General features: G+C 46.6%; 1 protein-coding gene across 1 annotated transcript; it reads right to left on the bottom strand.

Annotated features, from left to right (window-relative positions):
* Positions 1–83,863: 83,863 nt before the first annotated feature.
* Positions 83,864–276,398, bottom strand: CHRNB2 (cholinergic receptor nicotinic beta 2 subunit). Its single transcript, XM_086947599.1, has 6 exons — positions 274,786–276,398; positions 160,402–160,547; positions 102,911–102,955; positions 102,148–102,257; positions 98,556–99,531; positions 83,864–92,242 (listed from the first exon to the last, which is right to left on the bottom strand). Exons 1-6 carry the CDS (start codon positions 274,826–274,828, stop codon positions 92,072–92,074), a joined length of 1,491 nt encoding a protein of 496 aa, XP_086803725.1. The 5' UTR covers positions 274,829–276,398; the 3' UTR covers positions 83,864–92,071.
* Positions 276,399–288,358: the final 11,960 nt, after the last annotated feature.

Raw genomic sequence — 288,358 nt, 5'->3', positions numbered from 1 at the left:
AGCGGCCGTAACTCACTGGAGAGTTACGGCGGACCGCGTGAGTGCCTTTTGCCTCCTTTATCCCTACTCACTAGGAGTTCGTGTTAAAGTCCCTGTATATAAACCCTCTCTGCATAGTCTCACTACCCTTGCACTGTATTATAAGCATATAGCACCTCACTGTATAAAGCCCTTCCGTTACTCGCACACCCCACCCCTGCACCCTCTCTATTACCCAAACCTGTGTTCCTTATTCCCGGTACCTTCCTTTCCCCACTGTCCGTTTCTGACCCCGTTCTTGCACTACCTGGGTGAAGGTGTACAGTTGAGTCTCTCTGTCGACTCGATCAGACTAACGGTCCTTTGTTTCTTTCCTCTCTTCCGGTCCTCCTGGGAGTCTCCCCGTCATCGAAATCTACCCGGACCATCTGCGGACATCACGAAGAGGAAGAAGCGACGCCTCTGTGTTCATCGCCTGGTGCCACACCCTCGACCTGTTGGGACTATCTATACTGTAAATCTAGAATAAAGACCAAATATTGCCCACTACATACGGCCTCCTCGCCTGCTTTTCCGGCCCGCTACACTCACTCCACGACATTTGGTGTCAGAAGTGGGATCTGCTGGAGGTATGGAGGCCGTAATAAAGAAGATGGCAGAGTCCCAAGAACAATTCGGGAAACTTATGGAGCAGTTCATGAAGACTGCCGAAGACGACAGAGGTCAGCTCCACGATGTTCTGAAAGGCCAGGGGGCGACCCATGAAGATACCATGACAAAGCTAGCAGACGCCCTGGGCCAACAAAGACCGATGACCTCTCTTCCCTCTGTCGTTCTTCAGAAATATGTCCCTGGAGAAGATCCGGACTATTTTTTCACAAACTTTGAGAGGATAGCTCAAGCCGCCAACTGGCCTGCTGATCGGTGGGGACAGTATTTGGGTCCACTCCTCACCGGTGACCTCCAAGCGGCCTACCAACAGGCCAATATCCAGGGCAACACTCCCTATGCTGACATTAAAAGGTGCATCCTAGAACGCCTTGGCATTGATGATGATACTTACAGGGTGAAACTTCGTCAGGCCAGGGAAAAGCCCCAAGAGAATCCGAGAGCACTCTCCTTTCGGATCCGCGATCTCGCCAACCGATGGTTGAGACCCGAAACCTCTACCAAGGAGAATATTCTGGAGAAGATCTATCTGGAACAGTTCCTTAATTCCTTGCACCCGGCTACCCAACGCTGGGTGAGGCAGCACTCCCGACTCACCCTTGAGACCGCTATAGAGATAGCGTCTGCATATAGCAGGGCACAAGAACTTCAGCGGGGCAATGACGACCACCCCCACAGGCCCCTGCCTGCTACGTCCACTCGCCCAACCCGGCCTCCCCAAGGCCGTCGACCTGAACCACCACCGCTGTTTCCCTCCCCCGTAGTGTTCCGAACCCCGACTCCCGGACCCCAGTGTTATTCCTGTGGTGGGTTCGGACACATTGCACGGATGTGTCCCCAGAAGGAGGAACCGATGGAGGTCGGTTTCGTCAGGAACTACCTGTGTAACCCTGCCGGTTACACGCCACCGCCGTTCTATTGTCCAGTGTCCATAAATGGTCAGCCACTGAGGGCTCTCGCCGATACTGGATGTCGACAGAGTGTTCTACGACCCCAAGACCTTGTCCAGCCTCTAAGCAAACCTACTGGGGTGGTAGCCATACAATGTGTGCATGGAGACACTAAACAATATCCCACCACTCAGGTACGAGTCCAACATTCCCAAGTTCCCGGGACCTCTCTCACCGTGGGCCTTGTGCCCGCATTACCGGAACAAGCTATTTTAGGGAGTGATTATCCGGGACTTCCAATGCTCTTACAAAAGACTTCCGACTCCCTAACTCAGTGGTGGAAAGAGGCGCCCTATCCCGAGTGTCCCGATCAAGTACCCGAACCCAAACCCCACAAACCGAGGAGTCAAAAGAGAAGAGAAAAGAAAGAACACCTCAGCGCTTATCCTGCCATTATTGACGAACACCCCTGGCAGACTGACCAAGAGTTCAGGGCCGCCCAACGAGAAGATCCTCTGCTACAGGAGGCGTGGGGAAAAGCACTTGATCACGAGGACCCCTTACAAGTAGGTCCTTACTTCATTAAGAAAAACGGGTTGTTATATCGAAAAGGGGGGCCCCAACAGAATGCTCAGTTGCTTGTTCCCGGCCCCTTTCAAGACAAAGTCCTTTTTCTGGCACATAGTCACCTTTTGGGGGGTCATTTCGGGGACGAGAAAACCAGCCAAGCCATCTTGGAGAAGTTCTATTGGCCGGGGGTGTATCAAAGGATCAAGACTTACTGCCGCGAATGCATCATATGCCAAAAGAACAGTCGACACAGACCACCCCGTGTCCCGTTACAACCCCTCCCTGTCATAGATGTTCCCTTCAGTCGCATTGGGATGGACATAATCGGTCCCCTCTTGCCCTCCCGTAGCGGGTGTCGCTATGCCTTGGTCATAGTAGACTACGCCACCCGCTTCCCGGAGGCCATACCCCTCCGCCAACCTACCACACAGGCAATAGCGAAAGCCCTGATCTCCTTGTTTTCGCGGGTTGGCTTCCCGCGGGAAATCCTCACCGACCAGGGCACCCCATTCGTTTCAGCCCTTATGAAACGGGTATGTGCGGAGTTAGGAATCAAGCAAATCCGGACCTCTGCGTATCACCCGCAAACAGACGGGCTCGTAGAACGATACAACGCCACGTTGAAACAAACATTAAAAAAACTCTTGGGCCTCGAAGCGAAGAGATGGGAAGACATGCTTCCGTTGGCCTTGTTTGCGATCCGTTGTAAACCTCAGAGCAGCACGGGGTACTCCCCATATGAATTGCTGTACGGACGAGCCCCCCGTACCCTCCTAGATATGGCCCAGGAAGCATGGGAAGCTGAACCGGACCGGACTCGTCCACTCCCAGAATATATGCAAAACCTCAAGACACATCTGTCTATGATTCGCGATATTGTCAGACAAAACTTGGTGACCGCTCAGGACAACCAAAAGAGACAATATGACAAGGGCACTCGCAGTCGGGTCTTTGCTGTCAACGACCTAGTACTCCTTATGATGCCCTCGTCCGACCAAAAATTATTGGGACAATGGCAAGGACCCTACCCCATCCTTCGGCAGGTGACACCCGTCACGTACGAGATAGAACTGGACCCTACCCGAGGCACCACTCAAATCTTTCATGTTAACCTGCTAAAAAAGTGGGAAGGACCCCGTCCGGTGCTGTCGGGAACCAAGAAGAACCTCATCTTCCCTTTCGACCCTTGTCTAGATTCCGACCTTAACCCAGTACAAATTCAGGAACTTCGCCACACCTTGGAACCCCTGAAAAGCGTCTTCTCGACTTCCCCTGGTCGAACCACAGTCACCGAACATAGGATTGAAACCGAACCAGGGAAAGTGGTCCGCCTGAGGCCGTATCGAGTGCCAGAGGCCCGTAGAGATGTCATCCGTCAGGAAGTGGAAGTCATGCAACAAATGGGAATAATTGAACCCTCAGTCAGCGAGTGGAACTCCCCTATCGTATTGGTACCGAAACCTGACGGCTCGGTTCGTTTCTGCATCGACTTCCGGGAGGTCAACAAGGTCTCCAAGTTCGACACCTACCCCTTACCCAGGGTGGACGAAATGATCGAAAGAATAGGGCAAGCAAAATTCATTTCCACACTCGATCTCTGCAAGGGGTACTGGCAGATACCCCTCCGGGAACAAGATAGAAGAAAGACTGCCTTTTCCACCCCGGATGGATTATATCAATTCCTGGTCATGCCCTTTGGACTTCATGGCGCCCCCGCCACCTTTCAAAGGGCCATGAACCAAGTCCTGAGACCCCATACAGCTTACGCAGGTGCGTATCTGGATGACATCGTCATCTTTAGCGACAGCTGGCCCCAACATCTGCAGCACCTTTCCAGTGTTATCAGCTCCTTAGGCTCATACGGATTTGCCATCAACCCGGCCAAAACCACGTTGGCCGCGAAAACAGTGAAATACTTGGGGTTTCTTCTGGGGGACGGCCTGATCAGACCCCAAGAGAGCAAAACGGCAGCCATCCGATCCCTCCCGTTTCCACATACAAAGAAAGACCTCCGAGCCTTCCTAGGACTCCTGGGGTATTATCGGCGCTTTGTGCCCAACTTTTCTCAAAGAGCGGCAGCCCTCACGGACCTGTTGAAAAAAACAAACCGCTCAGATGAACAACTCAGGAATCCCTCCTCGGAAGCCTGGCATGCCTTTACAGACCTCAAAGAAGCCTTGACCTCGGGTCCTGTGTTGGTTCCCCCCAATTACTCAGTCCCTTTCATCCTACAGACAGATGCATCGGACTACGGCTTAGGAGCCGTATTGTCCCAGAAGGATGCCCTGGGAAACGAACGACCCATTCTGTTTGTGAGCCGCAAACTCTTCCCCCGGGAAAAACAATATGCGGTGGTTGAAAAAGAAGCTTTAGCCATCAAGTGGGCGGTGGAAAGCCTTCGGTATTACCTTGAGGGTAGAGACTTCATACTTTATACAGATCACGCCCCTTTGGAGTGGATGGCTAGAAACAAAGGGCAGAATGACCGGGTCCTACGGTGGTTTTTGTCTCTCCAACCCTTCCATTTTCAAACCAAACATAGAAAGGGTTCCGATCAAGGTAATGCGGATTTTCTGTCCCGGTATCCGCATTCTCCTCCCATTACAAGAAGGACAGCTAGGGGAAGGGGATGTGATGGAACGGCCCGTAAAACCCTATCTGAGGACCCAATCCCCCCTATCATGCCTTGTCCGACACCCCCGGGACTGAGTTTACCTCACCGAAACGCCAGCACCGAGACAGGATGCCGAGCAACCTCCATCACCAACGAAACCCCGCCCTTCTCTCTCCCACAGGAGCCAACCCGAGCAACAGGAAGGGAGGAACCATATCCAGCTGACCCCGGAAGTCCCGCCCCCCTGGCAGAGTCAGCACAGGATAAAAGCCCGGATTCAGCACAACAAGGTGTCGGAGTTTCGTGGCAGGACCCTCTGGCTGGAGACGGAGAAGGTGACCAGACGTGCGAGGAAGAAGTGTGGACAGAGGAGTGGTGGAGTCCCTTGGAGGTGGCTGGAGAGCGGCCGTAACTCACTGGAGAGTTACGGCGGACCGCGTGAGTGCCTTTTGCCTCCTTTATCCGTACTCACTAGGAGTTCGTGTTAAAGTCCCTGTATATAAACCCTCTCTGCATAGTCTCACTACCCTTGCACTGTATTATAAGCATATAGCACCTCACTGTATAAAGCCCTTCCGTTACTCGCACACCCCACCCCTGCACCCTCTCTATTACCCAAACCTGTGTTCCTTATTCCCGGTACCTTCCTTTCCCCACTGTCCGTTTCTGACCCCATTCTTGCACTACCTGGGTGAAGGTGTACAGTTGAGTCTCTCTGTCGACTCGATCAGACTAACGGTCCTTTGTTTCTTTCCTCTCTTCCGGTCCTCCTGGGAGTCTCCCCGTCATCGAAATCTACCCGGACCATCTGCGGACATCACGAAGAGGAAGAAGCGACGCCTCTGTGTTCATCGCCTGGTGCCACACCCTCGACCTGTTGGGACTATCTATACTGTAAATCTAGAATAAAGACCAAATATTGCCCACTACATACGGCCTCCTCGCCTGCTTTTCCGGCCCGCTACACTCACTCCACGACAGCGCATCAAAGAATTTAGAAGTGGATCTAAGCTGACGCAGAGTCCCGAAACACATGGCAGCAACCTTTTTAGTGTGAGTGGAGAAGCTGAGTTTGGAATCGAACCAAACCCCTAGGTTTTTAACCTCAGTGACAGAGATAGGAGTAGGACCGAGCTCAGATGGCCACCAATTGTCGCCCCATAGATGAGTCTGTTTCCCAACAATGAGCACCTCGGTTTTCTTGGCGTTCAATTGAAGGAAATTGTCAGTCATCCAGCGAGCCACAGAGATAAGCCCCTCGCGGAACTTAGCAGCCTCAAGATCGGAGGCCCCACTTATAGCAACATAAATTATTCTCTAACCTCCTCTTGACCATCCACCTCAACAGGAAGGGGTTTCACAGGGAGTCTCATGCTGGGAGGACAAGGGACTAGGAGGGAAACATGGAATACAGGATGAATCCGCCACCCCTCAGGGAGCGAGAGTCGAACAGCAACAGGGTTAATAACCTCCACTATACTGTAAGGACCCACGTATTTGGGCTTAAGTTTGGAAACCCCTTTGATGTGGAGATTCTTAGTGGAGAGCCAAACCTTGTCTCCCACCCCGTAGATCGGCTCTGCCGCCCTCCTCTTATCAGCGAAGCGTTTCTGCGCGGACTGAGCATCGGCCAGACTACGTCTTGCATCTATCAACACTGCTCTAAGATGCGCATGATGTTCATGGATACTAGGGACAGGGGAGCGAACAGGCCAGTCAAATGGAAGGATGTTCGGGTGATGACCATGAAGACAAAAAAAAGGAGGACAACCCAGTGTTGTGTGCACAGCGTTGTTATAGGCAAACTCAGCCATCCAGAGCAACATAGTCCAGTCCATATTGTTTTGCAGTGTAAAACATTGGAGATATTGTTCCAACGTCTGGTTCAGACGTTCTGTTTTTCCATCCGTCTGGGGGTGATAACTGGAGGAAAGTCGGGCATCGATGTTCAAAGTGGTGCACAGAGCCTTCCAAAACCGAGACGTGAACTGAGTTCCCCTGTCGGTTATCAACACACAAGGGAGACCGTGGGCTCGTACAATATGTTGGAGAAACACTTTTGCTAATTCCGCAGACGTAGGTAATTCAGCCAATGGTCCGAAATGGCCCATCTTCGTCAGATGATCCACGACAACCAATATCACTGTCATCCCGTCACAAGGTGGTATCTCAACAATGAAGTCCATGGAGAGAGTATGCCATGGTCGGGGAGGTATAGGCAAAGGCCTCAGAAGTCCCACAGGTCGAGTATGTACGGCCTTTCCTTGTGCACATATTGCACAATTCCTGATGTAAAATCGAACGTCCTCCCGTAATTGGGGCCACCAGAAGGAACGTTCTACACTCGCGATGGTTTTATACATCCCCATATGTCCTCCCAATACAGAATCATGGGACCAAGCCAACACTTGCTGTCGCAGGGCTTCCGTAGGAATAAACAAGGCGGTGTCATGATAGGCAAGGTCATCCTTTTCTGTGCGATGTTCCGGATTTTCCTGGATCCATTCCTGCAAGTTCATATACGCAAGGGCAACCTTCACGTCCTCGAGAAAGTCGTTTGAAGAAAGTAGGGCTACCGACGCGGTGGACATTTCCACTTCCTTGAGAATCAAGGGGGTTTCCATCTCCTCGGCTCCTTCCTGTTCTCCACCTTCTAGACGTGAAAGTGCATCTGCTTTTCCATTTTGTGGTCCTGGTTTATACTTGATGATAAAATCAAAGTCAGAAAAGAACAGGGACCACCTTAACTGTCTAGGAGTAAGGGCCTTGGCGGTCTTCAAGAATAGCAAATTCCTATGATCCGTATAGATCTCTACTGTATGCACCTCACCAAGGAGATAGTGACGCCATTCCTCACAGGCTCTTTTTATAGCTAAAAGCTCCTTGTCTGTGATAGTATAGTTAATCTCACAGGGCGTGAGCTTTTTGGAGAAGAAGGCAACAGGATGTATTTGGCCAGTAACTGGATGTCTTTGGGATAACACACCTCCCACCGCATATTGAGAGGCATCAGTCTCCAAAATATAAGGTATTTGCGGATCAGGATGACGCAGGATGTAAGCCAGGGTGAACTGCTTTTTTAGAAACTGAAAGGACGCAGCAGCATCCGAACTCCATACAAAAGGAGTATTTTTTCTCAACAAACTGGAAATCGGCTGTATGATTTTGGAGAAATCCTTTATAAACCTTCTATAGTAGTTTGCAAAACCGAGAAAGCCTTGCACTGCCTTCACTGTCCGCGGGGTGCTCCAATTTATGATTGCTTCCACTTTACTCAAATCCATTTGAAAGCCCTGGGCGTTTATCACATATCCAAGGAAGGAAACTTCCTGTACGTGGAACAGACATTTCTCCAGTTTTCCATACAGAGAATTCTGTTGTAGTTTGCCAAGGACGGATTTCACATGAGTGACATGTTCCGAGAGGGTAGAGGAGTACACCAAAATATCGTCGATATAGACGATGCAATAGGTTTCCAGACATCCGCGTAATACTTCATCCATAAAAAACTGAAACGCAGCAGGGGCGTTGCATAGCCCGAAGGGCATCACCCTGTATTCGAACAAACCAAACTTTGTTTGAAACGCTGTTTTCCACTCATCCCCTTTTTGGACAGGAACCAGATGATATGCCCCACGAAGGTCGAGTTTGGTGAAGTATCGGGCACCTTTTAGTTGGTCCATTAACACTGGTATCAAGGGGAGAGGATATCGATTTTTGATGGTAACCCGATTAATAGCTCGATAATCGATACAGGGTCTTAATTACGCGCAATCCTTCTTAGGGATGAAAAACATAGGGGATGAAGCAGGTGATGTCGAGTGTCTGATAAATCCCGACGCTAGGTTCTCCTCGATGTACGTCTTCAGATATAGTGTTTCTTTCTCGGTCATGGCATAGACCCGACTGCATGGAATGTCTGCTCCTGCTATTAATTCAATTCGGCAGTCGTACACCCTATGTGGTGGCAAATGGGTAGCCTGTTGCTTATCGAACACAGGAAGGTATGCTTGATATTCCACGGGAAGTACAGTAGCACAACAATATCGTTCTTGGGAACATGCGGTTGCCAAACACACAGATGGTGATATTTCAGGAATATAGGTGGTAGAGGAATCCTGAGTACGATGTTCCTGACAATGATCGGATGACAGTGTAATGGTGCGTGCAGCCCAACTGACTTTCGGATCATGGAGAGTCACCCATGGCATTCCCAAAATGAGACGAAATTGTGGGGCGTCTATTAGATCGAACTGGATATGTTCCTGATGATTTGGGGTGGTCTGCATTAACATTGGACAAGTGTGGTAAGCCACTGGACCAGATGACAAAACGGTTCCATCAACGGCTTTCACCAATTCAGGTTTTTCTTTCTTTTCGCAGGCAATAACGATTTTCACAGCAAACTCTTGATCGATATAATTTCCGGTGGCTCCAGAATCTACCAGAGCCTCGATGTTCAATGCATTTTGATGCGTGACCCATAAGGTGACTCGAAGATTCATGTGCGCCACAGCCGGATGTAATGTATTAGCAAGGGAAGGGGAGATCGTTAACGGCATACAACCCAAGGCAGAGACCTCCTCCTGATTTGGGTTCTTCAGTTTTCCGTCGGCTTATCAGACTGCACTAGGGCTTGAGCCTGTGGAACGAAGGGTCTTCCTGATACTGCATTTCTTGCTCTGCATTCTTTAATAAAACGTCCTCCTTTTCCACAGTACAAACATTGTTTTAGACGGCGTCTTTTCTCTTTCTCCTCCTGTGACAGGGGACCACGAATTCCACCTATCTGCATAGGTTCAGGGCTTTCCGCTGTTTTGGCACGTTCTTCCGTAGGACCTTTAAAGCGAGGGTAGAATGGACGATTTTCCCCTCTCGTTCTGTCCCCTCTTCTCTCAAGGAGCCGATGGTCCAACTGAACCGTTAGGTCTATAAAGTCTTCGCAAGTGTCGGGAAGTTGTACCACTTGTGCCAGAACATCTTTAAGTTCCCCTCTAAGTCCTTGATAAAACAATGAGATCTGCTTAGCAGGAGGCCAGTCAGTTTCGACCACAAGCCTATTAAACATAGTAATGTATGATAACAAGTCCTGAGAACCTTGACATATTGTGAGCAGTTCCCTGTCAAGGGTCAACATATGGGACTTTCTATCAAAAAGCTTACGTAATTCCAAACAAAAAGCAGGAAAACTGTGCAACACTGGGTCGTTTTTTTCCAACAAAGAGATGGTCCAACTTGCGGCATTGCCGCCCATATAGGACATCATAAATGCGGTCTTAGCAGGGTCGTCTTGAAACACCCCAGGTTTCCAAAGGAAATGTAACCTACATTGATTCAGAAAGGTCTCAAACTTCCTAGGCTCCCCATAAAAGCGTTCACGTGGGGCTAACGGAATACCCACATTTTGCACAACATGAACTGTATGGGCTGGATCAGTCTGAGGTGTCGTAGAAGGGGGGGGTGACTGAAGGGGGAACAAAAAACCCACCCCCTTCTGCTCCCAAAGGTGTAGGTGTCGTGGTAACAGGAGGAGGTAATGTAGCGGGTTTTAAGTAAGGACTCCCCCCTGTCCCTTTCCGTGATAGTCCTGCTACCTCTCTCCTTAGTGTGCCTACTTCCTTATATAGTGTCTGATTTTCTGATCTAGACGTATTCACTTCCTGCTGCAAGGCAGCTAGGCCTTCCACCACGGAAGCCAAAACAGCCTCGATATTCATCGTCTGGGCCGGCGTATATACTTGGGCTTGTCAATCTGTCGTGGATTGACCGCAGCGCAAGCATACAATACGCCACTAACCTTTTCTCAAGATGTCCAGCAGAAACGATGTCTGAAGCTAAGTTCCCCAATCCCTACCAGCTACGAATCCCACAGCGAAAGGAACACTCACTGTGTGAAAGCTTACCCAGTCGGGAAAGGGTAAGTGGATAAAATAAAAAACAGGCAGTGATGATTCTCTGGGGTCCCTCTGGGTCTGGTCGATATGTTACGTAGGAGAGGAAAGAGCGTCCCACCTGGGTTGGGGAAGAGTAAAGAATATGGTTACAACCACCCTTTCACAGATGAACATAAATATTCCGAAACCCCTATTCTACCACTCACCAGAATCACTCACCACCCAGGCCGGTAAGGAACAGGCAAAGGAACTCTTGCAAACCAGACAGCACTATAAATGAACACAATATATGGAAGCTGGAGAATGGCTGAAATCCACTCGATACAAGAGTTCCTGGCCGTAGAGCACAGCGGTAACAAAACATAAACTTTGGTGGCTGTTAATCCACAAGCCGAACACTACCACTGTTCGAGTCATCCTGGGTTTGGATCAAACAAGGAAGTGGAAATAAATGAGTCACTGTCTCTTTCAGGTTCGCAATCCAGTCAGGGATCACAACAAAAAACAACGTATCCCAGAACGCCTCTCTCCTTAGATGCGTACAGAGTATCTGCAAACACACGTCTTAAACAGCAGACGCGTTCTCTCACAGGTACCTTCTTTGACAAGACAAAGTCCAAAGAATGTCAATAGTATTAGTACCAATAAATCCCTATCTAACTATGGTACGAACAAGGAACACACAGCTTTCGCAACGGAGGCGAGCCCGCTCTCCAATTACCACAGTACTTATCAGAAGTCGTCAGGATTCAGGAGACAGGATTCAAAACGAGTTCCACTCTTCGGCAAGCTTCTTTCTTCCAGCTGAAATCCGGCGGGGATCACCATCCGCCATTCCAACAACCTCCGGATTGATTGACAAGCACCTTCCTAGTGGGAGGGAGGTGCTTATATGAGATACGCCCTGTGACTCCGCTAGGCAGTCCCTTGGCCTGCTGGTTAATGTAGTTCTTTCTGCCTGCCCTGCATATACTCCCAGGCACACACAATCGACGGGGCACTCTAAGATGACACAGTTCTCGCCTTCAGATCCATGAAATCGCTACACACAGTTGCTGTGACTTTATTCTCTGAGATGTAACAGGAGAAGCAGACTTGTCTCTGCTGTTACAAAACCCTCTATGCTGCAGTCATTTCAAGCTTGCTTTTCTGTGAAAACACCCATTATATACACAAAATTAAAGATTTTAAAAACCTGTTCTAACTTCCTGGAATGAAAATATGGGGGTTAGACATGCAGTTCTTCGTCCATGTTCAAACCTAGTGGCTCTTTACAATCCATTTCTAGAATATACCTTGATTCAAGCCTTCTAATCTTTCTCTTGGTCAACCCCCCCCCCCGTGGTTTCTTCAGCATGCATTCCATAACACTTTAACACTATGGCTGCTAAGGCAATTCCCCTCCTGTGCTGGAAATTGCTATTTGGCTTTATTCATGACGAGCTCAGCTCGTCATGAGCACAGCTCCAGTGTACCTCATGACTAGCTGAGCTCGTCATGAGCATGGAAGGGGTTAAGAGACCACCTCCTTGCTCTTTTTTCTGAAAGTTAGTGCTACAGGATAAGGGTCAGTATTCTTTATAGCACGTAGGTTTTGGAGGATGTGATTGTGCACCTGTAGAATAGTCCTTCCTATATGCCATTTAGAACATGGACAGAATAATGTATACACTGAGTAATCGGTTTTGCATGTCAGACTCTTTCTTACTCTTATCTTATTGAAAGGTGTCAAGTTCAGTTATGTTTTTGCCGTTAGTGCAGACCTTGCATACCATTTTTTAAAACCTGGGCTAGGTTTCAACAAGATGTTTTTTGTGGTGGAAACTTCACTTCTTACCAAAAAGACCTTCACTGACCTCTCCTGAAAGTCATCTGGTCTGGGGTCTTCTAGTGACACTACTGAAACCAGGAGTCATGTGTGGCTGTAGATACACTTCCTTAGCATATGTCCGCATTCTAGTGTTGGGATCGGAAGTGTAAAAGTTGTTTTTCTTGGAAGAAGTCATGAGGCATAGTAACTCCTCCTCTTGTACTGTGTACATGGTCCTCTACGCCATTGTTAGATTGTTTTTCCTTCCACCATCGGGGTCAGACGTGTGTTGCTCTGCTTCATCTCAGTACCATCGTCTGTACTTAGAGGTCTCAATCGTCTGTATTGATCAATGTTTATTTAACATCCCTATGAGTCACTCGTTGACACTGTTCCGGATGAGTGAGTCCCAGAGGGCCTTCACCCATCAAGGCAAAAGATTTCTTTTTGACATCCCGTCCACGACATATGCAGCTGGTAATGGAATGGACCCCATTTCGATTCTGCCCACAATGCCACGTTAAGTTCCCACATACTGACCAACATCTGGTGTGTAACATTCGCCTTTCACCAGACTGATCCGTGTGGCAGTCATTTTGATCCACAAAGATACTACACAATCTGCACGCAAGAAGAGCCAAGATGTCTCAATGCAACATCGTAAAGACTCCAGACATCTGTGGGACCGAAGGGTCTCAACAGCAGGCACAAGTCCATGGGTCGACAGTGGATGAGGGGAACTTCTCTCAGGAAGACAGCTCTGGATCTGAGCTCGAGATACTAGACTGCAGGGCAAACTGTGAGTACTGCGTCCCAAAGTGAACACACTCACAACTAAACATTCTAAAAGGTTGACCTTACACCTCAGACTGAACAAAGTCTTTCCACAGGCCTCAGTCTGCACTGAACTGCTAAATCATACATGCCCAGACCCTGCTTGGCGTTGAAAGAACAGAGAAAGGCTACTGGCCACCATTCCTCAAGCTGAGACTCTCAATCAAACTCTGGTGGCAAAGCGCCACCCATCTTTGGTTTCTTGATCAAGCTCTTCCGCATCGAACATTATTGCACCAAAACCTTCCACATTGTGAGCAGTTTTGCAGCTCGAAAAAAACATGGCAGCGCAAAACACAGACTACACCCAAACTGTTGAATTTGTGCTCCAGCACTTGCAGCATAGTTTCGAGACAAAAGCAACTCCTCACCCATCAATGGCACTGGCTGCATTTGAACACCACCTCAAACTATAGACAAGCCTGCCCAAAGACATTTGAGCTTTGAGGAGACAATACTGCCTCCATGCCCCCCAAAGCACACCAAAAGAGTGGACAAGGCTACTAGCCTTCCACCTGCTACTCCATCACTACCACCACCAATAGTTCCACAACCATTTTCACCACCACCCTCTCCTCCTGCAGAGACGCATTACTCAACTCGGGGGTCAATACATTTCTTCCATGGACAAGGAGATGATCATGATGATAACTGGGACGATGGGGATCAGTATTTCTTTCCAACCCAAGATAGCTGTGATACAGATCCTCATAGACACTGACCCTGATCTGTACCCAGCTAAGCCCTCTCCTCCTGATGATACAACTATGTATCACAATATTATAGACTGGGCTACTAACTACAACAAGGTTCCACTACATACTGAACCTTTGGAAGACAACTTCCGTATTGAGACATTATCATCCTCACGAAGATCAGTCCAATATTTACCCATGATAAAGGGCATGCTTAGACATACCGTAGAACTTTTTGAAGATCCAGTCATGGTAAGGGTAATGACGCCAAAGGTTGACAAGCAATACAAGGCTTCTTACAGTCCCTACATCCATACATACGGACTCCTTGGTAGTTGCCACTGCAAGAGAGCGAAAAAAATTCCTAACAATCTGGGGAGGCTTCCCCTACCGCGCCTCCCCAAACAAGGAAAGCGGGAAAAGGTGAAGCAGTGCAACCTGCAAACCATTGGAGAATTGCTAACTGCTTTGGGCTCCTCTTCTGCTACGATAGGGCACATTGGGTCAAGATAGAGGGGTTTCTCCAACACCTCCTGGTCCACTATTAAAAGAGGGCCTTTGAAATTGCGTCAGAAGACAAATGAATTGACAACATTTCAATCCGATGCATCCTGGAAGTAGCTGACACCACTGGCATGGGAATTCACACTAGTGTGTTAATTAGACGCCATGCCTGGCTTAAAGTTTCAGGGTTCAAGCCGGAGGTGCAACTAAACATACTTCCACTCCTATTTGATGGAGAAAAGCTTTTTGGTCCACAAGTAGAGTCCCTACTTCAAAAGGTCAAGGACAACAAAATAGCGAAGGGCATGGGGGTGTTACAAACCTCAACACAAAGGGGTACTTTTCATCGCTCACCATACAGTGGAGCAGCAATACCCTCCTCCACAGATTCCTACATCTGTCCAACGCCCACAATCCCAAACATCTTCACTTAGGGTATTTTATAGAGGATCCTACATGTTTTCCAAGCTCCCTACCACCACCACAAAGCCATGACCTGTCCACCATTCCCTCCGATCACACAACACCTTTGGGGGGCGACTTCAGCATTTTCTTCCCGATTGGCGGACCATCACCTCCAACCAGTGGGTGTTGGATATTATCCAGCATGGTTATTGCCTGGTGCTCACGTCAACACCTCCAAATATTCCACCTCACAATCACAAACTACCCACAGATCATCATCTGCTCAAACAGGATATACAGGCTCTCCTACAAAGAGGAGCAATATAAACTGTACCTACAAAACAGCAAGGCACAAGGGTATTGTGAAAGGTTGGGCCCCGCTACCACTACACTACAGAGTCCAGAAGCCTTCAGGATCAAGAATGGAAATATTAGGAATACACACCGGCCAATTGCCAAGAAAGGAGAATTTCCACCCACCTCTCGTCTTTCTTCGCAGAGCAATACGGAAGTAAGTGAGGGAGGAGCTAACCCCGGAAGCAGTAACACAAACGCTTTGAAAGACGGGATAATTCAAGACGGAGGGGTGTTGTCCTGCGGAAGCGGAACCCGAAGGGATGAGTCGAACCCTGAAGTGCCTGATGACCTGGAGAGATGGGAACGCGAGGGCGACAGTGAGAGCGAAGACGGAGAAGACGACCACTGGACCGAAGATTGGTGGCTTGGAGGCTAAGGAGAGGCCGCAACTCTGGAGAGTTGCGGCGGGGCCGGTGAGTCATACTGCTTCGGGGGAAGTGGGGGAGGGTTGTGACGAGGGCTGAGGGAGGGTGTCGGGTGAGGGAGCGTTACCGGCCATATAAAAGCCTATCCCGTTTATTTAACCCCGTAAATATAAGCCCGTTTTTGCACGTAGCCTTCCATCACCTCATGTAGCCTGCCACATTTTTCATACTTGACCCTATCACTCTGACTAGTGAGAATCCACGAGTCAAACTCTTTTAAAGCACCGGGTGTTAGTGACGGTACCATAACAAAGTCATAAGACAGAATCCACTGACGGCCCTCATATCTTCTTTCTCCGTTACGAGGCTCCGGTACCTGACACCACCATGGAAGAAACTGAGTCAGTCAAGTCAAAAAAGTCTTTATTTCGATATTTCATCATAAAAGACATACTACAAAATCTACCTTATAAAAGAGTCCCACCCCCTAAAAACAATCAAGTGGAGTGGGTTCATTACCCTTCTGTACAAGTCGCAATTATGAATATGATTGTAAGATATGATTAAAACAATAAATAGTGTGCTTTAAGAACAAGATAAAATAGCATTAAATCACAAAATACAAGACTTCATTTACAATAAAAGTTCATAAAAGAATAACATTTAGGGTGTGGAGTAACATTCCTCAATACATCGATACATCAACCCAATACCCAATCTGTTGACTTATGAGACAGTTAATACAGAATTTATTAACCTTGACCGTAGGATCCAGGCCCAGCTAGTAAATTTAGCCACCCCAATTACCACCACTAATGAGGTGTCGGTCTTCAAAATTCTGCTAGCTGTCTGCACCGAGCGTGTACCCATTGCCCTACAGACTGGACGTAACCACTTATGTCTGGGGGCATGGTACAGGAGGCAGGGGAAGAGAAAGTGGTCAACTGTTTCTTCCGACTCTGTACACAGTGGGCAGTATCCATTCCCACTATTAGCCCAAGACTTCGTTAGACCCCGTAGTGGTAGTGTCCCTACCCTAAGCTGGTGAAATAACTTGCGATCAAGAGGCCTAGTAATAACATTCCAGTAGTCTTCAAGGCGACAGACATCCTTCACTGATACAAATGACGTCGTCAGTGAGCCATCAGTCAGTGATGCATGTCTTTTGGAGACTGCCCATCCCCAGTACAATTCTCTCAACCACTTTTTCGGGGGGAAATTAGCTGTATCCGGATTAAACCAGAGTTCCCCCAGCCCCATGTCAGACAATGTGGTTCTAAGATCGTTCAACCAGCCTATCCTATGTGAACCCTGGAGATTTCTAACTTCTAACAGGGCTTTGGCATAGAGCGATAGTTCCGGCGTAGTCCACAGGCGCCGCCAAAACGCCAGTGGTCTGTAGCGCACAACATCCTCTACCGGTTGGCACCCTAGATCATATAGGAGAGGGATACGAGGTGTGGACTGCGGAAGGCCAATAGCTGCCCTAAGAAATTTGTTTTCGGCTACTTTAAGGGAATCCAAGTTACTATAACCCCAGAGCTCAGCGCCATACAGTACACCTGGCAAAATTTTTGATCCATAGATCTTCATAAGGGGGGACATGGGTTTTGTTAGGGAGCATCTGTGTTCTTTAAGAAGAGCTCCACCTAATTGTGCATGCTTTAAAGTGAGGAGGTCAGTCTGGGGTTTCCAGCTTAGATAATCACTAAAAGTGACACCAAGATCAGTAAAAACAATTGTCTTTTCAAGGGTATCCCCGCCCATTGTGACCCTGGCAGTAATTGGGCTCTTCCCTACAGTAATTGGGCTCTTCCCCGCAGTAATTGGGCTCTTCCCTAACTGAGTCACAAACCCCGGCCGCTGGCCCTAAACTGGGAGACCCAAAGGCAAGTCCATTGTCGCTTTCAGAGGACTTCGAAGTAGAGGAAGATCCCTTACCTACAACACTACCATCACAAATTGTACCATCTGACAATAAAATAACCACTGCCAGACAATACATAAAGCCTCCGCGTCTATATATCCGGCCTGCCCTCCCACAGGTATATTCACAATTTTTTCTAATATCCAAAAAAGACAAGTCTCTAAGGTCAATCCTGCACTTAAGACCCCTAAACAGGTACATCTTGTCTGAACATTTCCATACGGTCACTCTGCAAGATGGCATCCCACTACTTCAACAGGGCGACTTTATGGCAGCACTAGACTTGAAGGATGCCCATTTTCACATACCAATTCATCCAGCACATGGCAAATACCTTTGGTTTACATTTTAGGATCAACAATTTCAATTGAAAGTGCTTCAATTTTGGGTAACTACAGCTCCAAGGGTATTCTCAAGATTTGTAGCAGTAGTAGCATCTCACCTAAGAAGGCAAAACATACATGTTTTCCCGTATCTACATGAATGACTGGTATAAAACAAAGACTATTGCAGTTGTTTTTGACACACTGAAACAGTAATCGACCTTCACAAACTAGGTTTCACAGTCAACACAATCCAATCTCACCAGCAACCTTTACAAATACAGCCTTACTTTGGTGCTATTCTCAATTCACAAACAGGAATAACGTACGCAAATGCAGCAAATAATTCAATCCTTCAAAACAGTCATCCCGCTGTTAGTCAAACAAACAGCTACCAGTCAGAACTGCTATTAGTCTACTAGGAAATGTGGCATCATGCATAGCAATCGTACTACATGCCAGACTCAATATGTGACCATTATAATAATGCCTTGCCAATCAATGTTCTCAAGCAGGGGGTGGTCAGCTAGAGGATCTAGTGCTGATCAGCCGTTGAGCTTGCCACTCTGCAGTGTTGGATATAGGAAGCTGGCTCTTTATGTAATATACCAAAAAGAGGTGTATTGTGTAGAGAGTACATGTATCCCTTATGAGTGTACAGGGCTTGCTTTCATAATCCCAAGGTACTATTTTTGTGGTAGTGCGGTCGAGCAGCCTTAGGCTTATCAAGGAGGAATGTTAGACATTTGTTGCATACACACAGTCAATAAATAACACTCCAATTTAGAAAAATAGCACGTATTTTTATATATGAAAGCACAAAAATGGAAAGGAACGTCTTGTAGTAATGCCCATATCAACAATGTATTATTGTATTTCTTCAGCTAACAGCAGGCCAAGTTCCAATAAAATATTCCAATTTTGTTTCCAAAATTGTTGCAGATGAATCAATATGTCACATATTCATGAAGTCCAGCAGGAATGATCGGACCGGCTGTTCATGGAGGAGGCTAATCACGGCCTTAGCTGATAATGCAAAACATAGGAACGAATAGATACCGTGGGAAACTACTTGCGAAGACAGAATATTTATGTGTATATATTAAGGGTCTTTGGACCTGCGCGGAAATATTGGGCTTCCCCGTTAAGGATCAAACGGGATACTCTCTCACAGGTATGGTCTGATACAGGCCACCGGGGGCAGCTAACACACAACAACAGCAGGAATTGATTGAGGTAATTAATAACATGGCCCTTACCCACACCAGGCTTTTAGTCTTGGGAGACTTCAATCTGTGGGCTAATGGAAAAATGGACACAGCATTTAACAACCTCATTCAGTCCTGTGCAAACCTGAGTCTGATACAATGGGGGACAGAACCAATGCACATAGAAGGCCATACCCTCGATATGATATTTGCTGAGGTAGGCCTTATTACTATGGGGAAAATCTGCCTATCGGGTGGTTGGACCACTATCTGGACAACTTCAGCGTATCACTTATACGTAAGATGAGGCCCCTGAACAGGGAAGAAAGGGCCTATCGTGGTAGGGACTGGAAAGGAATATTAAGAAAGGCAAAAACGGGCCCTCTATTTCAGGCAGGGACCCTGTTTAATCCTGAGAAACCGGTAACCGAGAACTACGCAGCCCTCCGCGAGCACTTAACTAAGAAGATTGACCAGCTTGCCCCTTTAAAAGATCTTAGGAAAGAGGTAGACCCTCAGCTCCATGGTACACTGAGACATTGAGGAATCTTAAGTTGGTCTGCAAAATGGCAGAAAGACAGTGGAGAAAGGACTAATCGGAAAACGAAAAAGTCAGTTGGAGGCTTACCCTAATAAAATACAAAGGAGAAATAGCAATCGCTAAAACTGAATATTTCGCCTCCACCATCCTTAAATCATCCAATAAATCCAGTGACATCTTCAGGATAGTAAGAGGCATGACCAACCCTGACTGTATAAACAGTAAAATCCCACCCACTCAGGAGCTGTGCGATGGGTTGGCTTTCTTCTTCCAGGAAAAAATTAATAAGATCGTGAAAGACATGAAAGATGTGACCCTATCTGGTCCTCTAGATCAGGAAAAGGGTGAGACATCCAAGAAAAACCTCAACTGGGATAACAATTTTAACTCCGCTATCCCCAAGCTCACTATGGATGAATTCAAGATGCCCTCGGAAGAGGAGTTTGCCCGAGTGGCCCTAGGAATCTCCTCAGGGTCGCCCTTAGATCCTATCCCCCACAAGATAGTGAAAGAACTTGGATCAGAAATCTTTCCCATCCTACGTCAGCTCTGCTGCCAGTCCCTCAATAGTGGAGTGGTGCCACCCAGCTGGAAGCAGGCTATTATTACTCCGCTCCTGAAAAAACCCACACTGGACCTAGGTTGCCATAAGAACTACAGGCCATTTCCCTTCTTACCATACCCAGTTAAGATCTTGGAATGTTTGGTAAGTAGGGCATTGTACCTCTTCCTGGAGACAAAAAATGAACTGGAAGATGAGCAATTTGGGTTCAGGCCTGGTCACGGAGCAGAGACAGCCTTGGTGACCGTCTTAGATAACCTCCGAATGCGGGCGGACAGGGGGACAATCGGCAACCTTAATATTGCATAGACCTGTCCGCCGCATTAGATACGGTCAATCACGCTATTCTCCTCTTGAGGCTGGAAACTTTGGGAGTGACTGGTGTAGCACTGAGATGGATGCGCTCTTACCTATCTGATAGATGGCAAGCGGTAGCACTCCCCCCGTATCAATCTGAGCTTGTCAAAAATGAACACTGGGTACCTCTGGGGTCCTCAATCAGCCCCATTCTGTTCAATGCATACATGCGACCACTGTTGGAGATTGTGAAAACCCACAACATTAGCGTGGTCAACTATGCCGATGACACCCAGCTTATGGTACCCCTGGACGGCGACCATACGGATTCCCAGGAAAGCTTTCATGTATGTATGCTTGAAATGGTGAACTGGCTGAGGGACAACTCGCTTCAATTCAACAGCTGGAAAACAGAGATTCTACACTGTAAGGTGGGTGGGATCCGTCGAGGACTACCAGCTGATTTTTGGCCAAAAACCACAGATGGCCCTCTGACACCAGTGAGCACAGTACGCAATCTGGGGGTCAGTTTTAATGAAAAGTTGAACCTGGAGTCCCACGTCAACAAAATGGTGAGAGGTTGTTATCCTCTCATCCGAGGACTCCGGAAAGTGCAACCATTACTGCCAGTCCAGGCAAGAACCTCAGTAGTAAGGAGCATTTACTGTGCCGCCTGGATTACTGTAATGCCCTGCTTTTGGAGTCTCCGGGATACCTGATTGCTAGACTCCAGGGTATCCAGGCCTCCAGAGTATCCAGGCGGCAGCAGCAAAGCTTGCTCTGAACCGAGCATGCTGCTTCTCTACAACACAAGCGCTGGCGGGGCTGCACTGGCTTCCAGTGTCTCAAAGGATTCTGTTCAAATCCTTATGTATAGTGTTCAAGGCACTTCATGCTCCAAGACAGATTCCAATGGTATGAACCTACGCGCAACCTTCGCTCATCCTCTGCCAGGATTCCCAGGATAAAGAAAGCTACCCTGGGGGTGTAGAGCTTTCGGCGTGGCAGCTGCCCGCCTTTGGAACCGTCTTCCACTGGAAATTAGGAGTATACTGAACCATAGGCTGTTCCGTAAGAGAGTCCAGACGTGGATCTTCCCCAAAGTATGGCCCTCTGACCTAGCCATGTAATCCTCCCCATCAGCCTCCTCTCCCTATGTCTCAGCACCAGGTTGCCCGTAGGGGTGCAGTGCGCTCTACAAATGCTAAAAATAAATAGGTTTTTAGGGGGCATCTCTAAGATTCCCCCCTGATGAATGTACTCCTAAATCCACCACTGGAATCCATCATGTAGCTAGGGAACTCATTTTGCCAGTATCCAACACGTGCTTAAAATGGCTTCCCTGTTCACTTGTGATATCTAAGAATTGACTTGGATATCACAAGGACATATTTGCTCAAATATGCCCACACATGTAGTATAGTGCACCCTGTCTTAAGAGCTGTTAGGCTTTCTGTAGGGGTGGCTTTCCTGCACTGCATGCATGGCATGCAGGGATGTGTGCTATATCATGTTTTCACTTGTATCTCCACCAAGACATGCAGCCTGAAATGGCAATCTGGTATGTGTTAGGTGAGGTGTCCCTTAGGGTGGCAAAATCATGCTGGAGCCCTTGGGGACCCACTCGAGTACCCATGCCCTGGGAACTCGAGGTACAATTTATTAGGGACTTACATGGGTGCTAAAGGTATGGCCATTTATTGGGGGAACAATTGTACAGTGTTTAGGGAAAGAGATCTGGCACGGGCCCTGAATAGCAGGAACCATGTGCACTTTCTGTCAAAATTGCATTGAATACCAGGCAAAACGTGGGGGTGACTATGTCAAAAGGGGCACTTTTCTACAGTGTAATTCCCACAATCTCCTAAAGTGACAGCCTTTTCTAGACCCAGTTTGACAGAGGACCTTAACAACGACACATCACTTACTGGCTGGGGAGTAGTTCCGGAATTGACTGTCCAGGCACACTGGACACCCAATCAAACTATTCTGCACATCAGTCATATAGAGCTGCTAGCTGTTCATCTAGCTTTGAAAGCATTCCTCTCTCACCGTGTGGGGAAGGTGATTTTATTCAAAACAGACAACATGACTAGCCTCCATGTATTATCTGAAAAAACAGGGTGGCACCAAATCACTTCAACTATCTCATCTAGCTCAAAACATTTGGACATGCGCTGTCCAGCACAACATTTCCCTTGTAGTGGATACATACCGGGAGTGGACAATCAGCTTGTAGGTCTCCTCAGTAGGAGACAAGTTTACGAGTGGGGGATCAATCCATGTGTGCTGTTCTTCCAACAATTGGGTCACTCACACATAGACCTGTTCAGAACCGCAGAAAACACGAAATACCTAAACTTTTACCTCCAGATTCCGAAACCCTCAATTCAAGAGCAATGCACTATGTATGAGTTGGTCAGGGATATTTGCATACGCTTTTCCACCCCTCCCTTCAGTTTGTGGTTCGCAAACTTCGACAGATATCTCTAACCTTCATCCTGGTTGCTCCCACATTGGCCGAACAACCATAGTTCACTACCCTACTAGAGCTATCAGTAGTCCCACATCAGGTACTTCCCAATCGGCAGGACCTTCTAGCACAGAACCAGAGAATGGTGAGACATCCAAATCCCAAGTCGCCATGTGTGGATATTCTAAAATAATCCAGAAGAGCTACAACTAGAGCCTGCTACGCAGCAAATCGGAAATGTTTTGTCCACTATTGCCATTCAAAGAATATTGACCCATTAACAGTACAACCTCAAGATATTATTTGTTACCTGTTTAACCTATTACCTGTTACATTTACAAACATCAAGGTTAGATTTCCCTTCCATACAAATGCATCTCACTGTAGTTGATGTATATCTACAAAATAGAGGGTGCACACCTATATTCAGGATTCAAGCAATCAAAGCTTTTCTACAGGGTCTCAAACGAGTCATACTGCCTAGATCTCACCAACTCCAGCTCGAAATCTCAACATTGTTTTAACTAGGTTAAAGGGTCCCCCCATTTGAACCTCTACATAAATGCTCCCTCCAATACCTCTCATGGAAGGTTACATTCATCATTGCAAACTCTTCACTCAGGCACGTTATTGAGCTTCAGGCGTTAAATTTAGAAGAAGCATTCTTTCAGCTTCACAAGGACAAAGATGTACTATGTACCAACCCAAAACTCCCAAAGGTGGTATCCCAGTTCCATCTAAACTATTCTATTGAGTTGCCTGTATTCTTCCCTCAACCAGATTCAGTTGCTTAAAGGGCGTTACATACACTAGATGTAACAAGTATTGGCATAGCCAATAGGTCTCGCCTTTGGGACCTTATACGTGTTTAGTTATCCAGCACAATATCCTTGGTGCAACAACCTCACCTGTTGCATGGCTAAACACTTATAGGGTCCCAAAGGCGAGACCTATTGGCTATGCCAATGCTTTTTCTTTTCATGAAGTAGAGCGAATGAATATTGCTAGAAACTAAGAGAAGGATTATATTGAACACTTTGTGAATGATTGTTTTAGGGTAGATGGTTGAAGTGGAAAAAAGAAAAGGGAGAGAAGGGAAGAGGAAGCAAGCAGTAAGATGAAGAGGGAGGTTATGCCTGTAAGGAAAAATGCAGGGGGAAATAAGAAACAAAGAGAGGCAAAAAGCAGGGGATGCATGGAAAATACCACATTGAGTATTAAACATGCACCATTTAGAAGAGAAAAAAGTTGAAGAGAAATTAAGTAAAATGAAAAGTAGTAAAAATTGCAGATTTTAACAAATTCGAAGTATATAATTTTAATTTTATGAGGTACAGTCAGTCAGAGAACTGACCTTGACCAGGCAGCTCTCTGAGCATCTCACACCCAGACTCTATCTCCTCTGCATGCCGAACTGAGAAGGGCCACCCAAGGCTGTGCTGGTACAGTGTAGCCAGCAGTCTTTACTGCCGCAGGTGGAAAGAGGGTTTTTGCAGAACAAATGTTAAGGTTGCATTTGTTACCTAAGTAACCAAGGCCGGACTGACCATACCGGGCATTGGTGTTTCTCCTGGGAGGCTGGAAGGGCGAGGGGTCGGTTTTGTAGCATGGCAGCAGTTTTAAAACCACTGCAAAGTTCTTGTATATCCAGCAGTTCTCTGGCAACAATAAATGTGTCAAAATAACTCTGGTGACTAATGCACCTTTGGACAGAGATGAGAGTTTTTGCTAGTGGCAGTTTTTACTCATCTAAGGTAGCGCATAGGGTTAATATGCCTGTTGCAAGAACGTCTAACATGCATGTCAAAGAAAAGTATTATAGGTGCGTAGCATGGTGGGTTGCTGCTTTTGTCACAGAGATTTTTCGCTATTGTGCAGTTCATAAGTTACAATCATAATCTAGCCAAGTTAACTGTGAACTGCCATCAAAGAGCTGCATGCAAACTGCATGGTACAGGTAAAGTTTTGTTTTTTCCCCAGTCTTTCATTATCCGTATGTTGCTAAAAAAAGGTTTGTTTGGATAGAAATCAATTCTTATTAATACAGTCAACACTAACCACTGTGTACTCTCTGAATCCTGAGTTTCTGCATCTGCAGACCATGCACTCAAAAATGCCTACCAGTATGGATGATGTGAATCCTACACAATGTAGTCCCCTTTGCCTTATGTAACATTTTCTAGACACTGATTTACGTGTGTGTGTGTTAGCGTATGTGTGTTGTAAAGTGCTCTGACACCCTACACTGGTATAAGAGGTGCTATAAAACAAATGAAGTACATGTGAGAAAGGGACTATAGAGAGATGAGAGGCACTTCTGGAGGTGGACAGCAAGGGAATCATTGAAGAGCCCCAACAAAGATGGTCGTATCCTGGTGCACAGTAAGGTTATCATTTACTATGCTTTAAAAGCCAATACAATATACAATGACAAATGTGTTGTGGAATACACAATTTCCCCCCAAAATTTTCTTGGGTGGTAAAGCCCCCAAACCCCCTTGTAGTGGTCAGGCTCACTCGCTATGCCCCATATGGGGGCTGGTCAGACAAAATTTGCCAGGGCTGCTTTGGAATCCCAGCCTGGCCCTGTAAGCACCTTCCAGGGAGTGAAAAACAGGCCTTCCAGAGACAACACATAGAATCAGTAAACTGCCTTCAACAGAGGGTGAACATTCAGAAAATGTAAAGAGTTTAAGATGCAGACAGCATAATGTTGTCAAGGTGAGAAGTTGGTGGACATTACCTCAGCAAATAGGTAGGTCAACAGAAGGAAGCTTCCTTCACGAGTGATAGCAGGAAGTGCTGTTGCTAATTAACTTTCTCTCACCCCAGTGACAGCATGTAAATAGCGCCATCCAGAGAGTCATCTGTTTAATGCACCTCCCTGTATGCTAATAGAGTCCAGCAGCATTCCTCACTTTAGATGAGGAACAAGAGCAAAAGCCTCTTGACCCACATGCGTGGATGTATGATGGTGCATCCGTGGTTACACACCAGACTTGATTTACTTTCATTTTGTTTGCTAACGGTGTACAGCATTTGCACACAAGCATTAGCCAGATCAAAAGGCGAGACCTATTGGCTTTGCCAAAGCTTGGTCCTTGATGCAGCAGGCTAGCACCCAGACTCTATACAAGGGAGATGTTTAACTTCCAAGTCTAAGCTTACTTCTTCAGGACTGCAGACGCCTGTTAAAAAGACTGTGGGAACTCGCACCCTACAAAGGGAATCACCTCTCTCTCCAGGGTTTGTGCCTCACAGTTTGGAGACCTCTAGTTCAGAAATGTTAATGTTGATATTTCCTGGTGACATTTGACGCCAGTAATTTGAGCTCCCACCATTCATGATCACACTGTTTACCTTTTCGTAAATAGAGATCAAATTAAAAAAGGCACAACTGACATCTAATCATGTAGGTTAGCCTTTCAAACAGGATATGGAACCCAAACAAATCTAACAAACCTCAAAGAGCAGAAACAGATAAGGATTCTAAACAGGTAATTGCAGAAAACTACAGTTTAAAACATTAATGTAGCAAGTGTTGTGAACCACGGCAGAAATGAACGAAAGCATACAATTCTGCAGGAAGGTTGCAAAATGATAGAGGTGAAACCAGGCTGATAATCTCCTAGACGTGGGTCCCTTGCTGACTTTGCCACTGGATTTAAGCTAGCCTGGCTGATGAGGATATGAACCCGAAACCTGTCCCAGGATGCTTGTTTCCGGTCCAGAGAAGACATGGCTTGGCAGTTCGGGCTGGACTGTTCCCATGAGGCACAGGGTCAGACTGATTTGCATATGGCCATGTCTGAATGGGGGGATGGAGTGAGCTAAAGAATGGTGATGGATTAAACCCAGATCAGTTGACTGGGGGTGAGTGTTTGATTTGCTCAAACGCTCCGTCCATCATCCCCTTTGGTATTATTTTTTTATAATCTCCTATAGCACAATATTATCGAGGACTTCTGTATTCAGTGTTCCAACAGTACCCATATAGCACCGGGGTGCTCATAGATGGTGGTCTTACAAGGAGGTTTCAGAAGATATTTAAATGGGGTGAGAATCAACATTTTAAGAAGCCACTGGTGGAAATACAGGATAAGCACCACAAAGGTGTTCCCCATCATTCATTACTAGAAGGGAAAACGTGACTGGATAACAAGGGATAATGTAGGTAGAACGCACCTCTCCCTTGAAAAGGACTGCATTCAGGGCCCAGGCTGCATATTACATTAGTTTGTACAGAAGACGTTGGCCACTGCGCTTCACCTGTAACTTCCCCAGTGAAGCTGATCTGCAGTACTCAGACAGACTTTTATTAGCATGCAGACAGTGCAAAATGTATAATTAGAGGAAAAACGTGCCCCTGTTCTGAGGACCCTCACCCCACTGCAGCCTAACATCCACCACTCCTGGTTGCTAGGATGGAAATTACCAGTTTGATAATATAGCATCACGTGGAATTGTCCAGAAGTGAACTGCTGCACAGGGATGCGACACCCAGATACTAGTGATAGCCGGTGGTACAGTGAAGTCCACCCGCGCTACAGGGGGTGGCTCTTTGTCTCCTGGGGATCAAGGGATGGCAGGGCAGATCTCTCTAGGCTCACTGTATGCCTGCAAGGGGATGGTGCTTTTCAACACACTGGTGGTCCCTTGGAATTAAAGCAAGGCTTTGCCAATTCCAAGGAAGGCAGCTGAGCCGGGGCCCATGCCAACACTACCAATGGAACACAAACTGGTTTTAAAAAGAAGCCGCTACCGGACAAAAGCTACTCACCATTCAGTTACCCAACAAGCCAAAAGTCCTTCTCAACACAGCTCTATAAAGACAGCAGTGTTTGTTTCAAAACAAGAAGTGTAAACACAGTGCTGGGTTGCGACTGGCATGGGGGGCCGCACAGTATGCGTGCACTCCTGGGGACCTGGCTGTTTGATACACACAAGCACAACTGTTGCTGCAGCCAGTCGATAACAGCAGTGCAATTTATACCACAAACATAAAAAACTGTGTCCAACCTTGCGAATCAATGGGCGCCTTGTGGGAACACCTGCCTGCGCTTGGCAGCCTCCCTGGGCTGAAAAACACCTCATTTGAAAGGCAGCAATGGGCGCTAAGTGGTTTAAGGACGGCGAGGGAGCTGAAGCAAACAAACAAGCCCGTGCGTGCGAGGACCAGGCCATATGTTTTGAATTATCGCGCCTGTGTCTGGGCACGATAATTCAAAACATATGGCAACCATGCAGTGTGAAGAAGAGAGACGAGAGATTCTCCCTTGACATCCAAATAATATCGCTGGCGTAGTACATGGAAGACACAGGTAGATAAAGTGATCTGCCCAGAATCACAGAAAGTTGAGCAGACGCCGAGACGGAGAGGGCGGAGCCAGTGAGTCGCCGGGACGGACGTGTGGGAGAGGAAAGGGGGTGCGCCACTTGGGAGAGCAGTCTGCTCTTTTTGGAAGCACCCTGCTCGCTCCCGCAAGGTGGATGCCACCCCAAGCACAAGTGCGTGCTTCCAAAAAGAGCAGAACGACGGCTAAAGGTCCTCCTATGCAGCGCATGCACGCTGCTTAGGCGAGACCTAAGAAGGGCACTGATGTACTATATTCTTAGAACTCAACCATTCAGAAAAACACAACAACTTTTTCTGACATTCAACAAACAACACAAAGGGAGAGTAATTTCTAAATCTGGCAACTCACAATGGTTTTTAAAATTCATTCAGACATGTTATGCAAAAGCTAAAAGAACTCTTCCTATTCCTCCAAAAGCTCATTCTACCCACAAAAAAGGAGCTACTATGGCTTTCTTAGGAAACATACCCATGGCTGACATCTGTAATCCAGCTACATTGACTGCACCTCCATTTACTAAACATTACTATATGTGGGGAGAACTGTTTTACAGTCTATGCCAAGCATGTGTATCTACACCCACACTTGACATTAAACAGTGAATGTTACTTACCCTGTACGCATCTGTTTGTGGCATGTAGTGTTGTAGCTTCACATGCGCACACCCTCCTCCATGGAAATCTGTAAGGGTTGCAATCAAATACATTACACTGTACTTACATGATTATCTCACTAGGATACATCATCCTTTACACCCCATCTTCACCTGCCAAACGGAAAAACAATCTAACACTGTAAGCAAGAGGAGGAGACGCTATACCTTGTTACTTGAAAGACTTCTTTGAATAAAACCAACTTGCACACTTCCGATCCCAACATTAGATGGTGGGCTAATGCTAAGTATGTGCATCTACTGAACTATATGCCACAAACAGATGCTTACAGGGTGAGTAACATTCACTATATATATATATATATGTGTGTGTGTTTAAGTAAATGAGTCTGTGTCATTTGTTGCTGTAGATACTCACATTGTAGATACTGCTGTACATACTCCTGCCATCTAGTGTTGGGTTTGGACGTGTGCAAATTATTGTTCTTGACTACACCTATTGCTGGTAATATGCATGAGCATTGGCTCCATCGTTAGATTTTTTTGTTCTCCGCTGTTGGGTTCAGATCTGTCTCAGCAAGCTCCAGGTAAACGTATTGTTCTGGTGTTGCTTGGTATTTTCAGATCCTCATGACACATCGGTATGGAACAATCATTCCATCTCTTCTTCATCTCGAGGCGTTGCACATCCATTGTGCGAATCCGGGACAATGCTGTTAGTCGCCCTGCTTGGGGTTTCGCCCCTCTTGGCCTCCGTCTACAATGCGATGCCCAAAAAGTGGTGTGCCAAGGATCCAAAGAAAGACCTCAATCAGATGTGCAACCTTTGTCACTGGAGCATGACGAGGACTCCTGCTCCGCGTGCCTCGCCTTCTGGAGTAAATAAAAGACTGCTGGATCGATAATTCAGTTGCGCTGCACATCAGCAGGGTGCCAATACTCCGGGGGATGAATATTTCCTGCTGGCGACCCTCTCCTCCCAGCGATCCATGCATTACCTGCCCATGCTTAAGGGGATGCTTAAGCCTGCTCTCGACATCTTTAAGGAGGTGGTAAAGGCTAGAGTTATCACCCCAAGGGGCAATTAAAGAAATAACAAAAAATATCTATCTATCGTTCCCTTTTGACCCTGTGTACATCAGAGACCATCTACTACCTGAATCCCTCATAGTTCACACCGCCCCTTATCATGCCAACACCTGGGGAATGGAGGATGCACTGCCTCCGGACAGGGAAAGTAAAAAAGATAGCCACAGCAGGAAGCACGTTGCTGCCCAGCCTGCTGTGCATTTGCTGTAAGGAAATGCTTCAGTTTGTATAGTCACTTCAAAGTATTTTGAGTCAGAGCACACAGAGGCCAGCTAACCAGACCTCTGTGCCAGTGCCCTGACCCCAAAACATGTATGTTACATTAGATATACCCAATTGGCATAGGCTAACTTACCTGTAAGTCCCTATTATATGGTACAGAGGGCATGTAAGCTAGTCACCCCAGGGATTGCAGCACTGGTTGTGCCACAGTTGAACCATGTCTCCCTGTCGCCCATTGCAGGTGGGTAAAGCAGTTTCAGACTGCTAGCCCAACTTTGCCATTTAAACCAATTGCATTGGCAAAACCTCCCTCTGCAGTATGTGTATGTCACCCCTATGGCAGGCCTAAGGCAGGGTGCAGCATATTTCACAGGCAGAACATGTATTTTACATGTTCTGGCATTAAAAACTTGTAACTGGCGTTTATTTTGTGGAGAGACTTTGTCGCCCTTTTTGCACTACCTGCTGACACCTCAGCGTGTGGGTTTTCAGCGCGGGAACACTCCTTGGAGAATCCAGGCACTCTACAAATCCTTTAACATAACATAACAAATGCTTTGATTTACTATAGCTTGTCATTTGTGTATCTCTGGAACTCTCTATTGGATCTTTTTTATTGTGATGCCTAAAAATGCAGCCTACTTTTATAAATTGGTGGTGGATTTCTTGAGTGTCTTGTCGATTTCTTCTTCAATTGTTTTGGTGATGTGTAAATGCTTTACACTGGTTTCCTTTGTATAAGATTTGCAGCGTAGAGCCACAGCTATCCAAGGCTGAGTTGAAGGTTTGACAAACGAAACCTACTGGTCCTAAAGGAGTTGGTTAAGTGTATTACACAGTGAGGTTGCCCAAACACACCTTATACACCCCAGAGTTGTAGCATGCGTTGGCTGGCGATACACATGCTATGCATACGCCTGCAATCTAGTGTTGGGCTCAGAATCTATCACTTGTTTTTTCTCAAAAAAGTCTTTTTTTTATTGCTAATGTGGCGGTGGGTCTCCTCTTTGAGAGAATGCACATGTTCAATGGATCCATTGTTAAATTGATTTTTTTCTGCCATCAAGTTCGGCCAGACTATGTCGGAGCTCTGTGCAACTTCCAAGCCTGTCTGCTGATGAACACTGCTGACACTCTGACCTCCGCTGTGCTGTGCGAGGAGGAAGAGCCCTTGTTGTGGAAAAAGGACAGCGCTTGGTTTTTGAAGGCGCTACGGAGCTGAGCTTGCAGTATCTGTGACATCCTTGTGTACTGCTCGCGTTTCCCGCTTCGCGGGAAACACTCGCTGTTCTCTGCTGGTCGGCGGACTTACAAGCGGACTTCAGGACCCATAATTCTACTAGTCCTGCAGCACCGCCCTGACACGCCCCCCTCACCTGGCGATAATTGTCCAGCAGGAACGCTGAAGCGAGGCGTCTGCTGATGAACACTGCTGACACTCTGACCTCCGCTGTGCTGTGCGAGGAGGAAGAGCCCTTGTTGTGGAAAAAGGACAGCGCTTGGTTTTTGAAGGCGCTACGGAGCTGAGCTTGCAGTATCTGTGACATCCTTGTGTACTGCTCGCGTTTCCCGCTTCGCGGGAAACACTCGCTGTTCTCTGCTGGTCGGCGGACTTACAAGCGGACTTCAGGACCCATAATTCTACTAGTCCTGCAGCACCGCCCTGACACGCCCCCCTCACCTGGCGATAATTGTCCAGCAGGAACGCTGAAGCGAGGCGTCTGCTGATGAACACTGCTGACACTCTGACCTCCGCTGTGCTGTGCGAGGAGGAAGAGCCCTTGTTGTGGAAAAAGGACAGCGCTTGGTTTTTGAAGGCGCTACGGAGCTGAGCTTGCAGTATCTGTGACATCCTTGTGTACTGCTCGCGTTTCCCGCTTCGCGGGAAACACTCGCTGTTCTCTGCTGGTCGGCGGACTTATAAGCGGCCTTCAGGACCCATAATTCTACTAGTCCTGCAGCACCGCCCTGACACGCCCCCCTCACCTGGCGATAATTGTCCAGCAGGAACGCTGAAGCGAGGCGTCTGCTGATGAACACTGCTGACACTCTGACCTCCGCTGTGCTGTGCGAGGAGGAAGAGCCCTTGTTGTGGAAAAAGGACAGCGCTTGGTTTTTGAAGGCGCTACGGAGCTGAGCTTGCAGTATCTGTGACATCCTTGTGTACTGCTCGCGTTTCCCGCTTCGCGGGAAACACTCGCTGTTCTCTGCTGGTCGGCGGACTTACAAGCGGACTTCAGGACCCATAATTCTACTAGTCCTGCAGCACCGCCCTGACACGCCCCCCTCACCTGGCGATAATTGTCCAGCAGGAACGCGCATCGCGGGACGCGCGCGGGCGACGCCGGGCTAAGCCCGGGCAAAGGGCGGGCCCTCTGTGGCCCTCAGTGACCGAGGTAGGCCGGGCTGGGCCCGGTCCCTTATATTTCTTCACTGTTATTACCTGTTTGCATTTGTGCCCACTTGAGTAGGAGGGTAAATTGATGCAAGTACTGTGATAGCTATACTGCACCCTGGTCCTACCTGGTCCGACAGGGACTGACGTTATTCCAGACTCTTATACGTTTTATATTTCTACATTTCTTTTTAAACTTATTACTGTGGAAAATGTCTAAAACTTTACGATCAGGAAGGGTAGTGGGAGAAAAACCTGCCCGAAAATTAACTACCATCCGCACAAGAAACAAGTCAGTAAACAACCTACCATTGAAAGGACAATGTCAGTTATCTGAACTCTGGGATCTATCTGGTATAAAAAAAACTAAATGTGCGACTCTAGATAAACCAGATACTAAAGCCCTGGAAGTACACTTACCAACTACCACAGACCCCCGATCTCCCCAGGTTCAGCAGGGGGCCCCCCAAACTACGGTAGGGGGGTCTCCCTTTCGGGACCCCACAGACGGGAAGCTGATGATTGTAAGTGAGCCAGTGCACATACCATCGATTCCTCAGTTACCCATGAATGACAGGCCGGGGGATGACCTGTCTGCACTATCCATTGATCTGGAACTATGGGGACGCTACGTAAGCCCTGCTAAAGTGGAATCTCTGGAGCAATTTAAAGTTCCGGGGGGAGCCACCCCTTCAGGGTTAATGCTGTATAGTAGCACCCCGTCGCTAAATAGACATGAAATATCTGACTTGCTAAACTCCTCCAAGAGCCCCGACCTTAATCTCCTGGATAATATTTGCACTGCGGAAGCGCGAGAAAAGCCGATCTCTGAGTCCATGATCGCGCTGGAACAACTTCTTGCTTCAATTTTGCTGCTTCTAGGGAAATTTGTAGGCAGCTCGGACTGTATTCTTGAATCAGTTACCCAAATCCTAAAGTTATTGCTGCAGAAAGCGCCGGATATGAGTAAGGCCTCTCCCCCTAAGCCTGAACAATTTATATCTGAGGGGAAATACACAGACATTAGAAGCGAACTAGATAGGAAAAATGAAGTGCCTTCTATGGTCCCTCATAAGGAGGTGCCTCATACTGCAGCATCTAACTGTATCAAAAATATAGTCCTGGAGATAGAGGAGGAGGATAAAGCCTTGCCTGGCCCCAAAACGGTCCAGGAGTTATTTCCTATTTTTGTCCCGGAATGCGGAAAAGATCTCCTGGCCGACAAACCTGAGGTCAATGAAGAAAAGAGAAAATATGGCAAACAAAAAAGTACCAAAGCCAGTAAGAGGAAACCAATTCGAAAATATAGAAAGAAGAAGCAACGGAGGATCATTTTCCAAAATTGCACAGAGGCAAGGGAGAATGAAATAAGGAATGGGGAATCCTTATCTACTTCCTTAAAAGTGGACTTGGATGTGAACTTAACCGCTTCTACCTCAGTGGAGGAGGAAAATGAACAATGTAGCCTGCTTACCCAGGAAGATTTACCACAAATTGGGGGCTCTCTCCCAGGCTCTCCTTCACGGAGTGCACTAGGAGGACCAATTTCTTATCCATCCGGGACTTTAAACCCTTTGGCCCCCCCCTTTGTGGTAAAAATTGATTCTGAAAATTCTTGCCCTCTGGCCCGGCCTGTAAATATGTCAAAGGCCCCTGTGGATGTGCGTGTACTAGATTTTGTTCCATTATTCGATACTGACCTTTTGTTAAATAGAGCCTGGCTTCTCAAGCGTTTCAGTGAGGTTGAAAGGCTCTATCACATTCAGTCTAGAGACATAGAACTGGTGTCTCTATTGGGTGGAAGTCGGGTTTTGAGTATTCGGGTGAAATTTTATTCCCCTATCATAACAAATTTGATACTAGAACAGGCTGAAAATTTTCAACGTTTAGGTATTGATATTCTCCCTATCTCTACCCCAGGCAAGCCAAACTCTTTCGGTAAGCAGGGGTTAAGGGGTGGTGAGCAAAACGGGGTAACCTCTCCTCTGAGAGACCTGAAAATTTGGGTTTCCAGGGGAAAACGCTCAGTATCGCACGTGAAGCCTCTTCCACTAATTGAGAATTCCACACTCAATGATGATAATAACCGGTGGAATTGGCTCCATAGTGCATTATCAACAAAAACTAAGGATAACCCCAAATTGTTCCACCATCTTTAACCCAGTATTAAACATAATCTCCTGGAACGCGGCCGGATTCCACAGCAGCCCGGAGAAAATGGCCTTTCTATCCACTCTGGAGGCTGATATATTGTGCATTCAGGAAACATGGTGCATAGATAGGTTAACGCCTTTAAAAGATTTTTATGTTTTGGAAGTTCCGGCTGCGCCCTCTAAGAAAGGGCATGCTAGGGGGGGGCTCGTCTGTTTACTGTCAAATAAGTTTCAATGGAGATTTTCCCATTATATTGATTCCAGTAGACTTTTCCACACAATAACATTAGAAAATTTGTTCCATGATAATGTAAAATACTCCATGGTAATTTTTAATGTGTATATTCCGCCTGAGGAATGTTTTAATGATAAATTGCAGCGGGTTCTCCAGTATATGGAAAAGATAAAAAATTCCCCTCCTTTTCCTGTAATTTTGCTTATAGGTGATTTGAATTGTAAAATTTCAAACGCTAGTCTAAAACTCTTCAGGGATAAAGTTAAGGAGGAAGTACATTGCATCCCCCAGACGCTTTTCCCGGAAAACTTAAGGACAAATAAAAGGGGGAAGATCTTGCTAAAAGAACTAGCGATCGGGGATGGTATTATCTTAAATGGAAGACTTCCATCTGATGTCCCCGCAAATTATACCCACAAATCCCCCTTTGGGTCATCAATTTTGGACTATGCTATCGCCAGCTATGGTCTGTTTCCCCAGATTCTTGACTTAAAGATCATACCCAGGACTCTGAGCGACCATAGTATATTGTTACTATCAGTTTTTTTAAACTCTCTGAATACGGCGTCCTGGTCGCTAAATGGCAAGGAGGCTACCTTCCACTCTACATCTGGAAGATGCTTCTGGAATAACGCTGCCATCAATGGGGTGCAGGATTTACTGACCGATACCCTTAGGGAAATAGAAGAGTGGAACGGAAATGAAATAGTTTGTTTTGAGGAATTTATGTTAAAGATTTTATTGAATGCTAAAAAAACTGTCCCCCCTAGGAAAAAAGGAGAGGTAGTTCCTCTGACACTGCGTAATCTGAATAGGGAATTAAATAAACTAATCCGTGAACAGTACGTTGAAAGGGTACTGGAACGTGGGAAAGTTATTGCTAGGTTAAAAAGAAAGAGAAGCAGACTCAAGCTAAAAATTAAAAGGGACAGGGAGGATGAAGTATGGATTAAATTAAGGGAATCTGCTGCACATGGCAACATTAAAGACTTTTGGGCAATAATCGGGAAAGGATGTGGTACACGCCACTCCCCTATTCCCATATCTATACCAGAAGATCTATGGTCCTCTCATATCCGAGAACTATATGCAGGGAACGGGACCACAGGTGTGGATAACTTCATGTATGCTGCCCCTGATGACCTGGTTTTCTTTCCCTCTGAGAAAGAAATCGAGACGGCTATAAAAAATATGCGATCCTCTGGGGCCATGGGACCGGATGAGCTTCCGATGACGGTCCTAAAACAAGACCCCTTAAGCTGGAGCAAAATCTTGTACCCCCTGTTTAGGGCATGCCATCTTTCCAAATGTGTTCCTGCTTCTTGGAGAGGAAGCATTCTGGTCCCTATCTTCAAAAAGGGGGCAAGGGACAGCCCCAGTAATTATCGCTTGATTGCGCTCCTCGACTCCATCGGAAAGGTCTTTGCGAAATGTCTCCTCAGTTCTCTTTCTGATTGGGTCGAGGAGCGCAACATTTTGCCGTTGGAACAGACTGGTTTCCGAAGGGAGCATGGCACTCTGGATAACCTGACTGCCCTTCAGGTGATTACTGATAAATATGTCCAGGTGAGGGGGGGTGTTGTATACGCCGCCTTCATTGATTTCTCCACAGCGTTCGATAAAGTAGATCGTGGAACGCTGTGGAGAAAATTGGCGACGCTGGGTGTCCCTACTCCCCTGTTGGAATTGGTGCGGGCTCTGCACACTGAGACCTGGTGCAGGGTCTTAATGGGGGGCGAAAGGGGGCTTTCGGCCAAAATACCATCTCAGAATGGCCTTAAACAAGGCTTCTTATTGGCACCCCTTTTGTTTTCCCTATATACAACTGACCTCCCTGCTGCTGTGTCTCACAGTGAGGGGATCGCGCCGTTGATAGGAGGGGCGCCAATATCCTGTCTGATGTATGCCGACGATGTGTTGTTGCTCGACTTAACTCCCACGGGTCTGGCAAACCGGCTTCAGGCCCTTCAGGACTTTGCCGGGGAGCATCATATGAAGATCAATATTAACAAAAGTAAAGTGATGTGTATTGCTGGTAGGAAGAAATGCCGCTCGACAAATTTTGGTTGGGCTATTGGAGGGCATAGATTGGAGGTCGTAACTTGTTATACCTTTTTAGGGAAAATATTCTCGGCCAATATGAGCGAGAATCTCCATATAGAGCACTGCTCTCGCAAAGCTCTTGCCCATGGCAATGGGTTAAAGTCCCTATACCTGGCAACGGGGAAAAGACATTTTTCTAGCCTTCTAGAAGTATTTAGAGCTAAAATCCCCGCAACCATCTTGTACGGTATAGAAATAATAGAGATAAAATATTGGGATTTTTGCCACAAGACTGAGGGAAAACTCCTAAGATCCCTCTCGACTCTTAACAATGCCTGTCCACTGGCCGCCTGCAGGCTGGACTTTGGACTCAGGAGTGCCTGGGTTCAGGGGCTGTGCGCCCTAATAAGGTGGGTAGCCAGTTTGGCCAGAGCGAGAGAAGGAACCCTGCGAGTTTTACTCAAAAATGAACTTTTGGGCAATTTTAAGGAGTTCTCTAAACTCGTTAGTAATTTCAGAGGGACTGTGAAAATCCTTAAACTGGATGAAAGCGCACTTTTCTCCTACTCTCCCACGCAGTTAAAGCAGGTCCTTAAGGAGGCTTCGTGGGAGTATTGTTTTCTATCCGACAAAAAAACAGTTGGAGATAAAAGGAATGTGGAGCCGCTCATCTCCTCCTATAGGTTGAAACAGCCTCAACCTTATACCCTATGGAACTTACCACATGGGATACGTAGGTTTTGGTTTTTATTACGTTATGACTTAATCCCTCTTAACGTGTTGTTGTCCAAATGGCATGGCACTTCACCTTTGTGCAATTTATGTAAATTGAATAACCAAGACTGTATGCATGTACTTTTGATTTGTCCTATGTTACGTAACTTGCGCAATCGATGGCTTAAAGTAATCTGTCTCCGCCTCAGCATTGTCACTTTACAAGATTTTCTTCATGCACTTTATTGCCCACCAAATGAAATGTTTTGTGCTTATGTTTTTAACTTTTTTAAAGGATTTTTAGCTATTTATTAATTTCTCTGGAAAACTGTGTCTGCCCGGCCTTGTTGGACTGATGGCTTGCAGTGTAGCTATTACGGTTCGAATATTATGTTTTTATAATTCTTGTACTTTTGGTGATTGTATTGCTTTGCTTGTATATGTTTATGTGGCCCTCTTCGAGAGCCAAAACATAATAAATAAATTTGAATTTGAATTCCAAGCCTTTGCAGCCAGAGGAATTGCAACCGACTCCGCATTTTGTACTGAATCAAACCTTGCCTCATCATCTATTGGATTCAAGTTTTCAACAACCATCCTGTTCGAGTCGACTTCAACCGAGGCCCTCTTCCAAGTTCCGTCGAGAATGTTAGGATCCAGAAAATGAGATAAAAAAAGATTTTTTAGGAAGTCATCTCGATGCCGGACAAAATATCCATGCTTTGACCAGCATGATGTCTGCAACCTGTGCTTGATGCCAGAGCACAATGAGCAGGACTGCGCCTTCTGTTCAAGAATAAGAAAACCTTAAGTTCCAGACACAACCAACCCCTAACTCATGCTATGTAGATGGCAGCAGAGGCTGGATACTCTGCAGATGAGGAGCTGCAGCTAGAAATCCGCGACAAAGAGGACGTTCCCGTAGAGGGGTGCGCCATCTTGTGCAGTGTGCACTCTCGTCTCCGATGACTCCAGCCAACATGAAGAGATAGGCCGCGATGAGTCGATGATGTCAGCCGTGGACCTTCTGGAAGGCCAGACAACATTGGGATCAGGGCCCAGGATGAAGACAACGCCAAGGGCCGTGAGTACCCTAGGGCCCCCACACATACCAAACATTACCCCTACATCCCTCCCACTAACGCTTTGGTGCGTCACAGTCTTCGGGTTCTAGCTGACATCGAGAACATGCCTTGGAGCCGAGTGAGGGCGAGACTGCGCTCGATCCTGATCGGGCTCAGGTCACAGGGACAGACTTGAAGGGGACCCACAGCCCTTGCAGCTGCAGCAGCATTAGGTGCTGACAAAGCCATCAATTCTTGCGGAGCCTGTGGTGCCGACAAAACCTCTGATTCCTCGCACTCCAATGGGGTCAACAAAGCCGTCGGCGCCAACCAAATGGTACGGCATCAACGCAGCATACATCGTCTGAGCCGAGCTATTAGTCGACTCTGAAGAAACCATTGAAGCAGAGACAAACATCGACTCCGAGATCCATCGGCATCAACAGCATCGAGCACAGGAAAAAAAGACTGATAAGAACATGGTGACCAAGAGAAGTACAAGCACCACCACCACTGCGGAAATAGAGAGGAATATTTTTGAAAAACATTCAAGAACTAATGGTTAAAAAACGTTCTCTGGTGAAGGAACATGTGCCTGAGAGGGCCTACAAGAGGAAAGGGCTTGACATTGAACTTCCACAACCTCTTCCAAACAAGAAGTGTATGGAGCATAAGCCCACTACTCCTCTGCCACTGGACACTACACCACCTCCACAACCTATTTCACCATCACTCACACATTCAGACGATGCAGAGACAGGGAGCCCTAGCCATTGTACTCACTACACAGGACTCACAAGGCCTCCACAAAGTCCTGGCCGTTGGGACGCCTAGGACACAGTACTGCCAGACCCAGACTTTGATGTGCCAGTCCCAGCCAAAGCATCCCCACCTGACGTTGCTTCCTTCTGCCATAGTGTAATTCAGTGTGAGGTTGACTTTTCGAGGGACTTTGTTTTGCCGCAAAGCCCTGTCTGCACGTTAGTACGGACTTTTGTCAAAAACCCCGCGTTATAGCCTGGGAAGTGGGAACACCAATATACCAGCCTCTGCTCCCCACCTGACAGTAACACAAAGCGACATATAGTGCTACTATGCTTTACTTTCAGGTAAATTTCCAACACTAATACGGTTCTGCGCAGGAAAGTAAATATCAAATCAACATTTTACGTCAGTCTGCGTCACTTTCGGGGACTTTGCACGGGTGCTGTATGACTCGAGTGGCAGATTTACAAAGCCTGTAGTTCTCACAAATCACGCTAGGTGGCAGTGTGGTTTCACAGTACCAAATCGCGGAGCTGTAAATATACAACCAAGTTTTGCCGCGGATATTTAATCGAAGTCGTCGTTGCCCACAAGAAGGCGGGCCTCTTGATTCAAAAGATATGTGGGATAAGTTCTGAAATGCAAACTCAAAGAAGCACTCTTTAAAAAACAAAAAAGGATTCTTTCTCTGCCGCTTGCTACAAAAAGAGAGAGTCTACATTCCATGCCACAACACACCTGGGTACCGTGAGCCCAGTAATAGCTGAAAATGCGGGTTCTGGTGCAAGCAGTCCGTCTTCTCTTGCTATACTCGCGTACCACCCAGAACTAGTTACCGGTTAGGCCCAACCCAACAGCAAGCGCGAGGCTGTCTCTGCTCTGTCTGGCATTGTGGCAAGGGCTGAACGAATTGTAAAATAAGGAGCTGTGTTCGCGGGGGCCTGTGCGAGCTGTAAGGGTGTGTGGGTTCCTGTCGACCCCCTATGTTGTCTGTCTGCATGACCCCCCCCCCCCCTCCCCCCAGTATTTCACTGAGCCTGCTTGCGACGAGACAGGTTTCTTCCACTTGTTGGTGTCACCTGACTGTCTTTTTAGGGCTCGCCTGCTGATGCGCTTCTGCGCATCGCTGGCGAAGCTCTATTACGGCTTATCCAGTGTTGATCCACCACTGGCGATTCCAGTGGCGATTTCTTCAAGTGCATGTGCTTTTTAGGTCATTGCGCAAGCGCAAGCCCTAAAAAGCGCGTGCACAATGCCACCAGCCGCCTGCCTGCCTGCCTCGCATTACCACATCAAAGGCAGCTTCTCAGCGTGCGCTCATCCCCTAATTATTCACGGCCGGCCGGCCGTACTTTCAGTTTCACGGCCACCGGCCGTGTCTCCTTTTATGCGAACTCCCTCTGTACCTCTCCTTGCATCCTCCTCTTTACTCTGCTATTATTTAATTGAAATGACTCACTGACTGACTTCTAACCATTTGTTTCACTTCGATAACGATCTGCAACCTTTATTAAACCTTCACTTTTCCGTTTTAAATTCTTGTCTCGTTTTCATTGTAAAGCATAATGTGCTTTTACCATTTACATTGTGGTTTGCATTGAAATGTGTTTGACAAGTTCCAGCTGAGGTGCAACACAAGCCTTAGTGCATTAACACCACATCCGGTCCATCAAAAGCGCTTTAAATTTGACATGAGCAGAAAAAGCGTTATCAGGGTCACACCGCCGCTCTAGCGCCTCGACTCCCCCACACCTGGAGACGCTCTGCCTGCTTACTGACTTCTAACCATTTGTTTCACTTCGATAACGATCTGCAACCTTTATTAAACCTTCACTTTTCCGTTTTAAATTCTTGTCTCGTTTTCATTGTAAAGCATAATGTGCTTTTACCATTTACATTGTGGTTTGCATTGAAATGTGTTTGACAAGTTCCAGCTGAGGTGCAACACAAGCCTTAGTGCATTAACACCACATCCGGCCCATCAAAAGCGCTTTAAATTTGACATGAGCAGAAAAAGCGTTATCAGGGTCTCACCGCCGCTCTAGCGCCTCGACTCCCCCACACCTGGAGACGCTCTGCCTGCTTAGTTACTGCGGCACCCACCACACCGCTGCACCGAGGCACCCACCACACAGCTCCACCGAGGCACCCACCACACAGCTCCACCGAGGCACCCACCACACAGCTCCACCATGCCCCCACCACACAGCTCCACCGATGCACCCACCACACAGCTCCACCGAGGCACCCACCACACAGCTCCACCGAGGCACCCACCACACAGCTCCACCGAGGCACCCACCACACCGCTCCACCGATGCACCCACCACCCAGCTCCACCGATGCAGCCACCACACAGCTCCACCGATGCAGCCACCACACAGCTCCACCACACAGCTCCACCGAGGCACCCACCACACAGCTCCACCGAGGCACCCACCACACAGCTCCACCGAGGCACCCACCACACAGCTCTACCATGCCCCCACCACACAGCTCCACCGATGCACCCACCACCCAGCTCCACCGATGCAGCCACCACACAGCTCCACCGATGCAGCCACCACACAGCTCCACCGATGCAGCCACCACACAGCTCCACCGATGCAGCCACCACACAGCTCCACCGATGCACCCACCACACAGCTCCACCGACACAGCTCCACCGATGCACCCACCACCCAGCTCCACCGATGCACCCACCACACAGCTCCACCGACACAGCTCCACCGATGCACCCACCACCCAGCTCCACCGATGCACCCACCACACAGCTCCACCGACACAGCTCCACCGATGCACCCACCACCCAGCTCCACCGATGCACCCACCACCCAGCTCCACCGATGCAGCCACCACACAGCTCCACCGATGCAGCCACCACACAGCTCCACCGACACAGCTCCACCGATGCACCCACCACACAGCTCCACCGATGCACCCACCACACAGCTCCACCGACACAGCTTCACCGATGCACCCACCACACAGCTCCACCGATGCACCCACCACACAGCTCCACCGATGCAGCTACCACACAGCTCCACCGACACAGCTCCACCAATGCACCCACCACCCAGCTCCACCGATACACACACCACACAGCTCCACTGACACAGCTCCACTGATGCACCCACCACACAGCTCCACCGATGCGCCCACCACACAGCTTCACCGAGGTACCCACCATACAGCTCCACCAAGGCACCCACCATACAGCTCCACCAAGGCACCCACCACACAGCTCCTCCAAGGCACCCACCACACAGCTCCACCGATGCTCCCACCACACAGCTCCACCGATGCACCGACCACACAGCTCCACCGATGCACCGACCACACAGCTCCACCGATGCACCCACCACACAGCTTCACCGAGGCACCCACCATACAGCTCCACCGAGGCACCCACCATACAGCTCCACCAAGGCACCCACCACACAGCTCCACAGATGCACCCACCACACAGCTCCTCCGAGGCACCCACCACACAGCTCCACTGATGCACCCACCACACAGCTCCACCGACACAGCTCCACCGATGCACCCATCACACAGCTCCACTGAGGCACCCACCACACAGCTCCACTGAGGCACCCACCACACAGCTCCACCGAGGCACCCACCACACAGCTCCACCGAGGCACCCACCACACAGCTCCACCGAGGCACCCACCACACAGCTCCACCGAGGCACCCACCACACACCTCCACCGAGGCACCCACCACACAGCTCTACCATGCCCCCACCACACAGCTCTACCATGCCCCCACCACACAGCTCCACCAATGCACCCACCACACAGCTCCACCGATGCACTCACCACACAGCTCTACCGATGCAGCCACCACACAGCTCCACCGATGCAGCCACCACACAGCTCCACCTATGCAGCCACCACACAGCTCCACCGATGCACCCACCACACAGCTCCACCGACACAGCTCCACCGATGCACCCACCACCCAGCGCCACCGATGCACCCACCACACAGCTCCACCGACACGGCTCCACCGATGCACCCACCACCGATGCACCCACCACACAGCTCCACCGACACAGCTCCACCGATGCACCCACCACACAGCTCCACCGATGCACCCACCACACAGCTCCACCGATGCACCCACCACACAGCTCCACCGACACAGCTCCACCGATGCACCCACCACACAGCTCCACTGAGGCACCCACCACACAGCTCCACCGAGGCACCCACCACACAGCTCCACCGAGGCACCCACCACACAGCCCTACCGAGGCACCCACCACACAGCTCCACCGATGCACCCAACACACAGCTCCACCGATGCAGCCACCACACAGCTCCACCGATGCAGCCACCACACCGCTCCACCGACACAGCTCCACCGACACAGCTCCACCGACACAGCTCCACCGACACAGCTCCACCGATGCACCCACCACCCAGCTCCACCGATGCACCCACTACACAGCTCCACCGACACAGCACCACCAATGCACCCACCACACAGCTCAACAGATGCACCCACCACACAGCTCCACCGATGCAGCCACCACACAGCTCCACCGACACAGCTCCACTGATGCACACACCACACAGCTTCACCGACACAGCTCCACCGATGCACCCACCACACAGCTTCACCGAGGCACCCACCATACAGCTCCACCGAGGCACCCACCATACAGCTCCACCAAGGCACCCACCACACAGCTCCACAGATGCACCCACCACACAGCTCCTCCGAGGCACCCACCACACAGCTCCACTGATGCACCCACCACACAGCTCCACCGACACAGCTCCACCGATGCACCCACCACACAGCTCCACCGAGGCACCCACCACACAGCTCCACCGAGGCACCCACCACACAGCTCCACCGAGGCACCGACCACACAGCTCCTCCGAGGCACCCACCACACAGCTCCACTGATGCACCCACCACACAGCTCCACCGACACAGCTCCACCGATGCACCCACCACACAGCTCCACCGAGGCACCCACCACACAGCTCCACCGACACAGCTCCACCGATGCACCCACCACCCAGCTCCACCGATGCACTCACCACACAGCTCTACCGATGCAGCCACCACACAGCTCCACCGATGCAGCCACCACACAGCTCCACCTATGCAGCCACCACACAGCTCCACCGATGCACCCACCACACAGCTCCACCGACACAGCTCCACCGATGCACCCACCACCCAGCGCCACCGATGCACCCACCACACAGCTCCACCGACACGGCTCCACCGATGCACCCACCACCACCGATGCACCCACCACACAGCTCCACCGACACAGCTCCACCGATGCACCCACCACACAGCTCCACCGATGCACCCACCACACAGCTCCACCGATGCACCCACCACACAGCTCCACCGACACAGCTCCACCGATGCACCCACCACACAGCTCCACTGAGGCACCCACCACACAGCTCCACCGAGGCACCCACCACACAGCTCCACCGAGGCACCCACCACACAGCCCTACCGAGGCACCCACCACACAGCTCCACCGATGCACCCACCACACAGCTCCACCGATGCACCCACCACACAGCTCCACCGATGCAGCCACCACACAGCTCCACCGACACAGCTCCACCGACACAGCTCCACCGACACAGCTCCACCGATGCACCCACCACCCAGCTCCACCGATGCACCCACCACCCAGCTCCACCGATGCACCCACTACACAGCTCCACCGACACAGTTCCACCAATGCACCCACCACACAGCTCAACAGATGCACCCACCACACAGCTCCACCGATGCAGCCACCACACAGCTCCACCGACACAGCTCCACTGATGCACACACCCTCAACCCCTCACCCTCAACACCTCACTCACCCTCACGCTCACCCTCACGCTCACCCACCCTCACCCTCAACACCTCACCCTCACTCACCCTCAACCCCTCACCCTCACTCACCCTCAACCCCTCACCCTCAACCCCTCACTCACCCTCACTCTCACTCATCCTCTATCACCCTCAACCCCTCACTCACCCTCAACCTCTCACCCTCACTCACCCTCAACCCCTCACCCTCACTCACCCTCAACCCCTCACCCTCACTCACCCTCAACCCCTCACCCTCACTCACCCTCAGCCCCTCACCCTCAACCCCTCACCCTCACCCTCACTCACCCTCAACCCCTCACCCTCACCCTCACTCACCCTCACCCACCCTCACTCACCCTCAACACCTCACCCTCACCCTCACTCACCCTCACTCACCCTCACTCACCCTCAACCCCTCACCCTCACCCTCACCCTCACCCTCACTCACCCTCACTCACCCTCAACCCCTCACCCTCAACCCCTCACCCTCACTCACCCTCAACCCCTCACCCTCACTCACCCTCAACCCCTCACCCTCAACACCTCACCCTCACTCACCCTCAAACTCAACATACATACATACATACCCTCACTCACCCTCACTCACCCTCAACCACTCACCCTCACTCACCCTCAACCCCTCACCCTCCCTCACCCTCAACCCCTCACCCTCCACCCCTCACCCTCCCTCACCCTCAACCCCTCACCCTCAACCCCTCACCCTCAACCCCTCACCCTCAACCCCTCCCCCTCGACCCCTCCCCCTCAACCCCTCACCCTCACTCAGCCTCACTCACCCTCAACACCTCACCCTCACTCACCCTCAACACCTCACCCTCACTCACCCTCAACACCTCACCCTCAACCCCTCACCCTCACTCACCCTCACAACACATATTGTGTTACAATAGGTGTCACATTTGCAAAAGATAAAACTATTGGCATTGTAAATAACAAAGCTATTAATTCGATATTTTCAAAACAAGCACATAAATAAAAAATGTGTCCTTTACAATACCAATAGCTCAAACTTTCCTAATGCAAGACCTATTGCATTGCTGTGCTTCTCTCCCCTGCTGCACTCTCCTGCTCTCTAGAGATGTGGCCTAACGACAAGAGCTGCCATCTAAGTCACGTAAATACAAAATATGTTGCATTCCAAATGCTATAGGTGTCACATTCGCAAAAGTTATAACTATTGGCATTGTAAATGACAAAGCCATCAATTTAGCAATTTCAAAAACCAACAAATAAATAACATATGTCATTTACAATACCAATAACTCCAACTTTTCTAATGCGAGACCTATTGCATTTCCAATGCTTGTTACCTGTTCTAGCCGGAAACACCACGTTTAGGGAAGTTGTCACGTGCTTTGAGAGAGGGACTTGACCTCCATTATTGTTTGTTTATGTAAATTAGGGGCCATATGTAGGGGTGGTAATACCGGTGGGAAATGGTGAAATTCGGTATATTTCACCGTTACCGACCGGTATTTAGAGATTTGAGATGTAGGAGGCTGCAAATAAGGAATCAGTAATTTACCGATTCGTTATTTTAAGGATTCGGTAAAATACCAATTTCTAAAGCCTATGTAGGTAGCTCTCAAGTGAGTGCATTTTAGCCGTAAGGATTCGTTATTTACCACCAACTATAAGTTGGGGGTAAATACCGAATTCCTTTGAAAAAGCAATTTTTTGCTTTTTTCTCAGTGCCATGTGGCACATGTATGTGCACCACATGTGCACACATGCACGATTTAGGGGTGCAACAGGGTGTCAATGTGACTCCCTGCCACCCTTGAATATGTTCCCCCTATTACCAATTCAGTATTTACCGAATCAGTAATTGCGAATGGCTTCCCATTCATTCTTATGGGCCTCCAGGCCTATAGGAATGAATGGAAATTACCGAATCGGCAATACCGGATATTACAGAATCAGTAACATTTACCGAATTATTTCCTACATACTATTTACTGATTCTAAAATACCGAATCGGTAAAATTCGGTATTTTAGAATCGGTAAATAGGGAATACCTACATATGGCCCCTTATGCCCACCCTTTATGACTTCTCGCTGTTCTTTTCACATGCTTGATTGGGCATCACAAGAATTGACATCAAAGAAAGTGGTATCACAAGTCACAACTTTACAGGAAGTGGCATCAGAAGAAGTGACATCAGATCTAAAGCCCTCATATATATGTTTAGCAGGTCTATCATGTGTATATTTGAGTGCATTGCAAGGATAATAGCACAGTGAGCTATGGAAGATGATATGTGACTTCTACACATTGCAATCCCCAGTTTTATGTAACACATCCTGTACATTCATTTACAAACATATAATTTATTGGTCATGTAATATGCACATGTTGATGTAAAGCGCTTTGACACCCTTCATTGGAATGAGTAGGGCTATACAAGAACAATTGGCGGTACTTAAATTATTTCAACGCCTCCTCAGGGGAAGTAAGCACGATATAAATACAATTTGCTTCGTGTAAATACTGGGAAAGACCAACACATCTGATATTCTACTGTGCATGCATATCTCCTAAACAGGGACTGAAAAAAGTGACAAGCTACCTCTTAATTATGTGTGAAGTGTTAACAAGGTGTGAGCTTTTGTTTCTCCTCCACTTTATTTGCATCAGGTGTGAGGCTTCTGACTGCTCCCAGCCAAGAGACTCGAACAAAAGGAGGCCGGATAACCCCTCAAATTCGGCCTTTGTTATGGGGCCAGCAGGAGTCTTAACCCCTTGCGTGCTGATGACAGAACGGTTCCGTCATCAGCATCGGTTGAGCTGTGCTGATGACGGAACCATTCCGTCATGACTCCGCCCGCGCAAGGCGGAGTCAGCACAGGCGGAAAATACGCCCCGCACGCAAGGGGTTAAATAAGAAAGCCTCGTCCCTGCCTGCACGTTGTTGCTTGTTGAATAAGGAAAACAGACAGCGTGCAGACGCTGCTGAAAGTGTCCCGGTGTTTGGAAATTACACCAGAGTTCAGCACATTATTCAGTGGGGCCCAAATTCTTGGCAGGGTGGACACCCTGTGAAGAAAGTGGGTGGACAGTCCACCTGTGTGTACTCCCGATTCGTGCTCTGCACATATAACCTGCCTGTCGCATTACAAGTTTCTTCCTGCAGAGCACTGCCCTGTTCAGCATTCAAAGTCATCCTGACTGGACCCACTCAGGGGGACCACTCCAGTCAGGTAATTACAGACCCGGTTTCCAATATCGCAATTTTGTGTGATAGCCAGATGCATTCTGGGTGTTGTAGGTTTGTTGGCTTCCATTGAACTAAATAGAAGAACACACCTGAAATCAATGGTTTTACAGGAGAAGGTTTCAGGGCTGGAGGATGTCTAAAATGGTGGTTACCCTAATCCCTGTCACATCCCTTCCTTTCACTATAAGTAGGTTGCTGACTGCAGAGTTTCTGTCATATCACACAAGCATATGGTCCTGGCTGATACCCCAACCTCAGTATTCTCACGTACAGTGATCAGCGTGCTCAGTAGAACCTCTGATTTAAAATTTTTATGTGGGTGAAAACGCCAAATTTGTGTGTTGTGGGTGCACACACCCAGATATGAATTACACCCACAAATTGCAGGTGTTACATAATGTATCCTGGGAGATGTAGTCCTCGTTCGCTTCAGTTGACCAAAGTGAGCTATCACCCTGTCAACAATTATTTTTGAGAAAAGGCCATGACTTGAGCATTACATCCTTGATCATCCGGTGACCTAAGGATTAATAGTTGACATTTAAACACACCCACAATTTTTGAGAAAATGCAAAATTTAAATCACTGTCCATAGACTCTACCATGGTGTCTGTGCTTTGCCGAGAGAGAGAGCTGTCTTAGTACAAATTTGTGATAAGAGTTGGTTGAAACCTGGATTCCTGAATATGGGAACCTTCAGGTCCAGCCATGGAGGATGGCGATGGGAGGGCCATGGTTTAGAGGTGTGGAGTGCCTTATGCTCTTTATAAAAGGATGAAAATCTCAAAATATTAAATCGTTGCTTTGCTAAAGACCAGCATGCCCAAAAAATCGTATGCCCAGGATTCATATAGGAATCTAATATATTTCATGAACATGAACTTTTGGGATATTGGGCAGTATGTTAAGAATGTTAAACTCTAGGCTAGGATTGTGGTGATAATCCTCAAATTATGGTGAATTTGTTTCTCGGAGGGACACCGATTTAAACAAACTGTTGTATCCAGTCCTTCGTACATGATGATAGGCCGCAGGCTACCAGATTTTGTAGAAATGGATACATTGGAAAAAGGGAAGAGATTTTAAAAGACCAGGCGGATAATCTAAGAACTCTAGACTTAGTTAAGCAAATTTGAGAAACTGATTGAAGACATATTTGGATTATGGAGTGGGAAGTCTCCTGAAAGGGGAAGGCCAATATATATGACATAAGCCCCTTAAAACGTTGGTTTAATTTGAAGAGCAAGTTTAAACGACAAAAAGTGAGGTGGGCATTGTGAGAAGTTGGCCTGATATATAGTGCTCACTATTCTAGTGATCACTGTGTATCATACCAAACGACCCTTATTGATGATTGGTTGTAAGTTAACCTTATAGACCAGCTATCCTAGTAGCGTGGACAAAAGCAGTCTTTAGGCTAAACTCTAGAGGGCGTGTTAAGCCAGCTGTTTTACCATCACATATACCCCTTGAACACCAAGTGAAAGGACACCACATAAGTTGTTATAAAAATAAAGGATATTTATTAATAACAAGTCTACTCTGAACTCTTTATGAGTCAGGGAGCTAAGCACAATACAAAACTCTTACGAAAATACTTCAAGTTGCACAATTTACACAAATGCCCGAGGGGCACGAAAAACCATATACACTAAAAGTGGAATGCGAAATACTAGCAGGTAAGTAACACGATCCAGAGGCTTCAGGATCGCTAGGACTACACTACTGAACTCTAAGGTTAGGAGCAGGAGGCCTAGGGAGATCGGGTGCAGAGTGTGAAATCTTACGCGGGATGCGGGACAAAGTCTATGGAGGCTAGTATTTCTAAAGTTACTGTTTCCGGACGAATCCGACTAGGTAGACTTAAAACGAAAAAGGATCTGGACACTTGGATGGTGAGCCTGCGTTGGAGCACCGAAATGCTCGGGTTACCTAGCCCAGGGGCTGCGGCTGCATAGGGTTCAAAAGACGTCGGGAATCCTCGTTGTAGTCTATGCAGCCTGAAAGAAGATGTTGCTGGCAGGCGACCAGTGAAGATGTTCGTGGTGATCCAAGGCTGGATCGATGATTGAGACGACCTGAAGGCAGAGGGGACTCAGTTCTTAATCTCTAGCCAGTGATTGTGTGGGCACCAGGATGGCACCGGATGAGGTCACCGCGATCAGGTGAGTGGGCGACGCTGGACTCTGCAGTCACACGGGCCAGGAGGCGTTGTCGGCGACCAGGCTGGAGGTGTGAGCTGTCCCACGAGGGTGTCTGCTGTCGGCGATGCTGGATCCAAGATTGGAGCAACAAACCTTGGCAAAGGCAAACCCACGCGGTGGAGTCAAGATGGCGTCTGGAGTGGACCAGGAGGGTCCGGGGTGCTCCTCTTTTGGAAGGGAGCAAGGGCCAGTCTGGAGCAACCAGACCAGCGGTGAAAACGTCGTGGTACGTCGTCAAGAGGGTCACTGGCCAACGGGCAAGTGACCGGACAACATGGCAAGCAGCGAAAGATCAGAAGGGCCCCACGCAGATCTCGTGGATGCTGGGGGGCTGGACTTCGGTGTTGGAGCTGCTCTGGGTTGGGGCTTCTCAAACCCCAGTGCACTCACTCGAGGATCCCTCGGCGGTCGTGCTGGTTAAGCGTCGTGCAGGTTTTGAAGATGGCCGGTCCCTCAGGTCTCGTCACACCCACGATTCTCAGCTGGGCTGATGATGCAGGTAGAGGTCAGAGATGCCAGGGAATCCGGGTCTCGTCGAGCTGGTCAGTCCTGATCTGGAGGATGGACGTGCAGCAAACCGCGATGCTTAGGTGGTGCCTGCGGGTGCAGGGTGGCTACTCCTTAGCCACAAGGGAGAGTCTTCAGAGAATGTCAAGAGTTCCTTTCGTGGAAATTAGTTCAAGATTCAAGATTATCTAATTTGGGAAGGGGGCCCGCTCCTACCTTTATCCTAAGAAAAGGGGCTGGCACGTGACTAGGTCCTGCCCATGGGTGGGACCAGGAGGGGGGTGGTTACACCCCTCTCCTTTGTCCGGACTCTCCCCAGCTCAGGGGCTGGGGTGCCCCTGGAACTGGTTTGAGCCGGCATATGCACAGTGAGCTTGCCACTTGCAGTCACCTTCCTCTCAGCCCTGCCTACCTGGGATACACAAAACCCTGTCTGGGATGGTGCTAGCACCGCCCCTGACAGGAAACCCTATGACACCTTACTCGACATGTTTTGATAAAGCGATACCAAAGTTAGCAAATAACCGAGAGGATTATAATGCACTTAAGAGTATATGGTACGCGTTATCATGGAACAGCTATTAGGACTTGGTTCCGCAAGCTGCAAAAGGGCTCAGCTCATGCCAGAGCACCATCTCACATAATTGCAAGCACTCTGCCTTCAGGATTGATAAGGCCTGCCATAGGAGTGACTGATAGGAACATATGTGTCCATTTTAGGGTTAGATATAGGAATACTATATCTAAAGCAAAGGGTGATTACACCACCTTGCCCCAGCTGTCGTGCAGCCAGTTGTGTCAGATTTGGATGGCCAGCCAGGGGTGGCATAATACATGCTGCAGCCCCTGGTAGGCCCTGGGTACACCTATGCCCGGGGTACCTAAGGTACACTGTACAGGGACTGATAAGGTGACTCAGTATCCAATTAGATATGTACCTAAGGTACATGGAATCCATGTTACAGAGAGAGCAGTGGGCCTGGGGCCCTGAATAGCAGGGTCCCAGGTCAACTAAGTCGAAAAACCGGCAAAACACCAGGCAAAAAGTTGGGGGCAACCATAGTCAGATATCCACCTTCCTACAGGCATTAAGGGACTTTTTTGAATAGGTTTAGTTGCCTGGACATGGTGGATTGACATGAACTACCACCATGTCTCTCAAACAGGGGGAACATGATCCCTATAGCCGCGACCAACTGTGCGACTGGGAGCGTGGACCCTATAGCTCCCCATTTCTGTGATATCTCCGGGGCTGCTGCCACCCCACAAACAAAGATCTTGAGGGGCATTGGTGATATCAATTTACCCCTGGAACCAGTTAGTCCATTACAAGACACTAGTGAGCCTAAGTCCTGGGAGCAGGGAGGGAAAAATGGAATCACCTCGGACTTGTCTGTTGCAGACGACAGGGTACTCCATTTGCTATCCTGGAACGTGGCTGGGTTGCAAAAAAAGTTGCTTTTGCCAGAGTGGAATGTGTTCATCGAGAAGTTCGATGTATGCATGTTCCAAGAAACCTGGAGCTTGCTCCCAGTGCACAAATCCGGCTATGCAACCTTCTTCGTGCCCGCATCAAGTTGTGGCAAGGGTAGACCGGCGGGTGGACTCCACATATGGGTAAAAGTTGGTTTGAACTGGGACATTACCATCCACGAAACAGGGACCAGGGATATCTTACATATCTCTTTCCCAGGTCACAGCAAGGGGAAGAGGATAGACCTTCTTAACATCTACTCTAGAGGGACTCCGGGGGTTACAGCCTCAGATACACTCACAATCCTAGAACAGATATTAGCCAAATGTCCCACACCCTCTAAAATCTTAGTGGGAGGCGATTTCGACTGTACATTCGAACCCCTATCTAGGGACGACCCCCTGGGTATAGAGGAGGAGGACTCTAGGTGGTCTATCCCAGCTCTCTCATTAGCTCCACTTAGAAAATGGTCAGCCAGGGCAATTCAGATCAATGCCCTGACCATAAAAATTAATCTAAGAGCAGTAAATGGTAGGACAATCTCTGACCGTGATGGAGCAATGACCTTTAATAGGCTTAACGGCCCTTCCAGAATCGACTACATCCTACTGGATGTTACACTGTGGTGCGACCTAGTAGATATGGAGGTCATACCCTCGCAGGGTAGTGACCATAACCCCCTATGTATGAAGATAAGGTGGGGCAAATTAAAGGGAAGTGGGAACAAAGCCCCCTTGAAGACAACTAGCGAGGTTGTCCCTTGCAATGGCAACCGCAGGTTAAAATGGGACAAAGTCCAACTTCAGGAAGGGAATCTTGAAAGGATTAGAGCGCATGTAGTAGCACTGACAGCAGAGCTGGGGGACCTCGACCAGAGAAATGGTTGTGACCAAGGGCCGCCTTTCTCCTTGGCTTACAAGAACACGATAGAGGAGGTAGGACAATACTTCCTAGCCCAGGGCAAAACGGGTAGAGGGAACACTAAATCTGCCACCACCAGTAACCCATGGTATTCAGCCCAGTGCAAGGCGAAACGGAAGGAGTTAACTGTCGCCTTGCTTAAAAAGAATCCCTCACTAGTTAGAGTGGCTAGGAAGGATTATGCAAGGGCGATAGCGCAGGCTAAACGTGAGTGGGAGGAACAACGTTGGCAGGATCTTAAATCCGCTGCCAACATGAAGAATGCCAAGCTGTTCTGGGATTTGATTAACAAGGCTAGGCAGCAAAGTGTACCATCTATCACAAACCATATAACGGAACAACAATGGCATTGCCACTTCTCTGCGTTGTATGATGGGAGGGAAGTATTAGACTCACCTCTCGCAGACTCAGATCTCAGGATCCAAACCCTGACGGAGCTCGAAGAACCATTTCTGCCCTCCGAAGTAAGTGTGGCCATTAGACACCTGACCCCGAGGAAGGCAGCTGGCCCGGACGGGATACCAGGGGACCTTCTTCTGAATGACCCTGATGCCTGGGGCAAATTAATCGCCCTAATAATGAATTTGATCTCTAAGGGATATCCAGTGCCAGAATCATGGAAGGGAGCAGAGGTGGTAACAGTGTACAAAAAGGGCGCAAGAGACGACCCTGCCAATTACAGACCGATCACTCTGATTGACGTGATCCAGAAGATGGTTGGCAGGGTCATCACTTCCAGGGTGGGTGTCTGGATGGAAGAGAAACATGTTCTCTCTCACTTCCAAGCTGGGTTTCGCCAGAAGGTGGGCACGATGGACCAGGTCTTCCGTTTCTTTGCGATCTATTGGAAAGCTGTGACCATTAACAAGGGTAGTCTCTATCTGGCATTCATAGATCTTAAGACAGCGTTCGACCTGGTCCCTCGTGCAAGGTTGTGGGATATCTTGGGGAAGATGGGCTCCCAGGGCCACTTTTGGGACTTATTGTGAAGCTACATGAGGGGAATTATGCGAGGATCAGATGGGGCACCCAGGGTCAACTGACAGAAAGGGTGCCCGTGAAGAGTGGAGACCGCCAGGGATGTGTTATGGCACCGACCCTATTCTCCCTCTTTGTGAATGGAGTGGTGGATCATCTGAGGGAGGAAGTGGCGGACGCGCCATCCCTGGCGGGGGAAAAAACACCCATTCTACTCTTCGCGGATGACACCATCTTGATCTCAAAAACACCCACAGGTCTTCAAAAACTCCTGGACCGCTTTAGTGTGTTTTGCAATGATAGGGGCCTCACTATAAATACCTCTAAAACAAAGCTTATGGCCATCTCACCTTTCAAGAGATTCAGGAATAATGTCTCGCTCAACGGCGTTCCCTTGGAGCTGGTCGATTCCTTTGACTATCTGGGTGTAAGGGTAAACAGCCGGATGAAATGGAAAGACCATTTGGCCAAAATGTTATTAAACCACAAAAGAGTCTCGGGGGTGGTCTTAAGGGAAAAGCGAGAGTTGATTAGTAAACCTGTGGCACCGACTCTTGCAATCTATGATGGTCAAGTATTGCCGGCAGCATTATATGGTTCTGAGCTGTGGGGGTTTTAGAATATAACAGCTAGCCACGTCTGAAAATAAGTTCATGAGAGATCTGGTGGCCCTCCCAGTCTCCACCCCAATAATTCCATTACGGTTAGACCTAGGCAGGCGCCCCATAAAAGATATAGTGCGTCTGCGCCCACTTCTCTTTTGGGTGCGTCTGAGAAGGACACAGGAGCTCCATAACTATGCTGCAGTTCTAGACGAACTTATTCTCCTCAACACAGGCAATAAGATTAAGTGGTTGTGTAACCTTAGACAGCTGGTTGTGCAACTGGGCCTAAGTGAAGCATGGTTCAGCCAAACACCGCCGCCCAAGGTAGTGATCAAGAAGATCTATTGGGAGTGGGTACAGGAGATGGCCATACGCAGAAGTGAAGGGGGCCCTCTCTCCCAGCGTTTTCTGGAGATCAAATGGACAAGAAAACTCGAACCCTTCCTTGATTACATAGAGAAACCACTGGACAGATCACTTTACCTAAAACTGAGGCTTGGGACCCTACCGGTGAATGACTTTTCTTCTGGGTGGAAAGATCCGGGTGTTCTACAAAAAGCTTGCCCCGGTTGTGCAGCCCCCAACGAGTCTGTGGCTCATTTTTTCTTTGCCCGCCCGGCATATAGGGTTGCCAGGAAGATATGGTTAAAACCACTTTGTAAGGGGCTGGGTCTTAGATGTCACAAAATGGCCCTTCGGGTCCTCTGCACTGATACGTCCTCCATTGCTATGGTGTGTGGGGTAGCTAAATATCTGGGAAGTGCGTGGCAGACACGTATAAGGCGGTCCATGCTCACCCCTCACCCCACCCAACCACCAGCTGGCCCCATGGCAGGATATGTCTTTAATGGCTCTCTTGACAACGATTCATTGTACAATTTAGCAATTGAATAAATCGAGTTGTATGCGATGTTGTATGTTTACATAGGATTGGCGCGTCCTTGCATTTTTTAGCTTTTTTAGCTTTTTTAGCTTTTTTTTTTTAATTTTATTTTTGTTGTTGCTATCACATGGTACAGAGTAACGGTGAGTCGTTCATCAGAGCAGCGTCAACATTCAGCTGCCTATAATCAATAGAGCAACTTTTTATATTTTACCCCCCCAACTTTGAACTTGCTACTTCAAGGGTCAAGGTTCACGATCCGGAACAGTATTCTATTGCAACATTGGTGTGTCTAGAGGCATCCAGCAGCCTTTGAAGCAGTCACTGATAATAACACTCACGCCTGTACTTACAGTTCCCAGGGCCTCATGACGTGTGCCGCTTCTGATTCCCACTCCTCCCTCCCTCCCACTACTCCATATCCTCATCATCCCCTGAGCTGTCCCCATCGTCCTCTTCAGACAGAGGCTCGCAAATGTCCCCTCTATAGGTGTTCCAGGGTGTCCAAATTCTGTTCCATTTACGTGGATTATGTCTCTGTTGGTATACTGCCCTCTCTGTCACCATAAGCACGTCCATGTTTCTGCACCATTGCGCCAGTGTCGGTGTCTCCAGTGCCCCCCAGTTCTTCGCGATATCTCGCTTTGCCAGCATCACGCCAATGACCACCCATCTTTTCGCATGCAGTGACAAGTCTGTTGGGCCCCACACATTTAAGAGACAAACTCCAGGGTCAGGCGTGAACGGGTTCTGGAGGGTCTGGCTGATCGTGCGTGTGACACTCCTCCAGTAGTCCTGTATATTTGGACAGGTCCATACAGTGTGGAACAGTGTACCTTCCTCCCCACAATTCCTCAGGCAATACGGGTGTTCTGCTCTGTGTATTTTATATAGTGTCGTGCGGGTGTAGTAAACCCTGTGCAATATTTTGAATTGGACCAGCCTGAATCGGGTGGAAATACCTGCCTCCCTGGGCGATGCCAGAGCTGCGTTCCAGTCTGCCTCATCCAGGTCCCCTATCTCGTCTTCCCAATATTCCTTCAGCTTCCCTAGTGGATCCGTCAGGTTGTTCAGTAGTTTGCGGTAGGTGAGGGAGGTTGCACTCGACTCCATGTAGTCCGTAAGCAATCGGTCCTCTAACGGAGCCGATTCCGGAAGTGTCACTCCTGGCTCCAATACCGACATGAGTGCGTGCCTAATTTGTATGTATCTGTATGTTTCAGTCACCTCAAGGTCGTATTGCTCCCTCAGGGTCGCAAAGGAGAGCACGCCCTCTTTTGTCCATAGGTCACCCACCGTGGAGATCCCAATGTTATCCCATTGATCAAACCCTTTAGAACTGCGCAGGTTACCGAGGGCCTTGGTGTCCCATAGTGGCGTGAGTCTAGTGATCACTCCCTCCCATGCCAGCCGTCTCTGAGCTTTGTGCCATATAGCTACAGTGTGTTTGGTAGGCCCTTCCAACTTCCTTACCATTCCTTTGTTGTAAAGTGGGGCCAGAAGGGTGGTTATGCCCAGTTGGTGTCTATCTGCCATGTAAGCCGGGTCGTCGTGTGCTGCGTGGACCCACTGGTTGATCACCTTAAGGTGAGCGGCCCAATAGTACAGTTCAAGGTTGGGGAGGGCTATCCCCCCACTATACCAGTCCCTAGTTAATTTCAACTGCGCAACCCTGGCCGGTTTGTCTCCCCACAGGAGGCCGGACAATTGCGCCGACACGTGGCGAAAGAATGATACGATTTTTTAGCTTTTTAATTGTGCTGGACATTTACATCTTAGCAATTTTAAACAAAATCGAGTAGTAAGGGATGATGTATGTTTATATAAGATTTGGTGGGCCCCTGCTCTTTTACTCTTTTATTTTTTATTTTTAATGTACTGTATAAATTGTACACTTTTATGATGACATTTTTATCGAATAAAGTAACAAACAAACACTATAAGTAGGTAGCTGACTGCAGAGTTTCTGTCATATCACACAAGCATATGGTCCTGGCTGATAGCCCACCCTCAGTCTTCTCACGTACAGTGATCAGCGTGCTCAGTAGAAACTCTGATTTAAAATTTTTATGTGGGTGAAAACGCTGAATTTGTGTGTTGTGGGTGCACACACCCAAATATGAATTACACCCACAAATTGCAGGTGTTACATAATGTATCCTGGGAGATGTAGTCCTCGTTTGCTTCAGTTGACCAAAGTGAGCTATCACCCTGTCAGCACTTATTTTTGAGAAAAGGCCATTGAGCATTACGTCCTTGATCATCCGGTGACCTAAGGATCAATAGTTGACATTTAAACACACCCACAATTTTGAGAAAATGCAAAATTTAAATAACTGTCCATAGACTCTACCATGGTGTCCGTGCTTTGCCGGGAGAGAGCTGTTTTAGTACAAATTTGTGATAAGAGTTGGTTGAAACCTAGATTCCTGAATATGGGAACCTTCAGGTCCAGCCATAGAGGATGGCGATGGGAGGGCCATGGTTTAGGGGTGTGGAGTGCCTTATGCTCTTTATAAAAGGATGAAAATCTCAAAATATAAAATCGTTGCTTTGCTAAAGACCAGCATGCCAAAAAAATCGTATGCCCAGGATTCATATAGGAATCTAATATATTTCATGAACATGAACTTTTGGGATATTGGGCAGTATGTTAAGAATGTTAAACTCTAGGCTAGGATTGTGGTGATAATCCTCAAACTATGGTGAATTTGTTTCTCGGAGGGACACCGATTTAAACAAACTGTCGTATCCAGTTCTTCGTACATGTTGATAGGCCGCAGGTTACCAGATTTTGTAGAAATGGTTAAATTGGAAAAAGGGAAGAGATTTTAAAAGACCAGGCGGATAATCTAAAACTCTAGATTTAGTTAAGCATATTTGAGAAACTGATTGAAGACATATTTGGATTATTGGAGTGGGAAGTCTCCTGAAAGGGGAAGGCCAATGTATGACATAAGCACCTTAAAACTTTGGTTTAATTTGAAGAGCAAGTTTAAACTACAAACAGTGAGGTGGGCAATAAGGGACTTTCTATTAGATTCCAAAGGGGAGCAGAGGGGCTGTTGAGCTCATTAGAAAATAATAACGTAGTAAGTTCAAAACCCTGATGAAGAGGAAGAAAATATAGGATATTATTATTAAGGGATGTATGACGTTACAACGCATGCTTTTACCACGCATGCTGTTACAACGCAAACCTTTACAACGCATTACACTTGGGGGTGCTGGATAGTGAAACGTTTAATTTACTATTCCAACTCCAGTCCCCGTGGACACTAGGGAAGGTGTTGGATAGTAAATTAAAACTATTCCCTATCCTAGAGCGCCCCCCAGTGTAATGCGTTGTAAAGGTTTTCGTTGTAATACTTGCGTTGTAACAGCAGTGCGTGGTAAAGTTTCGTTGTAAAGGTTGTTTCCCATTATTAAGGCTTGTGCTGGCATGACATGGCTAGTTAGCCAAGGGATTCTAAGATATCTTGGAGAAACGTTGACAATGTTTTTTTTTATTTTAGAAACACAAGCGACGTCAACAGTACCAATAGGAAAATAACAGTGGGAGGATCATCTCGAAAAATTGTTTGTCGGTCCATTAGAAGATGAGAAGTCTTTCAAACCTATGGTTGGGGAAGGCGGTCCTGCCCTAAGGATCATTTACCCCGATTGTTGGAAGAAGTTAGGATCCTAAACACAAGTAGCGCGGCTGATCCTGATGTGGTTGTTAATGTTATCTACGAACGAGATCCCAAGCACTGGGCTTATTTTTTATTTTTTTTGGAGGGGGTGGATTTTTTGCCGATTTTATAATAAAATGGTTCCTTCAGGGACCATTCTGTATAATTGGATGGGTTCACTGATTGAGCGTATTTTAAAGAAAGACAAACTAGAAGACCCTATTGTTTATAGACATATTTTGTTGATTGATGCGACATGTACATTTTTTAGCTCGAGTCATATTAAGGGAAATGGACTTTACTGCCCTAATTCCCATAGAACAAGCAGTGTTTCGACCTGGCCGGTTAATCGTCCATCATATTTGTGCACTTGATTATCTCTTGAGTAAAATAACAATCATGGAAACACATTGTCTGCTTTGTAGACTTTAAGTCAACATCTGAGCTGGTTTATCAAGTACCTTTGTGGTCCAAAAAGTTTGTAAAGATGGACTGGTGTTCGAAATTGGAGGAACCAATATACGCACCAAGGGGTTTCCCACAGAAGCGTAATAAAATTGGGGGAAATGGTGGGCCTACTATGAACTCCATGTATTGTGATTATTTCACGGCTTCTTTGGTATCGCATCAAGTAGATATCCTATTAAAACGTAACAGTGTGTGTATCATGTTTTTACTCTTAGTTGTTATGAACATCTCATAATATCAACAAAATCTTGGTTATTGAAAAAAATGGGTAAATGGGTAAAATTCCAATGGTCTGTTGTATTCTTTATGGTACGCCATACTGACACATGGGCCCTGAGGGTACGTTGCCTCAGGGGGGAAGGGTACAATTCAGGTTGCCATTGACATGGTTGTATACTTGACCGCTTACCATGAGATGTGACATGTAACCCTCCCAGAATTAATGGGATGAAGGTTAATATGGTTCTGTATGTGGATGAATGTGTTGTGGTAGACTGAACCATGACTGGGCTATAAAGACAGCTGGTCACTTGTAGTCAGTATTCGAAATCTAATAGGCTGGCCATCAATATCTTCAGGGGTCATATCTGCAGTTGGTTCACAATACGTGTAACGTTGTCTTTTCGATGAAGTAAAGATTGCAAGAGTGTCCTCATATCAATATCTCTTGGTCTTTTTTAATGAGAAACTTGCTTCCAGAGCGCGCATGCAGCAAGTGGCTACAAGGGCTGTGGTTGAGATTTCAGGCCTGTGCAGGTTTAATAGACCATTTGTTGGACACCCAGTAATGCCACTGCTGAAGCCATATTCACATGGCTCCTCCGACAGACAATTTTGACTCGCAGCCCATCTGCCACAGGGTTGTCGGTTAGTCTACTTTTGATTGTCCTCTTTAGTTTGAGCAGTCATGCCAACGTTCATTTTTTCCATTCAGTACCAACAAGGAAAGACAGATGGTCTTAAAAAGGATACAATAAATATGCGTCCAGCCATATGATTCTTTGCTTGTTAATAACAATCTCCTTTTTAGGTCTCGCTAGACCTATTGTTACCGAGTTCCTTGTGAAGCGACCTAGATCTGGTTACGAGCGCCGATTACACCTCGTGGACGCGCCCCCAGGCCCCGCCCCCCCAGCCGTGCACATCTCCTGTCCCGCTGGCAAACCAGCATTCAGACAAGAGATGGCCACGCGCAGCACACTGTGCGCAGCACACTGTTCACAACACACACAGACACCTGCATGCACGCACACACACACATACATATGCCCTCCCTCTCTGCCCCCCCTCTCTCGCTCCCCACCCCCCACTCACCGGGCTCTTTCAGTGGTTCGTTTCAAAGAAGGCGTGCACGCAAGCCCTACCGGCCGAGCGCCGGCAGCTTCCCTGCCTGCTGCGAGACAACCACGGCGCTAGGGCCTCGCCTACACCCTCCCTGCCCGCTCCTCCAAGCTCTTAGGGTATGTTCTACTTGGCTCCTGCCCTGAGGTCCATCCGTCGTCTTGCCCTCGTGGAATACGGACCAGGGACTAGGAAGCGGGAGACGAGTCCGTGGAATAGTATTTCAACAGGGAATCGGCTTGTGACGTCAGTGTGCCGGCGTCCGCTTCAAACCACGTAGTTCTGTTCCTGGGTCACTTTTTGCATTTCACTGCATCTCGTCAGTGGCGTTGTTTTTAAATATGCTGTGCAGTCCTTCGTTTACTACTTCCTTTATTGTGTGGGAGGTCAGCTGTGAATGTTCGCTACAAAAGCAACATGCCCACATTGCCGCGTTTTATTTTGAGTTTGTAGCTTTGAATTGCGCATGCCCACTGTTACGTGCCGTTTTGATAATGGAACGGAGCAATTCGCTTTCGGGTCAACGAGGCCGAGAGTCACGGGGAGGCTGTACAATGGAGGGGAAACCGGTGCATTATTGGTACCAGCAGTACTTGTGGGGAAGCGAGAGTTACCGGAGCAGGAGCATCTGCACTTCTAAACAGGACTGCGCCACTTTCTGACAGGACAGTGTCAGGGGGCAGTACCGGCACTTCTCGGAGGGGTTTTAATGGGGCAGTCCCAACCGCGTTTGGGGGCGGGGGAGAGTAGCGCCCTGTATTTCACACCCCAAGCCTAAACTGTCATGAGTAGGTTATGTTATTGTTGACACTTTTAGTCAATCCATCCAGAGTGTCCCGCGCTAAGTCAATTGCTTTCAAAAGTGAATTCACACTCACGCATAGATCGTTCTTGCTATAGTTACCGCCCCAACACCAATTCATAAGTAATATAGCTCAAACGAGTGTTCCACGTGCAATGAAAGATGGCTGCACAGCACATACATGTATTTCATTGGTCAGTACTAGGGTCAATTTGTTTTGCCTCATTCCAGTCATGTAGTGCAGGTGAGTTCATATTGTTTGTTAACATTTCGACACGTATATATATCTCTTTACGACATTCAATCATCTAGTCAGCGGCCTCTTTATGTGAGCATCTACAATTAATCAAACCGAGGTGCTCAGCGGGAGCTTCTTTTAGGATTTCAGAGCGACCACCCGGAGCCCCGATAAGACTCCCTTTGACTTTGTCATTTTACACTCCCAAACAATAGGGCGTCTCCTTAATGCTGTCTTGAGGACGACATGACTAGATGACTGAATATCACATCTCCTGTACTGCACGACTATATTGGGCCAAAGCACTGTGCACTGTGTAACCAGGGAGTTAAGATTATGCTTTAATTTTTATCATATTATTTCACACTGCATGAGCACCTCTTCCCCTGCGCACAGACCGCCTTGTTTGAGCTATATTCCTTATGAAGTGTTGTTAACTTACCTAGGACAATATATATATATTCCTTCTCTGAAAATGCAATCGATACTAGCGTAAACCCCCTCCCGCACCCCACACAACTTACCCATCTGCCGTCGCAGATGTCCTGGCCCCGGGAAATTCCCCAGGAGGGCCCGTAGCCCCTCCTATCCAGGAAGGGGCCTTGACCACCTTTCCTTTCCTTCCGGCGGCCTATCCTTAGACGGGACCGCCTCCCCGTTGAGGGGCCAATGGCCACCTCCCCCGAGCGCTCCCATCCGTAATGGGTGACGCCCCCCCATAGGGATCTTCCAATTACTGCTCACCGATCATGACCTTACCGCCCGACAATAAATACGACAAATCTACCTAAATTACTAAATTACAAAAACAATTATAACTTATTACAAGCATGATTACTGATCAACACTAGTGCAAAATACTTTATTTGAAAAAACATACTGAAAGTGACCATCTTTATTGCATATTCAAAATATCACGACAATCATCACAACCTGCAAGAAATAGGGTTACCACATCAAAACTTTATTCAAAAACAACTAGCTGTCCTCAGGGGCTGGTGGGTGGGTCAAAATTGGCTCTTCGTTCCGTCTCGAGCTCACGTGCAGCGGGGAGGTGCAGCTTCAGAGCACAGGAACAAGAGGAAGCTTTCTTGGCTTGTTGCTCCTTTTATCCGTCTTCAGGGCGGGCGTAAACCCGCCCCCGCCTGCCTCCGAGGGCGTGGCCGGTCGCGTCAGTGTCTAGGACAACCCACTCCAGGGCGGGAAAAGGCGCGCCCCGGCTACGTCGCTTCGGGCATACCAGCCGAGACTCGCCCCCCACCCAAGATGGCTTCCCGGGGGGATCGTGGTACTCCACCATACGTTCGGGGGGACCGAATGGTCGCCCCTTTCCATATGGCTGAGATACCCGCCACCCCCTCTCAACACAATCCCCAAGAATTGGGAAACCGGAAACAGTTCTTGAACTTTTGGAAGGCGGGAAGGGAGTTACCCTTCCCGGCCGTATTTATTAAAATATGAAACAAAAATGAAAACATTAAAATAACAGTTTCATATAATGTACAATTTCATTTCCATATTACGATGTTTGGCTAACCTTAACAGATCTCTAATACAAAGGTTCTCCTAGCCGAACTAACATCCTACAAAACATTTGACTTGAAATTGTACATCCTAACGTTAAGGGCCAACGGCAAGGTCGTAACCGGTGTCAGATCCCTAAACCAGAAATACCACCCTCACTTGTGAGGGGAGCGACCGCACAGAGGCGTACCTCAAGTGCATCTACCAATTTCCCTTGGACTTGACGGGGGCCCCAATGAACTCGACGCCATTTAACGGTCGTCCGAGGACTCGTGTGAGGTGTCTAAAAGGTAGCGTAAACCCCCTCCCGCACCCCACACAACTTACCCATCTGCCGTCGCAGATGTCCTGGCCCCGGGAAATTCCCCAGGAGGGCCCGTAGCCCCTCCTATCCAGGAAGGGGCCTTGACCACCTTTCCTTTCCTTCCGGCGGCCTATCCTTAGACGGGACCGCCTCCCCGTTGAGGGGCCAATGGCCACCTCCCCCGAGCGCTCCCATCCGTAATGGGTGACGCCCCCCCATAGGGATCTTCCAATTACTGCTCACCGATCATGACCTTACCGCCACAGGCCGGATAGTTGACCGGCTATCCGGACCCCCCACTCCTGCCTAAAGGTCATGTTTTAAACCCTTCAACCAAGCTATGAGGTCTCCTATGAGTAACTCATTCCCCACCCGGGACAAATGAACCCCGTCCCCCAAATACATACTGTCCCCTTTGATACAACCATGCGAAACAGAATGCAGTGTACTTGAACGAAACAATCTACTCACTTTGTTATTTATTTTCCTTACTGAATGATTCAGAGCAGAAACCGAAATAGCCCCCCGCCACACTTTCCGTGGGATCATATGGGACCATGCAATTGTGCACCCTGGAACTCTTCTTGCCAACCAACTTACTGTGGAAAGCATTGCCTCAAGAAGAAGTCGTCTACCAGTGGCCACCAAATCGTTGCCCCCAAGATGGACTATGATTATAGACGGCGGTGACCTTGTCCGCCCTAACAAACCCTCGAAAAAGGATTGAAACTGGTCAATACAGAGCCCGCCCTTCCCGTAGAAGGACACCCTGTACCCGTATTCCCCAGCCATGTGAATCATATCACCTGCTTTGAATACGTCCGCGGCACGCCTCACGTATGAGTGGCCCACGACCCACACCTCCTTTTTCGCAGTCGGTGATTTCTGACCGCTGGTCCCCAGGTGTCGGGTCGACTGCACAGTCCGCCCCGCCTCGTAAGCTTGCGCAACTGAAAATCAAACAAAAACAAGAAGCGTGAGTATATCATTACAGCTTCACAACATGTGCAACCGCACATACCTTTTATAACAGTTCGAGGACCAACGCCCCACACGTTTTACTTCCTCTACACTCAGACCCTTGGCTGTAGCCTCAGTAGCAGCCCCTATCCGAAAGGAATGGGTCCCGAACTCGCCGGGGTTCAAGCCCGCGGCCGAAATCGACATTGCAAGCACCCTCTGGAACTGAAACCTCGTCAGTGGGGTGGCGTCAGCGTGTCGCAACAAGGTCCCCCCCCATGCTGCCACCCTCTGCGCTAAGTATTCCTCTACGCACACCACAGGGCACATGGAAGAACCGGGGATCCTCCGAATGATTACGCAGTCCCCGATTGCACCCTGATCGGATTTGGACCTAACAAACGAGACCGTCATCGTCTCCCCCCTGACCTGAATGTGCTCCCGGCACAGTCCCCCCATCGTATCCCGCTTGTTCTTCGCCACTAATTCGCTTACCCGCATAGCCCCATGGAATGCTAGTGCAAATGCGGCTCAGAACAACACTGCTTCGTACTGGGATGAACACGTTGCCGGGAGTACGGACCATAACAGGGTCAGCCTATCCAGACCTATCGGGTGCCTCTCATCTACTCTGCGACCCTCAAGGCGTTGCCACCCACGTAGCGCTTTCTGCACAACGAGAGACGCCGTCGGGTCCTGGATCCCATGAGCCTTTGCCATAAAGGAAATGGCGGCCCGATGCCTCTGGGCCGTAGCTACTGATTTGCCTGCCTGACGTAAGGAGAGCAGAAATTTCACTACAAACTCTTCCTGACCCCAAAGTTCCCCCCTAGCAGTACCCAAAAAGGCCCAATAGGAACGGAACGCCCCTTCATATGCCTTCCTCGTCCTGGGTGCTAAACTCTCTCCCACGAGGTTTTGTAGTTCGGGGCACCGAGAGACCAGAGAGCTTCGGGAAAGGGTGCCGCCACCGGGTCCGCTGTGGGCAGAAAACCCCAGAAGGCCTGCATACGGAAACGAGAAAGCGCATCAGCCGCTTGGTTCATCACCCCCGGCACATGTCTTGCCCTAAACAGTACATTCAGTTGCATGCATAACAACACAATTTCCTTGAGCAGTCTCAGAATCAATTTGCATCGTGCTGCCTGACTATTGATACACTCAACCACGGTCATGTTATCCGACCAGAACACCACAGAGTGATCACGGAACCCCTCGGGCCAAGTTTTTAGTGCCACCAAAATAGGGAAAAGTTCGAGAAAAGCAATGTTACTTGTCAACCCGCACTCGTGCCACCATGACGGCCATTTTTGAGCCGACCATTGTGCGCCAAATATGGCACCAAAACCTATACTCCCCGCCAAATCTGTCCACAGCCCCAGCTCCTCGGAGGACATCGCCGGCCTGTTCCAGACAACTCGACCATTGAAATCCGCCAGGAATGCCAACCAAATGCGCATGTCCTGGCGAACCTCTGCCGAGAGCCTCGTGCGATGATGACCTTCCTTCAGGCCGACCATGGCTTGTGCAATCGAGCGGGAAAAGGGGCGCGCCATTGGCATCACTCTCAGGGGAAAATTCAACTGACCCACCACCTGTTGCAATTGATGCAGGTTTACTTTTGTTGCACGAATACATATCTCAAGGGATAACCTGAATTTTAACACTTTTTCCTTGGGTAATCGAAAACAACCTTCTACCGAGTCGAGCTCGATCCCCAGAAACTCGAGCAAGGTCGAGGGACCCACAGTCTTACCTGGTGCCAATGGCACACCGAATTGATTCATTAAGACACGAAATTCATGTAAAGCCTGTCCACACTCAGGATCCCCGGCTGCCCCCAAAAACAGAAAGTCATCGAGATAGTGCATAACATGTTGAAAACCTGTCTTCCTTGTGAATACCCATTGCAGAAAACAACTGAACTTCTCGAAATAGGCACAGGAAATCAAGCACCCCATTGGCATACATCTATCCATGTAATAGCGACCCTGAAACTGAAAACCAAGGAGACGCTGATCATCTGGGTGTACCGGGAGCAACCGGAACGCTGACTCGATGTCCGATTTTGCCATCAGCGTCCCGGGCCCCAGGCGATTCAACATGGCAACGGCCTCATCGAAAGATGCGTACCGCACCGAACACACTTCCGGGTCTATCGCGTCATTCACGGAAAGACCACGTGGGGCTGACAAGTTATGTATCAGCCGAAACTCACCCGGGTCCTTCTTGGGGACCACCCCTAGAGGGGAACAAACAAAGTTAGCAACCGGTGGTAAATCGAATGGACCGGCGACGCGACCTCGAGTCACCTCTTTCCCAATCTTTACCTGTACCACCGCCGTGCGCTGCAAGACCGACAGTTGATTCTTACAATTTGCTACACCTTGAAAATCCCCCACTGGGATGCGGAAACCATATGAAAACCCGTTTCGTAACACCCCAGCGGAAGCATGATCCGGGTATTCGTTGAGCCAAGGAATCATTGCCATGGTATCAATCGGGGTAGGTAAAGGCGCCCCTCGGACTATATCAGACCTGTTTGGCGCCTCCCTTACCACCGTTATCACCCGTTTTGGCTCTGCACATGGACTCAGGATGGGATGGCTGCCCACACCCCCCACACTCATGTCTGAATTTGCATGACCCCTGGGGCCTCGTACATTTCCCTCTGTTAAAATTCCAACAGATCCCCCTTTTACCTGTGTTGCCACTCGGCTTCGAGTGGTACTCGTTACCTGTACCCGTCTGAAAGGGTGTCCCAGAGTCTTGGCGGGAAGATTCCCCCCCGTTACTCCCTAACAATGGTACCTTCAACATTCCTGTACTCTCCATTTTTTGCCATGACACGGAGTCGTAACAATCCCAAGTCAAAAATGGGTCGTGTTCCTTAGCTTTTCTAAAAAGATTGTCATAGCAGAACCACTGATTACCCCCATATGCTACGGAATACTCCATGATACGTGATTGATAAATTGGCAACTCGGTCAACAACTCGGGCCTGCGCTCGCCCATGATGGAGGTAAAAATGCCCCATGCTCTGCCCCAAGTACCAATGTTTTCGTCAACCTTAAAGGCGGCCATTTTTGCGCGCCAAACACTCGGATGCATGAGCTCCTTTTGGCTCTTTACATGCTCCATCTCGTAATGATCGGTAAGCAAAGAAAAAATGTTCACATACTTATTCGCCCAAATCTTTTCCTTAACTTCCAGTGGAACATGCTGAGCCACCTTTTCCCTTCGTGAAGGTACAGACCCCTCCCCCGCAATCGGCAATGGCCGCTTACCTGAACCAGACGCTGCATCTGCCACCGAACCTGGGCCTGATGCGTTAACAGAAGATGGTGCCTTCGCAGCCTCCCTAGATTCCCGCAGTTGCCTCATTACTGCGCGGGCGTCGTCAGCATTGGTGCCCTCGCTATCTTTTCCCAACCACGCTGCCAATTGTGCCGCTAACTCGGGAGGCATATCCTCCCCGTTCACGGGGGTGACCACCACGGGGATCGGATTCCCTTCTTTCGGCATCGGGGTTGGCTCCTCAAGTGGGGTATCGGGAACCGGGGTTTCCCCCCCGAGTGCCCCCCTTCTGGACCTCTTGCCTCTCCCACCGGGGACTGCTCCCGGCAAAAGCCGTTTCGGTCCTCCCTCCCCGTCCTTAGCCGCCATCTGCTTCTTCAAATCGGCTACCTCCTTCATGAGCATGCGGAGCATCTGATCGGTACTGACCCGCTTCCCGACTTTCTTGGGCATTCTCAGACGGAATATCTGTAAGACAAAAAGAAAGATTACAACGCTCAAAATTGGCTCTTCGTTCCGTCTCGAGCTCACGTGCAGCGGGGAGGTGCAGCTTCAGAGCACAGGAACAAGAGGAAGCTTTCTTGGCTTGTTGCTCCTTTTATCCGTCTTCAGGGCGGGCGTAAACCCGCCCCCGCCTGCCTCCGAGGGCGTGGCCGGTCGCGTCAGTGTCTAGGACAACCCACTCCAGGGCGGGAAAAGGCGCGCTCCGGCTACGCCGCTTCGGGCATACGAGCCGAGACTCGCCCCCCGCCCAAGATGGCTTCCCGGGGGGATCGTGGTACTCCACCATACGTTCGGGGGGACCGAATGGTCGCCCCTTTCCATTCGCAGCGCTTTACCTCTTCCAACGGAGTGCTCTCTCCCTCCTCGAGTGCATTGACCCCTCCGGCTGCCACGGCGCCAGCCGCTACACAGCGCTAGGAAGTGGACACTGCTCACTCCCCACAGCCCCAGAGCCTGGTGCAGACACCAGCGGCCTTCAAATAGGGCTCCGAGGGGCGGGGCACAGGCTGGGGGCTGAGGGGGGAGTGGGGGCGCACCGTGTGCGAGCACACAGATAAGGGACGGGTGGAAATTATGCACAACACTCCAAACAGTATTACGTATGCGGTTCTCTTTATGTCGACCCTGCAAGGATAAAGGGCTGAGTTAAGTAGCATCAAAACTTTCGCCTGCATGTTTTGCCCTTTCGCCTGCATGTTTTGCCCATCTCTGCACGGACAAAGGACCCATGCAGCTGCCTTACCATCGAGAAGGGGGTCCGCGGAGACCCGCGGCTCCTGTCCCGTTAGCCCCTGTCCTCCTGCCCGATTCTACTGCGATCACTTTAAAGGTTGCTGCCTGCTCTGCAGATCTCCTCCACTCGGGCCTTTTATGAGCATTGCCCTCCAGGAAAGGCGTGCCCTGATGGTCACAGCAAGTAACAATCGACAGGGTTAGTTACCCTGTGTCCATCAGAACCTCGGCGTATTACACTATACAAATACATCTGCTTCTGTTGGATCGGGTAGTAATGTTGCGCAATCTCAGATGGAACCGGTCGAGCAAACTGTCATGAGTAGGTTATGTTATTGTTGACACTTTTAGTCAATCCATCCGGAGTGTCCCGCGCTAAGTCAATTGCTTTCAAAAGTGAATTCACACTCACGCATAGATCGTTCTTGCTATAGTTACCGCCCCAACACCAATTCATAAGTAATATAGCTCAAACGAGTGTTCCACGTGCAATGAAAGATGGCTGCACAGCACATACATGTATTTCATTGGTCAGTACTAGGGTCAATTTGTTTTGCCTCATTCCAGTCATGTAGTGCAGGTGAGTTCATATTGTTTGTTAACATTTCGACACGTATATATATCTCTTTACGACATTCAATCATCTAGTCAGCGGCCTCTTTATGTGAGCATCTACAATTAATCAAACCGAGGTGCTCAGCGGGAGCTTCTTTTAGGATTTCAGAGCGACCACCCGGAGCCCCGATAAGACTCCCTTTGACTTTGTCATTTTACACTCCCAAACAATAGGGCGTCTCCTTAATGCTGTCTTGAGGACGACATGACTAGATGACTGAATATCACATCTCCTGTACTGCACGACTATATTGGGCCAAAGCACTGTGCACTGTGTAACCAGGGAGTTAAGATTATGCTTTAATTTTTATCATATTATTTCACACTGCATGAGCACCTCTTCCCCTGCGCACAGACCGCCTTGTTTGAGCTATATTCCTTATGAAGTGTTGTTAACTTACCTAGGACAATATATATATATTCCTTCTCTGAAAATGCAATCGATGCTTGTGTGTGAATTAACTTCTGAATGTCATTGATTTACTTTATGATAAATTGCTATTAATCCACATTTGAGTGTGTAAAGCATTACTACTCGACTCAACATGACCTCACGGCCTCACAGTGCCCGCAGAAACACACAGCTACTCTTTCCACATGTAACCTTGCAGCTGAAGCACCGGCAGCTTTAACAAGCACTGGCAAAGTGAGTAGCTCTGGCTTGTATTTTCTCTCTTAAACCAAAAAGAAACGTTGCCAATGTTTGTTTTATCACTGCACACAGTGGTGGTGGTGGAATTGGGGTTGGTGTTAAAGGTGGTGAATGGAATGGTAGTGGTGGTAATGATGGTAGTCCTAGTGGTGCTGGTAATGGTGGTGGTGGTGGTAATGGGGGAGGTGTGTGTCTACATATCCGCCTACCAACAAATGCTAGTGCACACTTTTCCATCAGGCAAACACACCACCAGCCTTCAGTGCACGCTTCCAGACACAAACACCATCAGCTGTCAGGGCACGCTTTGCCACCAGGCACACACACCACCAGCCGTCAGTGCGCAGGCACACAAACAGCACCAGCCGTTAGTGCACGCTTTCACCAGGAATACACACCACCGGCCGTCAGTGCACACTCGCCAGGCACAGACACCATCAGTCATCAGTGCACGCTTTCACCGGGCACAAACCCCACCAGCCGTCAGTGCACGCTTCCACCACACACACATCTCCAGACGTCAGTGCACGCTTTCACCAGGCGCGCACACACCACCAGCCGTCAGTGCACGCTTTCACCAGGCACACACCACCAGCCGTCAGTGCACTCTTTCAGCAGGCACACAAACAGCACCAGCCGTCAGTGCACGCTTTCACCAGGCATACACACCACCAGCCGTCAGTGCACACTCACCTGGCACAGACACCATTAGTCATCAGTGCACGCTTTCACCGGGCACAAACCCCACCAGCCGTCAGTGCACGCTTTCACCAGGCACAAACGCCACAAGCAGTCAGTGCATGCTTCCACCACACACGCACCACCAGACATCAGTGCACGCTTTCACCAGGTGCACACACACACCACCAGCCGTCAGTGCATGCTTTCACCAGGCACACACCAGCCGTCAGTGCAGGCTTTCACCAGGCACACACACCACCAGCCGCACGCTTTCACCACGCATACACCCCATTGGCCGTCAGTGTACACTCACCAGGCACATACACCATCAGCCGTCAGTGCATGCTTTCACCGGGCACAAACATCACCAGCCGTCAGTGCACGCTTTCACCGGGCACAAACACCACCAGCCGTAAGTGCACGCTTTCACCAGGCACACACACACTCCACCAGCCATCAGTGCACGCTTTCACCAGGCACACTCCACCAGCGCACGCTTTCACCAGGCACACACACTACCAGCCGCCAGTGCACGCTTTCACCAGGCATATCCACCACTAGCCGTCAGTGCACACTCACCAGGCACAGACACCATTAGTCATCAGTGCACGCTTTCACCAGGCACAGACACCATTAGTCATCAGTGCACGCTTTCACCAGGCACAAACACCACCAGCCGTCGGTGCACGCTTTCACCGGGCACAAACACCACCAGCCGTCGGTGCACGCTTTCACTGGGCACAAACACCACCAGCCGGCAGTGCACGCTTCCACCAGGCACACACCACCAGCTGTCAGTGCACGCTTTCACCAGGCACACACACCACCAGCCGTCAGTGCACGCTTCCATCAGGCACGCACACCACCAGTCATCCGTGCACGCGTCAATTGTTAAGGCATCCACAATTAACTATTGTAGCAATCCCAGTATGGTGCACTTTACTTTTAAACATGTCAGTGCACTATTTTCCACCAGGCGCACACACCACCAGCCTTTAGTGTAAGCTTCCAGACACACACACCACCAGACGTCGGTGCATGCTTTGCCACCAGGCACACACAACTCCAGCCATCAGTGCACGCTTTCAACATGCACACACACAACACCAGCCGTTAGTGCACGCTTTCAGCAGGTACACACCACCAGCCGTCAGTGCACGCTTTCCCCAGGCACACACACCACCAGCCGCCAGTTCACGCTTCCACCAGGCACACACACCACCAGCTATCAGTGCACACTTCCACCAGGCACACACACCACCAGCCATCAGTGCACAATTTCTGCAGGCACACACACCACCAGCCATGAGTGCACACATCAATTGTTAACGCATCCACAATTAACTATTGTAGCAATCGCAGTATGGCACACTTTACTTTTAAAAAACATATTCATCTAAAGCGCAGCATGCCACCATTGCTACAAAAATAAATATAATTTTTTTTGCCTTACAATTTATAGACTTTTGTTGCAATTGGTGTAGCAATATTTCGCAATGCCAATAGCTCAAACTTAATTAATGCGATACCTATTGCATTGCAAATGCTTGGGGTGTGTGTGTGGGTGCAAATGCAATAGGTGTCGCATTTGCGAGAGATTAGGCTATTGGCATTGTAAATGACACTGCCATTTATTTATCTGTTTTCAAAGCCAACACATAAATAAAAATGTTGTCATTTAAAATGCCAATAGCTCTAACTTTTGCAAAGGCGAGACCGTTGCATTGTAAATGCTTGTTTGTGAGTTAGTTATTGAAAAAACAAAAAAACTTTATTGAATGGGTGCATCAAGGCATGTTTCATACTTGGCAAAAGATCAGGGCTTCAATGGAGCCACCACTGAAGACATGGAGAACCCTGCCAGGTAGACCAGGATCACTAAATCTGGCAGCTGGTTCTCTCTCCTACAGGTCAGAAGAGGCCAGGTCTCCACTGATATAGCAGGTTATGGTTACCTCGCCAGCAGTGCCGGCCTGCGATTTTTAAAAGTGCAGGGCGTCATGCTTGCCATTAGTTAACTCATTTTCTCAAAACTTTACTTTAAGAGTTGTCTGCATGTTAAGAATTACCCTTATTGTGCCAATGCCAGATTTGTGTTGTGAGTACCCCCCAGACGGGCAACTAGAGACAAATTTCGGGGGGGGGGGGGCTGAAAAATATTTCGGGGAGGGAGGGGGGGGCTAATTCTTCCAACTACAGACAGAGTGGCTGTAAGAAGGCGTGAACACACAACAAAAGCCTCATTTACAAGTAAATGGTCTTTTAAAGATCTGTTAAGTACTCGGGTGCGGCTGCAATTAGATGCTCGCCAGTCCACGAAGCTGTCTCCGACCGGGCTGACATACACGGCGGGGAGGGCTGAAGCCCCGTGAGCCCAATGGGTGTTGCGCGCCTGGTACCCCCTATGCCAATAATTACAAACAATATTCCAGTACGAGAATTTTGCCACTGATGTCCATATTTCATGGAAGGCCTCTATTCCAAAAATGTCCTCCAGTATTTCAGAGGCAGTATCTTATCATGGTTTGCTTTCCCCCAACCCACCCCCTCTGCCCCAATATGCAATGGCTGCCATCTCCAAGGCAAAGAATTGCATCACGGTGCCAGCACCAGCATTTTGCGATAGATGTCCCTTAATGTCAAGTATTTCATCTATTATTTCAGGGTCTGCATTTTTTGCCTTGGTGCCCTTTCTAATGCCAAATAATTAGCTCCAGTGCACCAGTGAAAGCTTTTCCTCGGGTGCCCCCATGCCAAGATTTTCCTCAAGCATGAAAATGTCAGCATTTTCCACAGGGCCCATGCCAAGAATTGCTTCTAGTATGTCAGAGCCTGTATTTTGACATGCGTGCCATTAGTTATGGCAAGAATTATCTCTAATATGTGAGTGTAGCATGTTACCTTGGACCACAAGCCTATAATTGTATGGAGTCGGACATGGCCAGTGGCAGGCTCCCAATCAAACACTCAAACGTACACACTCTTGCTCACTCCCACTGGCTCACTCATACTTACACTCACAGTTACACACAACCGTGCTCATACCTACTGTTTCTCACTCTTGCTTACAAACGCACACCATCACCCTTTCACACTCACTGACTCTGGGCCTTGGTGCAACTGCACTTGCTGCACAATTGATAGCTACACACGTAACACCCTTCCATGTACTCTCACACCCTCCAATCACTATTTATAAAGCACTCACACACAGACTTGCACAGAGAAACATTTTTTTTTTAAACTTGCCTTGCTTTGTTGGATGGCAACTCCGAGGCTCCATGGCAGCAGCCGAGCAGGAATCCGGCACTGGACATTAGGACCAGCAAGCCATGATTCCCAACGAGGAACCAGACCAAGCTGCAAGGCCAGTATTGAACAGGAGAAGACCCACCTCAGTCCCACTCCTAGCTTCTTGTTTGTACTGGCAGCACAACCCTATAATAACCTGTGTCGCGAGGTTACATTGGCCCGGGGACAAACACCTCCAAGTTACATGTTCACATTTAAGGTTGACATCTTTTTGAATGACTTTTAACACACGTTTGCTTGCGCGTCCGCATTAGATAGATAGATAAATAGATAGATAGTGTTCTCAGAAATGGTTTGTTTACAGTTACTCTTCTTCACAGGCACATTATCATCTCTTATAACAATCTGTACAAGGATTAAGTGCACTGCAAAACATGTTGTTGTCTGTTCAGGGACAGCTCTGGGTGGGTAGAATAAACACGGATGTCCGGACCAGAGCTCAGGCACAGAACAAATGGGTTCAGTTTATTATATAAACTGCACCAAGCCTTAGTTTAGACAGAGGAGCATTTGATGGGTTGTCGAGGTCGCGCCATGACGGAATGCTAGCCCAGTTGAATCCCGTCACTATCCTGAGAAGTACAGATGGCAGCCTGTTCTACACTAAGTCTGGCTACCAGATGACCCACACCCTCAGGTAAATGGGGAGTTAGATCAATCTAAGGCACATTGGCACACCTTCACCCCCTACGCTTTATAGGATAGGCAGTGATAGGTAAGAGTACAATTATATGTATTCGTATAATCAACATAAATGCACAATGGTTAAATTGCTCATCTTTTTTGTTTTACCTTTCTTGTAATGCTGGTTACAAAGTTGCTTTTCTTTGTATTAATCACTGCAGCACACATATTTTACAAGAATCCTGTTGCTTCAGTAAATCTTTGAAATGCCAATTTGTATGCTTGTGTCTCCCTTTGGGCATGCCTGGGTTAACAGCGAAAGGGTAGATCTGTTTCCACAATTTCCTTGAGGAATCAGGGTTGTCATGTTCTGATGTTGCATACACCAGCCCATACCTTGTAAGGTTTAGAGGTCCAGGTGGCTAGCCCTGGAATTAGATCAACATATTCTGTTGGTATGTGCAGACTCAGTCCCACATAGTTTTGACGCTTATGTTGCCGAAGTGCACAATCTTACTCAAATAGTAGGAACCATACGACATGGTGCCACCTACTTTCTAGGTCAGGTAGTTATTAAATGGGTCTCCTGAGTAGTTTTCTTTTGTGTGCCCAAAGACCCTACTCACCATTTTACCGGAGACGTCTGTGTCGTTAAGGAAAAATCCTCCTCAGCCAAAAAGCGAGCCCCTATTTCAGTCTGTAGGTTGTTCAAGCTTGAGTGCCCCACTATAGTTACTTTCTCTGAATTCCACATATTCAAAGGGCTGATCCAGCACCAGTGGCCATACCATTAAACTGCAGACATGTAGTAACACAGATCTTGCTACAACTTGGACCTCCTGACGCAGGAGGGGATGCTACCTTCAAGGTAGAAACCTGCGATACGTCAGCGCTGGGGACCCTATCCCTGCTGCTCTGTGTGGCTCCTCGTTGTCTTCACGGACACACTGATGTGCGCCCTGACAGCTACATTTTAGGAGATGTACTGTGCTTTCTGAGGCGTGTGCACGAAGTCTGCTAAATAAAATGGATGTTGCCTGTGTGAGAGGATCGTAGTGGAACTACACTCCTGACTAGCGCAATCCAGACATTCAGCCACAAAGTGCTACATTTTGAAACAACACTGTGTAGATGGGATGTACGTCAGCCCCCACTCCTTCTCCTGTCATCAGAAACTTGGAGAGGAGGCAAAAATGGCTGAGCTGTGCACTGGCAGTGTTCATGAAGTCACCAAACTCAAATTTTCAAAAAACATTTTCCCAGAAGAAGCATGGGGCAGAAAGTGTGGCCTCACATTAGGCAAGGGTCCTCCCCTTGATCACTGCTAAGGAGCTGCTGATGCTCGTTGCACCGCCCCCCCCCCTCCCAGCAGCCGGCCCCAGGTACCTGTTGCGTAACGTAAAAGGATGGAGCCGCTATGCAGAATGGGAAGAGGTGCCCCCAAGTCTACAATATCTCAAGATATTCATTGGCTGTGGCCTGAATGCGCGCCCATTGAAAGGTTGAGAGCCACCCTGCACTGCAGAGGCCTGCGCTACGCCCTTTCCGTATATTCTGGCCTAGCTGGCTGACAGACCCCCCCACAGACTCTAAAGGACTTAAAGTTGGTGTTATAGGAATGTTGTCTGGCTAGGGAGGGCTGTTGTGGTTCTATTTTGTACTAAGGCAACAGTTACCTAAGAGCAAGCCCGATCACCTCCCATACACACGCGTACACAAATGCGACACTGCATGGCTCAAAAGACCAAAAAAAGGCAATGTACCTGCCTTCGAGCTGACGTGCCAAATATGTGAGCCCATTTTCTGTGCAACAAGGGCTTTTCCTGTCTTGGCCAAAGGAATAGCCAAGTCAGACCCACTCCAAAGACTGGTACTATGGCAAGCACACCCCAATAGCTTCTTCCAAATAAGGCCCACCGCAGAACCCTTCTACTGTCCCAGTGCAGTTCTGTCACGTGTTCGACTGCCTTTAGAAATTGTACAGCTCCCCTGGCAGCAGTCCATCCAGAAAACAAACACATTAAATGCTGGCACCATTCCAGTCAGTTGTACAGACAGTTCTGTCAAGATGTCTCTTCAAGTGTGGACAGTGCAAGAGATTGTTTCCCAGCCATACAAAGTAGAATTAGAACACATACATCAAAAATGAAAAGCGTGGTTTTCCTCATTTTGAGCACAGCTGGTGGTTGGACAGAAATGACGCCATAAAGAGCAATATTATGAAAATTGCTGTAAAAAATGTGATTTACCTGCAGAAGACGGAGTTCTTGATCTCGTTTTCAGTAGACGGTCTTTCACAGATTCATTGATTATTTGTTATTATAGTGTAAGGTGTAGATGTTGCAGCTAAACCTCACGAATTGGGGTGTTTCCATAAAACATCTACCCCCGCTTTCACCTCATCTTATCAATTTGACCATTTAAAGCAATGCCCAGAACACCGTAAGAAGAGCATCTATCGATCAGTACTTTCATTCTCAAAGAATCCTCCAAGTTCTCATCTAAACAATTTTCTCCTCTAACGCAGACAAAAAAAAACCACACTCAAAAAATATGATATGCCCTCAAGTCGGCAATTTCAGAAACTGAACGAAGATCCATGGTAATAGAAGCCACAATAAAACCAAGAGCAAACTAAAAAGTGGTCCAAAATAAATTGATTTCGAGGATCCTCATGCAAGTTACGGCAGACCTGTGGTTTACATCTAACTAACTATCAACATCTTCTACATTCCATCACTTACAATCTTGTAATATTGCACACAATATGTCGTGGGTGGTTAAATTTGAGCAAGTGATGGTGTTTTGATCTAAAAGAGGTACGCTTGCTGGGGATGATGCATGCGTTAGTGCATAATCTAGAAATCTTCTTAACTTGATGAATTCTCTAATTTGTCTTAAGCGAGCTATCTTTCTAAATGCAATGGACATGTTCTCTCAAGAGTGGTAAGAGGTGTATTTGTGTGCTAGAGGTTCTGCTTTTGAGACGTGCCCTTAACTCACCGATGTGGATCCGGCAATGTATCTCCACTGTAAGATCTGAGATTTAGACCTATGTCAAGATTTCCAAGCCACACCAGTCCTCTTCAGGCTCCACTGCTACTTTTGAATAAAATATATTCAGTATAGGAGATGCAGGTCTATGTGAAATGGAGGGAATGTTGATCTTGCCCTTGGTTGCGGTGGAGTCTTTATCTTGATTCTCATTGTGGCCTCTTTCGACCCAGGTGTGCCCGTCTGGAAGCGCATCCCATCCATGTGGTGGAAGTCTAGGTGAACTTATGAAAATTGGCGATCCTCTGCTTATTATGGAGAAGGCGCAGTGGTGATCTGGTCTCATCACTGTGCTTACCATCACTGCAGCACGCACTAGCTATGGAAGGCGAAAGACCTGCAGAGCTGGAATGCCAATAACATCACTTTGCAGAAGGCTTTCAAGTATTTTTAAGGAAATACCTCTGCCATCTTAAAATGTAAAAAATATACTGAAAGAAGAATGGACCAATGGGTATTCTAATCAGTCCATTAATTGCATCAACAGTATAGATGTCCCAATGTGTCAAGTTAAGAATTCCTCTGGCATGTAGATCACAGTTGTGTTAGTTCCATGATCTTACCAGTTCTGAAACAGAGCTCACCTGTATTCTACTACATTTATCCTTCAAAGTCAACCCATTTCTATCCGCCGTCGACTCGGGTTTACATGTAGCTCCGTCTACGGGGTTCATGCATATGCACTCCTCATTTCCTTATAAGGCAGGGTTTTACCCCCTTCATCTAAGTAAGTGACTAGACTATTCCAAATGTAGGAGGCCAGTTTGATTAGTTGGAGAGGCTCTGAGAAACTAATTTCGATCATGGTAGCACAGAAGCCACATCACCACTGTGGTGGAAGAAGCAGCTTTTTAATTCCAGTGGTGGCTGGCCAGCTGGATCTAAAGACGTCTGCCATTTTACGGACCTAGTTCACTCGCAAAGCCTTGAAGGTTCATCGTCAGCAACACTTTATAAAAATTTGATTCATGACAACATGTCTTGCGTGCATGCTGGCACGCCGAATGGCTGCTAAGCACTGAGAGGTTTCTCTCAGGGTATGGGGGACATTTCATGAATTATTCTGTCCAGGGATCCCATGATCTTATTTGGTGGTCCCAGCCGAAGAGGACGTCTGTGGTGTTGCCTTGTTGTCTTTTCATCAATGTCAGGTCCTCATCAAGGGCTTGTTAGTAGCAGAAGCAGAGGTGTCTTTGCCTTTGGGAAGCCTCCCTCCTGACTCGGAATGAGGATGGGAAATGAAGATAGGGGCTGGTGAACCTTCCGCCATTTTCTGCTTGATGTCTTGTTATCACTCTCCTCTAATCGAGACCCTTATTCATCGCTTGACTTTGACTTTAAAACAGATAGGGAGGCTGATATCGTGAGAATCCAGGATACTGGCACGTAGTGCTGCCTAAACGTTGAACAGGATTTGAGACTGAGACGAGCTTCGAAGTTCTCCACACACATGATGTTGGCAGCTCTGGCTAGAAATTCACCTGCTGGATGTTGTGTACCAGAAAGGAAGGAAACCTTGAGATAGGTGTTTCACAGAAGCACAAAGAGTGAGACAATATATGGAAGTGCATCTTGTGTCCAGTGAGGTCAATGGTATCTGACAAGCCCTCTATAACCAATGTTCTGGGTATGCCTTGATCCTGGGTGTTGAGGAGACATTACTTGATATTAAATAGGAGTCTGAAACCCTACTTGAAGTCACGAGGAGGCCAGAGCTACAATGCTTCTTGTGGCATTGCGGCACAGATAGGCCAGTTGTAGGAGAGAGCGTCATGGCCTGACAAATGTACCTTCCGTGTTGGAGTGATTATGGTATGTTAGAGGGCTAGCTTCACTGGAGAGGGGCAATTAATCAGCCCTGTGATGAAGAGAGGGCAGAATTAGCCACAATAGGAGTCTGACACTCTGGCCGCTGCGCCACACCTCTTCTTGGTGTGCACATATTCTGTGACTTTGGAAATTATTGTTAGAAACAGCTCCCTTTAACTTGTAAAAATTACATTGAAATTTGAATCATTAAGGTTCCAATCTTGCAGACATTTATAGCATGTAGGGTGTTGTGTGTTTACAGTGGTGAAATTCAATAGCCAATTCTCTTTTAAGTATGGATATAGATAAAGTGGGTGGTAGGCAAATGTTTAATGTATTTTTCCAGACTCAGGAGTCCGCATTATTGAGAAGGGGGAGAGTTAGGATGTCATTGTATCCGTGAATTTTCCGGTGTAACAAGATCCTGAACTAACATAGTTATAGGTAACAAGGGCTCTCAGCTACTATTCGATGTGAGCGAGTCCTTCGTTTACGCATGAAATCCTAAATAAAGCAGTCTTGTTATTGTCCTTCTTTTTTGTCTTTGTTAAATCTTATGGTGCTTCTGATATCTCTCTGGAGGACTATATCCCCATAAGTCTTATGTTTGTTGGCAGTGAGCCTTTGGGCCTGATATAGAGTTTAAGAAACTAGGGGCCAGATGTAGGTAAATGGCATTTACCGATTCTTAAATACCGAATTTTACTGATTCGGTATTTACAAATCGGTATATGCCATGTAGGTAAATATTCGGTAACATTTACCGAATCGTTAAGATTCGGTAATTACCGAATCGGTATTTACCAAATCGGTAATTGCCATTGATTCCTATGGGCCTCAAGGCCCATAGGAATGAATGGCAATTACCGAATCGGTAAATACCGATTCGGTAAAATTACCGAATTGTCAAGGGGACAGGGTGTCACTTTGACTCCCTGTTGCACCCCTGATTCTGGCTTGTATGCCATGTGACACACATACATGCCCTTAGGGCATGTAAGTGTGCCACATGGCACAGGTGTACATGCACAGATGTGCATGTTCACTGGAATTCGTGATTTACCACAAAATATTATTTTGTGGTAAATAACAACTTCTTAAGGGCCTGTTGCACTGTTTTCAGTGCCACCTACATCTAGATTTACCGATTCGGTAAATTTACCGAATCAGTATTTTACTGAATCGGTAAATTTACCGAATCGGTAATATTTAGGCCTCCTACATCTCAAACTCCAAATACCGGTCGGTAACGGCCGAAATCGGCCGTTACCGACTGGTATTTGGCCACCTACATCTGGCCCTAGGTACTCTGTCATAAATGTTAGAGTACATGGTTCCACAATCCCTCGGCCTGGCCTCTCTAGTCTGAGTCCGGTAGACTGCAAGTGTTATGACGACAGTGCCGCCCCCTCCGCTGTCAGAGAACATACTCCTATGGGCCGATGGAATAGTGGCCATCAGAGTAAGGGCATCAAACCACCTGCCCTATTTAAAGCAGATGTTTTCTTTCCTGTCCATGACTGCCAGGAAAACCATGACAATCACAGACAGAAAACAAAATGCCTAACAAACCCTGGGAGAAACTCAATGGATGTGGGTGTCATTAGTTTAGTTTCTATTCTTTCAATAACATAACTCCTGCTTTGATAGTTTGTTTCTGAAAAACAAAAAAGTTTGAACAGCTGCCTAACTGATAGAGTGAACCCCTGTTCTTTTAGTTCCTTCAGAAGAACCAGCGGGTTTCTCTGAAGACACATCGATTGCAGGCGGTGATCTCCAAATTTGGCCGGTGGTAATAAATCAGTAGTGGTGGATGTAATGTCCTTCACTACCCTGACGGACAGCGGCCTGCCTAAACAATACATCAGGCCCTATGTTTTTCACCATCAGAGAAATTGTCTTCTGCTACTGGTCTCCAAGGAGCCATAGGTTGAACTTACCAAAGAGAATTTCTCTTAAAACAAGTAGATCAACCCTCGTAGTTCCCACCTCTGACACTACTCATTAAGGACACTGATGGGGACCATCTAATGTCCAAACTGTATAAATTAACTATAGCCCACAGGCGATGCAGGTGTGTGGGCTGTGTGGGAGCGAGACTTGGGTCATCCCTTTCCGACCTCCAATGGTTCTACTGCTGTAGACAAACATGTAAGGTTTCATTAAATCATACACATAAGCTGTTACATTTTAAATTCCTTTGGCGGGTGTACATTATCCCTATTAGGTTGCATTGCGTGGAACTGCCCCTCTCGCACGCATGCCCCAAGTGTCGCTGTCCGTCAGCAGATTTTGCACATATGAAATGGATGTGTGACCAATTGGCTAAGTACTGGGGGGCAATCTTTGTAGAACCGTAACATATAACACACCTTGAACTTACGCCTGCTCCATTGTTGGCATTCGCGGGGTTTGTTCACGAAAGTTTGGAACTGGCCATCAAATGGGGCATTAAACACCTGCCAACAATAAAGGCATGGCTTCACAGTTTGGCGCATGTAACACAAACAGGGACTTATATGCACAGTTGCAGCCACTGACATCTCGACCACACGATATATAGCAACCACTTGGTGCATATTTGCAGGAACTTCAAGACATAGCAGATTCGCAGACTGGTCACAACACTCCCTCACAAACTACTGGGGTAGGCATTAGCACAGCTTCCACCGCATAATAGGATCCATAGCAGGCAGGAAATGTAAGGCCTGGTATCACACACCACAGTGGAATACCAGACGCAGATGTTGGGATGATGTTGCATTGAAGTTAGCAGCATGTGCTGTATACGATGTACTATTCATATAATGTGCTTGTACGGTACTTCACTGGTTTTAAATTATAAATAAAAAATAAAAAACAAGTAGATCAGATACTTCATTAAGGCCCATAGAAAGTGCAGGAGATTTGGAAGAGCATGTATGCAAGCAAAGTGGATAGAATAAATTTACCTTGTACCAAATCCCTGGTGCCCATGTGCAAAATAAGGCTGAAAAACATATATATATATACTGGGTTTACAAAACTGAACAATAATACCTTGAGGTCCAATAGCAACTTTATTAGCGTTTTAACAAGTACAATACAAGATGCAACAGTCCTGTCTGCAAATATCGGTGCATCGTGTTTGCACGGGACAGGCCAGAGCCGGGAAAACAATGTGTTAATCGTGACAGAGGGATGTGATGCCTGTTTAGGTATGGTGAAGGACATAGTGAAGGGTTTATATTCTGTGAGGGGAACACTAGACACTGCTACTGCTGTGAGGAAGACGGACACGTGTGGCCAAGAAAAGAGTATGGACGAACTTGGCGTATATAGTGCCACGCCAATCGGTAAGGCTTTTCTATGCGTCAACTGCTCAGGTGGGCCAGGGCTGTTGTTGGTGCTGTCGCCCCTCTAAGGCATTTCTATTGCTTGCTATGCATTTAAAGGAATTTTACTGAACACTGGTATGCTGATCTAAGGCGATAAGGAATGTGAATCATAAAATGGCGGTATGCGCAACAGGGTAATTCTCATATGCCCTCAGGGATGTGTATTAAGTAAAATATGATAGAACTTGTATATATCAATGCTTATTTATCTAACTCGCCCTCCTCCACACTAAGAGGACGTCTTCTCCGTAAGAGGGAGGACAGAAGAACTATGCACAGCACAAAATAGAGCCATGATTTGGAAGCTGGGTATCGTGCCTGGTCCCGCCCGAGCGCTAGGCCTCACTCCTCACTCACCTGTGTTCTTCCACGGTCCTTGCACCCTTGCTCTTTGTTTCCACTCGGGGGATATGAAATAAAATTGGTTCAGCTCATGTAGTTCTTGCTCACGCACTCTTTTCTTCTTCAGGTCCTAGGAGCTTCCACCTGCATGACCACCTCACTGCTTTCTCATAACTGTTTCTGGCGCCTGCCTGAGGCACAGCCTTGCTGGCCTTGAGCTGCATGCACCCTGTCCGGACCTTTCTCAGCAGCCGATACGCACACATTACGTTTGATGGGCCTTGGAGTACTCTGCCTCCATTTGCTTGATGTGTTTTTCTGCAGTTCTCTCCCAGCTGGGGCCTGCAGGGTTCTTTGCACCAATAAATGAAACATTGTCGCAATGTGCATGTCCCAGGGTTATGGTGCGAATGTCTCAGGGCAATGGCCCATTCGCACCCTCTTTACTTTCAGTTACAGAGAGTGCCTACCTTTAGCCTCAGACCTGCAAGCCTAACTAGGAGGTCTTGGGACAATATTTAGATCCATTAGGCAAAGGGGAAAAGGATGGCAGTATAAATTAGACTGACTTAGATTTGGTATAGTTGGAGCCGCGGAATAGATGAAGGGAAGAATCAGCTGATTTTTAAAGCAGAAACATCTGCCCCAAAGGACATCCCTGTGCCAGCCAGATAGCCAGAGGCACCGTTGAAGCATGCAGTAACAGCCAAGTCTTCAGGAACTGTTTCAAGCGATTCTCTGGTTTGATGGAACGACTGTCGAGGGAGTTCATTCCAAGCTTTAGCTGCTAAGAAGGTGAGTGACCTTCCTCCTGTTCTTTGCTCTTTAAATTTGCAATTTTAATTAATACAGCTTTGCTTAAACTAAGAAGACTGCTTGGAGGACAAGGAAGAAACCTGTCCTGGAGGTATTTTGTTCCAATGCCGTTATATGCTCTGCGAGCCAACTGCAAAGCTTTTGACCACATGCATTTAATGATTGGTAGCTAGTGCTGAGAGGGTGTGACACTGAACAGCACCGCGGCAGTCCAAGGACCAGACACCCTGCAGCATTTCGAGTCACCTGTAGTCGTCTTAACAAGACTTTAGGGAGATTCAAGTTTAGGCTGATGACTCATTGTGGAAGCTGGTCGGAAACATACCAAACTCTACAGATCTTTGTATCGGTAAGAAGCAACTCCAACCAGTTGGCAAAATTAATAGATACAAAAGCCCATTCTGCAACTGATCTACATATCCAATTTTGGGCCTTGTTTTTGCCACTGCTTCAGAATTACACATTGGTTGTGAGTCCCTTCTCCAGCTCGCGCTGGCACTCAGTTTTTGCCAGGTATAGCCTAGCAAAACCTGGAAGGCATATAGCGTAGAGTGCCAGTTTGTGCAGCTTTAATGGGCCAGAAGCATACACATGAAGCATACACATTTGGCATGCTGTCATCCGGTCTGACAAAACCAGTGGTCGGGACTTAGTGCGTGCCCAATTTGCCTCTGTGATTGTGCCCGACCTGTAATAGAGCCCACAGAGGGATTTAGGAAGAAGGACTAATCGTCAGCATGTTAAAGTCGGCTTTTATGGATAAGTTGCCAAGTGGAGGGCAGTGGCAAGAAAGCCTCTGCACTTGAATTTGTGCTATTTAGGATTATAGTGTATCAACTATTGGCAGGCAACTCGACACACAGTCGACCTGTGACAGGCCTCTTCAAAAGACATGCATTGGAAAAGCCAATAGGCTGGCATTGGCTGGCAATCCTTTAATGTTGTCAGTGATTGTTGCTTTTTGTGAAACTTTTTTTCAGGAGCTGTCGGGCCCTCATCAATGTAAATTAATGTAAAGCATAGGCTTAAGGCAACAATATCTTTTGACCTTATAAAGCACATTAGCCATAGTTTCCCTGCACTAAAAGGAACTACTTTGTATGGTGGTGATATCTTCTTTGTGAAAGAGCAGAATGCCATCAATCACAGTGAAATTAGCCAATGGCTGAAGTGGTCTGACCCTTTGCCCCATACTGTATGCTGCAGTGGGCAGAAGAAAAATGAGAGTGGCACAACACCAAAGCAAAAGCTGATGAGGGCTGACTGAGAGCCCCTATTAGAAAGTATTAAAATATAATTTTAGTAAAATCTAAAGGTCTTGGCTAACGCCAGACATTGCTATGTTTTTTCTTTTGTTTCTCATATAGCTGAGTCGGACATTTAGTTGGAGGCCTGCTATGAGCAAGCTTCCCAGCAATACACGCAGACCTATATTATGCATGTTTGCTGTGGGTTGACTCTGCTCTAAAATGCCTTGAGACATTAACTGTATTTAAAATGGAAGACATTGGGCCTTTCAGAAAAGACCTGGAAACAAGAGAAGTCTTTTGTGGTTTCCCAGGCCAGCGGCCCAAGTGGCGGGCACTGAACTATATCAAATGCTTATAATTGGGATACTATTAGTGAACACAGGCAAGTGTCTTGGATATTAAGGTATCAGTTTTAGATTGGTGATATGAGACAGGTTTTTTTTCTCTCAGGACAATGTAAATAATTAGGATTCTGTGTGGCTACAGCTGGATTCTTCATAGATTTGAGCTGCAAACATTTCTCTTAAAATTGTAAACTAGCGATATGTGTGCAGGGTTATTCTTTCCGTGCCGGAGGCAGCGGTTGGAACTCGGCCCCTGTCAAATTTATTGTTGCACATAAAGTCCACTTTTATAATTGCATACCTGTTAACTTTTACAGTCAAGAATGCTTGTAGAATTTTGAATTGCTGTATTTCAGTTTTTATAGTATAGTAGTTTTAGTAAATTCATATCTGTCTGCGAATACGCCTAGTTCTAAAGGTTCGGGTTGCCATTTGGCTCCACCAGGACAGATTAATTTTATTTATCAACCTGTCAAAAGAAAAATTAGATTGCTCTGTAAGTGTGTACATTTACTTTAAATGCTGGGTGCTTCTCCTGCTTTCTCTGTTCATACAAGATTCCTTGGAGACTTATCATGGACTTCTTAAATACTCTTGTAAACAGACCTGATCTAAGTAGCCTTTCCTTAGCCTTAGTGGACTTGTGCACAGACACCTTTGGGAGTTTCCATGCCTGAAAGCATACTCTCAAGAAAGGAAACACGTCATTCTGAGTTGAGGTAGGGTGGGCTGGTATCCAAAGTTTTGGGGTATTTGCAAAGTATTTTACAACCATTATTTAGTTTGTCACCCTTCTAGGACACCTTGCCTGAGAACCACAGTGGAATATGGAAGAAACCTTAGCCAAACAACCGATTCTCAGGGTTATAACCTGAAAGCTTCCTTTTGTTCACCAAGTGTTGAATACAAGCATGCTCGAACATGTGATATGCTATGGGTATCCACTGCCTATAAGTCATATCTGACATTTTTAGCACAAGACCAAACCATAGATCTTGCTTGTCCTGTAACACTTCTTTCCTTCTCACCTGAGAGCCTTGCAGACTGTGCCTTGTGCAGGGGACCCAGAAACTCCTGATAAATTGGTCAGTGCGTATGACATATGGAGATTTGTGACAAGACAATGTTCTAATATCCTTGAATTATTTTGATAAGCTTGAACCATCTTCAGGACACAGGGGATTCAGACCTCATCTATTTATGGTGTGCCTCAAAAGCCACATGTGTAGTTCAATTCACCTGCCTATTTCAATATCTCAAGCATTACTACACTATGATCCAGTATGTAACATCTCAATTTCTTCTGTGACTCATTCAACCCAAAATTTGGCATAATGTACCCACTTTTTACGCACCATGGATTTGTATCTTCAGCTGCTGGTGCAAGCTAATTATAACTACCAGTCGGAGTGTTGAACATTGATTTTGTAGAATACCCAGTTTTTTTATCAGTTACTCTTTTTTACTATTTTGATAATGCTTGTCTGACCCTTTCATTACCTCCAGGGACAACCTTTGAAGCTTAATAGCTCTTGACTCGTAGGTCCAATTTTAATTGATTTTTCTTTTGAGAAACTAATGAATATTTGTTTATCATCTTAACATTAGTAATATCTTTTAACTTGAATATTGTTTGATTGTGATGCATACACTTTCCTATAGAATATTGCCTTGCTGCCCAAGCCGTTCCACAGAAGGTGAATCAAGGACGCCCAATTGGAAGTGAAGATTTACTTACAGGATTGTAGTGTGTAGGCCAACTGGTCAATTCCTGATTTTTACAGATTCTTTTTGCCAGTGGTTAGTGCCTGTATAAAATATGACATTACATGTGCCTTAGAACACAGTTGTTAAACTGCATTCTGATCAGCTCCCTTGTGCCCTTCCCACCACTTTACAGGCTGCATCTTTTTTTCAGTTTAGATTATTGCTTTTTATTTTTGGCCTTTATTTGTAAAAGCATATGGCATCACATTTTAACTAATTGATGATGTGAAGACCTGCATTACTCATTGTAATTACATAAGATTACAATATAAAGAAGCTGCAATCAGTTTCCTGAAGATTGTGAATAGTGTTCATAGATTCAATGTGGCTCTTAGAACCTAACCTTTCAGTTTGCTTTGCATCCTATTGGAATTTTGAAGAGATCTTACCTTCCACCTTTCTTTCTAAAGGAAATTCAGCTAAATTAAGCTAGATTGCTAGCCAGGGTGATGTCCCCTGTGTTCGCTGGAGGCAGCGTATACGTCTCAGTTTCCAAGTTGTTCTATTTTGTGCTGTGAAAATAAAGTTTTCTTGTCACTTCCGGTAATGAGAGGAGGCAAGATCAATCTGGTGAAAGATTGTCTATTGACTTTTTTCTTTTTTCTTGTCAGTCTCATGAAACAGAAGAGTAGACTAATTTCAGGTCTTTACGACTTCAAAGATTTATTAAACCCTTTGCCAGGCTGTTATTGAAGGAAGGTTTTCCAAGCAAATATTCTAGGCTTATATGGCATTTAAAAGTTTCTGCTCAGAAGGAGACACAGGGGATCCTTCCAGGGTCTGAAGTGGGTATGATTTTAGACCTAAATACGTACATTTTGAGCATGTCCTTTTAAGTGTGGACATTTACTACAACCCCCTGTGCTCCATGGGGGTTAATGCTCAACCAATATTGAAAAGTAGAAAGCCAGAGATCGTCGAGAACTACAAGGGAAAATTGTCTCCGTCGCCAGTCTAATGTCTCACTATTTGAGGAGCGAATTATGCTCAATATGAAATATAGGGTCTTACCACTCCCCGCCCAAGAAGTGGTAAAAATTAAAAAGTCAGAGCCTGATGATGAGGCACATCGATTCCCCCGGTGGCGCTCTGCATTCCTTGAAAACATTGCTCAGTGTTAAATAGGTCTTCCTGGCTAATTCAAACATCTCATAAACTTTGTGGGTGGAGCCACCTTCAGGAACTGAGTGCCAATTCTGCCCTTGCTACCTTCAAGAGCAGGTGCGGAGGTCACTCCTTCTCCTACCTAGCAGCAAAGACATGGAATGAGCTGCATCTTTCTTCTAAGGGCTGCCCATCCCTTCCAGCGTTCTGAAAGACCCTGAAGACCTGGCTATTCAGCTAATCAACTGGAGCCTGCCAGCACCTGGATACCCTCACGGGTGACAAGCTGCGCTCCACAAATCTACTGATTGGTTGAATTACAAACTGATTTAAAGCCCCTCTTGAAGGCTTGATGCCACCCATCCAGATGTTGAAGTAGCCTCAGTCGGAATTCCTAGATTCCAATTTTGAAGTGCCGGATCCCAATACCCAGCCATTAGGAGGGATCAACCTTGAAGACTAAGATCACAATAAAACACGCATAAAGAAGTCTCAACTTGAAGGTTAAGATTCCCATAAACTATTTGTTGATAGGAACTCTTTTTGAAGTCCAGTATCCCAATATACTGCTTATTAAAGAAGTCCCAGTTTGATGAGAATGATCCCAATAAATCACAAGTTAATGGGGCTAATATTGGCTAATGTTAAAGACCCATCTGGAAGCCTGGGATCCTGAATTGCACACATTAGAGAGTGTTTAAAGTTAAGACCCAATAAATCACAAGTTAAAGTGGATTAATATTAAATGCCTATCTTGAACACAAGGATCCCAATTTGCACACATTGAAAAGTGTTTAATGTTAAGACCAAGAGTCCAATAAACCACCATATAACATCCCGCTTTGAAGACCAGGAGCCATATAGGACACATGTTGATACTTGTCACTTTGATCATCAGGATTTCAATAATCCTCACTTTAGAAATATAACTGCTTTAGGACTAATATCCCTATTAAAGACATTAACAGCTTCTAAGCTTAAGGACGCAATTCCCAAAACAGTATCCTGACAACCATGATGCTAAATAGCTACACTTTGAGCATCTCCTTTCCAGTGTAACAACTCCTACAGCCCTGCAGCCCACTGAACTCCATGGGGTCTAATGCTCACCCAGTGAAGATAAACACAAAGCCAGTGATCACTGAGAACCACGATAGCAGGGTACCAATTACTTGGTTCGAATGCCAGGGTCCCCATTGCCCGCATGTTAATAAACTCAGCTTAAGCGTGAGGATATTAATAAACCATATTTTAAACATAATCCGGTGTGAAGCTCTTTCATCCTCGTAAAGTACACAATGAAAGAGGCTCAGCTTGCATTTAAAAAATGGCCAAATAATAAAATAAGCCTCATGGAAGCCGAAAACGAGAATTCTGAATAAAACATTAAAGGGGGGTTCGGCTTTAAGACCAAGATCCCACTTGGCCCTATTTTGAAAAGAACACAGCGTAAACTTTAAGATTCTCAACACAAACACATGTCAGTGGTGGCTCTACTTGGAGGCTATGGTTTGACTACCACACGTGGACGATTGTGGACCTTGAGCCTGGTGTTTCAACAAACCACATGTTGTGTCACTGGCTTGAACCTCAAGATCTCAATGATTGACTTATAGGAAGGTGTTCGGTGACAACTCTAGGGACCCCACTATATGCTCTTTTGAAGGTTGCACTTTAGAAAGCCACTGGTGATGGTGACCCACATGTTGAGGGGCACAAGAAGCCCAGAATCGCATGAACCACACGTTGAACTGAGTCCTGCAGAAAGGGAGAGTACGTTAATGATTTGGCACCTCCTAATATATTGAGGTGCTGTTGTCCATTCCCTCACAACACCCTATCTTCTACCCATTGCATGAACTCCTGGAGGGAGGCTCGTCGGAGGGTCATGGCTTGTACCATTTCTGAAGCATGGTCTTCTTCGGTGGAAACAGTAAGAAGGTTACTGAAGAACTTTCATGAACTCTCCTGAGACTTCACATGCAGAGAGCTTCCAAGATGCTTGGAGATATATTTCGAACAGACCAGAGAACCCATCCTGTGTGGGCAATGCGGGCACCTCATGCCTATCCAAATGAAAGAGATAGACCCCCAGCGCATGATAGGCCTTCGAAACAAGGCCAACTTTAATCATGTCCCATCATGTCCTTTGAAGTAGTTTGTCTTCTCAAAATATTCTCTGGGGCCTTCTCTTTTCACTTGCATCTCAAATAAAGTTCCCATCTCTACCCTTCAAACAAAGTACCAGTTATTTGGCGCTTGGTGCAGAATTATGGAGTTGCATTAGAGTATTAGCCGTGTAGTTCTGGAAGAGTGGCTGCAGAAACATCCCGACTGTGCCAAAAACGCAAACAAAGATAAAAATCCACAGGAAGAGGCGGTCAATCACCATGGCAACGTACTTCCAGTCCTCGCTTACCTGCAAAGGGGGTTGGTGTAGAGAAACATACAAAGTAAGTGAATGGAGCAGCATTTACAACATCTCATGAGTAAAAGAACAATCACTTAATATAAGGAGAACATGGGCCATCTTACACTAAGACTCAAGGAGCTCCGTAGATGTGTAAGCGGACCAGTAATTTTTGTGGTTATAGGAAGGACTGCTAATGCAAACCTACCTAATACCAACTATATTATTAACTTCCAAAATGTTTAGTTATTTTTAACACTCACATAACAACCATCACTTTTAGAGAATTTAAATAAACACAACTCCCACTTCAGGATTTATATTGATATACTTTCCCTTGATCATTTTATTTATCAATGTGTGGTGAACCATATTTCATAGTGGAGGTGAGCCTTGGTTTGGACCTTGATATTTTGTGCTTAAACTTTTAACTATTTATTGTTATTGTCCTTTTCTTTTAAGCAGCTAATGTTTCGCCACTTTGGTATGTTCCCTCTTTCTCTGTTTTTTTTCCGCTGAGGACTAGCTCAGAGTATTCAAACAATGGCTTTTTCTATTCCTCCTCTTTAGCAGCTGTGAGCAGTGGCAGCCCTCTGTCATCATTATCGACTGTACACACTGACAGCAGCCCTCATCCCTTCATGACTGTAAACGTTGTTCTTCCTTCCTAGCCGCTCAGCAAGTGTAAACCTTGCTGCCCACCCAGTCTTCCTTTGCGAACATAAACACTCACAGCTCCTCGCCCTCCTTAGTGACTGTAAACAGCGACAGCACTCTCCAACTTCACTAATTATTGTAAACAATGACCGCACTACACATCATCTCCAGTGACAACCAATAACACAACGACAGCACTTCCCATCATTGCCAGTGACTGTAAACATTGACTGCAATCTTCAACATCTCTAACCAGTGTAAGCAGTGACACTACTCCACACAATCCAAGTGACTGACTATCATGTCTAGTGACTGTAAACAACAACAGCATCCACAACATCTTCAATTAATGTAAACAATGACAGTAAACAATGACTGCATCCACAACATCTTCAATTAATGTAACCAATGACAGTAAACAATGACTGCATCCACAACATCTCCAATTAACCCCTTAAGTGCTGCTGACGGCCAATGGTCGTCAGCAGCACTACCTCCCCAGTGCTGCGCACGACCATTGAACGTCCATTCAGCACTAGTTCTAATGGACAGCGCAGCACTGGGGAGAAATGTTTACACACAGCTAAGGTGTTAATGTAAACAATGAGAGTAAACAATGACTGCATCCACATCTCCAATTAATGTAAACAATTACAGTAAACAATGACTGCATCCACATCTCCAATTAATGTAAACAATGACAGTAAACAATGACTGCTTCCACATCTCCAATTAATGTAAACAATGACAGTAAACGATGACTGCATCCACATCTCCAATTAATGTAAACAATTACAGCTCTGCCCATCATACATAGTGACTGTAAACACTGATAGCATCCACATCTCCAATCAATGTAAACAATGACAGCTCTGCCCATCATTCCTAGTGACTATAAACAATAAAAGTGCTCCACATCTCCAATTAATGTAAACAATGAAAGCTCTGCCCATCATGCCTAGTTACTGTAAACAATGCAAGCGCTCCCCATCTCCAATTAATGTAAACAATGACAGCTCTGCCCATCATGCCTAGTGACTGTAAACAATGACTGCAATCTCCAACCAGTGTAAGCAGTGACACCACTCCACACAATCTCAAGTGTCTGATCAGCATGTCTAGTGACTGTAAACAACAACAGCATCCACAACATCTTCAATTAATGTAAACAATGACAGTAAACAATGACTGCATCCACAACATCTCCAATTAATGTAAACAATGATAGCTCTGCCCATCATGCCTAGTGACTGTAAACAATGAAAGCACTCTCCATCTCCAATTAATGTAAACAATGACAGCTCTGCCCATCATGCCTAGTGACTGTAAACAATGAACGCAGTCCCCATCTCCAATTAATGTAAACAATGACAGCTCTGCCCATCATGTCTAGTGACTGTAACCAATGACAGCATCCACAGCATATTCAATTAATGTAAACAATGACAGTAAACAATGACTGCACCCCCAACATCTCCAATTAATGTAAACAATGACAGCTCTGCCCATCATGCCAATGACTGTAAACAATGACAGCATCCACAACATGTCCAATTAATGTAAACAATAACTGCTCTGCCCATCATACCTACTGACTGTAAACAATGAAAGCATGCACATCTTCAATTAATGTAAACAATAACTGCTCTGCCCATCATACCTAGGGACTGTAAACAATGACGGCACTCACCATCTTCTAGACTCCCCATCTTCTAGACTCCCCATCTTCTCCAATGACCATAAATAATGACTGTGCTCCCCTTCCTCTTAGTAGATTTGAACACTGATTTTCCTCATTCAGTAGGAGACAGTGGGCCGAAGGTCCTTATGCCACAAGACCTTATGTGCATGGTTTGATTTGATTTAATTAATTTATAAAGTGCCTGAATCACCCCAGAAGGGGTATCCAGAGGTGGGGAGGTAATTGATTCCAGTAGTTGGGAGCAGGGTAGGAAAAGGCTTTACCCCTAGTACGAGTTTTCCTAAAATGGGGAATGGCAAGAAGGTATTTCTCTCCCGATCGTAAAGATCTGCCCAGCTGATCTATTTTTCTATTCAATAACTGGGTCCTCTAACATTCAGAGCTTTATGTACTGTACAGGAGATCTTGAACTTAATTCTCTTACGTACGGGGAGCCAGTGCAGTTGGCGCAATAGGGGGAGAGAAGCCGATCTGGCTGGCATGTTCTGGACTAGTTGGGCGGCTGTGTTCTGCACCACCTGGAGTCTGTTTAATTAGTAATTGTTTGCCACTGCCAGGAGAGCATTACAGTAGTCCAGGCGACTGGTCACCAGTACCCGAACAAGAGTTTTTTGCACAGAGAGTATGAGGAGATGAAATACACTACGCAAAAGGCTCATCATATGAAAGCAGGTGCCAGTGGTGGCCACTACCTGATCTTTCATAGTGAGAGTCTGGTCTAATCGGACACCCAGATTCTTAACCACTGTCTTAGGAACAGGAGCTGTACCCAACTCAAGAGGCCACCACTCTGGAGACCAGAGCGATTGGCATTGCCAAATAGCTTAATCTCCGTTTTACCAGCATTCAGCTGGAGAAAGTTCTTCGTCATCCAATATGAGATAGCTTTCATGCCTTGCGAGAAGCGGGGATAAGTGGTCATAATACTCTTATCAAATGATAAGACAAGCTGCGTATCATCTGCGTATGAGATCGGAGTAATAATTTTCGCACGGTGTGCTACAGAAAAATTGAACAATGTGGGGCTAAGACAAAAACCCTGTGGCACTCCCTTATTAGGCTCAAAGGTGCGCGAGCGGTAAGGCCCGAGATTAATGGTCTGCGTGAGTTGAGCTAAAAACCTCGAAAACCATAGTAGAGCTCGATCACAGATCCCAATCTCCTCCAACAAAACTGCCTGGTTGCTGTGAAGAGAATGTCTGATGTAATCTGTTACTGCTATCAATGCAGATTCAGTACTGTACATAGGTCTAAAACCAGACTGTGAAGGATTCAGGCAGCCAATAGACTCTATGTATTCTGGTTGTCTGCATAATGATGATAGGTGCCTCGGTTCATTGTCAGGTCTCTATTGGAGTATTGACCTTACGCGTAAGACTCTCGTGAAGGTCACAGATTTACTTTGTTGTGACTAAAACTAATTCCCCTCTCCGCAGAATAAAACATGTTATGTTTTACAGTGAACAGAACTTTCTATACCCTGTTTGTGCCAAGCCCAGGAAAGGTTATACAGTGAAAAACACCTGCTGGCAGGGCTATAAAAGAGGCCTTCATGCGTTGCCAGGCCAGGAAGGATTAAGAGAAATGTAAGTTTTTGATGACTTCAGATCTCCTAAGTCTACATTTTCTCCTGTTTCTTACATCCTCCCACCAGAACCTCTTCCTCTTCCGCTTGCTTGTTGTAAGGTGTGGTTATATTTTATGGTATTGAAGACATTGAAACTACACATCGAAGTTACGTATGGGCTTGGCCAGGTACCAGTTGCCTTCAGCAAGGTTGCAATGAGATTTGGTTTAGAACTTTAAGAATCAGATTGCAGGCCCACCAGAGGTGACCGGTATGAGAGTAGGGGCTAATAGGTGTGTGCCTAGGGCCTTAGTATCACAGTTGTTATTAATTAACATGTGATTCTATTCGTGTTCTAGGCACTCTGGGCCACGCAGCTGTTACTTCTGCCTTAAAGACGAGCTTTCACCTACTAGCTTTCTGTGTCATATACTTAGAGAGGGAACATATCTTGTAGGCTTTTTCTTCATTAATTATGCTATAGCTGGCTTTTATTAAGAACTCTGGGGCAGATTTATGACGACTGGCGCATCCCTGCAAATCAGCAGAGATGCGGTACGCAAGTTTACTCTTGCGCCACCACAGGGCGCATCATGGCGCAAGGATAAACAGATACGTGACGCATCTCCAGTCGGAAGGGTGGCGCATTGTTCGATTTGTGTCGCAAGCGTGACGCAACTCCAGCAATGCTCGTGGCCTACCCATACACAATGTGGTGTTTCAAGCCTTCCGCCTGCTTCAAGGTTTTGACACAGCAGTGTCAGAAAAGTGACTGAGTGAAATCTTGTAGATTTCACTCATGCACTTTTTACGAGGCATTCCTGCGACATAACGCCCACCCTGCACTGGAACGCCCACATGAAACCTGACGCAGGTTTCATGCGGGACAGGGCTTTACAACGCGATGCATCTCCCTGGATGCATCACATTGTAAATCCGTCGCAGCATGGTGCTAGCTTTACGCCGCAACGGCTGCGCAAAAGTGGCGCACGGGCTTGTAAATCTGCCCCTCAGTGTTTTATCATTGAATAGCCTGCCCGTGTCTGGCTTTAGATAAAAGTGCCAAAACAGCTAGTGTCTTTACAGCTCTGTAGCTTTCTCAATAAGCGTTATATGGCTGTGCCCCGTTGAAAGGATGCCCTGTCCCAGAGCACTCTTCCCCCCACCCAAAAGAGATTTGAGAATCTCTTTCCTCCCTAGAAATTATTTATTTTAATGAAAGTGCTGATCATTTTCAAAGCAAAAACTCTTTTGGGGCACTCAATTTAATTTATAACACTTCTAGAGAGACTGTGATGTTTTCGATAGACTTTGGGCCTGATATAAGTCCTGGAGCACAGCTTGTTGTTCTGCGATGGAGTATACATACTGCCAAGATATACATCAGGCCCTTTGTTCTCACACCATGGCCAGAGTCTCCACCACTAGCCTCATCTCCTTCCTCTGATTCAACAAGAAAGTTAACCTTGCAGTGACATAGTTTAGGTACCGAAACTCCTGCTCTAGACGGCAGTCTATGGTCCCACCTGACAGGAAAGCAAGCAACTCCTCTTTACATGGGTTTCACGGAAGTCCACTGTTTATGCAGTGGCAGCCGATGCATATTGACAGTGGTGGGGGGAGGAGGGGGGCGCAGGGAGGTGCACGAGGGGGGAACAAAAGAAAAAGAAAACTTTGCTAATGCTTCTTCTGCCGCCTCGCACCTCGGAGCTCCTCTGCTTCCTGGTCCCAGAAGGCACTGGGACAGCAGCAGACGGCATGCACGAGAGCAGCATGGGATTGGCCTGAGCGGGCTGTTTAGACGTTCCACTCAGGATAGGGAGTCTGTGCTGTTTCTCCAACCCGCCTGTACAATACAACCAGGTTGGAGAAACTTAATTGCACATGTCTGTTTGGCTGGCCTAAGACGGCTGGCCAAACAGACATGCACAGTTAGTAGCGCACATCACTCAACCCCCCCCCCCCCCCCCCCCTTCCCCTCCCATGGCCCGCCCCACACACGCTGGCTCACCCAGCAGCCAAAAAATAAAATGATATTGTTTTATTTTTCGGCTGCTGGCTGAGCCAGTGGAGTGACGCTCCTCCGCCACTGTGGAGGAGCTGCCGCTGTTTTTATGTATGTGATTTATTACTGGTAAATTAGCCTGTATCGAAACTCCTAAATTTCACTTGAAAGAGAATTGAGGCATAAGGAGATGGAGTGATTTTTTTACTGGCTCACACTGTTCATATAGGGGAGCTGTAATTGCAAATGCCATCTCTTGGTTCTATACAATGCAATTTTTGCCACTAGGCTACCTTTGTTCTCTGGATTATGTAGGTAAGGTTCTCTCCCTCACCCTTCTCTGATATAATGGCTGCCAATCTGCCACCCTCAACCCCTCTCTCCGACTTACACTTTGGTCATCGTCTTCACTCTTCATGTGGTCAGCGATGAAGCGGACCCCTTCTACTGCTTCCTGCAGTCCACAAAAGCACTGTCGTCCTTGTCGAGCTTCTCTTTCCCGGAAGCCATTTACACTTTCCAGCACATCTGCAAACTTGCCGCCATACTTCTTCATGGTGGCTGGGTTGACGAAGCAGGTGCAGGACTTGGCGCCGTCACGGGCGAAGAAGCTGCCACTCGCCCTTTCCTGGGTGTGCCGGCGTTGACGCAGCCGCTGTCGGGCGCAGTTCTGCCTTGGCTGCTTCATGAACAGCAAAGTTGGCAGCTTATCCAGGAAGACCACTTTGACCCATGGCGGCATAGTGTGCGTGGTGGGTGAGCGGTGGTGCACATTGAGGACACAAACACTGGTGACAATGGAGAAGGTTACAAGGACCATGGTGAACATAAGGTATTTACCAACCAGTGGAACATCTAGGGATGTAGGCGGCACGATCTTGGAGATCAGCAGAAGGAAGACAGTCAGGGCTAGAAGGACAGAGATGCAGAGAGTCATTTTTTCCCCACAATCTGATGGCAGATAGAAGACCAGTATAGCTAGTGAGGTGATGAGGATGCAGGGAATAATGAGGTTTATTGTGTAAAAGAGGGGCTTCCGTCGGATGATGAAGTCGTAGGTGATGTCCACGTAAGTTGAGTCGTCTGGGTTCTCATTGCGCCTGCCGGGCAGGGCAATGATGTCCCACTCACCACTGGGAGTGAAATCATCCAGACTAGCGACATCACTCTTCAACACCAGGTCAATCTCGGTGCGGTCATAAGTCCATGAGCGGAATTTCATGGTGCAGTTTTGTTGGTCGAAAGGAAAATGCTTAACCTCGATTTTGCAGGCACTCTTGTAGATAGCGGGCGGAAGCCAAAAGATGCTGCCATCGTATGATATAACTGCGTTGGAGAAGAAGGAGACTTCATACATCCCATCAGCGCTGGAGAAAGACAAAAAAGGTGTCATAAATACATTTAAAAAAAATGGCAAGCACATATTAGCCGGTCATTTACTTTCTGTTCTGAAGGCTCTATGGCATTAAAAAAGTCTGTCCCTGTCAGCAATGAGATTAGTAACTGTGCACCACCCCTGAGGGCCACAAGCACAGTGCAGCTTGCGAGGAAAGGTCCCACTCCTTTGTATAAGTCCTGTTCGTACTTCAAGTTTCAAAGTTAATGGGCTGGTTGTTTTGGTACCTGAAATCCAAAATCTGAATCCCATCCCACATCATGCACTAGGTTCAGTTTTTGTTAATAATTCTTCCACAAACCTGGAAAAATAATTCATTTTGGCAAGTAGAATCCCTGTCGGGGAGGCAGAAGAAACCTACTGTGATCAAGGCTATGGTGTTCGCAATTTAATAATGAATTCCAATGTGCTCAATGGAGTATAATCTCCTCAGACAGGGAGAAGACAAACGTGAGTCCTTCTTGGGGAATAACCTACTGAGACTCGAAGGTGAACGGGCTCATCTAACAGTGTAGGACAGGGACATGCAGACCAGGCCTCCATCAGAAGTACTCCTGTTGTTTACCCGCATAAATTGTGCGGATTAACCTCTTCATACCAATTTTCAATCTTTGCAAGTCAATGGCTGCTGGTATGTGTAACACATTGCAGCCCTGGAAAGATGCAGGGGCTTATTTACAAGCTCCTTGCTCCACTTTTGCATCAATTTAAACATGGGAAAAGTGACGCAAAAGTGGCGCAAGGGGCTTGTAAATCTTATGCAGTATTTAGATAAAGGCAATGGCCGACAGAGGTCTGGTTGTAAATTACTCTGGTTCCCTGCTCCGGTAAGTTTTGTTAGGTCCATGGAAGGTTTTACTTTAATAGCCTGTCACCTCTTCCCCATCTTCCTTTCTGACCCTCCACCCTGTCTTCTGCTTTACCTACTGGACTTCTAACTCCTTCTTATCCTGACCATCAGAAGTTCTACCAGTGGGATCAAAAGGCGTATCGCCTTCTAAGTCCAAGGTTGGAGCAAAACTCTTGTTTTAGTTGGTGAACTTAGGGCCATATGTAGGTGGCCAAATACTGGTCTGTAACGGCCGATTTAGGCCGTTACCGATCGGTATTTGTAGTTTCAGATGTAGGGGGCCAGAAAATTACCGATTCTGTATATTTACCGAATCAGTACATTTACCGAATCTGTAAATTACCGCATTGGTAAATGTACAGAATCGGTAATATGGGATGTAGGTGGCACTGGAAACAGTGCCACAGGCCCTTAGGAATTCGTTATTTACCATGAAATACAATGGCATGGTAAATAACGAATTTCTGTGTACATGCACATCTGTGCATGTACACCTGTGCCATGTGGCACACATACATGCCCTAAGGGCATGTATGTGTGTCACATGGCACACAAGCCAGAATCAGGGGTGCAACAGGGTGTCAAAGTGACACCCTGTCCCCCTTGACAAATCGGTAAATTTACCGAATCGGTATTTACCGATTCGGTAATTGCCATTGATTCCTATGCACCTCAAGGCCCATAGGAATCAATGGCAATTACCGAATCGGTAAATACCAATTCGGTAATTACCGAATCATAACGATTCGGTAATTGATACCGAATAATTACCTACATGGCATTTACCGATTTGTAAATACCGAATCGGTAAAATTCGGTATTTACGATTCGGTAAATGCCATTTACCTACATATGGCCCTAGGTGGCATATTACCAACGAGTAGCGATATTTATCGCTACGAGGCTTTGCAACGATTTTGTTATCGCTAAGCATCGTCGGAAATTAACGCTGAGATAACTTGCTATTAGCAACGTTTATCTCAGAAGTGATAAAAATCCTCAATCTAACTGCCAAATGAGAGATTATCGCTGGAAAACCAACGATAACCTCTCGAAGTTTGGCGTTAGCTTGATAATAGGGGCTCACAAACTTAGCCATGATATCCACCTTATATAGGATATCATGGCTAAGTCAGGAAAATACCAGGTGTAAAAAAAGCAGCGCTAATTGGGGTTAGCGCTGCTTTTTTTATCACTAACAGGGTTAGCGATGTCCTTGATAATAGGAGAAATGTCGCTTAACAACATTTTTCCTATTATTTTTCTCTGGAACGCCCCCTTTGCATCTCATTAGAAATGCAAGGAGAAGCATAGAGAAAAAGGGTGCTAACATGCAAATTTGCGTGTTAGCACCCTGTTGCTGATAGGGAGATAATTTTATCTCCGCTTTCTTGTCTTTTAAAGCCAAAAAATCTGAGATAAATCCCTTGATAATATACCCCATAGTCCATAACATCCCTAATGGATTATTGAAATAATGTAGATGAAAATATTAAAATGGAACATGAGCTGTTGAGAAAAGGTCTAAGCTTGTATCCAGGTGTTTATATGAATGGTCTAAATTAGTATTTTAGGTCCAAGAGGAGAGGTATCGGGGTTTCTAATGGGGCAGTCTGCAAATGTAACCCCGGTCTTCCAGATAAAGTCTAACTACCTTGAAGCTTGTAGGCAGGGGTTCTAAACATGTGACAGTTTCTCAGCCCAGGAATCAACCCCAGCACCCCTCAAAGCACCTACTTGTTGTAGAGCACCACGTCGGGGAGCCAGATGTGCTTGGACGGAAGTCTGACTTTCTTCATCTGATCGAACTCTTCTGGTTTCCAGGTCAAGCGATAGTCTTCCCATTCCTGCACCAGACGTAGAACAGTAAAAAAAACATGGAAATGATAATCAGGGAATGACAAGGATGGATGCAAAATCAGAATTGTGAAGGGCGAGGAGAAACTAGGGTCAAATAGGAAAATATGGGAAGGGAGAGAAGAAATGGGTCTACCAGAGGGAAAATTGTGTTGTAAAAAGAGAAATCAGGCTAGAGAACAGAAATGGACCTCACACAGAAACTGGAACAGGGTGGATTAAGAGAAAATAAGGTGAGAGAGCTGAACCAGACTTAGGAATGGAGAAGGTGATCTGGGATGTGGGAGACGAAACTGTGATAGACATAGGAATTGTAATCTAAAAGACGGACTGTGGAGGGAAAAGGAGAAAGTGAACCAGAGAAGTCAAAGTGAGATGCGGAAGAAGAAACTGGGATGGGCGGGTAGGAACCAAGGCCTTAAGTATTTTCCCTTAGACCCAGAATGAGAAAAACCCTTTTGACACATCAGGCATTAAGATCATGACACTGAATGTTGCATGGAGGAGAGTAAAACTGTGATTGAAAAAGAAAAGGAAGCAGTATAATGTAGCAAGTGACAGTGGAATGATAGAATAGAAAAGAGAAACTGTGATAGCAGAAGACCATGATTTGAAGAGGAAATAAATTCACATTTGAACTCACCTGGGTCAACCAGACATTGGTTGTCATTATCTGCTCCCTCTCATGCTGAAAAGAGAAGATAACACTAAGGTCAGTGGATGGATGGACATGTGGTCTGTGGGCTTCAGAGCTCTAACTTAACATTTTTATGTACTAGCTTGAAAGCCCAGCTGTTGCCAGACAATTATATGAGCATCACTAGAGAGGGTCTTTGGCTCTGCCTAAATGTTGGAATCCAGGAGTACACATTTGAATTTGTCAGAAGTTGTGTGCTTCCACATAAAAGTGCCCCCCATGCAGCTGCGATAATTGTATTTATCCAGCTGCCTAAGCACACACACAACATTGGAATGCTACTAAAGACTCTTAGATAACTAGATAAATTATGTTGTTTTTCTCTTTCAGCAGCACAGATATGAGTAGGGACATCGTTAACATACATGGATTTTTAGGTCTACCTCGACAGTGCAATGGTCCCCTGACCTTTTAACCTACACCAATATTATTCGACAGTTCTTTGCTTCCATACAAATACATATCTTTTCGTGTGCTATTTACTCATAATGCTTCACATTACCATACATCATTCCTTTAAAGCCAGACCTGTTGGCATTGGCAATGCTTGTTTAGAATGGAGGAGATAGTAACTCTGGGATTGCCTGTATTGTATAGATATTGAGGGGCTGAATTACATAATGGCAAGGAGTCCCTTGACCGATACCACTTGTTATGCAATACCACACTTGAGCCATGTGGTCCACCATTAAACACTGAATGAATGAGCGCTCCATGCAAAAGTAATGTTCCCTCCTCATTTGCTGGAACTTTTATAAAATTTCTAAATAAAGTTGGTGGAAACAGTGAAAAGCCACACAAATGGAGATCTTAATTTATTTAACTCGATGAATTCTAGGTGGTCTGGGGACCACAGAACCTTTTTGGGGGGTACGAAGGGGCAAGGGGAGTATATTTCCCTTTTCCCAGTGGATCCATTTATGCCCAGTGCTCTATGGGAAAGCCAGTTGAAAATGATATTGGCATGTTGAACAACTTATTACTTTTACCACACCGGCGAGTAGACATTTTCTTTCGCAAATCCACCTTAGATGCTCCGATCATAAATGGGGACAGAAAAATGTAGCATCCACTGGTGACCACTTCATGAAGGACTTAAGGAGTCACTGGCTGCAAGAAGCCAGCGATGTACATGCCCCGTACAAAACAATCAAACTGGCCCGAAGAGCCGATGCCCAAAAATGGTTCTCTTCAGACCTGAAGGCGAAGAAATTAGCCCTTCGCCAACTTGAACGTCTTTGGCGCCGTAACTACGCCCCTGACGCTAAAACTCGATACATTAGCGCCAGGAAGGAATACATGAAATCCATCTTAGAAGCTAAAACCATCTACTTCTCTGCCCGAATCACTAATTCAACTAATAAATCCAAAGATATATTTTCAATCCACAACGATCTAACCAATTTGGATAAAGTTCGGCCCAGTTTGCCCCCAACCCAGGCTCTGTGTGACTCACTGAACCTTTTCTTCACTGAGAAAATCGCCACCATTAAATCCAGTATTCCCCGATGCTCAAACCCCTTCCTCTTAGACTCAGACTCTTCTCCTTTGGATTCAGAACCTAAAGCAACCAGCTCACTGTGTGAGTTCACCCCTATCACCCCAGAAATATTCCAGGAACTGTTGATAAGAGTGAAATCAGGCGCTCCTTCTGATAAATGCCCCCCCTACATCTTAAAAGAATGCTTATCAGTGATTCCGGCACCTGCCTGCTCCCTTTTGAATGGCTCACTGACCACTGGACAAGTCCCACGTGCCTTCAAAGAGGCAACAGTAATACCCCTTTTGAAAAAACCGGGCGCAGACCCCACTTGCAACTTAAATTACCGACCCATCTCCCTCCTCCCCTTCTTGGCAAAGGTTTTGGAAGCACACGTCGCCAATTGCCTGTCCAATTTTATCGAAACATCTAACTGCCTTGATATCCACCAAGCAGGCTTCCGCCCTGCGCACTCAACCGAGGCTGTGGTAGTGGCAGTCCTGGACACACTTAGGGACTGTGCAGACAATCGCACCCCGCAGGCCTTAGTGCTCCTGGATTTATCAGCCGCATTTGACACGGTCGACCACACCATCTTGATCGACCGGGTCACACAGGCTGGCATCCAGGGCACGGCAGCGGCCTGGTTAAAGTCCTTCCTGTCGAACCGCTCCCAAGCAGTTCGACTGGGTAACTTAGTGGGCACTAAACAAGCTATCACCTGCGGCGTACCTCAGAGCTCGTCCCTATCACCACACCTGTTCAACCTCTACATCTCCCCCTTAATTCAGGCCCTCAGGAAAAAATAGGTTACGGTGTTAAACTATGCGGACGACCTACAGCTCCTATTTACAATTGACAACTCAGCCACGCCCATCGCTTTTTTCCAGTCTACAATGAGGTTCATCCAAGCCTGGATGAACCAGAATCATCTTAAATTGAACCCTGGGAAAACGGAGCTGGTCCTTACCGGGGACAGTGCTAAACACTGGGGCCCACACTACAGGCCATCAGACATGTGCCCAGCCCCGTCCCCCTCTCCATCGGCAAAAACGCTCTGCATCACCTTAAACAGTGACCTTTCGCTCAAAACGCAAGTTGGTCAGGTAGTTTCCAAATGCCTTTTTCAACTAAGGAAAATCCGGAAGGTTCGCCGACTTCTGACCCGTGAAGCCTTGATACAGGTGGTGCTTGCCACTGTGATTTCTCACTTAGATTATGCCAACTCAATCTACCTGGGTCTCCCTCAGTTCCTCCTAAAATGTCTACAGATGGTGCAGAACCACGCTGCAAGACTGATTCTAAGCCAGCCCAGATGGCACCCAGCAACCCCCCTTTTGAAATCACTCCACTGGCTCCCGGTAACTCAGCGCTGCATTTTTAAAGTCAGCTGCTTGATGTTTAAAGCACTCTACGGCAAAAGCCCCAAATTCATCTCCAAACTGATCATAAAATACAACCCGCCTCGAAGTTTACGCTCAGCACACCTTTGTCTTCTACAAACACCCTCCTTCAAACGCAAAAGGTCGGGTGGCTGTAGATTTGGCACCCTGGCACCTCGCCTATGGAACTCCCTCCCCCTCGAGATCAGATCATGTCCTGACCTCCTGTCATTCAGGAAACTACTAAAGACCTGGGGCCTTATTTATGAAGGACTTGCGCCGCCGGTGCGTCACTTTTTCCCATGTTAAAAGTGATGCACCGGCGACGCAAGTCCTTCATAAATAAGGCCCCTGGCTCTTTTTACAAGCTTATCACTAATCCCTAACTTCCTCCTTTGACCACACTCTGTCCTCACAGCGCCAGGAAACCAACCGGTGGCAGCGCGCTATACAAACCTTTGTTAACATAACATAACATAACAAGGAGTCTGTGGTGCCTGAGCAATGTACTGAGTAAGTTACATGGGGACTAGATATCTTCACGCGATCTGGAGGAGGGAATAGTCAGACACTCTGGAAGCATTAGCTAATCAGAGAGTGTGGTGCCACAAAAGCCCTTTTATGAAGCATTCTGATCTATTCCAGTAAGTGACTTTAGGTTGGTGGAGAAGATGAGAGTGGTTTCACCAAATCCCTGTGACATGCACCAGTTTGTGTCTTATGAGGATCCAGTCAGTAGTAACTTCTGTGTCTCTGTGTTGATGTGCAGCGTACTGGGTACCGTGCATGTTTACTAAACAAATTATTCACAGTTGTAAATGAGTCCTTTGCCATGTGAAGCTACTGGTATATGCTAGCCAAGCGATTATTATACAGAATACTTTACCCATCAATTCTTATTGCATACAGTTGATGATCCCCCAAATGCATATCAACAATACAAAGATTACCTAAGAAAGGTATTTGTGTTTAAGCTTTTAGTAAATTCCATTTGCACAGCAATGTTAGTTAGAGTGGGCAGTGTCGATGAGAAGAAAGTGATATGTAATGTATATGAGGAAGGTGTGGTGAGTTTGAGGACACAATACCAATTAAAATTTTATGTCATTATTGAGAGATATACATTTTAGATCAGGATACAAACTTATTACAATACCGTGAAAAGAGTACACCATAACTGGGAGAGTTTCCCTAACCTTTAGAGTTTTAGCATCTTTAGCATTTTTAAGAACTAACATTTATTTTCTGATTAAATTGTTACTCCTTCTTTGGGCGAGTTGCACTGTCCTGGTGAGATTTATCTTCAGAATTCCACATTTGTTGCTGATTATGCATTTTGCTTTCCTCATCTGCGGCCCCAAGTAGTATCGCGAGGGTTCACGGACAAGTTTTAGGTGATCCAGGTGGTGAGCATGGTTGGAGATCAGCATTTGGATAAAACTGGCTCCACTGTGTGTGCGCGTGCAATGGATGCACGCGGTGGGTACACCAGCGCTGTGCCAAAAGCAAGCCCGTCCCAACCATGCAAGGGGTCTGGAACACTCCAAGTACACCGTCTTATTCCGAGGAGGACCTAGTGAAATAGGATCATGTAAAAGTCTCCGTAGCCCAATCACTGCTTAATCTCATAGACTAGTTATGTATTAATATTCACAGCTGAAGATAATGGCCGTGCACTGCACTTTATATTGAATGGTTTAAGGCGTGAGTCGTGCTCCTTAGGAATACTCCCCGCTCAGGAGTATGGATAATGTATGAGGACTGCGCTGGCACTAAATGTGCAAGTGTCTCCTAGGGCACTGACGGATGGGTGCTGGATTGACCAGCAAAACTATAGTCAACAAAGTTTTTCTTTTTGACTCTTCTTCAGTATTTTATTCATACTCGTAGAGATTTATTCGATATAGATACATGAAGATTGTTCAAAATGAATCATGTATATCCAACTTGTTTTTCAACACACATGTTTCTAGGGCAGGGGTCTCCAACCTTTTCTGTACTGAGGGCTACTTATGTTCAATGAAACGCATTGACCTCTGCTAATATTATTAGTGCTGTATAATTTCATTTTTTTATATGTATAATAATTCAACCAAGCAGAAGCTTTCTAATTTAATAAGCTGGGCTCCACACAGGTGAGCTACTCAGAAGGTAGCTGGGGAGCTACAGTACCTCACAAGCTATGGATGGAGACACCTGATGTAGGGTGACTCTTTCACAGAATGTACGTGATCAGTACTTATCCATCCCTGTCCTTTTTTATGGTTTGGCTAGCCTGTGCAGCCCCCCAAGGGAAGGGCTTTAGCTCCACCCACATGTTGGGAGCCAGGAGTACATGTTTTGATTGGGCAAAAGTTGTGTGCTTCCACAAAAAAGAGCTTTCCATCCACACAGCTGTGATTTTGTTTATTTATCCAGCTGCTTGAGATTGAACTTTGTAATAATATTGACGTGTCTTAGATAACTAGGTAATTTATGGTGTTTTTCTCTGGCAGCAGCAGAGATGGGAGGAGGGCAGTGATTATCCCACATAGATTTTTACGTCTGGCTTGACAGTGCATTCATAAGCTGGACCTATTGGCATTACTAATGCTTGTTCAAAGATTTTTCAGAGAGAATCGCTTTGAGGTGATTAAAGTTGTGTAAATGTAGTGTGTTAAGTAAGTTTAATAAAAAACAAAATTTTATATAAATAATGGGCAAGGCAAGGGTGAGCAATTAAAAACACCCCTGCCCTTGGCCATGGTGTGGCGGTGCTTACACTCACCGCATCCAAACTTGGGCAATGCAGCAATATAAGAAATATGCCCTTGCATATAGCAGGTGGGGGTGGGGGGGTTCAAAATGATTTCACCACCTGATCTTTAACAAGGGGCTGGTGTTAAGACCAGCTGCTCTGCCACCCAGATTGCAATAATGAATACAGAGGTGGGGCAGCACTGTTTGCTGCCCCCCCTCGTCTTTGTCCTCAATTTTTCCCAAAATATTGAAGTTGTGACAGATGTCCTGTACCCCAGTGCCCCACTGACCATTGTGAGCTTGACACCAGGGAAGCTGCAATCTATTGTTGTTTTTTTTAGCCTGAAAACAATTAGAATGCAACTTAACACTCTGGTCACTATCTTTGTCTCTGCCATTAGATGACCCTTAAAAAAATCCTAAAAAGCTAAGGTTGATGACAGTTTGCATGTGATATCCGCTGCAGCTCAGAACCGAAAAAGACATAACATTCCATGTAATAGTAAAAACTCTAACTACAGTCATCATGCCTACTGTCTTAAATCTGCTTAAATCCTACCCCTGCAGACAATTTCCAGCATCAAACAGTTCTACACAATCATGTAACCTTAACTCCTACACCGGTTTCTTGTCCACATGTCCGTCCACCCCTGGAAGGGCTGGTTATGGGGAGGTATGGAAAGACCATAGCCTGGTATGGTATCAGAACATACATTTTAAATATTATACTACCAAAATATTGTTCCCAGAATAATGATATCATGGAGGTAAGTATATACAGGTAAGTATAGATTTACTGTACCTTTTCCACATATATGTATCTACATAATGCATATATCAAGTCACACAGATGTGGAGTTAAGAATAGTAAATCTGTTCTTTCATGATAGTTTGGTGGTGCATATTGTAGCAGGATATTTTTGTGCTCAATATTCTGACATACAAAACCTTAGCTACCGAAGCAAGAAGAACAGTAACCCAAGCACTCGTCAGCAGCAGGCTGAACTACCGCAATGCACTCTATGCAGGAATCCCGGCCAAACACCAGCGACGATTACAATGCATCCAAAACGCCTCCGCCAGACTGATTCTCAACATCCCCCGCCGCAGCCACATCACCCCCTACCTAAGAGACCTGCACTGGTTCCCCGTCAACAAGAGGATCACCTTCAAGCTTTTCACCCACGCACACGAGGAACTCCACAACACCGGACCAGGCTACCTGAACAACAGACTCAACTTCTACACCCCCGCCCGCCAGCTCCGCTCCACCAGCCTCGCCACCGTCCCGCGCATCCAACGAACAACCTCCGGCGGCAGATCCTTCTCCTTCCTCACCGCCAAAACCTGGAAAACCCTCCCCACCCATTTGCAGCAGACCCAAGACCTGCTCACCTTCAGAAGGCTCCTCAAAACCTGGCTCTTCGAGCAGTAGCAGCACCCCCCCCCCCCCACTCCCCCAGCACCTTGAGACCCTCACGGACGGGTAAGTAGCGCGCTTTACAAGTTCACTGATTGATTGATTAATTAATTGAAAACATGGTTATTTCAGTGCCCTATGTAGTCGTGGGTATTCTTATCATGTGTAGTATTTTCTTTTCCTTGCAGACGCTAGCATCAAGGTGCCTTCGGGCATTAGATGTGCTTTACAAAACAAATTATATTACTCCATAACAACCATCATTTTGTGATGATCCAGCCACACTCTCCCCGTGCAACTCCAACAAAAGTGCCACACAATATCCGAGTGCTCATCAGGTGGTTATTTTTCATTTAACAGCAACACCCAACACAGGACGCCAACGAGTTTCGGCTTACCCTTCAACCGGGCAACCCCATGACCCACAACCGCTCTGTTTAAAAAAACTGTCCCATGCTCATGCTCATTTCCTGTCAACAACATCTAGACTGCCTACTTCCCCATCGTGTCTCACGGCTTCAGCCACATTGGAGTTACTTTTGATTATATGCAGTCACATGTTTCCCGAATTCAACCACATTTTCAAGTATGATTTTTCATCTATAATTATCACTTTATGAATGGTTCCGATTTGAAACTCTTAAGCCAAGAATTCATTATCAAGTACTAATACACAACCAATCCAATACCTGCCATATCTGCACAGGTCAGCAACTAATCTACATTGCACATCTCATGGAGCGCCATGTTTCTTCAATACAGCACTATAGCATCTATATTGCTAAAACACATTATTAAATTGCAAATGCCAATGTATTATTTTCTGTTTTTCTATTATAAATAACCAGTGCATCTATGTTATTTCACAATAAAGTGCAAGTTTAGCCAATATGCATCGATTTCTACATGCGATCATCTGAATAACCAAAATCCCTTATAATTGTTTCCCAATAGTATTGCACGAGACACATAAAGTGCAGATACATACCTCTAGACAATTTCCCACGGGGATCAGCCATCCCCCAACTAAAGTGCGCGTGCTTGTTAAGGACTATTATTTCTATGCTCTCATTTCTGCCACCTAAAGTGCAAATGCATGTTCACAAGCACCAACTCGAAAGCATCAAGTATGTCCAGTGTAAAGTGCAATTGCTATTTATAAACAGCTCACTCTATCTATTCTGCCTGACTGCTTTTTAGGTGCAAGTGCATGTTGGTAGACATACTTTTCAAGTCCTAAAGTGGAAATGCTACTTATAGATGTTTGCATATGTGATCTTATCCTTCTCTATATGCATATAAAGTGCAGATGCATAAACATGGACAGTTTTCCAAAAAGTTTCTATTATGGGCAGATTACAGTACTGATGCAGTATGTCAACAATTGCAACTGCAGTCCAATTTCCCTTTCAGTACATCCCCTGTTATTCAACCATGTACTCTGTAGTAATCATATGGAAACCATCTAACCATAATTTTCAGTATGGTTCCATTCAAAATAATTCTCATGTATCCCTCTGTATGCAACCTGGCACTGTAGATTGACACCCTGTGCCTTATATTTTTTGTCAAGATTCTGTGACAAAGGCTAATACCTGTCCCTTTCAACATTCTCTCAAGTGCAAGTGCTGTGCAGTCTCTTCACCTCAGAATATACAGATAAAAACCCATTTCCTGTTCAGCATATATCTCAGCTCTTACATTCTAGAGGGTCTGGCAATATGCTATCAATAAAACTCCAAAGACACACAATTGATGGACGGGCTGGACTGCTTCCATTGCGCGCAGGTTCAAAACTGATTTGCATATGGCTGCGTCCAAACTGGAATGGCATGGTGAGCAAAAAAACAATTTGTTTAGGCTCAGATCTCTGTACTGGGGTGAATCTATAACATTGTTCTGCATTCTGTCCATCAATTGTTCTTTTTGCATTTGTCACCCCGAGTGGGACGGGTATGCCCAGACGTGGGTCCCGTGCTCTCCATGCCGCTGGAGTTAAGCTATCCTAGCTGATGAGGGCTGAAAGCCCGAAACCGGTCCCAGGATGCTTGTTTCCAGTTCATAGAGGACCTGGCCTGGCAGTTCAGGCTGGACTTTTTCCATTGGGCGCAGGGTCAAGACTGATTTGCAATATGGCTTGGTCCAAACTTGAATGGCATGGTGAGCAAAAAAAACGATGGAGTTAGGCCCAGATCGCAGTCCTGGGGTAAATGTATGACATTGTTCTGCATTCTGTCCATCAATTGTTCTTTTTGCATTTGTCACCCCGAGTGGGACGGGTATGTCCAGACGTGGGTCCCATGCTCACCATGCCACTGGAGTCAAGCTATTCTAGCTGATGAGGGCTGAATGCCCGAAACCAGTCCTAGGCTGCTTGTTTCCAGTTCAGAGAGGAACTGGCCTGGCAGTTTGGGCTGGACTAATCCCATTGGGCACAGGGTCAAGACTGATTTGCATATGGTTGGGCCCAAACTGGAATGGCATGGTGAGCAAAAAAAATGGGTTTAGCCCCAGATCTCTGTACTGGGGTGAATGTATAACATTGTTCTGCATTCTGTCCATCAATTGTTCTTTGACCTGACTGATCATGAATTGACATGCAGCTCTGCATCAAGGTTATGCCCACACAGTTTTTCAGTGCCCAAGAAAATAGTCATCCTCAGTTCGCACTGACATCGTTCCAATTTGCTATTGCCTCTGCACTAGTGGACCTTAATGTGCTTTATACCGTAATATCACAAGGATGTTAAATTGCCATTGTGCACTTCCCAAAAATGATTTGCCATGGGGTATGCTCGATCTTGATGCTTTATAGGTCTGATGTGCAGCAGAAGCCAGTTAATGGTACTGCCAACATAACACATTCCACAACCAGATTCCAAAACATAGTCCACGAACTCCGTCTCACCTGTGATCTTTTCCCTGATCTTGCATGACCTGCCTTCAGATGTCTTGTAACCTGCACAGTTAGTTTCAAATTTGATGGCCTTGCAGGTGGCACATTTCTTAAAACCATAGTTCCTACTTGTCAGCCAGTCTGGCTCTTGGTAGAACATGGATCTTGTCAACATATCACCCAATGATGGTGCCTCGCGCTATGTGATCCGGAGATGCTGACCTATGATAGCTTTGAAATGTTCATCATGTTGTAAAATATGCAAGTTATGCCTGATCAAGGAGTTAATGGACCCATTTCCAGGGTGTAGCCCATAAAATGTCTCCTGGTCCTGTTCACATGTGTCCCCTGGTGTGGATTTAGCCTGAGTGTTCGAGAACAGCAATTGCTCCCTATTCTTGGGCAGAACCCTCTGTTTGGCCTCTCTGAGCACTTGTGCTGGATACCTCCTCTCAGAGAAACGTGCAATCATCAACATGGATATATATATATATACTAGCAGCCCGTCTCGACCTTGTCCGGGAGCAATCAGGCTTCCCCGACCCCCGCCTGCCCCGACATTGCCCAGCAGCCCGGGCCCCCGGCCGCCCCATCCCCCGCCTGCCCCAAGCCCCGCCTGCCCCGACATTGTCCCCCGGAGGTCTATTCCTTTCTGCCCAGCACCTACTTTCAAATACCTTTCCAGCTTTAGTAAAGCCGACCGCTGGTTTGCGCCCGTTTATTTCCCCTCAGCGTGACCTGCCTCGTTACCATGATGATGAGAGGAATCGTCTTTCTCCTCCAGTGGGCTTACTTCTGCGTGTCCGACAGCGTTCACTGGTGAATAGCCTTGCCCACAGCAGCCTGTAGCCCACCTTCAGTCACCTTCCGCTACCAGTCTAAATCCAGTCCACCTTTGGCCCGCCACCAGCCCTTCAAACATACCTCCAGTCTGCCTCTCCTTTCTAATAAGTTTTACTCCTCAGTTCGAGACTTATTCCTCAGTTCGAGACTGCAGGGATTCTCCCCGTCCCCCGCCTGGCCCGACACCCGCCTGCCCCGACATTGTCCCCGGAGCCTTACCTCAGCCTCCGTTCTTCAGATCACCAGTCCTCGCCGCTCTGCTCCTCACCGCCTGTCTGCCGCCGCCGCTCCTCTCCCGCGCCATGTCCGCCTCTCCGCTGCTTGCACCGCCGCTGGCCTGTCCGCTGCTTCTCACGTGACCGCTCCTCCCCTGCGCCATGTCCGCCGCTCCTCTGATGCCGTTCCTCGACGTGAGCATGCACGTCGTGGCCGGCGCTACTTTGGGGGTACGTCTTTATTTTTAAAATAAATATTTTAAATAAGGTTTATTTATAAACTTTATATAGCCTATGACCATCTACACACCCTGACGATTTCTACGGTGTATTGGGTGTGTAGATTGGCACAGTGGTTCCGGTGTTTACCCGCCTCAAAGCCTGAAAGTTTCTCCTTTATTATAGTAGTATAGATAATCTGTATGGTGCAAATCCCCTGAGTTTGGAGATTGGTCCTTCAAACTAGGGCATGGGCAGGGCTTAATTTGTGCCGGCGGTTGTAGGTGGTGGGCACTGGCACTCACTTCAGGGAGTCTAGACTTTATCATCAGAACTAGACCCTAGCATGAGAGAGAAGGAGAAGGTTGCAAAGGGAGAAAGAAAGAAAAGAACAAAATATGAAAACATAGACAATGGGAGAAAGCAGGGATGAACAAACCCACAACAGTGAGATAAAGACACAGAAGGTGTAGGGGATACAAGTAATACACTAGAGGCAGCCTTGGTATTCGGTACCCTGGCATTCGGATATGTTGACTGGGAGGCTAGCTGCTAACAAAAAATGTGTGAGCACCTGCACGCATTTTTTAATGCATTATTATTATTGAAATTAAACCATGGGCAGGGGTAAATCAATGACTGGAAGCCCTCCCCTGACAACTGAGGTGACGCATATTTTCAGTGTCTTTGGTGTGCACGTGTGCGTCCCGCCAGCTGCGTGTCGGTTTGAATTCCTCGGTCTCTGTCCGCGCGCACATACGTATACACAATCTGACACTGGGCCGCTCGCGCCGCGGCCTCCGCGTGCGGCTCTGCCCACGTGGGCGCGTGCGTGCGCGTGTCCCTCTGGGAGCCGGCCCGGCCTCTGCAGCTAATTCGAGATGACAGTACATGGAAGAGATGAGAGCAGCCGAGAGAGGCTCCATTAGAGGAAGCGCGCGCGCTAAGGGAGAGAGAGAGAGAAGCGCCGCGCGTGAGAGGGGGAAGAGAGACAGCAGCAGCACTGAAGGGAGAGACAAGCAGGGCAGAGGAAGGAGAAACAGCCGGGCAAGAGACGGGGGGCAACGGGAGAAGGGCACAGGAAGGAACGCAGGAGCCATAACCCTAATGTGCCGGGGACGAGTTGAGAAGGAAAGCACATTTAGAGTCACTATTATTTATTCATAGTAAGTGCTTGTTACGTTGTGACTCACACCTGCGATCATTGAAGCCGAGCACTTTACAAAGCACTTTGCGCCCACCACGTTTGTTGACAGTAGGCAGCTTACAGAGGGGCGGGCATCCGTTACACAGAATGGCCACAAGAAGTCTGTGTGACGTTAGGTCACAGCACGCATCTCTGGGCGTCATCCATTTTAGCTGCAGGGTGAATAGAGTGCAGCTGAGCTGTTGATGTCCTTCATGTGACCAGGTCAAGCTCATGTGCCTTGGTGAATATCAAATGCGATTGCAGCATTTAAATATTGGTGCCCTGGTGGCTTGCTGTTAACCTTGTTGGGCCCAAGTGAGTTAATGTAGTTGACTTTGTTCTTTTTTGAGGCCCAACTGGTGTTGACCGTTGCGATTGCCCCTGGTGGGTTTGTATAATGTGACGGTGTCCTTGTTGGGGCCCAGGTAGGTTTGAAATGGTGTCATTGCCTGTACCAGATTGTAAGTGGAATTGTGTTCTTAGGCTCAGGTCAGTTTCTTTTAAAGAGGTTTCTGTTGTCCTTGGTAGGATGACATGTTTGCTGACTCTTGGGGAGGCCCAGGTAATATCGATGGAAAACAGTGGTTTTCTTGGTGGACATGATGGAGTGATTGAGGGTGTATGCAAATGTTAATGTTATGGGATGGAGGAACACATTATTCAGTACGGGTTATGCAACACATAGTGTCCCCAACGGACCTGGTGGTCAATACATTGAAGGTAGCACCCGGGAAAACGGATTGGGGAGAGAAGCTGACAGTGGCGACCCATCTGTGGGAATCCGCTATTGTGGGAGATCTCCAGGCCTGGAGTGCAGAAGACAGTGGGATGTGATCGGGATAACAAATGTAGATGTGTAGCTACTCTCATTCACTGAGGTGCAACAGCAGTTCCATCTGGCCTCCACTCAGATCTATAGATACCAACAACCTCAGCATGCCCTGAAGAGGTATAAAAACCTGCTGTATGAAGTGGAAGATCAAAGTCCGTTAGATTTCAAACTCCTAGCAACACCCCTGCTTAAGCACGCACCTGCCAAATTTACAGGATCGTATGGTCTTCTATACTATAAAGGATGTGTTCATAACAGTGTCAAGTTGTTATTTAGGGGTGCTGATGTTTTGCTTGGTACCAAAACCCAAAAAGAAGTTTAAAAAAAGAGTTTTTATAGTTTTAAAGATCAAGAAGCTATCCATATATCAAGAAGCCGGATTCCTGAGTACGTTTGAAAATAGAAAAATCCCTCCATTGCACATTAAAATCTGGTATACAGTCCTGCAGTCCTAGATTTTACATGTAGAGAATACTGATTTATTGACATTGCCTAATGAGAACATTGCTTTTGGTATCTATTTAAATAATATAGATAGCAAATGGATAATAAGTCAGGTGTGGCCTGAGCAGTGAAGAAAATAACCGCTTAAACTGGACTTCACCGCTGAGTCCTGCAGGCGGAATCATCCTGCTAAAACCGGTTGCTATTGGAAACACTCTGGGGTGTGGTGGTGACCAGAAGGGGTCCCGAGAGGTGATTTGCAGCTCGCAGAGTGGAGACGCGGACCTCAAAGGACCAACATGGAGTTTGAGGAGACACAGCCCGTAGTATGGCGGTGGCCACATATGACCATGACTGGCAGTAGCGGGGACCCAGAGTGGGGACCTTTGGCCATCCTTGCATCCTGGAGGACTCCTCGAGATGGTGGCTCAGTGGACCATAAGAGCACCTCGTGGCTGCAACGGGGTTAAGTAGCAAAGTAGCGACACAACAGCACAGTCATACTGACATGGTCGGCTGGGTGCCCCAGTGCTGTAGTCTGGCTCAGAGGACAGAGGAAGGGTGATCGCTGGACCCATCCCTGGGAGTAGAGGCTCACGTAATGCTGGGCAATGAGAGATGAATGGAAAGACAGCAGAGAGGCATGGCAGTAAGTAAAGGCTTGACTGTGGACAACTGGGAGGAGGCAGCCTGTCGACTCACCAGGCCCAGTCTCAAATAATACCATCTGAGCCCCCGGGAAGCAACGGGAGACCACCACACACAACTAGAGAACACTGACGGAGACTGGGGCTCAGGATTTCCCCTTCACCCGAGGTGGTGCTGTTACTATCAAGACTGTGGACCACCACCTTCTCAACAACTGGGCGACACCCCCCAGCCCATAGGGCAATGGTGCATCGTAAGCATAATAAAATGGCAAGCAACAGCAGCATATTCCACCAAACCATGAATGCCGCGGCCACGATAAAGGGGGACTCAGACCTGACTGCACACACAGAAAAGATCATAGTGACGATCCGCAATACCAAGACTGTCCTCGAGCACCAAATAGAGGCGGTGGCTATAGATTGCTCCACTTGGACCACAAATAGTTGATGGAAGATTGAAGGTGGTAGAAGCATCAATAGCACAGGTGAAGCACATGGTTGAGGATGGAGCTTCTAAAATGTGCCAACTACAGAAGGTAATCAATATACTGATGGCCCAGCAGGACGATGCAGAGACCAGCTCATGATGCAACAATATGTGCCAGATAGGAGTCTCTGGAGGAGCTGAAGCACGAGCACTGAATTATACGTGGAACAAAGGTTGCTAGAGACAGTGCTCGGAAGCCAGGCGGCAATCCTTTTCACATTAGAATGGGCTCACAGTGTCCCGGGGAGACTTCCAGCCTGAAGAGCCTTGCCACGGCTGGTAATTGAAAGAGTACTTAATTTGAATAACCACAGTCACATGCTACATGTGGCATGAACCCCTGGGCCCTGTCGTATCACAGCGAGCCCAGTGAACATTTACCCTGACTACGCGAACGCTGTCCAACGTCAACAAGAAATCTTCATTTCAGTGAAGAAACACCTATGAACTTTGAACTTGAAATATGCGCTATTGTTCCCAGCGAAAATGAAGGGGAATGTTTGTGAGAAATCACACTTTTTGGGACAGCTGCAGTAACATGGGACTGGTTGGAAAGTTCAGGGTGTCTGGTGCCAGAGATCCACAAATGAAGTCAAGCCAGAGACTAGCGAGTGCATCCATCGAAGCACCACTCCTGCCGATGTCCAAGGCTGTCCCCCCTCTAAAGGTCAGGCACTGTCTGAGAGGGCAAGAGTGGTGGAGGAGGTACAGCGGGGTCACCCCTAGATGGTTGGGAACAGATGATCAATGCTGATTAGGGACTGTGAAGTCTGGAGAAAGCACAAAGACCCCTGGCAAGGACACTGAGTAACTGGTGGTTACACCAATGACAGGGGATGATATGGTCTGATGAATAGCGTGTCCCTTGGCGCCGCACAGACTGGAGGGCGCTACAGCTTCGGAGAGTGCAGGGGATGGGAGACTGCCTGTAGGGAAAAACCCACCAGGAACACCACAGATCCCTTGGTTACAGTTGGTGATGTGTGATTTGTTTATGAGGGGTGCGACAGGCATCCCAGGCATTGGGAGGATGAGTATTCTTTTAAACCCGTCAAACGAGGTGGTAGGGTGGGTGGAGGGGGTTACAGGAGTTTATATGACAGTGTTTCATGTAGACAATCTAAAATGTAAACAGAGGGGGGTGAGTAGTGCATATATACATTTTCCCTCACATGCCAGTTATGACGAAACCAGATAATGGGGAGACATATCGCTTAAGGTTTTATCCTGGAATGTGAATGGCTTGAGTAACAAATTGAAGAGAGAGGTTGTTCTGTCCTATCTGTCACATCAAGCACCTGGCTTGATCCTTTTATAGGAAACATACCAGAGGGGTAATAACTGCAACTTTTTGGGCAGAGGCAAATACAAAAATCTGGTGCATGCTGGATACTCACTGGGCTCCAGAGGGACAGGTATACTGTGCACAAGAACCTGCTATTTCAGGTGTGTAAGTCGTGGTCCAATTCGCAGGGATGCTGGACGGCGTTGCGGGGCACATATCAGGGAGAGGGTGGTAGCCTATTTGCATCTGTCTTCGGGCCTACAAATGCCCGGATTGAGGAAACTGGAGGAGTGGATTATAAATGCACCAGAGGGCCTCCAGATACTGCAAGGAGATTTAAATCTTACTCTTCGGGGTGAGAATGACTAAGGCATGGGGACAGCCTAGAAAGGAGACGCAACTGCAGTCATTCCTTTTGAGGCGTTGGGGCTGATAGATCTCTGGAGGTCACGCATCGAGGAATGCAGCAAATTCGATGCACTCCTTATCATGCCTCCAGTACTTCCTGGAGCTGTTAAGCTATGGATACAGATGCAGAGAACTTAGATACCTGCCGAGGGGTATATCAGACCACTCACCACTAAGCATGAGGCTACAGCAGCCTACACCATGTTCCCCCTCAGTATGGGGACTTGTTAATTGGGTACTGACAGATTGGGCGGTGAAGCTTTTCACCCAGGAGGTAACAGATTGCTACTTGAGGGAGAATGAGGAATTGATGAAGTCATGGGTGGCCCTCTGAGAGGCATACAAGACGGTGGTGAGAGATCAATTGACTTCCCACACTTTAGGGCTCAAGCGAGAGAAGGATAGGGAAGGGAGAGAGCTGGAAGAAAAACTATCAGCTTGGGAGGCACAATATATAGAAAAATCCCCGGCCATAAAATTGGCCGTTTAGATAGAACACACAAGGGATGAATGTAGGTGATTAGTGCAACAGGAGGCGAAGTCCATCCACCGGGCCAAACACCATAGGTTGTACAAGGTTGGGAACAAAGCAAGGAAACTACTTGCGTGGCTGGTCAGGAGGGAACAAGGCCAACGATGGGTACAGAAAGTGCATACAGAGGCAGGTAAATTATCGGAAAGTGAGGAGAAATTGTGTAAATGTATGCAGGCTACTTATAAGTGCCACGTACCTTCAGCGATGGGGGAGGAGATCTAAATGCATTTTATAATGATATCCCAGCCCCCAGAGTAAAGAGAGAGGTGAAGAAACGTTTGGTCTGGAAGATCCAGTAGGGCAGAATAGCAGAGGCCCTGATGCAATTGAAGAACCGGAAGATTCAAGGCCCAAATGGAGTGCCTCTGGAATTTTTTTAATGTGTTTGGAGCCGGGTAGTGAAGCTGATTAGAGAAATGTTTTACAAATCCAAAGAGGTAGGCGAACTTCCTTGAGACCTGCGGCAAAAGAACTCATTCACAAATAATGAGACGCCTCAGGAGCCATGCTCTTCATATAGGCTGATATCCCTCCTCAACATGTAAAAACGTAGAGAGGCTTCGGGAGGGATACAGAAAGAACGTCAATCACTGGTGTCAGCTGCCCGTGTCCTTGCTGGGCAGGCAGTCCTTTATAAAGTGATCTATTTGCCCAGGTTCCTCTTTGCACTCCATTTCTTTTTGATGGTGTAGGCTGAAACAGGCTGTTGCTATGGTATGGAGGGGTGGGGGCAGCGACAATAGCACTCTCATTAACGAGGAAGTCTTTTGACTGAAGTTTAACCCTACCGGATCCTCACTTTTAGTACTGGGCAACCCAATTGGTGGCATTTAATGATTAGTCCAATGCGGAGCAGACAGAGCCATCAATAATGGCAGAACACAGAGCAATAGAACCAGATCAATTTGTTAGACAACTGTATGGGAGGGAAAAATGGACTACCATGCTGACTCCAACACCAATGGTCATTAGGGCCTGGAGAATGGTGACCAATGGGGAGGGTTGGCAGGGTAGGCTAATGTTGGAAATGCTACTATGGGATGCAGAAGCCCCCCCCTAAGGAGAGTGGAGGACTATAAAAATGGGCCATTCTGAGCATCTTTCAAGTTAGGGAACGTCTGGGTCGGTACTGTGATGGTAACCTTTGCAGACACAATACAAGCTAACAGTGAGCCAATACATGTGGTACTTGCTGATCCAACCCATTTTGGTGATTGTATTTGTATACCAACGGCATTCCAGGTGAGAGGGCCATGGTATATGGAGTGCCCCCTTCACATGCATGCCATATCCAAAATATACAGCTCAATATTGGTGAATAGCCTCCCTCCCCTGGGGGCGTTCAGGGAGAAATGGGAAGCTGACCCAGGCACTCCAGAAGACAAGGAATGGGATGCAACCTGCAGGCACCCTGGGGAGGTGGCGATTCAGGCTTTGTTACGACTGATGCAAATAAACCTTTTACGTACAGCTTATTTGACCAGAACTTGACGGTATGCAATGGGCAGAGCCAACACGGATAGATCCCGGAGGTGATGCACATCAAGAGGTACGCTCTTGTACACATTCTCAGAATAGCCCAAAGTGACTCTTCTGGATAGGAGTGCAGAGTAAGGGATGTCCCAGGCCCTAGAAGACCTCCTAGAGTAGACCACATGACTGATCGTGCTTGGAATATGTAGAGATCGCTCGTTGGACAGGTATTCATTCCTCTTTTCCAATGTGGCACTAATGGTAGCCACACGTAACATGATCCAAAGATGGGGAAGTACTGATATCCCAATGGTGGGCGGGTGGGAAACCAACATGAACTGGTGCATGCGAGCTGAGGAGCAAATATACAAAGCACAGACATGCCCCCCAAAATTCACCAAATTATGGGGTACATGGAAAAACCTGATGGATGAGACATCCTAAAAGACTGGGTGTGGGGGACTGATACCTTGTGAACTAATGGGTTATGGGCGATAAAAGAAGAGACACTGATGATCAAATGGTGACAGCTTGGGGATTGGAGGGAATGGGCTGGCCTCATGGAAGACACCATCTGTTCAGAAGGTTGCACATGTTTACTGTCATTGGGGAGGTGGGGGGGGGTTACTGTTCACTGTTAAAGCTATCTCTTGGTTGTAAACAATGCAAAATAAAACAGATAAAGAGAAATTGTTAATAAGTCCTTATCAGAGAGGTCTAATCATAAAAGAGAACATAAAGAAAAAGAGTAGAGGTTATTGCTGGTGACGGAAGAGGAAGGGTACATTAATGCAAATATGTTGAATGCTATAGTGGCTCAATGAATCAATACGATGAATGCTATAATGGTTTACTGAGATTAAATTCCTCTGATACTGTCCTGGATCAAAGTTTAACCCCAATAGTTATCATTACGTCTGAGAGGGAGATTCTGTCCTTGCAAAGCGATGAGGATAGAGAAAGGAGAAAGGTCCAGAGAATAGCTGAAAGTAAATTATGGATCCAATCAGTGCTCAGCATCTTTGTAACATGGTGTTTCAACTTACTCCAGAAAGATTTAATATAAGGGCAATGCAATAGAATATGTCTAAGGTTTACCTTTTAAACATGGCAGCTCCAGCAGCTAACTTTGTCTTCAATGGGTAGTTCAGGTTTCAAAGTGGTCTAGAATGCATTGTAGGTTGACCATAAGCTATACTGAGCAACTGAGGGAGCCATTTTAGATGAGGTGTGAACCGTCCATCCATATGTTCTTCAAATAAATGATTTAGTTGGTGAATGTGTAGCACTGATCGAAAACATCCTTTAATTTTTCTTAAGATTTGGTAGTAATTTCTGACATCCTAGGTGTTATTAGTTTGTAAACCTCAGATGCACAGTAACCCCCTTGTAAAAGATTCTCTGTTACACTGGGTACATCTGGCCTCATGTGGGAGTTGAGTTTTGGAACATTAGACCTTGAGTTTTAGTAAATTGTATAGATCACTGGTGTCTAGGCTGTTTTTAGCCTGAATACAAAAGCAGGGAAGTGGAAGTTGTAAACTTTAGACCCAAGATATTTAATCGGCCCCATCTCTTTTGCAGCCCATATCCCAAAATAATGTTAGTGCCTTGAACCTTTATTTGTTGGTCATTCCAAAGTGAAGCAATTGTGGAATATTCATTTTGTTTTGGAGCTTGTTATCCTATGGCTGATATAGTGCAAAAGATAGTGACGAGGATTGCCATGGAGGAGGCCTGTGGTGATTGTTAATTAGCCATTGTATACAGTTTTAAATCTGTGGAAATCTGATAGCCACCCTTCACACACACACACATTTTGGTAGCCTTTAATTTTGTTAAAGATATTCTTGGCCAATTTTTTGGTTGGCATACAAAATCCAAAGTGGAACATTAACTTTGTTAAAAAAATAATTTAAGAACTCATTAGAAAGATGAAATTGAGATATACTTAAATGAAATAAACAAGCATCAATGTAACTATATTAACTTTTCATTGGTCAACAGTGCTTGGACTCTCGCTTCTGCTTGTGAGCTATGAGAACTCTGAAGTGAGGAGACACTTTGTAATGGGCAAACGAAAAGCAAAAAAAGAAGCCCACATGGGACTACAAAAATGACAAAAAGTCTTCGGAAGCCAAGCTGTTTTTGATGTGAACATAATGTCAATGTCAACCGCTTTAGCTTGTTAGCTGAATCAAACATTGATAACAAAGAGGCTGATCGGAATATCCCTGTAATAGCGGGGACTAGAAGAAAGGTTTTGGGCAGGCAAAAGGATATTGATTGTGTGTGCCAGAATGAGTCTGGCCAGTTGAAAGACATGATTAAAAAACTAGCTAATGAGGTTGCCTCCATGAGTTTGATCATGGAGAAGCTTGTTGGTAAAATCGACATAATTTGTTACAAACAAGCAAAGCAGGTGTTGGGTACCAGGATAATAGGAAGGAACCGCATACTAAGGTCGTGGTACCAACATGAGGAGTGGCTCCATTATAAGATGGATACAGTAGTGCACAGCGACAAGTCGGAAGACCACACAATCTAATCTGAAGGAAGCACCGTGTCCCTGACTTATCCCATAGGTGACTGTTCCCTGATGGATCCCTGGAATATGCATATCCTAGACGCCCATGGATGGGGTAGATGGGTTTCCTCCTAATTTTCATGACCCACAAGATGAGAAACTGAGACCTAATCCCTGGACGAAAACACTACAGTTGTAGATGATTCCAGTAAACGTGTGAGAAATGCACCACTGCTCAGGTCCCACGTTTAGTGGGGGAAAACATAGTACTAAAATATATAGGGTTAATCCACCACAGGGGTTGGAGAGAAAAGAGGGCGATATTGATTAAGAAAGTCGTACACTGGATCAGACAGATAAAAAAACTGTCGCTCTATAATAAGATATCATATTCTAGATGCAAGCAAATACAATTTGGATGCTAAACCTAATGAGATAATTTTAGAACTATCTCACAATATCCTTGGCATATGCATAGTGAATTTGGATCAACGCACTTAACCCCCCAATGGCTCAGAGATACAATTCAAGTTTAATCATCCACCAAGGGGGCCATAGCAGAACATCAGTAGAAGCTGTGCCATGTCTAATTTAGCCCAAACAGCACAATGTGATCCAAGGATGTACATGCCTCCTAGGGAGGTAGTCACTCGAAGGGCATTACTGGAGGAGGTATCATTCATCCACGTAATGGGACAGGAAGAAACCCAATTGATGTTCATATTTAGTGAGATTGGAGATGAGGGTAAGGCAATCCCTAAATTCCACTCAACTATCATCAAGAGTAAATACAAATCTCAACATTTTATTGTGGAACCTAGCTGGTCTTGTCGAAGTTTAATTGTGAGGACAGGGGGAGTTATATTGACTAGTTTGACATTTGCATTATGCGTGAGACATGGGCCATAGATCCGGTTCACTGTGTGGGCTTTTTGAACTTTAGCATTGAGGCATCACCGTCCCTTGTTGGGTGAGTACTAGAGGGCCATATCACCTGGATCAAAATATATCTGAGCGGTGTTATTAAAAAGGTTGCCATAAATTCTAACGATTGACTGGCAGTAAGGCTTTCAATGGATAATGGAGACAAGTCAATTCTCTTGATTACCATTTATAGCAGATTCACCTACCAGAACCAAGACTCGCCAACTATTTTAGCTCTTGAAGAGTTTTTAGAAAGTAGTGTGAATAATGGTTTCCTGGTACTAGCAGGGATTTCGAGAGACGACCACGAGGGAAAACGCATTCAGATATTGCTCTTTGCCATACTTTCAATCTGTCAAAATGCCGAACAAGAATTGATTATTGCCTGCTAGTTCTATCCCAATGGTGCTACCTGATAGATATCCGGGTGACTGAACGCCTAGATAGTGACCACAATGCCTTGGAACTAGAATTGAATTATTTCTTTAACACCCTCCAGGTGCAAACTGAGGTGATTCCAACAAATTCATGAATCCTTAGTAACAACAGAAGAAGAGTTAAATGGCCTGTAATTGAGGAAAATGTACCCACCCTAGCAAAAATCTATACCATTGTTGTGCAACCGCTATATGCTCTGAAAGAGCATGTGGAAGAGGCCCGGATAACTATTGAGATATTTTGCAGCTTAGGTGCAGAACTAAAAAACATTCTTTAAAGAGAATACGGGTGGGATGGTTAGTAATGACAAAGGTGAATGGTTTAATAATCAATGCAAGGCAGCAAGGGCTTAGCTGATTGGTGCTCCAAAAATGGGCAGAGGACTTTAATGATTGAAAACTGGTGAAAAAGCATAAAGCAGCACAAAACACAGCCAAAAGGAAATGGGAAGAGGCCATATGGAGGGATCTTATGATTGCATCCAAAACCAAAGATAGTAAACAGTTCTGGCACATAATAGCCAAGGGCACAAAAAATCAAATTTCTGAAGAAGTGCACCAGATTCAACCACTAACATGGGTACTTCACCGTAGCTCACTTTTTTCGGAGCTGCCAGATTATCAGAGGGTGGAAAGCAATACTGATCATGCTATGATACTTAGGAACTTAGGAACATGCGCCCTGATGACCAGATCACTTTTAGCTAGGATGACACTAGGAGAGCCCTTGCCACATTATAGAAGAATAAAGCACCAGGTCTTAATAAAAAACCAGGTGACCTATACCTATCAGAACTTGAAGTATGGAGCATTATTTTAAATCGAAGCTTCAGTGCAATCTTAAAGAGGGCAGTGGTAGCTGATTCCTGGCTGGGAGCGGAGGAGGTCCCAGTATATAAAAAAGGTGATAAAGGGAACCCTTCCAACTATAGGCCCATAAGCCAAATTGACATTTCGCAGAAGCTGGTATAAGATTGGATTCATGAGGAACAGATCTTATCCCCCTTACAAGCTGGATTTAGCGAGAATATGTGTACTATCGATCAAATATCTAGGTTCTTGTTCATTTTTTAGAAGTGTGGTACAATTAAGAAAGAACATATTTACCTAATATGTGTAGATCTGCAAACAGCCTTCAACATCATCCCCAGAGGGAAATATTGGTCAGCCCTTGAACAGATGGGGGTTCCCCCTCAAAGTTTATCGCATATAATAATAAGGCTCCATACAAACAACTATGCTCAGGTGAGATAGAACAAGGAGGGTGAGTTGTCCGAACGTATTAGGGTGGATGGGTGAGTGCGACAAGGCTGTATATTAGCACCTACCCTGTTCACCCTATATAATAATGGGTTGATAGAATCTCTGGGTGTCTGTAATTAGTATTCCCTGGTGATTGCAGATAAGAAGGTTGAGTCTTTGCTATTTGTTGATGACACTTTATTAGTCTCTAAATCTCCTATGGGGCTGCAAAATTTGCTTGACCGATTTCTTCTCTCGTGTGAGAAATTTGGGCTAGAAGTCAATAGCTCAAAATTGAAATGTATAAGTTTTAACCCCCACAAATATTTTAGAGGGAAGTTCAAATTGGGCAACACTTAGAGCAAGTGAAGCAATTCGACTACCTGGGTGATAGGTTCTCTACCACACTATCTTGTTTCCCGCAAAAAGCCAAGAGTCTGGTGGCACTACAACATGTAAGCTCTGCTGTAGCCAAAAGGTTGAAAACATCACATTTTAGGCCAGTTTTAGTAGCAACTGAAATCTTCTGAGCAAAAGGTATCGGTGCAGCACTGTATGAGGCTGAGATATGGGGTGCGAGTAATCTTGAGGCTTTAGGAAAAATAGAGAATATCTTCATAAAATCTGTCCTCGCTCTACCCTGAAATAATCCCCTAATCCCATTACGAATGGATCTTGGTTTAAAAAATATAGCACATGTGGCTGCATTTCGAAGCTTGGCCTTTTGGATTAGAATATGGTCTAATGACTCACCACTCTTGCTGCGACTGTCTTTCTGTGAGATTATAGCGCTTAACACTGAAGGAAGCATACCATGGTTACAATATTTCAAGAAATGGCTAATGAGCCTTGGGTTGGCTGAAATGTGCTGTAATCCCAGGAGGTATCCAGAAAAAGTCTCTAAAACATGTTAAAAAGAGGTACTGGGATCATATTAATGGAAAATGGTTATGCCGCACATCTGTTTGGAGTTGACTGGTCGATTTCAGTATTTTTAAGATAAAATTATGTGTGAGTTTTTTTAAACAGAATTGAGTCCCACAGGCCAAATCTTTGTTTCTGGAATCTAGATATGTCATCCTACCGCTAAACAAGTTCTGTAGCAGATAGATGAATTGTTACATTTCTCAAATTTCTCCTGTATGTATGACTAACACCACAACTCTAAAGCACTTCTTATTTCGTTGCCCCAAAAACACTGCCATTAGAAAAACGTGGTTAGTCACGGTCAGCCACATTTTATCTGCAAGACCATTGAGAGATACAGTTAGAATCTTTAAGAGTGAAAGCTCTGAATGGTTAATGTTTGCCTTGTCTATGTATCTGTTGTATGCTTGGAGGCTGAGAGGCAAAACTGGAGGACAGGTTTCTAGGCCATGAACTGGACTACTTTATCAAGGGACCGGTATATGCCTCTCCCCATCTATGGGATCGCTTACAGCCTAAAGATGGTTGTATGCACACGCACTTTAGGGGCAAGATGCTGGCCAGGATTGCCATTTGAATGTAACATTGTTGTACATAGATGAAGTAAGCAGCAAGACACGTCTTCTGGTAGTTAGGTTGTATTTATTAAGTTACTAAGAATAAGTTAAGACACAGAGCAGAAAGCCTCACTGCTGACCAGACCAACTGCCATGGCTAGAATCCCAACACACAAGATAGAGCACAGTCTGGTCAGCTTCAAACGTCGCCAAAATGTTGTACATAGATGAAGTAAGCAGCAAGACACGTCTTCTGGTAGTTAGGTTGTATTTATTAAATTACTAAGAATAAGTTAAGACACAGAGCAGAAAGCCTCACTGCTGACCAGACCAACTGCCATGGCTAGAATCCCAACACACAAGATAGAGCACAGTCTGGTCAGCTTCAAACGTCGCCAAAATGTTGTACATAGATGAAGTAAGCAGCAAGACACGTCTTCTGGTAGTTAGGTTGTATTTATTAAGTTACTAAGAATAAGTTAAGACACAGAGCAGAAAGCCTCACAGCTGACCAGACCAACTGCCATGGCTAGAATCCCAACACACAAGATAGAGCACAGCTAGGTAAGAAGATAGAAACACAAAGAAAGGACTTGAGAGACCAAGAAGCCATATAAAGCTAAGAATGAAAATACAACAAACATGATAAGTTTTAAGGTGTTTTATGGATTGTTACAGACTTAATGATAATTGTATTTATGAGATGCACTTTTATGGTTTCTTTAAAAAACAAATAAAGATTATTACTACTGCTATATCAACTGTTTAGAGTATGTCCCACCACATAATAACTTTAGGTAACCATTGGTCCAATTATCGTTTGTCTAATTGTAATGATATTTTTCATTGTTTTTTATAGAATCCTTAAAATTAAACTCAAATCAAATGCCACAATACTGTATTCTAGATTATTCCCAATCTCTGTCCTGTACGGGCTACAGGTGAGCATTGGCGCAGATTGGTTTTTGATACAAGAGCTTGCTGTGGTATTGCCCAGGGCACAGGATGCTAGAGCTCGCTGTGGAGTTGCCCATGGACACAGGATACAAGAGCTCGCTACGGTGTTGCCTATTCACACAGGATGCAAGAGCTCTCTGTGGTTTTGCCCATGGACACAGGATACAAGAGCTCTCTGTGGTGTTGCCCATGGACACAGGATACAAGAGCTCGCTGTGGTGTTGCTCAGGAACACAGGATACAAGAGCTTACTATGCTGTTGCGCATGGACACAGGATGCAAGATCTTACTGTGGTGTTGTCCGTTGACCCCGCATGCAAGAGCTCGCTGTGGTGTTGCCCATGGACACAGGGTACAAGAGCTCGCTGCGGTGTTGCCCGTGGACACGGGATACAAGAGCTCGCCCTGGTGTTGCCCATGGATACAGGATACAAGAGCTTGCTGTGGTGTTGGCCATGGACACAGGAAGCAAGAGCTCGCTGTGGTGTTGCCCATGGACACAGGATACAAGAGTTTGCTGTGCTGTTGTCCATGGAAACAGGATTCAAGAGCTCGCTGTGGTGTTGCCCATGGACACAGGATACAAGATCGGACTGTGGTGTTGCCCATGGACACAGGATGCAAGAGCATGCAGTGTTGTTACACATGGACACAGGATACAATAGCTTGTTGTGGTGTTGCTTATGGACACAGGATGCAAGAGCTCGCTGTGGTGTTGGCTATTACAACTCTAATAGGAGTGGCTTCTTGCTCCGTGAATCAGGAACATTTTAAGGTCAGACTGTTACAATTCAATAACTGGTAAGTTGTGCACTATACAGAGAGCATCTTATATTCTGTTGTGTATTTGTTGTAGCCTAAAGTGAACCAATCCTGAAAACCCCTAAACTCTTTACTTTTACAGCAAACTGATCTCACCAAACTCCTGTGGGATGTGCTTTAAATCCACTAAAATAAACAAATTGAACAAATCACTTTCTAACTATATATACCATATGTGTTACTTTCTTTAAAAAAATTGTGTTAAAACAGCAAACCTAAATTAGTCAGTCAGTCAGCTATCATTTTGGACACCACCACAACTGCCCCATGGCTGAAACTTTGGTGGTTCCACTATTGGGTTGGTCAGCAATGCTGAGGTCTGCTTTCATTGTAGAGTTTGGGAATACAGAAGAGGGTGGTTGGACTGCTGTAATTATATGATCTTCTGCCTTTATGGACTCTTGCCTCTAAATCAATATCTATCATTTCTGGTGCCAGTGCAAAGCAACCTAGTCCCAAGCTCCCCAATGGGAATTGGGGAACGCTTGATTTCATCTTGGTACCATGGCACACAGTTGGTGGTGTCATTGGTAGCTCCTTAGAATTCCCTTGATGTATCTCAGCAATGGCCTTCACTAACCTGTAGTGTCTAATAACCTCTCACTGGTGACGCTTTTGGACTATTTAATGCAAAATGTGTAGCCATGCTTCAACGCATCATCCACTCATTTGTCTATTTGGTCCCTTGGGGAAGATACCTCAGTCGCATCTGCAGAAAAGTTGAGACATGGATTCAAAAAGATGTCACCTTGATGAACCTGAACAATCCGAATGAAAAAACCTGCTCATGCTGTATCCTCTCATAAACAGGGAAAGCTGATTATGAGACATCTCCCAGCCTTTTATTAGAATGTTTCTTACGTTTCGATAAGTGGCTCTGCTGGGAAGTGTTTATTCAGGTGAACTAAATCTCTCTGGCACTTATAGGTAGACGGAGCTGGCAGATCGAGGTTATTCCACGCGTGCTACAGAATCTAGGCCATCTTCTCCTTCCTCTTGTATTCTCCACTCCTTTAACATCCCTTTTGTATTCCTGTTCCTGGAGGTCTCATGGGATGTGGATCTCTGACTTTCTTTTCTAAGGAGTCAAGATTTCCTGACCCTGCAACTCAAAAACTGATTCCACAGTGTCACGAACCAATGAGACCGGTTCTTCTTGAGACATTGCCGAAGCAGAAGTTACTGGATTGTTTCTAACCGGTCTCTTGCGGACATGTTGACGTCTTTGATTTTTTTGGATCAGTCTTAAATCCTATTTCTGAAGAGTGGTTATACCCTTCTGGCCAAGGACAGAGTGATGGTGGTGTTTGTTGTTTTCTCTACTTGACTTGTCAGGCATTTGGTCATTTGAATTTGGTAAATCGCATCTGAAAATACCCCCCTCCTTGCTTTTCAAGATTCACTTCATTCACAGCTCAATCAAAACACCCAAACTTTTTAAATTGGCCACCACACAAGAGAATTAATCCTATCTTCTTGCACCTGTGACAACATTCCTCTTTACCTAATTCACTATATAGCAACCTTCATCTTATTGTCAGGCGCATACTTTTGCCTGACTGTGGGTGGACCTGCCAAAGTTTTTTTAACACACTTCCTAGAAGCACCTATTCTGTTTTTAGAGGCTATGATGGATCAGGCCTAGCCAAACTTTGGTCTAAGTATGTCAGAAAGGTCTTGAAATTCTTGGGCTGTAGACCTGTTACTCAAATGAATGCGCCGCACTATCACTGCACTTGAGGGACCGCATGCATCCGAGGCAAAGTACTGAGCTAATAAAGAACAGAAGGTGTGAGGAGTACGGAGACCCACCTACAGCCTTCAAGAGCGGGATCTTGGGGCTGGCAAGCCAAGCTATGCACTGCAAGGGCAGGATCCCGGGACGGGACTCACACAATCCCATAATCAATAACTGTCCCTACGTGGAACAACCTTGGATGAAATCTGTAATTAGGAGTGCTCCAGGGCTATACACCAGCACGTCATGGGAGTAGTACAACGCAGAGTACAGAATGCATGTATACCCGGATGTAGGGAGTGTGGCCAAAGTTCTTTTTTTTTAGTTCAGGAAAATGAAGATGGCCTGTCTCCTGGTTGAGATTCACTCTAAAGCTACTAAGTAGTGTGATGAGAAACATACATGTACTAACAGAATTACCAGAGACATCTACGAGCACAAATACACAAAAAGACCATCAAAACCTACAACACTCCTTCATACAGACCAGCATGCAATCAGGTACCCAGCACACATGCCAAATGGCATATGGGAACCCATGAACACAGACCAATAGGCATGTAGATCGCTATACACAGGGCCAGACTGGACGTAGCAGGCACCAGGCGTTTCCCCTGTGGGACGCCATGGTGGGGCCGGTTTTGGATACCTGGGAGGCCGTTGTTACTGGGGACTGGTTTTGCAGCATAGCGGAATATTGGCCTGTGTAACAAAAGGAGCTGCAGAGATTGCACTTGCTAGTCCTGTGCTTAAAGACTTTCCTGTTAACAATGGCAATAGGCTTTGTCCCTTTCTAGCTCAGTCTGGATGGCACCGTGCTAATCTTGTGCTTAAAACTCTGCTAGAAAAACAGACATTTGCAGTGATCAGATTTAGAGTGTCGCTGGTGTTGAGAATGCTCTATATGGAGGAGCTGCTCCCTGCCTAAACTTGGAAACTACTGAGAGTTCCCGGCTTCCTTTCTTGCATAATTTATGCAGCACTCTAAGCCCGAAAGGGTATACCCTTGATTTTTACTGGGTGCTCTCTTGTGTCTGAACAAAGCTATACCTCCCTGATGAGCCACACGTGTGGAGAAGTGTGGCTCACGGGTTAGAGGTGGCAGACCCGGAAGCTGAGATCGGCCCTGGACCAGGGTTCAATTCCCCGCCTCGGCGGGTCTTAGGATAAAAATTCCACGGACTCAATAATTCTCGCTCCGGTGCCTTCTCGACTCACGGGTTCACACTCTGCGACTCTGGGCAATAGCTTGCTTAATCTCCACAACGGCCCCTTGCGGCGGGATGCCTGGCTTTCACCTTGTGGATACCCTGCCAGGGTTATCTCACAGGGGAATACCAGGACGGGTTCCCTAAGCAAGCGCCGGGAAACCCACTGCGGGTAGCTGTGCGCTATACAAGCTCAAACACACACATTTACATGAGCTCTAACTAGAGCGAAACACGTGCCAGGGGTTGCATTTATTCATTCCAGGTTGACTTGGGTGGTATTTTACCAATCCAAAGCTGCAATACTGTGCCTGGAGAGGTAAAAGGCTTTTGTCATTTTTCAGCTTCCTGTGGATGGCACTGGGTAATTTTATACTTCAAGACTTTTCTCTAAAAATGGCAAAAGGCTTTGTCCCTTTCCAGCTCGGTCCCGTTGGCACTGTGCTGATCCTATGCATAAAACTCAGCTAGAAAAACAGACATTTGAAGGGAGCAGAATCAAACTGTCGCTGGTGTGTAGGGTGCTCCATATAAGGAGTGGCTGCCCGCCTACACCTGGGAACTACCCAGAGTTCCTTGCTTTCTTTATGCATAAAGATGTATGTGGCACTCTAAGCCCGAAAGGGTACTGTCTTGTCATAAAACCCAGCAAGTGACATTAAGTCAGATTTCAACTGGAAAGTTACGACAGCAATATGTCAAAGGCAGAGTGAATGAGTTAATGTAGGAAAGTAGCATATCGGCACATTCAGTCTTCAGAAGCTTTGAGGAGGCAATAGGTTATTGGTGTCATCCCAGAATAATCATTCATCCACCAATTGGTTCCTTCATTTTTAAATTCAATTGATAATATAGTCACTTATTCAATCAACAATGAGTTTTGCTACTTCTTAGTATTAATGCATACCCTTGATTTGTTTACATATTCAACCATTCATTTATTGATTCACACACCCATGATTTAGCCAATACATCAATGGATTAATTAATGTATTCAATTATTCAATAAGTTGCCATTTAATCAAATCAACTCATCCAATAAGTCGTTAATGCAGCAATGAATTAATCAACTATTCAGCCTGTTAATTCCTATGGTAATTAGATAACAATGCACCTTTTCTGTTAACTGATTCATTCACCCACTCCAATCCAATAATGCTCGATTAACTCAATTAGCAATTCAGTCATTCATTAATGCACTTATCCAGCAAATAGTGAGCACAACCACCGCTTAATTGGTGGATTTAATAATGTATCCATTAGTCACTGTACTCGTTTACTAAGGCAACAGTTATTTTTTTTTATTTATTCATTCGTTCGCCACTCGTTTTACCCAGCAACCAATTAATTAATTCATCCATGAACTCATTTGTTAATTTCGCCTATCATTTGGGTTCATTGAGTCATTCATTAATTCCTCCATGGGTACACACACACCTATGTATAGTGCACAGTACAAATACCAGCTCGAGAGAAGAGTTTGGAGTCACTCTGTGTTCCGTAGGGGTGTCCTTCTAGTCTGTTTTTATTCAGCTCCTGCGCAGAACCCTGGGAGCCGCAGGGGGCGCGAGGCAGACCCCCCTCTTCTGGTGCTCTGGCCTTAAACACAACGATGCGATCCATGTTCCTCAGCTTAATGTTCTAGAAACACAGATAGGAGGCCTAAATCTACCAAGACATCCCGGAGCAGCATCTGCCAGGAACATGGCACGGCCCATTACACCTGGGAAGAGGCGGCTCCGAGAGATCTACAGCCGCCGCGCCAGCAGCAATTACTGCACCTCCTGGAGGACCCTTTCAGAAAATACAGCAGAGAGAGAGCTGCAGGCCTTGCAGGGCCGGAGATGTGACAGAGGCTTGTACTGCGGCCTGCAATGGGGATGGAGGGATAGACCATGTTGGAGGTGTGGAGGGGGGGTTGAAGCACCCCAGCCGGTGGAGGCCACGGGTGCACCAGATCCCGGAGCCCTAGGCCCTGGGCTGGTACAGTAACACAGCACTCAGCACCCAACAGATTGAAGGTCTAAAGCCACACGGGCATCCGAGAGTTATGGGACCTGCCCAAGAAGAGGGGCGTACACACCCCGCAGTGGAGGCCCAACATTACAGGAGTATTCAAGAGCCCCAGGCCCCGTGCAGGTGCGGAGCGGGATAGCACACAAGATATAACGGAGGCCCAAAGCCACAGGAGCAGGTTCGGACTGGGACAGAAAATGGGCCTGGGCATTGAAATGAAACTGCCCCCCCCCCCCCCCATTAGTGAATGAAATAGATACAAAAAAGGGTCCCATGTTTCAAACTGGGGCAGTTCTGAACTTGTAAAGAAACGCTAAGGGTTTTCCAAGGTGTAGAAGACTGCATGGATTTGAGCTTGCTGCAGACAATGTTTGTTTTAATATTAGGGAAATCAAGAGTAAAAAAAATTGGCCCAGCGGGCCCACAATTCGCCAGAAAAACGTCCCACACACTGATCTGTCAGACTAGCCTTTTGGGCACTGCCGGATTGCCCGCATCCCAATCCATCGCTTTCACTCCCCCTGCCTCCTCAGTCTGACACTGCACAGGCGCATTGCCGATCCCAGGCACTGTGCAGATAGAAGGAGAGCACACAACCGGCACTGGAGGCCCAGAGCCATTGGAGCATTCCAGATGCGAGGCCCTGTGCATGTTCAGAGGTGGGGAGCACAGAAGATGCAATGGATGTCGGAAGTCACAGGAGCATTGGAGAGCATCCGGCCCTGAGCAGGCACAGAGAGGGCACACAACAGAAAATGGAGGCCGAAAGCCACAGGAGCATTCCAGGGTGCTACAACCTACCCAAGTACAGAGAGGGAGATAACACAACACACAACGGAAGACTAAAACCACATGGGCATTATGGAAGAGAACTGAGGCAGTGGAAACATCCAAGCACATCCACGACCAGGGGCCCTAGGCACAGCCAGGGTAAAGAGGATTGACTCTTAAGAGAAAGAGATGCAAACAGCCAGGTATGCTCCTAGAAAGCCAGAGGCCGGGGAGTGCAACAGCAGACCCAGACTGGTCATACTTTAGAACCAGAAGAAAGCAGTCTGAGCAACAAAAGGAAAAGAGGGGCAGATTCTGCACCGCGAGACCAAGAGAGGCCAGGTTGTACAGCGAAAGGACCACAGACTGTGCAGATAGAAACATTATTCACAATGAATGTAATAATAACATTGAGAGAAAACAAAGAGAGTGGATCCCCAACCGACATCCATCAGGACAGTTTGCCATTGTGTTCCTGCCACTGATTTTGCCACTTCTGAGGCCAGGGGTCGCACATGCATTGTCTGGGGTCACAAGGGGCAACCCATGGGTCACAACTGCGACCCCTGGCGACTCCTAAATGACGTCCATGCCTATTCCACTGTGAAAGCAGCACCCTAGCCCTCAGCCAACTGGGAAAAATGCCAGAGTGTCAGAATGGACGGTTAGGCACTGAGATGAAAAGCACACAGAGAGCCCGGGGTCTGCCGTGAGAGGCGCAGGGATCTACAATGACCAGTGTCATGGAAGAAATGCGAAAAGTCAGGGGGAGATGGAAACGGAGACCCACTGAGGCATGCTCTGACTTCAGCTGGTGGAACTAGAAGAGATGGCAACAGAGACAGGGTCAGGCAGCCATAATCTAGAGGCAGCGCAGAGTAATGTGACACAGAACTGGCCACTGTGGCTGGCTTCAAGTAAAAATATTTCTCACACATATTTGTTTTTGTTCATGACTGAGGGGCATATTATCAAGCCCGATTTCGCCGCTTTATCGGCTGTTTTTGGCCGAAAAGCGGCGAATGAAACATCGCCCTATCATCAAGCACACGCTAACGCGTGTTTCCGTGCGACAGCCGCCGTTTTGAATAGGCCACGCATCGCATCTCTAATGAGATGCAAAGTAGGCGTTCCTCAACTAAATACATGTGAATACCACCCATAATCAGCTGCTCCATATTTACAAGGAAGCCACAGACTCGCATTGCGATAATGGGAATCACGCTAAACACCCATTATTGCCTAATCTAACGTCTGCTGAAGTCCGTATTTAGCAGTATTCCCTATGGGAGGTGGATTGTATGTTTACATCCACACTCCCATATCAGCGAGCTGAACAGTTAACGCTGCTCGTTTATCTCAATTTATGTGGCGATAAGGGGCTTTTCCGCAGCTATCGCTGGATTATATATCGCCCTTGAGTTAAGCGTTGATGATAACGCGCTAACTAGGCAATTTAATTTAGCGATAGCTGGCGTTAAGCCAATCAGCGCTAGGCGCGCTGGGCGATAATAATCACCACTCGTTGTTGATATGCCCCTGGAAATCCTGCAGTACCGTCTAGGGCAGAAACTAAGTGCCAGATCCATCAAGTGCTCTTGCCCTTGGTCTTATTCAAGCCATTAGTTGAAGATCACACATTGAGTAATTTTCACTGCAACGATAGTGAGCGGTGGCAGATGCAGCCCCACCATGGTAGAGTGAACCAGAGCCTGGTGCTTCTGTTATCCATTCCAAGAAACACGTTTCATTTCCACCTCAACAAGTGAAACCACCTAACATGTTAATATGCTCTCTGCACTTTGGAATTTGATCTGAACAGGTCAGACCACTAATATATGCAAAAGGAAACGTGCAATAAGAAAGAGGGCTGTTCTGCGTTCTGGTGTGGCCGCAGATCTTACGGGTTCTTTGGTGATGATATGCAGAGTTAATCGATCTTTGTAAAGCACGCTAATCACCTTGAGGGATATTCAGGTGCTGCGTGGAGTGGGCCTACTCGAACAGCCGGGTCTTGAGGCTACTCCTGAATTCGGCGAGGGAGGTAGAGGTCTGGAGGTGGATGGGGTGGTCGATGGGGAGGTCAGTGGGGAGGTTGATGGGGAGGTCGATGGGGAGGTGGATGGGGAGGTGGATTGAGAGGTCGATGGGGAGGTTGATGGGGAGGTTGATGGGGAGGTCGATGGGGAGGTGGATTGAGAGGTCGATGGGGAGGTTGATGGAGAGGTTGATGGGGAGGTCGCTCCACATACAAACAATGATTTCCCACATATACCTGCAGATTATGGGAGACTCCATCATCTCTATTCGAAATAACACAACTGGACATTAACAAGGACCTACGGTCCAAATATACTACATTCTGGCGAAATGCAGTGCGGTGTCAAGATATGCGTGGCAGACCAGAGAGATGCCATCACCAGCCTGGCCTGCTAATAGGCTCATGCCCTGCTCTGGTGCACAAAAAGGGGGGCTTATATACAAGCCACTGGTGCGTCACTTTTAAAATGGGAAAAAGTGATGTGACGGCAGCATAAGGGCCTTGTAAATAAGCCCAAGGGTGCCTTGCGCGATGCAGGTCTTCGCTCCATGGTGCAGAGCTGAGTGCGTACTGGTTAGCATAGGATCGATACTGGAGGCGTATCATGCCAGAAGCAATTCCTATACATAGACCAACTCAAAGGGTCCTGCACATTGGACGCGTGCTGTCCACTGCAGCACACATACATTGCGTCTTTGTTTAAAAAAATGTACACATTTCTCATTGATTGCACCTGCTTCAAGTTAGTGTTATGTTTTTTACACAGAACATGTTCTGGCTATGCTAGTTTAATAGAAGTTGCTTCAAAAGCCACTGATGTTTGCATCGCTGTGATCCAGGAACATTGCAGTAATGCCTTCGCAAAGTGGCACAAAGGGGAGCAAAGCAGGTTCAATACTCCAAAAAGTTCACTTTTCCAGGGCAAAACATCCTTTATACTCGATAGTAAATAACATACACCACTTTCCAGTAACACTGGCAGAAAGACTTAGTAAATCTGTGCCCAAATGTCTGTGCCGCTGCAGTGCCAGAGCCCAAAGGCCTCGATTTATGATCAGGAGGTATGGGGTGGTCAGGCAGCAATCAATGTGGTTATTATCACAAGGACAACCCCTTCTATGCCCACGGGGACCAGGGTTAAAAATATTAGTCACAGAGCGCCCACAGTGGAACTCTATTCAGAAAAATAAGCAACCCTCTGAAATCCGTTTAGGAAAGCCACCATTCAATGTGTTACTTATAAGCACCAAGTGGTACATACACACTTTGGTAGTATTTCATACAAAAGCAATTAAAATAAATTGATCACAACTTGCTGACAATGGTTTATGTGGTTATTTTTTTTGCATTTTTCAATAAATTTGCAAATAATAATGTAACATAAGTGCAGGCGACGCAGTGCTTCAGTGTGAGAAACAAATAAAAATTATACAAAAAAGACGCAAAATGCAAAAGTTCACTATTTCTAAGTATTTACAAAGAAAGGCACATGTGCATATTACATCGCAACATGTGAAATCATTTATTGATCAAAAAAACAAGTGAAACAAATGTCGACATTTGGACCCCTAATGCATCTCGGTGTCTCCTCAGGACAATAGTCGTCTAACTTATTACCATACAAGGTAGCAGCTATCCACTGGCCAGTCTGGGACCCAGTCTAGGAAACCACGTAAGTGTCCGGCTTAACTCCTCTGTGGTAACTACCACTAACTATCAGTAAGTACAATATCACCAGCAATTTCATATGGCATGTGTCAATCTGCCTGCGGGTGGTTCCACGCCTCCAGGTACTGGCGTCTTGGACTCTGACTGAGCGGCTTCAAAATAACCGATTGGATAATGCAGGGCATGATGTGCAACACTCCATCTCTGCTCGCCGCCGGCGATAAATGGTCAGGCCTTGTGGTTGTCAGCGGATCCTTCATGGATAATGAAGAAAGACTACATGTTTCTCATGCATTGCTTGGTGTGAGTGGTGTGAATATGATGAAAGAGCCTCCATGTTTTCATCAGCTATTTTTGTCATCGGATAGATTATCCGTCTAGTGTTCTTACGAATGTCTTCTCCATAACTTGGAAAAGCTGTGTGGTACAGCTCTGTGACTTTGACAATCATGCAACCCTCTGCTAGTGAACACGTTACAATCACTAACAAAAACTGAAAAGACCATAGAGGTGGAGGCTTAGTAATCATTCACAGAAACAACATATCTGTGATGGAATCTGAATCATTCAACTACAACACCTTTGAGTGCCTAACTGTCAACATCATAACCTACAACAAAAATCCACTAACCTGTCACCTCATCTACCACCCACCAGGCAACTCCGCAGCTTTCACTGAACACTTATCTGACCTAATTGCCCACTGCTCCCTATGAGATGCGAACAACCTTATTTTGGGCGACCTCAACCTTCACTGGAATTATGATAACAATCCGCTAATCCAAAGTCTGAGCGAGCTACTATGCAATAACAACCTCATGCAACACTGCTTAGAAACAACTCACAACAAATGAGAAACCCTAGATACCATCATAGCCAATCAAGAAACACACCCCCTGCCAGTAGATTGGTCCGACCACCACCTTATCCTTTTCCAACGCACTCAGCCAGCCAATCTTCAACTCCCCACCCAAGAACAACCTATATGGAACAGAAATCTCGCTCGGATCAACATGACTGACTTGGGAGAAAAGGTCACTCTTCTAATCACTCCCTCCTCGGCTGAGCTTTCCACTACCAAACTCACTGCCCACTACAACACATCTATGTCAACTATTATTGATCAGATAGCCCCTCTGAAACTAAAAAAAACCAGGAACATCCCATCCAGATCCCTATTCAATACGGACATCAATAACAAAAGGAGACAACTTAGAGCCATAGAAAGACTCTAGAGAAAGAATCCCCCAACTCGCTTTCTCAAACAACTCAAAACAGCCCGAAAACATTACTAAAACACATCCACAATGAAAAATCCAACTTCTTCTGCTCTGCCCTAGACAATGCAAAAAACAGGCCCAACACACTATTTAAAATCATCAAGCTACAAACCACTAAGCCCACAACAACTTCCGCCCAGGCCTCCACGGAACTCTGCAAAAACTTTGCCACCTTCTTCGAAGAAAATATCAACAAGATTGAATACTCTCTAGACACCAACATCGACCCAGCCAATGAAAGCCTGCCCTAGACACTATAGAAATCACATGCCTTCTCAACACAACTTCATGGAAGGCCTTCACTCCCATTACAGAAGCCGAGATTACCAAGCTAATCTCCACGTCCAAAGCCGCTTTTCACCTCCTGGACCCTATACCTACTAAACTGACCAAAAATCTCAAACTCTATAGCTCCTTTCTGGTGCAGAATCATCAACAGTTCCCTGCAATCCGGCATTATACCTGATTGCCTCAAAATTTGCCAAGTCACGCCACTACTAAAAAAACGGGCCATGACTGCACAGACCTGAATAACTTCAGACCTGTCGCCAATCTCCCCCTCCTATCCAAAATCCTGGAGAAATGCGTCCTCTCTCAGCTGACTCAACACATGGACAACATCAACCTTCTTGACCCACACCAATCGGGGTTCAGAGAAGGCTACAGCGCTGAGACAGCGATCCTCAACATCACAGACGACATCCGCCAGTCACTAGACTCCGGGCAATGCTGCCTTCTCATTCTCCTCGACCTATCGGCAGCATTTGACACGGTAGATCACCAACTTCTCATCAAGAACTTACATGAAAGGGTTGGTGCCGATGAAAAGGTCCTCTGATGGTTCACCTCTTTCCTCCAGGACTGCTCGCAAAGGATAAAAATCAAAATCTTTACCTCTGACCTCCACCCTGTCAGCAGGGGTGTTCCCCAAGGCTCAGTGCTCTCACCACAACTGTCCAACATATACATGGAACCTCTCACGACCATTCTTAAAAAGGCAAAGATCCCCTTCCACCTATACGCAGATGACACCCAAATCTATCTTGAAATCTCCTCCCCAAACGACATCCTCAGACTTAACAACACTCTAAAAGAAATTCAACCCTGGCTATCCCAAAATCACTCAATCAAGACAAAACGTAGACCCTCCTCATCTCCAACAAATAAGAGAACCCACAAATTGCAGAATGGCTTAAAGCTTTGGGCACTCTAAACAGTAATCTCACCCTGGCCAAATCCGTAAAATCCTTAGGAATCACCCTAGAACCCAAACTTGACATGACCAACCACATCAAGGACTCTGCAAAGACTGCCTTCCTCAACCTTAAGCTTCTATACAAAATCAAACCATTCATCCCTGCTAAAGACCTCAAACAAGCCACCCAATCGCTGGTGCTATCCAGGCTTGATTATGGCAATGCAACCCTAACTGGCACCACAAAATCCAACCTGGCTCCCCTCAAAACAACCCTCAACGCCGCAGCCAGAATGGTCACTTGAATCAGGAAGTATGACCACATCTCCCCTGCTCTTAGAGATCTTAAATGGCTCCCTGTTGAACAGCGAGCCAATTTCAGGATGGCATGCCTCACGCACAAAGCCCTCCACACTGGAAAACCGGACTATCTAGCCGCCAAACTCAAAAGGGCTAGGCAGACGAGAAACCTCAGGAGCTCAAACTCCCTCCTTCTCATCCCCTTGAGAACACGCAAACACAAAACAGCTTCAAGATCATTTGCTGGAACAGCCCCCAAAATCTGGAACTCCATCCTAGCAGACATCAGAACTATTCCTTCCCTCCCTAATGGATAGCCACGCTATCCCTGTCGCCGGTGCTCTCCGACTTAACACTGCTCACTTCCCACTCAAACCGCCTCAGGACTAACTGCGCACTTTATTAATGACGCCTTTTGGTCTACCTCAATTTCAACATTCAACTAGACTACCTCAGGACTCTACCACTACCTCTAGTAGACTCAACATGCTTGGACGTCTGAACTTCTTCGGTCCACCGCAATTAACACTCAAGAAGGCTACCTCTGGACTCTACCCTACCTCTAGAAACCTCAACTCTCTTTGGACCACCTAACTTCTTTGCTGAGGACTGTTCTAATGATGTTTGTATATCCTGAAACTATGTTGTGAAGAGCTCTGATACCCACGGGTCTGGCCAGTGCTATATAAAACTCCAAAAATAAAATAAAACATATTCTCCACTCCAGGTCCTACTTCCTGAATCAGTTTTACATGAAGAGTGGGGGGAGCGCGATTTGTCACCCCAGGATTCTCCAGGCGCCGGGGTTTTGTGAGCCTCGGTCGGATGGTCATGCCGGGCGAAGAACCAAGTCTTGCGCTTGTTCCTGAAGTACTCTAATGATGGGGAGGTGAAAGGAATCAGCAGAGTGCTCAGGAGTCTTCAGATGGGGGCCTCTGGTTGGGCTTGAACCTTGGATGCTCAGCTGGAGGCCCAGGAGCGGTCCCTCCGTGCTGTAGCAGCAGCGAGGGGAGTGGCTACCAGGGCCAGGTAAGTTGTCTAGAGCTAATCCGTCACAAGGGAATTTAAAACCAATGACATAAGGAACATCATGCCTCAAAGGACAACCCACAAAACTGCAGAAAATGCTCCATAACTTCAACCAGCGGCACCCTACAGCCAGAGCCAAGATAAGGAGTATTTTCCTGGCTTTAGTGGATCTCTAGTGAAAAGCAGTGCTCTTCACGGTGCTTAACTTGTAAAAGAAAGAGTGCGGGTGCTTGAAGCTTTGACCAGAAATCCACACCTAGTGCAATTAAACATCCGCAGTCTGAATACCAAGGGTGGTAGTCTTAAATCACGCGATGCCTCTTACATTCACTACCAGGCACTCCCTGCCCCTTTATCTCACTCTTGCAGGATCCTGCTTTCTCCCTGTGTGAAGGGTTTTCCTTCTTTATCTGACTCCGATTTTCCAGTTTGTGTGTTTTCCCCTCTCTTGCTCTCAGTAAATATCTGATGCAGAAAACAACTGCCGGTCCCCAAAGTAAGTTCAGGTGGCCCCCACCACCAACCACCGGTTTGGACTTTTTTGGGATATGGTAGGAAGGGTGGTGGGCGAACCTGTAGGTTGCTCGAAATGAACATTTTCCAGAATGATGCAAACATTTTAACTTTGCAACATATCTCTGATTCGTACTACAGTTGCAGTTGGGTGGATATTGGATGGACAGACATTGCTCTAGTCCGTTTCGGAAAAGGATCCTAGTGGGAATAAAAGCGATGTGAAACAGTTTGATGCAGTGTGGGTGGGGCAGAGGAACAATTGGAGAGGGACAAAGGAGCCTGATGTATAAAGTGATTTAGCGGCCACAACCCTGAATTACAGGTTGTGAGACCACTAAATCACTATTTTTTTTAGTACTATCCTCATTTCACAATTGAGAAAACAAGTCTGACTCACAAACATTTTTAGAAACCCATAGCGAATTGCGGTTTGAAAGTTCATGTTCAGGGCTTTCCTTCCAAACCGTGAATCGGTAAGGTATGTACCGGTGATTTGCGATCATAATTCTGGTGGGGCCGGGCTGTGGGGCCGGGTTGGGGAGGATTCGATAGTCTACCACAAAGGAAAATTAAATAAATGATTCATTTTCCCTCTTCGATGTCTGTTGAAATTTCCCCACCCGGCCTCACTGCCACACCGCCACCGCTCTTACCCGCACGGGCCGCGGCTGCTCTTTAGATCCCCTACCCTTTGGGAATCAGTGTGGCAGCTGAAGGGAAAATTGCCAGTGGCTCAAGAGATCTGTGTTCACTGAGGTTCTCCGAAATAGAAAGATTTTTTTGTTTTTAAAGGAGTCCTAGCTCCCTTAACCCCTTCCACGCTGCGCAAATTATCCCGCTGTGCGGGAGAATTAATAAGTGGGCGGGATACGGGCGGCCCCCTGCCGTCCTTAGCACACGCCCACCGTGACGTCGGACAGCCAGGGGCCGTCCTGAGCACCGAAGAGGTTAAGGAACTTGTATGCTCAAAAAAAAATCCATTATAGAAACCAATCACAGGGATGATGGCCTACTATCCTCTGCATGCCAGCATCGCTGGGACTGCCAATTACAGAGGGTCGCAAACTGCGAACTGCCTAATAAATAATAATTAGGCAGGTCATTCTATGACCCTTGGATATTGGGTATTTTGTGAAATTACATATTTCTACATAGACCTGTTTGAATCAAAAAAGCACTCAGTGCAGCATTTGCAATCACTTTTTGTGAATGTAAACTTAGTACATCAGTCCCATTGCTTTTTAAAACAACTACATATATTGGTGTCTCCCAGTAATAAAAAAAGCAGAAGTCAAACAATTAGCTTCGAAGAGTGTCAAATAATAGGAATTCGTGAGATTTAATCACAAAAAAAAACAGAAGTATCAAAACACTGAAAATGGTTGTAAACCCAGTAGAGCTAAGCAATTGTTCAAACAAACCTAAAGGAACTCTGACCTCAGTTGATCGCGCTTAATTTGACCTCAGTCCATGACTGAAAAAAAAGGCCTGGATTTTGTAATATTTTTGTGTCTGGGTGTAGGAAGGTGGATATCTGACTATGGTTACCCCCAAACTTTTTGCCTGGTGTTTAGCTGGTTTTTGACATAGTTGGCCTGGGATCCTGCTATTCAGGGCCCCAGGCTGATTGCTCTCTCCTTAAAATGGACTCCATGTACCTTAGGTGCATACACAATTGGAACTGGTTCACCTTATAGGCCCCTGTAACAGTGTACCATAGGTACCCAGGGCATAGGTGTTTCCGAGGCCTACCAGGGGCTGCAGCATGTATTGTGCCACCCCTGGCCTGGCCTCTACATTTGAAACAACTGGCTGATCACTCAGCTGGGGTAAGTTGGTGTAATCACCTCTTACTTACATATAGTATCCCTATATCTACCCTTAAACTGGACACATATGTTCCTATCAGCCACTCCTATGGAAGGCCTCTTCAATCCTGGAGGCAGAGTGCTTGGAAATATGTGAGATGGTGCTCTAGCATGAGCTGAGCCTGTCTGCAGCTGTCGGGAACCACTCCCTAAGCTGTTCCGGGATATTGCCATACCATATACTCTTAAGTGCATTATAATCCTCGCCGTTAAATGCTATCTTTGGTTTGGCTTTATCAAAACATGTCGAGTAAGGTGTCATACGAATTGGAATACTATCCCCTCGACAGTTCTGTCGACGGGGATAGCATTCCACCCTTCTAGAGGGACACGACATGTGTGTAGCCTTAACCCCGGTTAAAGTTAACCAGAGCCTCAGATCCACAAAATGGATGCTTCTGCCACAGACACATGTCTGACCTCCTGCTGCTGACCGAAACTCAGCAGAGGAGGCCTGGACAAAGGCTTTCCTGTCGCAGGGAGGTGTCACACCACCCCAGACAGGAGATAGTGGATTGTAGCAGGGAGGTTTGAAAGAAACCAGACAGTGCCTGGGGAGCACAAGGCTTCCCCTTGCATAATCCGGTTAAACCGGTTCTGGGGCATCCCAGCCCCAGCTCCAGTGTGACCTGGACAAAGGAAAGGGGGTGTAACCGCCCCCCTTCCTGGTCCCACCCATAGGGAGGGACCTAGCAGGAGATCCACCCACCAGATTCGAATAAGAGTGGGAGCAGTGCCAATGCAACTCAGATCATCCTGAATCAACTTTAAACAAAGAAGAAGACTGGACTTCGACATTCTGCTGCTCAGAAGACTGAAGAGAATCTCCCTTGTGGCCTAGGAGTGGCCACCCTGTGAACACAGGTACCAACCAGCAACTCGACGTCTGCTTTGCCGCCGCCTCCCGCCGGAGCCCGAGCCCGACAAGAACCAGACTCCCAGACCTCTCCAAGCCCGATCCACAGTCCCTGCAAAGAAGGGACCCGTGGAGGCACCGAGTGACGTGGGACCGGACCTCTTGGAAGACACTCCAAAAGCTGACTGCGCAGCTTCTGAGGTATCTTCGACGTTGTGCTTTGGGGACTGAGAACCCCCACCATCGAGCAGCCCTTGCACCGAAGATCAGCCCCCCAGCATCTCCACGATCTGCGTGGGGCCCTTTTGCATTGTGCCACTCGACGCGCCATCCCTGCCACTAGCCACGTGGTCAGCGGCCATCTTGGCGACGAAAACGAAGAACTACACAGCGGGTCTGGTTGCTCCATACTCACCCAAGCTCCTGTGAAAAAGAGCATTCGCTCTCACCTTGCTGGTCCGAGTGTTAAGCATTTTTGGATTCCTGCGTGGCTTGCATTAGCCAAGGCCTGTTTGCTTCAATCAAGTCGCCGACACCGCCAACAGCGAGAAGCTTACGTGGGACAGCTCGTGACCGACTTCTGGACGTCCTCGACCCCCGGTGTCCACGTGGCTGCAGAGAGAAGCTACCCGACAACGCCTGTTTGCACCCGACATCGCCTGGTTCCAATCTGGTTCCACGGTAGTCACTGGCTAGTGACTTTGAACATTGTCCCCTCTGCTTTCCGGTCTTCACAACTTCAGATCCACCCTTGGATCCACCGGAACTCTTCACATCGAGCCGCCTGCAGCATCTTCAGCTCCAAGCACCATCGACCAGCGTGACGAAACCCGACACTACTTCGACCCTGTGCACCCGCATCCTGTGGGTGAGGTAACTCAGCTCCGCCAGTGTTCCTACACTGGTACACATCTCAAGGGCCTGTGTCTTAAGTTTCAGCGTTCTAGGTCACTCGGAAGGTTCCTAACTCTTTAACTTTGTACTTTTTACGCACCATAGACTTTGCATTGGAAAGTGCGTGCACTTTGAACACTGCACCCGAGTCCCGCGGGCCTTTCCCGACTTAGTCACTGCTAGTCTCGAATAGCTCCAGCGATTCCCAAGGCCCTAGGCCTGTTCCCTTTCCTATTGGTATCTCTTATACCACTTTCTTAGTATATGGTTTAGGTGGCCCCTAGGGCTCATCCATATTGTGCAACTTTTGTGTATTTTAAACTGTCTTGTGATTTAACGCTTGTGCCTCTGTGCTCATAAAGAGTCCAGGGGATTTTATAGTTAATAAATCAATATATATTTCCAATATATATCTGTGTGGTGTCCCTTTCATTTGGTATTCAAGGGGGTTGTGTATGGTAATACAGCTGGCTTCACATGCCTTTCAGAGTTTAGCCTAAGACTGCTTTGTCCACGTTACCACTAGGATAACTGGTCTACAAGGTTGAATTACAACCAATCATCATAAGGGTTGCTTGGCATGGTACAAAGTGATCACTAAGAATTAGTGAGCATTATATACCAGGCCAACTTCTCACATTGGTGAGCAGCGGATTGGGATCTGAGCTTGCTGTTGTTTTACCATTACAATCTTTGAGATCATCATTTGAAAGATCATACAGGTACCTGCTAGGTACATATAAAACAAGACTAGTATACTTAAGTTCTACTGAACTTAGTTGTTGTAGAGCAAAGGGAGTAGCACACCCTGACTACAACTACTAGATAGGTTTAGTAGGTAAACACCAGTGTAGGTAGATTGCAACACATCCACCCACACTAGAGCAATGTCTGGAGCAGAGGGTTCCACTGTGAATGTCTCTGTTGAGAGTGACCCTCCAAGGGCACCATCCAAATTTGCTATTTTTTCCTTTAAGGAATTAAGACAGCTTTGTGTCTTAAGGGGTCTGAAGACAGGGCCTTCCCCTACTACAGACCACCTAAGAGAGCTCTTAGACCAGTCTGAGACTCTAAAGCCCTCTAAAGCAAACCCCACAGGGGATGCTGAAGGAGGCCATCCTTCAGAGGATGACACTGTAGACACCCCTGTCCCTATCATCCTGGTAGATGAGGAAGCCCCCATCACTGGAGCTCCTCAGGTAGATGAGGAGGAGGAAGAGGAAGAAGAGACAGAAGAGGGGGGGGAGCAGTGAGTCAGATGATGACAGAAATAGTCAGGTGCTGGTCAGTAGACTGAACCAGGCTAACTTAAGCCTATTTAGGGCTGAATCTGGTAACAACCCATTCAGACCCCCAGGTGGACTTAACCAGAAGCCTAGGAGGAGAAGGACTCACTCAGGTGACTCTAACAACTCCCATGCTTCTAGAGGTTCTCATGGTCACTCCAGAAGGGAGATGACTAGCCCTCAGAGAAGGGAACATGAGGCCAAAATGAGAGAGGCTGAATTGAGGATCCAGAGACAAGAATTAGAAGTTGCCCTGGCCCAAGAGAAACTTGCTAGAGCAAGACAGCCTAGAGAGAGTGGATTAGGATCCACTGGTGGCAGCACTATCCAGAAGGATAAAGACAGGTCCTTTGATACAAGAAACCTGAGTAAGATTGTGCCCCCCTACAAAGCTGGGGATGATATCCACAAGTGGATGACTGCACTTGAGAGAGCCTGCATGGTACAGCAGATCCCTCAGGAGCAGTGGGCAGCAATCTTGTGGCTCTCCTTTGAAGGTAGAGGCAGAGACAGACGCCTCACAGTTAGTGATGAGGATTCTAGAAACTACATGGTCCTGAATAGTGCTCTGATTGAAGGGTTAGGCTTAACCACTGAACAGTACAGGTTAATGTTCAGAGATACCCAAAAGACACAGACTCAGGACTGGTCTGAATTTGTTGAATGTGCCACTAAGGCTCTGGAGGGCTGGTTGCTGGGAAGTAAGGTTACTGACTATACAGGATTGTATAATTTAATTATGAGAGAGCAAATCTTAAGTAATTGTCAAAATCAGCTTCTACATCAGCACCTGGTTGACTCTGATCTGACCTCCCCACAAGAATTGGGTAGGAGGGCAGACAAATGGGTCAGAACCAGGATCAGGCCTAAGAACCAGGGTGGTGACCAAAAGAAAGAGACTACCAAGCTTCAAGAGAAGGGTGGGGATAAAAGTAAGGAAAAGACTTCCCCAGGGCCCCAAAACTCCAAGAATGGGGGTGGGTCCCAAGACACTTCTACAACCCAGAAAAAGCCTTATTGTCATACCTGTAAACAGGTGGGGCATTACAAGACAGACAGCTGTTGTCACAAGAATGGCAATAAAGAGAATATACCTCCAGGTAAGGCTCCAACACCTCCTGTCACTGTTAGCAGTGGTCCCCCAGGTGGTGGGAGCACCCCCAAGAACTTGGGTGGGTTTACTTTTGGAGGACAGGTGGACTCTGGCCTATCCAGGACCCCTAACTCAGATACTCTTGTCTATGAGACTGGCATGGGGTTTGCCAATTTCACAGCTTGCCCAAACACTTTGAGCAAGTATAGACAGGAGCCCCTCATCAATGGCTTGAAAGTTGAGGCCTTCAGAGACACAGGGGCTAGCATCACCATGGTGGCTGAATGTCTAGTCCCCTCAAGGCAACTTTTACCTGATGCCAAATATCAGGTGACAAACATTGATGGCATAGAAACCAATCATCCCATGGCAGTAGTCAATCTTAGCTGGGGAGGTGTCACTGGCCCAAAGAGAGTGGCAGTGTCAGCAAACTTGCCTGTAGATTGCCTACTGGGTAATGATTTGGAAATCTCAACCTGGGCTGAGATTGAACAACAAACCCATTCTAAAATGGTAAATCTCAATTGAAAGGTTAGTGGGGCTGTGATGGCTACAGCCCCAATCCAAGATGTCCTTCCTGAAAAGGTTGGTAGGGCTCAGCAAACCTCAGCCCCATCTTTAGATAACTTCCCTCCTGAAAAGAGTAGCAGGGCTGTACTAGTAACAGCCCATACCCAAACTGAGTCTCCTCCTGAAAAGGTTGGTGGGGCTGTGATGGCCACAGCCCAAACTCAAACTGATACATGGGGAGTGAAGCCTGAAATGATGGATCACTCCACCCAACCAGAGAGCATTGAGGAGGAAGAGAAATCTCCCTCCCACCAGACTTTAGGAAAGGATCAGCCTCCTCAGGGAACTGATCTTACCCCTGATGAAGGAACTGTCCCAGAGGTTGTTAGGCCTGGCCTAACAGAGCCTCTGATGGCAGTGGACCCTTCTCAGGTGGGACCCAGTCTGGAGCAGGTAACCTGCCCCTCTCTACCTTGCCTTACTCAGCCCAGGGCTGCAGAGGACAAGAAGGACAGTGAGACCCAAAGGGCCCCCTGTCAAATAAAGCACCCCCATCAACAGATTAGGGGCACCAAAACTAGTAGCCCTAGTGAGGTGCAAACTTTAAAAACTCCTGAGGGATCCCCCTTAAAAGTAGTTAGGGACCTCCCCCAGATGGATATTGTTGGGCACAGTCAAACCTGGGACCCTCAGGGCCCAAACCTGAACTGTCCCTCCAGTAAACCAAACAGAGGGACCCAGCCTCCAGCTTTAGGTAGCCAGAGGTTGACCCTGAGAGCACAGTACAACTCAGTCAAAGAAAGAAAGGCACACATGGTGGAGAGTGATTGGAGGAAGCTGAGCCCTACAGAGGAAACTCACTTCAGTAATCCATCTCAACACCAGCCTTTGACTTTGCAAAGACACACTACAGGTAGAGATTCCCTATGGTGGAGACCCTCAGATACCCTTAGGGTGAGGGATTGCTTAGTGGACCATGAGACAGGGGGTTACCAAGCCAGAGCTGGTACTTCCTTATATGGCCACTTAGGCAATATAGGCTTACCTGGTCAAGGATAGCCTTATCTCCTTTCGTTTGGGGGGGTTATGTAGGAAGGTGGATATCTGACTATGGTTACCCCCAAACTTTTTGCCTGGTGTTTAGCTGGTTTTTGACATAGTTGGCCTGGGATCCTGCTATTCAGGGCCCCAGGCTGATTGCTCTCTCCTTAAAATGGACTCCATGTACCTTAGGTGCATACACAATTGGAACTGGTTCACCTTATAGGCCCCTGTAACAGTGTACCATAGGTACCCAGGGCATAGGTGTTTCCAAGGCCTACCAGGGGCTGCAGCATGTATTGTGCCACCCCTGGCCTGGCCTCCATATTTGACACAACTGGCTGATCACTCAGCTGGGGTAAGTTGGTGTAATCACCTCTTACTTAGATATAGTATCCCTATATCTACCCTTAAACTGGACACATATGTTCCTATCAGCCACTCCTATGGAAGGCCTCTTCAATCCTGGAGGCAGAGTGCTTGGAAATATGTGAGATGGTGCTCTAGCATGAGCTGAGCCTGTCTGCAGCTGTCGGGAACCACTCCCTAAGCTGTTCCAGGATATTGCCATACCATATACTCTTAAGTGCATTATAATCCTCGCGGTTAAATGCTATCTTTGGTTTGGCTTTATCAAAACATGGCTTTCCTGTCACAGGGAGGTGTCACACCACCCCAGACAGGAGATAGTGGATTGTAGCAGGGAGGTTTGAAAGAAACCAGACAGTGCCTGGGGAGCACAAGGCTTCCCCTTGCATAATCCGGTCAAACCGGTTCTGGGGCATCCCAGCCCCAGCTCCAGTGTGACCTGGACAAAGGAAAGGGGGTGTAACCGCCCCCCTTCCTGGTCCCACCCATAGGGAGGGACCTAGCAGGAGATCCACCCACCAGATTCGAATAAGAGTGGGAGCAGTGCCAATGCAACTCAGATCATCCTGAATCAACTTTAAACAAAGAAGAAGACTGGACTTCGACATTCTGCTGCTCAGAAGACTGAAGAGAATCTCCCTTGTGGCCTAGGAGTGGCCACCCTGTAAACACAGGTACCAACCAGCAACTCGATGTCTGCTTTGCCGCCGCCTCCCGCCTCCCGCCGGAGCCCAGAGCCCGACAAGAACCAGACTCCCAGACCTCTCCGAGCCCGATCCACAGTCCCTGCAAAGAAGGGACCCGTGGAGGCACCGAGTGACGTGGGACCGGACCTCTTGGAAGACACTCGAAAAGCTGACTGCGCAGCTTCTGAGGTATCCTTGACGTTGTGCTTTGGGGACTGAGAACCCCCACCATCGAGCAGCCCTTGCACCGAAGATCAGCCCCCAGCATCTCCACGATCTGCGTGGGGCCCTTTTGCAGTGTGCCACTCGACGCGCCATCCCGGCCACTAGCCACGTGGTCAGCGGCCATCTTGGCAACGAAAACGACGAACTACACAGCGGGTCTGGTTGCTCCAGACTCACCCAAGCTCCTGTGAAAAGGAGCATTCGCTCTGACCTTGCTGGTCCGAGTGTTAAGCATTTTTCGATTCCTGCGTGGCTTGCATTAGCCAAGGCATGTTTGCTTCAATCAATTTGCCGACACCGCCAACAGCGAGAAGCCTACGTGGGACAGCTCGTGACCGACTCCTGGACGTCCTCGACGTGGTGTCCACGTGGCTGCAGAGAGAAGCTACCCGACAACGCCTGTTTGCACCCGACATCGCCTGGTTCCAATCTGGTTCCACGGTAGTCACTGGCTAGTGACTTTGAACATTGTCCCCTCTGCTTTCCGGTCTTCACAACTTCAGATCCACCCTTGGATCCACCGGAACTCTTCACATCGAGCCGCCTGCAGCATCTTCAGCTCCAAGCACCATCGACCAGCGTGACGAAACCCGACACTACTTCGACCCTGTGCACCCGCTTCCTGTGGGTGAGGTAACTCAGCTCCGCCAGTGTTCCTACACTGGTACACATCTCAAGGGCCTGTGTCTTAAGTTTCAGTGTTCTAGGTCACTCGGAAGGTTCCTAACTCTTTAACTTTGTACTTTTTACGCACCATAGACTTTGCATTGGAAAGTGCGTGCACTTTGAACACTGCACCCGAGTCCCGCGGGCCTTTCCCGACTTAGTCACTGCTAGTCTCGAATAGCTCCAGCGATTCCCAAGGCCCTAGGCCTGTTCCCTTTCCTATTGGTATCTCTTATACCACTTTCTTAGTATATGGTTTAGGTGGCCCCTAGGGCTCATCCATATTGTGCAACTTTTGTGTATTTTAAACTGTCTTGTGATTTAACGCTTGTGCTTCTGTGCTCATAAAGAGTCCAGGGGATTTTATAGTTAATAAATCAATATATATTTCCAATATATATCTGTGTGGTGTCCCTTTCATTTGGTATTCAAGGGGGTTGTGTATGGTAATACAGCTGGCTTCACATGCCTTTCAGAGTTTAGCCTAAGACTGCTTTTTCCATGTTACCACTAGGATAACTGGTCTACAAGGTTGAATTACAACCAATCATCATAAGGGTTGCTTGGCATGGTACAAAGTGATCACTAAGAATTAGTGAGCATTATATACCAGGCCAACTTCTCACACTGGGTACCTGGTAAAGTCAGGAGCAGCTATTTTGACACCTGGGTAATCACTGTCATTGGCATCTGTTGGCGAAATAAGTAGGGGGCGTCCAGGCGTTTGTCCAGGATAGTAGTAATTTAGGCAGAGGGCACAGTGGGGAGTAAGTGAAGTACTCCCCAGGATGCAAAGATGTGGTCAGTGAGTCTTTTTATGGCCCTAGTGGACTAGTCTGGACATAATCAAGGCTTGGGTAGATCTAAGAGCATCATTTTTTTGTCATTTTGAGAGCAGGACAATATTTGGTGTATGGTTGCCGTGGTAGCGTCAGTGATTTGTCTGTCGTAAAATATTGCAGGGTCTGAAATGCTGCATAGAAGTGACGTCTTTCTGACAAGTTTCCACTTGCATCTATGGAATGGTGTGCAGTCACTGTGGTATGATAGGGCTGCACTTCAGACAATAGATGACAAGGAATTGCTTCTCATATTGTGATTGAGCCATTGAGGTGTCATCCACATGTATATGTTGGTGAGGCTAGCTTTGAGTTGGAGATGAATTCAGTTGATTTGATGGGAAGATGCAATTGTATATCATGTGTGTACCTTTGTATGATGATGCAGTGTTAGACAACTAATTACATCAAGGACTCAGTATGCAGCACACTTAATATGAATAAAAAACAAACTGAGAATACACCAGAAAACCAGGGCCCTATAATACATCTATCCCTGAAGAAAGTGGAAAGCCACTGGAGAGTTGTGCCTGAGAAGGGCAATGTTAGTGGTATACTATGGTAAACGGTGTCAAAGGTCACTGAAAGGTCAAGCAACATGATCAGGTTAGTCTCTCCTTCACTCAAGGCCTGAAGTAGGTCCTCGTGGAACTTTAAGATTAACCACAGACTTGGAGGGAGACATACTGGCTAGAGGCGAGACGGATGGAAATTGAGAATTGGCCAGGGGGGCTCCTCCACTGGGGCGGAGGAGCGTCGTCTCACTGCTTTCTTGCAGTGCAAAATGCCAAAACATAAAATGGTAATAACTTTTGGTTACTAGCATTTTATTTTTCTTTCTGCATTGTGGGCGGGTGGGTGGGCGGAGCTGCCCGAGCAGGGCAGGAGTTGTTTACCCACTCCAGCGTGCGCATGACTGGTTTGGTTGGCCCTCTCGGGCCATCCAAACCAGTCATGCGCACTCTGCACTTCTCCATGCAGGCTGCATTGCAGCCTACATGGAGAACATGCCATCCCCTAGGTCCCCTGGGTGGGTGGCGTCCCGACCAATCACAACGCTCCACTGGAGCGTTGTAATTGGCTTAAGTAAAGGGAGGGAGGTTGCCTGCTTCCTGTTCCTGTCGGAGGCAGGAGAGCAGGAGCAGTGAAGATGCAGGACCCGGGCCAGCAGAAAGGTAGGTTTTAATATATATATATTTTTATTATTGCCCCCCCCCTTCCCCGCGGCTGCCCCCCACCCTCGACCCATGCTGGCCGCGACTTGAATTGGCCTTGGTATTGTTTTACCCCAGCGTTGTCACTTGGTCTCCCCATAAAGAGAGGTGTTTGTGATGGAATGGTCATTTTGGTGGTCTACCTTTTTTATAAGCTGGTTCCATTGGCTGCATAGAGGATGATGATGTTCATAATTTGAGGGTCCTGAGGTATGATATGACCCTGATCTTTCCCCTTCAAACCTATAGAGTTGGATTACTGGAAGTGAAGTTCTGATGCCATCTCTCCAAGAGAAATCCTTATAAGCTCCAAGAGGAAAGCCTTCAACCACTGCAATTGGTGAGGAGAGGGATCTTCAATCAAGGCATGACTGGAAGACAGGAAAAAGCAGTGCAGACTGTTTGACGAGAAGAAGAGAAACCTTTTTTTGTCTCATTTTTAAGACATGACTTCTCTTTAGAAGAAGTTAGATGTGTAGGCGGATGGAAGCCTCCCTTGATGACAGTTTTGCAGATTTGTTTTGACAAAAGCATCTAGTTTCAAAGTAAGATTGCTTCATGCTCCATAAATGTGCATTCAGGCCTCGACTGCCATATGTCTCTGTTGGGCAGCGGTCGAAGTGCATTAAAAAAAAAAGTATGGGAAATGTGATGCTGCATGCCATGGGGCAGCGGCAGTGAGCGTGGGAGCGGAGTCAAAGGTGTGGTTAAAAAAAAATCCTGTAATTTGTTTGTAATCTTTTACCTTCAGGTAGCCACATATAAAATAGCACACAGCTTAAATGAGAAATACATCTAAAAAGTTATGTTAATCAGTGTCAAATGCACTGCAGTACATTATGAAATCTCTATTAGTTAATGCACTGCAGAGGTCTAAGTGTAACCAGAGAGCCACAGAATTAAATGTTGATTAGTTGGTGCAGTGGAGAATAGTGACTTGTGTATTTTAAGTGCTACGAGGTTAAGCCTTCGCAGCCTGACAGAAAGCAATATATAAGTCATTATTTTAAACTTGCAATACACACAGTGTAGGACAGACTGCCACAAAATGAGCAAATAGGTTATGAAGAAATGGTGCTTCCAAAGTATATATTTTAGTAATACCCAGACTGTACGTAATGCATTTTTAGGTTGAACCCAACGCATGCGCTGTCTGGAAGACATACTTCGTTTAGTATGTGGGCTTTGTTCCACCCCTCGCAGCCAATTTGATCTAGTGGGTGTTGTTCCCACGAGATTATTTTTCAATGGCTTATTGTCCTTATTTGTCCCACCTTCTTGTGCCTTGCTCCTCTCCTGGAATATCGGCCCAATACGGTATTCTTTTCTCAGATCTTTTTCAGAGACGTTTTAAGGCATGGGCAAAGTGGGCTCTGGCCCAGGGCCCCGTCCTTTCAGGGGGCCCCAAATAGAGCCAGCTCTGTTCTGCAGATTTGCCCTGATGACCTCCATTAATTCTTGAACAGATTGTTTAAAAAAATCTCCTTTGATTTATTTTTTAATGCAGATGATGTGTGAGAGTCTATTACAGACATTTTGCAGAAATATTTTGGGTTTATGTTTCAAGCAACATCCATAAAAAAAGTTTCTTTTAGATCAAAACAGGACCCGACATATGAGAAATGAGAGGTTGTCACGGAAATTGTTTTGGGGTAATTTTAGTAAGTTGCTATTGTGTTACAATATTGAAAATACACGTCTCTATTCCTGAATATTAGATGTAAACACGTTTAGAATTTGAACCAGTGCGCTTGTGCACTGTAGGTGACCTGGCCAAAGAGGGCATGAAAGATATGAAATTTGATCATATTTTCAAGGCTGTTGTGAACAGGGGCCCCCAAAATACGTTTGGCCCAGGGACCTCTAAATCCTTAAGATGTATTTGCGCACTCTTTTTTTAAATTCCACAGATAAGCAGGTATTTGTGCTGTATATGCTCTGCTCTGTTGCCATAATGCTTATTGACATCTCATTTGTGATAATGTTTTAAAGGGAATTGGCAGTTGTGTGGTATCAGGGAACAGGGGGGCAGATTTATGTTGGTAATGCGCCACGTTTGCGTGACGCAACTGCGGCGTAAACGTGGCGCATCCCTACGACCCATTTACAACGTGACGCATCTAGGCAGATGCGTCACGTTGTAAAGCCCTGCGACACTTGTGGGCGTTCCGGCGCAGGGTGGGCGTTCCGGGGCAGGTGCGCCTCGCAAAAGTGGCTGAGTGAAATCTATAAGATTTCACTCAGTCACTTTCAGGCCAATGCTGTGTCAAAACCCTGCGCCTGCTTGAAGCAGGCGTAAGGCTTGACGCAGCATTGGACAGGTAGGCTACCCCGAGCCTTGCTGGAGCTGCGTCGCGCTTGCGACGAAACACCAGCAATGCGCCACCTTTACGGCACAGATGCGTCACGCATCTGTGCCGTTTTTGCCCCATGGTGCGCCGCATTGTAAATGCGGCGCACCATGGGTGGCGGAGCAGCGGCGCAAAATAACTGGTGCATCCCTGGGAATGCGCCAGTTATCATAAATCTGCCCCAGGGTGTTTACTTTTCAACGGATTTCCGCTATGAACATTTTACTATTGCTGCTCATTTGAAGGAAATCCAATGTGATTTATATGTAACCACGACCACATCTTTGCAAATGTTTTATAGGTAATGCATTGCGTTTTATATTTTACAACTTCGCGTTTCTGGTGGATGTTGTAAAGTGGACCCCGTTCGGTCTTCATATTGGCGCTCGCGTTTTATGTTGTCACATTGTATCAGGAAACAATGCGTTTACTTTTGTTATTTTAAATAATGTGGATGTTTTTATGGGAAAGTTCTGGTTTTTGGTTCTCTTAGTTGCGCCCCGGGTATTGGGAGCGGCAGGGTAAAGCGAAGGCCATGTACCGATTCACGCTGCGCATGTGCTAGCCTTTTTTCACATCATGCGATGCTTGTTTGCATGTTATTTTCACAACATTACAGGTTGACTTTGGTGCAAAAAGCGACCTGATACTGTGCGCACTTTGTACTAACCGGTGCCGAGAAAACGGATAAAAATAAGTTGTGTATGACACCTCTTCTGTCCATCCCAACACTCGGAGGGTTGGTAGTTCTGCACTGCAGCTGCCACACAAGTTCTTGGGAGCTGGGTCTAACTGCCCGAGGACATGCCAGAGTGCCTCTTGTTGCCCCCTGCCCTGCAGGTTCACACTGGCCTCCTGCGGTTTTGCAGAGTGTTGTGTTGCTCATGGCAGGGTGTTGCCAGCCTCACCATGTTGGCAGCAGTGTTATATACTGATGTGCATTTTCGCAAATGATGCACCCGGCAGGGCCGCACTGGGAAAGAAAGACGGCTGCCGGGTTGTGGGTGGGAGAGGGTGCGCGTTGAAAACACTGCAGCTGCTTTTGTTACAGAGGCTGATATTACCGGACACAATAACAAAAACGACTCCCAGGGGTCCAAAACTGGCCTCCACCCTGATGGCCCACCGGGGAAATGCCTGGTGCCTGCTATGGCCAGTCCGGCCCTGGCACTTGGTGAGCACAGCAGGGAGTCTCTGCATCCTGGCACTTTCCTCGTCACGCAGTGATGCCTTCTTAGCATCATATAGCCATGTCTGAACTGGGGTGGCAGAGTGGGCTAAAGAATGGTGATGGATTAAACCCAGATCTTTTGACTGGGTGTGAGTGTTTGATTGATTCAGATGCTCCGTCCATCACCACCCCCTTTGTACCGCCTTCTCAGCATCGGCACAGCGTTGCATGCACTTGCGCCAGTGTGTGCTGCTCAGCGCATGAACGGATTTGTGTTCCATCCAGTGCTTTAAATGTGTTACAGCATTTGAGCAAACAGATAAGCACTTCCTGTGATCACAGGAGATCAAACCTGACTCCTGCCTATATTTGTGGCCTTCATACCCTGATCTGGCAGGAATGGTAGCATGGCATAAAACTGCAAGTACTTTTCACTGCAGTGATATGCTAAAGAACAGTAGATGTTGCAGTACTCAGGATAATGTGCTGCATGGATGTATGACGTTACAACGCATACCATTACAACGCGGTATTTACAACGAATACCGTTACAACGCATAGCGCTTAGAGGTGCTGGATAGTGGTAAGTATAATTTTATATTCCAACTCCAGTCCCCGTGGACACTAGGGAAGGTGTTGGATATAAAATTAAACTTATTCCCTATCCTAGAGCGCCCCCCAGCGCAATGCGTTGTAATGGTATGCGTTGTAATGCCTGCGTTGTAGTGGTAGTGCATTGTAAAAATTGCGTTGTAACCGTTGTATACCGTGCTGCATGGCTAAATACTTATAGGGTCTCAAAGGCGAAACCGATTGCATTGCAAATGCTTGTTTTTATATAGCTGTCCCTTAAAAGCAAGGACTTCACCACTCAGCTGGTAACTCTCTTGCACCACCACCCAAAAAGAATATATCTTTGTCATCACATCTGAAAACATGATTTCATGATCACTCAAAAGGCTCCGAAATGCCAAGTGTGGCTCCAACTCAGTTAAGTTTTTCCCGGATCAGGCAGAAGTGGATGGTAAAGGTGTGTGGACGTGGAGGAAAAGGATGGGCCGGCAGTGGGCAGCACCACTGGTGAAGTAGGCTGTGCCAATGGTTGGCAGGTGCAATCTTCTAAGCAAGCCTTTGGAACCCGGGAGTCATTTTTCTTCTTAAAAATGAAGCGATATCTCATAGGATGTCCCAATGAAAGTGCACAACTGTGATGGCTATTGAAAGGAAAATTGGCTAGGTGTGTCCAAGAGGGTGGTAACTTTCTCTCCTGATACTTTGATCTTGCATCTTGGTCTTCAGTTTCTAAGTGTCTCAGGATAGACCAATTTAGTGTTTTGTGTTGCAGAGTTAAGTCAGGGAGTATTTTCACGACTTGACTGTGGGTGGTGATGTGTGGTGGGCCTGGTAGTTTTCTATGATAGGGAGGGTTTGATTGACCGTGACAGATGATTGAGGTAAAGTTGTGGTATCAAGGGCGACAATGAAATTTACCCAGGACAGTGATATGAACTTATGAGTACTGCATACTAGTAATGCAGACATGGTGCATCCTCTGTGAAGGGGACTCAAGATGATGACGAGGTGTGTTTGTAGAATCCATGAGTGGCCTATGTAAGCACCTAAAGCACACATTGACCGCCTGTGAATAGAAACACCAACACCCAAAATCAATACATGGCCAGAGTTGGAAGATGCTGAAAGGAGTACAGTACTCACCACACTGATGAGTTGGGCCAGGGAGACCATGAGTTGCACCGTCACCAGCTCCGACCCATTGGTGGCAGGCCGTATGAGCTTGTTGTATCGCGACGGGTTCAGGAGGTGCTCCACCAACCTCTCCTCGGTGTCCGTAGCCAGACTCCCTGTAAAACCCAAAATGCAAAGACATCATGAGACCAGGAGAACCCTTTCATATGTCCTTGAAAGACGAAATTGCTTAGAAAACCCCAGACAATGGCCCATGTTTTTGTTTTTTAAAAAAAAAAATGTATTGAAGTCATCTGCAGTCTCTTAAATCAGATACAAAAAGTAGAAATTTCACAAAGAATAGATTATCATTCTTTTTGAGTATAACAAAATATATAGAAAATTACTCAAAATACCGTCCCCAGATCTGTTAGAACTTTTTTATACCCCCAACTCGTTTTGCATACAGTTGTTCGCATTTCCTAACCCTTTTCATTTTTTCAAACCATTCCCGAAACACCGGAATTTGTGATGTGCGCCAGTTCTGTAATAACAATGATCTAGCAACGGCCATTGCAATATAAATCAATTTAGGCAAATGTATTGAAAATTTGCATTCTGGATCAAAGCCAAACAATAATATTTTTACGTTACAAGGAATTGATATCACATAATAGGTTTTAAAAAAACTAAAATTTCCTCCCAAAAAGACTTAATTTTAGAACAGTAAGCCATAATGTAAGACCAATTTGCTGGATCACAATGAATACATCTAAAACAATTAGCAGACGTATTATCATACATTTTGGCAATAATTACAGGGGTGCGGTACAAAAGCCATTTGCTAACAAAATAACATCCTGCACCAATTGGCGCCACGTAGTGAACCAAAGTTAAACTGAATAATAGTTTTCCATATGTCAGTTGATAACACTATATTTTCCTGTGTATGCCATTTACGTATAACTTTAGTAGACAACTCTTCCTCCCGACTTTGTGTCAAACAATGTTTCCATTCCCCAGGTTTCTTCATAACACCATTTACAAAGAGATCTTCTGACAATGGGGAAGAAATACTAACAGTATAGGGGTCTAATTGCGCCAGTTTTATAGATCACGATGTAAGACCCGATTAGCAAAAAGTTACCAGAGATCAAACGTGTCATATCATCGACAGCTAGCCAGGACCCATTCCCCAGAAAGTCAGCTAACGTTTTAAACCCTGCGCGGCCCCAGTTTGCAATAACTACGGGTTCAATCTTAATCCTTAAGAAAGCAAAAGCACCGATTAAGGGAGTTGTTAAGTTGAAGAGAGGGAGGGAATATCTCTTAAGCATGGCATCTCGACGTTTGAAAAACCAATTTAGGGTCTTATATCGGACGGATTTAGGTGATTTCGGCACAAGAAGAGGGGATGGGATCTGTATTTCTAAATATATTAACTCAAAATTTTTTTTTATAAATAAACCCTTGCCTGGGTTTATATTTTTAAATCTATCTAGGTACTGCGCAAAGTATGCGTAGTAATAATCTTTTAAATTTGGTAATGCAGTTTCTTCATATAAAGTCCGTATATCAATTCTAGGCGTTTTTTTGCCCAAACAAATGCGGAAAACATAGATTCTATTCTGGAGAAGAAGGAACCAGGTAGAAACACTGAGATAGTGGAAAATAAGAAATTAAAAAGGGGAAGAATCGACATCTTAATCAAGGCGATTCGACCAAGAATAGATAAAGGTAATGGATCCCAGCAGGCAAACATTAAACGGATTTTCCGAAGCAAAGGGACAAAATTCAGTATATATAAATCCTGAACTATGGGAGAGAAAAAAATCCCCAAGTATCTTTTAGGTTTTGAATTGATACAACCATGCAGATCTGGATGTAATACTGGATCTGCGCCCCAGACCAAAATTTCTGTCTTTTTTTTATTAATTCGGTATCCACCTAAGGCCTCGAATTCTTCAAAAATTTGGAGAGCCTGTGTCTGTGATAGAAGGTACGGTTTAATTTATAACATGATATCATCTGCGTATAATTTTATCTTGGCCATGGAAAAAAACGGGGGAGCAATCTGTGCACAGTTCCGGATAGCTACAGCAAGTGGTTCAATAAAAAAGGCAAAAAGAATAGGAGACAAGGGGCAACCTTGCCTGGTTCCCCTGCCCATGTTTTTGTTGCAACTTCAAGAAAGCCTATGTCTGCATAAGCCTTACATTTGTGAACAATTCAACAATGTTCTTTTGACAGAAATGTAAAACAGATGAATGTGCAAGGGTGATTAATGAATAGCACCTTTTTTGGCAGGCTAGGGCATATACACAGCAAACACATCCTAAACAAAATGCCACAAATCAGTTGTTACAATACTTTCAAAGACCACATCCTGACTTGAAATTACAAGCCAGGATCCATCTGCAGTTTAACAATATGAAGACTTGATGGCCCATCACACAAAGCTGATGAGAATACTAATTGGACAACATAAGTATCTACTACACGCCGTGGCCTGGATGGGCAGCACATCCAACCAAAGGCAAAATCAAGAAAAACACATGAAACACAATTGCTGAGCAGGGCTGACCGAAGCCCACTGTATCTCTGTTTGCCTAATTTAGTTATTTTGCCACATTGATTACATTAGGTTTTCCAGGCTACTAAAGCTGACTGTAGCGAACCCGAAGGACATTATCCATTTTATAATTTGTAATTGTCTTGTCATATTTTGACATACTGTCTGCTGAGAGGCTCAGTGGAAGGGTTTCTGAGTAGCTTGGCTTGTACTTTGACTCTTGGGGCCAAGCCACCCCTTGCGTCGCCCTATACATGTTGGGGGGCTTACCCACCTCTAGGTAAGCATGCTCAGAAGTGCACCCATTCCTCTTTGCAACACAGCACACACACACCTCACCATGATTAACCTGTTGCTGCTTGCAGACCATCCTCATCACAGCTGACCAGGCATAGCTTTTCCCCTCAATGCTCACTCTGCTCATTAAACCAGTGCCTCTACCCCAACCCCTCACACATATGTTATTTATTTGAAACAGAGAACAAGTTGAGCACTTTTCTATCAGAAATGCTCTTAAAATATTAATATTGCTGAATATGTAAGTAAGTGTTGGACAACATTACTATGGAAACTATAGTTGTAACACATGAGAGATGGAACACAAACAATGACCGGTACACGACCAACAAACCTACAGTCACTGGAACTTCAGCCAGTGAAGTGTATTGATGGAGCTTATATATCCCCAGCTGATTCGCTCTCTAGCGGATGGCTCCATAGTGCAGATATACATTAAATAAATGAGGATATTGCTTAATTTTTTAACTAATATGTGCCGTTGTACAAAGTTTTTCTCAGAAGCCGATGCGGATATATGTCCGGATTGCCAATGACCTAGTATTGATTCCACTTCACCCCTCTTTCTTCCACCTACATACACTCTCTAACCATTTATTTCACTCTTGCAGGTTCTTTTCAGTCCTTCCTTCACCCTTTGTCACAGTTTTTTCATCCTTCTCTTCCTCCCGCTTTTGGGTTTTCTCTCTTTCTCTGGGGAAAAATAAGTGCTGGGTCCCAAAAATGAGTAGCAGTGGGTGCCACCTGCAACTCCCTTCTCAAATTAAGGTCACACACTTGCACACACCTAGTGCTTCGTTTATATATTTATTTTAAAGAACTTGCCAGGAGGTCACTGCAGCTTGTACCACACATTGCCCCCACTAGCATTGCTAATGACAGTACCAACACAACTAACCATTTTGATAGGCAGCTCTTCAGGTCTCACACCACTGGCATAACAAAACTTGAGGGGGCCCCCTGCAAGGCCCCCTCCGGACCCAATTAGGAGCTCTCCGGCCAGAGTACTGTGCTGAGGGGGACCTCTGGAGCTTGCCCCCCCCCGCACCGCGGGGGTAGTGTTACGCCACTCTCTCAAACATAGACACATCGTACACTAAAGCCTGCACTCCAATACCGGATGGAACGCTGATTCGCCTGGCAGCTCGAGCTAGTGTCCCCTTTTGGGATTACAGGTGATGTAGCAAAACTGTACTCCTGATGTTTCCCCTGCGCCTGAACATTTCACTTGATAAAATATGTGAAATAAGTGGGTGAGACGCAACCTGAATATGAAAATCGACTGTGAGAACTGGGTGGGGAACACAGATTCCCTTGGTAATTCCTAATTTCAATGGGTTCACCCCACTGTTCTTGTAAGGTCGGTACTTTCTTGTCCAAGAATGTTCTATTGTAATCCCACTGGCCTTGGAATAAGGATCTAGATCAGATGATTGCTGATAACCGTCTCCCCTCTGTCTCTTTCACTCTCTCTCTCTCTCTCTCTCTCTCTCTCTCTCTCTCTCTCTCTCTCTCTCTCTCTCTCTCTCTCTTTCCCTCTCTCTCTCTCTCATTCTCTCTCTCTCTTCCCCCACTCTCTTTCCCTCTCTCTCCCTCTCTCTCTCTCTCTTTCCCCCTCTCTCTTACTCTCTCTCTCCCTCTCTCTCCACCCCCTCTCTTTTTCTCTCTCTCTCATCTCCTTTCTCTCCCTCTCTCTTTCTTTCCCTCTCTCTCTTTCCCTCTCTCTCTCTCTCTCTCCGCCCTCTCTCTCTATTTCCCTCTCTTTCTCCACCTCTCTCTCTTTCTCTCTATCTACCCCTCTCTTTCTCTCTCTCTTTCTCTCTCTCTGAAGGACTGGGTTCTTTTGGACCCAGCGGTGCCAGGGCACAACACCTGAAACCTTCGTGGGTAACCTGTTCCGGCGTACAAGTCACAGAGACACGGGACACTTCCTTCGGCGTCAAAGAGTCAAGGTTTATTTACTGCAGGGAACACAGAAGTCACAGGAAGTACATCGAGTGTAGTTCGGGGAGACTGCTTCAAATTGGTTATGTGGATCGCTCCTTTTATACAGTTTTTACCCATAGGCTAACATTGAACACAAAGGTTTACAACTCAGTTCCCACGTCTAGCTCCCAGAGGGGTCGTTTTTGGTCGCTTTGAAACATGCAAGGTCCGGAACATAAGTGCGGAAGCATTTGGCGGTTCCCAACTGTAAAAACCCATCTTCCCACCATTAGCAAATTCCAATCAGCAATCAAGTAGATCGAAACAGGAACGAAGACAGGTGCAGAGGAAGACGGAGACAGTGGGGAGATCGGAAAGGGTGTAAAAAGGGGAGGTGTCGGGAGCACGAGATACAGGCATCAAAGGGACGTGCCTAATGAGATGCACGGCTGAGACAATAAGTCCGTGCGGCAAGATGAGCCTCGAGCGGCGCCACCTGCCTTACAGTAGCAACCCCCTCGTCATAAAGACACTTTCAAAGGACATGTGTCTTCCGCAAATATCTTGGGAGTCCCAGGGTCGCGAAGCGGACAGCGTCCGTTCGCTGACTACTTGAGGGCAAGAGACAAAATGGATGCCGTATCTAAGATGGAATCCGTGGGTACAGATGAAAAGCCCACGTAACAAACGAACGGTTTAGGTTAGCACAGCGAAACTGCGCACACTTACTGAACTCGTCATTTGCGGTTCATAGATACTAGACTCGACCATATTCGTGCGAGTCGAAAACACCACTTACAATTGTCACGGAACCTCATCTCCCCCCCCCTCTCTCTCTCTCTCTCTCTCTCTCTTTTTCTCTTGTTGTAAATAAGATGGTCATAGATGACAGGATACTGCTAGTTGATTACATGTAGATTTATTGTAGGACACAGCTGAGCACACAAACTCGCCAGCTGACCAGACCATCAACTGACACTCACTGGTCAGTTGATGGTCTGGTCAGCTGGCGAGTTTGTGTGCTCAGCTGTGTCCTACAATAAATCTACATGTAATCAACTAGCAGTATCCTGTCATCTATGACCATCTTATTTACAACATCTCTCTCTCTTTCTCTCTCTCTCTTCCCCCCTCTCTCTCTCTCTCTTCGCCCTCTCTCTCTATTTCCCTTTCTCTCCACCTCTCTCTCTTTCTCCTTCTCTCTACCCCCTCTCTTTCTCTCTCTCTCTCTCTCCCTCTCCCTCTCTCTCTCTTTCTCTCTCTCTCTTCCCCCCTCTCTCTCTCTCGTTTTCCCTCTCACACATAAGAGCTCCCCTAGCACCTGCTCCATGAGCCCACAGGCACTATATGGCCCTGCTGCTGCTATCCTTAGGTGTGGACGTGTGAGCTGTTACAGGACTTTTTTGTAGGAAGATCACTACACGAAAAAATGACCTAGGAGCAGTCATCAAGAAGTTTCCTGGAAAAGAAATAAAAGAGACAAAGAGAAGACTGACTCGAGAAAAAGGCCATTGCAGAAAGTGAATAATACACATAAGGAGGACATACTTGGAAAAAGAATGTACAACTAAAGATTCTTAAACAAAAGAGAAGCAGCCCGTGTCCACCCCTTGCACAAACTGTGAAATGCCTGCAAAAGCTATAAAGCACACATTGGTGAAGTAACTAGGAGCGCATGAAGAAGAAAAAAATCTGTAGAAATCCCATGATTGTGAGGATACTGAGGAGGAATACAAAATAATATTCCTGGGTGTAGAGTCTCTATGCAATACTCTGACGGGTCCTGAAGAAGGTGGTTCAATCATCGTTTATCCCACCGAAACGTGTTGACCAAGTCTAGTACTCTCCTACTGAATGTAGCGAAACCAACTGTTGTTATTAGATAACCAACTAAAATGTGTTAACTCGTGCAGAAGGAGTGTGATGTATGAATAGTGTGTGTGCAGTGTGTATGTATGTTGATGGTTGCATGTTGTCTCTACCCAGGTGTACATAAAGTTTAGTAGGTGTGTATACTACATAGCAAAATATATCTTTTTGTAATATTGTTGAATTATTTAAAAAAAAACTTTGTTTTGTTTGTACCATAAAAATCTTTTTTTAAAAAGAAAAGTGAATGTAAAAGGAAAAGGAAAAAATTATCAAAATATTTACACAAAAAAAGATAATGAAATAAAGTGAAATGAGGAAGTAAATAAAACAAATGGTTTTCTTGTATTTGTCAGTGCCCCGGTTGGAATTCGTGATATGAATCCTTAAAACAAATGGGTCGTGAGGGAGAGTTCTTATTTTACTGCTAGCCTTACCACCACATGAGCTGTTCTCCCTTCAGGACCTCTGGTGAGTTGACATCTGCATAGAGGCCTACTGTCAGTAGAGGACCTCCTGCTCCCTTAAGGCTGCCCTGAGAGATTGGGTCCACACTGGCACGCTATGGTACTGAGTGAGTGTGGCGAGTGAGTCAAACTGTCTTCAGGAGGATTTGAGGGGTGGGGGAAATGATATACATGCTATTGGTTTTTTATTCATACAATGTTTTCAATCATTTTAAGTAATTGTGCAATAAAATCAATCTATCTATCAAAACAATTGTGTGTGGTCCATGTGGTCTGTGTACCAGGCTGGAATGCTGATGATGCCTCCACCCACCCAAACCTGCGTTCGGCCTATCAGGGATTTTCCCTGGACTGCATATGACCTATCCAGTGTTGAGTGCAGTAAGTGTCTGCACGTGCCTGGTGAAATCAAAGTGACCCCGACAGCCAGGTGCATCTCCACAGATATAATGTAGTCCTCTTGATATTAAAATGCTCTCCTACTGGAACTTCCACTGAAGTGCACTAGAACAGAATAATGCAGGAAATCACTGCATGTAAATGACCTGGTAAGAATGAGTGTGAAATGCAGGTCACACCACCAAAGTGAGAGACCCCCAAGAGCAAAGCGGTGCCTGGTTGATCCTTAGGTGTGTACATTTGCATGTATGGAGGGAAAGGCCACCCACAGTCTGCCATGTAAATCCACCCACTTCCTATTCAGATTATGTCCCTTATCTGTAACCCCAGGGCCTTGAGGTAATGGGAGGCTGCTGAAGCAGTCGCTGTGTGCTTCTCCATCACCCCCCTTTCCCTGAGTTAGTGGAATGGGAACCTCTGCTACAGTGCCGCCATCTTGTGACCTGACTATGTGGGGTTCTTTACAGCGGTGCCTGGGCAGCACTCAATGGCGGCCGGCATGGATCGAGGGTGGCGCTGCAGGGGGTGGGGGCGAGGGGGTTGTAAAAAATAATGAAAAAAACGTACCACTTCGCCACGTCTCTCTACGTCATCACCGCATCTCTCCTCCATCTTCTTGCCACGTGTCTCACAGCCAGTAACAGGAAGCACATTCAGGCTCTCCTGACCAGTCACAACACTCCAATGCAGCGTTGCGGTTGATCTGAGTGCCGTGGTTCGGCGCTCAGCCAGAGAATGGGAGCCTGGGCATGTTCTCCACCTAGGCTGTAATGCAGACTGGGTGGAGAACATGCAAAGTACTCATGACAGTTTTGCTAGCCGTAGAGGGCCTGCCAATCAGTCACTGCGCACTTACAGTGTCCTCACCACTCCCCTCTCCTGCTCTGAGAGCAGAGCAGCCCCACCAGGGAAGACGCCACAGCAGGAGCAAATAAAATGATAATAACAAGGAGTTCTTATCATTTTATTTTTATTTTACTTACACTGATGAAAGCAGTAGGGCAACGCTCCTCCGCCTTAGCGGAGAAGCCGCCACTGGCCGTACTGGTCTTTTCCGTGCACCGATCCCCTTTGTATGTGCAATGCCGCCAAAGGCCACCCTATTCCCTAATCCTAATTCAATTGTAAGGCAAAAGTAACTAGTTGCGTAGTTCTGGCGAGGTAGAGGAGAGCGAGACACGGCGTTCCACTGATTTCAGCAACTGGTCGGCCTGAAAGTTAAGACTGGAACAGGACCTCCCCGGAGAGGAGCTCAGCAGCTCTCTATATCGAATGCAATAAATCACAAGACAAAAGCAATGCATCAACGATATCGTTCTACGACTACTTTGCAAGGTAAGTATATAATTTACTGTTCTTAATTCCACCTATACTTATAGGTTATGTAAGAGGAGGCAATATTTTTGTTGGTGGATATTGTCATCCTTGACATAGTGATGGATAACCCTGATGCAGAGTTTACTTGCCTGGCGAGTCCACTGGTACCTGATGCACCAGATGTCAGCCCATGCCAAGAATGCCTCATTTTAGGACATCCGATGATATGGGCCAGAACTTTTTTGGTAGACCTCAGTAGTGGTGAATACTTACAGGTAACACCAATATTTGCGGTAAGTGTCCTTTTTATTAGCCTTAAAGCCGGAAGGGCTGATTTACAAGCCCTTTGCACCACCGTTACGTCACTTTTTCCATGTTAAAAATTACTCAAAAGTGGCGCAAGGGGCTTGTAAATCTGCCCCGGGGTATTTAGTGGCCAGACGTTGATGGGGCATCAAAAGAAAGTAATGTCTTTGTTTCAAAAATGTATATTATTTTGGACTGAAGCCAGCATATGGAAAAACTGTATCTGGTTCTTCTTAATTCAGTCAATACGTTTCAACCCACAGGGATTAAAAACGAGGGTCTTCCTTATTGCTGGCGCCGGAGTATATTGAGTTTATTAAGGTAGTTCAGTAGTAGCTATATTGGGGAAGCCTTCACGTCTGGCATGCTTGCACAGTGGATCTGGTTGCAGGCACTATGGTCCAGGACATGAAATATGGCGCGTCCTAGAGGTTTGTGCTAGAAGATAGTACACACCTTTAGTGCAGAAATGGGGCCCTGTTCGTTTTTTAGTGGGAGCATGCAGGGAGCAGATTAGAAGGTATTAAAGTTCTGCTCTGTCCTCCCTGTCGTAGGTCTCTGTGGATATCCTTGGAATATCCGAAAGGGCCACGACTGCGGCTAGTGTATTGGAGCTTGCAGGAGTACAGCCGGGTCAGTCGGGTTCACTCTAGTCCAGATGCACCATGATTGAACAGAGACTAAATCCATCTCTATCGTTGGCAAATTCTTCTCAGATTAAGGGCTGGACTGACAGACAATTGCTATTTGGACTATATAAGTAGCCTGGAATGCTGAGTCCTGAGCCAACTGAAATTAAAATTGAGGATAACAATCCTCTCAACATTTTTTGCCTCGGAGTGCATTGTCCTCCCAGTATTAATAATACAAGTACCGCTGGGATTCAACCTTCCGGTAAAACTGTCTGACTAAATGAGATGTCTTAGTGTCATTTGTGCAAATATAAAATTCTGCACAATAAAAAGTGTTGCAGCCATCTTAGGCCACAAGTGTTGATTCTTTAACAAGTGTATGGCGTGGGATCATTGCAATGTCTTGAATATGCAGAAATTGTTCAGGTTCTAGTGGGCATCTTATGGGAGGAGGCCCATGGGTCATACGTTTGCCCCCTCTTATGACAACTGTCCACTCCAGAAGCATTCCATGTAAAACTAGTCCTCATACCCTAGGCTGTCTCTGTGCATCACTCTATGCAGAGCAGCTCAGATTATACCAGTGATGAGTTGGGCTTCTCGCCAAGGCTTCATTCGAAGACAGACAGGCACTCGTGAGCTGGGTTTGTGCCAGCAGATAACCCTGACTAATAGGCATTTCTGGTCAATAATGCTTGCACTTACGAGCACGTCCACAGACCCATTACAGCAGCCCTGGAAGAAAGCTTTAAAAGATGGAAATGAGTTATGTTGGAGCAGATTAAATGGCTGTCTCTGGTTTTCAATTTTTCGCACCAGCTCTGCTCATTACCGGGGGAGGGGTGGAGGCAGACGGTGGGTGGCGAGAGCAGCGAATCCTTCTCCTTAGCTTATGGGGCTCCATGTCAACCAGTCTTTATGTTCAGTGTTTCCTTCCAACTTTCAAACCATTATATTTTAGTACAATCAGTGCAATTATTCTAAACCAAGACGCAGAATGCACTATCTTTGCAATAAGCGTAATATTTATGTTGAAGTTGGCAACAACCAATACATGAGTAGGGGTGGGGAATTTGAAATGGAAATTTCTGAAGGTGTGACATGTGGACCCTGGAAATAACATGTGACCTGGAGCAGTACTCTGGACACCCTATGAAGGTACACTATGTATGGCTGGTTCATTCCAAATTCTTTCAAGCTTCTCTCAGACTTGGATACCGCAAGAAGCCGCAGGGATTTATCAAAAACCAGCGAAGCAACTCAGCACCACAGACACACTCAGTAGAGGAACTTGCTTGTATGGTTGGGATATGGTTTATTTGATCTGAGGTCAAGCCATTAATGCATGGGCCTAGTGGGGTTGGCAGGAAGTGTTTTGAGGTTGGCTGGTTGGGCCAGATGAATCAAGTACATTAGCTAACCATTTAGCCTGAAAGAGGCTGTGATGGGGTCATGGCACTGTCAGACAAGCCATTCCAAAGGAGAGCAGAATTATGGAACGAACGTTTGAGAAACCCGGGATTTGCGCCAAGGATGCGTTCAAGGAGGTTACGTCTGCCTCTTCAGGTTCAAGAAAATCAGTTGTGCAATGGCACATAGCGCCTCGGCATTAGCACACATAATTCATTCATGTGAATTGGTTAAATCTCTCCTAAGAAAGACACAAGCATTGTGATATGCCGATTGTATCTGGTGTCTTTATGATAATTATTGCTGAATGAGCATTGCAAGAAGCTAGAATGAGACCAGAGCATAACTCTTCACACTGCTACCCCTTCTTATTATTCAGAGGTTAATGGTCTTGTCTGTGTAGTACCTAGGGGTAACTACACCGAGTACCTAGGGGTAACTCCTGACCCCCTCTTTTTAGGTCTCGCCTATAGGCATAGCGCATGCGCTGTTGCTATGGCAATGATCTCATGTGTCTAAAAAAAACAAAACTCTACAAAACTCTGCAAAGGGGCTTTTATCCCACTGATTACTTACTATTTGTTGGCATCCTTATCACTCTTCTTTGCTGCTTCATAATTCGGCATATGGCAAATTATAGGAGGAGTCACTTCCTTGTGTTTACAAGCGCATGGACCAAGTACAGATTAATTAATTTTAATTAGCGTCAATCACTGCTCGTGCTGTGATTGAGGTACTATTTCTTCTTTTTTGGCATTTTTTTTAGTGCAAACTCGATCTGAAGGTATCAGCACTTTAAATGAGCACCAGTTACATTCCACAACTTGACATTCTTATTTTTTTTCTAAGGAGGGGGAGATTAAGTGATATGCCCAGAATTGCAAGATGTTAAGCTGACGAAGAGACTCGAACCTGGTTCCACATCCTTCTACCCTCTCCCATCCAGTATCCTGACTCCCTTGTTGCTTTTAGCCATGCTGTACAACATGGCTAAAAAAAACATTGACAAGGCCATTAGACCTTGCATGGGCGAAACCTATTGTCTTTGCCAATGCCTTTTTCATACTCTATCAGTCTATCTGAAAGTGTATTTAGCCAGTGCAGCATTCACCCTATGAAGTCTATTGGTACTACAGAATACTCATTAAAATATATATATATATATCCAGGCGAGGTGCACTCTTTCACAGACAAATAGGTTTATGGATAGCAGTCTTGGTGAGTCGCATAACAAAGCAGTCTAATGCCTGACGCGTTTCGGGATAACCATCCCTTTCTGTAAGAAAATGCAGCAAGCATCTCCTACCAATTTATCCCCAGATAAACATCTTTATGCTCAGTTGTGTACAAGCCAGTGCAGTGCATCCTGGGAAAGGTAGTTCCTGTTTCACCCATGTGGGTTTGCAGCAAGACTGCATGCCATTGCCAATGCATCCAACACCAAGCGTTGCCCTAAAAAATACAACTCTGTGACTCCGCATCACGCTGCCCCAAATAGAACTGCTGTGGATCGCAAGGATCCTGCGGTAGGGCACTACAAGTCTAGTCTGAAACGCGTCGGCATGGAGACTGCCGTATGGTGACGTTTAGAAACTAAGCTGTTTCCTTTGGTAAATAAAGAGCTGGAGAGTGCACTTTGCCAGAGGGCACTTACTTGATTTCATTTTTATATATATCACACATTAAGCACAAGATCTATTTGTCACAGAGCCAACTCCTAGCATTCCTCTGTTTCTTTTTGTGTTTGCCTTCTGTTCTTTTTGTACTTATTTTGGCGGCACGCAGGTGCCTCTTACGTTATGCCAAAAGGGCTACAGAAGAATTTGCCCACATAGCCCTGACTACGTCTGGCAGTCAAATCATGAGTGGGGTCATATGGGAATAGCCTCTAAAAGCGAGGCAGTGGTCTTCAGTGATGATCAGCACTAGTGCCGCTGGAACGGGCCATCTATTTTATTCATATCCCCGGGATCTACCATTGACCCTCTGGTACCCTACATCAATTCTTCCCCATGGTCCTTATTTTCTGTACAGAGTTTTGAAAAAGAGTTTGGGTGCCCTATTTTTTTAACATCAAGGGGGCATATTACCAAGGGGGGCGATAGGCAATTATTGCCGGTTTAGCGGCTGTTTTCGGCCGCTAAGCAGCGATAATTCTATTGCTATATTAGCAAGCTGTCGCTAACTGATGTTAGCGACAGCTTTTAGGCGATAGCGAGCGGTTTGGAGCCTGCTTTGCATGTCAGTGATATTTATCGCTAATGACATGCAAAGTGGGCGTACCCAACCTGTTAGCGACTGAAAGCAGTCGCTAACATCACTATCGCCTATTAGCAAGGCGGGCGTAGCGATGGAAATATTCCCACTATCGTAAAAACGAATGCCTGCTCAGACCAGTTCTTAGCCATGTTATCCAATGGGAGGTAGATAACATGGCTAAGAGCATTTCGTCGCTAATGCGTGAATATCGCTGTATTCTCAGCGATATTCACTCTATCGCCGGAAAAATTATCGCTTTGGAGATAAACGTTGCTAATAGCACATTATCTCAGCGATAATTTCTGGCGATGCTTAGCGATAAAAAAATAGTTTCTAAGCCTAGTTAGCGATAAATATCGCTACTCGTTGGTAATATGCCCCAAGGTTCTTCTCTCAAGACTCTTGTTTGACATAGACATGACTGCGGGTGACAGTCCGGACTGATGTCTTCCAATGCTGACAGAATTTAAAACTCCGTGATTTAGTGTTGGTCTACTTGAGAAACTTCAATCTGATAGCTCTACATTCATAGATTCCTACATTCATATATTTCCACTGGCTAACATTAGAAAATGCATTTTCCATAAATCCCTCTGTATAACTGATCAAGCTGTTTATCACTAACTGGGCCCTTTTCCGAATCAAAAATTCCGGTGATTTCCACCGCCTCAGGTGTTGCACTCTTTCTCTCTCAATAAAAAAATGCTCTCAGTAGGCTCTCACAGCAAATTTGTGGCACTCTCTCCCATCCAGCATCAAGGATATTGTTGAACGCTACAAGTTTAGAGAAGGCATTCAAACACTGGTTGTTTCACAGTTGTATCTAGGTTCCTCCACATTCAGTTGGGAAAATGATCAGTCAAAGCTCTAGTGCCAACAAGTTGCCTTCTTGGACAGAGTCCATGCATAATGAGTTCATTTAAAATAATGTAACATTGTGTTTTTGTTTGACATGACAGAAAGACACAAATTGGCATGGAAGCTTTTCAATTGGTGCTGACTCATGAAGCCATGACCCATATTGAAGGACTGGGATTGGTGATTTTAGTTTTAAGATTGTGAGTCTACAAGGCGTGTGTGCCATCATCAAGTGTGACTTTATAAACCAGGATGACCTGCTTGAGGCTGAGCTGTTCATCAGGTGCTTGAGATAAGTATGAAGGGTGCAAGATCTCAAAGGAATTTGCGCCCTCCACCCAAAACTCTACAACACTGCCAGAGGTTGGTGTATTGTATTGTATTGTAATTGCATTTATATAGTGCTTACTACCCCTGATGAGATGTCGAAGCACTTTCAAGACGAGTAGCACGCTACTCCAGAAATCATAAAGGATTAGTGGTGAATTAGTGTAGTGAAAATATGAAAGTAATTAGAGTAGTAGATATGTTAGTCCGTTATTTGGATAAAGAAAGGATAGTGGAGGGATAGAAGAGGGAAAAAGTTTGCATTTATATAGCGTTAGCTACCCTTGATGGGGTGTTGAAATGCTTTTTTGGTGAGTAGCTACTCTAGAACCAGCTCAATGTTAGTGGTAAATTAGCATAGGGAAATATGAAAGTAATTTGAGTGGTGTATATGTAAGTCAGCTATTTGGATTCAGAAGGATAGCAAAAGGGTAGAAGAGGTAGAAAGGTTTGCATTTGTATAGCGCTTGCAACCCCTGATGAGGTGTTGAAGTGCTTTTTCGGTAAGTAGCACGCTACTCTGAAACCCATAAAGGATTTGTGGTGACTTAGTATAGTGAAGTATGAAATTAATTTGATTGGTGGACATGTTAGTCTGTTATGTGAATTGAAAAGGATAGTGGAGGGATAGAAGGGAAGGATTTAGATTTTATGTATTCATTTTGTTTGTTTGTTTTGGAGCTCATAGCAGTAGGAGGAGGCTTGGGATGAGTAAAAGAGGGATGGAGAGGAATGAGTCACAGGGAGGGTTTAGAAAGGCTTGTTTTGGGGGATAGGAATAGTAAAAAGAGGTATTAGATGATGCAAGGAGGGGTGGTGTAGGAAAGAGTCTCAAAAGGGTTATTTTGGGGACCATAGTAGTGGTATGGGGTTTGGGATGAATGAGAGAGTGGAGGTAATGGACATATAGACAGAGGTAAAGGGTGAGGAATAGACTAGTGCATTGGAAAGAGTAGTAGAAAGAGGTTTGAGATGGGTCAGAGAGTTGAGCTGGAGGATATATTGGGAGCGGTATAGGGCGAAAGTAGGGTAGTGCATTGGATACGCTGAGTTAGAAGAAAAGTAATAATAAGTAAAAGTAATATATATATAGATCTAAAAGTGATATATATCCATAAGTACATGGAAGGTATATAGATGGATAAAGGAAGGTGGTATATGTATAGTAAAGATGCATTAAATAAACTCTGGCTTTCAAGTCTTGTATTTAAAATTAGTTTTATTCATGTTTATATACATATATATTTGTATTGTAGATCAATAGTGAAGCAAATGTAGATAAATAGTTATGATAAAAAGATTACATTATTTATATAGTCACTTATATATATGTTAAAAACATAGAATAATTTAGCTATCAGTAATATATGCATTTGTTAAGCAGAACTAATGAATATCTATATATAATAATTTTTTAAAACATAAGTTGGTTGAAAGCTTTTATTCGATATGCAAGATATCTTGAAAGCATACATACATTTAAAAACAGCATTTCAAAACAGTAAATAGGTATGTCAACATTTAAATGCTAAGACAATTAAAATAGGATATGACCCTAGATAAATTAGCTAAAAGGTGAATTAAATTGAAATTGACAGTCTCTTGCAGCGAATCAACCATGAGCATTTTAAAAATTTGGAAACACCGCAAACAGTTGGAGGGGAGGTATCAGTCAATAAAATACATAGTGCAACCAAATGCCTACGTGTTCCCAGGCGTCTAAAAAGCGGTTTAAGCCAATATCTCCTAGGATTAATATAGTCCGGGCACTCAGAATAAATGTGTGCTACCGTTTCTGGCCTAGATGGACAAAGGGCACAGAAGGGCGATAAATGAACACCAGATTTCCATTTTGACACAAAGGCCCCGATTGGGAGGGTGCCTACCCTGAGCTTAAAGTACAGAGCCCTATCAACTGGTAAGGTGATTAAGTCCAGGTAGGGTTCGTAGGCTACCACGTCCTTTATTTCCAAAAATGCTGCAGTCGAGTTACAGTGGTTTGGGTTCCTGATTAGTTTGCCAGAGACCCAGTCCCAATAAAGTTTTTTGGAGGTCAGCCTTTGGTGGAGCAGATTTTGTAGTCCAACAGTCCCCCAGGCCCAGCTCCCCCAAGAGATTTTTGGTGTCCCTCAGCCACTTAATCTTGGCCCAGCCTCCCATGCTCATTACCTCTGCCAAGCCGTCGGCATAAGATTTTAACTCCGGGACCCTCCATATACGGGACCAAAGGAGCAGTGGTCGAAGGCGAGCCTGGTCTTTAATGCTCTTGCAACCCACGTCCAAGAGCACCCGGACTGTCGGGGTGCTCGAGGGGAGGGCTAGGAGGTCCTTCAAAAACTTGTTCTCAGCCTTGGATAGGGACTCCAGATTGCAGTGGCCCCACAGCTCTGCCCCATACAATGCTGATGTTACGCCTCTGGCCTTGTAAATCTCAATTGCAGGCCTCACAAAATGTTTGGGTGATGCTCGAAATTCCCTAAGCAGAGCACCCCCTACCTTTTTGTGGTTCAGGACCATCTTGTCAATATGGGAGGACCAATTCATGTTGTCAGTTATACGTAGCCCCAGGTACTCAAATTCGGAAACTTTCTCCAAGGGGACGGTGTTCAAAACAGGCGGGCGACCTAGTTTCCTTGGAGGGTGCAAAATCAGATATTTAGTTTTATCCACATTGACAAAAGTCCTGGAAGCGGGTCAATAGCTTCTGTAGCCCCTGGGGAGTTTTTGAAATAAGCAGAGTATCATCTGCAAACAGCAGAGTAGGGATCCGTACTCCCCCCAGACAGGGTGCGTCCGCTGGTTCTTGCTGGAGGTGCTCAACCACACCGTTGACGTACAGCGAAAAGAGTGTGGGAGCTAGCACGCAACCCTGTCTGACACCCCTACAGACCGGAATCCTGTCCGTTGTTTCCCCATTTTTCCCCCAACGGACCTGGGCATAGTTGCTGGTGTGAAGTTTGATGAGTAGGGACAAAATGTAGGGGGGTAGCCCCAGGCCCTGTAGTACCCTCCAAAGTTCCTCCCTAGGGACCAGGTCAAAGGCAGTCTTCAGGTCAATAAAGGCCAAGTAAAGACTGCCCTTGCCTAGTTCCACGACCTTCCAGTTTAAGAGTGCTAACCTGAAGACCTGCTCAATGGTGCCCGTTCCTGAACGGAACCCGGCCTGGAAGTCAGATAGCACTCTGTTCTCGTCCACCCAGTGGAGAATCCTTCCCAAAATTGCCTTTCCTGCCACCTTTTGCGTGGAGTCAATCAGGCTAATTGGCCTGTAATTCCCTGGGCTATCTCTGCAACCCTTTTTATAAATGGGGACGACCACCGCCCCTCTCCATGAATCTGGAACTGGACCACCCTTCAAGATGTCATTTAGAAGCGCAGCGATTACAATGCCCCAGTCAGATGGATATGCACGCAAAAGGTCTCCTGGAAGCCCATCCGGGCCTGCTGCTTTCCATGGTGCCACCCACTTGATAACCTACTCTACCTCCCGTGCCGTAAAAAGATCAAAAGTAACATCCCCTAGCGAGACGGTGAAAGGGGCTGGGTCATTTAGGGGCCCTTCTACCGAAGGCCCCAAAGTGTTTTGACCAGTTCTGGGGAGGGATGTTACATGTCCTCAGGGTCTCGTCGGGTCTGTTACGGGAGCTCACCAGATTCCAAAACCCTCTTGCGTCCTTGCTTTTACTAGCAGCCAGTAGGTCCGCCCAGAACTTTTCCTCCCATTCCTTCTTAGCAATTTGGAGGGTCCTGGAGTAAGCCTTTCTGGCCTCCCTGGTCTTAATTTGCGATTTGGATTTAACTGCCTCTACCAGTCTAGTCTTCATCACCCTACATGTGTGGGTATACCATCCCTTAACTTTTACTTGCTTTTCTTTGGTCCCTAATCTACTTGGGTGAGCAGTGAACAGATTAGTTAGGGCCTCGGTAAGGTCACTAAAAACCCCACAAGCCGCCCCCATCCCTCCCGTAGTGGTCCCCAGTTTAAGTTGTGCTAGGGCTAGGAGATGAGTTATTGCTGCGACCTTCTCCTCACAGAGGGCGAGTTTCGACCACTTTATTCGCCCACAAAGTGCTACTTGCGACTAGCCCAGATCTGCTGTGGAGGAGGGAGCCGAGCCTCCCCTACCGGCTGACCACCAGGAAACTAGAGTGAGGGAAAGTACGTTGTGATCACTCTCTACTGAGGGGACCACAACCATATCCCTCACCGAGTTCCACAAACACACATCAAGCAAGATGTAATCAATTCTTGATGTGTGATTGGGCCTATTGTAAGTGTGGGCCCCCCCTTGTCCGACTCTGACCTCCCGTTTAGGGCCCTCAAGTTGACCTCCATACTGAGGGTATACACCTGCAGGGCCACCTCAGTCCACCTCTTGATGGGAGCTATTTCTAAGGCAGGAATCCCCCTCCTAGCATCCTCCTCATCCTGGTCCAGGGAGACGTCCGAGCCTTATTTAGGTACATATCTATAATACAAATAAATGCTTATATAAAGAGAGATATGCTGTATATTTATCTGTTTGTGTATGGTGGTTATGTGGGGAAGGGCCAATTCTTGAGTAGTTTTCTGAAGATAAGATGGTTGTCCGTGGATCTTATGTTGGGGGGGTAAAGAGTCCAATAGTTTGGCTGCTTGAACAGAGAAGAATGTGCCACCTATGTTTTTTTTCTTGTATTTTGGAATTTTGAAGCGAGGTGCCACTCTGGAGCGGAGGTTCCTTTCTTGAATTTGTTTGGTGACTTTATTCCTGATGAAGAGTGGTCCAGTTCCATGTATCACTTTGTGAGTGATACAAAGCAGCTTGAAAGTGGATCTGTGTCACACTGATGCCTCTTTTGTGGAGAAGTTGAGGTATATTCTTTTTTTTTAGTCGAGAGTGGCATGAAGGAGAGGTGACCAAGGGGAGTCACCAGATGTGGTAGACATAATAGAGGTGGTGTTCAATCCAGCACTTTGCATGCGTGGCGGCAAGATATGCACACTGACCTGATATGGCAGCTATTGTGTGGCTTAAGTGCCTGGCAGGCTGAGTAGCATGACGTAATCCCACACATGGAATCTGAAGTAATATTGCGCACTGGAGTAGGGCGGTCACCGGTAATCTAGTGGTTACTGAGGCAGTCACTGCATTGAGTGTGTCATTCTGCAAATCATATTGAAATTAGTTTGAATCCAGCACTGGAGTGCACAGCAGCAGCCCAAGTCGAAGGCAATTAGAGAAGAAGGCAGCCATGTTGGACTATCTGCTGTGTTAATTAGAACATGTACACTGGTTCAACGAATTCCAATTAGCGCCGCTGATGGCCACATAAATCAGAGCACTTTAACCTTTCGGACAAATTACTAGTCACAACTGGTTGGGTAAATCACTCACAGGGGAGAGAGGAAGTACCCTCGGGAGTAGCCTGTGGACCGTGTAGTTGGAGATTAAATTAGCGACCTAGTCCATTTCAGCTTTTAACGAAAAAAATATATGTATAAGCTGTAACTACCAATCATGGTGCCCATGGGATATGTGTCTTCTGTGTGTGGTGGGGACTGCGACGGATCACTCTAAAGGGAAATCAGAATTTACATGACAGAAATGTGTGGTGTGATGAGCTGAGGCAGGGTGCAAACTTGCTCCATCCTTCCAAACCTTTTAGGACTGATCTGTCCAATCACTGAAAGGCCTTCAGAAGCAATATACGAACAATCTGACACCCCTGGAGAGGACTTTGCAGTTTGCATGTATTCATAAATTATTAGGATTTATACAGCACTGAAAGCTGCCCCACATAGTATCCTGGTGCAACCTGAACCAAGGTATATTAACCTTCTCTAAGATTAAGGAGTGGAAAACAAATGCGGGGCAGATTTAGAAGATGGTGCCGCAGTGTGGCACCTCAAGCCCTTTGGCTGCGCCACGCTGCAGTAGATTCAGAGCACACGAATGCAACAGATTTACAATGATATGTCGCATTCCTGTGCTCTCCCCTGCGCTGGCGCACATTCAGCTGCTGTGCGCAGGTGCAAGCACCCTTGCACTTTGGTGCAAGGGTGCTTGCGTCAAGGGGAGAATGTTTTTGTGCAGGAAGGTGCCCCTTCCTGCACAAAAACAATCACTACAGGCATTTCCCTCTTTCAATGCGTGCTGTAGAACGCAGCACGCATTGAAAGAGGAAAAAAAACGAGGAGAAATGAAAAGTTTCTCCTTGTTGCGCCTCGCTACTCCACCTCTAAGGTGGTGTAGCATACTGATGCATTTGCAGGTTTACGAATCCTCGAGGAATATGGAAATGTGTCTGGTTCCATGGGTGTTGCATGAGAACAGCAACACCCATGAAACGCCCCTTTTATGCAAAGCGCTGCGTGTAAAGGGGCCACATTTACAAGGACAGGAAAAGCCACTCCGGGTGGCTTTTCCTGTCCTTGTAAGGAATATGCTACTTACCAGTATGCATCTGTTCTTGGCATAGAGGGCTGCAGAGTGGTACATTATGAATAGATCGCCATCTGGTGTTGGGCTCGGATGATTGCACTTTGTTTTTCTCTTGGAGAGTCTTTTGTATCTTGGTGACTCCTCCCTTAGTTGGTAGTGCGCATGGGCATCGGCTCCATCCTTAGATTGTTTTGCCATAGTAGGGTTAGATGGAGTAGTATAGTAGAATACAGATAAGAGTGCCCATGTAAGTGTATCTAAATAAGATAGTGTTGGAACAGACACAGGTTTCCGGGGAGGCTGGGAGGGCATGTACCACTCTGCAGCCCTCTATGCCAAGAACAGATGCATACTGGTAAGTAGCATATTCCGTTCGAGGCATATGGGCTGCAGATGGTACATTATGAATAGACTATACAGCAGTTCTCTCCCTAGCGGTGGTCGCCCGTGTCTGTTGCAACTGTCTGAAACAATGTTTTTAATACTGCTTGTCCCACTCTAGCTTGTTGTGTTGAGTGCACATCTACACAATAATGTTTTGTGAAAGTGTGCGGTGTAACCCAGGTAGCCGCTTTGCATATGTCATCTAGTGGAATGTTTCCCAGAAATGCCATAGATGCCCCTAGTTTACGTGTAGAGTGAGCTCTAGGAGGAACAGTTAATGTTCTCTTTGCTTTTAAGTAGCATATTTGAATGCATTTTACAATCCACCTGGCAATGCCCGCTTTGGAGATGGGATTGCCTTTATGTGTGGGAGAAAACGCAACAAATAGCTGTTTTGTCTTTCTGAAAGTTTGTGTTCTCTCTATATAGTACAATATGGCCCTTCTAACATCCAGTGTATGTAGGGCTCTTTCCGCTACTGTTTGTGGTTTTGGAAAGAAAACCGGTAATTCCACTGACTGATTGATGTGGAATGCTGAAATAACCTTTGGTAAGAATTTTGGGTTTGTTCTAAGAACCACTTTATTTTGGTGTAGCTGCATAAATGGTTCCTGAATCGTAAAAGCCTGCAGTTCACTTACTCTTCTAAGTGACGTGATAGCTATGAGGAAGGCCACCTTCCATGTGAGGAATTGTATTTCACACCTATGCATAGGTTCAAAGGGTGGCCCCATTAGTCTGGTAAGCACTATGTTGAGATTCCAGACTGGGGAAGGTGGTCTTCTTGGTGGAATGACTCTTTTGAGTCCTTCCATGAAAGCTTTAATTGCTGGTACTTTAAACAATGACAGGTGTTGTCTGTTTTGTAGGTACGCCGCTATGGCTGCTAGATGAACCCTAATAGATGTATATGCTAGGTTACATTGTTGTAAGTGTAATAAGTAGCAAATGATTTGTTTAGTGGATGCGTCCAGAGGGTTGATGTGCTTACTGTTACAGTGTATAGCAAACCTCTTCCATTTTGCTGCATAGCATGCTCTGGTGGTAGGACGTCTTGCCTGTTTAATGATTTCCATGCATTCTGGTGGTAAATCTAAATACCCAAACTCTATGACCTCAGGAGCCAGATCGCTAGGTTCAGTTGCTTGGGATCTGGGTGCATTATTTCTCCATGGTTCTGTGTAAGATGCATGGGTAATAATCTTAGCTTTTGATGTGGTACTTGTGAGAGTTGTAGCAGCGTGGTGAACCACGGCTGTCTTGCCCACGTGGGTGCCACTAGTATCATTGTCATTGAGTGCTGCTGCAGTTTCCTCACCAGTAGTGGAATTAGTGGTAGAGGAGGGAACGCGTAAGCAAATTTGTTGGACCAATTTATCCACAGTGCATTGCCCTGGGACCTTTGGTGTGGGTACCTGGATGCGAATTGTTTGCATTTTGCGTTTTGATGATTTGCAAACAGATCTATCTCTGGTTGCCCCCATTTTTGGAAGAATGGCTGTAGTATTTGGTCGTGCAGTTCCCATTCGTGAACTTGTTCTGACTGTCTGCTTAGGATGTCTGCTATCTGATTTTGAATTCCTGGTAGGTGTTCCGCTAACAGGTAGATTTTTTGAGGAATGGCCCATCTCCATATGTCCTGTGCTAGTTTGGACAGTTGGAGAGAGTGTGTCCCCCCCTGTTTTTGAATATAATACATTGCAGTCATGTTGTCTGTTCTGATCAGGACTGCCTTGTTTGTTATTTGCATTTGGAAAGCTTTTAGTGCTAGAAATATTGCTAACAGTTCCAGGTAGTTGATGTGCAGCTTCTTTTGCTGCGCACTCCACTTCCCCTGTACTGTGTATTTGTCCATATGCGCTCCCCATCCGGAGAGCGATGCGTCCGCTGTTATTATTACTTGTGGAACTGGCTCTAGGAACGACCGTCCTTTGGAAATGTTTTCTGTGTTCCACCACTTCAGAGAGCGATACGTCCGGTCGTTTACCAACACCAGATCTGTAATCTGACCTTGAGCCTGATTCCACTGTGTCGCTAGACACTCTTGTAGTGGACGCATTTGTAGTCTGGCATGTGGTATTAGCAGTATGCAAGAGGACATCATGCCTAATAGTTGCATAAACACTCGTGCTGGTAGTGAGTGTTGTGGTTGAAATTTTTGTATTAACCCGACCATTGTCTGTACTCTGATTGGGTTGGGGTATGCTATTGCCTTTTCTGTGTCTACTGTAGCCCCCAGGTATTGCTGGATCTGGTTTGGTTGCAGGTGTGATTTTTTGTAGTTCACCGTAAACCCTAGGTGGTGCAGCAGTTGAATTGTCTTCTGTGTGTTGTGAAGACATTCTTCCTTGGATTTGGCCTTTATTAGCCAATCGTCCAAGTATGGGAAGACATGTATTTGTTGTCTTCTTAGGTGTGCTGCCACCACAGCTAGGCATTTTGTGAAAACTCTCGGTGCTGTTGTGACACCGAACGGAAGGACCTTGAACTGGTAGTGTTGTCCTTCTAACACAAACCTTAGGTATTTTCTGTGGGCTTTGTGAATTGGGATATGAAAGTAAGCGTCTTTTAGATCTAGTGTAGAAAGAAAGTCCCCTTGCTTCAGTAAAGGGAGTACTTGTTGGAGCGTGACCATGTGGAAGTGCTCCGAATTTATGTAAGCATTGAGAGGTCTGAGGTCTAATATTGGTCGTAGGGACCCGTCCTTTTTGGGGATCAGGAAGTATAGAGAGTATACTCCTGTTCCTTGTTGATCCTTTGGGACCCTCTCTATTGCATGCTTTTGTAGAAGTGCTAGCACTTCTTCTCTTAACAATGTCAAATGATCCTGACTCATTGGGCGCTGTTTGGGGGGGATGTTTGGCGGGGTAGCTGTGAGTTCTAGGCAATAACCATGTTGGATAATTTGTCTCACCCACTTGTCTGACGTGATGTCTTCCCAGACAGGTAGGAACTGTGATAGACGTCCCCCGACCGGTGTTATGTGGTCTGGGGGGAGATCTATGAAGTCACTGTTTTGGTGTTGAGGCGTTGCGGGTGTTATTATTTCCGCGGCCTCTACCCTTATTGTTGTTACCTCTGTAATTACCTCTTGAATTACCTCTGGGTGATGTTGGTGTGAAAGATGTGGATTGCTGATTTGTTCCTGTGTTTTTTGAGCCCCCTCTATAGGTGGATCTACGAAAGGAACCTCTGTGCGTTGGCTGTTGCAATGCTCCCATTGACTTAGCCGTTTCTGTATCCTTTTTCATCTTTTCTAATGTCTCGTCTGTACTTGAACCGAACAATGTCTTCTGATCAAATGGTCTGTTCAGTAGGGCTGTTTGAACTTCCTGTTTGAATCCTGAGATTCTGAGCCATGCGTGTCTTCTTAGCATGACACTAGTGTTAATAGACCTTGCTGCAGTGTCTGCTGCGTCTAACGCACACTTAATGGAAGTATTAGTTATTATTTTACCTTCCTGAATTAATTGGTCTGCCTTCTTTTGATGTTCTTTAGGAAGATGTGTGAGAAGCTTTTCTAACTCATCGTAATGTGCCCTGTCGTAACGTGCGAGTAGAGCTTGTGTATTAGCTATACGCCAGCTATTTGCTGCCTGTGATGCTACTCTCTTGCCTGATGCATCTATTAACTTCGACTCTTTATCTGGTGGAGGAGCCTCTCCTGTAGATAATGAGTTTGCTCTCTTACGAGCGGTTGAGACCACTAGCGAGTCTAGAGGTACATGCCCTCTAATAAATATTGGGTCCTTTGGAGCCGCTTTATATTTTTTATCGATTCTTGGGTTTAACACCCTGGCTCTCACTGGGTTTTCGAATATTTCTTCTGTGTGAGTGAGAAGACCCTTTAGCATAGGAAGAGTACCTGATGTTCTCTGTGCACTAGGTAGAGTCTCTAACAAGAAATCCTCTATCTGAGGTTCTGTGTGCATATCTAGTTTGTGATATTTTGCTGCCCTATTAATGAGCTGCACAAAACCTGTGTTATCATCAGGTGGTGAAGGCTTTGAGGGGTATAGCTCTGGGTCGTTGTCTTCATCTGACCCTACATCGTAATTTTCCCATGGATCTTCCTCATCCTGGATAGATTCGTCATCCCCTTGAGGTTCTCCCTCCCCTATATCACTGTCTACATCTGACTGAGGTGTAGCTGGTCTTGGTGTGGAGGGTGTAGGAATATGTGGCCTATTGTGAGGAATAGGAGAAGAGGGTGTGTCTTTAGGACGAGGAGAAGCAGGAGGAGTTATGTTCGTCCCCATTGTTCTCTTTTTTGGAGGAAGAGGTTTATCTTCTGACTGTTCACTCTTTCTCTTCTTAGTGACCACTTTCCCAGTTTGTGGGTCAATAAACAAGATCTTTTGCTTGGGATCTGTTTGTTGCTCTTGAATCGGTACCGAGGGTCCTGGTTCCGAGAGCTGTTTTTGTTTTCGATCCTCAGATCTTTCTGGTTTCGACACCGAATGTCTGCTCGATTCCGATTTTTTGGGTATCGAGTGTCTTTTGGGCGATACATCATATTTCTTTTTCGACATGGAATGTTTCGATACCGAGCTCTCCTTTATATGCCGCCTCGGTGTCGAAGTCGATGACGCCCTTTTCTCGGATCCGACGTGGTGGGATTCCGAGTGTTTCGGTTTCAGTTTCGGTTTCGTTGCCGGGCCCGAAGGCGGGGCGTTGGAAACTTTTTTCAGCGATTTGACCGGGCCCGAGGGCGGGGTCGTTACCGCACGGGGTCGGTTTTTCGGTAAGGGGACGTCGTCACTCACGGTTTGTTGCTCGAAGAGTTCTTCAACCTCCGACTGGTCCCCTTCCGACCCCGACTGGTCCTCTTCTTCCTCGATTTGTTCGTCTCCGAACAGCTCCGGGATCGCCTCCGCCTGCATTCTGGAAGCCTCGTGCCTTCGAGCTCGACGATTTCTGATCGTTAGCTTGGAGGAGAATGCTGCGCAGGCTTCGCAGTCCCTGGATTCGTGTTCAGGCGATAGGCAGAGGTTGCACACCTCGTGTAGGTCCTTGTGTGGGAACTTAGCACCACACGATGGACATTTTTTGAATGGAGTCCTTTCCATGGACTCCGGGCTTGACTGCGCCGAGAAAGGTCTCTTGTTCCTCGACGTAGATCCAAGTTTTTCTCTTCTATTTTGAATTTGTAACGCGTCGGAATGGAAAAGAACGCGTTCGCTAACAATACCGTCGAATTGGAAAGGGAATACGCGCCGAAAAATCACTTTCTTCAGAAGTTGATCTGGAGCGTCTCGATCTTCATCCGAACCCGATGGCGGAAAAAAACAATCTAAGGATGGAGCCGATGCCCATGCGCACTACCAACTAAGGGAGGAGTCACCAAGATACAAAAGACTCTCCAAGAGAAAAACAAAGTGCAATCATCCGAGCCCAACACCAGATGGCGATCTATTCATAATGTACCATCTGCAGCCCATATGCCTCGAACATATAGGGCAGAGAAATGCGCTGCCAGTGCGTCCCAAAAAGTGACGTATTGGCAGCGCAAGGGCCTTGTAAATATGCCCCTACGTTTTTAGTTTCTTTCTGAAATGACTTTCATTGCTAGTCAAAAGGAGGGCGAAAGGTAGTTTGTTCCAAGCTTTTGCTGCCAAAAAGGAAAATGGTTTTCCCCCACTCCTCCCAAATCTGACTCTGGGAACATTGAAGAATGTATCCGGAAGGTATTTAGGGCCGGGGTCATGAAATGCTCTGGGGTCGGGGACTAGTCTCTTCAAACGAATCCGCTTGTGTCCTGGCGGCCAGTGAAGATGGTTTCAATAGTGAGAAATTGCAATTGAGGACTGGTGGCATATTCTCAGAATAACTCACACAGCTGCATTCTGCACCACCTGCAGGTGGTCAATCATATACTTGGGAAGGCCTAAGTGAAGCCTATTGGCGTAGTGCAGCCTTGGAGTAAATGATACATGCACCACAGTTTCCAGGACTCCGGAGAAAGTAAGTCTTCAGAATTTCTCCAGTGAGCATAAAAGTGAGAAACGTGTACCAGTAACGGAAAGAGCCTGGGGTGGGGGGGCAAATCTTAGTCAAATTGTACTCCCACGTTTCTAGCCATAGAAGCTGGCGGGCGAGGATGGTAGGGTGCTGCTAGGCCCTGTGTCCCTCACACACTGACTGGAACCTCATTGACAGTCTCCAAAAGCATTATTTTGGTTTAGTCTGAGTTACACTTCAGGTAGCTCTCCTTCATCCATCCTGTCACCTTAGACAGGCAGTTTTGAAGCATTTCCTCTGAAGCAACAGAGTTGTGCCAATGGATAAGATAAATTGTATATCATCAGCGTATGGAATGGGTTGGATTCCAAACGACTCAATTAAGGTTTGCCAGGGGCCAGAGCCGGGTCTGGTGGCTCAGTGAACTAATGGTCACAGGTTCAAATCCCGGCAGGCCCACTCAGCCTTTCATCCATCTCAGGTCGATAAAATGAGTACCATTGAGTTGGGTAACACTAAACATCTGTTATTCAGTGCCAAGATGCCTCCGGGTGAATGTGCGCTTTACAAATACATGTGGTATGTTATGTTATGCATTGAACAGAGTGGGGCTCGAAGAAGATCCCTAAGGAACTCCGTATTTAAGTGTCTTGCTTTCCGAGCTAAAATTGGACACTGGTAGTACCTTTTCTCTTCACAGCAAAGGAACTGGAACCATAAATGCCTGGCCACGTTTCCCAAATCAGCTCTATCGAATGCAGCAATACGTCTAAAATAATTCGGGTGGCGTTTAGACCTCAGTAAAGCGAAATTTTAATATAATTAGAAACTTCTAATAACCCTTTTTCTGTGCTGTGTTGCAGCCTGAAGCCTGATTGGGATGGGTGCAGAAGGCCTGATTGCTCTGGAAGTCTGACAGGTGTGTATTGATGAGTTTCTCTAGTGCTTTAGAGAGGGGTGGGAGAAAGGGAATCCATCTAAAATTAGATAAAACACCAGGATCTGCAGATGGCTTCTTCAAAAGGGTCTTAACCCTCCTTTACTTCCGGGATAGGAACTAATGCTGTGTCCAGAAAGGTGTTAAATCACCGGATTAATTACTTCTAATGCTTTTACCAACACCCTAAGTGGACATAGGTCATCAGGAGAGCCACATTTGCAGACAAGTATTGCTTGGTGCACTTGCTGTAGGGTGATGTGATTAAACTGTGAAAGAAAACTGTGCACCTATGAAAAGGAAACAGCTGGCAGTTCCCATTTTATGCCAGCGGAAATGATGTCAGTAAATTCTGCTTGAATTCTTTTCAGTTTTATGGTTGGAGAAATATGAAGTTCCTGTGAGGGTGTCATCCCAATGTTAGAAGCTTTAGGTTGTGAGAACAATTGTTATGTGAAACATTTCTCATGAACCGTTTCAATAAACTAGTGGTAAAGGGATGCTCGTGGAACAAGAATAGTCACTCTAACTAGGGAAGTTTGCTTCAAGGCACTGGGTCTGCAGCAGACCCTCATGATGGAAGCTCTGCTGAGAGACTGGTGGAAAAGGGAGGTCTCCACACCAGGGACCACACATTCATTTAACAGTTAAAGGGCATTTGGGGGGGGGGGGGGCGTGAGAGTGTAAATTCATTGGAAGAGACGCAAGATGGATTTGTATGGAGTGACTCGCAGAGATTTTAAGAGACATGCCAAGAGAAGACGGTAATAGGATACAAAAGAAACAAGAGGCTTCGCAATTGGAAACTAGACCACAAGTTGACTCGCTATTTGTGAAAGCAGCATCTCAAATAGATTGACCATTGGTCAATAATACGCCTAGTGGTCGAGCAAAGCTCAAAGTGAAGGGGGAAGTGACCGGGGACACTTAGAAGATGAAGAATGGGAAGAGGCTCTTTAGATGCCCTAAGGAAATATCAATAGGAGTAGGGTTTCTCCTGGTTTACTTGAAGCTTCCTCTCCATGTCTATTAATCCAGTTCCAAGGCCAATAAATTCAGTAAGATCCAGATGATAAATGCCAAGGGGCTGAGGGCAGTGGAAGAACAAAACGATTCTGATAGGGACATGGCAAAATGGCCCCTAACCAAGGTCTGCAAAAATAGTGTTATGGATTGGTCTCTGCTAGCAAAGAAAGTGTTTTCTAAAAGTCGTCTCAGGCCCATACATTTATTAAAATCTGGAAAGACAAGACAGACAACTATAGCTTAGGCTATACCATTTTTTTCGACTCTAGTGTTTTGGCAGAATGTAAACAATTTTGCTGATGTCTTTACAGTAATAATTCACAGTGTATGCCGGCTGCAACTTTGCTTATGTATGAATGTATCTTCTGGAATGGAACTGTCTTCTGAAAGGTGATACCTAGTTTCGGGCAGACTCTGACGGCTTTCTGGTTTGATTTCTTTAAAAAAAAATGTTAAATGGCATAAGTAAAAATCCATTTCAATTTATGATTTCATCTGCAGTAACATTTGCACGTGGCCTGACCCTCTTCCCGCAGGAGTCTCACTCCTGCCTGGTTTCTGGTCTGCCAACACAAAACTGCCCTTGCTGCTAGGCATGCCTGCATGCAGAGAACAGCCCATCAGTGAGGGTTTCTAATTTGTGAGGAGCCCAGTTCACAGCCTGAGGACCTCCATGCCGCTCCCCTTTGAACTCTGTGCCTTGGACTGTCTGCAAATCTCAGAGATACCGCTTCGGCTGTCTGCACTACCTTCTGGAGAATCCTCTTTTTTTTTAGCATTTGGTACCTACCAATCTTCTCCTTAATGGGAGCCCGTAGTGAAAGGCCACTTAGATTAACTGAAGTTATGAATTTTAGGTCACGCCTACCAGGCTACTTTTTGCTGCCTGGTAGGCGGAAGCCTGTTGTGGACTTTACCAAAAACTTACAGTGGGCTTTGTCCCAAAGCCGTTGCTTACCATTGGATGACAATGTTGACACTTCTGTATTTGCTTGCTTTTTATTGGATGAGTTTCCATGTCCTTCTTGTGTTTGTCCCTCCCTTTTTATCTATGCCCTTCCCCTGAAGCACAGCCTCAGGGAGAGGTGGTGGCGCAGCGGCCAGAGTGGCTGACTCCGGGGGCTCAGGGTTCGATCCCCGACGCCACCGGGGACCGCTCTGCTCAGCATCGTGTGACTCTGGGCAGTACTTTATTTAATTCTCCCCGATGGCCCCCATTGCCTTGAGACCCTTAGGGGTATTACTTTGCGCTTAACAACAGGAATTATTTATTTATGTACCATCCTTTTGATTGGATGACTTACACCCTTCCCCTGCTCATATTTAGGGAACTACTCATTTCTTTTTCTTACAGCACTCCATTTTTTTTTTTTTTTTTTTAAATATATTTTTATTGCAGGAATCAGTAAATCAATACAGTATCGACCAGCATTGTATTATGAACGACATATACAAAAGAAAGCCCACCGACCCCCCTCCATAACGTTTGTACACAGCCAATTAGCCCATATCCCTGGGGTTGGGCGGCAAAAGCAGCTGGGGTCAGTAGAATGCTGGAGCTGGTCCGGATAACACACTGTCCGTCTTCTGCTTTTCTAAACAAACCCAAAACCCCCAAAGTAAACCCCCCCCTCAAAATGCCCGTTAACTGTGGAACCCCCCCCCCCCTCCCACCATCAGCGCCAGGGAGCTCATCAACATAGGATCCATTGCTTGACCCACAGGGAAGGTAATAGTGCTATCAATGCCAATGTTTATCGGGACTCGGGGCGAGTTGCTTCATCACATTCGGAGTCGCTGGGGGTACAATAATCTCTGAGGGCCTGCACCAGCGTTTCCCACTCTAACGCGGCCTCCTGCGCCTTCTCGTTACCCTGCCTCCAAGCCAGCTGGTATCTTAGCGCGCTCTCACCCGCCGCCCACTTCAAAAGCTCACTGTGCCATCTGCTGCCTGCCGGACCAGCCCGTGCCTTCCAGTTCCTGGTCACCTCTCGCTTAGCAAGTAGGAGCCCCAGGTCGATGAATTTACTGGAGATTTTATTCCGGGGGGTATGGGGGAACCAGTGCAGGAGCCCTACTGCCACATCGAATGATAAGTGCCTCCCCGTCACCTCCTCTAAGGTCGCCGCTACCTCCTGCCAGTAGGACGTCAGTCCTGGACAGGCCCATAGCATGTGTAGAAGGTCCGCCTCCTGGGCCGGGCACCTAGGGCATTCCGCTGAAGCCGTGGCAAAATAACGCCTGATCTTTACCGGGGTCAGGTACGCTCTGTGGAGAACATAATAGTGGACCAGTTGGAAACGGGCGCTACGTGTACCCTTCCAGGCACGCCTCACCAGCTGGGCCCAGGTCGTCTCCGGGATCTCCCTACCAATGTCCTCTTCCCAGCGGGACTTCAATGTGGCGAGAGGAACCAACCCCTCGGTAATCAACCTGCCGTAGAGGCAAGTGACCGCCTTCACCGTGCCCGCCGACATCATCACGTACTGGCACACCTGAGACAATTGGGGTTCCTCTAGCCCGTTCTGCCAGTGCGCCTGGATCGCTCGCACAATGGCCGAATGCAGCAGAAAATCGCCCCTGGAGATCCCAAAGCGGTCAATGAGATCCTGAAAGGACAAGAGCGCTCCGTCCTCGTACAGGTCCCCGACGAGCTGTAAGCCTGAGTCCTCCCAGTCCGCCAATCGTGACCAATCCCCTCCGTGGGGGAGGGCCGTCAGCATCCCCAACGGTATTTCAGGCGCATATGGCTTCCGTAAGTGGCCTCTGGCGTGAGCCCGGTTCCAGCATAGTCGGATAGTCCGCTCCTCCATCGATAGGTCCCGTAGGACCAAGCGTTGTCGCAGCGCGATAAAGGAGAGGATGTGCCTGGCCATACCCGTCCCCCTTCCGTCTTCCGGGCCTCTAAATTCCCTGGCTATCTCCTGGGTGTAGGTCTGGAGCTGCGCCGCCAGATAGTACTTCTCGAAGTCCGGCACAGCGAGCCCCCCCTCGTCCCTTGGCCTCATCAGGGTATTGAGGGCCACCCGCCGCCGGCCCGTTCCCCAGAGGAACCCGACCACCATAGAACGCAGGCGACGAAATGTGGCCGGTGGGACCCAGATCGGCAAGGTTCGGAAGTAATACAATAGCCGGGGGAGCGCCACCATTTTGAGCAGGGCAATACGTCCCGCCACTGAGAGCGGCAGCGTGGCCCAGAAGTCCATGCAGCCTCGAAGCGCTCGCATGCAACGGGCAATGTTCCCATCTAGGAGGTCGGGTTGGTCATGATACACAAATACCCCAAGGTATTTAAAGCAGTCGGGCTCCCATCTGATCTCCTTACTTAGCGTAGGAGCGGGGGTGCCCCTGCGCATCGGGAAGAGGCAGGTCTTAGACCAGTTCACCTGGAGACCCGAGACTGCTCCGAACTCCGTTAGTGCTAATTCCGCTCCCCGCAAAGCGTCGACCGGATCCTCCAGGAAGAGCAACAGGTCGTCCGCATAGAGCGAGACATAATGCGGGCCCGCCGCCGTCCATAAGCCCGTGTAGTGGGCCCCCGAGCGAAGGTGCATCGCCAGCGGCTCCACCGCTAGTGCAAAAAGAAGCGGGGATAAGGAGCACCCCTGCCGCGTGCCACGCTCCACCGGATATCGCGATGAAATCAAAGGACCCGATCTAACCCTGGCCGAAGCGGAAGCGTAGAGGACTGCAGTCCATTTGACAAATCCCTCCCCGAGGCCGAATCTCCGTAATACCGTGCATAGGTAGTCCCACTCCAGGCTATCAAAAGCCTTCTCCAGGTCTACCGACAGGACTACCGGGGACGGGGCTTCCACGAATGGTTCCCCAAGCAAGCGGAACAACCGTCGGATGTTCATAGTCGTGTTCCGCCGTGGGATGAAACCGGCCTGGTCCTCATGCACTAGGGAACTCATATGTCCCAGCAGCCTCGAGGCCAAGATGCTGCTCAATATTTTGTAGTCCACCGTCAACATGGATAGGGGACGGTAAGACCCCGGGTCGGACGAGTCTCGGCCCGGTTTGAGGAGAGGAACCACCAACGCCTCACACATCGAGCCAGGGAGACGACCCAACCTCTTCGCCTCCCTGTAGACCACTAGTAACCGAGGGGCCAAGAGGTCAGCGTAAGCTGCATAGAACTCCACTGGGAGGCCATCTAGGCCCGGGGTCTTGTTTCTCGCCATCCGTTTGATGGCCCCGCGGATCTCCCCTAAGTCGATATCGGATCCCAGGGTTTCAGCCACTTCCTGTCCTACTGTGCGGAGTTCCAGTGGGCTAAGATAGTTATCAAGCCGATCTGGGTCACGTGCGGAGCGACTGCGGTACAAACTTTCGTAGTAATGCCGGAAGCAACTAAGAATCTCCGGTTGGGTGCACACCTCGGTCCCATCTGCCCTACGCATATTTGTCGTCGTCTGGGACTGGCGCGTGGGGTTGGCCAACCACGCCAGCAACGCACTCGACCTGTCTCCCTCCGCAATAGACCGGGCCGTATAGGCCTTATAATCAAAACAACGGAGCCGTTCGACCTCCACCGCTACCTTCTCCCTCGCCTCTACCGTTTGCGTTTGCAATTCCGGGTGCCCGGGACGGCTAACCTCAAGCTCGCGGAGTGCCCGGTCCGCTGTATCTAAATCAGCCAGGATAACACGCCTCATGCCCACCTTCTTAGAGATACAGTAGCCCCTCACCACCACCTTAAAAGCGTCCCATTCGATCGCCCTAGTACTCGCGGAACCGCCGTTGGACGCAAAATAATCCGTGATTTTCTCCCCTAGGCCCGCCTTGAAGACACTGTCCTCGAGGATCTCGGGGCGCATCTTCCAGGTGGGTACTGCCGGCGTCCCGGGGAACCAGCGAATGTCCAGCAGGAGGGGGTTATGGTCCGAGATGGTCCGCGATAGGTACTCCGAACGGACCGCTGCCGAAACTAGTTCGGGCGAACCAAGAAAGCTATCTAGCCTGACATGTAGCTCATGGAGGCTCGAGAAGTATGAATAATCTCTAGTCGCGGGGTGATGCGCCCTCCAAATGTCCATCAAACCCCAGCGGGTCTGCCAATCCTGACGACCCTTTGCCGTACGCCGGACCGGGGAATCGGGGAGCGGGGGATGCGAGCGGTCCATGTCCACATCTACTACGGAGTTAAAGTCTCCCCCCAGCAGGAGGGGCCCAGCAAAAAAGTGGGCCAGCGAGCCCGATAACCTGGAAAGGAAGGCAGTCTGGTCAACATTAGGAGCATACACACAGCAAACGTTCAGATCCCTCCCTCCTAGAGTGCCTGAAATGGCCACGAAACGCCCCTCTGGGTCTAACACTGTCCTCGTGACCTGAAAGGGGACTCCTGCCTTAATCCATATTAGCGCCCCCCTGGCATAAGCAGAGTACGCCGTGGAGAAGACCTGCCCTCGCCACCTACGCTGAAGCGCCGCCCCTTCCGCCTTGTTCAGATGCGTTTCCTGCAGCAGCGCCATTTGCACTCCCCTACGCACTAAATAAGCATGGACCTTGTGACGCCTGGACATAGTGTGAAGCCCCCTCACGTTCCAAGTAACACATTTCAAGTTAGCAACATCAGCCATTGTCCCAGAGTGTTCTTGCACAGTCTCCCCGTTCGGGTCCCCACAAAGAAAAAGCATCAATCCTCCCAGCGCTGATGGCGGCCATTTTCCCCAACCAAAACCAAACCACCCAATAACCAACAAGGCCCCCCCCCAACCACCCCAGAACAGGACCCAAACTGCACCATCTAGATCCCATCCAAACCTCGACGTGTATCAACCCCAAAACCCCCACTAGTCCTACGGTCGCCACCGTAGGAAGGCCTTATGGGCCAGGTGCGGGCTGGGCGGAGGCAGTGGGCCCTCGTCGCCCAGGCTGCCAGGACTATAGCAAGCCCCCCCCCCGGTATCGAAACCTCCTGGGGCAAGAGCAGAGGCCCCCCAACCCTCCCTCCTCCGTTGTCGGCAATAAAGAACGGCAACCGCCTCCCCCCTGCCGGGCCCCCACCCAAAACAAGGCAGCGTACCCCGTTACCCTTGTCCGTCTAAAAGGTCCTCCACCGACTTCGGTGTGATCACCGGTGTATGGGTACTGTCTGCCACTGAATCCTCCGAGTCCGATGGTGCCCCCTGAGCACCCGGGTTTTCTTCCTCCTCCTCGAGGGTCTCACCTCTTGCTCCCGACAGTTCCGACAGAACCTCCAACACTCCCCTCCGCTCCGATGATGTCTCCGCAGTTGATGGCCCTCCCGTGCGGCCGCGGCGATTTCTGACTCTCTTGGATCGCCTCCTTTGTTCCGGCTCATCCTCCCGTTGGGTCGAGGCGCCAAAACCATCTTTCCCTGTCCGATATAGTTCGAGCCAGTCACAGACCTCCTCCGGGGTGTCAAAGAACTGGGTTTTGTCGTCGACAATGACGCGGAGCTTTGCAGGGAATAGGAGGGAATATTGGATGCCCTCACTTCTGAGTTCACGCTTAACCGCCAGGAAGGAGAACCGCTTGCGCTGCGTCTCGTAGGTGTAGTCAGGGAAGATGTTCACCTGACTGTTCGCAACCTGGAACGGGCCATTGTGCCTGGCGGCGTTTAGGATCAAGTCTCTGTCCCGAAAATGTAGCAACCGCGCCACCACCGGCCTTGGAGTGCGTCCCTGCTGTGGGGGTCGTGCTGGAACTCTGTGGGCCCGTTCTAGAGTGTAGAAGGAGGACAGCCCCTCCGGGACCACCGTGTCTCGGAGCCAGGTCTCCAAGTATCGCACCATATCACCATCCTCGATTTTTTCCGGCAGGCCCACCACTCGAATGTTGTTCCTTCTGTTGCGGCCTTCCGCATCCTCCGCCCTCCGTTCGAGGGTCTCGATTCGGGACATGGCATCCTTTATCGTCGCAGCCAAGGTTCTCTGCGCCGGTTCCAAAGTTTCCACCGTGCCCTCCACCTCCTTGACCCGGTCTGAGAGTTTACCATGGTCCGCCCTAAGGAGGCCCAGGGCTGTCGCCACCTGAGCAATGTCCTGTTGGAGGGCCGACCGAGTAGCCTCTATCGCCTCCAGTACTCGGTCGAACTGTTGCTGCAGTGGTGCGCCATCAGGTCTTTTTGGGTCTCCTTGCTCTTCCTTGTCCTGGGCTTCAGAGTCCGAGGTGGTCTGGTTGGATCCCTTGGCTCCTCTGGGTTTCCCCATGCTGCCAGGGGCTCTCCGTGGGTGTCCCGGAGTATGCGTCTCCGTGTACAGGAGTCGATCACGACCTTCCCGGGAGTTCGTTCTCACGTCGGGTCTGGGCGATCTCCTTCTCCAGAGCCTGTAGGGACTCCGCCGCTTCGGCTCGCACCACCGCCACGTCGTCCGAGGGCACCGATGAGGGGGCGGAGACAACCGTCGCCTGGTCGGGCAGACCCGGTCACCCACTATAGCTCCCGGGTGAGGGCCACCAACTCCCTCGGTCGTTCCGTGGCGCCAGAGTGTCGCGCCTCCCATGTAGTTGGATTGGCCGGGAGGACGTAGCTGGTTGCGGAGTCGCGATGCGGACCACCGCCTGTAGCCGAGGGCACCCACACCCGGTGCCCTCCAGTGCGTGGGCACCCGCCCGGTCGTCTAATCGAGTATGAACCCGTTGTAGAAAGTCCGAGCCTGTCAATGTCCAATGCCTAAAACAACCGAGGATGGCGAAGCCGGGTGCCAGCCGACACCCGCAAGACCTCCTCAACTCAGTAGCTTCGATCAAGGGGACAAAGGAGTCCGGGCGCCATGTTGGGTCGCACTCCGCAACTCCGCAAACTTCGGCATTTCTTCGGAGCAACCCCCGTCCAAACTCCACTAAGGCCCCCGGCAGGGTGTCGTCGCCTCGCACAACCGAATGAGGGGTCTGGGGTGCGCCTCAGCCTCCGATGTTCAGGATAATCTCGGGCTTAGTCCCGGAGCCGAGCTCTCAGGCGACCATCGCCATCGGCGCCCAAGCCACGCCCCTTTCTTACAGCACTCCATGGGACTGCATGTGTTTTCGAGCTGTCTCCTTCATGTGCTTCGGCCCTTGCCAATTACCTGCCCGCCCACATCTCTGTCAAATACCCATCCTTCTGTGCTCTGTGTTGCAGTCTGCTCTGTGTCTCCCATGTGCTTCTTCCCTGTCAAATCCCACCTGCCCCTTTTCTCTCAGTTGCCCCTTGCCCTGTATTCTGTGTTGCTCTCTCCCCATGTGCTGCTTTTCCCCTTCTCCCCCCCCCCGTCATCGGTGTTATTCCTATTTTATCCCTTACACACCCTGTTGAATGCTCCCACCCACTTCTCTTTTGTTCGCCCACCCCTTGTGGCTCATGGCCCGGATGCTGTAAATTGCTGCCTGGCACTCCGCTATTTTAGAAAAAAGGCAACATTTTCCACACTTAAAATGTAACTTTTTTTTTTAATGTGCTGATCTAGTTGACATCTGCCATCATAGATCGGTCAATAAAAAAACAGGAAATTAGCTCCTGATTCGCCCCGTAGGCCCGCACATGCGGAATAGTACGTAGGACTGGCCTTGACATTGTGCTGTTTTGGACAATGCTGCACAGCAGCGGCAAAAAACATTGGCATGGCACTCGGTCTACAAGGCAGAACCTATTGGCTTTGCCAGTGCTTCTTAACCCCAGCATTCCAACTTGAATGGCACCTCCACTTCCACAAGAGACCACTTGCAGCTTTATCGGTTTTGGTATTATTAGCAGCGGTAGCTGTAGCATGCCACTACATAATAATATTAATTATAATCTCCTCAGAGGATTGATTTAAAGGTTGCTTTTAGAGCAGGCCTAACCTTACAGCTAGTTTCAGGCTGGTCTGGGTAAACAATGACTTGTTAAACTCGTATGGATGTACCCTTGCTTGTCTCTGGGCATGCAGACCATGTGAGCTGCAGTGACATTCAGTAGCGTCAGAAACAAGCATTGGCAAAGCCAAGCTGATGAACTTCAAAATAGATATAAGAATTAAAGAGGAGCTTCAGAAAATGATGAAAGGGTTCCTGACTTTTTGGAGCAGATGCAGGGATGAGAATAACGCTTCCAACTGAATCAAATTGTGTCTTTGTCCATTCGACAAGTTTTGATTAAAATCATTTAATGGGCCTTCAAAGTCCAGTAATGCCCACGCTAACTGGATACTATAGACATTGCTCTGGTACTCTAACTAGGTACTATAGACATTGGTCTTGTGTGCTAACTGGATACTATAGACATTGGTCTGGAGCGCTAACTGGATACTATAGACATTGGTCTGGTGTGCTAACTGGGTACTATAATGATTCAGAAAAGGGGGTGGTGATGAACAGAGTATCTGAATTAAGCAGACCACTCTTACCCAGTCCAAAGATCAGGGCTTGATCCATCAACGTTATTTAGCTCACTGCACCATCCCAGCTCAGAACCTGGCTATATGCAAATTTGTCTGTCCCTGGCCCAGTGCGTCATGGGAACAGGGCAGACCAAACTACCAAGCCAATTCTTCACCAGAAAGGAGACAAGCTTCCGGGGACCGGTTTCTGGCATTTCAGCCGTCTTCGGACCGGCTTGCTTGAATCCTGATGGTGCAATGAGCTAGGGACTCACATCTGAGTATACCCTTCCACGCTTATGGTGGACAAAAATGATTCAGAAAGGGGGGTGGTGATGAACAGAGTGTCTGAATTAAGCAGACCACTCTCACCCAGTCCAAGGATCAGGGCTTGATCCATCACCGTTTTTTAGCTCACTGCACCATCCCAGCTCAGAACTTGGCTATATGCAAATTAGTCTGACCCTGGCCCAGTGCATCATGGGAACAGGGCAGACCAAACTACCAAGCCAATTCTTATACTGGGAAGAAAACAAGCTACCGGGGACCGGTTTCTGGCATTTCAGCCGTCTTCGGCCCGGCTTGCTTGAATCCTGATGGTGCAATGAGCTAGGGACTCACATCTGAGTATACCCTTCCACGCTTATGGTGGACAAAAATGATTCAGAAAAGGGGGTGGTGATGAACAGAGTGTCTGAATTAAGCAGACCACTCTTACCCAGTCCAAGGATCAGGGCTTGATCCATCACCGTTTTTTAGCTCACTGCACCATCCCAACTCAGAACTTGGCTATATGCAAATTAGTCTGACCCTGGCCCAGTGCATCATGGGAACAGGGCAGACCAAACTACCAAGCCAATTCTTATACTGGGAAGGAAACAAGCTACCGGGGACCGGTTTCTGGCATTTCAGCCGTCTTCAGCCCGGCTTGCTTGAATCCTGATGGTGCAATGAGCTAGGGACTCACATCTGAGTATACCCTTCCACGCTTATGGTGGACAAAAATGATTCAGAAAAGGGGGTGGTGATGAACAGAGTGTCTGAATTAAGCAGACCACTCTTACCCAGTCCAAGGATCAGGGCTTGATCCATCACCGTTTTTTAGCTCACTGCACCATCCCAGCTCAGAACTTGGCTATATGCAAATGAGTCTGACCCTGGCCCAGTGCATCATGGGAACAGGGCAGACCAAACTACCAAGCCAATTCTTATACTGGGAAGGAAACAAGCTACTGGGGATCGGTTTCTGGCATTTCAGCCGTCTTCGACCCGGCTTGCTTGAATCCTGATGGTGCAATGAGCTAGGGACTCACATCTGAGTATACCCTTCCACGCTTATGGTGGACAAAAATGATTCAGAAAGGGGGGTGGTGATGAACAGAGTGTCTGAATTAAGCAGACCACTCTCACCCAGTCCAAGGATCAGGGCTTGATCCATCACCGTTTTTTAGCTCACTGCACCATCCCAGCTCAGAACTTGGCTATATGCAAATTAGTCTGACCCTGGCCCAGTGCATCATGGGAACAGGGCAGACCAAACTACCAAGCCAATTCTTATACTGGGAAGGAAACAAGCTACCGGGGACCGGTTTCTGGCATTTCAGCCGTCTTCGGCCCGGCTTGCTTGAATCCTGATGGTGCAATGAGCTAGGGACTCACATCTGAGTATACCCTTCCACGCTTATGGTGGACAAAAATGATTCAGAAAAGGGGGTGGTGATGAACAGAGTGTCTGAATTAAGCAGACCACTCTTACCCAGTCCAAAGATCAGGGCTTGATCCATCAACGTTATTTAGCTCACTGCACCATCCCAGCTCAGAACCTGGCTATATGCAAATTAGTCTGTCCCTGGCCCAGTGCATCATGGGAACAGGGCAGACCAAACTACCAAGCCAATTCTTCACCAGAAAGGAGACAAGCTTCCGGGGACCGGTTTCTGGCATTTCAGCCGTCGTCGGCCCGGCTTGCTTGAATCCTGATGGTGCAGTGAGCAAGGGACTCATGTCTGAGTATACCCTGCCACACCTATAGTGGCCAAAAATGATTTTCTGAATCAACTGGGTACTATAGACATTGCTCTGGTACTCTAACTAGGTACTATAGACATTAGTCTTGTGTGCTAACTGGGTACTATAGACATTGGTCTTGTGTGCTATCTGGGTACTATAGACATTGGTCTGGAGCGCTAACTGGATACTTTAGACATTGGTCTGGTGTGCTAACTGGGTACTATAGACATTGCTCTGGTACTCTAACTAGGTACTATAGACATTAGTCTTGTGTGCTAACTGGGTACTATATACATTGGTCTGGTGTGCTAACTGGGTACTATGGACATTGGTCTGGTGCGTTAACTGGATACTATAGACATTGGTCTGGTGCGCTAACTGGGAACTATAGACATTGGTCCGGTGCGCTAACCGAGTACTATAGACATTGGTCTGGTGCGCTAACTGGATACTATAGACCTTGGTCTGATGTGCTGAGTGGATACTATAGACATTGGTCCGGTGCGCTAACTGGGAACTATAGACATTGGTCCGGTGCGCTAACCGAGTACTATAGACATTGGTCTGGTGTGCTAACTGGATACTATAGACCTTGGTCTGATGTGCTGAGTGGATACCATAGACATTGGTCCAGTGCGCTAACTAGGTACTATAGACATTGGTGCGGTGCGCTAACTGGGTACTATAGACCTTGGTCCGGTGCGCTAATTGGGTACTATAGACATTGGTCCGGTGCGCTAACTGGGTACTATAGACCTTGGTCCGGTGCGCTAATTGGGTACCATAGACATTGGTCCGGTGCGCTAACTGGGTACTGTAGACATTGGTCTGGTGCGTTAACTGGATACTATAGACATTGCTCTGATGCGCTAACTTGGTACTAGAGACATTGGTCTGGTGCGTTAACTGGGCGCTATAAACATTGGTCCGATGTGCTAACTGAATACTATAGACATTGGTCGGATGTACTAACTGGATACTATAGACATTGGTCTGGTGCGCTACCTGGGCGCTATAGACATTGGTCTGATGTGCTAACTGGACACTATAGACATTGGTCCAACGAGCTAACTGGATACTATAGACATTGGTCTGGTGTGCTAACTGGATACTATAGACATTGGTCTGGAGCGCTAACTGGATACTATAGACATTGGTCTGGTGCGCTAACTGGATACTATAGACATTGGTCTGATGCGCTAACTGGGTACTATAGACATTGGTCTGGTGCGCTAACTGGATACTATAGACATTGGTCTGGTGCGCTAACTGGGCGCTATAAACATTGGTCCGATGTGCTAACTGGATACTATAGACATTGGTCTGGTGCGCTAACTGGGTATTATAAATATTGGTCTTGTGTGCTAACTGGATACTATACACATTGGTCTGGAGCGCTAACTGGATACTATAGACATTGGTCTGGAGCGCTAACTGGATACTATAGAAATTGGTCTGGTGTGCTACCTGGGTACTATAGACATTGGTCTGGAGCACTAACTGGGCACTATATACATTTGTCTGGTGCAGTAATAATTATTGTTTTAATAGGGCGTGATGGGCGCTGGCAATGCTGTGTTACCATGCAGTAGTCACGACTGGTGTTCGGTGGCTGGTGGACGAATGTTTTATGTGCAAAGAAGTCAAATAAATGCATATTAGAAAACATCATTCAATAAAAATCATCTAAACTAGAACAAAATAAAACATTAGATGTTAAACATTAATTCAAGCTGATATTGACCACCTTGTAGTGGCCTTACCGCTTAAGTGGCATACTAATGGCAGTGTGCACACAATATTCATGTGGTGAGTGGCAAAGCGGCTGTAGATGCTTCAGCGTCCTACGTGGCACTTGCAGGATTACTTCCGCCGGCACACGGAAGTGGTATCGCATGCTGGACGGTCCCGAGCTGTTGCACTAGTGACGGACCAGGAGGGAAGCCATTCTGACGGATAACAAGAGCGAGCTCAGGGCAGCAATACTGGCTTTTAAATCTCCCTTCATTAATACTGCACTGCCCGTCGCCATGGAAACGCCAGTATCTGCTGGAGGCCCAAGGAAGGCGCTTTTTTTTCTCATGAGGCACTTTTAATTACTACGGGGGATGGGGGGGGGGGAGCGAAGACATATACGGAGAAGGGAATGCAGAGCAGAGACACGCAAAGAGCGAAGGGAGAAGAGACATGGAGATAAAGGGAGAGCAGAGTAAGCGAAGGTGGAAGGGGAAAATACACTAGGGAAGATGGAATGAGGCAAAGAACGAGCCAGGCAGATATGCAAGGTACCACTGGAAGAGAAACCGAGATAGAGAAAAGGCGAGAGAAGGGCAGGGGGGAAAGACAGAGGGGCATATTATCAAGGGGGTTTATCTCCGCTTTTTTGGCTTTAAAAGCCAAGAAAGCGGAGATAATTTTATCTCCATATTACCTAGCTGTCGCTAACACCAGTTAGTGACAGCTAGTAGGAGATAGCGACCATCTTGGGCCCCACTTTGCATGTCAGTGATATTTATCACTAATGACATGCAAAGTGGACGTGCCAAGATGTTAGCAACTGGAAACAGTCGCTAACATCGCTATCCCCTATTACCAACTTTTGGAGATAATCGCGCTAAGCGCCATTATCTCCAAAAGCTAACACCTGCCCCAGAGCAGTTCTTAGCCATGCTATCCAATGGTAGGTGGATAACATGGCTAAGAGCATTTGCTCGATAATGCATGAATATCGCTGACTTTACAGCGATATTCATGCATTTCGGCCGATTTTTATCGCTTAGGAGATAAACCTTGATAATATCAAGGCTCCTAAGTGATAAAAATCGGCGATGCTCGGCGATATAATTTCAACCGCTAACCAAGCTGAGCGATATTTTTCGCTCATGCTTGGTAATATGCCCCAGAGTCACAATCAGGAGCAAAGGCCGCAAGAGCGACAGTAAAGATATAGCAAACAGGGAGCGACATAGAGAGAAACATTGTGTGAGAGAGGAGTCATCAGATCGACTTGAAGAAAGCTGGCTTTGAGTAGCCCATTGTCAAATTAAGGATTTTGGGGGGCCTAGGCAAGATATTTTTTGGGTGCGGGGACTCTGTTTGGAACAACTTTGAATTGTGTTACCCATTTTTTTCACCAATTCAAGCCCTATGTTGCCTAACAATATTGAATTATATGTTAAAGGATACGACAGAGAAATAAACTGAAGTAAACTAGAGGGCAAGTTCAGTTTCTAAGGGGCCCCTGTAGAAAGCATGGGCCCATAGAAAGTATAGGCCATGGGCAATTGCCTACACTGGGGTGGCGAAGTGAGCTAAAGAACGATGATGGATTCAACCCAGATCTATGACTGGGGTTGAGTGATCCGTCCATCATCTCCTTGAGTTTGCCCACATCACTGGAGTAAGCCGTTGTAAATATGCGTGAGTATATTGACACACACCTGTGTATGTGTGACTGATCAGATTGGAGTTGCGAGTACATCACAACACTGATGTGGGTATGATGATAGGAGCAGGCAGGAGACCATGGCATGACGTTAGTAAACTCAGTAGATGGAGGCAGCCCTTTCTACTTTCCAAGGCCCATGTGTGATGTCCTAATCCAGTCCTGTTTTTTCTTTGAATTCTGAGACTTGTAGTCTTATTTATTCTATTATAAAGCAACACTTATCGGTCCATAATTCAAAAAAACAACCTGGCCCGGGCTATAACATCACACATGGATCAGGGAAGCTTAGCAACTATGGCCCAGATGTAAGGGTATTTAATGCAGTGCAATGACGGTATAACTAGGCAGTGCCGTGTTTTTTTTTCTTTTTCCGTAAGACTTTATTTATAATTGCCAAAAATTACATCTTAGTTCAGTGTAATCCGGTGGTTCATCGTTAATCATACAAAAAGTTCACAGTCATGGTTACACAGCTATTCAGCCGACAACCTTCCGGTCCGGCAGCGTTTGTCGATAGTTTATATAAGGCTGTCGCATGATATGTATGCAATATAAGTAGTCTTACATTTTTATTTTAATATAACACAACTTTAGACTCATTAAGTTCAGGTATTTAAAGGTGTCAAAGGCAATGTACTCCAGGCACCCCATGCTGGCTACAAGTCCCATGCATCCCCCCGTAATCCTTTCCTGCCCCATATTCTGGCAGAACTTAGATGTATGCGTGTCCCAGCCCCCTTCCCAATTCTTCCCAACCGTCCTCTAGTGCATCAGCCCTCCATCCCTTCTTCGTCCCCTGAGCTATCTACGTCGTCCTCAGGTAGAGGTTCACACAGATCTCCCCTATAGCTGTTCCATGCTTGCCATATCGTATTCCATTTGCGAGGGTTAGCTCTCATTTTATATACCGCTCGCTCGATCACCATAAGTCTGTCCATCGCCCTGCACCACTGCGCTAGCGTCGGTGTCTCTGCCACCCCCCACTTCTGCGCTATATCTCGCTTGGCCACCATGACCCCAATAGTAACCCATTGCTGCCCCCGGCGCGTCAGATCACTTCTTTCCCAAACATTCAGTAAGCACACCCGGGGGTCCGGCGCAAGTGACGTTTCTAAGGTTTGGGAAATGGTGCGCATGATTTGTCTCCAATATGCAGCAATAATCGGGCAGTCCCAAAGTGTGTGCAGCAATGTCCCTTCCTCACCACAACCTCTAAGGCAGTTCGGGTGTTCCGCTCTATGCATTTTATGCAGGGTGGTTCTGGTGTAGTAAACTCTGTGCAGTATTTTAAATTGTACCAATCTAAATTGCGCTGAAATGCCTGCTTCTCGTGGTGATGCCAACGCGGCGTTCCAGTCTGTCTCGCCCATGGCACCCAATTCGGTCTCCCATTTGTCCTTTAATTTAAGCAGGGGGTGCAGTGCCGTATTTTAAAAAAAAAATTAAATATGGGTGGAATAGATGATGTATGGGTGTCTAAGCTAATATGTGTATATGAAAAATCGTTTAAGTATTTGTGAATGTGTCCATGTGCTCATCATAGGGAGTAGTATTTTTACTAGTAACATACTTTTGTGTTTCTAAATATCACTAGGTAAATTATTCTGTGTGCATGCAGGTACTTGCATGTGTGAAGATCAAAGGCTTATTAACAAGCCCCTTGCAACACTTTTGCGTCATTTTTAACAGGGAAAAGTGATCAAGTCCCTTTTGACTGGTTTTCCTCTTTTACTCCTCTGTAGCTCATAGTGAGATTCATTCTCCCGGCGAGTGACTTGTGACCTACCACAGCCCATCGCTGTTCCACATCGCGAGCCAAATCGGCCACGATTCCATGGTAATTCCTTTAGCATCCCCACCTCCATCATAGTCCGAATGTATTGACTATGCTGTACCCTCATCAAAATCATCTAATTCATAGGTTTATTATTCTCATCCAACAGGACTGCCCCACACTCCCCTCACCTTCTTAGTCCTGATGAAGACCCCACTTAAAGACTGAACTGAGCCTACTCATAGGGGTCGAAACGTCGACGGTGTCTTCCACTCAACTTCCGGCACTTGTCCTTTACAGTCCAGCACTGACTCAGTGTCCGTCGAAAGTTTTGTTATGATAATTATCCATCATTCTATGCCTTTATAAATTATTTGGCTTTTGTTGATGTAATTGTTTTGATTTTGCCTATACTGTGTGTACTCATCACTCACAACTGTGTTCATCCATTCCTCACCAACCTTCCCCCGAGCACTCCCTCCTTTTCCTTCCTTCCTTATCGGGGCACAATAATTCTGTGATAATTGTATGAAATTTCCTTGAAATTGTCAATCAATGTATTGTGAATAATTGACAATACACACTTCTAAAAAGTATAGAATGTTATTTTAGTTTTTCTTTCTTATGTGGTTCTAACTACTTTTTGTTGGTCGTGTAACATAACCTTCTCCCAGACGGGGACCCCCCTTTACATGTACTACAGGTGGCGCAAGGGGCGTGTAAATAAGCCCCCTAGTCTTTGAATGGCTCTGCATGGCGGAGCGCCGGGTTACATTGTGCCAGCAGCGCGCCTCAGCGTGCGCTGTGTGTGCATGCGCACGCTGCTGCGCCTGCGCATTGATGCTCCTCTCTGGCGCATTGTTTGTCAAGCCCTGATTGCTCATGCACGGGAAGTCGCAGGCAGAACGCGTGCCGCAGATGGCTTCCTTGTGGTTTCTGGTCACTAGGGTGACTTAACAGCTACTTTTAAATATGGCAGCGATCTGCGTGACCTCGCGCCATGCATCTCATCTTGCTGCCAGCGTCAGCCATGTATGTGTCTCGCAGGATAACAGGTGTCAGACCGTGACACAAACCAATCGTATATGTGGTTTCGAAGAAAGGTGGTCTTCCACAGAGTGGCACAACATGCTTCTTGTGTGCCTCTCCTCCAGAGAGGGTCAGAGAGGCCTTTGACCTTTTGGTTCTATTCAGGGCAAAAGTCTTAAAAAAAGAAGTGGGGGGACTCTGTCCCCGGAAGTGGCGTCACAACAGGAAGTGATGTCATCAAAGGTGGCTTGCACCATCGGGCTCATTGCCTCTCCTCGCTCACTTCTTAGAATGGATTACATCTGAGAAGTCAGCACGTGAGTAGCGTGCTGTGAGCTCCGATCTCGTCCCAGAGAGGCCAAAGAGTGAAGTCCAGCTGTTTGGCAGGGGGGACGGCATCCACCAAGTAAAATAAGTGGGGGGACGCCGTCCACCCGCGTGGTACCCCGACTCGAGCCCTGGTTCTATTGTGCGACCACTACAACTGAGAAGTAAACAGACCGGTGACTAGAGGTGGCCATGCCACTGAAAGCTCGCCGCTGAAGCCTGGCTCAGCTCTAGGTCCTGTAGGAGCTTGGAGCTCATAACAAGCCCAGCTTTCATGCGGCTTCTGCCTGCTTCCCTCTAACCAAATGTGGCATTCCGGTCAGAGCAGCTGACGATGGAACAGGGGAAACAGGTTCGAGTCTTGGCATGGCTCAACATCCTGTGATTCTGGGCAATTCACTTAATCTTCCCATGCCCAGGGTTGGATTAGGGTTAATAAATTGGCCCGGGCACGCAAAAAAAAAGTGGCCCATATTTGCATATTGGGTTTCCGTAAAACACTACTTTACTGCTTTGGCGAAATGTTATTAAAAAAGGGAGGGATGGGGTGTAAAAAAATGCACAGATTAGTTTACACTTGTGAAACACACCTGAAATCAAGTCAGGCCACTTCTGCTCAGGCCCCATGCCGGCTAGGTATGCATACATTAATGGGCCGGTCCTGTGAGAGGAAGGGAGTGACACCTCTGCCTATTGCTTAACTGGAGGTAATGAGCGCTCATCTGCTTCCAGAAAGGCCACTCAGGCACCCACTGGGCCGCAGCTGGCATCGAATATCGCAGAAACCACCCAAATCAGCCCCCGGGCTTCTCAAAAAAGCAGCCTACAGCTGGAATTCGGATACCGGGCCCTTGGGCATTGCCCGAGTGCTCGTCTTACCAATCCGACGCTGCCCATGCCTATATCAGTGCACGTGACTTTGTTTAATATAACTGGCTCTCAGGTAAAAAGCGCTCTAATAGTTTAAGAACTGCAGAAACATGCACAGAAAGGTAAAAATAAAGGGGCTTATTTCCAAGCCCCTTGCGCCACCAGTACGTCACTTTTTCCATGTTAAAAATGATGCAAAAGTGGCGCAAGGGGGTTGTAAATAAGCCCCAAAGTCGTTATATAAAGAAAGACCAAATAGATATTCATTTATTGGCTGATTTATGCAAAGTGAAACCAGAAAACTTGGATAAATCGCAGCTTCTGTGCTTAAATTGTGTGATCTTCGGCAAATATTTAATTTCACCAAATCTCTTTTTTTTTCATCATCTAGTACGAAAGCACTTTCAAATATGTGAGTTCAGACTCCCAGTTGTACAAAACTATCACTTTCATTAAGTACTTCTCTGTGCAATGCTAAAATGCACCCTATTAATGTTAAAGCTTTGCTTGTTAAAGGAATACACTTTTTACAAAATGTTAACAGATCCTATAACATTTTACGCAGTGTTGTATGATTTAGCTAGCAAATATTTTCAGGGTTGGGCTCTAAGCGGCTCATTACGAGGGCGGGTGGACATCTGTCTGCCTGCCACCGTTGTGGTGCTGGGACTGCCCACCAGACATGGGGCGGTCCCACCACTGCGATTAGGATATGCCCACCATACTGGCGGGCCCATCCTGGGCTTTTGACATTGCGGGCGGTGCTGCTGGATGCAGCACCACCCGCACTGTCAAAAGTGCATGCACAGTATTTCCCTGCACTATGTGGCAGGCACCATGTGGTGCTTGCCAATTGGTGCATGGAAATGAGGGGGTACCACTGGTACCCTCAGTGCAGCAACACCACCTTCCCCCCAGGGGGGCCCACAAAGGCCCGAAAACCCAATCCCCTCCAGCCTTTCCATGGTGGTATCGCTGCCATGGAAAGGCCTTTGTTTACCCACATCCTGATTTGGCGGATGGTGCCTGTTAGGCACCACCACCATTTCAGGCACCCTGCACCTTCCGCCAAGTAGTTGGGACGATTGCCTTTGGCGGTTAAGCAGCAGACGGACTTTCCATCCGCCGCGGCACTCACTGCATCCTAATTTGGTGGTGGGTAATGCGCTTCGTGATGGCGGAAGGCCTGCCACCACCGGCCCGGCGGTCATTCCGCCATCATAATAACCCCTAAGATCTGAGCCAGACCCTTGGCTTGACTCTGGCTTGAGCCTCCCTGTTCATTTGTTAGCTCATCCAGCGCTACCTGTGACTAGAGGTGGGCGAGCAGATGTAAGCTCGAGTCTGAAGCCTGGCTCAGCTCGAGGTCCAGTTAGAACCTCGAGTCCATAACAAGCTGAGCTTTAATGTGGCTTCTGCATACCACACTCACTCTTCCACCCTCGCTCTACCTTCTTGCACAGCAATATAAAAACAAAGCATTAAAATTGGGGATGAAAAGGAGAGACAAATAGATACCCATTAAAGAGCTCATTTCTACTGAGTGAAACCAGAAAACCACGATTAATCGCAGCGTCTCCCTTAACCAATTTGAGTGATCCTAGGTGAATGTTTTGTTTTGCTGTTCCTCTTTTTCTTCACTTAAATATGAAAGCATCTTCAAATAAGTGAGTTCAGCATGCCAGCAGTAGAAAACATTGAGTTTGATTTAATAGACTATAAGGTTGGTCTACCCAGAACAATCGGTGCCACATACAGGGTTTACATGACAACTGTCTTGCCTCTTAGTTCACTAATGGCGCTCTCACCAGAGTGTGGTAGAGGGCAGGAATGGTTCTAAGTGCATGTTTAAAAACTATCACTTTTAATAAGCACTTCTCAGTGCAGTGCTATAATGTGACATATTGAAGTCAATGCTTCCAAATGTTAAATAAATATCACTTTTTTTAATTTTGAAGAGACTCATATTATAAAATATGTTTGTTGTATGATTTGGAGGGCAAACATTTTCAGTGCTTGGCTCATGCAGGGGTCCAAGCCAGACCCTTGGCTTGGCTCACCCTGTTAATTTATTGACTTTTTCCCCTCTTGCTATCGCCCCGCATCGCCTCTCTTGTATGGGCCACCGAAACAGGGGATGATAGACCTGTAACTATTCCTCCTTGTGTATCAGCTACCAAAGAGGGTAGGTCCGAGGCCTTCCACCATTCTTAGGGGCATGTCAGCAAGGCGGCGCTATGAAATTATTGCTGCTTTTGCGTCCGTTTTCAGGCGAAAAGCGGCGAAAATGTCAACACCTTATCAGTAAAGACACAGTATCGCGTGTTTTGCTGACTTAGCGCCCCTGACAACAACGCCCAGCTCTGCATCTCTAATGAGATGCAAAGTGAACGTTCCGTGCCAAAATAACTGGAGAAATGTCGCTTACCGAGATTTCTCCAATTATAAAGCTGCAAGGAAACAAGCAGAGCGATAAGAAAAGTAGCGCTAACCACTGTTATTGCTACTTTCCTTACACCTGCTTGTAGTCTGATTTAGCCATGTCATCCAATGGGAGGTGGATTACATAGCTAAGACCACCCTGCCCTATCAGCAAGGTATCGCTGGTCGCAGTGCGATTATCGCTGGATTTCCAGCGATTTTCACACGGTTTTCCAGCTAACGCATGGATTCCTATCGCTTGGGAGATAAGCGTTGCTGATAACATGATATCGCCGCAATAGAGTCCAGCGTTAGCCTACGATAATTATCCTCGTGCTAAAAGCGCTGAGCGATAATTATCACAGGACCTTGCTGATAGGCCCCTTAGTGTGTATCCTGTGCCAGAAAGAATCTTTTGCAGCTCGCTGGACCCATCTCCGGTAGCCAGAGCCAGAGAGAACAGACCTCTAACATAATACCTTTCTTCTCATGTAACCCACCACCAGGCAGACCAGGTCTTTTTCACCTCGCGCTGCCACCAGACGGGCCAGAACTGTGACCCCTGGCATTCATCTAATGTACGGACACCACCAGTGAGAGCAGGCCTCTGACACCGCACCAGGCCTCTCATACATTATTGATGTAGGAGGGAACAGACCCGTGACTTCACACCATTCCGCTGACACATCTGTGCAAAGCTTCTCCGGTAACTCACTGCAGGAGAGACCTTCCCTTGTGACCTTCCTTACACAATCCATCTCATGTATCCCATGCCAGAGTGACAGCGAGAAGGCATGAGACCTGGAGCCATCCCTTTCATGGGTCTGCATAGTTACTAAGAGATTCGAGGGTTGCAAGCAGGGCCACTGGTCTCATTCGGCTCAGGAGGACCAAACTAAGCAGCAGGGTTGACTGAATTATGCGGCAAGAGAAGGCAAATTATGCTGCACATTTTGTGGTAGTATTATTTCATCATTATATCTTTTTACGCATAGTGATGTCTGCTGAGAAATCAACGTTCAGACTATTAGCATGAGGTCAATACCCAAATACAGCAATAAGCAACTGAAAAATGAATAGTCAACCCATGCGAACGGTCGTCAACAGTGCAGGAACACGTCTCCATGTTTTTGGTAGATTTTGTTTCGTTTGGCCTAGAAATACTTTCTTTTTGTTAAAATCTACAGATTATACAGCAGATGATGTATTTTGGGAGTAGTTGTTGCAAATCCATACTTATGAGGGAAAAGACCAGGATTGCATAATTCCAATGACCCTGATGAAAGTTCTGAGAGAAAAATGTAGGCCTCAGACTTTGCAGCCTTAATAACAATTTACCAATCTTGACCCATCATATGGTGCAACCTAAATGGTAGTTTCTAGGAAGGGCCATAATGGTGTGCTTTGGTGTGGGTATTGTTCACACCACAAACATTATCTTTTAAAGATGTAACCCTAAGATTGGTGTTGCCAGTATCTCAATACATGTGTTGCCCTGATGAAGTCTGTATGCATATACTGCTATTTAGACGAAACACGTGTTGGCTAGAACTCAAAAGGATGCTGTTTTGAACATTAAAGAAGAAGATTAACACTTATCTGGATTGTAATGTTTCATCTGGACTCATAATTTGCACAATACGATTGTTCTAATCTGCACGGGATACAATGTGTATATTTTTGTGGATGTGGTTTTCCATATCAAATGGTGACGGTCTCTATCCCTAGTAGCAGCCTCATACAGTTCCATAATTATTTATGACAATTGAGCACAAGCGTATAACCTTCTATCTACCGTTATTTTGCTTTGTTTAATAACAATTTACCAATCTTGACCCATCATATGGTGCAACCTAAATGGTAGTTTCTAGGAAGGGCCATACTGGTGTGCTTTGGTGTGGGTATTGTTCACACCCCAAACATTATCTTTTAAAGATGTAACCCTAAGATTGATTTAAAGCATAAGTTCCTATGCACAGATATTCTCCTCAGAGACATAGGTTTTCCAGGTAGTTACACCGAGAAAGTCATGAGTGACTCTAACAGTTCAGGCTCTGCAAAGTATCTAGGAGCATTACTGTACCACAGCAGCAAACAGTGTACGTGCTTGTAAGGAAATTGAGTGTGGCTTGCTCCGGGTTACTTTAAGGCAGAGGTATTCAAACTTTTTAATGCCTAGAGCCCTTGCAAAACAAAAGGTAATCAGCAACCCGCCCCTCCTGGAATGACAAAAGTATTACCTCCCAATTATTATATAAAATTGGCAGCTCTAAACAGATTTAATAGTTCAAATACTGCAGTAAACACTAGTTATCCCTTTTAAAAATGCAATCAAATACATGATTGGCAACATACCTACGGTGGCCAGGTTGGTGTCCCTAAAGTATAAAACTATCTGCAGGGTGATCTTTTACCATAAATGGGTGGTAGGGAGAGTGAGGGTTAGCTAGAACCTCCACCAACCTTTAACAATTTCCACATGATCATCAACAGTTGTTTTGGTGGCCATCTGAAGAACGGCTCACTGCCACTGTTTGTTATGAATTCTTTTCTTGTGGTATGGTAAACATTTACGAGGGGGAGGGGAGTGTTCCCCTGTGTCCCTATAAAGTACTCTCAGGTCTAACCTCACCTTTAAAAAAAATAAAAAGTGTTGAGGTGACGACTAAACCCAATATGTCTCTCCTCCACTCTCCCCGCCAATCCCTTTGAGCCCTCCTCCTGCACTTACTCCTACCCTTTCCGTTCTGTTGCTCTCCCGCCCAGTTTTCCAAAAACAAAACAAGAGGATGAGTGGCTGAGGCAAATGGAAACTCTTTGTACGGAGTCTTGCTCTTGTTTGGACCAGCTGGGTGCATCTACATCCAGAAGTAGCCCAGGTTGGTTTTGTGTGCCCAGCCTACGGAGACAGCCTGAGGTCCTCTCCAGCCGCGGTACTTGCAGGTAAGAGCAGCGGGCTGCGTTGGGGGGGAGGGTGGACTTCGACAGACAACCACAAGAGAAAATTAAATTAATAATACATTTTTCCCTCGTATGTTGAAATACCCCCTCCCAACCCGGCCCCACCGATCTTACCCGCAGGGGGGTCGCGGCTGGTCCTCTCCTCCCACTCTATCCCCCTACGCAGCGGCTCAAAAGTTTGAACATTGGAAATGGCCTAATAGCAGCTGTCCCCTTTGCCAGATCTCTCAAGCCATTAACTTGGAGTTCTTTGACACGAAATGCTTCCTGGAATATTATCAAGCTCATCTGGGGCAATGGTTGAAGGCCTGGCCAAGGCACTATTGTTTTGTTCTGTCTATCTGTCCATGAACTGTCACTCGGAAGGCTCTGAGGTCTCTTTTCAGCATAATGACCCCTCCAGAGCACAGCAGAGTGGATCTGATCCCTAAGTGGTACCTGCTTGGTGACCATTCTTCCCAATTCCAACCTTAGATTAAATAAAGTGGGGACCCCGATTATCTTGTAGAGCAACCCCCTGACCTCGGCATATGATGATATGAAGCACAAGTCATGACACTGACTATTGCCTAGGTATTAGATTAACTCTCTGTGTAGACTTGGGGCCCCCCTGATTTCTCAGGCTCCACAGAAGATCAACAAATCCCATCTCCAAATTAAAAAAAATAAGAGGACTGCAATATTCTTTTATTTTTTGTCCATCTGTTTCTGGTTTACAACTCAATTTGTTTGGGGTTAGACCGACTTCCAACACCCATTACACCTAACATGGGCTTCACAGAATCAGACAGATGTTTGTCCCATGAGCCTTTTGTGTATGACTCAAAAGGTACAATAATCCTTAGGTGTGAGAAGCTCCTAAAACAGAGAAATGCACCACCAGTAACACAAAGCTGTAGTTAAGCAAATCAGATTTTTCACCTCTTCAGGATCTCTAATGTTCCTCATTTTATTACGCCACATAATTCTTAAAGAGGGAGGAAATTTCATCTGTACTGTGGCTCCGAGAGCTTGTAACTCCGGCATGAATTTCCCCAGTTCCCATTGTCTGTCTTGAGAAGCTTTAGACATATCAGATCTAATTCTGAAAGACCATGAGTCTTTACTGAAATTTCCCTTTTTCAGGGCTTCACCCAAGATTTTCTCTTTTAACGTATATGTCTTGAAGTTTATAAGGATCTTTCTGGGTGTTTTCCTGTCTTTGGGCTTTCCGTAGGGGTCTCTATGGACTCTTTGTATGTCTTCTCCTAATGTCTCAGCTTCACACCATGGGAAATGTTCCACTAGTAGTTCCACAATAAATTTCTTAATGTCACTACCCTCTTTATTTTCAGGAACATTCAAAATTCTTAAATTATTTTTCCTAGCCTGATTTTCAAGAGATTCCATTTTTTCGCTTATAGATTTTCCCTCTTGTCTCAACATGTAAATTTCCTTTCTGTTGCTTTCCACCCTGCTGTGCAGTTTGCTCACTTCTCCTTCTATTGCTGTGACTCTATCCCCTAAAGCGTTTAATTTACCGTCCAGCTTTTCACAGACTTCTTGAATCTTGTCTTGTTTTGCCTCAGATATGGCGAATTTGTCTCTCATTTCGGTCCATATTTTCTCAAGAAAATCGTTGGTTTGACTCCTAGGACTTATGGAACCCGTTGGTCCTTCCTTCTCAGTTATTTGCTGCTCTACTACTTCATTGTTACTAATTTGAATTTTTTCTGCTATATTTCCTTCTGATTCTTCTTGTATTGTAACTGAGGTAGCCTTGGCTATTGCGGCGCCCCCTTCGGCCATTTCTTGAGGATCAAGTTGAGGTCTGGTTTTATCAATTTTTTTGCCTTCTGATCCGACTTTGGTTACCGTTTTTGAGAGGAGATTTGGATTTTCGCTTTGTAGGATATTGAAAGACTCCTTTTGTGAAAGGTGAAATTCTTTTTTTTCCTGTGGTGGGCTTAGCACTAATTTTTCTGATAATAGTACAGGTACTGATAGCTTTACATCATCTTCTTTTGTTTTTTGTACCTGGACTTTAAAAAAAGTTCTTAATGAGGGTGTAATCTTGATTTTCTGACTTGTATCAACCTTGTCTCCAGGTAGTTTTAAGAGCTTTTTTGTACGCTCTAGAGGTGGTTTTTTCGCCTTCCTTCTTTTCACTTCTCTGGGGGTAATATTTTTAGGATATTGTTCCTGTTTGAGAAAGTTCCTGTTCCTAAGGCAGTAATTTGAGACCACAGCTACTGCACTTATTTCCTCTATATTTTTCAAGCAGTCCGTTTTTTTTTAAGCTACCCTTTCTTGAAAAATGTCAGTCTCAATTTCTATGCTTTTTTCATTTCTTAACTCGGTTACACTAAAATTACCCTCCTCCTCCTGCACTTTTTTATTCATTTGAGGCTCAAGATTTAAATTTACTTTTTTTTGGCAGATTAAAGTTTTGTTAGTGTTTAATACCACTGTTTTTACTTCACCTCTATTTGCATTTTTGCTCAGACCCCCTCTGCTGCTAGCCCACACTCTGCCCTGAAACACGGAGCAGCACGATCCCTCAGTCTGCTTACCCTCGCTTTTGCCGTCTCCACTGTCTCTGCCTCTGCCGCTGATGCCCCGGAACAGGAAGCCAAGCCTTCCACACACCTTCCTGTGCACTGCTCTCGCCTTCCCAGCCTCTGCCCAGACACCGAGGAGGCTCACACTGCAGACCGATGCGTTTCTCTCTTCCTTCGCCTGCAACTCGGCACTCTCGGTGGGCTCTGCTCCCAGCTTCTCACGGATTAGGTAACCAACCATCGGTCTTTACTTGATCTTTACTCGATCTTTACTCGCTGCACTCGCTGCACATATGAGGGTCAGGAAGAAGTCGTTATACTCCGCTGTGCGCAGTTGAAGTCCTGGTTTGTCTAATTATTTCATTTGTTTGCTTATTCTCCACGAAAATCCGCTTTTCAGAATACTTTATCGACTGCCATTTAAAGCTCCGTTATTGTTTAATTTGCATTTTGCGCTGCTCCGGTTCCGTCAAGCCTTTCATTCTGCATACTAGGTCTCTTCGAGAGGAGCTCTCCGACCGAGCGTTTCACTCGGCCGCCATCTTCCCCCCGAGCCAATGAAGGACACTGTTCAAATGGAAAACTCCACAATCTGAAAATAGACTCCAAACGATTACAAATGTATATAGATGTAGAATAAGTGCCTAAAGAGCTGGACTCCTGAATACATATTCCAGGTCCAAAGAAGAGGAGCGAAAAAGGGGTAAAATGAATACCCCAAGGAAAGAAGAAGGAGGCTTCCCCAGGGAGGGTAAGAACAAAACACTAAAACAGAAAAGCATAAAAAAATATAAGACAAAAAACGGGTGGGGAGCAAAATGGGGAAAAAAAAAAAATCAAAAAAATAAATCCTCGATATTGAAAAGAAAAATGGAAAAAAAAGGAGTGGAACAACGAAAGCATTACGCTAGTGAAACTTACCGGAATAAAAATGACAATTAATAAAGAAAATGGGAGACATTGGTAGAACCGTAAAAATTCTATGTTGGAATGTTAATGGAATGAGAACCAAAAGTAGAAGAAATAAAATCATGGAATACCTCAAAACATCTGAAAGTGAAATTATTATTCTTCAAGAAACACACCTATTGAAAGAAGAATGGGATCAGATAATGAGAAATAACGGATGGGCGGATGCTTATATATGCACAAACCAAAGTTGTAACATTAAAGGTGTAATAATCATTTTTAAAAAATCTTTAAAGGCAAATATAGAATCTTCAGTAGCTGACAGGAAAGGGAGATGGGCAGTAGCAAAAGTAAAACTAGGAAACATGGTATACACAATAGCAGGATATTATGGCCCCAATCTTGATGATCCAGATCCCTTACAGAAACTATATACACAATTACTAACAGCTAACACCCCAGTAATTTTGGGAGGAGACTTTAATCTCATCTTAGACCCTAAAGTTGATAGGTCTCCCCCAGGAAGAAATCCCAACTCATCTAATCTACCTAAAATGAGGGAGTGGATTAGCATATACAAAAGGGATTTAGAACTAATAGACATATGGAGAGAAAAAGGGGATAAGGGCCAACCTTTCACACTACACAACAAGAGACTAGGACATAGGTCTAGAATTGATTTCTTCCTAGTAGATAGAAGTTTACTGACAAATATAACAAACCTAATTCACATTCCAGCCCATCTATCAGACCACTCAGCTGTACAGCTAACATTACAAACTAAGACAACCTTTACACAAAAAAGATTCACGGTGGAAAGAGCTATGTTTTCAGATCAAGAAATAGCACAAGCACTCAGAGAAGAAACAGAAGCCTTTTTTGAGAATAATAAAACAGGAACATCTAAGCAAATAGCTTGGGACACGTATAAGGCAGTAATCAGGGGTAAGCTACTTAGTTTGGGAACATACAGAACAAAGAAACTAAAACAAGAATTACTAGATATCGAAAAAGGTATAAACATTCTAGATGCGCAAATACTAATAGAAAGGGATCAGGTTAAGAAAGAAAATCTGCAGAAAGATAGACAGAAACAGAAAGAATGTTTGAGCAATATTCTTGAAGAAAGATTAAAAGTTAAATGGGAAGCAAGCAAGATGGCGAAGCATGAATTCGGAGAAGGATGTGGGAAATGGCTTGCATGGAAGTTAAAGACCGATTTGGTAAGAAATAAAATAAATATCATAGGTAAACAAGACCAATCAAGCCTAACCACAGAAGAAAACGAAATCAGAAAAGAATTCGAGACCTTCTTCTCAGAGTTATATGCTGAAGATATTAACCCATCTGAGGAGCAAATAGAAGAATACCTAAAAGACTTACCAATATTAAAACTATCGGAGGAGGAGAAAAAGGAGCTTAATAAAGAAATCACCCCTATCGAGGTTAAAAATATAATAAAATCCTTGAAAAAAGGGACAGCAGCAGGCCCTGATGCACTTCCGAATGAATTATATCAAGCTTTAACAGACACTCTAGTCCCACAAATAACAGAATTAGCAAATGTAATACTCAAACAAAAGGAAATACTGCCAGATACCTGGAATGATGCAATAATAACAATCATATTAAAGCCAGGAAAGGATCCCAAAAAATGCGAATCATATCGGCCGATATCTCTGCTTAATGCAGATTACAACATTTTTACTAAAATTATGTCAACAAGACTAGGGAAGATCATACCCCAACTTATACATTTAGATCAAAAAGGTTTCACAAAAGGAAGACAATTACATGAACTGACGCATGAACTCATAAGCACAATTGATATAGCCACATCAAAAAACATTCCTCTTACAATATTAACTGTCGATGCTGCCAAGGCTTTCGATAGAGTGAACTGGGCCTTTTTAAATAGTATAATGGTTAAAAACAATCTAGGGGAATCCTTTCTTCATGCAATAGGGCAAATCTATAAAAACCCTAGATCAAGAATCCTAGTTAATGGCAACCTTACGAATAATATAAACATTGGTAGAGGCACAAGACAAGGGTGTCCTCTCTCTCCCCTGCTTTTTAACTTGTACATAGAACCTCTAGCAAATAAACTTAGAAACTGCAAAGATATAACTCCCTTTAAATATCAAGGATGGGAGAAAAAATTAGCACTTTATGCAGATGATCTGATGCTATTTACAGAGGAATATGAAAGATCCAAACCAGCTATAGAAAAAATCATTTCTAATTTTGGCCAAGTTTCAGGATACTCAGTAAACCATACCAAAACAGAAATAATGACATGGAATACTCATTTCCATAGCCCTAACATAAAAAAAGAGATAAGATACTTGGGCATTTTGATAAATCAGAATATAGACAAAATACCACAAAACAATCTAAACAGAGTAGCCCGAGACGTAAGAAAATTACTTAAAGTATGGTCTAGCCTGCCTTTAAGTTTTATAGGGAAGTCAAACATTATAAAAATGAATATACTTCCAAAATTTACCTTTTTGTTTAATAATATCCCATTGCAATTCAAAAAAGCCGAACTGAAAAAGTTACAGGGAGAGCTGTCAACCTTTATATGGGCCTCCAAGGGAACCAGAATATCATGGAAGAAGCTAAGGAGAAAAAAAGAGAAAGGAGGTATTGCAAGTCCGGATCTGACAGAATACTGCAGGGCTTTCCAATTTAAAAATATAAGGAACCTTCTGGGAATACATCAATACTATCCGGAATATTTGCAAGCGATTACAGAAACAGAGGATCACTTTCTATTCAAATTCGGACATCAAAAATACTTTAAAAAAGTTAAACTAAAGGTTCTTAAGGAAGCAATAAAACTGTGGACACAATTCAGAACAATATTAAAAATTCCCTACTATAGTGCATTGGCACCGATATGGAATTCTCCTGGAACCCCGAACTGTCTGAAAGACGCTATGGCCATTCCCTTAAAACAGAATAATATTAACTATTGGGGTCAATTACTAAATGGATCCACCTTGATCTCTTGGGAAGAAATGAATAAAATCACTAATGGAACAATATCAAAATTTAAGTATTATCAACTGAATAGTTGGGCAAGAACAATACCAGTACACGATAAAGATAGTAAAACCTTGGAAAAAGAAATGACAAAAATCCTACCCATAAAAAAGGAGGTAGCAAAATGGTACTGGACTTTAATAATGGAAGAAGAGGAAAGCTACCAAATAGCAGAACAAACGTGGGGGAAAGATCTAGATACAGAAGAATTAGTAAACCTATGGGAAGACTCAATAGAGAAATGTTGGTCAACACTAAAATCTGTAAGACTAAAAAGAAATCATCTGTACACCCTGCACAGAGCCTACTGGACCCCGAAAAAACTTTCAAAATTTAAGAATGCAGGAATTAAAAAATGCCCTAAGTGCGGGGAAGAAAGGGCAGACGATATTCATATGTTCTGGAGCTGCCCAACCCTGAGAACATACTGGGAGGAAGTTGGTAAGACGCTAAATTTGATATTCCAAAAACATCTAAAAGTAAGTGAAACTCTTATTCTTTTTGGGATTGGTAATACAATAGAACAAGTAAAACTAACAGTAATGGAAACAAAGTTACTTTTTGTGTTAATGGTAATAGCGAGGAGAGAAATATGCATTAAGTGGATTGGGCCAACACCACCATTACACGGGGAATGGATAAACTCAGCTATCAAAATAAACAAACTAGACAGAAGGGGTAATTGTAGTAAGAGGTTTAATTACTGGGAAAGTATGGAAAAATACCTAAACCCATGAAAAAGGCAATAACACACTGTCCTATGATTAAAGCGAATGCACAGTCTGGAATATGAGTATGATACTCATAGAGTAGTCAAGGTGGCGAGCTCCTTCTTCCTTCGTTTACAGACTTGTGAATATGTAATGGCAAGGGGTCTCCTCTGATTAAACATGGAAAGGGAAAACTCCCATGACAAGAGAGAAATGGGAAGTGTCGGTACAAAAAAAGTTTCAGAGGCAGAAACCAAAGTTTCCATATACATAGAATTTTCGCAATATGAGGATTAAAAAAAAAAAAAAAAAAAACACAAAGCTGTAGTAGGTATACTGCTATAACTAGCTTTCAAACTACATAGCTGCTTTTGGTTATAGGCAGGGCCTCTGCAATTATGAGATTGTGTGGCCGCAGCAGTTTTCACTTAATTATGGATGTGCCACTTAATCCATCATCTGCTGCATAATCTGCAAATTTTCTTAGCTCAAAATGATCAAAAGTTACAAAAAATGCAGTGACGCGTGTTGCTGTGCCGTGGAAAGCCCTTTGCAAAGGTTTACTAGTTAACTTTCTGTTGCTTATCGCTATGCTTGGGTGATAAACTGGTACTAATGAAGTGCAACCTAAGTCTAGACAGTATTAACAAGTATAAAGATGAGAATATAATGAAGTAATGCTATTAGAAAAGTGCTGAATTAATCTGCATATTTTGCCTTTTCTTGCTGCATAATTTGGTCAACTCTGTCGATTAATTTGGCCCCTCTCTCCTCCTACATAATTACAGTGGCCCTGGTTAGAGGGTCTTCCCAAATGAGAGGTTTCCAAGTATTGTGGGGGCACAGTACTTTTCAGACACGTCACGTGGAAACCAAAATGCTGGTCATGGTAGAATACGATGCTTCATGACACAAGTGTGAGTTACCTGGTGACAGTACTACACTCAGACTGAAATAGTTTGACCAAAACACTAGAATAATTTAACTTGTGTTTGGACTTTAACATTTAATGGTTGAGCAGTAGCCTACTTCTCCAGTTAAGAAGCTCAAATTCTGGGAAGCTTAAGAGTAGATATCCAGGGGTACCATCAGACTGTGCTGCAAGTGACCCCCAAAGTAACATCTGAAATGGGCAAGTTTCCATAGAGGCCCATATGAAAACACCCAGTCCTCAGACATCCCAAGTATTATCAATGGACAGCTCATGTGAGAGGTGTTCTACAGTAACCGACCTTGGCTCTGCAACCCTGGCTGGTCAATGAACAGTGGAACAAGACCCTAACCCAACAGGTCTTTCAGTTTACTTAGGAATATAGGCTTGTAGGTTAGACCCGTTGAGCTTTCATTTGACTGTACTCTGATTCAGAGCTGTTTATATAAATCATTTATTTTTAAAGTGGGAATCCTGACTAGGCATGCATGTTTATTTGATGTTTTATAATTCCTGTGTTTTACAGGGACATGATTGCCTCTTGAAACCGAAAAAATGTGCATGCTGATGAGCAGTGTACAACCTATACTAGAACAAGTGAGCAGCAGCCTGGTCAGTATGGAACGAATAGGACACTTTACCCCCCATTCTTTTACATCACGTGCCGGTACCCCGCATTTTTTACTCTGCAAAATCTTTTACAATGCAGGGCTTTACAACGTAATCCATTACAACGCAATTTACTATTCTAACTCCACCGGGGCGTTCAATTAATCAATTAGGGGGTTTAAAGCATGCTACTCACCGGTGATGGTAACAATGCGCGAGTGGGGGAAGAGGGGGATAGGGGTGCAGCTCCGTTTCATCCGAAGATCCAGGTCTTGAGGCTCTTCCTGAAGATGTGCGGAGAAGGGGAGAGTCTGATATTGATTGGGAGCTCATTCCAGGCTTTGACCGCGATGTAGGAGAAGGCTCGTTGACCCGCTCTGGTTCTGCGGATGCTCAGGGTTTCTGCTAGGGCGAGGTCGGCAGAGTGGAGTTTTTCTTTTGAGTTCATGGAAGGAGACTCTTTCGTTGAGATATTTGGGTCTTATATTGTGGAGGGATTTGTAGGCGTGGGTGAGTAACTTGAAGGTTACTCTCTTCTCGACGGTGAGCCAGTGGAGGTCTTGCAGGTGTTGGGTGATGTGCTCATGTCATGGGATGCCAAGGACGAGTCTTGCAGAGGTGTTCTCGATGGTCTGGAGTTTGCGTAGCAGGGATTTGTTGATTCCGGCGTAGAGGGCGTTTCCGTAGTCCAGTCTTCTTGTTACGAGTGCATGGGTGACGGTCCTTCTGGCTTCGGTGGATCCACTTGAAGGTCTTACCAAGGATGCAGAGGGTGTTGAAGCAGGTGGCAGCGGCGGCATCGATCTCTCGATTCATAGTGAGGGAGCAGCATTAACTTGGGGAATGTGTTGTAATGGCTTGCGGTGTAAAGCCCTGCGTTGTAAAAGATTTCGCGGAGTAAAAAATGCAGTGTAATGGCATGCGTTGTAACGCATGCATTGTAAAGGATGTTTCCCATACGGAACACATACATTAAGAACTTTGATACTGCTAGGTGTCCATGGAAACGTTGGCAATACCATTGAACTAGGCTAGAACTGACACCTGTTATTGTATTTGCATTTATATAGCGCTTTCTACCCATGATGAGGCATTGCAGTACTTTGCAGCAGGTATCATGCAATTCCAGAACCCAAGTTTAATGATTAGTCCAGTGGTTATTTTTGATTATTGGGATTAGCCCTGGCGGTCAAGGAAACCATTCCATGCATTTACTCATATTTCTTTGTGGTGGATTAAAGTAATAGGAGTTGTGTGTTCATTCGCCTGAGTTTGTGCAAAAGGCTGGTGGGTGAGAAGGCTAGTGAGATTAGGCATTGCTAGGCTGCAGGAATATGGCTTCATAGAAGAGAGGTTGTGATCTATGAGATCAGATGTGGACAATTCGCAGAAATATAATAGGCAGACGGCTTATGGTAGGCTACATTCAGTGAGAGCGAGGCATCCAGAGAATTGAGGGTAAGGAGATTCATAGTGTTTCCAAGCTATAAGACTTTGGCATTCAAATCTACAGAGACTATCTCATTGTTATCAAAGTAGCATTTGTATGTGTGTGTATTTATGTGTGAACCACATATGTGAACACGAAGACCGCACACAATTGCACACATGGAGCTAGTCCTGCACACACATGTAGTGATTAATGGCCATGAACCAATGTATTTCATGGGCGGCCAATACAGGTTGCACCACCCACTTCTACTTCCAAACGCCAGGGCCACTGTTTCCTACTAACCATCACACTCCAACCATTGTGTCAATTTGGATTACTCTGAGTCACACAAAGCTGTAAAAGTGTACTGGGCAATACAATTTTTATATAATGTTTAAATATATAGAATTATTGAACATTACTCGGATGTACTCTGAACAAAAATAGACAGCCAGCGCCACTCTATGGTAGGCTGTCAGGAATAAGCACTGTTACCAAGAAATAAGCATTGGTGCCAATCCCCAGCACAAATTAAGCACTGCTCACACAGAAACCTAACAGTTTGCACACCGACTTCACCAACTCATGGGAGTCATTTTGGCACGCGTAGGCGAGGCAAAGGTTGTAAGACCCTGCCTCCCACACCCCACAGTGGTGATTTCAAGTTAGACAGCCCACTTATTCGCTAATTATGACATTGAGCAGATACACTCAACCAATAAAAACAGTAAGCACACACCACCCCCGGGCAAAGTCCATTAAGTTTCAAGAACAGGTCAACTGTGGGAAAGGAATCTGCAAAGCAAGATTAGAGAACCATAGCAGAAAAAAACAGGAGCATGCGTGCATCGGTGTGGCAGAAAGTTGGAAAACCAGGGTCCATATTATTAAGAAAGGGCCATACATTATTGCCGCTTTTATTGGCAGGAAACTGCTGCTAATGGGCTTGATAATATGCCCTTGTGAATTCCCATTGAAGCCCAGGTTAACACCAGAACCTGGGCTTCTATGGGAATTCAGAAGGGCATATTATCAAGGCCATTATCGCCACTTTAGCGGCAGTTTCCTGTTGATAAAAGCGGCTTTAATGTATCCCCCTTTCTTGATAATACGGCCCCAGATCTCCCTCCGTCCCTCAGAAGAGAAAGTTAATTTGGGACAAACTACCATGACACTTTCATGCACAATGCTTGGTGAATGCTGTGTGATTTTCTATCCAAGGTCTTGTAGATTAGCTGTATCAAGGAGCACCTGGTACTTGCACAGGTCTTTGTAGATTCCAGTTCCTTAAGTGGTCACCTTGGGCTTCACACTACATCTAAAGGGTAGCACAACTTTCTTGATTGAGTGCACATTGTCATCTGAAAAGTAGCGCGCATCCAGGGGAAATGAGATTACGATGGAGTGAGGGTGATAAAAGGGTTGCTCTTCTCATTGTCCTCTTCCAACAAGCTTTGGCCAAGACAATAGGTCTCAACTTTTGTCTTTCAGACCTACTGGCTTTGCCAATGCTTGTTTGCAATGCAGTTTGGGAATAAGAAAAAAATTATAATTGTTTAGGGTGGACTTGGATGGCAAACAAACTATAGTGATGTGTGTGCATGCCTGCGTTGTCACGCATCTGCACCTCTGTGTCATGATTCTGCTGCGTCGTCGCACTATGACGTACGCGCGCACATGCATCATTGTGCATGCACACAAATAATCACGTGATTGACATTTTGTTATTTATTTACTGGAGCGAGGTGACAGACACCTACGATGCCGGGATTAAGATGATTTTGACTTGAGTTGACAGGCATCATTCTTGGGAGGTAATAAAAAAATGTAATGTGCTCAGAAGCGCTTTATCATAAATTGGCAGCGCTTGGATAAAAAATTTAAAAAGGCAGAGAGGTAAGGAAGCATTGGTGGCGCAGGCAGGAGGAAGATGGGTTTCAGTGACAAAAAAAACTCAAGTGGGCTGGGGGGAGCAACAAACAAGGTTTGGGGGGCAACATGGAGCAGGCCTGGGTGGAAGAGAGGGCGAAGTAGCACTATGGGGAGAGGGCAAAACCACATGCATCCCTACAGAATGGTAAAAAGCAAAAAAAAGTAGTTGGCTGTATGAGAGCAGTGGAAGGAGCCACATTATCTAATCAGAGGGGTGGCAAAGAAGCTGTGCTCCAAGGAAGAGACAACACAAGCAGGGGAATGAAAGCCCAAAAAGAAGCACGTGAGACTGACAGGAAGCGAAGCCATGATAAGCAAGGGGCTGACCTAAAGCCCACTGTAAATATGTGTAATACGTCCCCCAACCAGAGACAGTCAATGATGTGTATGGGGGAGGCCTAAAAATGGTTGGAAGATTATTATGGATTGGTGTGTGTATTAATTTTTTTGTAATTTCCAGATCTTGAACTCATTTATGTGGCATGGGGATCTTATCTGTGACCCCCCGTCCACCCTCCAGGGTTTCCGTAACAGCGGGTGTGATCTCTGGAGACACTCTGCTTTCAGATGAGCCACCTTCATATGCTCCTCCACTAACCAGGTGAGGAGAAGAAGGAAACGAGGACCAAGAATTCAGAGGCACAGTAACTCACACCAGGGGGGGCAGAAGGGGGGGGGGGTCATTGAAGGGTAAGCAGATGCAGCCTCACTGCTACTCAGGTGTTTATTCATTTTACAGTTATTGTAGGTGTGTTTTATTCCACTTTTAGTTCATCAGGGTTTGTGAAGTAATTAGATTGAATGCCTATGTGATGTCACTTCCTGTGATGTCATCGCAAAGGGAAATCCAGCTTCCGCCAGCTTATTATTCTTGTTAAATTCGGTACAACCCCTTTGTTAGTCTTGTCTCTCAACTAGTACTCGAGCTCGTAAATTTAAAGTGACAGTATGTGCGAAAAATGAATGTACTTGATTAAGAAATATATTCTTTTGTTTTTATTTTTAATAAAGCTGTATCATACTGCTGCAAAGTTGCGCATAGTGCTGTGCATCTCTTGTGTAAAACAGAGTGAACACCGAGCTTTTGGTTCGGGTCTGACAGCAAACCTCTCGCGTGCTAAAATAAGCGACCTCCCGCCGTCCCTAGCCCCTCCAAAAAAAGAAATGTAAGTTCGATTTGAATCTATTTTTGTCGGTACTGCAGCATCACGCGTCACTATTTATTACCTCCAGTAACTCTTCCCGTTCTTCTTGGTTACAACCTCTGAAATATTTATCTGTGCTATCAGGCTTCAGCCGCCCGCGCTGCCCTGCGCGCGCTGCCACAGGGCGCGGGGCTCGCCTCAGACGGGTTTGAGGCATGGCATGTACCATTAGTGGATTGAGGGGGTGCTCCGGCGCCAAGGAAAGACAGATGGATGGGACAGGGAGCCATATTGGCTTCTCGGAGTCACAGGTTCGTCGAGGAAAAGCCTGACACTTGCCAGTGGGCCAGACTCTTTTGGCATTTTAAGGCACTGGCCTGTAGGGAATCTCCTCACCTGCCAGTGGGCCAGGCTCACCTAAGAATGAGGAGCTCAGCTGGCCTTACTGGTGTCTGGGCTGGCTCTGGTTCAGCTCGAGGCACTCTTGGAACCTCGAGCCCAAGACTGCATCTGCAGAACATGCAACTTGAAGAATCGGGTTCGAATCCCAGCCCTGGGCTCAGCATCCTGCGAGTGCCTAATTTGAGCCGGTGTTTTCCGGTGCTCAGTACCGCACTTAATTGTCAACACTGGGCTTGACCCAGTCTGCCACACGGAGGCGCTGGTGAAAATGACTATTGACTGCTGCCCAAACCATTCTTATAGCTTTGGGTGCCTGGAATAGTCCAAATTGGTACACTTGTAGGAGTGTGATGGTTAGTAGTTGTGTTGGTACTGTCATTGGGCAACGTTGGCAGGGCAATGTGTGGTGCAAGCTGCAGTGGCCTCATAACGAGACCCTAGCACTTACTGTTTTACAAATTAAGCACTGCAGCATATCTATTCTCACACGAAGAGTGCGAAAGCTAGCATACCCAGTTGAATTTTCCCAAATAACCACTTTCTGACAAATGGGCAACTGGGCGCCCGGTTGCCCGTTTGTGAGAAGGTATCCCGGCATATCTCCCTGTGACAAAAGTGTAACATAGTCTGTGTGTGTTGTGAAGCTTTCTCATATCCTTGGGCAAAGTTACCCACGCTCTAGTCTTATCCTCCAAGAATTAAGGAGAAAGGAATAACATTTGAAGGCAGAAAAAGACCGATTTGGTGGTCGAATTGCACAGTGTGAAGCTGAGATGAGTTCCGGAAAGGGACTCATGCTTTTCGAAACGTGCGATCCTAGGCAAATACTTTATTTCATCAAGCCTCTTTTTTTACCATAATGACATATGATAGCACCTTCAAATACGTATGTTCAGGATGTATGCTGTTCAAGAACCTGTTGTGTTTAATTTAATAGCCCATAATATTGTGCCAGGCATAATAAAAATCTAGGAACATTATAAGGTGCACATGACAACTGATGTGCGTGTTAATTTACTAACAGCATTGTGATCAAAGTGGGGACAGGAATGTTTCTCAGTTCATGTTTAAAAACTATCACGTTTAATAAATCCATTTTAATGCAGAGATATAATATGATGGACTAAGATGAAATGTTACTGCATGTTAAAGAAAGTGTTGAATTTGAAGACCGCTTACTGTCTTCTGACATGACTTTTCTTGCATGACTTACATGTCAAATATTTTCAAGGCTTGTGCGCGGGCTCTTAGAGCCAGAGCCGACCCGTGGCTTTGTCTGGCTTGGCTCTCCCTGTTAATTAGTTGGTTCGCACACCTCTGACAGGACCGAGCAAACAGTAACATGGTGTAACGAGTGTTAAGGTTCTAACTCAGATAAGCACCTCACAGCGACATGGTGCACAGCTAGCACGGGCGCACGGAGACCGGTTACTCTCTAGCCAGAGGGACACAATGTGGAGGATGAAACGTCCTCTTAAATAAAAGCCTAAATATCAGTGCGTCGAAGTGACTAGGAAAAGGTTGTGGAAGGGGTCTTCTACGTAGTGGCGACTAATGTTTATCGTTACCCTTATTATCACTATAATAGGTCATAGATACATGTTTGTTTTTGATATTACTATTACTTTTACAGCTATTATCACTTTTCTTTAAGAATATATTTGTGTAGTTTAGACTGTTATTACTATCTCATATATTATCAGCGTTATTGTTACAGGATGTATTCAAATCTTGCAGAAACTACAATAGACCATTATTTGTGTTATCCTTTGTGAATAACTGTATCTCTATTTGCTTCCACTCTCTAGGGCGTTGACAATGTGAAGGCCTACAAATAAGCTTAACCTCATAAGTGCTGCGCCAGTCCAACGGCCGACGGCACCACTACCTCGGGAGTGCTGCCGTTGGCCGTTGGACGTTCCAACTGCACCTGCGCAATGGAACGTTCAGCACTGGAGCTGGATGTTCCATAGCTGCTAAGGTGTTAAAGCCAGTGTAAGGCACTACAGGGGAAAAAAGATTGACAAAACACAATTATTTATAAATGTTTTAAGATGTATTTTTTATGTTCTATTAATGCTGCTCTATCAAAATTTATGGAATTGTGCAATAAAATAAAAACAGAAAAAAACAATTGATGGTGATTGCTGTATAAACCTGTTAAACTCAGGTCTGATTTGCACTGCAGGAAACCCTTTGTAAATAAAACCTACTGTCAGGGCCACTGTAATTGTGGGGTTGCTGCGTTTGTGCTTAATTAAAGATGTGCTGCATTTGCCACATAATTATTCGTCTGCTGCTTAATATGTAGATTTTAACAAAAAAAAAATTCCAGCTCAAACCGTTCAAAAGGTACTAAGATGCAGGGACACGTGTTGCTGCACAGTGGAAGGCCTTCTGCATAGGTTGACTTGTCACGTTTCTGTAATTTATTGCTATACGTGGGTGTCAAACTGGTGCTATTGAGGTGCAACCAATGTCCAGACAGTATTTAGCAAGTGAAAAAACGACAGAATAATGAAATAATGCTATCACAAAAAGTGCCATATTACACCACTTAACTGCCCCTGCTGCATAATTTTCTCAACCCTGCTGCATATTTCTGCCCTCCACTGCCGCTACGTTTCTTCTCTGCTGTGTCCAGTGGGCCATGAACTGTTCCAACCAGCGGCAAAGCTAGGCCTTTAGCTGCCTGTGGCGGTCCCTGCGTTTATCACCCCGTGATGGCCGCAAGTAAGAGCGGGGGAGGGGGGCTTGCCGCCTCCAAAACTTGTGTCGCACACGGTGGACCGCCCCCACCTCCCCTCCTTGTCACGCCACTGGTTCGAATATGGCTTCTGTACCGAAGGCTCAAGTCTTCTCAAAGCTAGCTAGTTGATACACCTTGTCACTTTTTAGCGCTATTCATAATGGCTTTACCACTAACCAGGAGCACAGCATCTTCTTTTGTCACCACTAGAGTAAACATACAGTTACAAACCTGTATTTCACTGTCTGTAAGTAGGGTCACTGGAATTATGTGGCAATTAAGGACTAGATAATTGGCAGCATTGGCTGAATTGTGCAGCAAGGACTGGTCATTTGTGCAACACATTCTATTGCTGGGGTATCTCATTATTCTGGCATTTTAACACGTTAGTGCTACAGAGATTCAAATGCTGTGTGAAATATTAAAGGGACATATTATCAAGGGGGTTTATCTCCTCTTTTATGGCTTTAAAAGCCAAGAAAGCGGAGATAAAATTATCTCCCTATTACCTAGCTGTCGTTAACACCAGTTAGCGACAGCTAGTAGGAGATAGCGACCCTCTTGGGCCCCACTTTGCATGTCAGTGAAATTTATCACTAATGACATGCAAACTGTGCGCGCCAAGATGATAGCGACTGGAAACAGTCGCTAACATCGCTATCTCCTATTACCAACTATTGGAGATATTTGCGCTAAGCGTGAATATCTCCAAAAGCTAACACCTGCCCTGAGCAGTTCTTAGCCATGTTGTCCAATGGGAGGTGGATAACATGGCTAAGAGCATTAGCTCGGTAATGCATGAATATCGCGGGCTTTTCAGCGATATTCATGCATTGCGGCAGATTTTTATCGCATTTCCGATAAACCTTGGTAATACCAAGGTTTATCTGCGATAAAAATCGCCGCAGGCCGGCAATACATTTTTGTCTCTAACCAAGCAATAGCGATAATTATCGCTATTGCTTGGTAATATGCCCCAAAGTTTCTTCATTTATATAAAACTATATCCACGCAGAACATTCTATCGAAAATGTAGTTCACCAGCAAATAATGATTTTACCTAGTTGTGAAATACAACAAACACCATTTTAATAACACAAATCTTACAACTGCAAAGGAGAATAGTTTAGGTTGTTGCAAAGCATGTGCCATCAGCAGAAAACAGACCTGCATGGACGCCCTTTTTGTGATGCAAGATGCACCTCTTTTATTATCAGTACATGTTATAATGTACAATTGCGCTTCTGTTTTGTGTTTGTTTATTGTCCATGTGATGAGCCCCTAAAACACGTGTATTCAGAAACAGCTTGGCCAAACAGTTCTCTACATTGCAAATGTATGTACCCTGCTCATCCTTTAGTTCAAACAACTCCTTTTTATCAGGATGGGCACAAAACCTCATAAAATACCCCCTCTTATTCTAGTTCTGCTGAAATTCGTGGTCTTCACTCTGTCTTGCGAATGCCATCAGCAGATCAGAAGATATTGGCCAACTCTAGAACCACCTCTTACACTCTCAGCAGATTCCTGGAAATGGAGGTGAAAAGGCAACTCCAGGAAGGCATGGACCTCTACCATCTCAACAACCATTGCCCTAGATTTTCATCTGAAAGGAACCAAGAATCAGCCTCAATCATCAATAGGGAAGAGCTCTTCGTACCTACGGACGAGGGGAATAAGCAGCAACAATACTCCTTGCTCTATCCATGCTTTATTAATGTGTCGACGAAGCGATTTTGCTGGAAAGGCTGGGAGAAAGAGTGGGAATAGCAGGACCAACTCTCTCATGGAGCACTCATTTCTAATCAACCACAGAGGGAAAAAATAGGATTGAATCCGCCAAATTTTGGGCACACCTTGTCTTCAGCGTTCCCCCATGGATCATCCACACCGTGTATCCAGACCACATGACCTTCCAAATGTGCATAGAGAGCAATCAAATCCACCTCCAGGCAGACAGGAAATACTGAACCAATATCACCAAAACGCGTAATCCATGATGTCTTCTGGATGAAGAGAGTTTTATCTGGCGAATTATAGCCAAAACCAAAATCTTAGTGAAGGAAGCAACCAAGCTTGTCCCTGTACCATTCAAATTGTGGTCATCTGAGCCTACTCCAACCTCTCTGAGAAGGGAGTAACCTGGGGAAACTGTTTGACTCCAATTCCACAGTTACTCAAGTGAACAAAGAAAAGGGTTTCAACCTCTAGCTCTTCATACTCTGAAGACTTCTTCAGGGACTCAAAACTGTTCAGTAAGTAGACCAGACAGCCCTGTTGATCTTGGTACGCCTTCTACTACTTTACCGTCGCTTACACTGGCCTCCCTAAGAATCTCAGGGCAGGCTACAAAGACTCTAGAAGCAGGCAAACTAAATTTGCAAAGATCTCTGCAAGGATAACTACTTAGGCCATAAAAGCACTTAACTCACTCCCTTTTGCCACTAGGACAACAGTATTATGCACCATCAACAAGAGATGCTGAGGCAAAGGACCTAAATACCTACAGAAAGTGGCAACTCATTACGCCCTCACCAGGGACCTCCATTCTGTGTCTCTCTATGTGATCAACCATTGATGGTTCAAGGGGATATAACATGTCAGCCGATTGCCGGAAATTCAAAGACTGTGAGACCATCTCAGACCTAGTCTTCAACCTGAATCCTCTCACTAGTGGTCCTAGAAACTGAAGTATTTAGACTTTATTGAAATTGAACTCATCATAGCTTAACCCCTTGCATGCTCATAATGGCCCCCGCCCGTCATGAGTCACGGTAGGCGTGTGCTCATGACAGCCGGGGGCCGTCCGAATCCCACCCACAATGTAAATGACCCACACAGCGCAAAAATTTGCAGCGCATGCAAGGGGACAGGGCTCTCCAAAGTGGGTCCTGGAGGGCTGGATCCATGCCAGATTTTTAGCATGTCCCCATTTAGATAAATGTAGTTATGTTAAAAATCTGACATGGATCCGGCCATCCAGGACAGACTTTGGAGAACCCTGGCTGAAGGGATGATGGCTGAAAAACATCGGACAGAGTTACTAACATGTTCGATCGGGCTCCATCGTCCGCATTTTTTGGACTTCAGACAGCATTCTGATGCAACCACACAGCACTCTATAAAACTCCTAAATAAATGACTAAATAAATAATCATTAGTGTGTCTGTCAGAGGCCTTTTAAGGTTAAGGACATCACACTGTAAAACACCGAAGATAAAGGTTTTGGATTTTGATCCACTCTTGAATTAACTGCTGATGAGCGTTTGTACCATATAATGAATTTGCATGAATGGCAGAACAATTTTCCTAAAATCAAAATAGATGGATGATTATTTCCACCCTCTTCAAAACACATTTAAATATTGAGTATCAATTAAATATTTAAGGATTTTTCATGCAGCTGCCAAAGAAGGCAGCAGAAGCACATATGAGTGTGAAGGCAAGATTGATAGAAGTGAGGACCTGGAAAAACACTGGGAAAGGGGAAGAGCGGCAAGCTAGCCCAGTGCAAGCCGAGCAGGATGTTACCAGAGGGAGTGGGTTGGCCGGTGAACGCAATGCATCGACATGTTGATTTAAGCGATGGGTTTGGGAAGTAAAGAAGGAAGGAAGGTTGTGGGATCTGGACTGGATGGAGGTTCAGGTCCTCGGGGGACAGTGGAGGACAGTGTCACGCTGGGACAGAAAATAGGTGTGGGCACAATAAAAAAAAGTGGCCTTCATTATTTAATTATAAAGCTAAAAAATTGTGCCATGTGTGCAAATTGGGGCAGTTTTGAGCTTGTAAAGACATGGTGTATAAGTGTTTTGAAAGGTATGGAAGACTGCATGGATTGGAGCTTGCTGCAGGCAATTTTGTTTTAATATCAGAGAAATCACCAGTAAAAGCCCAGCCTACCATGAAACACCCTGACAAACAGTCAAAAAAGTGGCCCACACAATGACACGTGAGACCAATCCCTTGGGCACTGCCTGATTGTCCTATAGGCCAACCTGACCCTGGAAGAGGAAGACCCGAAATCCTACCTTTTCCTTCATGCACTTCCCACAAACAAGATTGTGCTGCTGTTGCATTGGATGATATGAGGTCCACAGAAGATGCTTGGCCACCAAGTACGTTGAGGCCCAGCTAACGGATGTGGAAAGTACTTATATATGAGTTATTTCCAGATGAGGAGGATTTACATTATTCCAGTAGTGGGTCTGAATATGTTCCTTTAAAGTTATTAAAGGATTATGTTGACATGACTACTTGCAAGCCAAAAATGTGGGAGGCTTGTAACTCTCACTAGAACTGAAGAGTGTAAAGTAGGACAATAATAAACATTTAAATACTAATATATAATGTGTGTACTATTAATATAATATAATGTGAAATAATAACAATATATTATTATATAATATGCAGTTGTGTTTCATACTTTAATATATAACAATTATAACGTATATTGTATAATAATATAAGCATATAATATTTATATATATAAATAATTTACAGCTATGTTTTACATTCTGATGTATAATTTGTATAATATAACCATAGTGTATAATATGGTACATAATTTTGTGTGATACTTTATGGTCATGTTTCATGTTCCATGATAAATTTAAACATTTTGTTTTCAACCCTAGTTCTTGGGAATCCAATTATCTGTGAACCTTGACCCTTAACTCATGAGTCTGACATTAGTCTTGTGAATGATTTCTGGTTCTTGTAGAGATGCCTCCCTTTCCCGCCAAAATTCTGAGCTGTTTCTTCACTGGTTGAGATACTGGAAAGGCCAGGAGGTGGTAAGAATATTTGTATGTGTAAAGGTAGTATATGAATGGCAAGCGCCTAGCCAAAAAGCAGCGGAGCAGTGCAAAGTTTCAAAGGCAAGAATACAGTCAACAAGTGATTTAAGGCATAGCTGGTTTGTGGTCTGTTACTGTATCATGATGTCGTGTTCTTTAAAGAGGCGTGGCTTCAACTCTGAATTGGAGCAGCGTTGGGGCGGTCCTGATGGATACAGGGGTTTTGCATGGATGTAAAAGGTCTGTTTCCTTCTTTTATTTCATTTTTAATACCTGGTTGTTTCTAGTCTGATGTTGTCCTCGTGGCCTTGTTCTAAGAGCAGTTAGCCCAGGCAGGTAGGGATGCAGGTCTGAGATCTTTGTAAATGATGCAGCTGTATTTAAAGATGGTGCAGGATGGTAAGGAGAGCCAGAGGTTTATTTTTATCAGGATGAAGGGGGGTGATTATGTTTCTTAAGGCCCAGGATGAGATGTTCTGTAGTGTGCCGGCCTTGGAGCAGGGAATTTTCATCCTCCACGTGCAAGAATACGAGGACATGAACAGCAGTTCTGAACCTGTTTTCTGGTTATAACAGTTTCACTTTGTTCAGTAGAGACAGCAAGTAGGCGGCTGTTTTTGTTTTCTTTGCAATGTGTTCCTTGAGGGCGAGGTTGATGAGGAGGAATGTATTTGAAGTTATTTCTTTTTGTATTTGTGGTTTTCAGTTTATATCTCGAAGGAGAAAAACAAATTGTGACTTTTGCTGATCTTCTCAATTAGTTTCAATGGCATTGACTTGAAAATGAAGGGCATGCTAGCAAGTTCAAGTTCAAGTTAAAATTTGTATAGCGCACTACTCACCCAGAGGGTCTCAAGGCACTTGAGGGAGGGGGGGGGGGGTGCGTTACTTATCGAATATCCAAGTTTTTAGTTGTTTTTTGAAGGAGAGGTGGTTCTGTGTAAGGCGGAGGTGGGTGGGGAGGGAGTTCCAGGTTTTGGCCGCTAAGTAGAAGAAGGATCTTCCCCCCATGGTGGATTTTTGGATGCGTGGAATTGTGGCGAGGGCTTGATTGGATGATCGTAGTTGGCGGGTGGGGGTGTAAAAGGTCAGGCACGTGTTGAGGTATTTGGGTCCTAGGTCGTAGAGGGCTTTGTGTGCCTGGGTGAGGAGACGGTGCGTTATTCTCTTGTTGACGGGGAGCCAGTGGAGGTCTCTTAGGTGACCGGAGATGTGAGCTTGGCGGGGGATGTCTAGGATGAGTCTGGCTGAGGCGTTCTGGATACGTTGGAGTTTTTTCTGTAATTTGGCTGTGGTTATCTCCCTTTAACAATCAAATGTTCTCTTTGCCAGGCTTTCACTCTTCCCCCACTTTCTCTTCCTCTTTTTCCCCTCCACCTTCTTTGGTCTCCCTTTATCCCACTCTCTTCTTTCTGAATCTAAATGCACTAAGGAAGACAAGTGTTCTTCTCCTTGCATGGGTAGCATTAGTGGAACTCCTGCGGCAACCGACTGAAGAAGGGGATGAAAGCCTTGACGGGGAGGGCCCTAATGTGGGCGACTGATCACTTGACACATCTAGCATCCCTGACTGCTGGTCACACAATGGGCCTGACTGGTATCACACACTCACCCCACACTGCTTTACCAGCGGTTCATGCTAAATGGAGTGGCACATAATTCGCAATATGGGGTCGGCCTAAGACCACACGTAGTTGACCTGATCATAAAGCGGCTTGCCTGGGGAAGTGGGAGTTTGAGGTGGGGTGGGGTGGAGCGGGAAACATCGCTAACAACGCGGGCACTGCACCGCAATGCTGTTACAACGCGGTCTTTACAACGACCGCAATGTAACCACGCTATGCCATTACAACGCAAGTCTTTACATCGACTTGCGCTAGATGCCGTGCTAACATCACAAATAGTGTAGTTTACTATCCCAACACCTTCCCTACTGTTAAGTGGGCTGAAGTTGGAATAGTAAATTACACTTTTTTAATGTTAGCACCCCATCTAGCGCAAGTCGATGTAAAGACTTGAGTTGTAATGGCATAGCGTGGTAACATCGCAGTCGTTGTAACGACTGCGATATAACGGCACGCGTTGTAATAGCTTGCATTGTTCCGTCATACATCCGGTGGAGCTATACAGGGAGCACTGTGCTGCAAGAAGAGCCTCGAGGAGATTCATAAATGATATATTACGTTGACATACAACAAGCGGCAGAGGTCTAGAAGACAGCCCGGGACTACGCTGAGTACTATTTTCCTATTTCACTAGTGAGACTGCTGGACAGTTGCAGTTGGAACTGACTGTTGGGGTTATTATATTCAACTGCTTCATTATGCATGGAGGGGCTCACACACAATCCTAATAATATCTGTGGGTTGTTTAATGGGGTGACCCTGTGACCCTCAGAACCTGGGTATGTATGATATATAACAAATTGGTTCTGTCACGAATGTGGCAATTTCTTTGTTAACTTTTCAAACACTCAACTCAACTTAATGGAATAAAATGGTTCAACATCTCTTTTAAAGAACCAAAAAAGGAATACGAGAAACACACCACAAGTACAAATATTTTCCGGTCAGAAATGAACATTTGTATTGTATTAGTATTATGCACACAAATTAATGAATATGGCTGTCAATAAAATAATACAATGCAAGGGGATAAAGTGATTGAAGTGTAGAAAAGTGACTCATGGGCATAAGTGAAAAAAGTACTATACATATATTATAGAAATAGGTAAGACATAAGGCAAATAGTAGTTATGCTGTTCTGTCCATTTCTCAATGCATGAATACACGACCCAAGAGTAATTTTATGTTGGGGTCAGGGAAGCTGCATGGACTAGTCTGACTGCAACATCGACGTTTCGACCCTAGGAGGTAGCGCTACTTAATATGCGTCAAAAGTGGGTCTTCATCAGGACTGTAGGGTTAGGAAAATGTTGACAGCTGCAAGGAATCAATGACCGGGACCCTATGAGGTAAGTAGTGTAGGATCCAAATTAATTCAGATTATGAAGAACTGGTAGACCCACACCAGGAGGTTGTGGTCTGAATAAGCAATGTTAACTTGTGCGGGCTCCACCAGCCCGGTTGGAGACGAGTTAAAAAATTATGATTTTGGACAATAGTTTAAACAACGCCGTCCTCGAGCGATCGTTGTGCTGTAAAGTAAAAAAGAATGAATCATTGGGAGAGGCGTGACCTATTCTGTCTGCTTCCTTTAAGTATGTCATCTGGAAAATCAATCAAATCTGTTAAAAAATAATAATTAGTGTTCTTCTCCTTCTTGAGTAACTGGCAGCAATTCTGGCCAATTCTGTGAGGGGTTTATTTAAATGTCAAATTCAGCTCCCCAGGAAGAGTCCACTGGCAAGGACTGGGAGAGATGAGGCTTTGCTTATCTTAGATGTGGTCACTCAAAGATACAGGCGGTGCCCTCCTGAAACTAGTGTGCCTCAAAACAATTGTGTCTGATGTGCTAAAAGAATGATGTCTGCAAGAAGAGGCCCCACGCTGGAGGGAAAAGCCCCGGTGAGGGCAAGCATCAAAGTGCATGACGGTCAGAGGACCACCAAATATTAGCAGAAGTAGCACTGGAGTCCAGGCGATGACAAGGAGGAAGAACCTTCAGGAAGAACCATTACATCAGGACTGAAGAGATGAGCAAACTATAGCAGTACTCAAAAGAACACTGCAGCGACAAAGACGGGCACAAATTCAACTTAGAGAGGCGAAGAACTTGGTCCCCTTGGGCCACAGTGACAGAGCCTCTGAACTCTCAGCCCCCCCCACCCCAAAAAAAGCTAGTAACCAGAAAGTAGCTGTTCACATGTTCGCTGTCACCATCTTGAATTGAGTTTATAAAAAAAGTATGGAGAAGAATCATCAGTCGTGGCTGGCATGACTCGCGGGTGGGGGGCACGGGGGTTGCGCGGGGGGGTTAATTTTAAATAAAACAAATAATCAAAACTTACCTTCAGCGGTCCGGTCCCGCGTCGCTTCGCATCGTCCTCACAGGAAGCAGCTGCAGACAGCCTCCCCCCCCTCCCCTAAGCCAATCACAGCGTTGTGATTGGCCGGGACACTGGCCATACAGGCGTCTATGGGGAGGCCGCTTTCTCCATGTAGGCTGCATGCAGCTTACATGGAGAAAAGGGAGAGTGTGCATGACTGGTTTGGTCGGCCCTTGAGCCAACTAAACAGTCAGTGCCCACAACATTGGGCTAGCCACACTCCTTCCCTGGACTCCAGCAGACCCGTCCGCCCCCAAACAAACCCTTCTTCTGCTTTATCGCAGTGCGAGAAGCAAAAACATAAAACAGAAACATAAAATGGTATTTATACCATTTTATGTTTCTGCTTCTCGCACTGCGAGAAAGCAGTGGGGCGACGTTCCTCCGCCCTCATGGAGGAGCCGCCCCTGAGAATCTTACTTTCCCTTTAGTTGGGATCAGTTTTCCAGGGACTGTCGGTGCCCAGGAGGAGGAAAATTATGCTGTTTGCACTATCTTCCTTCATTGCCCATGTGCCAGAGCAAGAGAAGCGTAGACTCTCCAACCCATGGAAAGGAAACAGGCTCCGCAGTCGCACAAACCGATCAGGAACATCTGAAGCAGCGAAGGCTCGCACCAAATGATTGAGATTCACCACTCATAGCTCAAGATGTTTTCAGATTGGTTTTGTCCCTAAAGCCCAGCTAGACTTACCACCTTTTTGTGCTGGCCTCCATCAAAAAACAGTGGCCAGGCTAGTAAAAAGCAGCTGAGGTGGCAACGCTGAGTGTGGCCCATCAGACGCATGGCACCCTCTTTAATATTTAGAATGAGAAGAAAACCTGTTCACTCTTCAATGTACTTCCATTATAAATAGTTAATCACAATTCCACTGGTTAGTGGGCTTGTGGGTATCACCCTCCACTCATGGGTGAGGCAAAGTAAAACACTGTATGCGCGTATAGAAACCTACACTAGTCCCTTCAAGCACTTCTTCAAGCACTGAGAGGAGTCTCCACTCGTAATCAATATTAATAAATATTAATGTAGTTTCATTCCGTCCGCCTTCATAACCAAAATTTCCAGTTTTCATGAAATATTCATTTTATTAGTGTTTCGTTTCCACAGTGTGACCAACTTACAAAATTGTATTTGGACACAAGAGTTTGAGGAGATAACTTGAAGCCCGCTTGTTGGACACACTTTGCCCAAGACAAAAGGCCTGAAATGCATTGGGGATCTGGGGCGCACGAGATTGCAAAGCCATCTGTTAACCCCTTGGCTGCGGCGGTAATTCCGCCGCAGTGCTAGGGGGCAGGGGAGGCCGCGCGGCGCCAGCATGCTCGTGACGGAACCACTTTTGACAGAGTGGTTCCGTCACGGCCCCATCCGCTCAATAGAATGCTCAGCGCAGGCGCGAAATCGCTGCCGCGCAGGTGTGGCGGCCGGGCCGTGACGGAATCACTCCGTCATTAGCACAGCCCGTCCATGGCTGGTGACGGAGTGGTTCCGTCACCAGCATGCCAAGGGTTAAAGAAGGAAATTAAGGAATGAAGTGGTTACACATATGGAAGTTGGTCACACTATGGAAAGGAAACATTAATAAAATGTATGATTCATGAAAGCTAGAACTTTTTGGTTATTAAGGCGGATGGAAAGAAACGACGATAATATTAATTAATATTGATTAAAAGTGGAGACTCATCCCAGTGTCTGAAGCAATGCATAAGGGGACGCATGTAGTTTTCTATACGTGCAAGTGGGGTTTGACCCTCGTTAATAGGCCAGCCTCTGGCCTTGAGCTGAATCATTGTCGCTGCTCCTTCAACCCGAGGGGGCCTTCTCGCGACAGAAGCATCTCTGACAACAAGAGAGTCTAGCACTTGTGTCTTTTGACTAATTTGAATTTCACCACATTTGCTGTAACTGCTTCCAGGCTTTCATAGGGCAGTGGCGCTTTCATGGCTCAGAAAATATCTGAGAACTGAGACCAAACCCAAAAAGACTGTGAGAAGGAGCGTCTCCGCCGGCATTCACCAGCTGTGCCACCCAGGCTGTCACTGAGAACTGATTTTGCTTCTGAGGTAGCATCTCTTGAATGAAAGTGTGCTGTTTCATGTTGTATGACTCTTAGAATTACAGCTGCTTTCTGATTGGCCGACCACTCAGCACAGTCACTGTACATAGACCAGTATCACTGACAGAGAGCCCTTTTACACAAAACAGTATGCAGCTGGGGGCAAGTTAGACTCCCAATAGCGGCCACACCCTGCATTGTGCCCACATCAGTGCAATAATGATGGGCAGGGATGTAATTCCTGTTTAATCTTAACACTTATTGTACGTTTGGATGGGAATGTCCCTTCTGTGGTGACATGGGCATGTACCCCTGTTCTGAGTGACCCGACTGCATGTGAAACTGGCATCTTGACTTTGCTTGCCCCATTGGCATGCTAATCTTGCATGTGCACTGAGTTTTATGCCTGTTCATGGCAATCTCAAATTCAAAAACCTGTCAGTGACCACGCCCTCGTTGACGACCTGGGACTAGGGTCCACACCCGAATTGTTAACATGACGCGATGATGGCAGTATACTTGTATATATATTTTTTGTGAATTGATAGAACTCAGCAGACCTTTTTGTCCATTTCAGGAGTAGTACAACATTCTGTCCCCATTCATGCAAAGTCCTGCTCAGATGAAACAACAAGGTCCTTGTGCGCACACCCCATGTCCATGGTGCGTGTATATAGAGCGTGGATGGTGAATAGACTCTGTTTTATGGTGAGAGTCTGATCGCTGGGACCAGTGGGATCAGTTTTGGTCAATCCCTGGTTTGATATGGCATAAGATGGAGGAAGGTATACAGCAACCCTAAACTATGGAAATGTATTGCATCCATTCCTGGAGCTGAAGGTATAAGACTCAGACCCCAAATTGAAGAAGGATGGAGACAAGGCAACCTTACAAATTCTATCATTACTTTTTTTTAGCAAGTCGCTTGTTCTATTCTATTCTATTTGCCATTATTGTAAAAAATTATTTAGTCCATTCCTCCCTACATGCATGCTACTCTCACCCTTAGAACTCTGTGAACCTGGAGTGCAAAATGATAGTTGGAGCGTGAGGCTGAGGTGAATGGGAGCCTGAGAACACCTGCCATTGTGTTTTTACTTGAATGTATCTACTTTTAACTCCTTCGGTGCTGATGACGGCTCCCGGTCGTCATCAGTTACGGTGGGCGTGTGCTGATGACGGCCGGGAGTCGTCATGACCACGCCCACGATCGAATGTGCCACACAAGCGCAGAATTGCGGCCGCAGAGGAGGGGTTAAAGACTTGCATAAGAGTGTCATCTTCCATAACTCAATGTCTGATTAGTCCTTTGCGAGCATGGCAACCTGGTGGATGGTGAGGAAGAGGTGGAGAATGCATAGATTGTGTTGTTAAGCGTAGGAACGTTTCTGGGAAAAAACTGCCATTTTGTCTTTTCCTGACACTACTTAGAAAGCCTGACAACAGCCAGGTGCAGAGTCTTTACAGTTCATTGAGCTCAGGTTTCAGATGCTTCTGCTTGGAGTCCGCATCATCAGTACCTGCTGTGAGAGACTCACCCTGCACAGAGGCTGTGTCTGCACTGGAGCCAGAAAATGACATTTGAAAGGAAACTACCTCAAGCTGGTTCCAGGACTTTAGACAGTGGATCAATATCCCCGGTCTGGAAATCTGGATAAAAGTGGGCTTCAAGCTATCCCTCTTTGGTATAAGGTCTTATTGAGCACGGAAGGAAGTGCTCTGCAGAGTATTCGAAGAGCTGCTGCGACCCAGGCATGGTGTCTCGGGACAGCTTGGCTGCCAGAGGTGAGAGGGCATCACTTGAAGTTTTCATAACTGTAGGCCTGCCTGGTGCCTAGAAACCTACCAAGCAGTTCAGAGAGGAGTGGCGGAAAGTATTTGTTCCTACAGGATGAGAGACTGTCCATGAGAAGCAGGCAAGCCAAGTAATCTATGCATGGGACAACCAAAAGAGGACAACTTATGTTCAAGAGTGTGCCTGGCACCGACTCAAGATGAGAGCGGCCACTAAGGCACCTTACGCTGTTCACTCAGCAAACTGCATGGAGTGATAACTCCACGTACCAAGGCTCCGTCCAGCATCTGCCATGACTTGAGGTGCCTGACTGCTACTGCGGATGAGCCTTGAATTCAGATGCCACCATAGCCAGAAGATTCCCAGATGGCTCAAAGACCACAATTGCAGAAGGAAGACCTCTGACTGAGGTCTGCCGTTCCATGTCCTCACCGATGTGACCACCGGAGCGGGAACTGCACTCCAGAATGAGGAACCTGGGGTGGGTACCCAAGCGACACAAGTTACTTCTAGCCCATAATGTTGGAGAATGATATAACTAAGCCTTATTTCCGTCTGTTGTATTAGGTTTTGCTGTGCCATTAAGGTACTTCCGTTTTGCTCAAGGCAAACCGTGGGCTTCATGTCTCGCGACTGCCTGCTGAGTTCTGAGCGCTTGCTGCCCAAACTACCTCTCTTAGAAGCCTTTGACCGCTCGCCCTCCCTGCCCTGAAAGCCTGCCCTGGTATGGGTGTACTTGGCCCAGTCTGGGAGACATGGTAGTACAGACCCCAGAACAAGGGAGGCAAACTACCCCAACCAGCACGTTTGTGGTCAGTAGACCCTGCCTGCCCTGTGGCCACCAGAGAAGAGGATGACATGCTATGCAAAACAGAGTGGGCCAATGACATTTAGGTTCAGTGGAAGGATTAATTTCACTAAAAGCAACAACAAAAAATTGTGCCTTAGGAGCACTGCTTGTGCCGAAGAAAAAGCCAAGTGTTTAGGCCTTTCCTTGTCATTTGGCAGCATCCTTGATTTATTGGCTGCAATGCGAATAGCCTCTTTCTGATTGGTTACTTTGCTTGGCCGTCAATAAACCACTGTGCAATTTAGGCCAGTCAGAGTTTTTGCAGCACTCGTAACCCCTCCTCTCAGTATCCAGCATTGAGTTCTTGGCTGCAGGAGAATGAAGGCACAGGCCTTGAATCGAAGCGCTGTGCATCGGGTTTGGCGGTGTAATCAATTGAGGATTTAGGAATATTTAGGGGGAGATTTACTGAGCTTTTGCACCAGGTTTGCGTCAAAAAAAGTGACGCAAACAAAATCTTTTTTCCCTAATTTACTTTCTAACCCTAAACTTGTTTAATGCTGGAAATAACGTAAAAGTAATGCGAAGCAGCCCACATCCCTGCTTTGCATCACTTTGCGCCATGGGGGCGTGCCAAGGGTGGTGCCTGAGCGTTCCCATGCAACCACCCAAGGTTTCTCACGCTAAACCCAATTTACTAAAAGTAGTAGATTGGGTTTAGCGTGAGAAAACTGCGCCCTTTTAAACTAGGCACAAGGAAGGAGAAATGCTTTCATGTCTGCTATCTTGTCCGACTTTGCATATGTGCTACACTGTGCAGCCGCATACCAAGTGGGAAACGCTTTCCCTCGTTTCTAGGCATAGTATTTTGTACAGAAAGAGTAAACTTCCTGTACAAAACATATGTTGGACTAACACACACACATACCCTAGCGCTATGGCGCTCAGGTGTGTGGGTGACACACAGCAGCTGTAATCGGCGCTGGTGCAAGGGAAAGGGAAGGAGAGAGCCATATCTTTGAAAGTATGGCGTTCCCCTGCTCCCTTCCTGTCACGCAACGCAGCGCAGCCTCGCGGGGGCAGCGCTGCTTTGCGTGGAGTTTTGGTAAATCTCCCACTTAAAGTTCTTCGTGATCATCTACACTTCCCACCCCCACGCCATAAGTGTGGGGTTGGTGGTCACTACTTTACAGGGTTTCATTTTAGGAAAGGGTTGTAGGTCAGAATTGACAAAAATATCATCTGACATGAACAGTGTGACCTACATATCGTTCACAAACACGATGTTTAATTGGGTGTAGATTTTCTATTGGTAAGTTTCGATAGGGCAATCTATTTTTAAACCATATTTAGGACACAATATTGTTGTCAAATGCCATTTCTGCCAGAGTATTCTAGTGCAAACCCTTCATAACCTTTGACGTCAGGTAAGGTGGTTCGATGTCTTTAAGTAATGCCCCCAGAATGAAGCGTATGACGTAATGTCCCCGACCGTGTGAGAAGCTGCTCAGCATTTCATTCTTCTTGCAAACTCAGCCTCTGTTCTTGTCCCAGAGATGTGTATCATGTGTCCTGACAGGTTCAATATACGGTTATGATATTTTGTTCACCAGCACAGTGCTAGTCTCTGGCTGAGGAGGCCATCTGAAGTGGCACTCCTTTTAACATGGGGGCTACTGCTCCATGGCCTTCACACTGCTCACTGTGGCAGCAGCTTACAGTAGTGAAGTATGGGTATTTTTACCTGAACTGCAAACAGCAGCCTAAGTTTTGACTCTAATACATTAATAAGCCCAGAGCACCACAAGAGTCTTTTTGTTGGTCTGCTGATGAAGCAGGTCCAATCTCATTGTTGACGAATTTCAGAGGTCCAGCAGTGACTGTGTTATTCGTACATAAGCAAACAGCCGACACGTGTTTCGCAAAATACTTTTTCAAGGCTGTAGTTTAAATATGCAAACACCAGGACATTAGTTAACATTGCACTAGGTGCACACAGTGTTTCCCTCGTGCTAGTGTGTCACACCCAAATCACCAGTCCTGATCGATGTAGCAGACCAACAAAAAGACCCTCAGAGTGCGTTGGGCTCATTACTGTATTGAACTATATGGAGTTTTGTCTCTTTTTGTCTCTGTTTGCTTTACACCAGTCAGGTGGCATAGTGTTTATGGCCCATTTGAGCACACATTACTTTGTATGGCACTGACATACCCAACAACGTTGGATGTGCAGAAGATTTGTATACCACTGCCCCCATATTTTGTTTGTGCATAACTAATGGCTCTCCCTGGTACATATGTGCAGTATGTCATGACTGGGCACCCTCCTGCCTCCCTGATTGTATGTGAAGTGTGCATGAGGGTGCTTGGAAACATGCAAGGTGGGGTCCTTATTTTGGTGTCACTGGCAAATGTAGTACGTAAGATTCCAGATGTGCCACAGGTGTGGTGGTAGTCTGTGCTTGCTCTCTCCCCAACTTTCCACACCTGCCCCTCCTTAGATTCTCCCTCCCCGCTAAAGGTCTTGTAGAGCCAAGTGCACCTGTATGGCTTGTACAATCGCACACTTGCCGACATTCTGTGGTCAACAAGAGTTAGGATTTTCAAGTGTCAAACAGCCAAAGATCATATTAATGACATCGCCAGAAACGGCACCACAAGACCATTATACTAACAACATCAGAGGGAATCTCATGACATGAAAACGGTGCTTTTATCGGAGGGAATGATCATGTGGGCCAGACAGTGCTTTACCCCTTTAGCGCGGCGTAGAATCCGCTGCGGTGCAGATGTTTCCGTACATGGGCGGGCCGCGTCGGCCAACGGATGGGCGCAGCACAACAGAGGTAGTACTCACGACGGCTGTTGGCCGAGGCACGCACGCAACAGGTTAATTTGAGCTGGTGGTTTGCGGTGCTTGGCACCAGCACTTAATTGGGAACACCGGGACTTATGACACATGGTGGCGCTATTTGTCTGATTTACAGATGAGTGCACCAACTGTTGTTTATTACTTCAATGTGCGTTAAAATGACTAATCTCTGCCATCCAAGCCATTCTATTGGGTTTGGGGGACGTGAATATTCTGAATTGTCACACTTGTAGAAGTGTGATGGTTAGTAGCTGTATTTGTTTTGTCATTAGCTCACTGTCGGGCAATGGATGGTGCCGGCTGCGGCGGCCTCCTGACGAGGGCCATGGCACTTCTTTTTCACAAATTACGCACTGGGCCTAGATGACATCACTGCACATAAATTACAAACCAAATATGAGTGAACGTTGATTACTGTGGGCAGGCTTAATCTCCCTAGAACTGGTTCAATTAATAACTCCAGCAGCAACTGCAAGGCTGTGATATGTCTTTGCGCCTTAACATGTCCAGATGAAAAATGTTCGAAGGGTTGGTTTGAGAGTGGAATCATTTGTTCTGCCTCGCTTTCTAAATGCTAGTAATGGAAAACATTCAGAAGCAGAAAATAAAATCCTAATTGTTATGCGGCATAAAAGAAAGCCAATTTACATAAAAGGCTGTATTTCTTCGCAGTTGAAAGCAGTTCATAGCATGCTCCTAACAAAGACAATGTTATCTCATCTTATCCAAGGTCCGCAGCAACCGTGAACTAGCTGTAGGAATGGGAAACCAAATCAGTAGGGTGTAGGAATCATTAAAACACAGGCGCCTACTACCTACGTCTGTAAGGTTGTAGTGCCAAAGGCACTCCCATGTATTGAGACCACGTGATGACCTTTGACTACTATTGTTTTAATTGATTTTATGTGTTTTGTTTCCACTTTGCACTTGCATTTCATGTATCCTTAAAGCTGCAGAGTGGGAGTGCCACAGCCTTGCCAGGAACAGAACTTGTGGGATGTGCGTTTGAAAGCATGAGAGAGAGAAAGGTGTGGAATGTACTTCTCTGTCTTGGAGTGTTTGGAGTGCAGTCTTCTATGCAGTGGTGCTCTAATGTGCGTTATGTTATACATTGGGAAATGAATTGTGTGATGCTATAAGCAGTGGTGCACAAATGTGCATTGTGTTGTACAATGGGTTTTATGAAGCTTTTACTATTGGCTTTGACATGCTCTCATGCCATCTTGAATTCTTACTCTGTCTGGCTTGAGCTTTGCACACACAGGCCCACCTCCAGATCACTCAAGTTGTTTACGCTAGTCATGTTCAATATTGTTTTCTGAACTTTAGGAGATATTTTGTACTTTTTCAAGCTTCTCTAAGGTAAGGGGCTGGAACATGTGGGAGCGCAAAAGAATACGTGAGTACTCCTTTGCCTTTGGAATGCTTGCTTGGAGAGTGGCCATTGTATGTATCCCTGGCGCAGAGGAGGTCCTCTTGGAAACTTTTAGTGCATTGAGATTATAAAGCTGGGGTTTGTTGACTTGGAAAGTTGGATTGTAAGACCTGAATGAACGACGGACGCGTCTAATTCAGTGTAGCAGTTTTCTGCTTGCTAAGTCTCTTGACCTCGGCTGTGAATCCCCAGTCTGCAGTGGGCTAAGATGAAGTTATTACAACCAGTGATGCGGGGAAAAGGAGGTTAAAATTCTGAGTTGGTAGAAGAGGATGCATCTTCCGATGAACTAGATGTTGCTATATATTTCGTTGTAAAGGCTGAATAAACATCTTCAACTTTAGTTTGGAAGAAGGAGGCAAGTGTATTACAAAAAGACTGACTGGAGTTGGTACTCTCAGAGATGTTAGAGAGCGACTTTTCTGTTTTGAAAAGCTATTTTTTTTAATCTTTGGAGGTTTTGATTTTTTGGGTAAAGAAGGATTATTGTTCTTCAAAAATCATGAGTTGTATTCTTTTATCGATTTTTAGATCGAGCATGGGCAGCACATGCACTGCTCTGTGAGGCATGCTGTATTGATGTATGGAATAGAAGCTCTGCCCATTTCCCGCCCATCTTTTCAATTGGCTCCTGTTACTGTCCTTTCCAAATTGCTGCTTTTCATACGTGAATAGGCTTAGTAGTCCTTCCTTGGTACTGCCTTGTCTGCATTTGTAAGCTCCCTTAAGGACTAGACTTTTAGCTTGTGTTGTTACATGGTCTGCTTTATGTAGTCTGTGAGCACTATTTTCTTCAATGATCTTCCCCTAGTCCACCCATGATGTTGCAGCACGCCACCCGCTTTTATATTGTTATTAGTAATGTATTTATGTATTTATTTTTTGGGTGGGGTTATAAAGCACAAACTAGACCCGAAGGTATCAGAGCACCTTACATGAGCACCGGTTGCATTACAGACGGAGACATACATAATTTTTTTTGTTAGGCACAGTGGGCCCAATTCACAGAACTAACTTAAGACAAAATCCTAAACTTACTACTTTTGGTATTCACAGAAGATAGGATTTTGTCTTAAGTTTGTCTTAAGACAGACTTAAGACAAAATCCTAACTTAAGTCTGTCTTAAGTCTCTCTTAAGACAAACTTAAGACAAAATCCTTACTTCTGTGAATACCAAAAGTAGTAAGTTTAGGATTTTGTCTTAAGTTAGTTCTGTGAATCGGGCCCAGGGAGATTAAATGATTACCCCAGAATCACAGGATGTTGCGCGTCCCTGCCAAGCCCCGAACCTGGTTCCCCAGCTTCTTGCTCAGCCACCCTAGCCGTTGGACCACATCCTTTCCCCAAATTTACAGCATGGTCCGCTTTAACTGTAGCAGCGTTATTTACTTATGTATTTAATTTACGGCGCAATCTGCTTCCACTTTAGCAGCTGCGCTTATTTTTTTATTTAATTTACAGTGCGGTCCACTTTCACTTTAGCGCCAGAACCTTTCTTTAGTTTTTTATTTTTGGGTGAAATCGTCCCATGCCGCGCTTTCACTTTAATGGGTGCCTACCTCCTTTTTTTTAAGACGCTGCTCACTGTAACCTGAATACGGCAAGCAGAGTCTATAGAAAGGGGCGAGGCCACCATTACAGTGGTCTTGCATTTGCAAGAGTCTGCGCTATTAGCATTAGAAATGACAATACCTTTTATATATGTATTGCCTTTAAAAACACATAAAAGGCGTTGCCATTTACAATGCCAATAGCTTAAACTCTCGCAAATGTGAGAACAATTGCATTGAAAATGCTTGTTTTATACAGGTCTTTATCTTCAGTGCTGTAGTGCTGCCTCCATCGTCGTTCTAGTCTGACACAGTCTACGACAGTTGTTTTTGTGTTTTGAGCCTGACCGATAACCAAGGTTCAATGGGTGTCAATCTTCGGTTTGTTGATTTTTTTTTTAGGGGGGGGGGGCTAATTGCCCGCGTGACAGAGTGATATTTGGCGACTGTTTGGTCTAGATTTTTAGCATGGGTCAGTTTTGTTTTAGTAAGGACAAACCAGTTTAAAGTTTATGCCATGAACTTATCTTTTGGTTTTGTGAGGTTTTGTTGGGAGAGGAGCTTTCTCAGTTTGTGCAATATTAAACATTTACCGCTGAATGATCAGACCATGTAAGTGGTAAGACCTTTTAGAAATTTTAGCAGGGGGTTGTCAGTAAAAATCCTATCAAGGGTGTATACCACCACATGAATGTGGTCACAAACTATCTGCTTGAAACCTAGGTTGGTCATGGTTTCTAATAATGTTTCCAAGTCTCTGTCCAAACTGTTCTCTAGGTGAAAATTAAAATCATTTATAATGGTATTGTTTGTGATGTTAAATCTGCGTTCTAGGCTACATTTTTGGGCAAATGAGGATCTGGAACTCGTAGGCTCGATAAAATCCATGATACCAGAAAGAATGACTCAATCATTTTTTTCCAGCATATAACAGTGGATGATATTATCCCATTTTTTTTTACCTATATTACCATTAAGAGCTTTTCAATCTCTGCATTGGTCTATTAAAATGGCATAGAACGGTGGCATTAAAACACAAAGAAAAATAAAGTGTACATCACTATGCCTCAGTTAGAAAGACATTAGTATCATAAATATTTCATTAGACTAATGAATACATTTAATATTACATTTGAAAGTTTCAATAATATGGAATACAACTTTTTTAAAACTACTATATTTCTATACTGTCTTTGAATTGATTACAAAAGCCAAAGCTTGCCTATTATTAAATATTATGTTAATATGATAAACACTGGGGGGGCAGATTTACAAGCCCCTTGCGTCACTTTTACGCCGCTGTTGCATCACTTTGTGACGCATTACGGCGCAAACAATGCGGCCAATTTACAATGTGACGCATCTAGGAAGATGTGTCACGTTGTAAAGACCTTTATCAGATTATACCTGTTTCAAGTATAATGTACGCTGGGTGGGCGTTCCCACGCAGGCAAACCTCGTAGAAGCGGTGCAGTGAAATCTACAAGATTTCACTGCGCCACTTCTAGGATGCCACTGCGTCAAAACCTCACGCCTGCTTGAAGCAGTATGATCAGTATAGGCCTCACAATGCATTGCTGGAGTTGCGTCATGCTTGCGACACGACTCCAGCAATGAATGACTTTTGGGCCAACAGATGCGTCAGAATTTCTGATGCATCTGTCAATCCTTGTGCCATGGTGCGCCGTATTGTAAATACGGCGCGTCCATGGTGAGGCAAGGGTATCGCAGGCTGGTGCAGGGAAACTGACGCATCTCTCCTCTACCGTTGCCTCAGTTTCTTGTACATCTGCCCCCTTAAGTGCAAAGCGAAGCTTAAAAGGTAGTAACACTGGACATACAAGAAGCCCGTGTTACAAATCCTGTGGAACTGACTTACAAAATGAGCCTAACGCAATATATCTGGTAATGGTATACCATTTTGTTGAAAGAATATTCAAATATATACCATTGGATCGTAGATTTAGTCTAAATCAATGCAACTCATAATCCATTAGAATATGGCGACAAAGCTGCGCTGATTTCATTTGCTTCAATTGAAACAGATCATCTCATTAGGAATTACCAAAGAGCAGAACCTTAAATCTTCTTATGATTTAAGCATCTTTTTAAGAGGCTTATTGGGAGGATAGATTCATTCACACTGAAATGTAATCCCAGTTGTTACAATGCAAAGGAAAAGTAAAAAAAAAAAAAAAATAGAGTGTGATATGTTGGCTCAGCCTCCCAAAGTTTGTCTGTAATAGAGTGGTGACGTGGACTGGGTCTAGCGCAGGAATTTAGGAAATGACAACAACCCACTGACAACCCAACCTAGGAATTTATCACAGACCCTTAGGTCTGGTGCCCATGAGCAGTGCAGCATTCTTGCCACTTCTGTACTGTGGAATATTGTTACCGCTGGAGCAAACATAGCACATTGATTTCACGCCAGGTTTTTAACGTGTTTACGTAATAAGTGGAGAAAGTAAATTGACCTTCAAGGTGAGTTGGCCAATAACCCGTCACAAAAAAATATGCTTTGGCAACAAAGGGAAAAGAGAGTAAACATTGATTATGTGCACATGTTGTGTTTCGGGTGGCCAGTATTTCCACATCCAATAACTCTGTGATGTTTTACAGCCTGCGCAAAAAGAGCAAGCACACAAATCACATACCTGAGAACACAAACATTAACAAACCTTGGCAATGCCTAGAGGTTTGGCTTTAAAGGAATGTTGCATGGTAATGTGAAGCATTACAAGTAGATAGCGATGGAATGGGCATGTATTTGCGTGGGAGCAAAGAACTGTAGAATTATATTGGTGTAGGTTAAATGGTCAGGTCACAGTTGCACTGTCAAGCCAGACCTAAAAAATCCATGCAGATTATTTACTGTCCTCCTCCAATGTGTGCTGCTGCCAGAGGAAAACACCATAAATTATCTAGTTAACTAAGACACTTTATTGGATTTACAATACTCTGTGCCCCGGAAAGGTCAAGGTCAGGCAGCTGAATAATAAACAAAATGATTACAGCTGCATGGAGGGCAAAGCACTTTTTTTGTGGAAGCACAGAACTTTTGCCCAATCAAAATGTGCTCCTGGCCACAAACATTGGGCAGAGCCAAAGCCCCTCTCTAGTGATGCTCATATAATTGTCTGGCGACAGCTGCACTGTGAAGCCGGACCATAAAAAGTATCATGTGGCAGCATCAAGGGCTAGCAACGGGAGACTCAGAGAGCACTTCTTATTCTGCTCCCTAAAACCTTCACAGCCGGTGACTTCATGACAGAACATCTCTGGTAAAAAGTGTGCCATACTGTGCACCAAGACATCAGGGGAGAGGAGTTGGTCTAAGGCTAGGGCGGTCAACCTCAAATCTGGGGAACTGGGTTCGAGTCCCAGCAATGACGCTGAACATCCTGTGATTCTGGGCAAATCACGTAATCTCCCCGTGCCTAACAAAAATGAATGTGTTCTCATGTAACGCAACTGGTGCTATGTAAAGCGCTCTGAAACCCAATACCTTTGGGTCAAGTTTGCGCTATATAAAACCCCATTAAAAAAAAATCTGGCATGTGGTGGCAATGTGCTCCACCTGACACCTGCATCCACATCTGTTAGAAGGCGATCTACTCTGAAGTTTACTGACTAAGACCCTAAGGTCTTTGCAGAGCAGGTCATCAAGAAAAGGCAAAGCTCTTCTGTCATCTGATAACCATGGGCCACACGCCCTATTTACTGTTTGCAAATTGTAAGACTTGACCTATATATTAAAGGATCGGTTCTCAAAATTCTAAATCGTAGTGGGAATCCAACCTTCCTCGTGAATATTCAAGAGGTAGGTCAAAAACAGTGACTAACTTTGATTATAGGCCATCACAGGAATGATGGCCTGCTGGGATCAGCAGACCACCATGTCTGTGACTGCTTTTTAATAAAGCAAACTTTTTTAAAATTTCTTTACAAGAAATAGGACTGTTTAAATAAAAAACAGCTTTTTGTTTGTTTTAAAGTTGGCAGTGGCTCCCTATTGTTCAACACTTTTCTGACTTCTAAAATGGGATTAGTACATGGGATAAAGCGTTTTATTTATTTATTTAAAGAGTTTTATATAGCGCTGGCTAGACCCGAAGGTATCAGAGCGCTTAACATGAGAATCAACAATGTAACAGAAAAAGTTCAACAATTACACAATACATTGAAAAATAGGCAATACAATTAGGAGAGGAGAGAAAGGAGAGAGAAAAGTAGTAGATGGAGCAGGGGAGGTGAAAAAGGGAGGATAAGGGACAAGACTACAAGGAGAGACGAAAGGAAGTCTGTCTAAAGACCGGCTGGGTAGGTGACGATCAAGGAGGGAGTCCACGGCCCATCTCCCCTATAGCTAAACCAGGTAGCTCCATCGGGCATCAGACAAAATAGGTCAGTCTCAAGTGGCGAGGGAAGAGGTTCACAGAAAAACAGGATGGGGACAAAGGGCAAGGGCAGGTGAGAGCAGAGGACAGAAGCTGGAAAGAGTAGGAGCGGAGAGGGGTGAGGGTTGGGGGAAGGGAGAGGGGGAAGATAAGGTCAGGAGCGATGCGGGAGCGTTTGCCCGAAGTCCGGCTGGGTAGGTGATAGTCAAAGGAAGGAGTCCAAAGTCCATCTCCCCTATAGCTTGCGAGGTAGCTCCACCGGGCAATATACAAAAGTAGCTAGGTCTCAGCTTTCCAGGGAAGTAAGCAGGGAACAGGACCATGTGGGTGGGCGGGGACAGGGACAGCGAAGGCTGGTTGAGGTCCTGGGGAGATCAATGATTAAAGACCAGGGGAGGAACGAAAACATCATGGAGGGTTTCACCGAGTCTGCCATCTAGAACTCAGGCAGGGGGCACGCAACATTGTAAGTTCAGATACAATCAGTCAGAGGGGATGAAAAATGGGAAGATGCAGAATTGGAGAATTTGCTACCATTAAAATGGAGTACATCTGGCCTCATGATCTTCCCCATAGTGCAATCGAGGATTATCACTGATAAGGTGAATGCGTGGCGTGGATGGCACTTTGCTAATCTTATGCTTAAAGACTTTGCTGTAGAAATGGCTAAATATTTAGGGGCATTTTCACAAGGCGATATCACCACCAAAACGTCACTTTTAGTGATGTTCTGGTGGCAATATGCCCTTCTCCTTATTTACAAAGCGGCGTTAAGCCACTTAACGTGGCTTAGCGCCACCTTGTAAATAAGGCTTTGTTTCACGATTCACTTTGCGTGAAAGGGGTGTGCAATGGATGATGTAGTGGGCATTTCGTTGCAACACCTATTGCTTTTTTACGCTGCCCCATATTTACAATGATGGGACAGCGCCCAAAATATAAGACCCGGGAATACCTGGACTTATACTGGCAATATGTGGAAATATTATTAATTTCTCCTCGTTTTTTGCTCTTTCCATGTGTGCTGCACACTTAGAAAGAGCAAATCGCCTTTCAAGATTGTTTATGTGAAGGAAGGTGTCCCATCCTGCACATGAATAATTGCTCCTGCACCGCAGGCACCCTTGCAACATGGCGCACGGGTGCCTGCGCTGGCGTTAGGCAGCTTTATTTGTGCCAGTGCTAGGGGGAAACACAGGGGTGCACCATATTTTTGTAAATACGGCGCATCCCTGTGTTTAAAAATATTTGGAGCACAGCGTTACCAAATTTGGCATAACACCGGGCTCCGACATTTTGTTGTAAATATCCCCCTTTGTCCCTTTTTATCTCGGCATGGATGGCACTGTGCTAATCCCATGCATAAACACTTTTATAGAAAAGCAGACATTTAAGGTGAGCCAATTTAGAGTGTCACTGGTGTTGAGGGTGCTCTATACTGGAGCTGCTCTCCACCTAAACTTGGGAACTACGAAGAGTTCTCTGCTTCTTTTTTGCATAATTTATTCGTCACTCTATGCCTGAAATGGTATTGTTTTGACTTATACTGGGAGCTACCTTGCGCCTGGACAAAGCTAAACCTCTCTGAAGAGCTATAATGATAGTGAAAGATGAGTCAGGGGTTGCTTTTATTCATTTCAGGTTGGCTTGGTCGGTACTTTACCAATTCAAAGCTGTAATACTGTGCCTGGAGTGGTAAAAGGGTATTGTCATTTTACAACTTGACTGATGGCATCGCGCTTATCTTATGCTTAAAGACTTTGATAGAAAAGCAGACATTTGAGGTGAGCAAATTTAGACTGCTGCTGGTGTTGTAGTGTGCTCTATACAGGAGATGCACTCCACCTAAACTTCAGAACTACCCAGAGTTCTCTTCTTCTTTTTTGCATATATATAGATATATATTTGTGATATATATATATATATATATATATATATATATATATATATATATCACAAATTATGTCATGTCATAGAACATGTCATGAGTGATGTAATACGTGAGGTCATAAGCAGTGCATAGTGTGGGCGCAAGTTATAGTTAGCTCTGCTAGCTATAACTGGTAAATATATGTGACTTCTCTTATCTTAAAACATTAATGTAGTCACTGACATATTCACCTAACGTTACTTTGATCTTAGATTTTTGGTCAGCGAAATTCCCAGTTTTAAAAATAATTGATCATTTAATCACACCAAACTATAACATTACTTTAACCTTTTTTTTCAGTGAAAAAAAAAAATATATATATATATATATATCCACAAAACTTTACAAAATGGTGCAACATTTTGACTAATTTGTGCATGGAAAGTTTTGGGGTGATCTGTCAAGCGGGGCAGAGAAAAAAGTGGTCCCAAAAGGCAATATCCCCATGCATTTTCCATACACTTCTGTAGACAAGGCTACAGCAAAAACTGCTGAACAGAATTACACCAAATTTAGCAGGAAGCTAGATCGCTTATTGGGCTTTTGTGACTTGGTGTAAATCTGTTCAGTAGCTTTTGAGAAATTAAGGTTTAACAATAATTGTAAATCTTGACGTTGAGACTATGAGAGGCCCAAGAGACTTTTGCGGGAGGGCCAATTTAAAAATAAAGCATTCTGATTAGCCCAGTGAGCTTTATTTCCTTTAGGTCATCCCGCTCCTGCTGGGGTCTGCAAGCACTCTCATTGACTGCCAGCAACACGAGAAAAATGTTGCTGGCAGCGATTACGGGACCAGGGGGCTTAGTCCCCTCTCTTGAACAAGTTTATAAAAAATATATAAAAGGGGGTAGGGTAAGAATACTCTCCTGGGGCCAAAAAATGAATTGTCCACCAAACTTTTGGAAAGGGAGTGCGCCTGAGTGGCTGAGCCATTAATGGCCCCAGAGATCTCATTCTCCGGGGCCGGCTCACTAGCTATGTCCCAGAGAGTCAAACCCGGGACATGGCAGCTTTCCTGCCTGCACCAGCATGAGCCAGGAAAACTGTGGGGCATATTATCAAGCCTGCGCGCTAAAATTATCGCCGCTTTATCGGCCGAAAACGGCCGATAAAGCGGCGATAATGGGCTTGATAATATGCTCTATGGAATTCCAATCGAAGCACATGTTAGATGTCTTCACATCTAACATGTGCTTCGATTGGAATTCCATAGAGCATATTATCAAGCCCATTATCGCCGCTTTATCTGCCGTTTTCGGCCGATAAAGCGGCGATAATTTTAGCGCACAGGCTTGATAATATGCCCCTGTGTTTGCTCCCACTTGGCAAGAGCATTTTTTAGTCTCCCAACAAGTGGGAGCAAACAAAGTCTGCTCCTAGCAGGCGGGAGCTTTGACTATGCCACCGCCAGCTGGGAGCAGACCTTAGATCTACTTGACCCCTAAAACCTATGTTTTGACACCAAAATGAAGTATATAGCTCTCAGGGTTCCTTAAATATTACATCATCACTGCCACACATCCAACATTTTAAACATTTCATCCAGAAAATTTGGGGCAGATTAGCAATGTCTACTCAAGCTAAATTACTTCTTTAATGATACAAAAACACAAATCAAAAATTTAAATCTCTGGACAACCATTTTCTTATGGAGGTATATCAAGAGGCCAGAACTAAGAAGAGACTACAGTGGGTCTGCAAACATTTAAATTCCGTCTTTCGAGCTCATCAAGGCCCAAAGTAATCTTGATCTATTTTCACACTACCGTATCCATGACCACTTTCTTTCTAATATTTCTACCACTACTACTTATAAATGATTTATTAAGCAATATATGTTGTAACTTTTCTTCAGTTTCTGCCCCAGTGCAAAAATCTTTCTATACTGTGGATTATAGTAAATATTGTTGCCCCATTACAATCTACAGAAGCACCACAAATTATGCAAATCAATTTACTGCCTTTTTTTAATGTTACCAATGCATTGTTTCTGTAATGTGGCTCGTTGGTGAAAAGGTCTGCATATGCAAAGGTAATTACAACTCTCCAGCCCTGATGCATCTAGGCATTGGCCAAGTTAGTACAACTGACTTTTGAAATGCAAAATCCCAATTTACTAGGCACAAGGGCACTTTGCGACCTGTGATCGCCAATAGGAAACCCAATGCAAGCTTCCTTACCCTTGCGAGTCTCACAGGAAAGGGGATGGCCATAGGATGTCTCTTCCTCTGTGGTACGCAAGGGAATGCATAAATGCTTGTAACCTATATTGGGTTTGCAATTCATGCAATAGTTAGCACCTGCTAAGGCTAGATGGTAACCCTGTGCAAAGTGTAAGTTTTAAAGCTTGTCAACATACGCTTCGCTTGGGAAACTTCACCCATTGGGACGTGCATTATACGCAATTTACAGCTGTTTGTGGGACAGGAGTCGTAATGCAAGCAAACTGCGAATGTGGATGCTCAGGTGGAGGTGTGCCTTGATAGGCGGATATTCATCCGAGTATTCATTACAGCAATGTTTGCTACATCAGAATGAGCCTCCTTACAACCAGTTGCTAATGGCCACTGGTATTGTAGTAGGGTTCATGTTTTGCTGCTCATTAATTGCAGAATATTCCTGTTCATACTGAAGCAGAAAAATCACATCTTTTCTTCCAGAAATGTCTCAATTAGTAACTGCCTCCTATGTGGCCTAAGTGTATGTATGTGTATGGTATTTCTATAGCGCAAACCTAACACAAACTTTATTCATTTTCACGGTTTGTAAGTTCACATTACAGTAGGTAGTGATTACTTTTATGTTATGACGTGCTACGTGAGCAAAAGTTCCAATTTGCATTACATATAAATATCAATAAACTGAGTGACTGCAGCACATTGCTAACATTAGTATGCATGATGATAGACTTAAGAGTGAATCTAACCAAAAGGGAGCAGAGTGCTGTACGGGGTCAAAAACAGGGATGAAGTCGGCGAATAATAGGAAGATGTAGACGGTTAATGCATTGTGAGATAGTTTTCTCTTAAGAGGCGTGTGCTCATCTCTTTCCTAAATTGGAGCAGCGTTCTGGCGGTTCTGATAGATACTTGGATGGTGTTCCAGATCCTAGGTGCAATCGATGGAAATGGCCTGTTGTCTTGTTTTCTCTTTTTTTACACTTCTTAGTCGGCAGTCTGATGGTGTCCTGGGTGGAGGGCCGAGAACCACCAGAGGTGGTGAGCTTGCCTGCAAGATAAGTGGGGATGCTGATTGTGATGGCTTTGTAAATGCCTGTTAGGAATACTTTCAAAGACTAAATGCTTTTTTGGGGGGTGGTGGGGAGTTATGTAACACAAACTCAACCTGAAGGTATCAGAGCGCTTTACATGAGCACCGACAAACACATTCATTTTTTTAGGCACAGGGAGATTAAGTGATTTGCCCAGAATTACAGGATGTTGAGCAACCCTGTAGAGACTCGAATCTGGTTTCTCAACTTCGAGGTTGACCGGTCTAGCCATTAGGCCATATCCTCTTCAAAAGTTTTCCTGTCTCTTTTAATATGTTGCATGACGGTATGATGTCTGCATGTATAAGGTGCCTTCTACCATTAGGGCAGAAAACAAAAGACACACATTTGATGGATGGAATGCACACCAAATCAAAGCATTCGCCCCCAGTCAAGACATCCGGGTTAAATCCATTGTTCTTTTGCTCAACATGCCACCCCAGTTTAGCCCTGGCCATATGCAAATCAGTCTTGACCCTGTGCCTCATGAGAACAGTCCAGCCCGAACTGCCAAGCCAGGTCCTCCTTGGACCGGAAACAAGCATCCTAGCGGAGTTTCAGCCCTCATCAGCCAGGATAGTTTGAATCCAGTGGCACAGTGAGCCCGGGACCCACGTCTCATTTATATGAAAGTGACACGAGTTTGATTCAGACAAATATCTTTGGAGTGTGTTGGGTGTAAGTGTGGCTTTTGCAAAAGACGTTCCAGTTTTGCATCGAGCTTGGCAGTCAGTGTCCCTTGTTAGGCCAATGTAGCATGTTTTCAGCATAGGCACTGTTTGCAGGTGTATGGGGGTGATACAGTGTTCTCCACATGAGGGTTGGGGAGCATTCGCGGTTATAAAAGTGGAGACATTCAACAGAGGCAGGGCTGTCTGTATAGGAATTGGCAGCGCTCCTGATAGACCAGGGCTTCTATAACACATGGAAGGGCTGGGGCCCAGTCAGTGGGATTTCTTCCCGCCTGGCAGCTTCCTCGACCTGAGGCATTCCTGCTCTCAGAGACCCTTTTTCAATATCGGCCACATACTGCACTGCAGAAGGTGTCCAACAATGTCTAGAAGGGCTGTGTGCTAGCAGGGCTCGAGTCGGGGTACCACGCGGGTGGACGGCGACCCCCCACTTATTTTACCGGGAGCTCGATAACTGGAGCAAATGGAGCCACACATTCACTCTTTGGCCTCTCTGGGGCGAGATCAGACCTCAATCAGAACGCTGCTCACGCGCTGGCTTCTCTGATGCAATCGCATCTAAGGGGTGAGCGAGGGGAGGCAACGAGTCTGATGGTGCAAGCCACCTTTCGTGACATCACTTCCTGTCGTGACGTCGGTGTCCCCCCACTTCGATTTTTTAGGACTTGTGCCCTGTGTGCTGGGGTGAAGGCTCTCCTCCCAAGTAAAGTTTTTACATAACCAACCATGGCATTAACTTCACAGCCCACGTTTCCAAATCTATTAGCGTCGAATCGGTAGGTTTTAAACAGAGTTCAGAAGAGATGCTCCTGAAACATTCTAATACTGTAGAGCAAATACCCGGGGGCATTGGTACTCTGTAGCAGCAAACCAATGTGCTTCGAAGGGACCGGTGTGCTGCTCCCTCGAGCCCAGCAGCCCCCACAGACGCCTTCTGCGGCTTTCCTCAGGGCCCAGAACACAAGCCCACCGCGGCTGCTGCTGCCTGCCAGGCTCCGAGCCGACAATCTTACGATATTCTGCGGACCAAAGACGGATTCTGATTGGATAAGATCGGCGCATAAAAATAACTTCCCCTTGGGGTCTGCTATGGAAGGTAAACTAACCAGATGCCTCTATCTTACAATCCGCACAAACATCTCAAGAAACACAGCTCCTGGGATGTGCTGTACAGGGCCTTCCCTTGGGTTTATTCATGCACTTACATATGTATTCGGGAAAGAGCTGGTTTTAAAGCCCTGTCTCGTCATGCTGGCTGCTTCTTAAAGTTACAAAATTCAGCCGTGAAGGCCATTACGGAATTTCTACCAGAATATTCAGATTTTAATATCACCATGCCACAGTCTCCTGGCCAGGATATCAACCCCCACCATATTCTGCAGGGAAGCGTGTAGAGATAATAATGAATTCACTATTCCTAACTCCACTCTTGTTTATACTATTCCTAACTCTACTTACCTATGCAGTATTTTGGCAGATCGATATCTTTGTCCTCGAAATTCTAACATACGCCCCAGGCAAGGTCGGGGTACTTTATCTCATCTACACCATCACAAGACACCTCGGATTACATGGTTGCCATCTTCACCAGTACCATGGTCAACAATATCACTGATCACGTGATCCACTCAGTGAGCACTCTGTGGCATCCCCGATGGCGTCGTTGTTGAATCACCAAGGACATCACACATGCACTTTTCAGTGACTACACCTGCATGACATGCGTATCAATCAATGGCATACTAACAGCGATTATTATGTCTGTCGGACCCCATGCCCGGTATCTGTAAAGCTCGAACTAATCAACGCTCAAGGGTTTCCAGGCACTGGGGCGGTCCGGGAGATTAAGGGAGCTATTGCCCAGAGTTACATGGTGATGAGCTGAGCTGCCTCCGGCGCTGGGGATCGAACCTTTAGCCCCGCGCTACGTAGTCAGCCACCCCCCTGGCCGCTGCGCCACACCTCTTCCACTGTAATGACATTATATGTAAAATTGCTGTTACTGTGATCGTCAGCGCCATCAGCGGAAGCCCTGGTTAAAGCATGCGTGCAATTCTCGATAACCTCCGTGATGTCACCAGTCGAATGACTGATCATAGACGCCGTTTCAACAAGGAGAGTGCAGTCCCTAAAGTGAGGATGGAAGGGGGAGGGGAAAAGACAGGTCTTTTTCCATGTTGCCCTCACACACCCCTGAGTGGAAACGCTGCAGAACCAAATGCTGGTTGTTTACCTTCAAAAAGTATATGTTCCAACATGGGCGTCCGCAGAAATGTTTCCAGGGGGGGGCAAAAATTTAACTTCAGTGTTTGAGGATCTAATTTCCGTTTGCTTTTTTATGTTTAAGCTCGTATTTATTTTGTTACTAAAATATTAAACATTACTTCTGAACTGAGTTTCCCAGCTTCATGCAGTTTTGCACAACTAGACTACTGCAATGCAATATGTGAGAACATGAGGCTGGGAAACTCGGTTCAGAAGTAATGATTAATATTTACAAATAAAAAATAAACACGAGCTAAACAGTTTAGGCTAAAAAAAAAAGCTAACGGATCTAATAGTAGATTTTTTTTTTTGCTCAGATGTGGGTGGTATAATCTACTGCCTCCAAGCACTGGCCTTCAAGGCCCTTAAAAGGCAGACGGCCCATTGTCATTCTTTATGCGATGATCAGCAGCAGATAGAATGACAATGGGCCTGTCCACAGTCTGCTCAAGGCCGGGGAGGGGCTGCTGCAGCCTCTAGAGTTCAAAGAAGTGCGAGAGGTCCCAAGTGAGGGAACGTTTAAACTCCTGGGGCTTCTCGCAGGGAAACAGCACAGCCTGCTGTAGGTGTGAAAATTAGGGATTAAAGGAATGTTGATGGCCTACCTGCTCGGAACACATGGGGTCTGCTACAGCAATGTGCGCTGCCTAAGCGATAATATCACATTGTGACTGGGCCAGCACCGGATAGACCGGCGATCCAGGGGGGGGCAAGCGCACCCCCTTGCCCCCCCCCCTGCGGACGCCCATGCTCCAATGCTTTGTTTGGCGATTGTGCGCAGTAAGAGGTGTGGCGCGGCCAGGGTGACTGACGTTGGAATCTGGGGATCACGGTTCGATCCCCGGCACCGGTGGCAGGTCAGCCCAGCACCATGTGACTCTGGGCAATAGCTTGCTTAATCTTTCTGACGGCCCCCAGCGCCTAGAGACCCTTACGGGTGAGTGTTTGCGCTTTACAAATGTGGATTATTATTTTCTAAAATGCTTTATTTAATGTATGTGTGTTGGCCGCATGTCTGTTATACACATCCACGGTTGCAGACCTTTTCAGTGCATGTCCGCGATGGGTGTGTATTAGGTCGCATGCCCAAACTTGTTAAAATATTACAACAATGCGGTCTCAATTGGTGCATGCTTAGTTATGACCACACATGTTCTTACTGCGACCGATCCCCGCCCCTTTACCTCACGAGCCTCCACCCCACAGCTGTTAATGCAACCGGGGGCTCGCTAACGTCTGACAACAGCCCATTCTCTTATCGTGGGTTGGGCACACACATTATACGATCCGCACTGGCATACTTTAATTGATTGATATGACCATACCGGCTGACCATTCAACAATAAACCCCACGAGACACGAGGATACTCGTAACATTGTCATTTGAACTACGGCTACTATGAGAATGGTTAAAGAGGGTTCTTCGCCTCATGAACCTGAACTAACCACTAGCCCCTAATGGCTGACTATTCGCATCAATGCACCGTCCACCGCCCTGTGTACCCCTACTATCCTTCACAGTCCGAATCTTTCCAAATAAGGGCGCCCCACAGCTCCCCATGAGTCCTAAACAAATCCATTGTAGATTGGGTTGTTCCCTTTTATGAAATTATTTTAAGAAAACTCTTGATCCCGAATTGTTGGTAAATTTTTCCCTCCCCCCCCCCCCCCCTGTTCTATAACATACCCCTTGTCATTTTTTTCTTTTCCACCAGTCTCCAACCGCCCAGTACAGGACTACTAGGGCCCACACCAGGCTACCTTTGAAATTAATTGGAGCCTGTTATTAGTTGTGCACTACACTTTCACATAGGTCCTGAAGAAGTGCCACTAAATTCTTTAGGAACAACTAGGCACGAAACATGTCTACCCCCACCTCAGTGACTACCCGTTAGGAACATCACATTCCCACAGGGTGCCCATTTCATTTTATTCAGGCAGGATCTACCTAAATCATTAAAGTTCTTTGAGAATAGGACTGACCCTGACTTAGTTTAGATTTAACTTCACTTGCACAAAACCTCCACTGTCCCCTTACCCACACACACCCTACAGCTTCTTCTAAAAAGATCTCCAGCAAAGAGCCCCATTTACGGTGAGCCCGTCGGGCATTGCAGCGCCGGCCCGACGAGGAGCAAGGCCCAATGATGAAGCATGACACCTCTTTGGGTGTGTGAGGGCAACATGGAAAAAGACCTGTCTTTTACCCTTCCCCTTCCATCCTCACTTTAGGAACCACACTCTCCTTGTTGACATGTTCTCCTCAGAGCCATGTGTGCAGGACCTGCTTAAATATCGGAGCCCGGTCCCACCCTTCTCTTTTTCAAGTGATCATAGACACCACCAGTCTCACCGTCAATGCCATGACGTAAATCGTGAATATTCAACACTAATCCTTTACGTGTTCAGAAGTAGCATGCTACTCGCCAAAAAAGCGCTTCAACACCCCATCAGGGTTAACAAACGCTATATAAATGCAAACCTTTTTCCCTCTTCTATCCCTCCACTATCTTTCTCACTCCAAATAACTGACTAATATCCACCACTCAAATTACTTTCATATTTCACTATACTAATTCACCACCAATCCTTTATGGATTTCCGGAGTAGTGTGCTACTCGCCAAAAAAGCCCTCTAAAACCCCATCAGGGTTAACAAGAGCTTTACAAAAACAAACCTTTTTTCCCTCTTCTATCCTTCCGCAATCCTCTGAATCCAAATAACTGACTAACCTATCCACCACTCAAATTAATTTCATATTTCACTATACTAATTCAACACTAATCCTTTATGGGTTGCGGAGTTGCGTGTTACTCCCCGAAAAAGCGATTTGAAGCCTTGTCAGGGGTAGTAAGCGCTATATATATGCAATTACAATATAATACAATGCAAGTGGGGTTTTTCCTTCAATTAAAAATGGCGTGGAAGCCAAGCAGAGAAGATTAGTTGAGCTGAAAGGGCGTCTTTCCCTGAATTAATTTCTTTTTAGTCTATTTCAGTCGAGTGGGGCAAAGTACAGAAAGCACAAAATATAAAATGTTAATTTAAAAAGGGTAATTTAAAAGTCGGAGTTGAGAGTGCTTATTTCATCGCTGGATCGTGTGTTTTTTCCCCTTTTTTTCTGGCCTGCTCTGCTACACGCCAAAGGCCAGCCATGCTCCAGTGAGCGCTGCAATGTGCACATTTTCACAGTAGAGGGCTTTCAAAACCCACTTAACTGCTTTATCTTGTGAGTCATGTTCCCCAGTCTCACTCAAAGTAAAGGTCAGGGATAGCATTATGTCAGTCCCTAGCACCTTGAAGTATACATGTATACATGAGGGGTGACTCATCAATGGATCGCAATAAATTATCACTTGGACAGCGTCTGGGCCCAATGTAACCACTGGCCTTTGCTCTGTTACAGAGAATGGAATGTAATGTGTCTTGTAAAGCGCACTGCAGCCCTGAGGCGTCGTGGCGCTATAGACCACTGGGGAACCCGTCCTGGCTATCCCTGTGAGATGGTCCCTACTGGGTATCTCCAAGGTGAAACCAGGCATCCCCGGCGAATGTGGGGGGCCGTTGTAGAGATGATTCAGAAAAGGGGGTGGTGATGAACAGAGTGTCTGAATTAAGCAGACCACTCTTACCCAGTCCAAAGATCAGGGCTTGATCCATCACCGTTTTTTAGCTCACTGCACCATCCCAGCTCAGAACTTGGCTATATGCAAATTAGTCTGACCCTGGCCCAGTGCATCATGGGAACAGGGCAGACCAAACTACCAAGCCAATTCTTATACTGGGAAGGAAACAAGCTACCGGGGGCCGGTTTCTGGCATTTCAGCCGTCTTCGGCCCGGCTTGCTTGACCACCCCCTCTTCTGAATCGTTGTAGAGATGAGGCAAGCTAATGCCCAGAGTTGCCGAGTGTGATCCCTGGTTAGAGTAGGCACCGAGGCGAGAATTATCGAGTCCGCTGACCCTGGTCCACGACCCTGCCGCGTCGGGAATTGAACCCTGGTCCCGGGCAGTTCTCAGCTTCCGGGTCTGCCGCCTCTAACCAGTGAGCCACACCACTCCTTGGTGCAGGGCTTGTGCAGGGCAGGAGTTTGCCTGTGTGGTCACGTGTGCATGAGCCCAGGGGATGCGTGACTCACTTGTGGGTACCAGCATCCCGCATGGGCCGTGCAGTGAGTGTGTCTTGGGTGATGGAGATGGTTAATGTGGACTGTCTGTGTCTTCAGCATTAGCGCTTTCTACGCATGCGCGCCCTCACAGCCAGCCACTCTGCCCACTTCCCACACTCTAATCACGTACAGAAGCACACGCAGCACACTGCTTACTTCACATATATAAACGCAACACCCACGTCACAGACACACACAGCATCCCCGTGCACCTAGTCCTACCACTACAGGTATACACAAAATGTATATGCACTGTTCCATACTTTGGGCACACAGTTGATACACTCAACATACATGCAGAACCACACACAACCAAAACACCTACTATGAACACAAAACACGCGACCTCACACCAAAACTAACTAAGCATGCTATTCTAGTTACACACGCCCGAAATACAAAGCTCAGCTTCACTCTAGCTACAACAGACACACTGTCCCCCACACACAAACACACCTACCATAAACACGAACCACACTACCTCAGACCTACACAAATGAAGCATATTGTTTACATACGTCAGAAATGCAAAGCTCAGCTTCAGTCTAGCTACAACAAACACACTCCTCCAACACACACAGACACACACACACCTACCATAAACACAAACCACGCTACCTCACAACTACACAAATGAAGCATACTGTTTACATACGTCAGAAATACAAAGCTCAGCTCCAGTCTAGCTACAACAAACACACTCCTCCAACACACACAAACACAAACACACACCTACCATAAACACAAACCACGCTACCTCACAACTACCAATACGAAGCATACTACTCTATTTACATACGTCAGAAACACAAAGTTCTGCTCTACTCTCCCTACAACAAGCACATGCCCCCACACACAAGCACACACCAAACATCTACCATAAACACAAAACACGCTACCCCACACCTACAAATGCTAAGCATATTACTCTATTTACATAAGCCTCAAGTACAGAGGGGCATATTACCAACAACTAGCGATAATTGTCGCTATGTTGGTTTAGCGGCGATATTTTTATCGCCGAGCTGCGGCGATTTTTATCGCTTAGGAACCTTGCTATTATTAAGGTTTACCTCCTAAGCGATAAAAATCGTCCGAAATGCATGAATATCGCTGAAAAGTCAGCGATATTCATGCATTACCGAGCTAATGCTCTTAGCCATGTTATCCACCTCCCATTGGATAACATGGCTAAGAACTGCTCAGGGGCAGGTGTTAGCTTTTGGAGATATTCGCGCTTAGCGCGAATATCTCCAAAAGTTGGTAATAGGAGATAGCGATGTTAGCGACTGTTTCCAGTCGCTAACATCGTGGCACGCCCACTTTGCATGTCATTAGTTATAAATATCACTGACATGCAAAGCGGGGTCCAAGATGGTCGCTATCTCCTACTAGCTGTCGCTAACTGGTGTTAGCGACAGCTAGGTAATAGGGAGATAATTTTATCTCTGCCTCCGCTTTCTTGGCTTTTAAAGCCAAAAAAGCGGATATAAACCCCCTTGATAATATGCCCCAAAGCTCGGCTCCATTCTAGCTACAGCAAGCACACGTCCCACACACACAAGCACATACAGACCAGCCATTAAATATACATGATATGGTTGTACTGCAAACACAAGTATTCTACTTAATTTCTTGTTGTCATGGCGCAAACACAAGAACACTGTCTACTGGAAGTACACACAGGTACAGAGCGGGCAGTTCCACATAGGCACAACCGAGCATACTACTCTTTGCATACACGTACAATGCATGCTACCCACTTGCCGGACAGCATCACATTTCGTAACCACTCATCCAAGCACACCACCCTCTCCACATTGGCAAAACCACGACCATCGCCTCCTTCCATTGAAATCCAGTCCATAGCCCATCCCCCTGTCCACATATCACAAGCACACAGAGACCTTTGCGGATACACTTAACCAAGCACACATTTTGATGCACAATCAAATCCACTGCCTACCCCATTAAAGCACAACCACACATATCACACTCCACAGTGAAGCATCTACTGCACATGTATCACCCACCCCCCACACACACATGCTGCCTACGCCCCACCCACCCACCACGCCAAGGTCCACACATACACAACCAAGCACGCTGGCCAACTGCACTACACTACAAGAATATATGCACACCACCTCTTTGTCAGACACCCACACTCAGAGCCACTCCACATACACACAATCACGTTCACTGCTGATCTGCAAACATGCAACCAGTGCAGGAGATGGGGGGGGGGGGGGTCCAGCTGAACACAGCATCTAGTATCAATTAATAAGCCTGATGTTTATTTGCTGCCACATCTTTCCCCCCAATTTATGGGACCCAGGAGTAAATTGTGTACATGTTGAGCACTGCATAGAACCAAAATCTCAAAAAGAACAATTGATGGACAGAATGCTGCTCAATGTCAAACATTCACCCCAGTACAGAGATCTGGGCCTAAATCCATCGGGTTTTTTTTTTTTTTTGCTCCCCGTGCCATTCCAGTTCGGACCCAGCCATATGCAAATCAGTCTTGTTCCTGTTAAACCAAAAGCTGAGCCCCTTTCTACATCCCTGGCACCATTCACAAGCAGTGGTAGACTGGTAACAACACCTGCCTGGATAAAATGCTAAAATAGCCCTACATGGCACAGCGAGAGGAAGGCTCGTGCACAAGCCTGTCCTGCTCCAGTGGGGTTGGGTGGTCGAGGAATGATTTCGTCCATTTAAAAGGAAATTGTTAGCAAAAATTGATCCAAGCGGTACATATTACAGGCCAATGTTTCACATCTGTATATATCATGACAGAGCACCCAGGCTTAAAAGCAACCCTCTGGCTGGTAGACCACCGAAAAATGCCAGAATGCCAATCCAGCCATACCCACAAGGTTCCACTTCACACCAAACACAAAAGATACACTCTTCAACTCCGTGCTTAATTTGAACCAGGGTTGCAGGTGGTGGCCCTGGCTCTCATTTTAATTTTTGCAGACTAGAACTTATTTGTCATCATCAGAGTTTGCCCAAAAGCAAGAGAGAGAAAGTAAGGAAAGGAAGGAAGAAGAAATAAAAAGATAAATGGTGTAAGAGGAAGGAAGCAGGAATGACAAAGAACCAAAAAGAGGGAGACAAAGAGAAAGAAACTTGCATGGTGGTGAAAGAAAGAGGCGTGAGGTGGAGTCAAGACGAGCCAGCCTTTGTATTTGGAATCCAGCCTTAGTATTAGGAAGCCAGCCTCTGTATTTGGAAGCCAGCCTCTGTATTTGGAAGCCAGCCTCTGTATTTGGAAGCCAGCCTCTGTATTTGGAAGCCAGCCTCTGTATTTGGAAGCCAGCCTCTGTAGATGGAAGCCAGCCTCTGTAGATGGAAGCCAGCCTCTGTAGTTGGAAGCCAGCCTCTGTATTTGGAAGCCCGCCTCTGTATTTGGAAGCCCGCCTCTGTATTTGGAAGCCCGCCTCTGTATTTGGAAGCCCGCCTCTGTATTTGGAAGCCCACCTCTGTATTTGGAAGCCAGCCTCTGTATTTGGAAGCCAGCCTCTGTATTTGGAAGCCCGCCTCTGTATTTGGAAGCCCGCCTCTGTATTTGGAAGCCAGCCTCTGTATTTGGAAGCCCGCCTCTGTATTTGGAAGCCCGCCTCTGTATTTGGAAGCCCGCCTCTGTATTTGGAAGCCAGCCTCTGTATTTGAAAGCCAGCCTCTGTATTTGAAAGCCAGCCTCTGTATTTGGAAGCCAGACTCTGTACTTGGAAGCCAGATTCTGTATTTGGAATCCAGCCTTAGTATTAGGAAGCCTGTCTTTGTATTTGGAAACCCGCCTCTGTATTTGGAATCCAGCCTTAGTATTAGGAAGCCTGTCTTTGTATTTGGAAGCCCGCCTATGTATTTGGAAGCCAGCCTCTGTACTTGGAAGCCAGATTCTGTATTTGGAATCCAGCCTTAGTATTAGGAAGCCTGTCTTTGTATTTGGAAACCCGCCTCTGTATTTGGAATCCAGCCTTAGTATTAGGAAGCCTGTCTTTGTATTTGGAAGCCAGCCTCTGTATTTGGAAGCCAGCCTCTGTATTTGGAAACCTACCTTTGTATTTGGAAGCCAGCCTTTGTATTTGGAGGCCCGCCTTTGTATTCGGAAGTGCTAGCGAAATGTGTCGAAAAAAAACCTTTGGTCCATTGTACTCACTTTTTTTCCACAAATAAAGCACTGATTACACTCCATCCGCAATGTTCAATTCCACTGCACCCCTCCACATTTACACAACCGAACATGCTGGCCACTGGAAATACACAGAAGTAAGCCACCCACCCCACTCCACATACAGACACTCAAACACACAGTCCCCTTTCACTTACTATAGGCATCCTACACACTTCACATGCACACCACTGAGCACAGGCTCCACATTCATACACATAACACCAGGCACACTGGGCCAGGCCACCTACCCACAGCCAAGCACAGTGCCTCACTTCCCATTCAGACGAGAACCAGCCACACTCCATTGGCTCAGTACAATAAACACTGCCCCACTCCCCTGCAATCATTGAAACTCCCTTATCACCAACACACCGTCCCACTTTACATAAAAACTGCCAGACACACTGGCCCACTCCACGTACACACACCACCAAACACAATTCAGAGCTGTAGACACACATTGCAAAGCATGTTGCGCAGTCCCCATACATACAAACAAAAACACCCGGCCCCCATAAATAAAAGGAGAGAGAGCCCATACATACACATGCATACCTTATTATCCAAATACACAAAACACACACACAAGCTCACAGCACCATTTGACCAGCGCAAATGTTCAGTGCTTAACACATCCACTATCATGCACACTATGGCACCACACATCCACAGACTATGCCTACTAACACACCCACTTAGAAACAATATACACAAGGCTACACTCTACATGCAAACACTATTCTCACTGCCCACTCTCCATACACACAAAAGGGAACCTTCTCACTCCACACATACCAGGCATACTTCCAGGTAAGACAACATGCACTTACTCTCTCCTCATGCTACAGACACATGACCCACACCAAATTAACATACAAGTCCCACTCCCCCCACAGACATGCACAATACCACAGTCACATTCACTCAAGAAAGACGACTATCAGCTTAGCCTAAAAATATACAGGTCTATTCACAGAAAAAGTAGCAAAGCTACACCTGGATTTTTAAATCTACGTCAGAGAGTGGTTGGAATTTGCAAACTCCTCAAGTAACCCACATGGAGAGCTACACAAGGTGCAGGGTCCCCTGGGGGTTCCTTGGAGAATCGTGTGATTTCGATGTTTTTAATACATTCCAACTGCATGCAATTCTCCATTCACACAGGAAACGGACTCCCCAGTGCAGAGGCACATTTTTTGGTTTATTTTGATATTTCCACCCTGAGAAACCCCTCCCCCTAAACACCCACCAAATCTGAGGGAGATCCATTTCCTCTCCCACTCTGGAAAGGGTATTTACACCAGCACTTGGTTGAAGCAAATATACAGTTGTTTACAGTCTGGAAATGCATATTGTATTGTATTGTAATTGCATTTATATAGCGCTTACTACCCCTGACGAGGCATGGAAGCGCTTTTTCGGCGAGTAGCATGCTACTCCGGAACCCATAAAGGATTAGTGATGAATTAGTATAGTGAAAACATGAAAGTAATTTGAGTGGTGGATGTCAGTCAGTTATTTGGATTGAAAAGGATAGTGGAGGGATAGAAGACGGAAAAAAGGTTTGCATTTATATAGCGCTTGTTACCCCTAATGGGATGTTGAAGCACTTTCTTGGCGAGTAGCACTATACTCCAGTATCCATATGGCTGTTGTGTGTGAACGCCTACAAAGGTACTTGTTTGTGGGCGCCCGTAACACTCCAAGGACAACTACACCTTGGCAAAACACAGGTATGCCACGATTTCCACTCACTGAGAGGAATTCACCGGTGTGAAGATCGGCGCACTTGTGGCAGTGATTACTGCCCATTAAAAATGCAAAAATGCTTGTGTGTGTGTATATGTATATATATATATATATTTTTTTTTTTTTTTTTTGCTGTTTTATGTAGCCAAATTCAACCCGAAGGTACTGGAGCGCTTTAGATGAGCACCAGTTACATTAAAAAAAGGTCAGATGCTTTTTATTTTTTTAGGCACAGGGAGATGGAGTGGTTTATCCAGAATCACAGGATATTGTCGAATTGACTCCAAGACGTGAACCTGGCCCCCTAGTTCCAAAGCCCCATCCTCTCCAGTCTATCAAGAATCACTTTGGGAATCCCTGGCAGGCGTAAACTGATAGAAATGTGATTGTAGGCTTAAGTTTACGTCTGATGTTACCTTTGTGAATAGGCCCCATGGATAGAAGCTTGTGCTGTTTCGTCTTTGTAGGTACTCCCCCCGCCCCCCCCATCACCCCTACCGCACCTGTTCCAACCTACAGATGCGCGGCACTTAAACATACAACAGAAACTTCCCCTTGACATATAGCCACCGACCCACAAAGAAACACGTGTGTATTTGCTGATTATGGGGTTGTTAATGCGCGCGTGTGTCTGTGTGGGTTGGTGTTTAATATTGTGTGTGTTTGTGTATGTATGAGGGGTGTGTGAATGAACCACGCTGCCTCTCGCCCACGCACACACAGCCCCCCCCCCCCCCCCCCGTCGTGTGTTTGTCTGTTAGTTTCTTTCAGTGTGTTCAGTTCTTTATTTCTGTTTGTTGGTGAGTTCGCGCTTTTCGTTTCCCCGAATGATATTACTTACTCCAGGTGTGTCCGTGTGCTTGTTAGTGCAGGGGGTGTAATTGTGTTGGGTTATTGGTGTGCATATTAAGTAGAAGTGATTTGTGTGCCTGCGAGGTTTCTTAGAATATGGGTTTGCCTGAGGAAAAAGCAAGAGGGTGGTATGTGTGTGGGCAGGCAGGGGGCCGGGGGGCAGTGGTGGAATAGCAGCCACGGGGGTCCCTGTACAACGCCTCCTTATTAACTTGACGGGCTGCACGAGCCCAGCCTGCAAAGATTCTGCTGCATTGGCAATAAAAAAGCATTTGCTTTCAATGACCCACTTCTGCCGCAGCCTGGCACTGTGGCAAAATGAAATAACATTTAAAACATGAATCCTTGGCGGACTGGGACTTGCTGGCACGTCACGAGCACCCAGTTGACCAGGCGGCCGCTGGTGGGGCAAACAGGACCGTGATTCTAGAACGTTGTGGAAACTGACGGCGAAAGTGACGAGAACCCCCGGGAAAGGGCAGGAGTCGCACATTCCAGCGGCGTCTTCCCCTCCCCCACCCATTCCTGGGCAACGCGGGATGTCTCCTCGCCCTGGGCCCCGTTTACAACAAATGTTCCTCCTTCTCCCAGGTGCATGCCTTTTTCACTAATGTAGTAACACCCCCACTCCTTCCCCCTCGCCCCAAAAAAATACGTTTGTAAATAATGAGGCGCAGATATAAGGGGCACGGGAACGGAAAGGTGGAATGCGTAGTAAATGGACTAAGATCGTCGTTATTTATAGAGCCTCGCACGCTGTCTCAGGGGAGTTTCTGGGCGCTTTGCAGGAAGCGCCAAGATGACGTTTTTTTCATGCCACGTCGCAGCGTGATGTAGCAAGATATGTTCGGGTCTGCTGTGCCTTGTTCGGTTTTGCTGCGTCATGCCATGTCTACAATGTTGTATTTAAACTGCGCTGTGTTTGATTCGTCCGATATAAATTATCTTACATTTTCTAACGTTACATTTTGCTCTGTTAAATTGTTTGCGTGCTTTGATTTATTCAAATGTGTTATTTCATTCGTGGATTATTGAATTGTATCATGTTTATGGTTACTCTGTATTCTGATGTGATGCGTTCAATGACACTGTGTTGTGTCTGACTGTTACATGGTGTTGTTTATTCTAATAATGTATGTTGTTAGATGATATGTGACGTCATCTCAATGGAATGATTGTCATATCAAATGCGATGATTTCCTTCTAGAGCCTATGTTGGCAAATTATACTGCGTTATTAGATCGCGCTATGCTATAACATGTTATGCTATGTGTTGGAAAGTTATGTGACGTTATGCTACGCTGTGACATGGTTGGACTCTTTTTTGTGTTATTGTTTCAGGCAATGCTTTTTGTGTTTGGTTTGGTTACGATGGATTGCGCCATGTTAAGAGTGAATGATTCCATGCCATTTAATAAATGTGCTAAATAACATTTAAGTTACATTTTGCCACTTCTTACATTTGAATGTTCATGCACTTTCAGCCGCTTGGTGTCACTTCGAGGCTCCACAGCGAGGGGAGGGGGTGGAGGTGAAGGAGGGGTGCACCGCCGCAGAGGGGGTACGCTGAGTTAAGTTAGAGGGGAGAAGGGCGCGGGTGGGAGGCGGGGGGGGGGGCGCGGCGGGGGGGCACACACGAACAGTGAGAGGCGAGGGCTGCACTTACTTCTCAGTGATCCGCAGAGACAGAGCCAGAGCAGGGGAGACATTCTGTGCGAGCAGGGCCTTCACTGCAGCAGGGGCATCCTAGCGGGCATGTAGCGCCCACAATCCGAGCAAGCACTATATGGAGGTGCGCGAAGACACACAGGGCCAGTGATGAGCAGGTGGTCCGCACACCTCGGGGCATCCACAGTCCTCACAGCCGTTTCCACAGACATCAGAGAACGGGCCTCACATGACCTCACGGCGGGGGCGGGGCGCAAGGCTCACAGACCTCGGAGCAGGCGGTTCCGGGTCCTTAGAGAGGGGGACACGCCACTCGGAGCGTGGGGACACAGGCCTGAAAGTTGGGGGTCACAGGGCAGGCCTGAGAATAGGTACTTCACAGACCTCAGGGTAGGGCGTCCACAGACCTCAGACAGGGCGTCCACAGACCTCAGACAGGGCGTCCACAGACCTCAGAGTAGGGCGTCCACAGACCTCAGACAGGGCGTCCACAGACCTCACAGCGGGTCTTCACTGCACTCAACTCGAGGGGTCTGTGGCCTTAGAGCAGGGTACGGACCGCTCACAGCAGGGGTCCACACTCCAGAAGGGCAGACGGCGCGAGTATCCAGCCCCCCGAGCTAGGAGTCCACAGCCCTCACAGGAGTCATCCACAGACCTCAGAGCATGGGAGCACCACTCACAGCGCGGGGCACACCTGAGTCCTTAGAGCAGAGTGATCCACAGTCCTCACTGCACGGGCAGCCTGTGGCGGTGATCCTATGAAAGCAAGAGTCCACAGACCGGAGGTGACGGAGCCCACAGTCCTCCAAGCGTGCTGATGCACTGTCCTTAAAACGGGACCCTATAGAGCTTAAAGCGGGCGAGTCACACACCCGATAGCTGAGAGTCCACAGTCCTCACGGCAGGTGGTCCGGTGACAACACAGAAAGTGGTCCACTGCCCTCAGAGCAGGAAGTCCACAGACCTCAGTGCAGGGAAATCCATGGTCCTGATAGAAGGGGGGACCAACCGTCCTGTGTAGAGGGGAACCCCGTCCTCGGAGCCAGGAAACCCCCCGTCCTCAAAGCATGAGTGTGAATGCCACGATCACTGAGTCCTCGGAGGTCTGCCGAAACCACAGACCAGGGAGAAGGTGATGTAATGACCACAGGTCAGGGGAATCCACAGTCATCACAGCAAGAGAAGAGGAGGGGTGACCACGGTCTTCTGTGCACGGAGACGCACATAACTCAGACAGGGGGCCTCTATACAGGAAGATGAGTCCCCTCGAGGCATGGACTGGGAGATCCACAGCCCTCAGCGAATGACGGGCCAGCGCGCCTCCCCTGACTCGCACACCGCGCCTGGTCAGGCAGAGGAGGAGGTCAAGGCGCTAGCCTGAGCCCACGTGAGGGGCCAGGTCGCGCAGCCGGGGCCTGCCGAGGAAGAGGAGGGTCCAGGTACTTAGGGGGGAGGAAGCGCAGCAGAGGTTCGGCTGAGACCCCCGGCCTTGATGAGCGCAGGACACAGCTCGGCTGGGGAGGACGGAGGCGGGGGCCGCAGGAGGAGCAGCTCAGGTGGCGTGAACAGAGGGGCGGGGGTCCTCGTGCAGTCCGGGGGCTGAAGCGGGCCAGCCTCGGGAACGGAGAAGCAAGGCGGCCGGTCAGGATGCTGCAGACACGGAGGCAGGCTCAGCCTATCCGATGCGAGCGGAGGGAGAACATCAGAAGCGGTCTGGCCCTGCCCCCTCCCTCTCCTTGTCCTCCCCCCTTCTCCCCCACAGCTCAGCCACTGAGCAGCCGCTGTGCTGAAGATGTTGAGCTCTATCATCTGTCCTGCAGCGACTAGCAGTGTCCACTGTCACTGATGAGCTCTGTCCACTGTCACTGATGAGCGGTGTCCACTGTTACTGGTGCCGATGAGCTCTGTCCACAGTCACTGGTGCTGATGAGCTCTGTCCACAGTCACTGGTGCGGGTGAGCTCTGCTGTCCACCATCACTGGTGCTGATGAGCTCTGTCCGGTGCGGGTCAGCTCTGCTGTCCACCATCACTGGTGCTGATGAGCTCTGCTGTCCACCATCACTGGTGCTGATGAGCTCTGTCCACAGTCACTGATGAGCTCTGTCCACTGTCACTGATGAGCGGTGTCCACTGTTACTGGTGCTGATGAGCTCTGCTGTCCACCGTCACTGGTGCTGATGAGCTCTGCTGTCCATCATCCCTGGTGCTGATGAGCTCTGTCCACAGTCACTGGTGCTGATGAGCTCTGTCCACAGTCACTGGTGCTGATGAGCTCTGCTGTCCACCGTCACTGGTGCTGACGAGCTCTGTCCACAGTCACAGGTGCTGATGAGCTCTGTCCACAGTCACTGGTGCTGATGAGCTCTGTCCACAGTCTCACAGTCTCTGTCCACCATCACTGATACTGATGATGAGGTCTGTCCATTTTTACTGGTGAGCTCTGTTTACTGTCACTGCTGCTGATGAGATCTGTCCACAGTCACTGGTGCTGATGCACCCTGCTGTCCACCATCACTAATGAGCTCTGTCCACCGTCACTGGTCCTGAGGAGCTTTGTCCTCTCTCACTGGTGCTGATGAGCTCTGCTGTCCACCATCACTGGTGCTGATGAGCTCTGTCCACAGTCACTGATGAGCTCTGTCCACTGTCACTGATGAGCGGTGTCCACTGTTACTGGTGCTGATGAGCTCTGCTGTCCACCGTCACTGGTGCTGATGAGCTCTGCTGTCCATCATCACTGGTGCTGATGAGCTCTGTCCACAGTCACTGGTACTGATGAGCTTTGCTGTCCACCGTCACTGGTGCTGACGAGCTCTCTCCACAGTCACAGGTGCTGATGAGCTCTGTCCACAGTCACTGGTGCTGATGAGCTCTGTCCACAGTCTCACAGGGTCTGTCCACCATCACTGGTACTGATGATGAGGTCTGTCCATTTTTACTGGTGAGCTCTGTTTACTGTCACTGCTGCTGATGAGATCTGTCCACAGTCACTGGTGCTGATGCACCCTGCTGTCCACCATCACTAATGAGCTCTGTCCACCGTCACTGGTCCTGAGGAGCTTTGTCCACTGTCACTGGTGCTAAACTCTGGTCACAGTTTCTGGAGGCGATGATTAGCTCTGTCCACAGTCTCTGGTGCTGATGAACTCTGTCAAATATTACTGCTGCTGATGTGTTGTATCCACTGTCACTGGTGCTGATAAGCTCTGCTGTCCACCGTCACTGGTGCTAATGAGCTCTGCTGTGCACTGTCACTGGTGTTGATGAGCTCTGCTGTGCATTGTCACTGGTGAGCTCTCTCCACTGTCCCATGTGCTGGTGAGCTTTGTCCATTGTCACTGGTCCTGATGACCTCTGCTGTCCACCGGTGCTGAATTGCTCTGCCCACAGTCACTGGTGCAGATGATGAGCTTTGACCCCCGTCACTGGATATCTCTGTCCACTGTCACTGTTGCTGATGTGTTCCATCCACCGTCACTGGTGCAGATGAAGAGCTCTGTCCACCGTCACGGTGAGCTCTGTTCACTTTCTCTGGTGATGATGACTCTGCCGTCTGTCCACTGTCACTTGTGCTGATGAGCTCTGTCCACTGTCCCTGGTGCTGAACAGCTCTGCTGTACACCGTAACTGTTGCTGATGATAAGTTCTGTCCAGCGTCACTGGTTATCTCTGTACACTGTCACTGATGTGCTCCATCCACCGTCACTGACACAGATGATTAGCTCTGTCCACCATCACTAGTGAGCTCTGTCCCCTGTCTCCGGTGATGATGAGCTCTGCTGTCCACTGTCACTGGTGCTGATGAGCTCTGTCCACCATCACAGGTGCCACAGGTGAACTCTGTTTACTGGTGCGGATGAGCTTCATCCACTGTCATTGGTGCTCATGAGCTCTGTCCACTGTCACTGGTGCTGATGATGAGCTCTGTCGAGCGTCACTGTTGAGTTCTATCGACTATCACTTGTGCTGATGAGCTCTGTGCACCATCATTGGTACTAATGAGGTGCTCTAGCCACACTCTGGTGCTGATGAGTTCTGTCCACAGTCCCTGGTGCTGATGAACTCTGTCCACAATCTCTGATGAGCTCTCTCCACTGTCTCAGGTGCTATCAAGGTCTGGCCACAATCACTGGTGCTGATGAGCTCTGCTGTACACCGTTACTGGTGCAGATGAGGTCTGTCACTATTGCTGATTATCTATGTCCACCGCCACTGGTGCTGCTGAGCTATGTCCACTGTCAATGGTGGTGAATAACTCTGTTAATGGTCTGTGGTGCTGATAAGCTGTGTCAGCTGTCACTGGTGCTGATGATGAGCTTTATCTACCGTCAATGTTGCTGCTGAGCTCTGTTGTCTACAGTCCTTGGTGTTCATAAGCTCTGCCCACAGTCATTGGTGCTGATGAGCTGTATTGTTCACCGTCAACAATGAGCTCTGTTCACTATAATTAATGCTGATGAGCTCTGCTGTCCACCATTACTGGTGGTGATGAGCTCTGTCAACAGTCCCTGGTGGTGAGGAGCTCTTTGGACAGTCTATGGTGCTGATGAGCTCTGTTGGCTGTGTCTGGTGTGGATGATGAGCTCTGCCCACCGACACTGGTGCTGATGAGTTCTGTCTTCTGTCTCAGATGCTATCAAGCTCTGTCTACTGTCACTGGTGCTGATAGGTTGTGCCCACTGTCACTAGTTCTGATGAGCACTGTCACTGGTGCCGATAAGCTCTGCTGTCTGGCGTCTCTGCTGCTGATAAGCTCTGTCCAAAATCTCTGGTGGTTATGATGAGCTCTGTCCACCGTCACTGGTGCTGATGGTGATTTCTGCCCACTGTGCACAGAGCTCATCACCAACCGTGACAGTGTTTACCATTTACAGTCAGTGATGCTGATGAGCCGCATCCACCATCACTGGTGCCACTGATAAGCTATGTCCACCATTACTGGTGCAAATAAGCTCTGTCTACACTGTCTGGTGCTGATGATGAGCTCTGTCTATTGTCAATGGTGGGGATGACCTCTGTCCACAATCTGTGGTACTGATGAGCTGTGTCCACCTTCACTGGTGTTGATGATGAGCTCTGTCCACCATCACGGGTGCTGATGAGCTCTGTTCACTGTCCTAGGTGCTATCAAGTTTCTGATGTAGATGAATTCTGTCCACTGTCACTTGTGCTGATGAGGTCTGTCCACAGTCTCTGGTGCTGATAAGCTCTGCCCACCATCACTGGTGCTAATGAGCTCTGCGTCCGACTGTCAGTGGTGCCGATGAGGTAAAAATGTCACTGATGTCGAAGGGCTCTGCTGTCCACCTCACTGGTGCTGATGAGCTCTGTCCACTGTCAATAGTGAGCTCTTTCCACTGTCACTGGTGAGCTCTCCCCAATGTCACTGGTGCCGAGAGGAGCTCTGTCCACCGTCACTCGTGTCCATTAACTCTGTCCACCGTCACTGGTGCTTCTGAGCTCCGTCCACAATCTCTGGTGATGATGAGCTCTGTCCACCATCCCTGGTGCCGACAATGAGCTCTGTCCAGCATCACTGGTACTCTCTGTCCATTGTCACTGATGGGCTCTGTCCACAGTGTCTGTTGCTGATGAGCTCTGTCCACAGTTTCTGGTACTGATGAGTTCGGTCACTGGTGCTGATGAGCACTCTCCACGGTCCTTGGTGCTATTGTGCTCTGTCCACTGAGACTTCTGCTGTACACTATTACTGGTGCCGATGAGCTCTGTCGCAAGTGCTGATGAGCACTGTCCACTGTTGCTGGTGCTGATGAGCTTTGTCTACTGTTCCAGATGCTATCAAGCTCTATCCACGGTCACTGGTGCTGATGGACTGTGTCCACTCTTCATGGTGCTGATTAGCTCTGTCCACTGTCACTGTTGCTGATGACCTCTGTTGCTCACTGCCACTGATGAGCTTTCACTGTCACTGGTGCTGATGAGCCCGGTTCACGGTCACTGGTGCTGATGTGCTCTGTCCCCCCTCATTGGTGCTGCTGAGTTGTGTCCACCACCATTGGTGCTGATAAGCTCTGCTTTCTACTGTCTCTGGTCCTGATGAGCTCTATTAATTGTCACTGGTGCTGAGGAGGTCTGCTGTCGACCGTCATTGGTGCTGATAAGCTCTATCCACCGTAACTGGTGCTAATGAGCTCTGTCCACAGTGTCTGGTGCTGATGAGCTGTGTCCACTGTCACTGGTGCTGATGCGCTCTGCCCACCATCACTGGTGCTAATGAGCTCTGCGGCCCACAGTCAGTGGTGCTGATGAGGTAAAAATGTCACTGGTGTCGACGGGCTCTGCTGTCCACCTCACTGGTGCTGATGAGTTCTGTCCGCTGTCAATAGTGAGCTCTTTCCACTGTCACTGGTAAGCTCTGTCCACTGGTGCCGAGATGAGCTCTATCCACCGTCACTCATGTCCATGAACTCTGTCCACAGTCTCTGGTGATGATGAGCTCTGTCCACGATCCCTGGTGCCGATAATGAGCTCTGTCCAGCATCACTGGTGAGCTCTGTCCATTGTCACTGATGTGCTCTGACCACAGTGTCTGTTGCTGATGAACTCTGTCCACAGTCTCTGGTGCTGATTAGCTCTGTCCACAGTCCTGGTGCTGATGAGCTCTGTCACTGGTGCTAATGAGCACTCTCCACTATCCCAGGTGCTATTGTGCTCTGTCCACTGTGACCTCTGCTGTACACCATTACTGGTGCTGATGAGCTCTGTCGCAAGTGCGGATGAGCACTGTCCACTGTTGCTGGTGCTGATGAGCTTAGTCTACTGTCCCAGATGCTGTAAAGCTCTAGCTACCACCACTGGTGCTGATGGACCGTGTCCACTCTCTCTGATGCTGATGACCTCTGTTGTTCACTGCCACTGATGAGCTCTACTTTTCACTGTCACTTGTGCTGATAAGACATGTTCACAGTCACTGGTGCTGATGATCCTGGTTCACTGTCACTGGTACTGATGAGCTCTGCCCCCCTCATCGGTGCTGCTGAGTAGTGTCCACCATCATTGGTGCTGATAAGCTCCGCTTTCTACTGTCTCTGGTGCTTATGAGCTCTATCCACTGTCACTGGTGCTCATGAGCTCTGTCCACTGTCACTGGTGCTGATGATGAGCTCTGTCCAGGGTCACCGTTGAGTTCTATCGACTATCACTTGGGCTGATGAGCTCTGTGCACCATCATTGGTACTAATGAGGTGCTGTAACCACAGTCTCTGGTGCTGATGAGTTCTGTCCACAGTCCCTGGTGCTGATTAACTCTGTCCACAACCTCTGATGAGATCTCTCCACTGTCTCAGGTGCTATCAAGGTCTGGCCGCAATCACTGGTGCTGATGAGCTCTGCTGTACACCTTTACTGGTGCAGATGAGGTCTGTCACTATTGCTGATTAGCTATGTCCACCGTCACTGGTGCTGCTGAGCTATGTCCACTGTCAATGGTGGTGAAGAACTCTGTTAATGGTCTGTGGTGCTGATAAGCTGTGTCAGCTGTCACTGGTGCTGATGATGAGCTCTATCCACTGACATTGGTACTGATGAGCTCTGTCCACAGACTCTGGTGCTAATGAGCTCTGTCCACAGACTCTGGTGCTAATGAGCTCTGTCCACAGACTCTGGTGCTGATGAGCTCTGTCCACTGTCACTGGCGTCGATGATGAGCTCTGACCACTGTCACTGCTTACCTCTGTACAATGTCACTGATGCTGATGAGCTTCATACACTGTCATTGGTGCTCATGAGCACTGTCTGACTGTCATTGGTGCTGATGATAAGCTCTGTGCACCATCATTGGTGCTGCTGATGTGCTCTAGCCACAGTCTCTGGTGCTGATGAGTTCTGTCCACAGTCCCTGGTGCTGAAGAACTCTGTCCACATCTCTGATGAGATCTCTCCACTGTCTCGGGTGCTTCAAGGTCTGGCCACATTCACTGGTGCTGATGAGCTCTGCTGTACACCGTTACTGGTGTAGATGAGGTCTGTCCAGTCACTGGTGGTGAAAATCTCTGTTAATGGTCTGTGGTGCTGATAAGCTGTGTCAGCTGTCACTGATGATCAGCTTTATCCACAGTCACTGGTGCTACTGAGCTCTGTTGTCTATAGTCCTTGGTGTTCATAAGCTCTGCCCACAGTCATTGGTGCTGATGAGCTGTGTTGTTCACCTTCAACGATGAGCTCTGTCCACTATAACTAATGCTGATTTGCTCTGCTGTCCACCATCACTGGTGATGATGAGCTCTGTCAACATTCCCTGGTGGTGAGGAACTCTTTAGACAGTCTCTGGTGGTGATGAGCTCTGTCCACCATCCCTAGTGCTGATAATGAGCTCTGTCCAGCATAAATGGTGAACTCTGTCCTTTGTCACTGATGTGCTCTGTCCACAGTGTATGATGCTGATGAGCTCTGTCCACAGTCTCTGGTGCTGATGAGCTCTGTTACTGGTGCTGATGAGCACTCTCCACTGTCCCAGGTGCTATTATGTTCTGTCCACTGAGACCTCTGCTGTACACTATTACTGGTGCTGATGAGCTCTGTCGCAAGTGCTGATGATCACTGCCCACTTTTGCTGGTGCTGATGAGCTTTGTCTACTGTTCCAGATGCTATCAAGCTCTATCCACTGTCACTGGAGCTGATGGACCGTGTCCACTCTTACTGGTGCTGATTAGCTCTGTCCAATGTTACTGGTGCTGATGAGCTCTGTCCACAGTGTCTGGTGCTGATGAGCTCTGTCCATCATCAGAGGTGCAGATGATGAACTCTCTCCACAGTCTCTGGTGCTGATGAGCCCTGCTGTACACTGTCACAGGTGCTCATGATGTCTGTCCACTGTCACTGGTGCTGATGAGCTCTGCCCACCATCACTGCTGCTAATGAGCTCTGTGACCCATAGTCAGTGGTGCTGATGAGGTAAAAATGTCACTGGTGTTGATGGGCTCTGCTGTTCATCTCACTGGTGCTGATGAGCTCTGTCCACTGTCAATAGTGAGCTCTTTCCACTGTCACTGGTGAGCTCTGTCCACTGGTGCCGAGATGAGCTCTGTCCACCGTCACTCATGTCCATGAAATCTGTCCACCATCACTGGTGCTTCTGAGCTTTGTCCATAGTCTCTGGTGCTGATTAGCTCTGTCCACAGTCACTGGTGCTGATGAGCTCTGTCACTGGTGCTGATGAGCACTCTCCACTGTCCCAGGTGCTATTGTGCTCTGTCCACTGTGACCTCTGCTGTACACTGTTACTGGTGCTGATGAGCTCTGTCCACTGTCAATAGTGAGCTCTTTTCACTGTCACTGGTGAGCTCTGTCCACTGTCACGGGTGCCGAGATGAGCTCTGTCCACCGTCACTCGTGTTCATGAACTCTGTCCACCATCACTGGTGCTTCTGAGCTCCGTCCACAGTCTCTGGTGATGATGAGCTCTGTCCACCATCGCTGGTGCCGATAATGAGCTCTGTCCAGCATCACTGGTGAGCTCTGTCCATTGTCACTGATGTGCTCTGTCCACAGCGTCTGTTGCTGATGAGCTCTGTCCACAGTCTCTGGTGCTGATGAGCTCTGTCACTGGTGCTGATGAACACTCTCCACTGTTCCAGGTGCTTTTCTGCTCTGTCCACTGTGACCTCTGATGTACACTATTACTGGTGCTGATGAGCTCTGTCGCAAGTGCTGATGAGCTTGGTCAACTGTTGCTGGTGCTGATGAGCTTTGTCTACTGTTCCAGATGCTATCAAGCTCTATCCACCGTCACAGGTGCTGATGGACCATGTCCACTCTCACTGGTGCTGATTAGCTCTGTCCACTATCACAGATGCTGATGACCTCTGTTGTTCACTGCCACTGATGAACTTTACTATTCACTGTCACTGATGCTGATGTGCCTGGTTCGCGGTAACTGGTGCTGATGTGCTCTGTCCCCCCTCATTGGTGCTGCTGAGTTGTGTCCACCATCATTGGTGCTGATAAGCTGTTCTTTCTACTGCCTGTGGTGCTGATGAGCTCTATTCATTGTCACTGGTGCTGATGAGCTCTGCTGTCCACCGTCACTGGTGCTGATAAGCTCTATCCACCGTCACTGGTGCTGATGAGCTTTGTCCATATTGTCTGGTGTTGATAAGCTGTGTCCACCATCACTGGTACAGATTATGAACTCTCTCTGCAGTCTCTGGTGCTGATGAGCCCTGCTGTCCACTGTCAATGGTGCTGAGGATGTCTGTCCACTGTCACTGGTGCTAATGAGCTCTGCGGCCCACTGTCAGTGGTGCTTATGAGGTAAAAATGTCACTGGTGTCAATGGTCTCTGCTATCCACCTCACTGGTACTGACGAGCTCTGTCCACTGTCAATAGTGAGCTTTTTCCACTGTCACTGGTGAGCTCTGTCCACTGGTGTCGAGGTGAGCTCTGTCCACTGTCACTCATGTCGATGAACTCTGTCCACCATCACTGGTGCTTCTGAGCTCTGTCCATAGTCTCTGGTGATGACGAGCTCGGTACAACTTCCCTATTGCCGATAATGAGCTCTGTCCAGCATCACTGGTGAGCTCTTTCCATTGTCACTGATGTGCTCTGTCCACAGTGTCTGTTGCTGATGAACTCTGTCCACAGTCTATGGTGCTGATTAGCTCTGTCCACAGTCGCTTGTGCTGATGAGCTCTGTCAATGGTGCTGATGAGCACCTCCACTGTCCCAGGTGCTATTGTGCTCTGTCCACTGTGACCTCTGCTGTGCACTGTTACTGGTTCTTATGAGCTCTGTCGTAAGTGCTGATGAGCACTGCCCACTGTTGCTGGTGGTGATGAGCTTTGTCTTCTGTCCCAGATGCTATCAAGCTCTATCCACCATCACTGGTGCTGATTAGCTCTGTCCACTATCACTGATGCTGATGACCTCTGTTGTTCACTGCCACTACTTTTCACTGTCACTGGTGCTGGGAAGCCATGTTCACAGTCACTGGTGCTGATGACCCCGGTTCACTGTCACTGGTGCTGATGAGCTCTACCCCCCTCATTGGTGCTGCTGAGTTGTGTCCACCATCATTGGTGCTGATAAGCTCCACTTTCTACTGTCTCTGGTGCTGATGAGCTCTATTCACTGTCACTGGTGCTGATGAGCTCTTTTCACTGTCCCTGGTGCTGATGAGCTCTGTCCACTGTCACTGGTGCTGATAAGCTCTATCTACTGTCACTGGTGCTGATGAGCTCTGTCCACTGTCACTGGAGCTGATAAGGTATATCTACTGTCACTGGTGCTGATGAGCTCTGTCCACCGTCACTGGTGCTGATAAGCTCTATCTACTGTCACTGGTGCTGAGGAGCTCTGTCCACTGCCACTGGTGGTGATGTCTGTCCACTGTCACGTGTTGTAGATGTCTGTCCACCATCACTGGTGCTGATGAGCTCCGCTGTTCACTGTAACTGATGAGCTCAGTCCACTGTCACTGGTGCTGATAGGCTCTGATGTTCACTGTTACTGGTGCTGATGAGCTCTGTCCACTGTCACTGGTGCTGATGAGCTCACTCCACTGTCCCAGGTGCAAGCGATCTCTGGCCACGATCACTGGTGCTGATGAGCTCTGCTGTGCACTGCCATTGGCGCTGGTGAGCTCTCTCCACTGTCCCTTTTGCTGGTTAGCTTTGTCCACTGTCACTTGTGCTGATGAGCTCTGCTATCCGCTGGCGCTGAATTGCTCTGCCCAAAGTCACTGATGACGAGCTCTATCCACAGTCTCTGGTGTGAATGAGCACTGCTATCTACTGGTGCTGTTAGTTTGTCCACCATCACTGGTGCTGATGAGCTCTGTCCACCATCACTGGTGCTAATGAGATCTGTTGACAGTCTCTGGTGTTGATGAGCTCTGTCCAGAGACTCTGGTGCTGATGAGCTTTGTCCACCATCACTGGTGCTGATGATAAGCTCTGTGCACCATCATTGGTGCTGCTGATGTGCTCTAGCCACAGTCTCTGGTGCTGATGAGTTCTGTCCACAGTCCCTGGTGCTGATGAACTCTGTCCACATCTCTGATGAGATCTCTCCACTGTCTCAGGTGCTATCAAGGTCTGGCCACATTCACTGGTGCTGATGAGCTCTGCTGTACACCGTTACTGGTGTAGATGAGGTCTGTCCAGTCACTGGTGGTGAAAATCTCTGTTAATGGTAAGTGGTGCTGATAAGCTGTGTCAGCTGTCACTGATGCTGATGATCAGCTTTATCCACAGTCACTGGTGCTACTGATCTCTGTTGTCTACAGTCCTTGGTGTTCATAAGCTCTGCCCACAGTCATTGGTGCTGATGAGCTGTGTTGTTCACCTTCAACGATGAGCTCTGTCCACTATAACTAATGCTGATTTGCTCTGCTGTCCACCATCACTGGTGGTGATGAGCTCTGTTAACATTCCCTGGTGGTGAGGAACTCTTTAGACAGTCTCTGGTGGTGATGAGCTCTGTCCACCATCCCTAGTGCTGATAATGAGCTCTGTCCAGCATAAATGGTGAGCTCTGTCCATTGTCACTGATGTGCTCTGTCCACAGTGTATGATGCTGATGAGCTCTGTCCACTGTCACTGATGCTGATGACCTCTGTTGTTCACTGCCACTACTTTTCACTGTCACTGGTGCTGGGAAGCCATGTTCACAGTCACTGGTGCTGATGACCCCGGTTCACTGTCACTGGTGCTGATGAGCTCTGTCCACCATCACTGGTGCTAATGAGCTCTGTTGACAGTCTCTGGTGTTGATGAGCTTTGTCCATATTGTCTGGTGTTGATAAGCTGTGTCCACCATCACTGGTACAGATTATGAACTCTCTCCGCAGTCTCTGGTGCTGATGAGCCCTGCTGTCCACTGTCAATGGTGCTGAGGATGTCTGTCCACTGTCACTGGTGCTAATGAGCTCTGCGGCCCACTGTCAGTGGTGCTTATGAGGTAAAAATGTCACTGGTGTCAATGGTCTCTGCTATCCACCTCACTGGTACTGACGAGCTCTGTCCACTGTCAATAGTGAGCTTTTTCCACTGTCACTAGTGAGCTCTGTCCACTGGTGTCGAGGTGAGCTCTGTCCACTGTCACTCATGTCCATGAACTCTGTCCACCATCACTGGTGCTTCTGAGCTCTGTCCATAGTCTCTGGTGATGACGAGCTCGGTACAACTTCCCTATTGCCGATAATGAGCTCTGTCCAGCATCACTGGTGAGCTCTTTCCATTGTCACTGATGTGCTCTGTCCACAGTGTCTGTTGCTGATGAACTCTGTCCACAGTCTGTGGTGCTGATTAGCTCTGTCCACAGTCGCTTGTGCTGATGAGCTCTGTCTTTGGTGCTGATGAGCACCTCCACTGTCCCAGGTGCTATTGTGCTCTGTCCACTGTGACCTCTGCTGTGCACTGTTACTGGTTCGTATGAGCTCTGTTGTAAGTGCTGATGAGCACTGCCCACTGTTGCTGGTGGTGATGAGCTTTGTCTTCTGTCCCAGATGCTATCAAGCTCTATCCACCATCACTGGTGCTGATTAGCTCTGTCCACTATCACTGATGCTGATGACCTCTGTTGTTCACTGCCACTACTTTTCA

The sequence above is a fragment of the Lissotriton vulgaris genome, chromosome 12 (genome assembly GCF_964263255.1).
Source record: "Lissotriton vulgaris chromosome 12, aLisVul1.2, whole genome shotgun sequence".
NCBI classification, from domain to species: Eukaryota; Metazoa; Chordata; class Amphibia; order Caudata; family Salamandridae; genus Lissotriton; species Lissotriton vulgaris.
The sequence above is the reverse complement of the archived record's forward strand: the minus strand, read 5'-3'. Positions and strand labels throughout refer to the sequence as shown.

What these genes read in the sequence shown, in the direction of transcription:
- CHRNB2 (XM_086947599.1), bottom strand. Translation starts at nt 274,828, where the DNA reads ATGTCTCCCCTGCTCTGGCTCTGTCTCTGCGGATCACTGAGAA. An exon ending in TCTCTGCGGATCACTGAGAA is followed by an intron (nt 160,548 to 274,785) that starts GTAAGTGCAGCC and finishes TGGGTTTTACAG; the next exon opens with GGAGTCTGGCTACGGACACC. An exon ending in GACGTGGTGCTCTACAACAA is followed by an intron (nt 99,532 to 102,147) that starts GTAGGTGCTTTG and finishes GTCTTTCTCCAG; the next exon opens with CGCTGATGGGATGTATGAAG.